This window comes from Dromaius novaehollandiae, chromosome W (genome assembly GCF_036370855.1).
Source record: "Dromaius novaehollandiae isolate bDroNov1 chromosome W, bDroNov1.hap1, whole genome shotgun sequence".
NCBI classification, from domain to species: domain Eukaryota; kingdom Metazoa; phylum Chordata; class Aves; order Casuariiformes; family Dromaiidae; genus Dromaius; species Dromaius novaehollandiae.
In genome coordinates, this window is record NC_088130.1 from 48,384,945 (window position 1) to 48,673,302 (window position 288,358).

At 38.3% G+C, this 288,358-nt stretch overlaps 3 protein-coding genes across 13 annotated transcripts; 1 reads left to right on the plus strand and 2 right to left on the minus strand.

Annotated features, from left to right (window-relative positions):
* Positions 1 to 16,814: 16,814 nt before the first annotated feature.
* LOC112987041 (importin-11) lies at positions 16,815 to 124,152 on the minus strand. 6 transcript variants are annotated; one of them, XM_064500843.1, is made up of 33 exons: positions 123,891 to 124,152; positions 123,001 to 123,059; positions 117,706 to 117,809; positions 115,614 to 115,696; positions 115,071 to 115,214; positions 112,581 to 112,681; positions 107,202 to 107,274; positions 103,387 to 103,590; positions 102,700 to 102,832; positions 101,661 to 101,719; positions 93,235 to 93,283; positions 91,434 to 91,504; positions 89,509 to 89,701; positions 88,111 to 88,263; positions 87,799 to 87,842; positions 86,829 to 86,919; positions 85,277 to 85,324; positions 84,540 to 84,645; positions 82,018 to 82,144; positions 80,899 to 80,932; positions 80,678 to 80,718; positions 79,444 to 79,560; positions 77,183 to 77,296; positions 74,255 to 74,370; positions 72,673 to 72,749; positions 66,208 to 66,287; positions 65,490 to 65,570; positions 59,698 to 59,793; positions 57,535 to 57,648; positions 55,652 to 55,773; positions 35,417 to 35,512; positions 29,473 to 29,557; positions 16,815 to 17,168 (listed from the first exon to the last, which is right to left on the minus strand). In XM_064500843.1, exons 5-33 carry the CDS (start codon positions 115,206 to 115,208, stop codon positions 17,004 to 17,006), a joined length of 2,928 nt encoding a protein of 975 aa, XP_064356913.1. In that variant the 5' UTR covers positions 115,209 to 115,214; positions 115,614 to 115,696; positions 117,706 to 117,809; positions 123,001 to 123,059; positions 123,891 to 124,152; the 3' UTR covers positions 16,815 to 17,003. The 6 variants fall into 6 exon arrangements, with proteins under 6 accessions (XP_064356913.1, XP_064356911.1, XP_064356912.1 ...); XM_064500841.1 differs by having other exon boundaries at positions 122,981 to 123,059; XM_064500842.1 differs by lacking the exon at positions 117,706 to 117,809.
* A 1,847-nt stretch (positions 124,153 to 125,999) lies between these two features.
* Positions 126,000 to 134,140, plus strand: LOC112987107 (DIM1 rRNA methyltransferase and ribosome maturation factor). Its single transcript, XM_026106814.2, has 12 exons — positions 126,000 to 126,147; positions 126,491 to 126,564; positions 127,362 to 127,448; positions 127,866 to 127,927; positions 128,033 to 128,126; positions 128,218 to 128,267; positions 128,819 to 128,942; positions 129,055 to 129,147; positions 129,934 to 129,998; positions 130,358 to 130,421; positions 130,870 to 130,976; positions 131,788 to 134,140. The coding sequence occupies exons 1-12, from the start codon at positions 126,084 to 126,086 to the stop codon at positions 131,828 to 131,830; spliced, it is 927 nt and encodes a 308-aa protein (XP_025962599.2). The 5' UTR covers positions 126,000 to 126,083; the 3' UTR covers positions 131,831 to 134,140.
* On the minus strand, positions 134,097 to 193,265 carry LOC112987106 (kinesin-like protein KIF2A). 6 transcript variants are annotated; one of them, XM_064500475.1, is made up of 21 exons: positions 192,977 to 193,265; positions 170,370 to 170,464; positions 168,985 to 169,104; positions 168,488 to 168,542; positions 166,231 to 166,353; positions 165,582 to 165,682; positions 163,272 to 163,367; positions 162,580 to 162,634; positions 159,166 to 159,328; positions 155,824 to 155,914; positions 155,612 to 155,675; positions 155,100 to 155,191; positions 154,746 to 154,888; positions 153,741 to 153,945; positions 150,268 to 150,378; positions 145,331 to 145,398; positions 143,226 to 143,339; positions 141,939 to 142,089; positions 140,199 to 140,300; positions 137,759 to 137,894; positions 134,097 to 135,889 (listed from the first exon to the last, which is right to left on the minus strand). In XM_064500475.1, the coding sequence occupies exons 1-21, from the start codon at positions 193,038 to 193,040 to the stop codon at positions 135,804 to 135,806; spliced, it is 2,235 nt and encodes a 744-aa protein (XP_064356545.1). In that variant the 5' UTR covers positions 193,041 to 193,265; the 3' UTR covers positions 134,097 to 135,803. The 6 variants fall into 6 exon arrangements, with proteins under 6 accessions (XP_064356545.1, XP_064356547.1, XP_064356546.1 ...); XM_064500477.1 differs by having other exon boundaries at positions 166,288 to 166,353; positions 192,977 to 193,264; XM_064500476.1 differs by having other exon boundaries at positions 143,256 to 143,339; positions 192,977 to 193,264.
* Between the last annotated feature and the right edge of the window lie 95,093 nt (positions 193,266 to 288,358).

The window sequence follows — 288,358 nt, forward strand, 5'->3', positions numbered from 1 at the left end:
TATGTCTTCATAGGCATTTCCTATTAAGCTTTGTTCTTTGTCATAATTACACAATCCTCTGTAAAGCTATCATATTCTTTCTAAAAGTCTATCAAGAAAATCAGTTACTACTTCTGAAGACCAGCTGGTTTTTTTAATCACTGAAGAAGATGGAAGCTCTCCTAGTGTGCCCCATCCATGTTATCAGCCCTCCATCTGTAAAGAAAATATTTCTCCCCTTTTCACAACAAAAAGCCTTGCAGAGAAGGTGATTTGAGGTAAAGGAAACAGAAAAGAAAAAGATGAAATAGGCTGGCTCAATTGATCCGTCACTTCAGAGAGTTCACCAGCCATAGGGAAACCTGAGAGAACAGTTTAAACAGCTTCAGAGGAGACATCACCAATGGCAAACCACAAAGAAGGTGAGTTCAGCTGATTGCAAGTTTTACAGCATGCAAACAACTATTTCACATTCACTAAATATAGAATTCTGTTCCCCCATGGGGCCAACAGACATTGGCATCTACACTGCTGTACAGATAATGCAGAGAAACTACTACTTCTGAACGTGATTCACCTGACTCATTTCAGACCATCTCTTTCCAGGGACCTAAGGGGATCAACTCAGTTGTTACACATCTACTCTGCAGATACCTATAATTACGCAAGACTCATCTCACTCCTGTGTCTGTGTTAAGAATTACATAATTTTTCAGCTTTGGCATATATAGTAAAACTATATATTTCAGAAGGCTGAACAGATGTGGTCCCATGGCCATAGCCAAAAAACAGTTAAAATAAAACAGTTCTTGATTGAATATTGTGTATAGGTAAGCTTATAGTGGAAAAAATATTGTGCAAAGTAAAACTATTTTCAGACATGCCACATACTGGTTTTAAGGCTGTACCAATACGCACATTGTCCCTGGTTTCTGAGTAACGACTTCCTGAAAATGCAAAGCAATTCATTCAGTCTTCATTGTGACAAACTTTCTTCATTGTGACAACCTTCTCCTCTCCCCAAGCCAGTATGAATCCCTAAGGGCACAGAAAAGAATAAAAAAGCCTAACACCCTCTTTTGTAATGTTTTGCCTAATAAACTCCATCTCTTTGATCTGTGACAGCAGTGGGCTTAAGACATCTAGCCTTTATCAACAATGCTGCACAAAGTAGATCTCTCCTGAACATTGCAAAGCTTCAAAAATGCACATCATATCACATTCTAGCACAAGACTTCATTCTAGCACAAGATGACCTTGATATCAATTCTTGAAGTCACTGCATTGATACAGAGAGAAAAGAAATTAAGTCACTTGCAGAAGCTTTAAAATAAAAATGTTTTCCTCTACATTCTGTATAGTTGAAGTTATAGCAACTAATATACCCGACTTTCAAAAGCATAAAGCTGAGAGCAATGTTTAAATATGCCAAAAAGTTCAGAGTACATATATTCTGCATCCAAGTAGCCTGTTTCAAAAAGTAGTCTCAGTAAAACAGTTTTTTGTTACTCATAAATAATAGTCATCCCAAACTCCTGCCTATGAAATCTTCATGAGACAATTTACTATCACATCCCCTCCCTGCATATCAAAAAATTACTATTTTATGAAACAAAATATGAGTTAGAAGGGTGTATGTCTAGGTCTCTACATTGCTGTTTCTCACATATTAGTGGGATATTTTTCTTTGTTAATTAGCAGACCTGGGGTTCTGTTAACAGCCTTTATTTTAGTATAGAGGCACCACAACAGTACTGTAAGGAAATGTATAGTATAACAGGTGAGCAATTCAGCGGCTTAATGGCATTGCCCATAATCAGCTGCAGAGCTCTGGTAAAGGGTGTTAGTGTAAGGAACCGATCCGTCCCCTTTCCTCCTTCCTGAACATCAAAAGCAACAAACTTGGAGGTGTAATTGGAATGGGATATCCCTGAATGCACAGTGGCAAACACGGTTATTAGCTCTGTCTTTCCATTCATCAGTTATTGGGGCAGAAAGCATTATTGCATTGTCAGGATGTACGATCATCTTTTCAAACTAATTATACTGAATAGGAGATTATTCCTCCTCCTGTGCATTACCATAAAAAATTGCCATCATCCCATCTATACTGCTCTTCTCCTTCCCTTCGACAACACCCAGACAGGAAGCTTTCCCAAGTAAGACCCTCCTGGTAGAGAGGGATCGTGGTCTGCTTATGCACAGCATCACTATGCACACATTGCCGAGCTTTCGGCAAATTTGGTTAACTACAGCAACAGGCGTAATGCATATGTCAGCTCTCACTCAAATACACTGTCCATAATTTATCAATTGCTCCAAATTATACCTATTTAACCAACAGATGAATTTGCCTTGTTACTGCAGGTATTTTGGATGGATATGATCAGTGCTCCAACATTTAATAGCTCTCAAGTTAGTGCACACTCTTGATTTTTGCTTGTCACAGTTTTATGTGATATAAAGCAAGAAGCATCATCGAATAGACAAGAGTCTTACAGTGTTAGCTAGGGTACTTTACTAAAAGAGGAACAACAGCCATTGCTGTGAAGACAGACACAAAGATGAACAAAGCATACTTATCCCTAAGAACAGCACTGAGAGCCAAGATGAATCTGGAGCCAAAGATAGTAACAAGAAGGGCAGTATCTCGGTCTGCAGAGCCTTCGCCAGTGCCCGTTGCCTCTGCCACGGCACTGAGCGCGCATCGCATGGCGCGGTAGCGTATGAACCCTGCGACGCTGCCTAGCAGGAGCGTGCAGTGCCCAGCACCTGCCTGCCGGGAGGGCAGAAGTGCTGGGTAAAATACCCGGCCTGCCCCTATGCAAGTGATAGGTGCAGGCAGAGCTCCTCCACCCACAGCCACTATGAGAGAGCACGCAGCAGCTTCCCATTTATTTCACTGCTCATCCAATCCATTGGGCTTGTGTTGCTCCAGCGAGAGCCTCCCACCGCAGGAGCTGAATCGTGGCTGCTCCGCACATACCTCCCTCCCAGGTCATGCATACCAAAGTAGCCCTAACAGGGATTTTCACGTTTCAGTTTCAATTTTTAAGTTTCAGTACACTTTCTAAAAATAAGACAAGCCCAAATATAATTAGGTGAACTACAAAGGAAAAACACTAAAATGTCTTATCTTCGGCAAGTCTTCATGTCATCTAGACCCCAGTTTCCTTTGCACTGCTGACGGTGAAGGCCAGCTGCGGGACAAGTTAGACCCAGCAAAGTGTTTTTAATTGGGCTTCAGTGTTATTGAGAGACCCAGTTTTCAGTTATGCATTAGCAGAACATCCAGGTGGTATATTAAAAATGCAGCAGGTATAGAAATATCCAAATTGCTATGCTGTAGATTGAGCTTGGTCCAGCAGCATTTACTAGTTCAGAGATGAGGCAATTCAAACATAGCTTCTAAATTCCAGGCTACTTTGGGCAGATAAATGTTGTTGGTGCTTCAGTGCTAAGGGGGCCATAGCTAACAGGCCTCATCTGAACCGACCCAAACACCGTGCAGCCCAAATGGGGCGTTCCTGGCCGCGTTTCTTGACTTGGGAATACCAGATACAATAGTGCAAGGACATCTGTGGCAAAATCAGTGCTGGTCCCACCGACTTTGCTAGACCTGAGCTGGCTCTCGCAGAGCCTGTTACCTGCATGGCAGGTTCTGGGGAGGCACGCGGACAGGCAGAGCAGCAGGCTGTGTCCAGCACTGGCATGGACATAGTAAATCCTCCCAGAAGCCCAGTCCTGGAAGCATGATACACTAAGTAGCTCTTCAAGGAGAGATCCAGCTCTGAATTGGAGCCTTAAAACCCTGCTAAGACTACATTTCATATGACTGGAGATCTCTGCACTATTTCTCACTATGACCTCTAATACTGACGTTATCCAGGCAGTAGACTGTACAATTATTCTTCTGCACTGGTCCAAGAACAACTCAAGGTGGGGGGAGGGGGGGGAGGGGAGTCCTTCCATCCCTTACTCCAAGCATAAATAATTTGCCCAATTGCCTGACCTGTGCTTTGCCATCTCACATCATAAAAGATGCAAGTTAGATGTCACTTACCCTGGGTTAGATGTCACTTACCTCAATTACATCCAGTGATGGTGTCTGTTAGTTCACTGAGGCATGACACAGCCTTTTCACTTTAAATTGTACCTTCGGATACAGGGGAGGGCCCAGACTAAACTCTATCCTATTTATGGACTCTAACAGCTTGTATTAGTTATTTTATTCCAAATCAGTGCAAAATGAAGATAGGTTAGAACTTCAGTTTAACTAGGAAGCTGCACACAAAATACCTTGTACTTGCCTGGACTGTTTAGGGTTATTTAGGATATTATTACTGTGAAATTTTATTGACTTTTTGAAGTGCAATCGTACCTGTGGGCAATTGGAAATAGTTTAGATTTCAGATTGTACCATCTCTACTGAAAAAGTGTTAAAGTAACTTTTGGTAGACCAACAACTCCAGAGATGAGATCACACAAAATGGACTCAAAAAAAAAAAAAAAAAAAAAAAAAATTGCCTCAAGGGGGAGGCAAATAACCTACTGTTTTGTTTCCCAACCAACTCAGAGTTCAAAGCCAGGTTTTTCACTGGGGATGCCCACAGTAAGGCATAATTCCATATTTGGGGCATGTAAAAAAGGATCAAAACAATCATGTTATTGCCACATTGATGACATAGCACTGATTTGCTGCTGTTAAGCTACTAGATCCCACACAGTCCTGTGTGTCTTCAGAGTGAATTTACAGTGGTTTAAGCAAGTATGTTTTACTTCTTATTTAAACAGGCTGGAACCATACACAAAACCTGTGTACTAACTCTGCCAGTGAGCGGTTACTTGATACGCCACGATTTCTGCTGCTCCTGTCTGAATTTAGCTCTAAGCACCAACGAGCTTCTTACTCCAAAAGTGGAGGAGTTCTGGGCAACTTCTGAATGTGCTCAGATACAAACTTCAAGGGCTTTTACTTCACTGGGGAGCTGTGAAAGAGTCTACCATTCCTGGTAACAGTCACAGAAATGCAGGCCATGGTACATATATAAATGTGTGCTGAACAGAACAATCTTGCTGTGACACTGTTGCCTGTCCTTTTCCTGCTTTCCACCCTTTTGTATTTATCCTCTTCATATTTCAGTATCATTCATTTCTTGTCTCTGTTAACCTTCCTTTTCTTCTGCCTTTCCCTGTCCCACTATTTTCCTCCAGCATGTATTTAGTCTGTTCTCTTTCCCTCCCAAATACAGTGCATTACTCAGGCTCCTACGGAGAGAAGCCTGTACTGCCTCTGTTCTCTGTAGGCAGGCAGCTGAAATTGCTCTATCCCGAGCTGTGCAGTGAAACCACACAGCAAAGAACATTACCCGGTTATGTTCAAACCTAGCTGAGGAGTCAGACTATAACGTGCTGCAAAGTGCAATTCAGAGAAAACTCATCTGCAGGAGTGACATGCTGAGGTTCACAGCTAGTGTCCCAATCTCCAGGCCGAAGACAACTAGTTTAAAAATACACTAAGCCAAAACGCACACCTGCTATCATTCTTGACTGCAAATGCAAGCAAATACAGAACATTTCTGAACAGCTGAGAAAATCATCTTCTCCACTTCTAACCACCAGCCCAAACTCTCCCAAGATCTGAGGCCAGCAAGATTCTCCAAAACCACTGTTTTTTATATGGTTGCTGCTTTTGGCCAATTTGATTATTCTATATATCTGTAAAGGTAATGGGGCATATTAACAATGACCCAATAAATACGCATCGGAGGTAGCTCTGTTCTAAAGAAATGAACACATTTCTTCACCCTTTTCAATATGGTAAAAAGGAAAGTGTTCAATCAGGAGCGGCCTCATGGAATCCTTTACAATAAAGGATTAAAGAGGCTCAAAATAAGAGATAAACATAAAACAGTCTTTGATATGGTCTGCTAGGTTTAAGCACTCTATAAAATTCTAATGGTACATAGAAATGGCTAGAAAGTGACAGAAAGGAACAACACTGGTAACTTTCGAAAGCTGTTTATGTCATTATTTTACTATTTACAAACAGATTTCACACAAAATGCAAATTAAATCTGGTTATTCTACTTAAATGTTTGTGGGCAATAAGGCATTAAACATTTCAGTATGTTTTTGGTGTTTAATTCACACTTACATCCTTATGCAAATAAGGGCCTTGAATTCCAGACACGGGGAGATCCATGGGGGTGCTCATGCTGTCACGAAGAACTTGTCAATATCCCCACATCAAATTATTTCTTCCTTGCTGTTTTACAAAATGGTCCAGACCAACAGTGCTGGTTTTGTGCTGGCTGTGATGCAAGCATGCCTGTGTTTTGGTGCATATGAAATGGTTAATGAACTAAATAGATACTTGAACCCATGGACTGAGCCATAAATGTAGAAGAACAACAGATTGAGGGTTCATCTGTCTCTAATTGTCCAAGTTTACCTATGAAAACAGGACAAAATTATCCCATCTTTCTCTCTTCAACCTCAATGCAGACTTTGAGAACAAATTCAGCCTTAAATGTATGAGATCAAATCACTCCTTCCAGAATTAATTTGTCATGACAATACAACTTACCAGCTGTTGGCCTCAAGGCAGAAAGTCTTCTCCAAATTCCCTCCCACCTTTCATCAGATCAGAAATCCTTCCTTTACAAGGTTAAAAAGAAATAAATTATACTTGACCTTTCCTGGACAGGTTGCTACATCTTTCTAGTTTTGTTTCTGAAATAATCAACTTTGCCAAGGTGGAGATATTTCTACTTCCTCATTACCGAATTTCTGTAACACCCTTCCAACCACTGGGTCCAGCTCTGGCACCCTAGAACTCAAGACTTCTCTGTTCTAAGCCACATAAAACCTGTTTGTTTTCCACCCAAAACCAGTTTAAGATCAGGAGCTTCCTCCACTGAGTCTCACCTATATTGTCTTCCTTGGAGGGAAGATTTTTCTAGCCCATCAGTTACTCTGGACTTCTTCCTTCCAAGCTCTCCATAGTAAGAGACACAGATCTATTTTTCTCCCTAACTCGGTGACCTTGTATCTCTCTCTCCCTCTCTGTTTCTCAGTAACTTAACTCACTAGGTTTTCATTTCATCAGCCCTGTGGAAAATGTGACACACATGAGAGCTGATTCTGAACATCTTTTACAAGGCTCATTAGCCTTTCCCAGCACTGAAGCTTCATCTGTCTTTGTATCACTAAACTACCTTGCTCTGTTAAGTTCCTTGCACTCCTATTTCAGTAGCAGTTTCTGCCAACTCACTATTCATCAACACTTCCAAACCTTTAATAAAGTTTGATAAGAATCAGTCCTAAGACAGAGCCTTGTAGCATCTTGTTATTAACTTTCTCCCAGGTTGAAAATTGCTTATTCACCCTCTGCTTTGTAGCTCTCAGTTATTTAGAGGACGTTAGAACTTCACCTGCGACTGCGCAGCCACCCAGCCTGCTCGCCAGCCGCTGTGCCACAGCCGTCTCCAAGCCCAGCTCCTTCCATCCAGCCCATGGTCTTGCTGATGTGCTCAAAGAGCCATCATGGAGAGGCACAAACTTCTTCAGTCATAGTAAACTGGCAAATGAACTTGCTGATTTAGGCACTGGTATTTTGGGAAGGGCAGGAGGGAAAAGAGCTGCCACAGGGCAGAACGAGTCTGCTTGCAAGGCTCCAGGCCTGACTGCAAAGGTGCAACAGTACAAACAAAACGTTTCAACAAGTGAGCAAGGTTAGCAGGAAGGAGCCAGATGGGGACTCTTGGGATCTGGGGACACGTTCCTGACACGTTCTCCATCACAATATCATGGGGAAAAAAAAATGCATAAAAAGCCTTGACAGCAGGTACGAGAACACAGGACTCATTTCTTCTTATCTCTATGGCAACTGGATTAGTCAATCTCTTGCCTGTTTTACCCTTGACCAGAGTGGTCTGTGGTCCGCATACAAGGATTTCATTTACATGTTTTAAAACACGAGTGCTAGTGAACCACCAGGCATTTGCTACAGATTTAGCAAAACAAAAGGGAATTTCTGTTAGTACATGGAGTGGGACGCAGAGCATTGCAGCAACTGAACCAGCAGCTAAAACCAAAAAGTTTTACCATGTGTACAATGTATTCCTGTGTGCACACCTGCGTGATGCTGGAGGATTGACTGGGAGAATCTCTAGGGTGAAGTTGATGTTTTTGGGTCTCTAACATGTTTCCTCTGCAAACTCATAATCAGTGAGTTAAAAGTCATAAGCTCTGCATGCCTGTACAGAGTCACACCTTCTAGCAGTATACAAGTTTCTAGTTTTCCTCTATCTTTTAAAAGAATGGGGAAAAATATCTGGAAGATGTTTGTGAATTTTGTTTAAACAAAAAGAAAGGACAGTGGGAATAAACAGAGTACATTCAACAGAAGGAAAGACTATTTGGTTTAAAACACTTAGAACAACTTCAGAAACTATTTGTGATGTATTTATGAAGCACTGCCACTCAAAAATAACTAATAGTTGCTCTATAGATTTAGACTATCTCTGCTCAGAATTTACTTATCAGCAATTTCAATTTTTCTCAAGTTAAGTTATTTGATGATATTTGTCTAAGATACACAATTGATGCATTAGTTTCCTGAAAAAAGGGGTTATGAAACACATTCCTAGCATAAAACACAACAATTATGAACAATACACAGGCAACACAGCATTCTGTTACTTTCTCTTCGTAACACTGAGGATTTTGCTTCTGCAAATACAGGAAAAACACAAGTCAATTTTGAGTCAAACATTCACTTCATTTAAACATTTTCTTACCGTCTATTTTAAAACATCGTTTTTATGGTCTTTCTTGCTAGGAAGCAGTTAAAATAACTGCAGGAAGTGATGACAGCCCACACACAGAGTCAGAATGGCTTTTAATGCTGTTTTAAACACCGATGTGTGCCTACCTCTTTTAAGGGCTCTATTAGTCCTACATTCCATAATAGAAGTGAGTACACTTTCTGGATGCAAGTAGAATGTAAAAACTGAAAACCACAATTTCAGGTGGTAAGAAACTATTTGCAAGTTCAGCAAATAGTTCTAAGAATTGAATTTAAATGTTTTAAGGGTTTTTTTTTTTACATGTTTAGAAGTGGTAACTTTATTTCAATATTGGCTGGTATTTTAATAAAAGCAGGTTAAGAAATCTTAAAAGAAATACAACATTAAATTTTGGGCCAACTGAAATATTTCTGCCAATCCACCATTTTCCCCTTCTTCAGAAAGAAAGTGAAGTAGTCAATTACTTGCATAGCTCCAGTCCAGGAGACATGTTTTACTACCTGCCAATAGCTACTGCTTATTTCAGAAGTTAAACATACTTTCATGTGGAATGATTTTAGCTTGTTTAATCACTTTTAAGAGACCAAGTTTAATTCATTGGTATTGCTGGTGGAATTTGCTTGTTTGCAGCAATTCACTTTTGTTCTTTTTCACTTCATCTCAGAACCCTCTTTGGAAACTGATGTTATCACCCATTTTTTGCAAGCACAAAGAAATTCCTTGGTGATCCATTTTTCTGAACAGATAGTGTGCAATAATTGCACTTAGCCTAGCAAAATGTTGCATAGCCACTACAGACAGCAAAGTACGTAACATTTCTAAACACTCCAAAAGACCCTCCAATAGATTTTTGAAGGGGGTTGGCTACTGATAATTTTATGTTCCCCAAGAGTCAGCAAAATCCAGTATGAACAAGCTATTGTACCTTATAAAAAGTTTCTACAGAACCAGCCAAATCTGACTATCTGATGATTAGTCATCACTATTAATCATAGCTAGCAATAAGATGGAAGTCATGAACATTTTAAAATTAGTAATTAATCATTTATTTTTTGAAGCAACAGCATTCAAGCACGACAGGTAGATGAGTCTGGAAAGCCTTCAAAATGTGCACCTTAATTACAAAGGTGCTGCATTCGCTAAGCGAAGATGTGGCATGTTCAGCAGTTCAAAGAACACCATGAACTGTAATTTATGAACATCACAGAAGAGTCTGGACCTATATAAGAATAAAAAAAAATCATGCATATTAAAAATTACTGAATGATATTAACTGTAAGTCTGACAGTACATCTGTGGTAATATGATCTATAGAAGTAATTTTACCATTGTTGAACCATCAAAGAAATGAAACTATTTGTTACAATTTGCAGCTATGAGATGTGTTTCTGCTTAGGACTTCAGTCAGCATTCCTACTAACTACAGTGAGAGAAGGTATCTGAACACCAGTGAGGACCAACAAGAAAACACACAGGATTTTCATGAGCAGCTTCGCAAAGGAGTACACACTACAAGGTGGTCTATTTCCTAATAAAAATTGTGGTCCCACCATACGGGAGACAGACAAGAAGTCTTCAAGACAGGAAGGACTGATACCTTTGCCAAAATTTTAGGACTGTAGCATCCTTTCCTTCAGGACAGTATTCACTTAAATAATCAAACTTACAAAGTAACTGCAACCACCACCTCTTTGAGACACTCCCCCTCCTTCTCCCTCAGTCATCTCCAGAGACCACTGCGGGGCCGGGTTTCCTCCTGCCAATTCTCTCAAGGCTTTTTGGGAATCACCGAACCCTTTCTCAAACGAGGCACACCTGGCGGGAAGCATCCTGCCCAGCAATCAGAACCAAAGCGAGCATTTGCTTACCGTGCAGTAAGCGGAGCTTTCTGGGGTGTCCTTGCCCAGAGGACTCCCGGCAGCACGCAGCTTTGCAGCGGGTCTGCCTTGCACTCCTCGAGCGCTTTCTGCAGGGCAATCCAAAGTGCTTGGTTTCCTCGAGAGCTCGGAAATCCAGGTTATAAATCCATGTCAATGGAGACTGGGAGCAGCCAAAAGGCTCACGCATGAAGGGTCTACAAACTGTGGGCATGGGGATCTCTTGTTCAAACAAGTCGCTTGTCTGATTAAAACCTGGCCCAAAGCCTCTATCGCTTATCGGCACGTTTCATCACAAGAAAGGAAAGGTGCCACCATCTCCCTTCTCAAAACCGGCACCCTAGCGGGCAGGGAAAGCTGTTTGCTGTCAAAATCCGAGACCACCTTTAACAGCTGTTTCAAGTGTGGTTCAAGCACCGCTCATCTCACCACGGCAATGCGGATCCCTGTCGCAAGGCCCGAGGCCCCAGAGCCCGCGTGTGATGGATGCTCAGCCGCGGCCGGTGGGACGGTGCTGCTAGCTGCCGAGACTGGGGCAGTCGCAAGGACACGCGGGTGTCGTGGTGCTCACCACGCCGTCTCAGGGCCCGGCCACGACAAATCACATTTTGAGGCTAGTTCAGTCAATGCTGGGAAAACTCCCCGCTCACAGCTGGGCTGCGGAGGCAGTCGTGCCCGTTGGGTCACTGCCCGGCGGCAGGGCAGCGGGGCACGGCAGCCACCCTTCCTAGGGGGCACCGAGGACATCAACACCTGCACAGCGGGTCTTGGACAAAATGCACACCCACAGTCTTGGCCCCTTCCTGGGGCAGGTTTTAAGGGAAACAGAAACCCTGTCCTACGCTCCAGCTGCGGTTTTCGCATTGACAAAACGTTCCTGACCACGTTAAACAACTGCACACAGAGCTACTATTTACTAGTTTCACTTCACGAGCGGCTGCAACTTTGAGAGAAATGAAGTGCCGCTGAAACTGCGTACAGGGCCCGATCCTGAACCACTGGGGGAATGCTGTATTTCTGCGATGAGATGGAAATTAGTTTCTCAAATGCTTATTGGAGCACCTCCTCCGTGCTGAGACGCCTCTGTCCCGAGCAGCCCCACAACTCCTGCCCTGTCCCAGGCCCTGCTTGCGCCGCCCCTGCGCGGCCATGGGCGGAGGAGGGCACCGAGCTGGGGGCTGCGGCGGGCAGCGAGGAGGAGCACCCAAAACCCCCCTCGCAGCCCTGACATGCAGGAAGCCCCGGCCCACTCCGACGACAGCTGGGCCGAGCCAGGCCGGATTCGCGCCCCCCCCTGCCCCCCCCCCCCCCCCCCCGCACCATGGGGCCACCTGCCCCTTCCTGGGTGAAACAGCTGCAGCTGCTACACACACACACACACACACACACACCCCTACGTATATATATGGCATGTACCTATACACATATGTGCATATGCATGCAGTAATTCTACATATGTGCAGTAGTTATATATGATGTATGACTACCGCATATATAACGTGCAATATGATGACATGATCTATGATACCAACTTATTTCAGCTAATATATACATATGATACACATGATAGCTACATATAACTAACAGTGTCTATAGCTGTATATATACATATACATTATAACAGCTATATATATTATGACTATAAACAGTCTCCATGCATGTATATGCACACCTATCTATACATCTCTATTTTTTTTACTTACTAAAGCTAGAGCTTTAACATACTTCGTCATCCAACCTAAAAACGTTTGTGGAAACAAAATTATTCTGATAATTGTTGTCTGTGATAAAAATACCCAGACTACGTGATTTGATTTCAAGTATTTATAAAATCTTGCATAGATAAAGTTATCTCTAGAAGCTGCAAATTTTGAGTAATGTTTGATTAGATGGGTTATTAATTCATCATTTATACCAAAGGGCAAAAAAAGGGTCATGTCAGTGATCTACAAAGTTAATTTTTTTTAAAGATGAAAATAGCAAAATCAGTTCTCTTTTTTTTCATCAGCTCATAATTTCAAAGACTGTTTATTCTTATCAGAAGCAGAAAAGGCTTACATTCAACTTCACAACCGCGGCCTCTTCTGAAAGGTATACTGATTCATAAGCCTCAGGAATTTAACTGTGCTGCAGAAAAAAACCTGAAATTATTATAAAACAAAGCTAGAACAGGAACAAGATCAAAGCAACAATCCCAAATCCTCCAAGCTTGCAGTAGCCCTAATTTAGCACCTTCAAGTAAAAATTTAATCTCATATTTGGGGAGGGAGAGAAGGGTTTGGATAAAAAGGATTTGTTGATTTCTTACAAAGCTGAAGAATTTATACCACTGTGTTTTATATAACAATGCCTGATTTGAACCTGGCATAGCATGAACAAGCAGTATACAAGCTTCTCCTCACTGTCTCAGAATAAATTTTTCAGCTAGTCTAGTCTGAAATTTCTCCTTTTTCAGTATTGGACTGCTACTGAACACAGATAAACACTTGTATTGCATTAGGCTAAACTGATAGCAGCCCTGTCATATGAACAGTTATTGTGATATTTTCATTTATAGTCCAATCTCAACTTGGAGTAAAATCTTCCAACCTAAGTTAAACATTAATGAAGAATTTGGCTTGTTCCATAATGCATATGAAAATGAATTTAATACACTTTTTCAGAGATATCACTCAGAAAGTGAATGACAATGTTATAATGCCACTGTTAGCCAAAAATACGTGCCTCATTCCTGACAGCCTGTGCCAACATTAATTATCATGCACTAAAATAAATTGCAGCCAACACTCCATCACGTGAGTTGACGGGGGCTGGAAGGCCTCAGAGAATAGAAGGGCGTCCCTGCACCACCGTCCCCGACACGCTGCTCTGCAAGCGCAGCACAAAGCTCGCTGGAGCTCACCTAACCCTCCTCATACACGGCACCATTTATTCACTCAGACTGAACATGCTGCAAGTACACTACATCATTTCCCAGCCTGTCCTGCAGTGTGAACGCTAGCGAGGTTGGTGCTGGTTTCACACTGAGCCAAGCTGAGAGTCTCTGCAGATGAACTATGCAACAAATGCAATTTCAACAGACTGCCCCCAGGTCCCAGTAACTGTCTGTAGCTCAGACTGGAAAAGAACCATTAGTGTGCTGAGTCCATTTCTTTGCAAGTACAGAACATTACCGACTAAAACTCGTAATTGCAAATATTGATTTTGCTGGGTGAATGAGTAAATCAAACGCAGGAAACATGCACATTGTACCAGTTTTTCTAGCAAACCTGGCTGGGCCAAGGCAAGAAGCAGGGACTAATGGGGTATCAAAATCTTCTGGAGAGGCGTGCTGGTGGCGGGTTAAGGAGGACAGGTTTTGCATTCAGACGTCTGATCCTTCCGGCAGCCACTGCCACTCAGCCTCAGCCAAAAGGTGTAGGAAAAGCCACAGCAGAGTGGTCACACATCCTCTGGGAACAGAAGGAATGCTTTAAAAATGATTACCCTCCAAAGCGGCAGCAAAGAAAATACCTCAGATACTGAAAAGCCTCTGGTTATCTGGTAAGATTGTCAAAAGCATGTAGGGCTCCTGTACCTTTAAACAGCCAATCACCTCGGGGTGAGGGGGGGGCACAAAAATACCCACTGTCCTAAGAGCTTAATCGTCCTTCAGTGAAGCAAAGTTCACTTCAGCTTTGAAGGTGGAGGATCAGCGCTTAAGAGGAAAATCCTCTCCAAATGCAAAATAGCCTTTCTCCCCCAAGATGTGAAAGACAAAGGTGCATAGAAAGGAGAAGCTTTATCCTGTTATTCCTGTGGTTGCCCAGGTAACAAAGAATTAAAACTCAAAGCTATCTGAGTCTCAAGTTTGTAGATAATTATTTGAATTGTGACAGCCCGGGCTCAAAACTTTTCAGTATCACTTATGAAGTATCCTGATGATAGGCCTCTGATGAATAAGCAAAGAATTCAGGTACTGGATAACAGCAATTTTAAGCCCAGGTGCAGCCTAGAAGTAATTAGAATTAGTTACTCATTTACCTCTGGTATGTTTCTCTGTGTTATGACAACTAAAAATGAGATAGAAGGAAGTCAAGAAAGCAAGATTTTTTTTGTAATAGAGAAATTGGTGACAAAAATGAAAGCCTTCATCTTCATATATGCACACATACATTGATATTCTCTAACACTTCTACAACTATAGTTTAAGAAGCATTTCAAAGTTTCTTTTCCTCCGAGACCAATAAAATCATCTTACTCTTATGGAGAAATATTTCTGTTCACAAACAATTTTAACTGCTTTCCTCAGTGTTGCTACTTGTATGGCGCTGAGTCAAGAAAGGATAACAGGAAGAACAGAAATTTATAGGTATACAATATCAAGGCAACCAACTATGATACTGATTTATATTGCTGGATTAGTAGACACTCCTTCCTCTTAAGTGTACCAAGTTCCTGCAGAACTCTCAGTTTACAACAGCTTTGTGAAACACTCAGAAAGCCAGCTACGGTACAAAGATCGCTGTCTGGGACTGCGTATTCCAAGTTAGGAAGCACATAAGTGTTACTTTGATAATAAAACCCTAAGTACATTTCTGAAAAAATAACATAACAAAGCATTAACAAAGTTAGTTTAATAGCAACAACAGAATTTTAGGTTGGCCAACAGTTCTCTGTATAACTCAGCACTAAAACCTATAAATTAACTGAGGGATGGAAAAAACAAAACTGTCTTTTCATGCAAGTGTAACACTATCTAAAATTAGAATTAAAACAAACCTTCAATAACGCTGCCGTTCCAGTAATTAAAGCTGAAAGCCCACCAGGAGAGATGGGCATTTTGTGGAATGTCCATCTGTACATGTATTTGTACACTGGTATCAAATTAAAGGCAATAGTTATTCTACAGAAAGCAATCCAGGAAAACCTATTTAATATATTCTATTTAAGTGTACTTTAGAGTTAGTAATGGAAATATTAACAGCATGAGGGTTAATTCATGCAAAGAAGCTTTTAGTTAATCTTAAAGCACAGAAGAAAAAAAAAATCAAGGCCACAAAGAGTTATAATGACTTATTCTATGTGGCAGCACAATCATTCCTTATAGGTCCAATAAGGTAAGTGGAGGAGAGCATCATTCTCTAAATTACAGGTAGTTTTACATACTGTAGTAACAGCGTGCAAATTAAGTCAGAAGTGAGGTATCTTTGGAAAGTCTAATTGACACTTTACTGTTTGTCTTTTTGGAAGCATCAGAATTTGTAGTACAGTTCTGTAACTCAGAGGAACAAAGGACTTCGCAGTTACATGCAGTACACAGCCATCTATAAGAAGATTGTACTGTGCATTTTGATATCCCAGAATTTTCACAAAATTAAACTAGGTCTGTCAACATAGAAGAACTGGATAAGAATAACTTTTCCCTTGTTCACCTTCCCTCCAACATTTTTTTTCCCTATTGAGGAATAAAGATAGTAATGAGGGATGGGAAAAATATTTCCTTTGAATCACCAACCATCCTCAAGATTTCTCCATCATTTTTTCCTCAGTCAGCTATCCTCATTACATCCTACAGGGTATTCTCTAAAATCAAACATACTCAATAGGTTTAGGATGGTGTTCTTCATCCTATGAAAAGGACACTTACTCAGCAATGCTAAATACACCCTAAATCTGACTTCTACCAAGGCTGATAGTTTAAATACCTACAGTACACTCACACCCTATCAGCTTCAGGGAAAATTCACATTTGGTAATTTATTCTTTTGAAAGGAAAAAATGTTGTTCAACTCCTTAAGCCTGGGAATCTTAGGCGTATACAGATTTGTGTGTGCATATAATGTTTAACATTAAATTTAATTAAAAACTTAGTGTTTCCTGCTGTAACAGTTCCCCTACTTAAACAGCTGCAGGGGAAAAAAAAATCATCAGTAGCAATTAAGAAGTGTAAGGCAGGGAAATCAAGATGTTACCATTGCATAAAAAAACTCCAAAATCAGCTTCCGCTTCTCAATGTTAGGAGTATGTAACGATGAAGTCAAAAACCTTGCTTCTTCCACTAACAGCAAAGGAAGCAAAAAAACAAACATATTTCCTTATGCAAATCCACCATTTGCCATGCACAGAAAATCACACACTCATAAAACAAGTTTGTAAACTCTAATCAGGAGCCAATTTACATTTATTCCTTCAACCTTACAGTGAGGAAAAAACATTTTCAAGGATTTTTTTTTAAACAAGTTATTTTCAACTTTCAACAGGCTCTTCCATACAAGAAGGAAGGCTAAAGTTTCATTTTTTTGTATTTTTTGAAAGGGAAGTTGGACATAAAAAAAATCTTGTTTCTGCTTATTTAGAAGCCTTGTAAAAATTCTTGTAGCTGTGCAACTATTTCTGTATCCACAGTTTCCATAAGCGCATGAAAACCTTGTTCTCCCAGTAATTCCTGCTGTGCCTTTAGCTTCTCATAGACGAACTGCTGCAATGACACAGTGTGTACAGGGTCCTTCAATGCAAGCTGTGGAAACAAGAAAAAATATATATATATATATATATATACACACACAGTAAAAAATAGTCTGTGACTTACTCATCTCTTCTATAACCTGAGCCAGGGAAACAAAAGATCTTGTTTTCTTTATACTTAGCTGAGAAACAAGAGAAATTCTCACAAAGCAAAGATCAAATTTACCTCCAAGATGAAAAACAGATGGCAGTTTCAAACTATTTGAAACAACAGTTTTCAAATCACAGACCCAAACTGCTATAAAATTTTGCTCTTTTATAAGATAAAGAGATTTCAAAGCTGCTTTGTTAATTCCCCATCAGTCCTATGAAACCCAACAGATGTTACCATGATAAGTACTTTAAAAGTTTTCAGAGAGTATAATCAATTTGGTTTTACTAATAAGGAAACAAAACACTGAAAAAAGCTGAACTGATTTAAATTCATATGACAAACAACAGAAACAGCTGGAAATAAAAATCCATTTTATTTAGAATTTCAGGCCTATTCTCTAACCATTAAACAACACTAGCTAAAATAATTTTTCCTGATGCATAAAGACATAATCAAGTCTGATTAATCACACAGTTTTTGGAGGGAGGGAGAATATCTGTCTTGATAATGAGAGGTGTGGGCAGGCCAGAGGCATTTGTCACGGCATTTGTCTCTCGATCCACCAGGCTGGATGAAGAGGGCACCTGTGTATGCTTGTGGGTCGGTGGGAGGGTGGGTGCACCTGGAGCTTGGAGTATCATAAAGGAGGATGTTGAATAAACAGGAAATTACTGCAGACCTGAGATGTTCTGCTTGTCTTAGTATCAAAACCACACAACACTACTACTTATGCTGGAAGGTCAGAAAACCATGTGATGCTAGACCTCAAAGGCCACTGAAATGAGAGACTTTTCTGAGCTTGTAATACCCTGCTACACTGCTATCTCCAAAAGAATTGAGGCATACTAAAGTTGCACAACTGCTCCGCCTGTATTTCCTCATTCTTATTTCACACATCATCTATGGCATAAGTTTACTGCATTATTAGCAATATTATCTTATCAGCCACTATGTAAACAATAAAGAGAATTATTACTGTAGACAAAAGATACTGAAATCTAACACAATCAACTAACACCCACTTTTTTTTTTTTTTTTTTTTTTTTTTTTAAGATCATAAAATCCCTCGTTGGGTTGAATCAGAGTTAAGAAATAAGGCATTAAATTCTTCTCTGACTAGAAGTCATGGGAAACAATTAGCATCACATAGAGTTTGTATTAAACAGGAACGTAATATAGGAAGTATGCCTTACTAAATAAACTACCTGGACTGACAAATGGGTTTGAACATAGACACATCATCAATAAAAACATAAGCTGTCCAGTGCCTAAGCCAAAGTTTTGATTTTTCTTCAGCAGTAGTAAGCTTAGGTCACTCTCACCAGATCAGCTATGTAATTTTTCAAACATTCATGGAAAAATTGGTAAAATAATAATAATAAAATTCTTCCAAGAAAAATCACATTGCACATTCATGGCACCTTTCCATTCCTTTCTATTCTGGTATAATACAAAAAAGAATTATTTAGATATGGTTTAATATGGAGTGGAAGACATTACAGCTTTAGGGTTTTTTTTTAATAATATTACAGTCAAAACAGGGAGGATTTAGTGATTGAAACAAACAAATATAAAGACTTATTACATTATAAACACTTATGTTTGCCTATTAGTGCTTTAAGATAAAACTAAAAGCAAAGAAAGCTAGAGCAAAAATAAAAGAAACAAAAACATTGTAATTGTCATGAAAGAAAAGTTGAAGTTGTATTTCTTCTGAACAAGTGAAGCGAATAAGCAGACTACTTTTTAGCATCATCTATCAGTGCCGGCAAGTTCTTTCTTCCTTCTTATTATGGTCACCTTTCATGTTGTAAATGTCTTAACCATCCTCTCAGTATTCCTAATATTATCATCTTAGCCTTTGATCCTTCACCATTTTCTACTCCCCAGCTATTTTACATTTCAAAGATAAAATATCATCTTTTTATTACTTATTTCTAACACTGCAGTCTTTTGCAAAGGGATCTAATTGTGATAATAGCATAGCATTCTTTGTATAGTAATTTTTCCTCAGTAAATACAATCCTATCTCTAAATTTTTAACAGGCTTTTCACATTGAAAGACACTAACAAAAATGTAAGCTCTAGCTACTGTAAACAAGATTTGCCAAGGTTACTTTTATCCTCTTGTAATATTGCTTTGGCAGATCTACAGGGTAAAACACACTGTCTTGCCAAGCACAGAAAGAATCAATTTCAGAACAGTCTGCATTTGTTAAAAAAGAATTATAATCTGGGAAACATACCACATTTCTAATTTATTTGTTAGTTTCAGTAATTTTATACCTGTAAACAGTCATACACAAAATTACTGCAGGGAATTCTGTGCAGAAAATCAAGCATTAAAATTGCGCAGACAAGTGTTCTCATTCTTGCGACCCTGATTCAGCAGAATCTAGATAAACGGCATGCACCACAGTCACCTTGGCAGACAGCTCCAAAAAGCCATTCTTTAGCAACCTTTTTATCCCCAAACCAACTAATCTAAATTTTCAGTTAACAACATATGACTTATGTGACCCTACCATAAAACCTTAAAGTACTCAATATTAGTGTGTGCAAAGTCAAAACAAATTGCTTCAAAATATCAGCTTACTTTCTTACTCTACCAAAACAAATTCTACTTAGCAATTCCATACTAGAGTTTATTCCTCCGCTACCTAAAAGAAGAAACAGACTTCAAGTCAAAGCCTGTCCTATAGTTAAAACCAATGCTCTAGTTCACTAATAAGCCTCAACTTTTCAAATCCTAATTTTAACAAGCTGCTAGAATATACTAGGCCTGTAAGCATCCGAATGGTCGTCTTCAAGTTCTGAACAAAAGTACTGTGACGTGTTCATGCTAAAGGATTTGAATCCTTACTTATTTACAAGCCTCACTGGAACTTCAAGTCAGAGCGCTCTCTAGCGCCTCATAATAAAGAGGCGGTATCATGGCAGGTGACTATGCCTTTCCAGAGCTCCTCTGAACAATCCGTGCAATACTACTGAAAAGCAATTAATCCAGAAAAAATAACCAAAATGAGAAATATGAGAAAACTTAATATATCACAGAATTCAAAGTTAATATTTTTATTCCTAATTTAGCTGTTAGCTTTGGATGGTGCAGAAAGTTACTACAAGAACAGGCCACTCTATGCCCTGCAACTTGGGCACATAATTGTTTTGATTTCAGAACCATTCTAATTCCATATTTTCTTTTTCATAGTATTTCAATGAAGCTAGTAATTTTTTTTATGTGGTCTTCCCATTGCAGATGACAGTAACTGAAACACTTTTGATGTACTATTGTGCAACACATGTTCTATCAGCACAAGTGAACAACTAAGAAAAATCAGTTTAGTTTATTATCACAAGCACAAACCCATCCCCAACAGTTCAAAACAGCAATTCTGCAGGCCAGTAGCGAGTTCTGTAGTACAATTAACACTTGCTGGCATGAGCATCATCTAGTATCTCTAAGCCAAATGAGACTTTTGGTCAATGCTACTGTGTTTGAGTTGAAAAGACTTAAAGACTTAATATACTAATCCTTCAAGTTTAAACACCCCAGAAAAAGCTGCCTCAGTGAAAGTCCCCCTGAATGCAACAGAATTCCACTAAAGTATGAAGGTACAGTTCAATGTATGTTTTTTTGAAGTCCTTTGACATTAACAGGTCAGTAATTAGTCCATGAGCTATCTTCATTATCACAAAATTAGAATATTATCTGGTTTAAGAGATGACCTTAAAGACATTTTCAGACTATTGTATTTGATTTTAAGGGAAAAAAACCTCATCTTCAAAATTAAGTCTCCGGCTTGCTAAGTACTGAACATCCGACATCAGTCTGGCATGGAACACGACCACATCAAAATTAACACTGACGACTCAGGCTGTAAACACTGGATCACGGACCACCTTTTTATATATGTGTAAGTATGTTGTATTCCTAACAGTCTGGCCACAATTTTCCATTGAAATACTCCTGAGTTTGAGAAGAGCAAGAAATACATATTTTCAAATTAAAAACTCCAACAGCTTCACAGCCAAAACAGTTGAAGGTAGGAAACAGAAGTTTGGCAAGGAAACACACGGTACAGAAAGGTGCTCTAAGCTGCTTTATATCTTTTGTTAAAGTCGTCCTGACAATGAACATTGGAAAAAAACCCTGTAGAGTGGCTGGTATAATCGGCTTTCTATCAGATCACTAAATCTTATTCTCGGCATGAAGGAACTATCTTTGAACTGGTGGATAGGGTATTTCAGTTTCCTCTACAATTCATGCCTTATTTTTTTCATTATTTGCTATGATCTCTCTCTTTTTCTCTCTCTCTCCGTATACATATATATATATATATATAATCTGTGCTATGAAATGTATATATACATCTTTTTTTCTCTAAATACCTTAAGCTTTCAACCAGTTGTATAAGCACAAAAATAATTTCTTTACTTTTTTCTTTTTAACTTTACTTTCAACATTTGTAAAATATTACATTACATTTAGCCACATAGTTGCAAAATAAGCCTCAGTTTTCAGGGTTATTAAAATACATTGTCCTGATGTTAGGTTTACTCTTTTCCATGCCAATGTCAGGCAAATTGGCTGCCCAACTAAACCCCACAGTTCTGAAGTTCTAGTGAACTTTAATTTTAAGGTTCTACTTTTCATGAGATATACTGCAAATGAGCAGACTGATCATTAGGAATCTCAACAAAAATCTCAGCAACTATAACTCTTGATTAAATATTACTATTAAATGCTATCTCAGGAGGTTTTTGTCTTTTGAGATCTGGAGATGATGGGGCCTGTGAATGATTAATGTCCTAATTAATTACAACATAATACGTTAAGATAGGCTTACAAAGAGAAGCACATTTAATCTGATTTCTTGAAAGCAGAACTAATTCAGTTGTGATGTGCAGCAATAACAGGTGCTTAACTGAGATAATAGCAAATTTTTGCTAAATAGGAATTCCTGTCTGTACTGCAGGGTTAGAAATTGCTGACTGCTTTCAAAATTCCTCACTTCAAATAAAAAATGATGGACTAGGAAAGGCAAACAGCATAATCCTTACAATGAATTTTTTTAGAATGTTTATGAACTAAAATAATGACTACAGCATCTGTTTAATCGGGAATAACAAGCATTCAAAAAGCAAGGGGATACTGCTGTAGCCAATACATGAAATAAGATTATCAATTTTCCTGGTAAACAGTAATTTTAATTTCTTCACTTCTGAAAAGATTACACCTTCAGCCAATCATTTACCTGACTTTCCTTCTTGCAGCATCATGTAAAAACTGCTGTACAGGTGAGACCAGGAGCCTACTATATCCGTTATTCTGTCTCCAACCCTGGGCAGTTAGGAAGCAGCACAGAGTCATTCTTCCCTTTCAAACTTTCTGCAGTCAACACTAAAATCCTCATGGGCCAGAAAGTGCAGCTGGATCATTGAACTTTACAGCCATCAATATATTCATCCTCCTTGAATTGTCTAAATTGATTGAAAAAAGAACTAGATTTATGGGCTTCCAAACAGCCTGCAGTCATAAATTCAACAATTTAATTACATGCTGCATTAAAAAAGTAATTCCTTTTGTTTGCTTTAAACCTGTTGCCTAGTAAAAAGGGACAGAAATTTGTTATAGGACGTTCATTTGTCATTGCCATTCAGTTCATGATTCTACAGTATCAGTCTTTTACTTTCCATACTAAAGAATTTTAGCCTGTTCAGGTAAGGCATATACCTTATACCTATATAGACATACAGCTATGTTCTAGCTATGTTCCCCGCCCCTCTTTTTCCTTAGAGATATCTCATGTAGATTGTGTGCATTTGTGAGTGCATTAAAAACAAACCACCCAAACTCCAGTCTCTGGGATTTCCATTTTAGATAGTTCAATCCCAACGCAAGTGCCAGGCAAACTTCAGCACATCCAAATTCCTAGACATGTCAACAAGCACAAATAAAGTCCACTTGATCTCTGCACTTACAATAAATATAGTATGAGAAGGATGCATCAAGTTTACTACACATACTTTGGTCTCAGAAAACCTTGAAGAAATACGGGAGCCTGGTCTAGTCTCTCCTCATATGGAAATGATTCCTTGCTTCTTAGCAAACCTCTAACTTTTCCAGTTCTTCCATCTCTTTTCTGATATGATGAGTAGAACTGCTTGAAATACTGACTGTGTATACACGATGGATATTTCTAGCATAATACTGCTTTTGTTTTGCTCTCAATTCCTTTCCTTATAATCCCTAACATCTTTGTCCTTTCAACAATTGCTAACATTTTCAGAGAACAATCTGCAATGACTCCAAAATTTTCTCAAGTATAACAGCTAATTCAGATCCCATTACTGTGTGTGTATAGCACGGTTGTTTTCCTCGCAGCACATGCATTACTTTGCATTTATTGACATTTGCCATCTTCTGTTGTTGTATCATAAAGTCACTCAGGATCAAGATCACAATCGAGTTTAGTTTTGACTACCCTGAACAATTTTTTTTTTTTTAATCATTTCTAATCTTCAGCACTTTGTCATTCATCCTGCTTGCCAACTCAATATACTAAACAACAGGGTTACTAGCACTTATGTGCCTCACAAATGTGCTTTAACTTATGTGGGCAGTACCACTGGAACATAAAAAAGAATATACTAGAGCTAAATATGTTGCAGGTGTCATTGTCGAGTTGCATTATCTTGCTGTGGTATGCACCAACTACAGCTGAGCTGGGCATCATACACGCATAGGCCTAGATACAAGCCCGGTCTTTAAGTGAGAGACAGCGTGAGATTATGCATTGTGGAAAACAGAACACAATTTGCTGTCCAGCTGGTGACATGTGAATGTTGTTCTAAGTCATCTTTGTACCTTCTGAAACTAAAGCTGTTTTAGAGAGCTGACATGGCTTAAGGCATAGGGGATGTCCAGATCACTGAAAGTTCCCCAAGCTGTGTGTTAAGATCTACTCACCTTTTCTATACCTCTCAAACATGACTCTTCACACTCTACATAATTCCATGCCAGGACCTGAAGTGTTTATTAGCTGCCCTCTTCTGTTGTGGCAGCAGTGGAGGGCCTTAGTTTACTAATCCAAGTTTTATACTGATGCTTATTACTGTTGCATTTCAGCATCTTTACACAAAATCAATTTTACAAGGCTTCGTGGCACCCCTTATTCAGGCACCATCTTTTCTTCAAATTAGAAGTTTTTCCTTTTGATCAATGTAAATTATTTTTAAATGGTTGGTTTACTTAAAGGGTGTTTAAAAACACAGTGTTGTTGAATGAAACTGGGGTCCCTTTTACATGTTTGAGCGCTTATATCTGACAGAAGAAGGCCTGCAGGGTCTTTTCAATTCTGGATAATTCCAGTCTGAAAAATAACTTTTGAAAAAGAGGCTACTGAATGTAGTTTAGAGAAATCACTCTACTTCCATTGTAATTTGTATACAGCATAAATAGCTCTATACACAACTACTTACAGGAACCTACATTTACACTTGCTCACTTCATTGCCTGTTGAACACCTCCTCCTCTCTTACTCCTCCTCCTCAGTCTGCTTTGTTAACCCCTTGAGTGTAAGGTCTTCAAAGACTGCATGTCCTTGTATGTTTGTACAGTTCGTATTGCTATGACAATAAATAACTGTTTTAAAAGATCACTAGTTATATTTAAGGCTATACTATGAGCGATACTAACTGATACTGCCAGAAGATTTTCTTTCAAGTAAATACATAACAGCACAAGTATCTGTTATGCATTCTGCCTTTAGGCCAACACTATACTCTAAGCAGTTTTCACTTATGAGTAGAGACCCCTTCCAATCTTCTGCTAAGTGACCAGCTCTGTGGAATGAATCACCCCATTTCTAGCCTCAAGTGGTGCAGAAGCTCCAAAGCTATATCCCGGACAATGACCTGCATAATACGTGATGCAGGTTTGTGACCTCATGTCACAACTTACTTTCAATTATCAGTATATTACCTGAGAAACGTAAAATTTAGCACTGAACTCCCTACACGTCTAAATCTCTTTTTTAAAATGGTGGAAAAGCAGTGTGAAATCAAAGCTACTGAAAGATTTCAAAATGATTGTTTTGTTTTTTTGAACCACTGTTCACAGGAAAAAAAAAAATCACACCCAAATGTCTCCAGCTTACCCTGCACAATGTACGTCGGCACGACATAGCTGGTAATAAAGCCAATACTTCTTAGTAAAATCCCTAGAATATTGAAGTTCTGGAACAGTTTTCTAATAACAGCAACAAAAATCTAGCTACTTTACAATTTGATCCTATTGTGCCTATTATCAGGGCCGGACTGATAACACACTTCTGCCACATCATCAGTTTTAAACAGTGGTTTGACTGAAGAGCAGTATACAAGTTTTGGACAACAACTGTCCGTCCCCCCCCAACCCCCCACACAACTGCACTTACCAGAACCAACAGAATTCTGCAGAATTATCAGTTGTTTTAAACCAATTTTTTTTTAGGTGGGTTTCTATCCTCAACATCTTCAGACAATGCTAATGTGAAAATCACACAATTTGCAATACCAAATCATGTATTAATTATTCAGCATGAAAATGGTGACCTAATCACTACAAGCAATAACACAATGGTATGTAGAATGCAAGAACAAGTAATAAATATCTCCTAAACTGAGAAAAAAAAAGTGTTTTGGGAATGTCCTGAGTTAATTCTGTGCTGGAAAGATTTTCAGACCTTAAGAGATTCTCTTCAATTTAAACATGGATATTTTGATACTAAAGAGGGAGCAAAAATGATGGGCACGAAATTATATTTACTGTGATGGCAAGTATCTTGTGATTGTGATGCTTTGGGAAAGGCTGGAAAAATCATTTAAGGAATATACCCTTTATTTTTAACGAATGATATAAGATTACACAATGGAACCGATGATACAAAAGTCTACTAACATCAAAGTTTCTTCATAGATATTAATGGGCTTTGGATTAGATCTGTGATTCATTTTTAGACTAGCTGCACAGATAGAAATTATACCCAAAACAAAATACACAGCAAAAATACTACTTATGCTGTAAAAGTATTGCTTTTAATAAATCACACTATCACATAATATTTAGTCATTTGGCTTATAACTCAATTTATTTTCTTCAGGATCTATAAAGTAAGGACTCATACCTTCCATACTAGGTTAAAAAGCAAAAAAGAAAAACTCCAAGGCTTATACACTTGCATACGGCTTTATCTGAAACATATACCAGCATGGATAATTCAAGTTTAAATGATAGGTATTTTCCTTAGACAAAAATTTTACTTCATTTTTCCCTTCCTTAGTTTCAAATATATAGCTGAACAAGCTTAACTCCCTTTTTAACAATGATACTGGAGTTACTAAAAACATATATGTTAAGGGCACATAAAAGAAGGTCTATATACTATATGCAATGCAAGGTCATGAATCACACCCCATCTATTCATATTTTCTAAATAAATTTCCAAGGAAAATGAAACAACAGTCCCTAGAAACATAGGTTACACTAAATTATCATAAACTTATAATACACTGTTTAGCTATTATTGCCTTTAGTAATCATAAGATGTGGAAAATAATCAAGAGACAAAGCAGCGACAGGAAAAAGGAATAACATAAAATATTTAGATCCTGTGCAAACATCAGGAAGTGATACTTAGCATGGACCATGCCAGTTTGTTTTTTTTCCCTCACATTAGTGGCCTTTAAAGTTGTAGTGCATTATTATTTTCAAAAAGATAATCCCATTTAACTTTTCATTATTATTTTACAAGGCTTAAACTCTGAGCCCTACCATACAAACTGCTGATTCAGCATTTAGAATATTTAAGAGGGGAGACACCTCTTGCAGGCACAAAGCAGGGCAGGGGAACAGACGTTTTCTTAAATCAATTGCAGATTCTTTTTAGGTGGTTCCTGTACCTCCTCCTCTCACCACAGATATCTGTTCCCACCCTCATTTCACCAGCCATATCTGCTACGGCAGTTGTTCTAAATGTCAAATGAACTGCTTGAATGCTGATACTCTCACATAGAGGAAGGAACTTCTAGTACAGGAGGGTGGGATGGTCCCAGGTGCTTTTTTGTTTTTAATCCATTTTTAAAAAATCAAATACTAGTTGTGCCTGTAGGGCATGATTAACAACTGTAGCTATTATTTGACAGCTCTACTACTATTATCAGACTGATCAGTACCATTTTGAACTAAACAGCTGTCTCAATTTCTGCAACATCCAGAACAAATTTTATACCAAGCAATTTCAGCTGGTTCAGAACTAATTAATAGCAGACATTCATATCAACTAGAGTTTGTTTACTTTAACAGCTCTGAGAAATGTTATACAAAGGAATAAGAATATGGTGAATACTTCAGTTAGCTGAAAAAGTGACATGAAAGACACAGGGACCATAGTATAGAAGGCTCAGGTCTGAAATATATCAGGAATAATCTGCTAAGTATGGGAATAAGAAGAGTGAAATTAAGAAAGACATTCTTACAAAACAGGCTTGAAGTGAGAAAAACAAAAGATTTTCATAATGTTTAGGAAAACTAGAAAACAGTAAGAACGGAAATAGATCTGTCTACAATATGAGAGAAATCAGAAATGAAAGTGAAGCTTCAGTGTTCATATACGACAATTTATTCTGTGTAAACCTTCTACGGAGACAAAGGCTGAGAAGATATTCAAGAACAGTAGGGGAAGAAGTCACAAGCAATTCCTTAAAGAAAAAAAGGAAAGCAAGTGATATGGCTCAAGGGCATTTCCCATGTAAATTAAAACCTGCCTAGTCATGCCCTCAATGGCTCTGGCTCATCATCACCGAAGCATAGCCGTTTCTCTTTAATCACAAATGAAAACAATATGGACAATAACTCAGTATTATATGTGACTCCCAAACAGCTCCTTTATTATGACTGTGCTTATCAACATAATACTGGTGCACTGGACCATTTAAGAGGTTGTAATGATACTGGTTGTAAAAAAAGTGCCTTGATTCTCAAGGGATTATCCAAAGCCACTATGAGAATGAAAATTTTAATTCTGCAAGAAATGCTGCAAATTTCATTTAAGCCCACAAGCTGGAAGAAAGTTCAACCAAATATAACAGGGTCTACAGATGATTGTAATCATTCTTTTAAAAGCAATTTAACTGCTGAACTATTTAATGCATTTTTAAGAATCAGGGAAAACAATGTTTACATATATAAATATACAGATATATTTTTTTAATCAGAAGTTTCAAGACACTAGGAATTTCTCTTATGGCATCACCAATAGCACCAGTGTACATGCAAGAATCTAACTCTTTTAAAAAAAACTATTAATTAAAAAAAAGCCTAAAAACAAATGAAAAGCAACCAAAAGCTTAAAAAGTAAGAAATGAAATGAACAACTAAAAATCACTGAAGCTCTCCTCCCCTCCTACAAAGGTCAAAAAGAACTACTAAAGAGGGGTCCACAAGTCTTCCTTTGGATACAGATTGGTCAGTTAAAACAAACATGTATGAGGGGGCTACACAAATCTACTGAATCATGCAATTCCACTTTTTCCCATTATCCAATGACAAAGATTTCAGACTCAACTTTATGCCACAGCATTTGTACACTGAAGTTTTCTATGCAAGTTACCAAAATGTGAGGAACCAGTTTCCCTTAACACTCACAAAAATAGGTTAAATGATGAAACATTCACATTTAGGTAAGGCAAAAATGGCTATAACGCAGGATTCCTAATCCAGATATGTCAATCTAAATCAATGCTCTTTATTAAGAGTTCTTTATATTAGAAAAATGTTTCATGCAAACATATAAATCAACAGATGTTTCAATAAGACACATAATATAATATAGTAAAACAGTGCTTTCAAAAGGAATAGAAGATCTGAAAACTTGGCCTGTCATGACATTTCAGCAAGTTTATGTCCCTAAATTTTTCAAAATAAACCCTGATTATGGTATCTTTAGTATTAAAACATTCAACTTTGGTGAATATATATTTCCTTTGGCAGCATCATAATTGTTGTGAAGTTTCTCATCACAGCATTTTTTTTTTTTTTTTGATTCAAGAGGTGAATTTTCCAAGAATAATTGATGAACCAAATCCAAAGGCAAAGAATTTAGGCTGACAGAAGTGAATTATATAATCAGTTCTAAAATTGAACAACATATCTAAAACTTACCATTTTCTTCCTTTTGTCTTGTTCTGTGGGAGGTTCCTCATCTTCTGTAACTTTGGGCTCTTCAAAATGAGACATCAACATGCAGCTAAGAATGGGAACAAAAATAGGTTAAACACGCACTATCATTAAAAATTATTTTTAAAGCACTTTCAAAGAACAGATATGACACAGTTTGATGCAAGAGAGGCAACCTTTATTACCAGGTCAGTTTTTCTGAGAACAGTGACCCTAAAGGAACCCAGATGCATGTCCTGTGTTGCCTGTAATAACCTCAGTAGCCCTCCACATCTTTTACGACACTCCCAAATACCAAAAAGTAGAACACCATGGGCATGCTGTCTGGTGAGCTACCACATATTCGTGATTAGCCAGATGGCTGCTGCCAAGTTTTGCCTGCTTTTCCTTCAGTGGAAATTTAGAAAATATATAAACTCTTGAAGTTCGGGGTGACGACACTGGTGGACAGAAAAACAGTATGATAATTTATGTCTTGGCTCCTTAGGAAGTAGCATGTGTGTGTATTACATATTTTGTTTATAAACCAGCGCTGCTTTTAACAATAGGCTATTTTTATTACAATTATGATTACAATTTCATAAAAGAAAACACATGAACTTATATTTAGAACACTTTTCATGACATCTAATTTATTGCCAATAGATTTCTAGAATTTCTTCTGTTAAGATACAGTGGGGCCTTTTATAATTTCAGTTGTATTAGACAGTTCTCTACTGAAAAGATTGATGCGTCTGCTTGAAAATTGATTCATATATAGTAAAAGAATAAGGCCTTTCCAGTTAAATTCACTAACTGAACAGGTAGATTCAGTTTGCAGCAACTATGCAGGAACTCACCAAGTTTCTACAAAGACTGTTAACACAGAAAGGTCTTAAAAGTAAAATGAATTTAGATGCTTAAGATGTGCAACTTTTAGATAAGAATCACCATCTGTAAGGCTGGAAAGTGAGCTTATGATTAAAATCCTGCTCATTAGCAACCTTCTCTCTTTTTATGCACCCACCTAATTTGTGATGGCTTACCATATTTAATGTTTCACTAATATTGTTTGAAAGTTCAATTCAGTAACAAGGACATAGTATTCCAGTGTTTCATGCATCAGGATTGTGAATTTTATAAACATCTCAACTGAGTTGCTCTACCGCAGTAAAAAGTGATTTGATTCTCATAAAAGTGAAATGATGAACTAAGAAGCTTCTGCTTACAGGGTGACACCTAACACAATTTCAGGCAAGCAAACATAAATGAAGAAAAATGAACATATACGACACGTAAAGCTCCACATTTTTAGCAGATGTTATAACAAGAACCTAAAAATTGATTTCCGTTTCAATGCTCCAAGTACAACTGCCTAATAAAGCAAACAAAAAGCCACCAAGCTTTACCTATGAGTGGTGCACCCTGCAGTCATGTTTAATTATGCTAAGCTATGATAAAGAACAAATTGTTTGAATAGCAGCTGAAAAACCTCAAGCTTTTCCTCATTCTTTTTTAAATTTAAGATAAGCTTGCTACACTAGAGTACAACCCAGGCTACCAAAAAGGTTTAAGAGATGCTACAAATGACTGAAGATTTTTTATTCTTAATTGAGAATAGGAACTACGCTAGATGGGGAAAACAACTATCTTGGTATACTGACACAGGCAAGTAAACTTGTCCTTAGTGATTACTGTAGGCTGAAATTTTAGTTAAAGCTGCAGAAGAAAACATTGCTCAAGGGTTACTTAAAAAGCTGTGTCCAGCTGAAGAGCTTGCCAGTAACTTTACTTTCATACATTAATATACTCTAATTCAGAGCAAATCATCTCTGAGAAGCAGACTACACAGCAACAATTCAGTAATACTGAAAAAGCAGTTTATTTACATTTGGCAAAACAAAATACTCTTTTTATATTGAATATATTTGAATTGTGCAGTACAGCGGTATCAAGCATCATTAAGACGAAGAACATAATGTGGTTTTTAAAGCATGAGTTTATATTGAAAACACAGCGTTACTTTTCATAAAGTTAAAAATCTGACAACCTTTTAGAATGAATATTGCTGCTGCAAGACAAACTAGCTCTTAATATTGGAAAGAAGTTAGATATTAACTTCCAGAAATGGCACTGTTCTTAGTAGCCATCCCCTACTAGATTTATAGAACTGTTTTCCTGGGTGCCTGGTACTGATGTAAAAAAAAGAAAAAAACCAACTAGTCTGCCATGATATTCAAATAACCTCTACTGATATAAAAATGCAGAAAATATTCAGCCAGTGCAAGTATTTTACAAACATATTTTCTTACAACATCTGCAAAACAATGTCCTCCTGTGCTTCATTCACATCTAAATAAATGACTCCTTAGAAGATGAACATCTGCATTTCTACTTCACAATACTTTTATGCCTTTTTTCACAAATCTGCATCTTGATAACAGTCCACATTTCAAACCAGTGCACACTATTTTTTCAAGCTTTCCTTTTCTTTTTTTAAAATCATCTACTTTTCTACCAGATGTATTTGATAGTTCAGCATTTAAACAGATTTTGACTTCTTGAGAGGATACCTTCACTGTCACTGAAAAACAGTAGTTTTTACTTCTCCAAAAAGAGGTTAAAAATATACAAAAGAAACAATCTCTTCCTGTACCTGATACTGTCTATCTGATCACAGGAAGAGGATACATGTGCTTAATGATTCCGAATGACATTTGTTTTTTTTCAAGTTAAAGTTGTAAAATCAACCCAAGTCACTTTTTTAAACGGAGACCCCATACTCAAAAGAAAAGAGATGCCTTGGCAAAACTCTCAGTGATGACCTTTTGGAGAATCTCCCTCTCCAAGTTCTATTTAATTTTGATTTCCTTCATACAGGACAGATTTTAGTTTTCATGCATATTCATTAGTGTTGTAAACATGAAAATGTTTATGGGTAGAATTTTGCTTTCTCATTCAAGCAGCTGAGGAAGAGTTGGCACACTGGGGAATAGACAAAAGTAGGTATATTGAATTAAATATCTTTTACATTATTTTATCTTCAGAAATAGATTCACTATTTATATCACATTTTTTAAATTAGAAAAAAATCAATGGACATTTCAAAAACAGGAAAAGGGCATTCCTCTTAAAATGAAGAAGTTTGTTTTAAAATAATGATTTTAGTCAAGTAAATGAATTAAATACAATGTTTTTACATTTTAAAATACATTAAAATGTATTTTCTAAATTCTTTCATTGACTACTTTCCAATAATAAAATGAGAATCAAAAAAAATGAGGCACCATTTTAGGCTGTGCAGATCAATTCAAATATCCTTCAGTAAGAATAATTTTCAGAAAAGACATGTTGTAAATAGATATAGTTTAGGTCAAATTCTGGCTTAAAAATATATTTCTGCATGTAGAAAACAGACTATGTGGGTTTAAAAAATTTAAATTAGAAAAATCTGTTCTTCCTAACTAGAATTTCTCAATCTTTCCAAGTAAGTGCAATACAAGCACTCTGCATCTTATCAACATGAAAAAAATGGCACATATCCAAAACTGTATATTAGAAAAACTGGCAATGATTTCTCATTGCATTCATATTTCTCATTACATTCATATTGCTCTGAGAAAGAGTTATCTAAACAAGGGGTTTTGAAAGCCCTGTATGATCACTACTACTCATTCTAGATGCTAAAAATCTGAAAGACATTGAATAATAGAAGTTTAGGTGGAAAGAAATGAGTTACCTTCTACAGTCTTTTATTTAAAGCACCTTTGCAAGCAGATAAGAAATCTTTTAACCTTGTTTTTTTTTGCTCCACGCCCAATCAATAGGTAACAATATGCACAGCAATATGCATATTTTAACTATTGTTTTTGTAATAAGTATGGAAACAGAAATTATGAAAAATACTGGTTTAGATGCCAGTGGTTTTTTTGCCTCTTGAATAACTCAAAATAAGAAGAAAGGTTGACTGAACTTTCATGAAGACATTTGTGAAAGTTATCCAGAAGTAACTCCATAGAGAGACCTTTAATCTCTGCATTTTTATCTTTGCATTTGTATTTGAAAAGGTGGTTCCAGTATCTCATTGCTCTAACTAGAACAGTTTCTTCAAATTTCCAGCTTAAATATATTCATGGTCAGCTTGCACAAGTATTCTTAGGCCAACACTGTCATTTAATTTATTTGTATAGTTCATTTTCTTTCCGCATGTGTATCCACCCCCTCTTCCTCATTTATGGACTGCAGTTATGTACTGCTTCAGCCTCAATTTTCCTACACTTAACATGCGTTTTCTTTTAGTCTCTCCACTAACGTAGTTAGATATTATGGTAATCAGGGGTGCACAATCTATTTTTTTTCTGAATGAGTTCAAGTTTAAATTCATTCTTCTTGAACGTGGACGGCCAGAATAGCACACGCCACTTTACTTTCAGATAATGGTGAAATGTGTAACACAAATGTCAGAATTTTACAGCAGCACATACAGTATCTGTCAACAGAAATGCATCCTTGGTTCTGGTTCGGCTTTCCTATATTTTATAAAGCAAAAAACAATGCCCAGAATTTGGAAAAGTACAATGACCAGTTCTGTGGGACTTCAACCTTAAAATATGAAATGAACTGGGACAAAGTTTTATTTATTTTCTGTGAAGATTCTTTTCAGTAAGTGCTGGCAAAGCAACACATTTAGAAACAGAACGGACTCTCTGGTGTTGTCTATAACAGTAAACAAGCAAGAGTGCCAAGGCACATGCCCAGACTCCAGAATTCAATCATCTATGCTGATAAATAATTAGAAAAATCCCTGTCATGGGTCAACCTGCACTTTCACAAGCAAGTGTGGGGCACAGTTCAGGTTTAGCATGAGCCATAGACCATTCTCAGCAGACCCGTGTGTGCAGCCTGCCTGTTCTGAGGAGAGGAGAGCTTAGTAGCATGCACGCCAGCTGCTCTGCGCCAGCTGGCTTCAGTGCCAGACAACATTCCCATTTAATTAATTAGTACAGATACAGCCTATTCCATTACCAAGTAACTACCTGCAAGCCAGAAAATGCTTGATTTTGAGGACAAAGTTATACCGTTATCAGAATATATTAAGCCCACAGAGACATCCTGCAGAGCGCTATTTTTTTGCCTTACTATAGTTCTAAAACTATGTAATTATTGCAGAGAAAATGCAAAATTTAGATCTTTGTCTTTGAAATTCCTTATTACTCAGTGCTTTCTGATGTCTCCAACTTGTTGATGCAATACCACCCAGAACCTGGGAAGCAGCAGGAGATAAATCAGTGTGGTTCTGGTGGCCATGTACTCTGGGCACTCCTATCCACCGGCCCCACCAGCCATAAAATGACTCTTGCTCCCAGCTCAGGAAACTGCCTGTTGAGGTATGCCCTGTTGCAGATCAGCTTATATCAATCTAAAAATCAGTTTCAGAAGGAAGTGGAAAAACTGAAGGGGAAGAAAGGTTCTTGTGGAATAGGACCCACTCATCGCCATGCCATGGAGTATTGGGTACACTGGGTACACTCAATGAAGCTGAGGCATTTAGGAAGAGATTTTGGTTAAAGCTCAGATGTCATATTCAAAGAAACTCTAAACAGACACCTATAAATACACACATTTGTTGGATCATAACTTAGATATAAAATGTCATGGCAACAAAAAACATAGGCAACCATATGAATCTGTTGAGACATCATTTAGTAGGCAATTTTATGAACAATATAAAATTATTCTCATCGTAATGTGTTTTCTCCCCCTACAGAATTACAATCATTTTTCTTAGGACCAAAAATTTCCTATCTTGCTATAACATCCACTGTTGTGAAAGCAGAACTCTTATGAGTGTATGTCTTGTCTGCCTACAGTATTTCTTCAGTCAAGATGGAAACACTATATATATATATATATAAAAGTACTACTACTATTAATTACATTTTCCACTTACTCTTTGTATGTTCCTGTTTCAGGATCTTCAGTCATAACATCATGCAGCCCTTCCACTGAAATATTGATGATACCACAAAATTTATCTTGGATAACACTGGAAAAGAATAGGAAGGTGAATTAGCTAAACCAGCTAAACAGTAAATTAGCTCAGTAACTGTAGGGCACATTCACCAAATAGTGTTTTCATTACTTATTGCTCAGCTAAGCATGCTATCAGGTAGCTATTCAAAATTTTTCTTTTTTGTAAACTACAGTAATGACTTAAAGTTATCAAAAATACGTAACAAATATTGTCAACTATTAAAAAAACACCACCACCAACAAAACCCCACACACTTGTCTGCCAGGGTCTTCCACAAATAACTTTATAGTGTGTTGAAATCCTGGATGTAATTGCAAGTGGAATAAAAGACAAAAACAAATATTAGTACAGAACTTCCAAACTGATTGTGGAGGGCATGCTCCTGCTAGCAGGGAGGTCAGGGTACTGCCTTCTGTTCCTAACAATCCGACGCATTTTGTTCAATCACTATTCAATGCAAAATTTACAAGCAAACCCTGGAGGAAAGGGCAGAATGCCGAAGAGGTACGTTCCGCTCTTGCTTTCTTTGTCCAGCCTTATGAGTACTTCTTCCCCCTTCTGCACAGTCTGATGACTCCCCATGGAGGGTGAAAAAACATTTTTACCCAGTTCAAAATTCCCTGCCATTGGGGGGTAATGCCACAGAGATGCTATCGTGGGACTTAGGTGGATGGATTCCTAGTCTGTGAACTACGAAACGGTTAAGGAATACTGTACAGGAAAAGACGTTCACCTCAGGGAAGACTGCAAAAGTTTCAGCTATAGGCAAAGAAAAAGCCTAACGGGTGGTGCTAAACTACAACTCTTTTCCTAGGTCACTGCTATTGACTGAAGCACCTTACTAGTCCCTGTTTGGAACGGTAGGCTAAATTTTCCCCAAAATAAGCTGCTGCCTGTTAGGCTGAAGCAGACAGGTTCCATTTGATTTCTGTTTAAAGATCCGGAATACTAAGTTTGCATATTGCATTTTGATAATATAAATACTTTACTTAAAAGTGCATAGTCAAATATTTTTCTCAAAATGCCTTCATTTCCTTTTCATATTTAGGATCAAAACTGAAAAACTGAATAAACTGTAGCAACTTTTACATTAGATACTTATGGTATTTGAAGATATTTTTGCAGACTTACAATAAAATCTTATGTATATCAGAAAAACAGGCGTTATACAGCACTAGATGCTTCGGAAAAAATAAAAATGAAGTTAAAATTCTAAGGCTATAAAATATTTTTTAGATTTGCTTTGATAACATTGTGGTTCAACTCAAATTATTATTTTGTTTTCAAACGATTGTTTTTGTTCCATTTTTTAATTCAGATACAGAAAAATGCCAGGAAATGAACTTGGATTTTGTATAATGAAACTTGGAACTCCAAAATTCCATATCAGTTATCAAAATTGATACATTTTTCTTTCATTTGCCTTATGGTTGTTGTCGAGTATCTGTTTACATTTTAAAAGCGACTTTCCCACTTAAACAGCTTCACTGTCTCATTTTAAAAACCAAAGCATTAAATCTTGTGAGGCTGAATCTCTATGGGCTTCTAAAGACAGCAAGAAAACAATCTAGAAATCATACAGCACTACTGAGAAAATAAATAGTGCCTATTTAACAGCCTGCAGAATGAGCCCTCAGAGATAAAGATGTCTTTGCCTAAGCCAGAGATTTCTGCGTAGCATACCTTCCGCTTAAGTTCTTTTGCCTCATACTTTTTTTGAAACATATTTCTAGGAAAACGTCATTAACATCATTAACATTTTTCCAATGTAAGAAAGGAAACAGCTTTTCTAAAGTTCACTTCAACAGGTGACACAGGGAATTCATGGAACACAACCGGGAACACGCTGCCCCTTGGAAGAAGTAAGCTATGCTCTGAAAGTATGTACCACTTAATAGTACAGGTCACTATCAGCTACCTGGTTGCTATATTTGTTGCTTCCAAGCCACCTGAATCCCTAACCACCATCGGAATTTGATATTTGATATTGCGGGGATGGGTACAGACGTCTAATCCAGTGAAGGCATAGCCATTTCATGTTTTACAGGATTAATTATGGTCAATATATTCAGGGGGGTTACGTTAAGCAGCCAAAACGTAAACATACCATAGGCATAGCGGGCGCTGACTCTTTGGGTTTTTTCCATGCTTACAAATTGATAACAGAAGCATGCAGGGAGGCCTGTCTGAGTATGCTGTACTTCCAAGAATCTTTGACCTTTCCAGAAGAAACTGAGAAAGCTGAGAACCCAAAATACTGTTCCTGAGAGCTGCAAAGAACGGGCTGAGAAAGCAGCCTAATAGTTATCTTCTTTTTTTGCAGAGGATTTTTTTTTTTTTTTGCATAAATAAGTAACATTTTACTTCTTTCTTCAGTAAATACAGAACTTATTAATGGCTTATTTATCCATTTAATTTTTTTGAAAATAGCAAATGCTACAGAATGCAGACCTTTCAAAGTGGGGTAATTATCACCTATAGCTTTCAGTAAAGATAATATCTTCTCCTTTTTCCCTTGCAATGGGACATGAAGCTTGTTCTTACCAAAGGTTCACTGAAAAATTTACCAAGTATGGAATCACTAAACAATACAACTATTTTTAGAATGCAAGACATGCTGAGAAAAAAAGACAACACATACTCACTGTGCTTTGAAAAAACAAACCTCATTAAAATTCAATGGCAATATAAAATGTATTAGGTCTTATTTTCACAGAACAGAAAGGAAGAGCCACGCATATCAATGTAACAAATTTTTAAAAATCTAAAATTAGCTTGCTTGCTCCAAGAAATACACTGGAAAATCATACGGGTAGGTTCAAAAGGAGACTAGAATTATTATTTAGAAGAACACTGGTTTCAAAACTGAGCAATTAGTACTGCCAGTACTAAAATCTTAATTCAGAAGGCAGCATTTAAGCAGTTCCTTTCCCAAATACTGTATAGTCCAGATTAGCACCAGAACAAACAACAGCTTAAAGTTGTAACTATTTTTATAACTACCCAGTTTCCCTGATTTATCAGGGCAAAACATCATCTTGGTATGCAGCAAGAATTAGCAAGAGACAGGACCAGCATTAGAGGTTTATAACCTCTATAACCCTCTTAATTAGGATCTAGAACAGTCTAGGAACAAGTTCCAGAGCTGTAATTAACAAATATTAACATTACTTTAATTAGTAAAAGGATCTTTTACGCCACCTGTAAGCAAAATTTACCTTGCCTCTAATGAAAACAAAGTGTAGCAAACATACTTAGGGCAGTATGTACATGAATAGCTGCACACCTTTTATTTCAATATTTGCTAAGATAAAAGAGTAAAAGCTTGGCAAAGCAAAAAAACAGACTACATCAGTTCTGAAGAAAATGATACATGATTTTTCTCATTCTATGTCATTTCCAATACACTCAGCTATTCCGTTCAACATTTTTGTTATGTTGAACTTTTATGCAAAAATTCAGAATTTGGATTTTAATTATGCAGCAAGCCACTATAAATAAAGTTCTATCATCACTTTAATACAACATACACGATAATAATTTGTTAGTTATTCTTAAATAAAATGGTCTCCACTTCTGCTATGCATATTCCTCAGTCTATCAGAGAAGGAAAAATGCTAGATGGGAAAGCATCTCCTCTAGAGATCAAAAGCAAAAGGAGAAAATCTTTTCTGCTTTTCTACATTGGCCAGAATGAAGCAGGAAAAAAAAAAAAAAAAAAAAAAAAAAAAAAACAAGAAATGGAGAAGCTTTACCACCTTGACTGGCATAACAGCAGATTTCAGAAAGATTAATTAAATTTTTATTCTTATTTCATTAGCCTGAGGAGAGGTAGAAAGGGGACAAATGGAGATTACTTTACACATATTATGAGCAATTTTTTTTTTTTTTTGTCCCTAGATGCTGCACAGTGCTACGGAGCTCCCAAGACAGTAATAACACAGCTAAGACAACATTTCCAGGAGAGTCCTATGGCTGACCATAAACTCAATGATAAATACTGTGAATGGGAATCTAGTAAGGGACTGGTGACTAGTCAAAGACTTAAGCTCCATTTTACATCCTTAGGGCCGACTCTGCTAAACCTTCTAATATAATCTGCAATGATTTTAATAGTTAAGACACATATGAACCACACTTGCCAACATTCATATACTTTGTTCTTACATGGAAGGATCTCAGTTTCCCAGTGTGAAAATTTTAATACAAAAACTGTTAATTGCAAAACAAAGGTATTTCCCAACTCTCAATTCCTTGTTAGTCTTACCCATAAAATTGTTAGCAAGATGGATATCAGAGGATGACTCCTCTCTCTCCAAAAGGCAGCTTTCAACAGCTCTATCCCTTGGCTTGTGGAGACAGCTATGACACTATCAATTTCTTTCTACACTCCATCACTATGGACGGTGAAACTCATTCTTGAAAAACAATTTCTACGGAAGCTTGTTACTGGAAAGGGCACACCTTCAGAGGAAACTGCATTCTTGGCAGGAAAGCAGTTGTAGAATACACAGTTTAAACATAAGACCTGTAACCTGGCAGATGTCTTTGAGAAGTGGGCTTGGTCAATCTCAACATCTGTCCACTCTAGAAAAATCCTTTCTTTTATGAGGACATCAGAGTTTCTATTAATGAAATTTAGTTAACTAGCTCCCCTCAGAATTTCTTTCACTGAGATGCTAACGCGCTCCATTATTTTTGAAGATGTATTTATATAGAATTGACAATTTAGAAATACAGCACTTAAAACTGCAGAATTATTACAGTAGAACAGAATCTGCAGCTCTAATTAAATAAAAAAATAACACTGATCATAAGGAATTATGTAAGAGAGACTGAAAGTAACAAGCAAAAGGGGATAAAGAGGAAAAAACCTTAATGGATAGCCACCTAAAGAATTAAGCATGAACTAAAGCTTCATCAATATTTTCCCTCCTTAAAAAACTGCACATTACATTTAATATCTGATCTACAGTTAGAACAACATCATAAAATATACAAATAGTTTTAACTCATGCAATCCAAGAGGTTTAAACTTTTGTTCGAGTAGCTGAATTCAGTGTTCCATAAACTAAAAGTAGTTGATGTATTATACAGTAAATTATACTAAAATACAGTACTATGAAAAAGTAAACTAAGATTTCAGTACATTCAGTACAAACAGATAATAGATAACAAGCAACAGATGCACACAACATATGCTTCCACATGCACACACAGACAGTACAGCCCAGGTCTGTATTCATACTGGTAGATGAAAAGATCTGTCATTCTCAGAAATGGATTAGACATGCATGAATTTGAATGATGGGGAGCAGCACAATATTAGGACATTTTGCCATGCATACTAGTTATGCTTGCAGAAGGAAAGAAGGCTGGAACAAGAAACACTAGGGTAGGTCTATGCATCTGGAGACTGCCCTTGGTCTCAAGACTGAATCTGGGAACAGCAAGATTTAAGCAACTTCAATTAACTTTGTGGAAGTTCAGCCTATCAAAATGTTTTTCTCTATTTTTCTTTGTGCTAAATGGTAGGCTTAACGGATTTAACTGTAAACTGAGCTGCTTAAAATTCAAGTGATTGAAGTCTGTAGACCACGTATTTATGGAAGACACAGAATCCACATAAGTCAGTCCGCTTCAACTAGTTGAAAACTTAACGCTAATTGGATTTTCTGGAACTTATTCTGGGTAAAGTTTGAATTACTGGAAAAGAATCATAGAAACTCAGGTTCAAAATAAACCTACAGCACAGTAGGCATAACCTACTAATAATGTAAACAGAAAAAAATTGAAACAAATGCAAAGTATATATTAAAATAATATCTGTTATTTAAATAAGACTCCTAAGCTTAGTTAGCCTTTACTAAGAAAATGTACTGTGACCTGACACTTGCAAATATGCATCACAAATATTTAAATACCTTCAGTATTTAATCTAGAAGTTAAATATTTGAAGTATATTTCTACAGTTTATACTGTTTATCTTGCAAAAATCACCTTCAAACTACTGCTATATAGATGACATCTTTTCTAGAACATGTTAAAAAATTCATCAATTTTTCAATCCAAGGGAATGTCAGTTTCCATATTAACTCCAGTTGCAGTTATGATCAGAAAATGAGATGCACGCTAACAAAAAAATTCACATTTTTAATATATTCATAATACAGACTGAATACACAAATTTGTATATTAAAATATCATAGGTATGAACAAATTCATATCATTTTAGGTTTTCTGCTTTCTCAAAAGATTGAACATGTTAGCTGCAAGAATGCTCACTTCTTTCCCCACTGTGATGACTAACGGAGGCAGAACAGAAAATGCTCATTACAATAAATATGTAAAGCAATTTCCTATTCTCATTAACCCAACTTTTTAGCTTCACAATCCTGATAGAATGATCTATTTTGTTTGCTCGTCTTCAGGTTAGCTATGTAATTTCTACAGATACTTAATACCAATAAGGACTACAAAGCAAAGATAAATAATAAATACACAAGCACACTTCTTACTGCACATCTTTTGATATACTTGAGTTATAGATGAAAGATTCCTGCAACAGGGACAGAGGATAAATATATATCTATCCATGTCAGACTTAATTGACATCTAACAAAGTGAATAAATTCCAAAACAGTTGGGAAAAGAATGATGATGCAGAACACAAATTATGCCATTTTCCACAATAATATAACCAGTTGATTTTAACCAGTGAAGGCATTTTTAGAAAACTGAGTTCTTAATTTTTGACATTTCAGACCACAATAAATTTAACACCAAATCAAATGAGGTAAATCACAACGCTGAATGTTCAAACAATATGACCTGTGCCTGACTCTCAGATGCTGTTCGCTTGAGCAGCCTAATTTGATCAAGTTCTGAATCTCCCAATGAATTCTGAGTTAGAGACTGCACCGGGTCAGTTATGTTGTATCTGCCAGGCTGATAAAAACCATAATATTCTATTCTCTTTTCCCCTGAGTTTTCTAACATCTTTAGTTTCTGTTTAAACTGAATAATTTTGTATGTTAGGAACAGGATTACAGCACAAGCCACAATGAAAAAAGCCAGTAAAATGTCAAAAGCCTGGTTCAGCTTTTCAACTTGTTGTGTACAAAGCAGAGATGTTTTTAATGACACAGATGCTGCATCTGATGGAGATAAGCTTTTGTCATCTACAGTTGTGTTAACCGGCGAAATCTGTGCTGGTATTTGCACTGGCAATAGTGATAATACCATAGTTGCCTGTGATGGATTTTCAGCAGCACTTTTTTCATAAGGCAATGGGTTAGCAGATGTTGCTGTAGCTCCTTCCCAGAAATTAACATATCTAGCATCCACATTGAAAAACTGTTCAGACATGTTGTGCCTCTCTACCTTATGCCATGCCATCAGCAAAGTGGTAGTGCTGTGACTAATATCTCCAGATCCTAGATTCCAGACTTTTTCTGGACTGGCAGTACGGCTACTGCAGTTGGCAAATGGAGTCCACTTAACATAATGTAAAGGTCTACCACGCATACTGAGGGGACTTTGACAATGAATTTTTACAGAAACAGAAGATGATGCTAGCCATTTATGTAACCCAAGCATTTTGCAGCTGCAGTTCCAAGGATTATAATTTAACTGTAGGTGAGTTAAAGACACTAAGGGCTTGAGCACTTCAGGTTGCAACTCTGTAATATTGTTAAACGCCAAACTTAGTATTTTAAGTGAATGCCCCATATTTGCAAAAGTACCATCAGCAATAGTGGCTATTTTATTTCTGTCTAGCTGCAGATATATTAAATTATGCAGTAAAGTAAAAGTGCTGGAACTTATATTTTCTAAATCATTATAACTTAAGATTAACTGGCTGAGGTTGTTTAATCCAAAAAATCCGTTTACAGCAATATGTTTTAGCTTTGCACTTTTTAAAGACAGATATCTGAGCTTATTAAGTCCTTTAAATGCAAAAGGATGTATTGATCCAATGGGATTGTGAGACAAAGAGAGTCTTTCAAGATTTTTGAGCATTCCAATGGCATTTGATGGCACGACTGTTAAGTTGTTACCTTCAAGGTGCAAATACACAAGGTGTTCAAGGTGATAAAACGCTGAATCTGATATCCGTGAAATCTTATTATTGGCTAGATTAAGTGTTTGGAGATTTATCATTCCCGAAAAAGTCCTGCTTCCAAGGACACTGAGACGATTCCTTTGAAGCATTAAATATCTAACAGAAAAGAGATCACTAAATAATCCTCTAGGAACAAAAGCTATTTGATTATTCTGCAGGTATAAACAACGAAGACTGGAAAGACCTTCAAATATTCCTGGATCCAGGCGCTTAATATTATTGTTATTTAGATGTAAGTAGCACAGTTTATGGAGATCCACAAAAGATTTCGGATATACATATGAAATACTGGAATTATCCATGTACAGTGCAGCAAGTTTCTGAAGGCCCGTTAATTCATTTGGAAACACACGTGATATATTATTCCCACTGAGGTATACAAGAATTGTATTTTTGGGAAAGTTCCGTGGGATGCTTGAAAGACCTAAGTTACGACAGTTAACTTGCCTCCCTGTGCAGAGCCGGCAAACAGATGGACAGCCAAGAATCTCCTTCTGGAGCAGCAACAAAAGAAAACAATTAAGGATATACAGGAATGCTCCTATGCAGGGTGGAGAACTTTGTAGTCCACACATATCCCTGTCTTTGGCCTTCTCACTCATTTCTGACTTCGCTAGTAGAGATAAAAAAAGATCAAGTTTATAAATATTATTCATTTGACAGTTTAAAAATTTTACTTGTACAATCTTAAAAAAAGGCAAGAATTACTTTCCAGATTGGTATTTTAATATTCTCCTTTGATGCCAAATAAGCAGTTTCAAAATAAAACTTAGTAAGTACCATGAGTTTGAACAACACTGAAAAAAATTTCCAAGTAAATGAATAGTGAAACTAATACACTGCCAACCTAGCCAGAAAATATTTAATTGGTTATGACATAAAAACAACTAAGCTGCCAAAATAACAGCTTCTAGTAAAATCAACATACTGCTTATTTCTTTAACTATTTTATATATTTGAAAAATGATTAGGAGATGTTGCAGTAACATTCAAGTAGAAATGCTAACAGAAAAGAAGTTTCCTTTCATTTGTGGCTCATTTCTAATTTGAATTTTATTGTTATAAAGTTCAGCTACATTCAAAATAAATAAAAACACATTCTTACCCCAAATCTGCAGTTCATTATTTCTGTTATTTTCTTGTTTTGTAGTTCATTGGACTAAATTACAGGTTAACTTACTATATTAATCCATGAAATGTTTTTCAAAGCAATATTCCCGCATACTAGAGCTCTCAAATTTTGTCCCAGGTTTTGCAACTGTTCACTCAGGAAACAAAGTAGTAAGTGGGTAAAGTGAGGTTGCCATGGATACAGGAAACCCTGAGACAGGAAGCCATTTTATCTGTGCTTCAGAAGTATTGTTGGAAAGGAAATCTCAACTACTTGTTTCTAGAAAACCAAGAACTATCTTTGTAACTATTACTGCTCTTTTCTTATTTAACTACTAATGCTTGAAAAAGAGTTTTATGTAAGATGGTGAGGTATAATTATTACAGAATAAAGCATACCTATTTGTAACAGTACTACTGTCTTATCTGTAAATTCTTTTTCTTTCAGCCAGCAACCCCAATGTTTTATTAAATAAATAGCAACATTTATACAGTTCTATCTCTGTTTGCAGAGTAAAACTGCTCCTAATACAAACACACTCATGTAGCACAGTGAAGGTGGGAACACCGAGGTCCGGATGGGGGAGCCTGGGAAAGGCTGCCCTGGAGCTCCTGCCCCACGGCAGGCAAGCTCCGCTGCAGCCCCGGGGAGCCCGGGACATCCTACAGCTCAGGACGGCGTGCCGAGGGATTAGACCGGCGCCTAGTCTGAGTCGTAGGTCAGACTTGATCTAAACACTTTGTTAAGCTCTACTTTAGGACACACACACACACACATCCACAAAGGTTTACATATGTTCTAAAGATTACACCCTTAGGTACACAGCTTTAGTTTCCTTTAGCGTCTCCTGTGCAGATAAACACTTAGTGCAAACAACACATGCACTATAAATACCACCCTCAATTAAGTAACAGAGATTACATCCTCAGTTTATCTGTTTTAGGGACTAAATATCTGCAAAGCCCCGTCTCGTAATCTAACAGAGGAAAAGGCTAGAAACAGGATAGAAACTTAGAGATTAAGCCTACGAATAACAATGTAACTATAAAAATGATAATTTATATTAAAATGAGACCTCTTGCTCAGCAAAGAGGATGAGCAAGCGCATAAACACACACAGACAAGGAAAAGTCACTATGGAAGCATCAGATCACTTCGCCCACACCAATCTTGTGTAGGAAGCACAAGTTCACATGGGGGCAAAATACCACCCAAATGCCTTTGTCTGTAAGGATCCAAACTGAAATGCAGGAAGCACATGAACAAAAGGAGCAGGCACTTGAAGAGGCTTTCTTCCATATTCTGCCAAAAGAACCCTATGTTTTCAGAGATTTCAAAAAATAATTTTAACCATAACGTTTGGAATCTGTAAAATGTGATATTGTCATCAACAGAAATTCGCCTTTGATTTTCAACTACAGGAGGCCAAAAATCCCAGAGTTGCTTGTCCTTAAACAATAAAATTTATTATTAACTGAAAACTATAAAGAAAGCACTGAAATGTGAAAACTCCAAGCATTTATTTGACATACACCACTCTTGGAGAAAGCTAACCATATTTTATTCACTACAGATTTTACTTTCCAGTAGTAAGTAGAAATGGCAAGTTTTAGATGTGAATACAGCTTCGCATGGCAATAGATCTTTGAATCCTGCAGTGAATTTTATCTTAATGTGCTCACATTATTAAAATTACTAATGTCATTGCTTTTTAACATATGAAAATCTATTTCCACAATGAATGGGAAAAAACATTATTAACTTGAATACTTTATACTCCTTGTCAATATGGGCATGAAGTCTGAGCAAAAGTGATTTGCCAAATTCAACAGAAAGTTTCAAATTCTGCATAAAATGATGGGTCAAAGTAACTGGAAGAACATACAAACGCTGCATTAAGTACAGTCCTTCCAAGCAACCTCTATTTTCTCTGCACTCATTGATTTATGTTAGGTTCAGGCTATGAATATTAATGAGCAGAAAGCAATCATCCAACTCAAATTTATGTACAGCAGAAAAACATGCAAAAAGTTCAAAAACAAGTTCTAAACTTACCCATCTTTAAAAATATAACAAAGCCAATTTTTAAAGAGGAATTTCAATCTCATAATCATAACAAAATGATGTTAAAGCCAACACAGTGGACGAAAACCAATTCTTATCACTGCAGTTGTTCTTTTGAACTTGTAAGAGTGAACCTGTTTCCCCTCCTACTGTATATTTTATAAATAAAACAACACAGTAAAACTAGGCATGGGCAAAAGTAAAAAAAAAAAAAAAAAAAAAAGAAAGGTAGAAAGAAACACAGAGGTATGGTTTCCCTGTGATGCACTGTTGGTATCTCAGCACAGAAGACAGAGGAAAATTACCAGGCTGGCTGTTCTCCATTCTCATTTTCCTTGGTATCTTTACTATTGAAACGGTCAGTCACAATTGTCTCAAAGTATTGTGCTCCCCCAGCATTTACCTACATTTTCTCTTTGTTACTATTGTTCTAATAATTTAACAAACACCTCCTCCTGCAGGTCTTGCTCCTTTCTGCTTTTATTCTCCACAGGTGGGCTACGATGCACATTTTTTTTTTGTTTTCAAATAGCTACAATCTCACCTTCCCCCATATCGTTCTCCAGATACGGCCTCAGGTATGAACAGTTCAGCCACTACCTGCCACTAGGGCAGCATACACATCAACATTTAGTCTCACCTGGCTACATCCTGCAACATCTGCTAGGGACATCCTATTAATGTTAGTTTATCAGGCGTCAAAACCCCTTTTCTTTCATCACCACCACCATCATCCAGATTATCTACAAGTTTCTGATTATCTCAAATACTGCAGATTTCTCCTTTCATACTCCTGTACAAGTTCTCGATTTGCTGCTTACTGGACGTTTCTCTGTTCATAGAGTGCTACTGCATGCTAATATAACAGCAACAGTGATTCTTACAAAGGGCACAGACCGACACTACAGCTATCCTAATACCAAATTAATAACCCAGCAAAAACATTCCAAGTTTAGAAAATCCCACAGTGCTAAGCATTCATATATATAAACATACATCACAAAAATCTATCTCAAAATTAAGAAGCCACCTTTATTTCCCTTTTTATTCTTGGCATTTACTACTCTTGATTAAATTATCAAGCAGCTTCCAAAATACACTGAGAAACAGTAAAATGTGAAACCATACAATTATTTTTCCTATTTAGGAAAACAAAAGGAATATCTCTCAAATTTTTAAATCTTATTTTGCTTTAAATGCCAATAAACAATATGACAAAAAGCATTCTGCAACTTAAGATTACACTAGCAGAATCACTGATGAGAAATTGTTAGCGTAAATTTCTCACCTCATTGTAAACAATCATTGCATCAATATATCTATCACATTTGTCACGCACACTAAAGAGAAAAAATAACAAGTCTTCTATAGAGCGAGTAGTAGTCCTGTAAACAAAACATCAAAAAAGCCTGGCTGGCCATCAATAAAATCAGATGTGACATGCTGAGAAAAAACAGTATTTATAGCGGCAGCTTCTACTATTCACTAAAATATTTGGTGAACTTTGTTCAAATTAGAAAAGTGATGAAAAAAGTACTCAACATTAATGCATCTTAAAAAAAAGATATATTGCCACCTACTGCTTTTTAATAATATTGAAGATCTATCTTCTTATACCCTGCATTCTAATTTCACAATAGCAAATGTGCATACAATAAAATTAAAACCCAAAGATTTAAAGAATTCAGAGCAAAATAACTTCAAAATTTCAATTGGAATAATTCAGCTTCTAGGAATTGATTCAAAACTAAATTCAATTTTATAGCTTTCAGCAGCACACTGCCTGCATTAGCAGCTGATAGCTTCTAAAAATTTAACAAAGAGAAAGCTTAACAATTAGTGCATTTCCTGAAAATTACAGACAATATCCATACACAAAATACAAAAACTACTTCTTTAAAAACCCAATATTCTTTATGCTAGCACACTGGACACTTCCTTAATACCAAAACATGATGTTTGTTCAATCACCACTTCAATCAGATTATCAGAATATAAAACATCATTTTAAGACAGTACTTATTTGCAGAAGTTCTTCTAGTGATATGGGTACTGTTATTAATTTTGGGGATCATATCTTGACTTAAGAGTCTTGCACTGTTAACAAAAGTCACCAAAATCTCAACTACTCTCAGGCAGTCTCATATTTCATGGAGCACGTGGCAAAAAGATGAATAGGTATGCCAAAACAGCTCAGAACACACAAAGGTGGAAACAGCAAAAAACTATACTAGTTATTTTAAAAAATCTACTCCAGTCTTGTGATTTTTGATTCATTTTTAATAATATGGTATGCTTTAGCCACTGGTCACTCAACTGATCTGCAAACATGTAAACTGCACATTACAAAGGATAAAGCTAGAAAAAAGCTATTTAGTCCATTATTTTCTTTTTGCTGTCCTTTACATAATTAAAAAATCAATTTTAGGGTGAATTATATTTAGAAGAGTTATAGGAAAGATTTCTGGAACCCTAAATTTAAATAGGTCACAAATGAAAGCAAGGCATCAGAGGCAAAACAACGCCCTATGACCGCAACTTGTTTTCTGCAAGAGGTCAGTGCATTTGGTGACATGCCCATGCCATCATTTGATTTATTTTTCCTTGCAAACGAGGCAGAGGACTGACAATTTCTTCCTGACCATTTCATAAGAATAACTAGATGCAGATGAAAAAAAGACGGAGATTCTGAACAACGGAAGTTTAAGGTGTCTTTCCATTCTACATCTACTTGCTAATACTGTGAGGTGAACTGCATATAGTACTACAACTTCCTTAATTTTAACATTTTGAGTGATACATGATACTCAGATCAAGACTGAAACCTCATTTTTCATTCAGTTATAACTGTACTGTTACCTGGTGGACAAACCAAACACATCCCAAGGCGAAAGACGACAACTGTAAAAACTTAACCTAAGAGAACTCCTTTTAATACTAATAGACTGTTATGGGCATGGGTGAGCCCATCTTTGACTGAAGGAATAAAAACAGAGACAGGAAGCCAGGGAAATGGACTCAGTAGTACATTCTCCTTTCTTTACATGGATATTAAAATCAGTTATGTAACAAATTCTTACTTTATAAATGGGGATACAACTAAGGAGAATATGACATTTTATAAAGCACTTTTTCAGCCATTTCCTGCATTACATATAGACATATATTCTCCTTAAGTGGAAAATTAAATTTCCTAACTTAAAATAACTTTAGCAAATGCCAGAGAAAGAACTAACTTTTGTAATTACCTAATGAAGATTTATAATTACATACTATCTGTACTTAAACTTGCAATGCCAATTATCTAAATGGCAGAACTCATACTAGCTGACATATCAGACTTGACACACAGTGAGAAAAAGCAGACATTCATTTACATAAAGATTAGATATGAGTACAGCAACCCAGAGAATCTCTTAGGTGCTTAACATTTCTCCTACCGTAGTTTTTGAGACAAATACTTCAATTTGAAGTAAAGGGAAAAAAGAACAAGGGAATCTCAAAATACTACTCAAGTGCCCCAAATTATAAATGAAAAAGACAAAATAAATTCAAATGCTTCACATTTCAAGCTCAAAGTTAATTCTCAAACTGGACCTACCCTTAGGCACTAAAATTAATGGACTTTTTTGGAAAACACTGGCTTTAATTTTGTGTTGTAAATTCTTAAAAATAGACAAAAAACTTCACAGGCAAGCTCTTGGAAAAAACCCAAGAACAGAAATATTTAGATACAGGAAAAAGTGGAACAGAAAAGCCCACTAAAATTATTAAATTATTCTAATTTTTGAGTGATTGACTCTATAACTGTTACTGAAGTTTTTAAAGTTTCACTCAGCAACCTACCATTTGTTTTGTATTTTCATTAAACTCACCTGACTCTTATATGCAACTAATGCATTCTGTTCACCATGCAGCATCATCAGAACATCAACATGGTGTTAAAGAATAGTGAACTGAAACTATCTAGAGGTAGCCGCTTAGCACAACTTATATAAAACTTACTTAGCATGAGTAGCTAAATTTGCTGAAGCCTTAGGCTGCACTTAGATAAAATAATGAACTTTTACTTAGTCCAGTAAGAAAAGGGCCTCAGAGCTGGTTCCAGCTGGGAAGATAAGGAAGTTACAAGCAGTCTGCATTCCTGTGTCTCACACTACGAAAGGAAGGGTGTCAAGGCTTTGAAATAAGACCAGTGCAGGGCATTAGGACCTTGAGGGGCAAAGCCTTAGCTCACTGCTGGGGCAGTGTTAATTGTTATGATTTAGAATCACGTCCTCCTTCTCAGGACCTTGAGAGAAAACAGTAAGACCCAACAAGAAACAAAGGTACAACCGTCAGCAGAAACCGCAACAGTAAAGATAAGGGAGAAAAACAGCCTGCCTAGGAACAACGACGAGACCCAATAAGGAGCAGGAGACCCCAGACCTAAAAATTACTATTGGTCTGAACTACCGCGTGAGGGGTGGGAAACTTAATTTGAAATAGCTATAATTGCCCAGGGATTTCTTTGTTCGGGGTCCCTCTTTGAAGGCACCCAGCTCGAGCTGTAATTACTGCACGCACGTCATTAAAATTTAATTATTTAATTTGCTTTGATTTGGCTCTGAACTTTTCTGCGGGAACCTAGGGTCAGGCCCTGTTATGGTGGCCGACAAGCCTAATTTCCATAACACATGGAACTAAGGTGTAGTAACAAACTACTCTAATTTGAACTGGCAGAGTAATTACAACAGTTGGCAAAAAGAAAAAAGATCATCTGCTATCCATTTAGAAACATCTACTAGTAATCAACATTAACAAATGAAATAATACCTAAAGATAGCACCATAATGACTTGGAGATTTTATGCCCAGCTTCATTTCTCTTTGCATTGGTGTCCCTTTTATGCATGTCAGACAGCAAACTTTTAATGTGTTTACTGACTTTCTCCTACCTTTTTGCCTTCCATGTGTGGTGGAAATTTCATGGACTAACAAAAGTGAAAAATTAAACCTTTATGTCTGTTGTTCATGTAACAACCTGATTACAAACTGCTTTCTTTAAGGAATTTAAAAAAGACAGACTTTCACTAGTCATGTTAGAAAACAGTGAAAGTACACAAATGTCAGAGGTCAGCTCTCCAACTGACTCCATGGATTTACAAGCTTCATGAAACAAGGACAAATCCTGGAATTTTTTGATTCTGACATACGTTCAAAGACTGTTAAGACAGGCTGGGTAACTAGCATAAGACGCATTCTGTCTTCAAAAGCACATTTTTTGCACTTTCACTTTTCTAATGAAAGCAAGGAGTGATTAAATCTAGAACCCCTTAAAAACCCAAGTTAGACTATGAACCCCAAATGTTCACGAGGCCCTTGCTCAGAAACAGCGAGTTGTAGAGACTAAAGTGGTAGCATTACATAGCACAAGACATTTTCACAGACAGGCATAAAACAAATACTGTGCGCCTAGATAACATGCCATGAAAGAAAAATATCAAGTGGCACTCTCTTCAAGCTAGGCAGATCTTGCAAATGCCCATGTATTAGTATGTTATGATCTAAACAGAGAAACACGCTGTTGCTGGACAATCAGTAAACATTAAAGTAGTCCTACCTAACAGATATCAATCATCCTTAAGAGAAACTGAGATTTTATAACTACATGGGAGTAAGACTAGATTACATCTGAGGGCAAGATTTTACTGACTTAAGTGATGTTGGTAACCTCTCAGTCAAGAGACACTGTTACACCATATGAGTATCTTTATGACCTTAATCTTGTTGCTGGAAACCTACTGGTATCCACATCAGTTTAAAGGAAAAGATCCTTAAAAATAGCTGGCCCATACTTAGTCAAAAAAAAAGGTTCACTATGTTATGAAGCACTAAGAGCTTTTAATAAATTCATATCAAAGAGCGCAGGTATAGAGAACTGGTAAGCTGGTAGTAAGAGCACAAAATGTGGAAAATAGTAAGAATGCATATATAGTCACACAAAAAATGCTAACGTAATTTGAGTGGCCAGACACAGATGGAAAAATGCAGATAATTGGGCAGCATTTAGTTTATGAAAAAAAGCAAGTAAAACCAGGAAATTACTGCTAAGTGAAAAGATGCTGCAACACACTGACCAGGATAGAAACTTACTATTGTTATGTTTTAATTTTTTTAATATGAACTTCTAAAGACTAACACAATCTGCAGCTGTGCATAGGAAGATAAACAGGATGCTGGATTGAAGGACTATATGCAGACAGGATAAAATGCACTGGTACACTGTTGCTATTAAAGACAATGTGAACTTACATACGCCATTACATATAACTCCGAAAGATACTGTCTACAGAAGAAGGCTAACCACTGTGAAAATACAACTGTACTGCAGTCGTTCCCATCCTACCCATTCTAAAATCCCTCACTTATGAAGAAGCTACTGTCAAGGAGCTATGTTTGAAATAACATTATTTTTGCCATACTTGTTTTTAACTGAATAATGATGTAAGATTTAGCTTCATCCAAAAAGAAGAGAGTCCCCAGTGAACATATGCGAATTGCCAACACGATCAATAACTAGAAAAGTATCAAAAAACAATGGTTTTATGCTACAGAGCTTGGGGCGGGGGGGGAGAGGAAGGAGGGAAGGTTTTCTTTGATTTCCCCCTACTATCATTTTATTCATAAAGCAGCTCCATGGGGGAAGGAAAGGGAGTACAAGCTATGTCATTTTTCCCTCCACTTTTGTCTACTCCCTGCCTTTCCTCACTAAAATAATTTGATATTATTATTCTATTATTATTCTATAGGCGGCAACAGGCAAAGAGAACAAAATTCCCAGGAAGTGGTAGATAAGAGTGTTGCTGCCTATTTTCCCTATAGCAGAATCCTGAAAGCCTGAGCTTGCCACCGGTACCACCACTGATCACTGAACAGGACGGCGCTGCCTGCCAAGCTGAGGGTGGAACAGGAAAAGCAGCAGGCTCAGCCATCGGGAGCAAGCCAGTCTCGCTGCCATCCTTAGAGACAAAATTCAACACTGTCTATGCAGCTGAGGAATCTTGAGCTGGCTCTGGATACCCAAAGGAATATCTAACCAGGATTCTGTTTAGAGAATTATTCCCAAAGGATAAATTACCTAGCTTTTCTTGAGAAGGTTGTTTGTATGAATCAAAACAATATTTTCTTTAAATATTGCACTGTTTAAAATATTGTTTAAACCTTTCAAATTGATTTCCACAATAGTCCTATTTTAGAAAAAAATAAGTTTTAACAGGAGTTTCAAATGTGAGATGCAGCAAGCACATGTAACAGAATTATATAATGGGAATAATATAATGGGAATGATCGAATGATTCATATTGTTCAGTGGTAGATGGAAAAAATCAATTGGCAGGATCATTTTCACATATGCTGTCTGAAGCTACGTTTGGTCCTGGTAGTAAAATTTCTGTAGCTATTACATAAAGATGCCCACTAAAAAGTTTTTTTTTTATTTCAGAAAAACATTCCTAAACAATGTGAATATCTGAAAAATAAAGCTGTCATTTGGAGAAGTTTATTGTGTAAGGACAGCCAGGAATAATTGGCTCTAACAGCAGGAAATTTGGAGCAGCTGAAGGTAGTTCAAAATAACAAAGCTATCTACAGCAAGTTCTTTTTCCTTCCTCTCTATAAGAAAAACTTCAAAGGAAGACGGGCATTTACTGGCATTCCACCTCAGCACCTTATATTTTAGGTAACACCACTTGAACAATGTTATATTACTTGAGTGTATTCTAAACTTTGTTACATGTATTGAAAAAAATAAAAAAAAAACAAAAAAACCCCAAAACTTTTGCATAAAGCAGCTGCTTGGTTCACCTTTGGCTAGGTGCCTGTCCTGATGACTGGGGGGGAGGAAGCAGGGGGCAGGGGGGACAACTTCTATGCACATTAGAAGCAATGAAACCTCTTTAGATTATACATACAAGAGTTCCCTAATGTTTAGGGTACCGAGTATATGTTCAACAGCTTTACAGATACTGACACAGCTTTAGAATTTCTAAGCAGAATTTAAATTACCATTAGAAAATACTTAAAACTTTTCAGGAAATCCTCCAAACGAAACGTAAACTCATGTCATGCTGTCTTCCTGACTTACAAAGCAGGCAAGAGTAATCCTAAGGTAAGTATGGACTAAAAAATCTTATCTAAACATGTGTTATATATGGATTCCAGTAGTGACAATCTAAAACTCAGGGTTACACTATTCATCATTTTCATTGAAAACATTCCTTTCATGTGTTTATCCACCAACCATAACGGAGAGAAAAAGGACAATAATGTAAGCTGCTTGCTACAGAAGTCTATAGTGAAAAAAAGACTTAAAACAGTTTTATTTCCTTTTTCCATGCAACTTTTCTACTTTGTGTCATGAAGAGGAAAAACAGGATGAAAGTTAAGATCTACACTCAATATGAGGTAAGACTGAACAAATATTGTTCCCTGGAAGGGACCCCAAAAGACTTTCAGGCCAACTAAAGCAACTACTTAAACACAGATGTGAGAAGCAGCTAGTCTAGTATTAATATGAGAACGTGCAATAAAGCATATGACAATAAAATACACAGTTCTTTTTCCTCATTTTTACTAAATAGAATTTTTCATGAAATAAAAGGAAGTTTACTGTATTGCTGTGAAACACAATAAAAAGTTACTATAATGTAGTATGAGAACTCTTAAATGTTTTTCAGTATCTTTAGCCACAAACAAAGGTGCAATAAAACTCCTCATACTTGAATAATCATTTGTAGAATTGTGAAAGATTTTTAAAAACATGTTAAGGGTCTTTGAAGTATTCTTGTATAACGCATTTTAAATTTTCTCACCTATTCACCGATGGTAGAAGTGAAAGCAATGCCAAAGCAGAAAGTTTTCGTCTTTCTGGCTGAGTGATGTTATCCATCCGATCAACCCACATTTCAATCATGTTACCGAGAATTTGGTCCAACTGCGAAAAGAATACATTTTGTATAGTTAATTTACAGATAAACTGCTTTGTTGTATCGGAAGGTAAATGAAAACAGAACGTTTCACTTAACGCGTACCTACTTAATTTAGTGTATTAGAAAATCACTTAATTTAACAATCAATTTGGAGACATTCAGTCTGGGAAAGTCACCATGCAGTCATGTATGCATGACAAATTTGCAGCAACAGTCTATTTGTATCTTCTATGACAGTGCTTCCAGGCCCTGAGGACTCCCTCCCCTCATACACACGCATGCCAATTGTCTATTAATTGTAACCCAGAAGTTAGAAATACTTTTAATACAGGGACAGAATACTGAATTACTTGAACATTTTTCCTATAAAAATTTAACAGATATAAATCATGTAAATTTGTGCTTTTACCTTCACTGGTGACAAACAAAACAAACAGAAAACCTGCATTAACCTATTTGAAAATCCTATTTTACCCAAGGATAAGAAGTTTACTAAATTTCACTGAAAGACAAGGTGAAACACTTGTGGCATGAAAGCCTATTAGTGAAAGATAGCCTCTTTAACCTGGTGCCCAGATGCTTGCACTGCTTGATTTAGAGTAGGAAGTGAAACATTTGGTTATGTTTGTTTGCTTGGCACAGTTACATAAAATAGTAAAACTAAGATAATGATACCAGGTCTGCAACTACTAGAAGGAGCCGGACGACTGGCACCCAGTCTGCAAATACATAGCAGCCATCTGACAAAGCCAGAATGCACAGACACCTAAGACAATCCAGAACAGACTGACGCTTAGCTATGAAAAAAGGATGTAATCTTCTGGACAGTGCTGGTTCTGAGCCACAAGAAAGCATACATAAACACCAGTGATATTCAGTGGAGCTCAGGAAAGAAAGATGCCCACTTTAGTTTTGGCTTCTCTTGTCAAACAGCTCTGGAACCTGGTCATCTCTGCCTCGGGGACTAAGAACTATCAAAGCTTGTCATCAGAGCTAAGAACACAGCATGAGACTCACCACATGGTGCACCTGAAGCTTTAGCAATGTGTTTGATTCATGCTTAATTTTCAGTTAGCAGATAGATTACCTAGCAGTTGAGCATAAATGACTTAAGTTCTGAGACTTGTCCTTGTCTTAGTCTTTCAGAATATTCCTATCACAGCAGTCCTCAGTTCCCTAATAATAACAGCAGCATGTTGTGCAAGGAACACACATACACACAAAGACACAGTTAAAACGGTTTCCAAATCTGAATGAATATTTCTGCTAGGGTATGTGAATAAAGGCTAATCACAGAGAACACAAAAAGCCAGCAAAGATAAGAAACAATGACAGGCAGAAGAACCTTAGTAACCTAATCAGTGAAAAAGAAGCACAGGGAATCAGCAGCCACTCCTAGAGACTACCAAAGGAGAACAATTAGACCATTGTCCCTGGTGTGAAACCATCAAGATGAGTCAAGGAAAGAAGCTTTCACCATGTAGTGCCATGCAAATTAAAGGAACTGATTATAGGATGCAGAGGAAAGATTTAGAGACTGGGTAAAGCTTATGGGATGTTTCAGGGGGATTGTGGAACGTACAAAACGTATTAAAGATGTTCAGGGGGAGGACCAAAGGAGGGGGAAAGGGAGGGATCAAGTTGGATCAGGGAGGAACAAGCATGGAAAATATAGGGAAAAGTTCTTCAAAAGAATACAAGAATGCCAAAAGAAGGCAAGACTTCAATATGCAGTCCAGTTGAAATACCAAGACAAACATCCTTACCTCCTGACCCAATTCACAAGCCATCTGGCTCAAAAGTAATGAAAAAAAACTTGTATTTTGTAGAAGAACTCTACCCATGACCCCCAGATAAGTAGACATCACCATTGGATATCTCTGAAACAAAAGTAAACCAGAAAAAATTTTTAGTTTAACTAAGGAAAAAAAAAATTAACATACAACACAGAAATACATGGAACATACTTGCATGCATCCTTGATTGATGTATTTTATTAAATTAGAAATTATAAACTGTACTGTAAAAGCCACTCAGAACACAATAGTGAGGAGTTATTACCAAGGAGTTTCCTGGTTCTTAAAACAGGAAAACTATGGCAATCTCAAATTCAGTTTTCACAAACAGCAAAGACAACTCAGAGTGCTTACATTACATTTTAAATCCTGCAGCTTAAGGAAAAACAATATACTGTACTGTTAGAAATGTCTTTTAAAGTTGATTATGATTCAAAATTACTATTTTAATGACATTTTGAAAAGCTTAATATTTCTAAAATTAAACACTTTCTTAGAGAATTTATATACATTTGCCAAAAACTAACTTGCCAATGTCTCAAAGCTAACTGGATGCAGTAAAAAACTCATTAGTTTATTATGGTTAGTTATTACTTTTCATTTTAAAAGAAACTACAAATCCATTTGTATTAAATCCAGCATTTAGCAAGACAAAAGCAAATATTTTGTGGAACTGCTTACTTGAAAAACAAAAAGCCAACATTTACCTGAAAAAGCTATTACTGAAAATGCAAGATTAGTACATTTTTGAATATTAGGAAGTGAATTAATTATGGTCTTAAATCAGAATATGTTTTTAATAATCTACTCTCCAGTTTTAATCTGTATAGTTTTGTATCTTTCCTCAAACTGCAAACTGTTTAAATTGTCTTTTTTGTATTTTGTACAGCAACCAATACATTGCTAAGTAATATTACTTGGTTTAATCTTGGGAGTATCTCAGTTAACTCAATGACAATTGGAGCCAAATACTGATACTTTGAAGTCTTCAACTCTGAAAGAGGCAAAGGTTTTGCTCAAAAAGTCATAAGCATAGTCAATTCCACGCACTGACTTTTCTGACAGAAGTAATTTTTCTCCTGTTAGCGCTGCAAGGTTCAACAGTTAAAAAAACATACTGTATTTTAATTCTTTTGGTCCAACACCTGAATTTCTTGAAGGCAAAGAGTTGCACAAAAATCACTGGCAGAAGGAGAGAACAAATGAAGGCAGGGTATTAAAATAGTTCAGACAAGCATTTTGAATATCTCAAGATGATGCAGTGTACCTCATATGCATGTTATTTCCTCTTCTGCGATCTTTCTCTGTCTGAAGATACAACTTGGATAGCAAAGACCCCTCCCACTGCAGTAGCCACTTAGAGGTCTAAAAATTCACTCAATTATTCCATTAACGTGGGGAAATAAGGTACACCCTAGCTACTACTATGAATTTAGAAATTATATTGCTCATTTATACCTTTTAAAAAACATAAAAAATGCTCAGAAAAAATGCATTTTAAAACTGAATATAAGATCCCACATATATGAGTGAAGTAAGTATTTAACTAGAGTGTATGGAGTGCTTATATAACAGCAGCACTGAAAGGAAGAACTTAAGACCATCTAAGTGAAAAAAAATCTGAAAGCCTGTATCTCAAATGGAGCATAATCACATCCTTCAGCTCTTGTTAGTTACACCAGTTAGAACAAGAAGCTGAAGACAATCTCTTTCCTTTCCAGTTTGTTTTCCTCTGGCGCATGTGACACTTAACAAGGGGTAGTTCAAGTGTCTTAAACAAAACCCGACAATGAAAAACCTTCAACACCTACAAAAAGATCTGACAGAGTATTATCGGTGTAGCCATGCTATATTTTCAGTTTTAACAGTTAAGAAACAGAATAAAATGTGTCATTTCATTGAAATAAACACTGGATGACAGCATAAGCGATGAAATACCCTGCTTTAACAACTCTTGGTGCTACTCTGTTACTATCTGACAGTTACTTTATAAGTCTATAAAAACCTAGTAGAGGCACTTAGAACTAGAAAGAAAGAAAATAATGTCAAAATGAGAAAGTTAGGCCAGAGAGCTGAGAGTACCTTCCTGCTGGTAACAAAGAGTTGAGAGCAGTTAAAAATAATAATTCTTACCTCCCCATCTATGATCCCCCTGAATACTGATGGAAGAAGAGGTTGAAACATTTGAGGCCCCAAAACTGGGTTTACTTTTAGGACATTTTCCACAACCTTAAAAAGGAAAGCAAATTAGACTGTAAGTATATTTAGAAATTCTAACAGAGATTTAAAACTACATATACTGGTCTATAAATAGTCCTGCTAGTAGGATGTTTGCTGTAAAAAGTAGGATTACAATTCATTTCAGAAGAGCTCAAAGCTGAAAGCACACTCTAGTGAAGTATTCTGCAAGCCCGATCTGCATAATGGAACTGACACACTGTAAGAACTGACATGCCAAGTGAAATTAAGGGTCCACCGAGCCAAGCACCACCACGTCCTCCTAGCCCTGGCCAAACCGGCAAGCCAGGGCTCTGGGAAAAGCAGCTTGATGAGGGGAGCTGAAGGGAGGAATCCCAGCAGTTTGGGCCTTATTTCTATTCCTTTGTCCTGTCACCACTGGATGGGACCTACCAGCTCCCTGGATGCGTTCATGAAACCACGAGTGCTCTCAGATGTGCTAGGCTCAGTGCCCTGCTCTGGTTCCCTAGTTTTACGTTCTTAACCGTCTGCTTCTCAGCTCTCTCCTTCTGTTTCTAAGCTGTTCTCTGAAACACTTTCCTGTGTTCTTAGGGCATTTTCTTCCCTCCTGCTTATTTGGGCTCTCCCCTTGCCAAGATGAAGAGGGGAGGAGGCTGTGAGGAAAATGGGCTGATAGCTATCCCACTCCTAGGGGAGATAAGAACAGAGACCGTATGCAGATGCGTACAGAAAAGTAAGAATGGGGAGAGCATATATAGTTCTTCCCCTAAAAACTCTTCTTAGTGTCTAATTACTTTCAGCTCAGGGGGACTTCCTGCTTGAATTACTCTTCTGTGGTCTTGTTCAGTCTCCCTTGAATCTACATACATGAAACAATCCTGCTGCTTTAACAGTTTTTTTTTTTTAAAAAAAAAAAACCACACTCACTCCTACTAGCTTCATTTAACAGCTCCTAGTCACTTGAAATATGTTAAACAGCAGTCCGCTTTCCATGCCACTCAGTTTTGTAGACCACTAACATACCGATCTTTTCCCTCCAAGTCATCTTTTTTTAGCTAACTCATCTGTTCCTTGTACAGAAGCTTTTTAAAGCTTTGATGGTCCTTCCTGCTCTTATCTGAACTTTTTAAAAATCCACTATACCCTTTCTGAGATGAAGGGAACAGAGCTGTACACAACATTAGAACTGGGCAAATCATGCATGTCCTCTATTCCTCCCAGTAACTCCTACTATTTTTTGCTCTTTTAGACTGCTATTGCGCTAAAGGTCCTAGAACCAAATGATCTTTTCTCTTATAAGTGGTAATGACTAGCAACAATCTCTCTTGGCAGTGTTCAAAGCCCAAGGAACAGATATCCAAGAAATTAATTCATGATTGTGCCAAAAGCATCCCCAGACAGCTTTGGTTTTCTTAATAAAGGGATGTTCTTCAAAAACTTGTTGGATAATGGAATGATTATTGCACAAAGGGGAAAAACTTCTTTTATTGCAGGCCTCCTTACCTAATAAGCTGAAACATTCCAAAATAGGATGCTGTAAACAGTAGCTTTACTGTTCCTGAATATGAAGCAGAAATTAAAACATTCAAGAATTTCAGTTTTCAAAGTCCTATGCCTCTCATAAGAATTTTAAAAGCAACCACAGGAAAGCAAAGATTCTTTGACAACTAAATAAGCAGTTCTGCTCAACAACCTCTTTCCAACCAGAAAAGATGTATTCATTTACCTAAACCATTTCAGCCAGACATTTTAGCAGAAAGATGAATGGAATTGTTTAATTTTCATGCCCTATGAATAAATTCCCTCATTTCTTAAACACTTGCCATTGTTGCCGACAGAATAAACCACTTCAACTGTTGTAAAATACCCATAAATCCAGTCTTTATGTACACATACCTCCAAAACCCACTTAACTCACTGCAATCCATTGAAAAGATTGTTACTTTTTGCCCACTGTTACCCTTTACTTCATTTGCTCTACTGCTTTTCTCCTTTCTCTTTTAAATACTACTCAAAATAATTAATTCTCAGTTATTACCTCTGCCATAAAGATGTAAGAAACAAAATTGTTTCTCCACTTTATTTTTGACCATTCCTTCTTTTTTTGGTTTTATTCCTATGGACTTGCTTACAGTGTCAGTTATCCTTGGATAAAGCATCAACAAATTAACACTCTAATTTCTCCTTCAGATAATTTAAGAATATGTTAAATCAAATCACACCAAGCCCACAATATATCTCGCCACTCTGAATTACTCTTTTTCAGCTTTATCACTTTTACTATTTTAACATCTATCTTCAATCCAACCAATACTGTAGGAAAATATTTCAGAGAACACTCCTCGATGTTTCTTGTTCCCAATGTCTATTTATTTTAGCTTTTTGATTAAAAGGCAGAACAGTTGCACTTGACAAAACATTCTCTTTTCGTAAAAATACTTATATTGATTATATTTTAGTTATTCCTCTAGAAGCAGGCAGATATGCTAGGAATTAGGAACTGTTCAAATTGAAGTGAACAAATTTTGAGGGTAACAGAAGACCATACTGAGACCCGAATGGATAATGGATACTATCCTAGCAGCATCATTCCACCCTAGGAATCTGTTTAAAACTTGCTGCATCAAACATATGTGCAACTATAGACTCCAAATAATAGTACCAGTAGAAAGGAATTGATGTTTTAGTTACAGAACTTGAATGCTTATGCTCCGAGTTCCTCACAAATGGGCAGAACATCAATTTATCCTGTTTTCCTCTCCTGGGATTCTGTAAGCAGTTGTGAAGCCAACAAAGAGATAGGTGAGCTCTAATTTCTGCCTCCTGAGGCCCCCTCCAACTTAAAATGGGAGAAAACAATGAATTGAAACTTTCTTTTCTGCTTCGTTATAATGAAGTAAACTGTCAGTGAATTGTCCATCAGAGATGCTATCTCATAGAAAAGTAGGACTCAGGACTACAGAAAAGTCAGTAAAACAGCAAGGGGGGAAAAATCATCATTTAAAATAACAAGTTTTCAATTACAATATATGCAAAAAATAAGATAATCCTGAATGTAAAACAATATCTGATTTCTTTGCACATTTTTATTTTTTGTATGTCTATTTTGGGAGTGGAATGTTTGACTTTGAATACAAGCTGGTCTTCTGCTCTATTTTTGCATTATCTTGCCTCACAGTTCCACCTGCCTGAATGAGAACTCTAATCCCAAGTTTCTGTGTTTCTTGTACATTTACATTTCTATCACCTCAGAGAACTGCATCTAAATACACCTGTATCTTAGGCTGGATAATGAACTGGTCACAATCAGACTGCTGTCCCAGCTCCTTCATTTGCTTCTCAATGACTGCAGCAACGCAAGTCATTCCTTTCAACAGGGGCACAGTATTACTGACTGACAGTGTCTTGCCCTCTGTGCAGCCAATTTTTGGTTTTCAATTTTTTTTTTTTCCTGAAGGTACCTGAGCAACTACCTTGTAGGGGGCAACTCACGGTATTTCACCCATATGTGAAGCAGCAAATCCCAACTCCAACTTTGGACATAAGGCATAAAACCAAACCAGAAAAAAAAAAAAAAATCACCTCATTTCATATTCTGGTAAACTTGGGGGGGGGGGGGGGGGGAACCACACAACTGTCTTCCAAGTATGATCACCCTTATTGCACATATTTGCTACTGAGAGTTTAAAACTAATCCATAAACCTCAAATAAAGCATGCAAGCATCATTCATGAATATGTTCGACTTCCAGATACTTAATTAAATTATGCCTGTTAGACAGAAAACAATTTTATCAAAACCTTCACCCTAAATAGGAACTTCATTACCTCCTGGAATTTTTCAAAAGGCACATTCACGTTTTATATTTCAAGCATGAGGGTATGAATTTCTTATCATCTCTTCCATAGTACCATTCAAAGTTTTTTGGAAAAAAAGCTTTTAAATAACTTGAAAAAACTCTAGCAACTCCATTTAAGCAGTTGTTGCTATTACAACAGCGGCTCATGACAAATACAAAGATTGGTTCAATATGATGTCACAGTAAAAAGTCAAGTACACTACACAAAGAAATAGGATAGGGAGAGTATGTGCAGCCAGTATTCAGTAAAGACTGGAACCTTGGCTATGGAGCTAAGTTCTAGCAGTCATGCAGAAAGGCACCAAAAAGTGAAACTTGATCTCCTGATGCTTATTTAATCTAGTCTTTAATTATAAAAATCACCTAAATAGTTTTTTTTTTTTTTTTAAATAATCCACATACATATGCAGACTTCTTAATTAACTTTTATCTTGTTAGTCTGTTAAATATAGTTAAAAATTCAATTGTGTGATTATTTTTCCTTACTGCTAATGAACACTGAAAAGATAAACTAATATTTCAAAATTGTTAAAAGATATACTGTGAAGTTAAGATTTTTTTTTCTTGTTTGTATGAGCAAAGGGATGGATACTGGTTGACAGTGTACAAAGCCCAAAGAGCTTTGGATGGTTAGACATAGTTATTACATAGTTAATTATCTTTTCACATTTTAATTAGAAACATTCAAAATGAACTCTGATTATTAATATGCAAGTATTGCTTTAAAAATTATAGGATTGAATTATTTAAAACTGCACTTTCATCCAAATAATAAAAAGTAGAATAAAATAAACTTAATTCTGAACCAAGCTGAAAAATGGAATTGTACAGCTCCTAAAATTCATTTATCACAAATTAATTTTGCCTTTTTATTTTGTAATTCAAAGTGCGATTATCCTTTATATTTTGGCCAACTTAACTAAACTTCTCCATGTAGAATTTTTCTAGCTCACATCGTACTCTCCATTCTAAAATTAAATTAGAATTGAATTTTAGTTGGTTTTCTACCTATTCCAAGAGTACACTGATAGCCAAAGATTAAACCTATTTTAAGTCACTTTGATCTAAACACTCTCCTTGTTTTGTCTGAATGTTACTGTGTATTGAAGAATGTTGACACAACCTTTTTTCAATACGGTACGTATATCACAAGACATCTAATTTATACACATTCTCCATATAGTGCTCTAAGATTTTCTGAGGACAATACCATCTTTGCAATACAGTGATTGGCCACCTGTCTGTAAAGGTTAGGTGTGCTGTTACCAGGCCATGATACAATTAAAATAGTTGTTTTAGTTTGTTCTATTTTCATGCAGGTCTAAGACATCATTAACTTACTTTCTCTATCCATCTACAAAATAATCAAACACCATGAGTCTCAGGAACTCTTAATGCAAATCCACCAGTACAAAGAGGGCTTGGAGTAACTTATAATTCTTTTACCCAAGGACCACACCTTGGGATAACATGAAGTAAAGGAAGCATTGCAGAGAGGGTACTAAAACAGAGCATTAGGCGATATCTTTCAAGGTACTCTATACGGCTATGCTAGCTTGTCTTGGGACGACAATTAGGGGTTTTTTTTGAGAGTGAGTCTCTGTGTATCCATATACATTCCCTCAATACATATACACCCCATCTCCACAAACAGATAATTTAAACACATAACTTAAAACACCTCAGGCTCTAACAGCTAAATAAGACCTGTTTGTTTTGCTTTAGCTTTTTTTTTTTTTTAAACATGTTTTACCTTCATCGTACTTTAAAATATTACTCAAAACTGACAAAACTCTAGTACGTTATTTAGGATAAGAATGACAGAGCTGAATATCTGTGCATTAACATCATTTTGATTACACACTACCTTTAAAACTTGAACTTGACCTTCAGTAGTTATGTCCTTTAAGAGTTCACAAAATGACCGGCACAAGTCAGTGGCATACATCTAAAATCAAATGAAAAAATTATGTAAGTATATTTTAATTCTATGTATATGCATTTCAACACTCAACACATTAAGGATTACATATGTCAGAAGAGCCAGCTGTTCTTCAAAGATCACAGTTGCTGAAACTCATCTTTCCTGAACTGGTTAAATTTAATGAAAGGTTTTCTTTTCTTTTCTTTTTTTTTTTTTTTTTTTTTTTTTTTTTTTTTTTTAAGAAGTTATTCACTTTTTCAACAATTGATCTCAATGAATTTTGTAGGAAAGGCGGCTTGAGAACAAGATATAACAACTCTAGTTGATTTCTTCATAGAACTTCTGATCATAACTTGAATCCTGGTAGGATAATTAACAAAGTAGTAACTATCATTACCTTTCATAGGACCTTTTCAGGTATTAAAGTATTAAATCAATTCACAAAAATCTTAATTCTAAATAATAACTTATCTGAAATCTGATTTTACTGAACGCCCACTATATGCCATAAAGAGCTAACATCAGAAAAGTGTGCCTATATACACACAAATGTACGAATGAAAGCATGCCTGTTTCTAGGTATGTGATGTTTCCCAATATGAGGGGAAAAACATAGCTGGACAATAAGGAAGGAAGGAAGCTTTACACAATGGTAACGTACCTGTAAAAATTCAGATGATGATAAGAAAATATAAGCATTGATGATCTTAAAGCAGTTTTTGAGGTTTTCTGAACTCAGCTCTGGAAAAAAGAAATTACAATTAAGAATCTCATCAATAAATCAAAATACAACTGAAGTAATTCACTTCTAAATGCCTTTCTCCTCACATGGCTTGTAAGTGCCAGATGCCTACAAATAAAAGAAAAGTTATGCTCGGTTCAGTACCATTCAGGTTCTCTCTCACTGCCAGAGACAGTAACAGAAAAAATGGGGAAGATAACAGCTATCATGTCCTCAAATGGAGCACAAGAAATTCTGTATCACCTCAATAGCCAATGCTAATCAAGAAAAATCAAGTTTTGGGTGTATTAGAGTGCTAAGAACATATTAAACATGGAACACATGAAACATATTTAAGAGACTTCTAATTGCTGATAAATGATAAACCTCTTACAGTCTGTGCCAGTAAATGCTGACTAGTGAAAGGAAGACTGCAGTTCTGGTTGTCTGAGCTAGATGCCACATCAAACGGCATTGAGCTTTTGAACCAAAATGCACTGAGCTTTCAGCCATACCTTGAAGATTTCAAGCAAGGAAAGCATGCGGACTTAAGAGACTGATACATACAGGAGATAGCATAGAGCTGCAGTTTCAAGAAAAGAGAAAAAAGGCAAGTCCTCAGGCTGAAAGCTGAAACATTGTTAAGGGGAAAAGAAAAAGAAAAAAAAAAAAGAAAAAAATCACCCTACATCAACTGTAAACAGCAAAACCAAAGGTTTCAAAGTCTCATATATTGTTTGACACTAGTGCAGAAAGCCAACAGCCCTCATTGTCTAAAAATGAAACAGAAACCCCAAAACCTCAAATTTTCTTAAAAGCAGTTTGGGACACAGACTATTCTTAGTAAAGTAAGTTAACATCTTCTCTACCACCTTTAAGTAACATTTCAATTAAAAAAAAATGGACTAACAACACAAAAGTATTTTAAGTTTTAAACAAAATTCCTCAACAGGCTAAACAAACGGCAACAGCTGGCTAAGACTTCATAGGTGTTAACATGGTTAAATGAATGCAGTATACACCAAAATGTGTAAGTACTACTAGTCACAAGAAAAGACACAAAAAATTCTACAGAAAATATCCTGTGACAGAAACTATGATTAGTTTTTCATTATAACATCTGAAGAGTTCTGAGGAGTTTTAAGAGTTTGGTAATTTTTTTTATTGCATTGGAAAGAACATTAAGGCTTCTTGTTATCTGACGTGGCTACTGGATAGTCTTGAATTCATGAGTACTTTTGTATCACAGTACTTTGACAGGTGATGTCTTATTGTCACTTTTTTGGAATAGCTAAATATCTTGACTTGAAAAGTGATGGATTTCCACCTATCCATCCAATAACCTCATCAAAAGATTCCATTATATTTATATATTTTTTAATATATATCTCTCTATATATACATATATTAGCATTAGTAGCATATTACTAGTACTGTACGACTTTTTTTTTGAAATTACTGAATTCTCCTTGGAGGTGTCCTGTTTTTTCTTACTAAATATAACTGTATTTTAAGTTCCAGATACTGACATAGTAGATGAAATGTTAAATAAACAATCAATAAATGACCAAAGGATTAAATAAACGTACCAAGCTTTCAATAACTGATACTTACCTATGTAATACAATTTGAGTAGCAGAATTACAATGAATAAGTTTTTTTTTTCCCCTGGCCTGAAATAAAGATAAAAAGCATCTAGGAAAATACAGAATTTCAACCACTCATCTGTGCATGATGCTCAGTGTTTACAGAAAGCACTTGTCTAGAAAGATATCCAGTCTTCAGCTGATTACTTTAGAAACCAATAACACAGTAATTCTCTTGCTGAGTTTTTTCTAAATCATACTCATCTTCCTTTTTTTTTTTCTTTTCTTTTTTTTTTTTTTTTTTTTCCTTTCTTTCTTTCTCCTTGTTTGAATTTGTTTGCCTGCTTTGGGTTTTGTTGGGGACCAGAGGAATTATTCCAGTTTCAGTAACCTGCTTATTGCCACCATTTTTACGAGTATAGCATAGGCACATTAAACCTGATACATCTTGAATCAGGTATCTCTTGATTTTGACTGTATTCCCAATCTGAAATTGTATCAGCTTCAGCTGTCATTTTAAGCCTTAAATCTTGCTGCAGAAGTGCATCCATCTTCAGAGAACTAGTATGTTCCTTCATTTCACATTATTCAACCTGCTGCACTAAGAAACAGATGAAAACCTCTGCAAACCCTCTATGGAATAACAATATTTCAACAGAATTTAAACATTAACAGTGCTGATATGAAGACTAAAAATGAGGATTATGCTGTTAATTATGACTGTACATTAGTGAAAGTACCATGATCTCTGAAAGAATGTCAGTTATGCAAGCAAAATCAATTTTTCGTATCAAATTTAACACTCTACTGCTGTACATTTATGATCTAAGAACAGCATTGATTAATTTAAGATACAAATCAAATGATTTGGATGACACCTCTCACATTGAGTTCAACTGTACTAGTATCCTGCAATAGATAAGAAAAGCTCTTTCAGAGAGAGAAAAATACCTGAAAGGGAGAAATAATGTATATGACAATAAGAAAGAATCACCTCCAGCAGAGAAAGCATGAGAGAAAACAGCATAGAGATCTTCAAATTTCAGGTTTCTAAGGTATTACTGGTAGGCCAGGAAGCAATCAGATAAGCAAGGACTTGTGGAGTACACATCTTGGTAAGCACCTTAAGAGCACTTAAGAAAAAAAAAATTGTGTAATAGATGACATACATTCATTTGTAGTCATCTAAACATGCATTCATCAACAGAAGCACAAAACACTGCAGTGCCTTTCTAGGAACTGATATAAAGGGCACACTTTAAAAACTGCCAGAAATACTTAGGGCACAATCTCATTCAGTTTTATACCACTTTGCTGAAGAAAACATACTGTGCCCCCTTGCCCCCTGAAAAAAGTATCATAAATCAAGGGGGTATTTTTGTTTTTTTGTTTTTTTGTTTTTTTGTTTTTTTTACTTTGACAGTTAAGTGGAACTCCTAAATCAAATGGGAAATATTAGATGCTCAAACAGCATTTAAGGGTTCTGAATGACAACCTGGGAATCTATCGCTGTACACTTCTTCCTGAATTTTCTGGAAAAAGAAAAAAAAACTGTGTACAGTCTTACTAAAAAAAAAGTTTCGACCAAGTCCCCCATGACCTTGTCCACAAAGACAACTAATTCAATGCAAAAGCTACAACATAATGAATAACCAACAACCCCAAGCCTCTACAGCTACTTTCTGTAGTCCCTTAAACACAACCAATCCAATGTTATATAAATTGTTAGTACAAGTTTTATTTTTCCACAGTCCCTTTGGATTGGAGCTATCAAAGCTGCACTATGTCTATTTATGTGTACTGTTCAAATCCCACAGTACTTTGTCACCTATTGTATGAATGCATCTGAGTAGTTTCGTTGGTTCAAGGCTTTAAAATGCCTTTATCTCGTGGTGAAGAGCAGGAAGATAAAGTGTTTACAGACTTCTTCCTCTCTCAGTTTGATGACATTTCACCCCATCCATTTCCTCCCATTCAGCAGGACAGAGTCTGCTCTATGAGGTCCCCAGAAATCTCATCTATGAACTTCCCTCCCTCCCTTCCTCCAGCTCTTCTAGTTCAAATAGCACACTGTCTCTGAAGGCCATAACCATAACCTGCACATTAGAGCAATTGCAGCTAGTAAGAAGAAATTAAACTACAGGACACTTCTGTTCATCTCCTTCTACTGTACTTTCAACTAAAGCGTTTTCTCTATCTAGTTTCTTTTTCCCCCCCTGAAAGACATAAGCAAGGTAACCATCTATTCAGAACTTATCTTCACCTCAAGATCTGCCTTTTGGCTCCCACTCTGATAACTTCAGGTGGAACGAGAAACAGTGTGAGGCAGACCTTGCCAGGGACTAGTTTTACAGAAAGTTGAGTTTTCATTTACATTGTCTCAGAGAGTCAAGGCACACAGGACACCAGCGAAAAGATCTCAAAATCTAAATGGATTTCTGCATCTCAACCGTCAGGACAGGGTAGTTTGCTATGTCATAAGGGTGGGAAGAACAGGGGAAGACAGATTTGCTTTTAAATATGGGAAGTTTCAAATGAATGCTGCTACTCACATATTAGAGAAACTTCAGTATAGAGCTTAGATTGAATTACAGTCATCACTGATCAATATATATCTTTCTGAAAGGCACCACAGCTTAAACTGGGTTGTTGCATTGGATTTAGGTATAAGATCCCTTTTACAAGTATAGTGAATCAATAGTGCCTGAGGGGTATTGGATGGAAATACTATGTGGTGAATACAAGTGGTGAAGCAGTACCAGAAGACTGTATAAAGAAATTGCTCTATGATTATACATTGCAAAGGCTGCTGTCTGTTTTCTCCGTCCCACTCCACACTTGATAAAAGAAAAAAAAAAATCTGTAAATTAACTATAAAAATTATAATCTGGGCTATCAGAATATTCAAATTCAACCTTCCACACTAAGAAAACAATAGTAAGTTCCACAACCCAAACCTACTCCTACCTACTCCTAGTGACAGAAATGATTTGAGATACGTGTTTGAAGCTTCCTCTTATGGAAGACACTGCCTAACTGTACTATTTACATTATCAACATCATTTCTTGCTCTATCAGTTCATTTCCCAGAACAATAAACACCCTTCTGTGAATTGTCTCTCCCCCCCCCGGAAGTATCGCAACTTTCAGTCTCTATTCAGAAAAATAACAAAATCGTTGCAAGTGTAGATTTCTTAATATCTCCACCTTTTGTTAGAAGAGCATGCAGAGATTTCAGATCATACCTATGACTGTGTGGAAAGCAATACCTGTGAGGGCAGGAGAGGACAGGGTGGGGATAAAATAGCAGTAACAACTGTAAGCAAACGACAAATACACATTCTGAATTTAACACGAGTGGCAGTGTGATGCAGCTATGAAAATCATAACCATTTATATAGTGCTAGCTTTTTGTAGCAAATCCATATCTATGCACCAACCCTTCCTCCTCTTTGTTCTGTGTTAGTAGCAGACAGAATGAAGACAAACAGTAAGTATTTCGTAGCTACAGAACTTATCAGGTAGATCTGGTCTCATATACTAAAACCACTGCAAAATGCTGCTTTCTCCAAGTTTATTCATTAGATCTAGTATACACAGAGAAACAAGAGGCCTCCTCTAGAGCCTACCCACTGTGATGCAATGATCTATTAACCCTAGGTCAGAAAAAAATGTGAAGTGCTGAAATTAATGACCAATTAAAATGCCAAAACTTCGGTAATTTTTATAAAAACTTCTTCAGAAAAAAACCATTTGCTGTAACTATTAGCTCCACAATCTACAAAAGCACAGATGGAACTTTCATTAAACAAAAAAATATAAGAAACAAGTTTTAATATTTTTATATTCTCATTAGTTACAAAACAAAAATTCACGTTTCCTAAGCACTGAATCTCAACCATCATCAGTAAGTTTATATTTTGTCAACAACTCAAGCAAAACTACAGCTTTCAATTTCAGTGCTGCTCAACTGATACATTTACAGAAAAGACATACTTAGGTAGCTGGAAAACATCTAACTTGTTAACTGAATAATGGAAAAGCTAACAATGGAGATTTCAGTTCTTCAGACTAGAAATCATCATTCTGGTTGTAAGCAGAATAAGCAAATATTCCATATAATCAACATCAGTAAACCCCAGCACACTTGGTGATAAAAATCTCAGGGACTTCTACAAAAACTAAACAGATTTCATGGGGCACCTGTGTATGAAATAAAGCAATTTTCCCCCTCCCCTCCTTTTTAAATAAGGTTAGAAAATGCACACACAATAGAGCTACGACATTTCTTAATTTAATTCTGCCAAAATATAGGTTTGCAGCTAAACAGCTTCGGTTAGCACTGCATTTTAATAGCATTAACATTGAGCATATGTATGGCGATTGCAAATTTTCCACATAGAGGTGCCTATAAATTTAAGAAAGAAAGTAATACTTTTTGTAGAGAAGATCATGGACACTAATCAATGAACTAAAACATTTGAATAAAACCTTGAAATCTACAGCAAAACCACCAGCAACCTCAATGAGTCCAAAATTAGAAGCTTTGTTTATAAACCAAAAACCAGTTCTACTTTGATAAAGTTTGTTTCATCTTCTGGGTAGAAAGCAGCTTCAGTTTGTTTTAAAAAATCATTACGGTAAGTACACAACAAATAAAGAAGATGGGAAAGCTGAACAAAAACCCTATTCTTGATTTCTGAATAGTAACAATTTTGCTAACCATTTAGTTCTTGCAGCTACAATAACGTTCCTTGAAGAACATGAACAACAATGGCCATTGAAAGAATATTGGAAATTTTGTTAGTAAAAGACTCACCGAGAAGGGCAGACATGTTCTGAAATATTCTCAGGAGCTCAGGTGTAAGACATGGACTATTCTCCAACGTTACTAACCTAAGAATAGATAAAGTGAAATTAGATGACCTACAAACAGAGCGTAATAATTTTGACAGATGTAAAGCACTGTAAACTCCTAGTAACAATGTATACAATCTTCAAAAAAGCAGTAACGACTGCTTGCCCCACATTTCAAATTACAACCTGACCGTTAGTATAGGCATAGGCCTTGGTAATGTAAGAAAACTAAAACATTTCCACACTACTAAAAACAATGTATCCTCAAAAATGCAGCAGTGGGAATGTTTAAGGATCCAACTTCAGCAACCAGGGCAGAACACAAATAAGGCTGGTAGAGAAGAATATTCAGTGTACAGGAACAAAACTTGGAGCATTTGAGACCTCCAAGGAGCTGTGGCAACCAAACAGCCATATGCTCAACACTGCTTGTATCAATTTAAAATTCCTGTGGTTTGAAAAACACTAATTATAAACCAAGTGCTTATGTTTAGAAAGCAACAAAAAACACACCACACAGAAAAATGCCACCACCACATTCCAGTTTGTTCTCAGAGCTTAGGTGTAGGATTATGGTATCTAAGTAATATTTTAGGCGATGTGAATTATCTCAACTGGCCTCCAGCTGCTTTTTGAGGAAGCAGATAGAGCCCTGCAAGTCCTGGCCTTGTCTGCCAGCTCCATCCTGATGCTCCAGGAAATCTTTTTTAAAAAAAAGCTTATATACACTCTTCTGCATAGGCATGTGAATAAATCCCTCAAGATCAGATCAAGAAACTATAAAAGTTCTGAACTGATACACAAGAAATGCCCCTAGCTTAAATTTCTTCAAGATCGCATACTTCAGAGTAGCTCCCCCACCACCAAAAGCCTTTTAAATCTTAGTTTTGCTTCAGATAAAACAGAGCATTTGCAGGCTAAGTATTTGTAATTCAAATGCCTATCTATAATCTAGATCAAAGGAATACCTCGCTATTTCAAAATGAAGTGAACATATACCTATTTGCAGGAAAGATGTACTGGATGTCTGAATAACTGTTTTTCCTTTTAGAGTTCAGCTGTACCACAAACATAAGCAAATTAACATCCTGATAGATGGATCACATTGCCACTCACTGTTTTAGTTCAGTCATCAGACAGTTTGCATTTTGGAAGATTACTTCTCCAGTATTTTATTGTGTCCAGCTCTGAGAATCAACGGATTATTGTGCTCCCAAAGTATGCCAAATAGTTAACTCAACAATAACATTGTAGTGACTCCAGACTTTTCACCTTACTGTTCATTATCTAGCAAAATCCAGTTTTGTTGTGAAACCGCCTACAAATGGATTTCCTACTCAACTGGTTAATTCCAGTTGTGCTTCTTCTGTCAACTTCCTAACCACACCCTTTTATGAGAAAAGGTATGAAATAGATGATGTCAGGGTGAGATACCTAGAATATATAAATGTTTAAAACAGTCAAAGCCTTTGTTAAATGATGTTGTTTTTTCCTGGGGATAAAAATAAGTTTTAAAATTAGAATTTGATGAAGAACACTCTTACCATAATTCTAAACCATCTTCCAAGAGATAGACATGCGGAGGCTGGGAAACATCTGTACTTAGCTGAATAACTGGAAGTAGAAAAGGATAGAGATTTTTGCTGTCTGCTCCCAGTCCCTATAAGAATAAATAAAAATGGTAAAACACCTATAAAAGAAAAACTTGCAAAAAGTATTTCAAGAATAGCATTGATAAAGATCTATGATGCTGTTCTAGTTACATAGTTTAAATGGGCATTCAAGAAATCAAATATTGGATTACATCCCTTTCATAGAAAAAAAAAAGCATTTACAATTGGATACTCCTTAACTTTCAACAAGTCTTGAGAAAGGTTACTTTAGAACAAGAAGCTTATCAATGGTCTGCAAGGAAAAGTTATAAACAACACATTTCTAAAACATTCTTTGGTTGTTTTCTTTCTAGAAAAAGTCACAGCTCTAATAAATACTAAATGCTGAATAAAAAGTGTTAAAGACTGAGGCAGAAAATTACTCTTTGGACATTATTACATCCTAAATCTTCTGATATGTTCTAAGAATCAGGAGAAAGGTTTGTATTTGTTTCTTAACAAAGATTCATATACTGGTGACAATGTGTTTTATTTTGTTTTTTCCTTTTTTTTTTTCTTTTTAAAGTGATCACTGAATCTGAGATGTAGAAAAATATCTACCCAAGGGGACAGTGTAGAATTTTTTCAACAATCATTTAATAATAAAATACAACTAATTTGTGAAAATAAGGTAATTATTGTTGAAACTAATAATAAATTAAAACTAATCTTACAAAGACTAGAATTATTACATTAGAAACAACTGGTTATTTTGTGATATTACTACTCAAGTGAAACAAGAATAGTTGAAGCAAGAAATCTGCTTTGGCATAATTACTATTTTTGGAATCATTAACACTTAAAATTATTTGACATTTCTCAGCTAAGGCTTCTTTCTGGAATAATTTTGATATGCTTCTGTAAGTATGTAGCCTGAATTGATGAATGCTCTTCTTGGGGGGAGCTTCAGAGAAAGGGCTGGGGCATATAAAAACAGAGAGAAACTTCCTTTCAACCTGTTTTCTGGATGACATACTATCAGCCAATTGACTCTCTAAAAGCAGAGCATCTCTAGATCTACAGGCAATATAACCATATACTCAGTTTTATTCTTTACTCTTTTCTCAGTAACTTACTACATCTTATTTGCATTTTTATTGACAGTGATCACACATTCTTAGATATTTCAAATTTAAAGATTATTTATTGATACTGAGATCTTTTCCCTTACTGACAAGAAATTCAGTTAATTTATTTCAACTCCTATCTCTGGATAAAGCAAGCAGCTAGTAATTTTGATAGGCTTTCAAAAATTTTCTGACAAGGTACTTATAGTGAGCCTTCAGAAGAATTAGGGAGTTCATCATACATGTATAGACAAGCAGGGTAGCAAAGTACTATCCTGAATGGAAGCTACCCAAAGAACAAAACTTATTTGGCTACAAATTACCAGCAACTTCCATTCTTGACACAATGTTGCTTAATATAGTTACTAGTGCTATGTAGGAAAACCTGGGGCTCAAAGTTATCTGGCTTCTTTGAATTTTGAGAGCTGTAAGAAGCTCTCGTGAACTAAACAGACTTAGCTAAATGAACAACCTAATGTTGATTAATATAGTATGGCAAAGCAATATATTCTGGCAAGAAAAACAGTTTCCTGCTACAGACAGGTCTACAAAAAGTCTATGAAATTGACAGAAAAAAAATGGACCTGAGAATCACTATGTTCACCTCTATCCTCAGAATTACTATAGCACTAAGAAGCCCTAGTCATGAGAAAAGACAGGGTGATAGCAGTACCTGCCCAAAGACATTTTTAGAGTTCTGACCTTTACACTTTAAAATAAACATTGAAAAATGAGACATTCAAGTGTAGTTAAAGAGACATGGGCAGAAACAAATTCTCAAAAGAAGAAAAAAATCAAAAAGATTGGAATACAAATAACTGTAGATGTGATAAAAGTCTTTCCTATAACAAAGCAGGCGGATTGGACCTTTTATTATCTGTTTCATAACTCACAAGGGGAAGAGAATGTCTTAAAAGCCAGGAAATTTCAGGAGGAATAAAATAAAGTATTTTTTTCCATATGCTATATAAAAATGTTGTAGCAATCACTGCAAAAAGATGTTAGAGGTATTAAAAGTTATGGGGTAAAAAGGTAATAGTAAAACAGGTAACAATGAAAAGTTTGGAATTCTAAAGAAACAAGATGACCTAAAAGTAGTTAATGTCAAAATATATCTCGAGAGACGTTAAACCTAATGGTTAGGATTTAAACAAATACGTAAATATTTGATACTAATCTTATTTAAAGAATAAATACAAAGGCATCACAGCAAACCTTACTGCGGTGGCCCATATCTCAGTCTATGATTTTGAAATGTCTCATGTTCACAGAATTTTTGCAACTGAAACAGAAAATCCACATCCCTGAGAGGTAATGAATGGAACACAACAAGGAAATGGGTAGGACTACGTTGCAGAATAAAGTCTGAACTATACATAATATTTGTAAGAAGATATCGATACTCCTAATGCCTTTTGGGAAATAAAGGCCAGAATGAGCTGTTTTCCACAGACACCAAAGGAGGTATGATTCTAAGACTACAAAACCAACCAAAGAAGCAGCCTCCAGAATTCAGGCATTTCCCCCCCCGTTTTTAATGAAACGTCACTGAACTGTTTTTACTGAAATGTTTGTCTCCACAATCAGAGTACCACATTTTTATTACAAGACTGAACAACATTTGAAAATACTCTATAAAATCAAAATATATCTTATTTTTGCCAACAAAATATATATTTACTAAACATGTAAGCATGTATGAGAAAGACCTGGAAGAGATATTGGCACCATTAATGGAATTTTCACACCTTACCTGAACAAGATGGATTAGGGTGGTTAGAATGGCACATCGTAGCATATTGTGCTCCTCACTCTGTTTCCAAAGGAGGGGTAAATATTGAACCAAACATCCTACATATGGTCGTATCTGAAATTCAGAACATAAATTTGTGTCTTAAGGCATGAAACAAGGCCATTAATTTATCCTAGGCTTAGCTTTTGAAAGATTTAGGAGCTGCTTTTGTCACAACAGAAATACAATTTGCTTTAATGTACTCTTCTTTCCCCCTCCTACAACACCATATTCCATACTATATGACCAGAATGACTTCTGACTCTATAGTTTTTTGAAAATAATATAATAATTATGCTGACATTTGTGAAATGATAAGGCTTAAGTAGTATATACGGAACAAACAATACTTGTATTTTGACAACTGAAGATGTTTTCATATGACCCTGTTTTCCACTTAGACAGGATTACTGAATAACTGCATTCTCTAAGACCAGAAAAAAAAATTAAAAAAAAATCCTTAAAAGTAAAAATAAATGTTGTTGCAGAATGCCACTCATCAAGAAATTTTCAAACAGATCAAGTATCCACAGCAGGATGCTAATCTGAAGCTATTATATGACATTACATTTACCACCATCATACTTTGGAAACAACAGAACTGCTGTAAAGCACCACAAAATCCCTGTTTCAAGTAACAACAAAAAATTATCTAATCCACATTTTAAGTGCACTTTTATTCAATTGATATCTATAACAGCAGGGCAATTCATAATTTAGATTTTTGTTTTGTGTAAGACTTAAGAATCAGATGTTCAGTGATTCCTAAAAATTCTGGCTATAATAGTACATTCTTGCTCTGATATTATGCTAATCTTTCATATTCGTTTCAGTAGCTGTACGTGAGGAGCTTAAAACTGTACTTTCATGTATATGAATTTTTAAATAATAAAAGGATATTTTCTAAACAGCAAGATCACTTAATTTTTAATCCAAGAAGTTTTCAAAAAGAGTGAAAATATATTTCACTGATTTTGCCTCTCTATTGTGTTTTTATCAACTTCAACTGCAGATATTAATAGTCACATCTAGATTAAAATTTAAAATGAAGACAAGTGTTGATTTCAATGAGGCATGATATACAATTTGAAACAGAAGCGACAAGCCATGTGCTGCTTCTCAGCAAATTCTAGTTCAGTAAGTTGGTTACGAATTATAATATTAGAATTATAATAAAATGCAAAGATTTTGCTCCAAAACAATGGTTGAAGAATCTCCATCCTTGGAGATTTTCAAAACTCAGTTGGAAAAGGTCCTGAACAACGTCTGAACTTAAGCATGCTTTGAGTAGGGGTCGAACTAGATGACCTCCAAAGGCTCCTAATACTCTAACTTTTTCTACAATGAAAAGTTAATTCTTGTCTTCAAAAGTTTTAATCATAAATTACCCTCAATAGACTTAAAGGCCATTATTTAACCTTGTTGTCCTCTTACTTCTCTAGGTAATCTAAAACGCAAGGGAACCTGCTCCCATGTTGACTTTTCCTACAAGGGACAATTAGAAAAACTACATTTGGCTCTAAGACAGGATTACTTGTAAAAAGAGGAGATAAGCTTCAAACCATGCATTATTGCTGTCTTAATTACAGTACTACCACAAAAAAAAAAAAAAAGACAACAGCAGTCAACAATTCATTTTTGCACAAACTGTCAGTTTCTGTATGTTTAAGCTGAAAAATATACTTTAACAGTAAGTAGGAAGCCCTCAAAATTGATAACCTGAACTTGAAACCTTTGTATGTAGCTAAGGATAGTGCTTTATAGGTAATCCCAATTCATATCAGAGCCAAAAAGAAATTAGGAATTTAACTGCACAGTCCCTAAGCATTTTGCCACCAAAAAAATGTCTCCAATACGTAAGGTTCAGTAAAAATTATAGTTCAGATGTAAGAAGAGATAATTAGTCAGAAGTTTGAAAAGAAAGTTTGCAAGAACTGCATTAAAATAAGCAGATGAATTCATTTTGTTCTCCCAAAATCACTGCAAAAAACCCACAGCAAATTAAGAAAAGAATTAAGAAGAGTAAGATCACATTATGCAAAAGAGATCAGTGGGAACTGAGAAGACCAAGTAAAATAAATAATGTAGGTGTCAACCATAACAATAACTTCTCTATTAATCAAAGAAATTTCTATTATTTTTGTATAGGACAAAAACACTCAACTGAGGAATCCTCTGTGTCATTAATATAAAGCTACACTTTAAAGTCCACAAAAAAATACCTGCATATTGACTCTTTCGATCACACAAGACAGAACATGAAGAACGTGCATTTTGGTGTCACATTCTGTAACTTCTTGAAGCAGCTGAAAGAGCAGTGTAAACATGGATTCCAGATACTAAAAGAAAAACAAACAACTACAGATTAGACCATTAGAAATAAAATTAGTGATATGAATCAGTAACTATTCCCATATGCTTACAGCACTGACCTAAGACTTCTATGCACCTTGAATGACATCTGCAGAATGTGCAAAATGCCTGTCTTTCTTTTGGAAAATGCATATTAACCACTCACAGCCTAAAGGAGATTATAAAAAAAATTTAGAGACACTCTTGTGTAACAGTTCAAGCACGTGACCTATTTCAGCACATATGATTTTCATGTTTTAAGTAGTATAAACACGACTTCACAGATAAGATTTTGTAAAGTCAAAAGCCATTCCTCCAGAAAGAGCACTTTATAGAGACATAGCAGAGGTATAAACTCTTCCAGCTTTTGGGTCAATAAATAAAATACAGATTTTGAACTGAAAAAGGCATCTTAAACAATTCCAGTGTAGACAACGTAGACTGTAGAAATTCCTGCTGATGCACTTTGCATTTTCATCTAGTCTGCTCCCAAAAGAACTGTGATCAACATGGAGGCAATACTCAAATCAGAACAAAAAACAGCTGGTAAATTTGAGAGACCGAAATAAATCTTTGCTGTATTTACAGCCAGTATTTCACTGTTTATGTAATGCCAGCACTAATCACCACTGCAAAGAACATCAAAATAGGAGAACAAGAAAGTTCTTCTATATTCAGAAGACACTATTATAATCATACATCTACATTTAACATACATGTGAAACAGCAGATTTGAAAATGGTATTTGGAACACTCATACTGGAGACGAAGTAACACTGATGAGGAGACTTATTTGTTAAAGACAGCATTCATGCTAGGAAAAACTTAGCATCTGGGAGCACATGTTGCATCTAGTACTAAAGACAACTGTAGCAAGTTGTAATATTCATAATACTGAGACATTTTGAACTGCATATCTGTAAATTGCACATTAACAACCTTAACAGAGGCAGGTGGAGTCATTAGACATTTTATCCAATGAAGATTAAAAAAAGATATACTGATTACTGAATAGTTCGGTTTAAAATGAACTTGGAAATGATCTTTTCCTGCCTTGCTTCTAAGAATCTGCTCATCAGAATACTCCCATGCAAATGCTCTTACCGGTAAGAACTGGTCAGTTCTGAATTCGAAGTCATCTACAGGTAAACAATCATTAAGGAAAAATTGAATAATGACTGACAAATAGATATGAGATTGAATAAGCAAATACAGTATGGCTACATGACAATTGTAGGGTGAAGAATTCATTAGTAACTGCAAAATCATTTATTTTCCAGTAACTCTGAATTAAGAACTTATCAAACATCTTAAGAGAAGGATATTTAACTTCAGTGTTGTAGCTGTCTCAATACGGACCTGAAAGACAAAAGTCAGGAACCATCACATTTACCTCCATTAAATATTTTGATTATCAGCATAAAATCTTCAAATAGCAAACCAATAATCATTTTGGCAATTGAATCCTCCTATGTATTCTGTCATCCTCTAAGAAATTTAGTTAATTCAACACAAGCATATTTTTGTTTACTTTGGTTTTAGAATCCCTTGAAGTTTATTTGGCAATGTCAAAATGATAACACCTGGAAAAACTATTCAGGCAATACCCTCACAAAGGTCAAGAAAGACCTAAATAAGAAGCTAGCTAATCTGTCATAAAAGCTGTTGCAATGGAGAATGAGTTTAACCTCTGATTATCTTATGACTCACTGTCACTCAAAAAGCTCAGAATCATAGATAAACTCAAGCTAGCAGAAATAGATGTCTGTGAAGCATTAACTTTGAAAACAGTCACAACACACTGACACAAAATCCACTCTGCCTGGCTAAAGTTGTCCAGAATCACAGAAATAACTGTCAGACTGCAAATTATTAATATTAAACTAAAACTTTTTTCTAGGTGCTACTTTACTTTTTTTTTTTTTTTTTTTTTTTTTAAACAAAACTCCTCAACTTCAAGTTCACCTGCTGGTATGCTAAAATTCTGGCTTCAAACCAGAGAACCACACTGAACTAGCTTCTGCCAGCAGAAGGTAACTATGTTGGTACTTATTCTCTGCAATACAGAATATTGTTTCATCACAAAATAACCTTGTTTTCTGTACAGGAAGTATTCATGAGTTTATGAATGATCTATGTCAAGATGCTTCAAAACTTTTTTCTTACACAAAACGTAGATGGTTGCTAACACCAATCATTTTTCCACCTACAGAGCTATCACCTAGAAAATATGCTAAGGGTTTGTTTCACGTCCTGGACCTTATTTTCAGGAATAAAACCCCTCCACAACTTCCCAACAGATTATCTTTGTTTTTGAGAGACACAATAGACTTTAACGTGTGATGTTCTAAAGTTTTCAACTAAGTTTACATAAGGGATGGCATGTTTTGGATTACTCATTTGTCTCGCAAAAACAGATGAAATGTCTATTTATAAATACTTACCACTAAGTCTTGGTCCTGAAGCAAGTTACGAATTGCCTCATATAACATTGGCCTCAAGTCCGATTTGAATTTTACAGAAATCCACTGTCCAATCAGCCAAATTACTCGTCGGCGTATTGGTTTATACCTTTAAAAATGAGTAAAAAAAAGAATCATTGTACCTCACTTAATTCATTATCCTTCCTCTCTAAAATACTTTGATAAAAGAGAAATCTTAGTAACAAAAGGAAATATTATTCCTCAAGACTCTTAAAGTATTTAGTTTGTAAAGACTAACTTCAAAATTTTAATGTATAAATTTTTTTTAAATCAAACTTTTTCACTAGCAAACTCAGGAAACACCAATGTATGGCTGAAAGCAAAGCTTCTGTCCTAAAGGACTGAATCCTGAAGGTCTTGCTAGAAACAGTTTATTCTGCATACAACGCACAAATAAAAGAAACTAAAAATAGATCTTCCATTTACTATTGTCACCATGACTTCAACTATTTTCACTACACTTTCCAGCAATTTTCTTGAAACTCCTTTTATGCTCAAGTTTTGAAGCCAGATACAATTTATAAAATCCAAACTTAACTACTGCATTACAACAACTACCAGTATATTTCATGTCATCAGTCTAAAAATATTCTCAGAAGAACTGACATTACCAAATCTTACACCATCACTGCCACACCAAGAGCATTAAACAGCTTTCAAGTCAGCAGGAAGAAGAAAGAAGAAAAGTAATAAGCTGAACTGCTTAACAAAGATTCAGAAAAAATCTTCTATGGAGCTACTATTTCTCTCCGCTGATTATAAAGGAGGTTGGCCAAGGAGACTAGCTCAGATTTAAATGTTTAACTTGCAGATATATAAAATTAGGCAAGATGAACCCTATCCAAGGAATTCTAAGTAACAAGCTATTTTGCCTTGTTATCCTACTGTATTTTTCATTTGATCCATTTCTATCTTACAAGCCACCATGATAGCAATCTAAACTGAAGAAGTTGCTAAATGTGAAGAAGCCTCAATAAATGATTTATTGAATGTTCCTGTAAGATTAACAACAAAGTACACCTTGTGAGAACACAAAAGTCTGTGTAAGGAGCATATGTACAGCAGTCCATTAGGCTAGCACACAAAGCTAGTGACAAGTAAGAAACCATTGTTGCTTGATGTTTACTGAGTGGCAGTGAAGCACAAACAACCCATTTTCTACAAAATAAGCATGATGTTCACAATACGTTGCCTTACTAATGCACCTCCTTCTAAGTATACAAGCAATTGCGATGATGTAACTTTTCAGTTCTTGGCCTACTCATAGCCGATATACAAACATCAGAAATGTAAACATCAGAATCTTGAAAGAAAAACCAACAGTTTTTTCTTGAGACTAGTCTTAGACAGTTTTCAAAACAGTATCACACCAAAAACGGTTCTAAACAACACTTCACATAAGCACATAGCCATTGCCTTTTCCACTATACGTTAAATTGAACTGTATTTGTAAAGCAAATGCTTATAATTGGCATTTGGAACTAAAGAAGCTGGCTGGCATCTCCTTTCGGAAAATCATTTGAGACTGTTACACTGGCCCCAATGGTATCAGCAAACAAATCAGCTCATGCTTCATTTTACTGGACTAATCTGAATTTCAGCTCTTTTGGGGGGGGGGGGGGGGGGTGGTCATGGATGATATGGAAGTCATCCAATGACGGTATTGTATATATTAGCATTTACTGTCCTTCCCCTGCGGGAACAGGGACAGCCTGAGGAACTGGGAGGAACGCTGTCTTCCTAGTCAGTTGTGGTGACAGACAACTCAGTCTATACTGAAATGCTAAAGCTGGTCCTTCAAAATATCTATGATATTCACTAAAGAAGAGAGAGGTGCCCAACATGAAGGCCAACTAAGTTCAGAAAACCTTGAAGGGGAGGTAAACCCCTAGCAGACGGACTACATAATATTCTTTACATAAAATCAGCCTGCAATCATTCTCACTTTGTCAACTTTACAATCCTGATTTGCCCTTACTTCCTTTGTTGCTGGCAAAATTAACTGAAGAGTGCAATACAGGGCTTATATTTGAGCCAGTAAAGAAGAATATATCACTATTTTGGCTAAGCTATACTTTCAAAGAGATCACTTCCACAGATTTCAATGGGACTTTGCTGCCTAAAGAGCTCTGAGGACTCAGGAGGCCTAAAATATCTTTCTTTAAATGCAAAAATGTGCTGAAAAAGTTTAGTCAACCCAAATACATGTAAGAAGACAGATTTATAACACTTTTACACAACATTATGAAAGCAGCCACCACACAGTAATTGACACACATTATGAACAGCAAGATAAGTTCCAGGAACACTATTATTTCTGTGACTGTATCAATTGCCTTTACATATCTCTGCTCATTTAGTGGGTATGTTTAAACACTGAATCCTTCCCAGATCTGCAGTTGTTAGATACTATACCTTATCAAATTTATATCAACAGTTTATAATTCAAGAGACAAAAGACATTAAGGTTATGAGAAGGTTACCTGTTATGAGAAACTTGTAGTTCTGATAGTAGTTGATTTTTAAACCATTGATCAAAATCCACACTATCAAACAGTTCATAAGCAGCAAGTCCAACTGCATTATACACTGGGGAAAAACAATAAAGTTGTGCTTGTTATTTGCTTAAATGTTTCATTGTTAATTCTAAGTTATCAGCCTAAAGTTTCCAAAAAAATGTTTTAATATCACCAGAGTGCAATAAAGAAAGCAAAACTAACATATGTACTCTGGAAACAGGTATCATCAGACTGTGGTGAAGGGCATTCCGGAGAAAATTTTAGTTGAAGATACTACAGGAAAAACTTTATAGACTTCTGAAAACAGTTACAAGCCATAGCACCAGTGAAAATCTCATTCTAACAGCAAGAATCATTCCATGAGAGGCCTCTGATAATGCTTTTCTTCCACCATAAAATCTCCTTATTTATAAAATGGATAGAGTATCTCCAAAGTGTAACAGTTAGTTTATTTACAGATGGGAAAAGGAAAGGAGAGGAAGAGATTGTGGGTTTGTTTCACAAAAATGCAACAGAAAAGCACCATATTTGTGCATAACCATTTCTAACAGATAAGACTGACACCAAGTGCATAGAAAAAATGATTTAGGTCCTATTTTGCAAATGTCTTAAAATTAAATCTTGCAAATTCTTTGTATAGTTTTTAAGTCAAGCAAAACAGTAGCTCTGTTCCTTCAAAGGTAAAGTAAAATTTAATTTACCAGCATCTTTAATCAGTATAGCACTGGTATCTTCCATGTTGGTCGATCCTGCAAGACAAAATTAAAATAAACAAAAAAGCCTAACTAAACAAAAAACACAAGCAAGATGTTTGTGTAAATGAAGTAGTCTATAGCAAAGACTAGCAGCTTACATTTTTAGGAAGTATTCATAACCACAAACAATGGACAACGCTTATTTTTAAAGCCACACTTCCATTAGTGTCCCTATATCTTTGTTTTATTTACAAGTTCAGTATATCAGTTCTGATACTTTCTTCAGTGAACATACTAAAATCATATCTCTGCTTTGATACCCCATTTTTACTAGCTTCCTCTGAACAGAAATATTTTTAATAACAACACGTATATTGGAAGCATGTATTTTAAGGGAGAGACTTAAAAAACAACTACTGAAGAATTAGAAGTTACTAAAGAATGACTATTGTATGGCACTATTTCACTATCTAGACCTAGTTCCTACATACTTTATATATGTGTCAGCATGCATATTTAGAATTCATAAAAAAGTACATTTAAAGTTGTCCAAAATCTTGAGAATTAATCAATTCTTAATGCCACCTAGTGCTCCCTCAATAAGCCTCATATTGACAGCATCCATAAATGCTATTATGGACTTCTGGAGCAAAAAAGAACCCCTTAGCATAAAAGTACTAACTATTTGGAAAACAAAACAACTGTCAATCTTTTCGGAATAAAAAAATCTTTTATGACTCCCAGTATCGCAGCCAGCAAACCATCCTGAAACTTACATATGCAAAGTATTTTGTGAAGAAATTCTGGATCTGAAGTCAAAAACTATCCTCAGGAAATGAATGTTTATTCCTAGCTAACAGAACATACTGATCCATTCTGGTAAGTTCAAATGTAAATTACTGTAATAAGTCATTTAAGATACAACCGGGGAAACCAAACCTAAGCAGAAAGGACAAGAAAAACAAAGTGGCAGCCACCACTCATTGTCTTCCACAGGCACTATGAAACTCAGTTTATGAGGAGAAGAAAACGTGAATTGTTCCTCAGCCTATGAAGACTCCTGTCTTCATACAGAAAAAGAGTAAACTTAAATAGATTCTTCAGCTGCCCCAGACTCTCCAAAGTGACAGCACAGCCTCAACTTTCTGTTCTACAAGGATTTTCTTGCAATTTCTGCAGAGACACAGCAGATATACCATAAACAGCCTTGCAAGATTTGAACAGGAAACTCCTGCTAAAAGTAGCCTACAGAATTAAGCTTGTCAACAGTTGTCAATAAAGTCTGCAACCTCACAAAAGTAAAGATGCTGCTCCAGTCTTTGTCAGTCATCTAAAATTAAATAAAAATAATAAAGATGAAAAGGAAAGAATCCTTAGGATTTCCTTTTCCTATATACACGTTGCATTTTCATTATGATAGGATTAGAAATCTTAATATGTTATTTGAAAAATACAGACTGAATATACTATATAATATTGTATTTCACAAAATTGTTTAACATCTGACACAAAGAAACAAAGAACTCTACACTTTACTGTTTATTTTTAAACAGCTTACCTTGTAGACTGTGAACCATTTCTAAAAGCACAGGGGTAAGAGTCTGATTATATTCGTGGAAAATATCAATAAAAAGAACTTCTGTGCATGGCTGGAAAAAGAAAATCTGCTATAGAGTCTATCAAAATAAAGACAAGTAAAATGCATTTTATGCTACACAGCATAGCATGCAATATAATAGTAAATTTTGCTACAGTGTATGAAATATCATTTCAAATCACACAGCATGTTCAAGTTTAGCAAGATTTTGATCACTGGGTCTACACGAGCAAGTTCTGTGGTGCAACAAGAGTGGATCCATGGGAGTGAAACAACTTGTGTTGAGAAGCCAGTGACCACACTGTACATATTTAAGAGTTTTCTTTTGGATTAGCTCCAGTTCATCATCTGGACTAAATGCCCATTTGCACTTGGAACACATTAGATATGCATCTTCTTTCTTAGTTTCAGTTTAAAGTAACCCAGCTAATATGCTCTGAGATCACCCTACAAAGCAAATCACAGTAGGGACAATTGGGAGATTCACTTCAAAAAGCACACTTTTGATGTGAACTAAAATGCTAATATAGATGCATCTGATATAACTTTTAGCAGACATGATCAATAAAGAAATTTTTAGTGAGAGCATGAAAATGAAACTCTGTTGCTCACCTAGTTCTATCCATCAGTTCAAAGAAGAAAGAACTTGCAGTGGGCTTAATAACCACCACACATGGCATATAATACAATCCCCACAGCAAACTCCTTTCCCTCTCTCTCAGAATACGAAGCACATAGTTTCCAGTATATTTCAGAATGTTTGTGCACTGATATATGGACAAAGTTAAGCTGAATTATTACTGATGAGGTTTCTCTAATCAACTAAAGACTTCTTAAAAACATGAGCTTCTTTTTTTTACCAAATGCCATTGCTCTTGTACCATCAAAAAAATGCATCCAGAAATGTTTCATTTCAAATTGAAACTCTTACCCTGAGACTGTATTTCCAAGAATCTCCTCCTGTCTCTTCTACAGCTATTAATTCACAAAATAAAAAAAGAGGGAGAAAGTATTATTTCAGCTATGTTTTAAGCTTATTTAGTATTTACTTCTGTGAATATCATGGACTACTGAAAAGTTTCAGGTTCTGAAAACAATCTCCAGAAGGAATACCTGTCTATAAAACAGGAGTGCAGAAAATTAAACAGCCAATATTGCAATAGGTAATTTGTAGAGGTAATGTGAAAAATGAAACTTTTATACCAGTATCTAAATAAAGTGAAAACTATACAATGTTTCTTACTGAAGCCTTCCGGGTCCTCTTCCCACATTGTCAACTCTTCCTCTGTCAGCAGGAAATAGTGAGTGACTAATCTCCTACATATTTCCATTAGTGTTGGATATGTAAAAAATGCTGTCTTTATCTTATGTGCTTCAAGAGTTTCAGGACTGCTATCTGAAATAAAATGTGTAATTTCAAAATTACAATTAAATGGCTAATTAATCAAACAGTTTAGTAAAACTAGAAAGAAATCAATAAGTAAGAAATTCTTCTCCTCAAAGAAACAATTATATTTTTGTAACAGATTTCCAGGTGATTTTTTTTTTTTTTAAGCAAGTCAAACTCCTCAATCCATTTAATTTTAAGAGATTTCTTTTACAGCACAATTAGACTGATAGGTCTGCTGGACTTAAGTTGATTAAAAAAACCCACACACACAGCACTCAAAAAGAGATTCACTTATACCTATTCAGAAAGAATCCAAATATCATCTTAAAATTAATTTAAGCGTTCATTTTCAACACTAAAGATACTAGTAAAAAAAACAAATATCATATGCTACACAAATAACACAATCACTATACAACAGTCTCACATTAAGAAAAAGTATTTTTCTCTAAATATTTTTAATTTTTTAATGAAATCACCCAGTTCTCTAAAAGTAAGGGGCATTTATTAGAATATACTATATTCTTCATGTCTCAAGTGAAAGTTACATTTCAAAAGCTCAAACACAACTATGAACATACGTAAGCAGCAATTTCTGTTAACAATCAGGGCATTCTAAGGTACTATAAATTATGGAATAACGGTGAAATGTATCAGTATTTTAAAGAATTTTATATGCTGGATTAGTGTAATCTTTATGACATACATACCTTTATATTCATGAAATTGATTTTTTTTTTGATTTAGCAATAAGAATGCTAATTGTCATCTAGTCATTGGCAAAAGTCAAACTAATATGAAAGTTCAATTTTTTTGGAAAAATGTAGTTCAGCTCCAAAGAAATCAATTTTAGTTATCTGTACATACAGATGTGTACATAGAGTCAAAGACTTGTGAAATAAAGTTCAACAGAAACAGAACATAAGCTTGCTGTGTATTCAACTGCCACAAATTTACTGTATTTTTTATAGCACTGTTACTAATTAATTAAAATTGTTCACCGAAAACTAAAATGATCATCAGAGAAAATATGCTTGATAACAAAAGTTCCTCAAGGATTTAAAATGACTTGGGCAAGTCACTATTTACATTAGTACTTTCACCAAAATAACAACTAGAGACAGAAGCATACGTTATTAATGAAGTATTAAGCATTTCAAAACAATGTCTTAAAGGAGTTTAAGTGTTGGTAACAACTAGCAAGATGTTTCTCAAGAACTGAAAAATGTTTTTAGTAAATAGGAGCAGTACCTTCAATATTTTTGGATGGCTTATAAGCATAATTTTTTACAATCATCTTCATGAGATTCATGCACTGTACAATAAACCGCTCAAATACAACTCCTTCACCAGCCTCTGTGAAAACATAGCTTACAGCAAACTCCAATGACCTCTGAATCAAAGGGGTAAATGAAAAAGGATGTTGATCCAGGAAGTCCAAAAGCTAAAAATTAAGGAAGAGGAAAGAGAAAAAAATCAAATGACTTTTTGTGCAAGTCTTATGTATTAAATGCTTTCACAAACTAGTTACAAAAAACAAGTGCCTATTTATATAAAACTATAGAAAAGTAAGAAAACTGAACATAGGAAGGTAGGAAAGGATCAGTATCAATGCTACTGAAACATGAACTTCTCAATGAAATTCCTGATTCAGATTCAAAATTACTTCTTGCTACAAGTTTAAAGAACAATACCCGTTTTCTATTAGACAGGCTTGCTTGCAATATAGTATAAAAAAATGTATCAATCACATTTAAGACTCTTAAAATTTTAGCTGATACTTACACATAAATTTGTTTTAAACAAGTTCAGTTGTTCATCTTGCTAGGAACACATCCCAGCATCAAAACAGATGCCTCTAAGGAGAGGCAACCCACAACATTTTCACCAGACTATCAATCTTTTGTTGTGTTTATAGCTTTCAAACATCCTATATCACATCCCCCCAAAAGTGACTCCAACGCATGCAGGAACTAACTGACAATTTTGAAACAGATCACTACAATTATTTGCTACCCAATCCCTAAAGTTAACAGATTTTAGTCTAATACTCTCATCAATACACACATGGGATTTGAGGAAGATCCTTGGGTTAAAAAAAGAATAATCCATCTCTATTACAATTATTTCAATTTAAAAAAAAGAGGTGTGAGGGAGAAGTTTTTTGATCCTTTTTTCTCCCTCCTTAACCGCAGTACGAGCAGCTGCCTCTTCAGCTTAGCTTTTCTAATCAGTAATCTAGAGCAGCCTGGCCTGGTCTATTCCTTTCATCTTCTCTACTATTGCAAAAATACCCCAAAGTATAAATTCTTGCATCCTAATTTCCAGAGGTGCTAGATTATCTACAAAAAAAAGCATTCTCTCTTCATGTTTATAAAATAGAACGAAAAGAAGGTGCACAACTCCTATATTCTGCCTGTGAGTTCAAATTAACTTCTGTGATACAGACATAGAATATTGGGTCAGAGCACCTTCAGTTCAATTTCAATGAGAGCTCCAGGTGCTTCCCACCTCTGATAACAAGACTGAATATTTAAATAAGATTCATGACCCCAAGATACAATCTGTAAACAATGGGAACACTATAGATTTTGTATTTATGAAAGAGAGCAAATGACGTTGCAATTCCTGCTTATGCTGAGTTAGCTGAAAACTCAAAACATATTATAATAAAAAAGTCAGAGTGTAAGAGTGAGAAAGTTTTTTGTTAACCTTCTTTCAATAAACTAATAGTGGCCAGTTATTCAATCCAACTGCTCACAAACAACAATCTAACTGCTTGTGAAAGGCAGCATAGAAAGTTTATAATCTCTTTCCCTGTCAATGCCATTCCCAGTTACAAAACTGTTTTCAACAAAACATCTAGAATTGTTTTTCTGAACAAAATCCTAGTTATAATTTACCTACAGGATACACTTAACTTTGTTTGAGGTAAGGAAACTTATTCTTCACTCCTGCAATTTACGTTAGCATGAGTAGACAGATATGCTTTTCTTTAAGTAGAGCGTAAGTTTTCACAAACATGTTTTACAGCAAAGAAGCTGCAGCTCCTTCTGTTTCTTTGAAACATCTGAAACTTATTGTTTTTAAGGAATATATATATATATATATTCGGATAGGGTCGGCTCTTCCAGAAGCTGAAAAATGTTCAGTATCTGAACGGAGAATTTACTTACCACTTTAGTGAATAGAATTATAGTCTTTTCTAGACGATCTCTGCATACGTTTTCTCCTCCTATATTTCTACCTGGTAGAATCAGATATTTAACAACAGCTATTATTTTTCAAATTTTTCTTTTCTTTCTGTATGCTATATTTGAAGAAGTTAATGCTGAAGAACAACTTGCTTTGTCTGCAGTTCAGGGGATATGGCAGCCCAAAAAAAGTAGAAAAAATTCCATGGCAGAATAAATTCAAAATCATAAATTCAAGATAATGAATAGTGGAACAAATTCTTTAACCCTCTCTCAGCTGCAATGAAAGTCACTGTAACTGATCAGAATAAAACAATCAGGACATCATTACAGACAATTCAGTGAAAAAAAGTCAAAAAATGCAAACAAATGCTAGGGCAGACAAGGAAATAAATATAAATAAATAAATACATATAAATACAAAAGCCATGCCCTTAGTACATAATACTGTGTGCTCTTCTAGTAACCTCACCTTTAAGAAAGGCAACAAAAATAGAATGAATTCAATCAAAAAATAGAATGAATTCAATCAGTGACGAGAAATGATTACAGACCACTAGAAAACACTCTGAATAAGGTTATGAAGATAAGTCAGAGCTTTTGCATGCAATAGAAAAAAAACAAAAAGAGCCATAATGAAGGCATACAAGCAAAAAGGATGTTATAATAAAAGTAAACTCTAGTCCAGTTTAGGTAGCAGTGCCTGTTTTTGCAAAACAGCTTAGTGATTAAAAAAGTGGTCTGGAAATGTGAAGCATCAGCTCAGTTCTCATCAAACCCACAGTCCCCATGTTCTAGAAGACTATCATAACCATCAAGCTAGGAGATAGCCAGGATGGTATGGCTTTCAATTCATTCTGTTAAATCTAGACAACTATCTAGCCAAAAATCAAAGAAGGACCAGAAAGAGCATGACTACAGTATGCTAGAATGGGTGAACAGTTGAATGTAAAAAAAGCTTGCATTGTAGAAGAGGAAAACTAGATATTTAGTTTTGACATTGAACACAGTGCTGTTTTCCATCAGCTTTTCTAGACACAAGGCTTAAAACCGAGACTGGCCCCTCTCTACTACAGATTCCATAGCCAGGTACTTTCATTTCTATCAAAAAGAATGCTTTCTACTCCTCAGAAAAAGTTTTTTGAATCATAAATGAATGGCTTCCATCAGGCCCACTACGAGTGCGGAAGCAAGAGAGCAGAGTGAGTTCAGATGCAACACTAATTAGCATCTTTTTTTGCTAGCTTCAGGTGACTTCCCATTCACTGTGCAAGAACCACACCTGCCAGTTATGCTTATACTTCTGTTGAACATGTTAATACATGGTTGTCTGGTGCCAGGCTACTTTTTCAGGTCTAAAGTATGTATAGCTGAATGTGGTCTTTATTTCCCATATAACATTTACTAAAATACATGGCAACCTCTAGGAAAAAAAAACAACATAAAACCCTCCCAAACAACATGAAAACTCAAGATGATTTGGGTTTTAGTAGCATCTATATATTTTAATATGTCTCTCCACAACTTAACATTTCTTTTCAGAATAGGTATTATCACATCAAGTATAATTTTGGTGAGAGTGCTTTTGGTCTTTTAACATAAAAGGACATTTTACTTAAAAAGTCTTTCCTGTACAGTTTTAGTAGAAGTGCATTTAAAGTAATAACACTACACTCAAAAAAAATCCCAGCATCACAATAATTCTGATGCAACTGTATTATGCTTTCTTCCAACTTTTTTAGTATTTAACAACAAATATAAAGAAAAAGATTTGGGTACTTACTACACTCCAAAAACTGTTTTAGCCGTTCAAACACTGTGTGTAGAAAACCCTGAAAAATATAAAAATATACATATTGAAAGATGAAGCTCATTTCGTACCATATTGAGAAAGATCAGTCAAATTAGTTAAAAATATTACTAGCTCAGATATCAGTGTTATTTAACCAATTGATTCTCTTCGACAAGTAATTTTCACATGAAATAAATTAGCTAGCAGACTGCATAGATCCAAACTGATCTTACCAGTACAACACAAACAGTGCAGCATCTCTAACAGAAAGAAGTGTATGTAAAAGAGAGATGCATGTAAATACTGACATATGGTTTATAATCTGCTTACCCACTTCCTTCCTCCTGAACTCACAGAACACAATCTAGCAGGTCTACCTGTTCTCAAGTTACTAATTTAGGATGTTGCCGTGAGGTACTTCATTCTTCCAACAAAAAAGGCAGTGCAGGTGAGTAACAGGGAGAGCTTTCTCTTTTTTGTTCAAATGGGCTGCATACCACGGGCTTTTATCTCAAACAGACATGAATCCCACAGACAAATATGCCATTATATTCATCATTAGAATGAAAACATCTTCCTCAAATGATGGTAGAAAGTACGCATAAGATATCTTCCAGTAGGGAACAGGGGTGTCACTGTGATACAAAAGCGGATACAGAAGTAACCTTGAGGCAGGTAATCCAGCGAACGTTGCTGTCCTTATCACAGGATAGTCATTTGCTTTTCACCAGGTAGACTGATGAAAGACATCAGGATTTTCTTCAAAAGGGTGGAAGAAAGCAAGCTCCCAAAATTATTTGTTGGCACTTACTGCCTATTCACACTTTCCCTCAGCCATGAAATGCACCAGGAAGCAGGACAAAGCAGGACATGGGCAAAATGCACTCATGGTGAGCCAGACCTGCTCCAAAGCTGCAGGTTAAGCACCCTGATCTAAATTTCATGGGATACTTTTTTGCTTTTAAAATAAATAAATAAATAAATAAGGACTTTTTTAATGCCCTGAAGGCACTGCCAATGTACAGAAAAAATTAGGCTAGGTTTTGATGAAAGTTTATCTTCCGTAACAATACTGACCCAAGTTCCTCTCCAAGTTTCAGGCCTCTCGTTACCACCTTTGTACCAGTGCACGGTGCCCGAATTGTACCAAAAGTACTGCTTCAGACACCACACCTTGAACCAGATCTAGAAATGGATCACTCAAAAAAACAACTGAACAAAAAAAAACACTCAACATCTTTTTTTAAACCTAGATTAGTTTTCTGACCCAATTTGCTTATCAGTTCCCCAACCTTACGTTGCTATAATTGAGGGTGCAGAGGTAAAGGAAATCATCAAGGCTGAAGGCCCTAATCTGGTAAACCACAACAGAAAACAAGACGTAAACACCCGAAGACCACTAGTAAAACTCACTATTGTCTACAAACTAATGTGTGAAATTTAACATATGTATTATCTGGCCCATATATATCCAACTTTTATTTCCAGACTTCAAACTGTTCTACAAAAGCAACTAAGTACGCACTTCCCAAATGCAACCAACATGAAGGGAATTTAATTGGCTTGTTCAGTATCACGCAGTTACACCGAAAAAAAAAAATCTGAAATTTCTTATGCAGGAACTATTTGACCCAATAACCTCTACTTTTACACAGTCTCAGAAGATCTTAATCATTTTTTATTTGATACCTTTATTAACTGAACATAGCAATGAAAAAAATGGATATAGTAGAACTAAACCTCCCTTGTGTGTAAGACAGATGAGGTACTGATGGTACTTTGGAAAGCAAGCTGTGCAAAAAGGAAAAGCTGTTTGTTTGCTTTGGTATTTTTTAATACATTGTTATTTAGAATGTTCAGACAACTGAAAGATTTAAGAAAAAGTTTGCAGAAACATATCAGGGTATATTTCCATGAATTAGTGTATCTACTACTAGGTATCTACTAGCAGGCAATATTTTTCATTTAATTTTGCAGTCTGGGCTTCATAACATGTTCTTACCGACCTTATTGCTTTATTTTTTCATAATGCTTTTGATGCAAAAATAAAGCATCATGTCTTTGAAAGCAGACATAAAAAGACTTAGAGAAAAGATCTAGTATTTTAAGGGAAAAAAGCTCACAAGCCAGTTCTCCCCAGCGATGGCACACCCTCCTCACAGACACGTCGAGTCTCACAGTATACTGTACCTACTCTTAATTAATGGTACTCAATGTATCAAATAAGCAATATTGCTTTCATTTAAAAACATATGATCTCTTATGTTACCTGTTATGACTCACAAACCCAATAAGGCTATAAAAAGGAATAAACTTTATGGTTTTGGTTTTAACTATTTAGATTTTCACCTACATATTGACATCTACAGAAATGGTTCAATGATTTAATTATGTTATACAAGGCATCTAGTCATTAACTCCCCTAAAACATAACAGAAGACGACAGCAGATACATCTTGACCAAGTTGAATACATCCACAGAAGTTGATACAGCTAGGAACGACCAAGAAAAAAAACCAAAATGAACAGATACGCTCATTTTCTTGGAAACTCACAAAATTTCAAGGCTTGCCCAGAAATTAATATCAGAATCTTCCTCAGCATTATGAACTAGTGCCAGCTCCTTCTGGTATCTCCGGCCTGCAGGCAGGACGCAACACTAAGCTCTCTTACATATCGATACACTAATATAATGCTAAGGTGCATATTCCTTTGACCATTTCTGCCAGAGGGAGTATCAGATTTGGTGCGTAAGAAAAACATGGAAAGACAAAGGAGGTTTCATTACCTGGATCTGAATATAGGAAAATACAGAAGAGTTTTAAATCAAAAGCAGTGAAAAACCCAGACAGATTAAACCACTACCAGTTACATATATTAAAAAAATAGTTTCTATCTCATTACATCATACATCTTCTCTTGCACAAGTACCATCTTTACTTTGCACAGCTAACGATTTTGAGCTGAGCAAAAATAAAAGAATGAATGCCGAGTGTAAAATATTTACTGTTAATTTATCAAGTCAGACTCAGTTGAAATGGTATGCTGAAAGTATATTGGATTATAAAAAGTATATAACATTAATTTTCATTTTTGCAACAGCGTGAAGATGCAAAGACAAAAGAACAGAATTTTTCTTTATTATTAAACTCAATCAGCACAGTTTAAATTACAAGATAAAGCATACTTTGGTAAAGATGTAACTGTATTGCAACACAGACATTTTCCATATCTACAGAGTGCTCTATTGGCAGACACAGCAAAATGGTAAGTTTTGCAAAGATTATGACATAGCGTGTTGCTAAGTACTGTCACTTAAATAAATTGGGGATGCAAACACAAAACACACCCCTGGAGCTCTCAAATCTGTTTGACAATAAACTGACAAAATTATTCTTTAATTTGTGTAGAGTAATAGGGCTTTACTAATGCAACACTAGAAATGGAAACACTGTACACTATAAAAGAAAAAGATCCAATTCTAACACCATAACACAACTGGGGACTGCAAAGCCCCCGAAAGCCTTCTTTAAAACAAAACAGGAAGCTATTTACCAAAGTCTGATGTTCTTCCCAAAGCTGTATCTTTAAGTGACTCTACAGTGTTATGTTCACATTGAAACATTCTCTCAGTTGTCAATCAGCATGCTCAAATACCTCTCTGAAGTGCCTGTGCACAAATGCATACAGCATGAATAAACAGGAGGAATTAGAGATCTGGGTGCAGTCACACGGATATGACCTGATTGCGATTACGGAGACACGGTGAGATAGCTTGCATGACTGGAGTGCTGCCATGGATGGCTACACACTCTTTGAGAAAGACAGGCCAGGAAGGCGAGGAGGGGGAGTCGCCCCTCATGTGCGAGGGCAACTGGAATGTATCGAGCTCTGCCTAGGGGTGGATGATGAGCGGGTCGAGAGCTTGTGGGTAACGATTAAAGGGCAGACTAACATGGGTGACACTGTTGTGGGTGCTTGCTACAGCCCACCTGATCATGAAGAGGAAGTAGATGAGGCCTTCTACAGACAGGTGGAAGCAGCCTCACAGTCACAAGCCCTGACTCTCATGGGGGACTTTAACCACCCTGATATCTGCTGGAGGAACAACACAGCAAAGCACAAGCAATCCAGGAGGTTCCTGGAGAGCAATGATGATAACTTCCTGACACAAGCGATGGGAGAACCGACAAGAAGAGGTGCGCTGCTGGACCTTGTACTAATAAACAAGGAAAGGCTGGCTGAAGATGTGAAGGTTGAGGGCAGCCTTGGCTGCAGTGACCATGAGATGGAAGAGTTCAGGATCCCGCGAGGAGGAAGCAGGGCAAAAACTAGGATCACAACCCTGGACTTCAGGAGACCAAACTTTGGCCTCTTCAGGGACCTTCTTGCAAGAATCCCACGGGATAGGGCCCAAGAAGGAAGAGGGGTCCAAGCAATCTGACTAATATTCAAGGATCACCTCCTCCAAGCTCAAGAGCAGTGAATCCTGATGAGCAAGAAGTCAAGAAAAGGGGGCAAGAGACCTGCACGGAAGAAGAAAGAGCTCCTAGAAAAAGTCGGCCAAAAGAAGGAAGTTTACAGAAGATGGAAGGAGGGAGAGGCCACCTGGGAGGAATATAGGGACGCTGTCTGAGTAAGCAGGGATGGGACTAGGAAGACCAAGGCCCGTTTGGAGTTTACTCCGGCAAGAATAGCAAGAAGGACTTCTTTAAATACATCAGTAACAACAGGTAGACTAGGGAAAATATAAGCCTGCTACTGAATGGGGCAAGGGCCCTGGTGATGAAGGATACAGAGGAGGCAGAGACACTGAATGCCTTCTTTGCTTCAGTCTTTACTGCTAAGACCAGACCTCAAGTATCCTAGACCCTGGAGACCACAGAGAAAGTCTGGAGAAAGGAAGACTTTCCCTTGGTTGAGGAGGATTGGGTTAGAGATTCCCTGACATCGACAAGTCCATGGGCCCTGATGGGATGCACCCACAAATGCTGAGGGAACTGGTGGACGTCATTGCTAGGCCACTCTCAATCATCTTTGAAAGGACATGGAGAACAGGAAAGCTGCCTGAGGACTGGAAGAAGGCTCATGTCACTCCAGTCTTCAAAAAAGGCAAGAAGGAGCCTTCCAGGGAACTACAGGCCAGTCAGCCTCACCTCCATCCCTGGAAAAGTGATGGAACAGCTCATCCTGGATGCCATCTCTAAGCATGTAAAGGATAAGAAGGTTTCACCAAGGGGAAATCATGCTTAACCAACCTGATAGCCTTCCATGATGGGATGACTAGCTGGGTAGATGAGGGGAGAGCAGTGGATGTTGTCTACCTTGACTTCAGCAAGGCTTCTGACACTGTCTCCCATGACATCCTCACAGGCAAGCTCAGGAAGTGTGGGACAGATGAGCAGACAGCGAGGTGGATTGAGAACGAGCTGAAAGGCAGAGCTCAGAGGGGTGTGCTCAGTGGCACAAAGTCTAGCTGGAGGAGGCCTGTAGATAGCGGTGTCCCCCAGGGGTCGATACTGGCTCCAGTATCGTTCAACTTATTCATCGGTGACCTGGATGAAGGGGCAGAGGGCACCCGCAGCAAGTTTGCAGATGATACAAAACTGGGAGGGGTGGCTGATACCCCAGAGGGCTGTGCTGCCACTCAGAGAGACCTCGACTGGCTGGAGAGGTGGGCAGAGAGGAACCTCATGAAGGTCAACAAAGGCAAGTGCAGGGTCCTGCACCTAAGGAGGAACAACCTCATGCACCAGGATAGGCTGGGGGCTGACCTGCTGGAAAGCAGCTCTCCAGAGAACGACCTGGGAGTCCTGGTGGACAAGTTGATTGAGCCAGCAATGTGCCCTTGTGGCCAAGAAGGCCAGTGGCATCCTGGGCTGCATTAGGAAGAGCATTGCCAGCAGGTCGAGGGAGGTGATCCTCCCCCTCTACTCAGCCCTGGTGAGGCTGCATCTGGAGGACTGTGCCCAGTTCTGGGCTTCCCAGTACAAGAGAGACATAGAGCTGCAGCAAATCCAGCAAAGAGCTACTAGGATGATTAAGGGACTGGAGCATCTCTCATACGAGAAAAGGCTGAGAGAGCTGGGGCTGTTGAGCCTGGAGAAGAGAAGGCTGAGGGGGGATCTTATCAATGTGTGTAAGTATCTCAAGGGAAGGTGCGAAGAGGATGGGGCCAGATCCTTCTCAGTGATGCCCAGTGATACAACGAGAGGCAACGGGCACAAACCAAAACACAGGAAGTCCTGTCTGAACATAAGGAAAAACTTCTTTACTGTGAGGGTAACAGAGCACTGGAACAAACTGTTCAGAGATGCTGGGGAGCCTCCTTCCTTGGAGATATTCAAAAGCTGTCTGGACACCATCCTAGGCAACATGCTATTGGTGACCCTGCTTGAGCAGGGAGATTGGACTAGATGATCTCCAGAGGTCCCTTCCAACCTCAACTGTTCTGTGATTCTGAATGTAAATTTTATTTGTGAAGTAACTGGCCTCCTCTATTTAATAGTCTTTCTTTTGTTATTTGGTTACCATGATATTCACTTTCATCTTTAGGAACCAAAAAAACCCAGTAATGCCCCAGTAAAACCAGTAATATTTCTCTTTTTTTCCAAAAAGAAAGAGAATTCTGAAGGGTTTTTTTGCCATATATACTTTTCTCAAATTTAGAAATGAAGATCAACTTAGAAATTCTAAAATTTACTGTAGGCAACAAGCCACAAGCATCACAGAAGTTCTTCTCTAGGCTAATGGAAAGAGTGTTTGGGAAAGATCAACTTCGGGATCTTAATTTTCCCAAGGCCCTGAAATATGAACTACATCATTAGAAAAATTATTTAAGTAAAACAGATGCCAAGAATAAATTAAGTTAGAAACAAAACATGAAGTTGAATCCACAAAAAGGACTTCCTCTTTGGACAAAATCACTTGAACAAGTTGCTGAAAAGCAGTATTTGAAAGATGGTTTTAGCACTCACTGTCAACAGTTTGGGCTGAAATTTCTCATATTAGGTGTCTGCACCAGACGAGGCTATTTTAATTTTCTGAAAAATTTCAATCATATTGATTCTGAGAAAATTAAATAGTCTTCTGCTAGGTGTGCAGATTTACTTGTGAGGCTGAGAGAGACCTCTAGGGGCCATTATCTCCCCAATAGCAACACCTGCAGCAGGTGCACAGAACCTCTTGCCCCCAAAACATCACGCCAGGGCTACGTCCACTCCAGCACAAATCACGTTCCTGAAGTTTTTTCTCTCAAGCACCCTAGATCTTCAGATGTGAAATAACTCAAAAAATCAGTCCATACTAACTAGAAATAGGCTGGTCAGACATCCCAGGTAAGACAAAAGGTAGATCAAAGAGAAAGAAGTAACACAAGACAAGGAATCTTGATGAGACTGTAACTTCCCTAAGTAGTTGGCAGGATAGGGAAGTTGGGGTCGGGTGGGGGGTGAACCACAACCAGGAACCATTGCAGTGTGCCAGAATGACTGGAAAGAATACAGTAACTCTGTCCTTAGTGACAGGATCCTCTACATCTCATGCTGTGGAAGAGGAACAAATCTTCTAAGCTCAGGGTAGTTTGAAATCTCACAGAGCACTACTAGAAATACAGATAATCAGATTATACTGGCCAACTTAAGCAAAAAAAAATTGCACCGATGTTTCCAGACATGCAATTTCATGGATCACTCTCTGGATCACATAAGTGCTTTGTGCAATAATCAACTTGCTGTCCCTCCCCTAAGTGTCCATGTGACTTGCCTCGCCAGCTGCTATCAGGATTGTCTAAATCTCAAATACCTTATCTTTCTGATTTCATGAACAGGGAACAAATAAACTCGAAGTACTTCATTTCCACAAGAAAGCATCCCCATGTTTTAGCTAATGGATATAAAACTAAAGAATTATATATAAGAAAACAGCCCCACTTACTAGAAATACTCATTTTGACATAGTTTTTTGCCAGTGACTTCAAAATTTAACAGAAGGGCTTAGACTTGGCTACTCAGATATAAGCTGAAGAACTTAACTTTCTTTTTAACAAACCTAACATCTGATATCTATACCTTTCCTTGTTTTCTTTCAGATATATTCTTGCAGAATTTTTCTTCTAGACAGCAAAAGCCATGAAAGCTAAAATATTGACATGCCACCAAATGCATTAAACACTGGAAGGGAATTTTGCTTTTTTCTTTTAAGAATGTTGCACTACTGATAGCACAGTGGCCAGGATCTCTCACAGCTGTAACTGAAACTAACTGCCCTTACCTAAAGGGAGAACAATTTGAAAGTGTGTTGTTTGATTTTGCTTTACATAAAAGTATACCTTTCAACAACCTTTAGGCATCTAATACCACTCAAAATCATCATGAAAGATTTTAGCGTAGCACTAGAACCAGGTGTATATCACTTACCATCACCTCTACGCTCCGATGAGGTTCTACAAACCCATGGACTGTTAGTTTACGAAGGACTAGGGAAAAAAAAAGAAAAGTTATTTGCATAGATACTTTTCAGTGTTTGTTCCAACACTCTTCCAGACATATGACTAGAATAGTAGATGCTGTGCATTTCTTCCAATTCTTCAAATAAATAAAATACATAATTTTGTACCTGGATTGCTTCAACCATACTTAAAAATTAATCTAATCTTGCTGAAATTACCTGTACATTACATATGACAGACAGTGAAGAGAACTCCAAGAATTCTTGAATCAGGACAAAGGATTCTGCAAAGACTTTAAACAGTCACCCTTCTGAAAGGTTCTGTTACAGAAAGAGGGCCAAGTATAACAGCCAACAGTACAACAGCCCATAATCCATCTTCTGAATTTTCTCAGGTTTATCACTGCCAGTAACCCAAAGAAGCTACATGCTACATTTTCTGAAACAATTCAAGGACGACATCTGCATTGCAAGCATCACACAAACATCTCAATTCTTAAATGTAGAGTAAAGCCATGTATTCATCCCACTGGTAAGTATTTGAGCATCAGCCTCGATCTCAACTGGCTGCTATCGCTACTTCTTCACTGACTAGGAGGTGAACTTATACCAACAAAATTGATAACTCAGCTTCCTCAGTTAAGTGTCTGAAGTAAGGCACAAGGGTGCAGGCCTAAATTGCAAAATATATGAAAAAGCATCCTGCCATGCCCTCCACTTCCCCGTCTCCTGACTTCTTACAACATGCATATCAGATTCCCTTCTGATGAGAAAAGAACAGAGAAATTCATACAGAGAAACAAGGGGCACCTTCTTCCTCTTCCATGGAAAACCATCCTGCTTTGGCCTTGCTCAAGACAGAGGTAAGGAGAAACAAAGATCATTGGCTTTTCCAATAGACATCTCTTTGTTAGGGAGTGTTTAGATTCTTTCCCAGAGAAGTCTTGATCATTCACTGTCAAGAAATTTATTTCATCCCTTATATTTAACATCATTTTACATTATTACCTTTCAATGACAACAATGTTCTTTCTAAGGAATTTGTGGCTGCAGCTTCATCCCCTGTACAAACTTGCTGTAGGAATGTATCTGTGTGATGATTCCACAAGGAACATGCAAAACTATAAATACCAGATGCAAGCTGCAAAAGGGAAAAAAAAAACAAACAAGAAGCAATAAATCTGATTTGATAGAGTTAGCTATAGCACAAATTCCTAAATTTTAAAGGCTAGTTTAGACTTACAGTATTTAATCTATCTTCTTGTATAACATGAGGCACAATGTTTCACTTGCTTCTCTGTTGTCTTTAATTCTACTGATCCAAACATGTCTTCCAAAAAAATACCTCATCTTAATTTGAAAATATTATGAGAGAATCATGTTTTTCCTTACCACTAGCTTCTGTGACTCTACCACTTTAAAAATAACAATCCCTTCTCACCTGATTTACAACTCCAGCCATAGGTCTGTAACACAGTATTAAGGCTTCAAGAAAGTTTCATGTCTCACACCGCAGTATAGAAGTGTAAGAACAAATTTTTTTGAAGAACGTATTGAATTATGCCTCAAAACCACTCTTTTAAAAATAATGCAAGTTTATATATAATCTGCTGTACGGCATGATAACATAAGGCTGACATGCATATATTATGCATAACCAAAATGCCTCTACATATTACACATTGCATTACTTACATCATAAAAGAGTTTCCTATCTGCAGCAAGTCTTTTGGATGCCAGGGTCTTCGTAACATGATAGAAGGTAAGTAACGCTCTGTGTTGTCGAAGATCATCTTGGACCTTCACAGATTCCAGAAGAGTGGGAATAAGTTCTGGCCACTGCCTTGGGCAGTCCACCCTAGCAACTTTAGCAATCAGTACAGAGATCTGAGTTGCTATCTGAGAGAAGTAAAAACAAAACAACAACAAAAAAAAAACAGGTACCGCAAAGTCAGAGATCTTTAAGAAATGTACACTGTAGAAATACAACTTTTATTATTTGCAAGCAGCTAAATAAAACCTGAATTAAATAAAAAACCTAGTAAGGATTGTTAGTTTTTGGGTTTTTTTAAATTACTTTAAAGTTTGATGAATACAAAGCAACCAACATAAAAGTGGAGAAAAAAATGTATTTCTTAAATTTAATGGCAATATTTTATTTAAATATTTAATACAAAGCTGGCTATATCGCTTAAATTTTATATAAAGACCACTCCAGTCATTTTTTCTTCACATAAATGAAGACTCAAATATTCGGATATCACATTTTACTTAGCGACTTTTCCTAGAAAAAGCTGGGAAAGCATATAGAAAGATGAATATACAACACCCTTATTACTGCTAATCCTAGATATCCTTTTTAGCTTTTAGACAGAGACTCTTCTTCTATATTTGTATTACTATAAATCAAGTTATGGTCTCAAATTCAAAAGAACACGTTAGAGCACACTGAACTTCGATTACTCACTTTCCTGGATCAGTGGCTGCTAAACAGCAACCTCTACATACATGTTACATCACTGCCTTCCCTTTTTTTAAATTAAAAATATACCTATGGTATACATGAGGGGAGGAGAGAAAGGAAAAATTAAGGAGCTGCTGTTTTTTAATCTCACAACAGTTTTGCAGCTGAGAAAGAAGAAAGAAGAGTATGTTCAAGTAACTCATGTGCAATATGCTCATGTGCTACTGTTTTACAAAAACTGACATTTTACCATTTTAATTGCAAATGTTAAATTAAAGATATTAAAAACATTAACATGATGTATAGGTTTGTATTTCTTCAGCTGCACTTCAGTCTCAGGACTTCTGAAACTGATTGACACAGAAGTTTAATACGGTTTTTGGCTGGATTAGTTTTAATCTACAACGGTTCCCCAACCCATCTTAAACCTGCACGAGTATTTGTGTGATCAGAGGATACAGGGTATGACAACACCAGGAGTGAATGGTGGAGCAGAGGGGAGGAAGAGGCAGAAACCTCTCCTTTCCTTAGCAGTGCTGGCTTATTTCAGGTTAATGTTTTAAAACATGAGAAAGCAAAACTGCCTGAAACATGAAAAATTGATCGAGCACTAAATAGAAACACTACATTTCCATCTTAAGGAAAAAATACCTTTTAATTCTATCAAGGGGAATTCAAGCAAGTTATAGGCATACGACAGAATAACCATGTACTCTTTTACTGCTTCTTTAACTGTGCCATCTGAAGGGTGACCACCACACAAAACTTCCTGCAATATTTATTCCTGCCCACTTGCATAAGAAGAATTGTTTCTGAAGACAGTAATAAGGCTGGCAAAGAAGAGTTGGGAGTCTTATTTTTAGATCAAGTGATGTGTTTGACAGGGGGGCACAAATAAGCTCTTTTTCAAATGTGGTACAAGAAACAACCTGTACAGGGAGGCTGACAGTACTCTCTTCTTTTTTTGAGGACTGGCTTTTTAAGTTAAGATAGGAAGGGTTTGGGGGGAAGGTCTGCTGCCAGATATTTCAAGGAGTATTTTGTTACTCTGTTCCCTCCATACAGTAAAAATCTTCAGAGGGCATAGAAATTATGCTCCCAGCATATGTTATGCTCCTTTTTTTCTTTTCTGCCTCCCCCGGAAGTCAGCTCTAATCATCACATCACAATATGATGTCTAATTCTTATGTTTTTGGTTTGTTTGTTTTTTTTAAATGCATGTAAGGGTTATAATTTCTCTACTTTCAGTGATGCAGTATGCACAAAGCACAGGCACATAGTAATTGTGTTATAGGACATCCGCTGCTGGAAAAGAGCGGTCAACGAGCACCCATCGGGAATCCAGCACACAGAACTCCAGGCCTATCATGCAGTACTAGAGTCTAAATGAAAAGGAAAACATCAACATACCTATAACAGGGATTAGGGGATAGGGGAGAAAGAGAGATGGACTGAAACATCTTTCTATATCTCCCAATTGTCAGGGTCCAAAGAGCTTTAGCACCAAAACATGTTAGCTAACAAGATTCCATTCAAGTGCAGGATATATTGCATGAAATTGTGCCACTCATTTACAATTCATAAATCACATCACATAAAATACAATATCTTGAAAGTGTCATACAGATAAATAAATAAATGCCTTACTCAAAAAATGTCAGTTAAAAGGGTTCAAAACTCAGCTTGTACTATAGTCTTGAAATTGCTTAACTGTTCAACAGAATTAGAACTTTAACTATCAAATGTACCATACTGCTGTATCAGCAGGTAATCTGATTTAAATATTAATGGAAGTAGTGAGAAAATTTTGATTAAGAAGTTTGAATTCAGCTTCATCTACAATGCATTAGGTTTTCAGAAATGTGAAGAGCACGCAACTGCTTCAAAATTAAGTATTTGATAAATTTTGTATTAGCTAGTAGTATAAATAACATTTACTTTAAGGTCAAACATGATATACATCAGAGTTCTTGGTTGAAATAAACAAATAGTATTTGTTTATATTTTTGGTCAATTTTAAACTGTATCTACAATACAAATTTAAAGACATCTTCTATGCCTACCTCCATTTTAAAAATTTGCATTTGACATTAAAAACCTTACACTGTTCATCACTGTATAAATGACTTTTACAAAGTATAATTTTCCATTATTTCACTATATTGCTTCAATCCTACAAATAGCAGTAATGCCATCAAGGAATCCTGAAACATTAGAACTGAACTGTCTGCAGAATTAAAGTTTGCTTGCTACACCTTTACTTTTTAAGCTTTATCTTATGCAATTCATTTCTGTATTTTCTCCAAAGCTCTTTAAAACCTGGCTTGAAACAGTAGTGAAGATTTCTTTCCAGAAACTCCTATTAAATGAGCAAGAATAAACAAACAGAAGGAAAACTCTTACATCTAGCATATGTGTTTTGAGCTGCTAGCATTAGCACTAAACTCAATTTAACAATAAATCCTTATTTTAATCCAAACAGAAGCTTAAAAATCACTTTAAATATGCAAGACACGACACTATCATACTAAAGCTTGATCATGCCTATTTAGTTTCATTAATGCTGTCTTTACATATGTGACAGCAATGCTGCTTAGGTAGGTTTATGCAGTACCATTCTCAGTGATTCATTCCTGTTATACCACCACCACCACACTTCCTGGTATGGCTACAGAAGGAGTCAGATCAGAGATTAGATACAGCTGGAAGGAAGGAGGGAGGGGGAAAAAAAACAAAACAAAACAAAAAAACCCAAATAACCCTCAGGGAGGGTGGGTTGGACTTTTGAGCCAGATCCATTCCCTGAGTCAACTCACCAATGGTTGCATAAAAACACAAAATATATTGAATTGTGGTCAAAGTTGGGGGAAAATATCGGAGACAAGATCTCACTTCAGCATAAAGAACTGTCTGAAAGGCAATACATAAATTGCAAGTTGTCAACTGTGTCATTATTAAACACTTTGTAAAGACAAACTGAATTATATACCAATTGTATATCAGAAGGTTTTTTTAGGAGAATAATAACTAATCATTCATCACTAACCTGATTCACTGGCTCATTAAAGTTAGTAATAAGTCCAGCACGCAATGTAGATTTTTCTTCTTCAGAAAGAGCACTGTTAAAATAGGATATATTTATTAGAATAGCATTTCATTTTACATAAAACCCAACTATTAACTCATATTCAGCATTGTTTTGTCACTATTAGTAGACACAAAAGTTAAAATGATCATTTCCATTTGTGTATCTGTATTTGACTGGATGAAGATTACTTTTATGCAGTTTTCTTGAAACTAATGTGTTTCAGTTTGATAAACTATCCAGAGAACATCCTTTGTTTTTCACTAACTTGGAGACATTTAGAAAGATAAGAAACAGTGAAACAAAGATAAATATTTATGAGGCCTTCTAACATCAGGGTTTTATATTTCCTTTTTATGTGACATTTGGAAATACAAATGTCAAAAAGCAAATACACAGGGTAAAATGCAAGGACTGATTAAGAAAATATGGGAAAACTATTCAAATTATAAAGTCTGATTGCTGTGAGGGAGTTTTAAAGTTATTACTGTAAAGATTGCTGACTCAAGCATGTCTCTGCTCACTCATACTGTTCGATAATGAAAAAAGGTGGTTAGTATAAAGCAGTCCTGGCAACAGATGAGAGCTCTTCATGCAAAAGCAAGAATCCTTCTCTATTTACTAAAGTCATGTTGCTACATTTAAAAAACGCTGATCTTTTGAAAATTATGCCTTTGAGCTACAAAAAAAATATTGAAACAGTTATCAAGAATGCACAGAAAACTAGGAAGGATGAATTTTAAGTCGTAAGGGTCAGTTTTCATTTAAATGTAGCTTTAAATTACCTTTAGATTTCCTTTTAAGTGACCTCTTTATCAGTTTAAAACTATAGGTTACTGTATCATGCTACTCCTGCACTGCTTTACACTGCATACAATCCCAGTAATTTCTTCAAGATCGGAACACGAAACATAACAGGCTACTTTTAGAAATGCTTTGTCAGGATTTATAGATTATACTATGAGGAAAAAAATCCACTTTCATTTACTGATAGCACCCAAAAAGCTGTCTCTGGCACATGGAAATACTTAAATCATCAATTGAGGTTGTTTACATTAAACTATTAAACTATTTTAACAATGCAGTGATTTAGAAGTATACATGCAATCATCACACCTCGAAGTCTAGTAGCTGCAAATTAAGAAAATTAAACACATCAACACAACCATTTGCTGCCCTCAGTTGCCAGTCTAAGACACTAATCCACTGCTTTTATACAGCAGTTTAAAATGATGCCTAAAGCTCCTTAAAAATCACAGGTTCTATACTAATCTAGGCAGGTATTAAAGGTTCAAATCAAAATAATAAAAAAACAAAACTAGGATTTACCCTAAGATCAGATATTTGCAGCAAATTTTCTAGTCCCCTCCACCCCATGTATAACACAAATTCTCCCTATTTGCCAAATCACAGACCTTTCTTAAATATAGAACATTGAGGGGGGGATTATTTTTTCATGAGTGACTTCAATCTGCCAGCCTAAGTCTAATTTTCAAAGGTAATTTATAGCATGCAGGAAACAAACATTCACTTTTTACCAAGAATTAAGTTCCAAAATATTTTACATGAAATTCAGTTATGCCTAAAAATATTTTGGGTAACGTTTACAAAAAATTCTTCAACAGTAAAAGGTTTTGTTCAGGAAACTATTTTACTTATTAATCTGAAGCCAGCAGATACATTAAAAAGCAGGCATCATAGAATTTTATTTTCTTAGAAATAAACAAATGCAGTATATATTTTCCAGACATACAAGCACACTGAGTGATTTCCAAAACTTGCAAGCTACTATTATTACAATTAAAAAAATCTGTAACTTTAAGTGTAGCTTGTGCTACATGCTCAGAGATAACAGAAAGCACCAAAAACCTGTTTTGTTATAAAAAGCTGTTTGATTATATTATTTAATTTACATCCCCTGTGAGCTTGCAAGAACCCTTGCCTTAATTACATTTTCCCCTCAATCATATGGCATACATATCCTACAAGCAACAAACATGCACTACTTACTATAAATAAGTGTTATTACTAAGCTTCTGATTTTACTAACAAAGCAAAAAGAAAGAAAACGAAAATGGACTCATCGGGATGAGCTCCTCAGATATAGATGCTTATGATAAGCAAAGCAAAGTTCTTCATTGTAATGAAAACAATTAAAGAAATTAATCTGGATGCAAGTGGTATATTTCATTTTTATCTTAGATGCATTAATCTAAGAATCTCTAACCATTCATCAGAAGTGGAGGAACTTACCATTTAGCTAATACAACAGTGACACCTGCTGGATGTTAAACCACGGCTACCCATTTCCCCACTGCAGAGCTCATAGCAGATGTGGCCACAGAAAAAGGTAATCTTTATCCTCTTTTAAAGCATTGTAAGAAAGGCAGACAACTACACATAAAAATTACAGAGCGGAAGTCAGGAATAATTTCTGTCATTCACTAAGTTCATTTTACTTCACTACTGAGTTTCACCAAGTAAAAAATTAAAGCAAGACAGGTCCTTGTAGAGAAGTATGCATTTGCTTCAAAATCTTTATCGAATAGTCTTTCACAATTTGCCATTTCAGAGTCTGATTTTTTTTCTGTGTTTGCGAAATGGGGAAATCAGGTATTCGGCGTTTCAAAAAAAAAATACTGCTGGACCTTTTTTTAAAAAAAATCTACTTCATAAACAAGAAATCCAAGTCTGAAGAGCTATTTATAATTCAAACAGATAAAAACATCATTTAGGAGCTCCTAAAGTTGCTAAGACAATAATTCAATCAAAGAACAAAGTCCACAAAAAACAAGAATTGATAGTAATTCTCAGCGAAATCGAAAACATGTTCAGAAAAAAGGTACTCTTCCTAGCACTCAGATTCAAGAAAAGCAGTTTCTCGAAAACAAACCAATAAAGATCTGCAAAATCATAAAGTGAGGCCACCTTTGGAGAACACCAACAACACTGCAAAAATAATAGGCCAAACACTGCCTGAGAAAAGCCTGAAAAACTACTATCCTAACTACTGTCCTCTCCAAAGAATTCATGATCTCAAATCAGTGTTCTTTTCCTACTTTGCAGGAGTAGCAGCTGAAGAAAAAAACCACGATGCTCAGCAGAAGTAGGGTAAAGCTAGTCCTGCTAGACTCAGCTAAAAATAACTTCAGCACACTTGTACAATAGAGACATTCAACTTACTGGGAACATTTCTGGAGATTAAAAGTTCTCCACAAGTACATAAATATTCAAGACAAATAGTTCTAAAAGAAACGATGAACAGTAAACAATCTTTAGCCCTGATACACTGAGGAATTAAGGCTATGTGAACATGTTATCTGTCTGCGAGAACCCTCTCCAAGTCTCAATTCTTGAACATATCCATCCAAATTCAACTAAATTTGACAAAGGGCAGAAATGGCAGAGATTATTTTTCCATAGGTTCTGTGAAAATCAACAGCGGAGCAAAGGCAACAGACCTGAGTTAACACCCTACTAGGAAAAACCATAGGTATAAATTCAGTTGTTGCCTTTGAGGGGCAGCAGAAACCAACAGGCACGCCTCCAACGTTTGCTCAACCAAACAGGCTGGATACATCAGAACAAGCTTTGAGGCACTATGGACATCGACAAGGGACAGATGCCAACCTAAGAGAGCTGAGAGTTTTGCAAGGACAAAAAATTAAAAACCTGTACAATGAAACCTTCAAAAATCACAGTATCCACTGTTCACAGAACAACTGACTGAGAAATCAGAGCTTAAAAACAGCATTTCTCAAAATATGTCCAACATACTCTACTGAGAGTGATCTGGGTGAGCAGAAGATACTGGTAAAATGTCACATGTGAGAAACGTGGAAGAAAATTAGAAATGGGGGGAAAAGTCATCTTATACCGGAAATTTAGTAGGTATTTACTCCATGGAATCTTTAACAACAGCCAATGATTTTCTTCATTTATATTTTTAATCACATTAAATTTGCAAAAATTAAAAAAAGAACACTGAAAGACTGTTATTCAATTTTCACATCAGCTCCAACAGCTAAATTGTAGTCATTACTTCTACAGGAAATGAACAAAGGATTTTTCTACTGTGTTATTGACATTTATTTGAAAAAATTAACATACTGAAACAGTGTATTTTAATTGGTTCACTAATGCTTACTTATTAAGTACCAGTAATTTAAACAGCATTATCTCTTCCCTTTAACAAGAAATGCCAAAGATATATGCCTTCCTCCACACACAAGATGATATTTTTCTCTTTCAAAAAAAACAATCTGAATGTTTGGAGATGTATTGCAATCTGATACTAATCTGCATTCACAAACATTTCAGTGCCTCACATAATCATGGGGTACTACACTGTTAATTTGGAATGCCCTGCAGATGCAGCATTTCATCACTTTTCCCTCTTTTTGCCACATAAATTTGGCAGATCTTCAAAAAAAGCTTGTAACGTAAGGCAAAATACATTAAGCTATCTCAAATACCACAAAACACAAATGGTGCCATGCTTTCAGAACAAGCTCAGATTCATCATCCATAAAAACTGGACCTGAAATTCCAATTCAGCCCATATACAAGCCTGACAGTGATGTCCTTAACTATCTATTTTACTAGCATATGAGCGCCCAATGGACTGAATACTTCCAGATCTTTCTTATTTCCTGACAGCACTGAAGGCAAATCAAAACCCTTTCTGAACTTACACCTACTTTTTAAAGGAAAGAGAAAAAAATGGAACACTGAAAAGTATATAGCTCTATATGGATCATAAATTACAACAGTCCTCTTGGAAACTTTTAAGTAAATAATATGGTGCTCAGGAATACGGGTTAGATGTTTAGTTTCTTTGGAGAACTTTTTGTCAGACGTTACCAGAAGCTGAGTGTCTGAATAATTTAAAAAACGCACATCAGAACTGTCTATAGTGACAGCTACTGTCTTTTTGTCATGTATATATTCAATATAAATTCTAAATTAACTTACATTACACATCTCCTTAATAGTCTCTCCAAGAGACTTCCTACCTCTCACATCTGCCACTACCAGGAAGTCCAGGTATTAACTTTATAAAGCTTATCACATCACTTCAAATCAGGAATCCCTGACCTAGATTCATAACTCTGTTCTTAAAAGATGAACAAAGTTGTAAGATACAATATGAAAACAGACTGGTCCATTAACAACCTAAAAGCTTTTCAGCATGGGGGGAGAAACGTAAAAGTTTTATCAATGTCACTGTAAATTCCAAAGTAAGTTCTCTTCTACCAACCAAGCAATTTGCTGTTTTCCCATTGGGTAAGTGTAACAGAATCTACCACAAAGGGTAAGTGAAAGAAATTTCCAACTTACTGTGGTGCCACTCGTCTCCAATACCGATCAATTCCATTCTTGAAGTACAGCACAGCTAACCATCTTACATTCACATCCAGGGTATGATTTGTAAAGATATTCTATTAAAAAGAAGTTAAGAAGTTAAAAGCTACTCAATGTGCCACAGACAGAATAGAAGTTGTATAAATACATGCACTAGCATATGTATTAATAGTGTACACGCACCTGCATATGTACAGGTGTATATAAAAATGCACGAGTCAGCATTTGACAAAAAACATTAAATGACATGTTAAAAACAAAAGAAATAGAAAAATGCTTACCATTAGCTCCACTACTCAACTTACAAAAAATAAACTCAAAATACAGGATGAATGTATTTCTAATCTTGTTTGGCTTAAAAGGCAATAAATGGGTACTAATTACTAGCACCAGCCAGTTATTACACTCTTAAATGATACAGCTGGATTCTTAGTAGAAAAAGAAATTATACTGTATAGCACAAGGGTACAGTATTGCACAAACTTCTGAGATCTTTCAGGAGAGTTCTTCATTATCTTGCCACATGCTATGGACCTCCCTGCCTGCCAACATTGACTGGAAAACAGTGATCTGGTATGACAGCACTTCTCAAACTTACCTGTGCAGTTCTTATAAAAACATATCCTGTTCCTCTACACTGTATAAGTGTTAAGATGTTACAGTAGTTTGGGGCATTTTTTTTTAATTCATTTCAGCCTGAGATTAACTCTAATATCTTCCAATCATCTTTAACTTATACAGTGTTAGAGCAAAATGTAAATAAAAATAATACACAGCATGCTTGATGTTTAAGTATATATGCTGTGCACAGATGGTTGTTTTACACTAGCAATAGTTGGATAGTAAAAACTTGAACATCATTATTCTATTTTCACTAAGCAGCACTATTCGATATCATGCTTAGTTCCTGTGACTTTGACTTCTGTATGTTACTCAAGATTAAGATGTATATTGTAGAATCAGCGGTACAAAACAGCATTCACTTCAAAATGGCAAGATAGCACAATGACAAAGGAATCTCAATAAAATATGAAGTCTTGCATACCGCAAAAGAAAAGACAAGTTTCATAGACCAGCGAATTAGAAATTACAAACTCCAGAAAATTACTTCTTTTATTATGGCTATTGCTCAAAAGATCTCCAGCTGAACTCAGACGCCAAACAGAACACCTAGACATGAGACTGAGAAAAATCCAAAAAATATTCAAAATCTATTCACACCATAGAACTGTCCCATCTAGAATACTACATGAAGTGCTAGCTAGTCTTAAAAAGAGAAACTGAAGAGATACAGAAAGACCAGAGAAGGGCAACACGCAAAGAAACTTATTCCCAATCCCACAAGCAAGAGACTTAAAACACAGTAATTGCTTACTTTTGAAAATTAATTTCTACAGCTAAAAAGATATATAGATACCCATACATACGGGTGTGTGTGTATATATAAATACATATGCATACATACACAGCTGAACATACAAACAAATGCAGACAAACTATGGCAAAGGCAGGGGATAGAACTGAGTTCAGCTCAAAATTAAGAGTTGTGGGGGTTTTTTGTTTTGTTTTGTTTTACTTTTCCCTAAATCTCCTAACTTGCTTCATGATGAGGCAGAGGGTCTACAGAGAACAGAATATGTCACTAAACAACTCTGAGTCATTCATCCTGCGCACTAAAGACAGACATTTATAGGAAAATCAGTTTACCTGTATGTTATTTAAGACTACTATAATATAAACACACATGCCCAGAAGATGCACGAAATATTGACACCACTAAATTCTGTTTGCCTTCTTTGAAACTCCTGGGTTTTTTTCTGAGTTTGTTTCCATCACCTGGCACCATGTTAATGCATTCATTTCATCAGCAGAAGTAGTAATTCCTTTGGAAGTATTCACTTTTTCAGGAACCTTGCTACCAACCTAGTCATCTCCCTGTGAATCTCTCTGCTGACAAGAAGGAAAGCTATCCCAACTGAGTATCAAACTTAGTACATTGAAAAGCGTACAGAACTTTTCCTGTACAACAGCTATCATAATGCATTGCCTCCACAATAAAGCACAGCTGGTTCAGACATACAATGAGATTAAAAACTAAAAATAAAGGGGGCAAATAAAAGTATCACCGCTTTATCAGGCAGAAAAGGCAATCCTTTGGGAAGGGTCATCTTGGCCTTCTGTTACCTACAATTCACAACAGGCCACCAACAGGCTTAGCAGTAGAGGCCCATCTATTCATGCTGCTGGAAGTTGGATTTCCTCTTTTTCCTGAATGCATGGAAAGGAATCTGCTCTGAGACATGGTGATGGTGATGCCTCACACAGCATGGCATAAAGATACTAGTAGCTGGACCACAACTACTGAAAGCTTACCTCAGCTAGAAGTCACATTTCAATGGAATTCTAGGAGGTCACACTCAGAATTATTCAGAAAGTAAGTAATAGCACTTTTCTGCTGTATCTTACCAACAAGACTGAATAAAAACCTGGCTGTGTCTCCCACTGCTTCAGTTGTTCTTCAGCTGGTTTCAGCACTGCAGTATCTTGACTAGTAGCTTGGGTCAAGACTCGCAGAACAATAGTGCTAGCACTATTGAGATCCATGAAAGTCTGAGAACATTTTAAAAGGGAGAAAACACTTAATAAAGACAGCAAACATTAAAAAGTTAAATCTTGTGAAATGTTTTGATCCTATTCCTGCAAAGAATACAAAACCAAGCATGCTTGATTAACTTATAAAAACCATTCCCCTCCTCCAGGAAAATTACAGACAGACAGTTTCATTCACATTATTTAAACATCACATGCTAATTTTTCATTAGACTACACAGTGCAAGATAGTATATCACACCCACTCATAGACAGTGTCAAGGTACAGAATGATTAAACTACTTTGCTCTCAGAAGTTTCTCAGCAGAAAAAGCAAACAATAAGTCTATCATTACAAGCACCTTTACCAAGTTTGAGGAATTCCAGAAAATATTTTGATTTTGTTTTTAAACTGGTTACCTCTCCTGTGAAGCACAGCAGACGGAGCAAAACTGCAATGAATTACAAACTTCAGCTGAAGACAAGGCAAACCATGGGATTATCTGAAAAAGACAGATATACAGAGTATCAATAGTTTTGTATTTTGTAAATAATTTCTCCCCAAAAGAGAAACTGATCCATTTCAGATACTTAATTCCTATAACTCAAATCTACCTAAATATTTTTTATCTATTTAAGAGGACAAACTGCAGGATTTCAGAATTAGAGTCCTAAAAGAAACTGAATTTTCTCAATGTATTCGTATCCTTAATTATCTATTTCAGCATACAAAATGCTAATTCAGCTGAACCAAGAATGCCGATTTTCCAACATAAACACATTCTTATACTCTAAAGACATAACTAAACATTGCTCTCCAGATGACACAAAACAGACATATTACATTTATCACGATTGCAGAAACAGCATCACAGCAAAGAAAAATGTATATATAAATAATCATGAAGTTTGACAATAAATGAAACTGTTTTTCTGTCTATAAAAGCTTCTGTTTATAACCTACATAAACTTTGCATAATACAAATCCACGTTAAACAAACTATTTCTACACTTACGTAAAGTTTTCTAAACAAACAACTGAGGACAGCTTAATTCTCTTCTACAAACAGGCTCAGGGGATTTGTTTTTGTTTAATAGTAAAGAACTTAGTTTGTCCTTCCAACTTTCACCTAGAAAGAGATCTGAGTTGGAAAATTTTAAGGGTGATAGTAAGAAAGCCAAACAATTTAAACCTGATTCTGATACAAGTATAAATTTGGGGATCTAGGGGGGAGGGAGAAAGAGGGGGAACCGTCATCCTAACATCAAAACAAGCAGCAAGATGAAAGATACTACCAATAGCCCTGCACAATAAAAAATGCAAAAAACAAAAAACTAAGAACTCATGATGCAAAACCAGGTAACCAGTCATCTGCAACAAAAAATGGACTAAATATTGAAGCTTCTAAGATTAAAAGAAGGAAAAAAAACCCCACAACTCTGTATACTCTCAACTCTACTAAGTCATCTTTCTTTTTAGAGCAATAATCTAACAGACCAAATAACTCAACTCTGTCCTAGACTTCCTGTGTGATATATCTTTTAATCCTTCTGCTTTAACTTTCCTGCAAAATAGATCTACCTTCTATTTCTTCTGTCTTTTCTACTTGTACCAGTCATTTCAACCTTTATCAATTTGCAGATTCTCTAAAAATTTCCTAAGATTATGAGGTCTTTACATAACAAATTTAAACATACAATCTCAGATTTCTTCTTAGTAGACTACTAACTTCCAGGGAACCAAGACACTGATTTAGACTGTAAAGTCAAATCGGGACTGGCTTACTCTATGGGGCATACTGCCTAGCAAAAAGACAGAAAAACATCATGTTAACTTGTAATGATCATGATGGGAAGTAATAACAGTAGTAGTTGTAATGTCGTTTATTTCCATTCAAAAGTCAAATTATTTCCTTTGCAAAATAAATGTATACTTATCTTACATTATGAAACAAGACCTGATGAAGCATTATTCTGAAGCACCTAATCAACAAACTTTTTATATAAAAAGAAAGCAGATCATCAGTCCTAATTGCTAGATGAAACCTCAAGAGCAGAGAGAACTTCCAAAAGTCAAGCCAAGCCTGTAGAGCATGTGTGTACGTGTGCAAAAAAGGAGGAAAAAAGAAACAATAAGTAACTTCAGCCGCAGATAAGTTGACAATTTTAGGCCTTTTGCTATACAGTGTTCTTCAAACAATGAGTTGCCACAGGAAAACTGCATATATATCAACAGTGAATCAGCAGCACGTACCCAGATACTTGCTGAAGATCCACACCAAGGACATGCTCATTTGAGAGAAAAAATGGATTATGGAGCATTCATGTAATAACTGACTTTGCACCACAAAAAGACTATGCCAGTTAAATGAAATTATTTCTCAACTACATTCAAAGCTGATGCAGAAAAAGAGGGGTTCTTTTGTATTTTTGGCAGAGGTGGAAAGGAGAAGGTTGCTTTTTTGTGGGGAATGGTGTTGCTGCTAAAGATTTATATAATTGATATACTAACCAAGAACAGTTCTCATCAGATGGGCTTAAAGTCAGCACAACACAAATGCAAAAACCATGAGGATGTTTTTCATTTCCTTATTTCAAAATAATCAACCCGCAGACCTAAAGATGACAAAAGCAAAGAGAAACATACACAAAGTTTTTTCTTTTTTTTTTTAATGCTATTCATTCTTGAAAAAGCTCATATTTTCATTAAAAAACTGGGGCAGACACTGCTATAAGAACAGCCTTAGCAGGTCAGAGTAAAAGTTCATTTAACCCAGTGTCCTGTCTCTTGACAGGGACCATAGCAGACACATATGGAAGATCATCAGAACTGGGTAGTCTTGTAGTGATATTTCCAAAGAATACTCTCCCATGCTCCAGAAAACTGTCATTCAGGAACTTCCTAATATGTAAGGCGTTTAAATTTAACAAAGCTCGATAGATTTAATCTTCCATAAATTTGCATGGTTGCTTTCTGACCCCAAGTGAGCAATATTCCTCAACAAGATTGGATGAGGCTGTCGCAAACAATATAACAAAGTTGAAGACAAAGAATAATTTCCCTAAAGATGAGAAAATTCTGAAGATAAAGTTTATAAATACTGTAAAATATTTAAGGAAGCAGTATGTTCTATATTAATTTAATATTTATTTAATAAGAATTAACAAGAAAAACATCAAGATGCATGTTTCGAAATAGGTCTTTGTTTCATCATCATGAAAAGTTAAATCTATTTTTTAAAAAAAAGTCAAAGACAACACATTATGAAAAGTCAGTAGAGCTATTCTAATACAATAATCAGAAACATGTTCTAGTTTCATCCAAGACCCCTGCTTTGAAAAAAATTAGGAAGGTAATATATGATCACTTCATTTTTTTAATTTATTTCTGCTGCGGTTTCCTTTACCTGAGAAATGCATTTATATTTGCATGCAGTTGACATAACCCATTAAAAAATACAGCTAATACTACATCCTCAAAATCTACACATTTTGTTCCAAGGCTAAGAAGTTTCCTCTTCAATTTTTTTTTTTTTTTTTTTGCAAGCTGACAGTCTCTCAATTATTATAAATTTATGGGTAATGTAATAGGATTCAGAGGATATAAGCAAAGTATAACATAAAATAGCCATTGTTGCCAAAGAGCCCACAACTTACCATCACATTTTCCAGGAAGGTAGGGGGAATTATGCTACACCATATTACAAAACACTCAAACAGAATTTAATATAAGTGGCTATAGAGCAAGAACGGTCACAATTACTATAAATAGCATTATTATGCATATAAAGAACATGTAGAAAAGAGTATTTTGAATTATACTAGCTTACAGAAGTTACTTCCAGCAAAAAATGCTAGAAAATATAAATGGCAATAACACAGCAAAAAATGCTAGAAAATATAAATGGCAATAACACAGCATTATGTCTGGGATTTTGCAAAGTCCATAGTGAGCATATTTTAAGAATCCACACAGGACAGAACAAAATGATGTTTGTTGCTTTTATGTTCGAGAGATTCCTCTAAACAATTTCTGCTTTCTTCTGATGATAGCAGTCATCATAGCCTGTTTCTTTACAATTATTTTCCAAGTTTTTTGATATAAAAAGAAAAATATACTTATTATTTCAAATCACTCCTTACAGTGCCAAACTGCAAACCTATATTTGCAGTTTAGGTTAACTACAAATATGTTTATAAATTTATATATATATATATATGCACACACACACACACACACACACACACACACACACATATATATATATATATATATATATATATAAAAGGCATGGTCACTAAAATAAATAGTACCACCCTCTGCTTGTCCCTGCACCTCTTCAACACCTGAAGCTGGAGATAGGGGGGAAATACACTGGTATTCATGTGAATCAAGCTCCCAAATCACTTCCATACCACGTTGCTACATAGGTACTTGTGGCAGGCATAAAAAGCAGGCAGTTTAGATGCAAGCCAATGCTGCTTCATCAGTAGTGCTTATTTATGCCAGCTTAAGATATTTATTAAAACTGCGCTGGATGAACAAGAGCTTTGACAACTATTAGGAAATCCATGACTTTATGTTACGGTTATATCAGTACCGTAAGAGTGAATGAATACCTATGTTTAGCAATCTCCCTCTATGGTGAAATTGAATGCTGTTGTATTGACAAGGATCCCTTTTCTCCTAAAAATCATTCTTAAGGGAAAAAAGAATTTAAGAATAACCAATTGCCAAGTTTGGAGGCACATACAGAAAAACAGAACAACAGCATGTCTTCAATATGACTTCAATGTTCCCTTCGACTAGTGAACTTTCAAGTAAAGCTAATTCCTAAAGCTGGGGTACAATCTTTTATATTAATCTACTTTCGTTTTGTTGTCTCACCAAAACAGAATATGGACTTAGAGCAAAGTTACATATTACTACATCCCCAACCTAGAAACTACCCTGAAAGAGGGACCCTCTTTTTCCCTTTTCTCCACTCCCTCCAGGCCCCAGCTTCTCCCTTTCCTCACCTTTTTGTCTTTCCACTCCTTTCCTTGCACTAGCTCTGGTCCTCACTAGACTTCTTGCTAAGCCAGGTGAACTCACTAATCATACAGAAAACTGTTAGGTTTTTTTTTTTGCAAAGTTGGCAAGTTGAGCCACCTGAGTACATGGTCCAAAACGCACCACACTGGCTAAGGGAGAAAGGAGGAATATAGGACTCTCAGCAGTGTCAAGCCAGAGAGATTTGTCACATGCAATTTCAGCCCTAGGATAAAGTCCTTATAATCCCTCCTCATGAACAAGATTTCTCTTGAGAATAAACTTAACCTCTGCATATGCTTTGTAAAGATAACTGAATCAAGACAATAGCTCACATCTTATGTGTTAATGGGATCCCCTACAACACAGTTTTCATTATTGTCATATACAGATACTTTCGTGACACCAATTCATGCAGACAGGACCCAACTAGGTTTGACACCTAATTGACAGTGAAACTTACGCACATCATAAAAACATTGTTTTTCAGACAAGGAAGAAAATCTGCATCACCTCCAAGTATACATGAGCAGAAATATATAAAATAAACAATATATTGTCTACTGAATACTTGCAGAGCTTAACTCATAGTTCAACAAGTACCACAAGACTTCCCAGTGCAGCAGATGAAATAGATGGAGTATCAAATAGCTATTATCCAGAAGATATACAATACACCAAATGCCACCCCTCAGCACAGTGAGAGGCGAAAAGATGATTTAATAGTCACCTATAACTTTAGCAGTCACCAGTAGTAAGTAAGTGCCAGGAGAATGGCACTCACAAGCAGACTGAGCCAAACGCTGATCTAGGTCTTTCCTATTGTTTGATCTTCCTGTGACACGATTTTGCTAACAAGTAACTGGTCTGTTCAGCTACCTTTCCATTTACTTTTTGAAAAAATAAAATATATTCAAAAATGCATTTTCAGCTAGAAGTACTGTGGCTGAATGACTCATGCACTCTTGAGCCCTACTCTGGACGCGCACTAAAGGCTAAGCTTTCTTTGTCCAGATTAACTCAACTGAAAATGATATCTGATCATTCAAGCTAGTGTCTCCAAAGAATCAAACATGACAACTGCTTCATCACACTTGAGTTTGCCCTTGATTACAGTATATGCCTCAACTGCACTAGCTGAAGAGTCTAGTCACACCTAGATTCCCGCATTCAAAATAGCCACTGTTCTCTGTTCTTTTTCACTGCATGACTTAAGGTGGGTGTTTTAAGCATATTTGCTTTAAAGAAGAGAAACAAAGTTTCCATTCTAAAAAGCCACAAGAACCACTTTCGGGTCCCCTTCTGAGCAAATGAGTCTAATGAGAATGCTAGCATTCTTCCTGATGCTAACATGACATATTAGCAATGCTTTTAAGGATTTTGCCAATTTCAGGAACAGTTGGTAGTTATACCAGCCCCTCCATCACTCAAGAAACACCCCTATATGAGTCTGTTCTCTATCACTGTATTACCTGTATCAATTATGTCATACCTTAGCATTCCTACTGAGCAGTAAAAACAAAAAAAGCTACCAGTATCCTGGCTATTCAAGGTACTACCACTACCATCCTTAGCTGATATTTTCCAGAACAATTAATTTCTCTTAACTTTAATGAAAAAAGCTGTTTACTCCTTACCCAATCTAAGCCATAGCAAAGAAGAAAAGTGAAAAAGTCTAAGGAAGAGTTACAGGGTTTGTGTCCATATTGCTACTAACAGAAATAGAGGAACAGAACTTCTACAGATCTACTTTTATAAAATTACAACATTAAAACTAAAAGTTAGGTCTGAAAATCAACATAAGCAGCAGAAAACACCAGAGATAAAGGAACACAGAATAAGAAGGGAAAGCCTAGGAATATAGGACAACAATAAGGGAAGCTGACTGATATTTAGAAAAGGAACTCTGATTATGCTATAAAACACTTAGGGCAAGAAGAATGGCCTCTTGGGTTAAATGGAAAACACAAAACTGATCAAGAAGTCCTAACACAAACAATAGGCATTATAAGATTACAGTAAGACCACTCCTGAGGAATTTGCTTAGATATAAGCTCAGAAGAAACTCCATCATAGGGTTCAGTATTCATAACACAGAAAGAGCCAAAGGCGCACACAGAGACGACGGAAGAATATTTTAAATGTTTGATAGTAAGCTTATAGGATGACAAATTTCACAAGACTAATCTTATTGCTTTTACTTCTTTATAGTTCACTCCATCTTAACAAACAGATTGTCAAAAACAAACAGAACACTTCATAACAAATTGGTATGCAACAGCTGAAATAGAAACTTCAGTTCCAGTCTGCCTTCATCCTCTGAAACAGGCTATAAGCCATTTCAGTACACAGTTAAAACCAGTTGCTGATAATACAGTTTTAAAGTGTATTATATGTAGGGTTTGGGTAACAGGAACTTTTCTTATTTTATGCATATGGTATGAAATGCATTTCTACATAATGGTACAACAGAAGAATGAGAGGGAAAAAAGCAGACAGTGATGAAGCCTTTAAGTTTCAAGAAGTCAAAATTCATAAGGAACATGCTACTTATAAAGACTGAAGTACTCTTAATATTAAGAATGTCAATTTGAAAGCCATGCCGAATGCACTGCAGACATCATCTGAGCTGTTACACAGCAATGTACGTAGTAGCATACATTGGAAGCAACGTCGGTACTGCATGTAGGGCCATGCTCTTGCATAACACACATTACCATTTTCTAAGATGACACAAAATGAAGAAATAACTCACTGCTACTGCACTGAACCTGCCTTTGATTCTGGGAAGAAGCTGCTTTCCTGTAAGGCCTCAACTGCTGTTCTTCAAAACCCTGTAGGAAGAAAATAGTCACCTTTAATGAAAGGACAGTGCTTGCTTTTTTCATTTCTGCAAAACACAAGTTCTATCAACAAACTGTGCTGCTTAATGCGTCACTTCTTCTGATGCCTTCCCATCTTATCCAGACTGAAAATTGTTTCAATGAGAAATGACAAAATAGCTCCATGGAACCAGGTAACAGCTCTTCTTTTTTTCTGTAGTCAAAGAAAATACTTTGACAGTACTGAACAACAAAAAAAATAATGGTGAGTTCCCCTTACCCTTGGTGGCCTAAAGAAATCAGCACATGAGCATAAAAAAAATACATGAGCAGAAAAGCAATGCTGCACCAGTGATAAACAGACCTGATACTTCAAATTAAAATGCAAACGATGATAGCAGGAGCAGATAAAAACAGCTAAAAGATGCCAGGAGGGGCATCGCACAGCGCAGTCCAACTGCACGATTCCTTCGTCCCCGACACGAAAAACCTGAGCAGCTCCTACCTCCAGCCCATTTCCCGGCCTCAGCCAAAGTCGCTTTCTCCCTTTCACCGCCGCTCTCCGCGGCCTGCCCGCCGCCCGCCCCGGGAGCCCGCCCGGGCCCAGCACCAACCGGCTCCGCGCCGCGCCCTCTCGCCCGCCCGCGCACGACGAGGCACGCGGGAGCCCGCCAGCCCCGCCACGGCGACGGGTCGCAGCCGCGGCTCGGGGCCCCGCGCGCTCTCGGGCCCCGCCGCCGCCGCCGCCGCCGCCGCCACCGCCGCCGCCCCCGTCCCGGCAGCTCGGCCGCGCCGCGGGCCGGCGCAGGGCCGCGGCGGCGGGAGGCGACGCGGCTCACCCACCGTTCGGCTCGCGTCGCCGCGCGCGGAGCGGGCCTGGCGCGCGCGACCCCCGCCTATTCCGAAGCTCGCGCCACGAGCCGGGACCAGCTGCTGCCGCTGCAGCACCCCGCCTCCCCCGGCGCGCCGCCGCTGACGTCATCGCCCCCGCGACACGCGACTGACGCTCCCCGCGGCGCGTGCGGACGCTCTCGGGGCCGTCGGGCAGCGGGACGAGCGGGCCCGGCGCGCCCTCTCTCGCGCATGCGCCTGCCGCCGCTGGGGCAGAGACTCGCTGTGGCCTGGGCGGGAAAGGGGCGGGGCTGCTGGCACGCGGCAGCGCGTGACGCCTGCGGCTGTCGAGCGGCGGCGGGGCGGGCGGGGGTGTTGCGGTCCCGAGCTAACGCCTGCCCGCGGGGGGCAGTTTGGAGGGGTAAACGATTGAAAGTAATGGCGGGCGATGAGAACTTTTGACAGAGTTTTACGCACGTATTACCTCGTTTGCTGAACCGTCATAGCTGGACAAGGGAGAATGGTGTAGAGAGGCTGTAGTACAAATGTGTCTTATGTTTATATAACAACTTATACTGAATCTGAAAATATTTCAGGTGTCTAATGTTAGATAACTAGATGTTTTGTTTGCTTTGGGGAATAACAAACACTGAAAAAGTACCTGATGGAATCTGTATGTCAAACTCTGGTATCTGTAGGTAGTACAACTGAATAAGGAGTTGGAGCTACTGTATGGAAGTGTAGCCCCTACAGGTCTTCCCCCTGGCTATTTCAATTTTCACCTTTTCTTCCTCCATTTTTCCAGGGTTCTACTCATGCACAACAACCTGGAATGGATATTGTTCTGGGTTAATTACCGCACTGGCTGTTTAAACATTGTTTTATTGCCATGTAATTGGCTCCCCCTTACTGTTCCGTGCACCAAATAATGTGCAATTAGCTAGGAAAACGTTCTTTATCATGTTAGGAGTATGTATATTCCCATACATAAGAGAAAAGAGGAAATAATTTATAGCAACACTAACACACACATTCTCAAATAGCTCATAAGTGGCTGACACTCTTCATACTCTGATCCAAATGGTCATACGAACAACTTAATAATGCTGTATTGGCACTGTTCTGTGCCATATGCCAGGTGTTACAGGTGTACCAAGATACCTCGGTAACCTATCAAGAAAATGATGATTTGATTTCTTTTATTTGACTGTTCAAACGATTTGTAGAAATGCGGAATTGATCCTGACAGTTCACTGCTGGTGTCATCGCTAGCTGTGTGCCCTGAGTAGAAATCAGCAGAGCAGTCTCTTTGGCAAAGTCAAACTCAGTGAAACAACTCATGTAACCATCAGGAAATATTGACATCATACTGAAATTTGCCAACAGACAACAGCACAAGTAGAGCTAGACCAGCAGCTATTACAGATACAGGCAGTGATGTGGCTTTCCCAGTGGCATCCCCCCACTCCGTTTTCAGAGCAATTGACAGTTCCAGTAAAATCACACACGAACCCTGTCAGCTTAACTGGTGGTTGACCAACAGCCAGCAGGATTTGAGCCACTGATCAAATGTTAAAATATACCTACATTTTAGGTATATTTGAAGATTAGGTTAAATTTTAAGATTTATTATTAATTTAAGAGAAGGGGGAAATGACTTGGAGCAAGAGAAACTGCTTTTCCTAAGGGGTACTTCTGTCTGGAAAGCGACCTATAATGCTAATTTTTGTCAATTAAACCAATGCTTTGCTAAACCGTGCTGTTTCAGTGGTTACTTGGCTTGGCTCTTTCTAATAACCCCGTTGAAGAGTCCATTCTTGAGACAGCTCGGGATAAAAGATACCAGATGCTACGTGCTACCGTTTAGCCTTACGGTTAGGCTTTTTTAACCTTCAAAGACAGCACTACTGCAGAGTACGTCTCAGGGAGCGCCCCCGGCAGCCGGGATCAGAAGTGCTGGCGGGACGCGGCAGAGCTGGCGCAAAGGGCCACCCCGGCCCCTCGCCGCCCCCTCCGGCCGCGTCTCTCCATTCCCCGCCCAGCCACCGCGGCTCCGCGAAGAGGGCGCGGCCCCTTCCCAGGCCCCGCCTCCCGGTGACGCGCAATCCCGGCGCCAGCAAGTCCCGCCGCGGTGCTCCCTGGGAGCTGTAGTCCCCGGGGCCCACGGCGGGAGGCGGTCGCGTGCGTGGCGGCCCGGCGCTCGCCATGCCCAAAGCGCGGGCGGAGAAGCGGTCTCGGCAGGAGCGCCGCGGCGGCGGCGGCGGCACCGGTGAGTGCGGGGCGGCTCCCGCCGCAGCGCTGGGCTGGGCCCTGCCTCGTGTCTCGGCTGCGGCGGCGGCGGCCCCGGGGCCGGGCTGCGGCCTGGCCCCGCCGCCGGCGGGACCGCGGGCCGGGAGGCGGCCGGCGCGGGTCCGGGAGCGGGTCCGGGAGCGGGTCCGGGAGCGGGTCCGGGAGCGGCTCTTCCCAGCTGGGCACGGGCGGTGAGAGAAGCGTGAATGGCTGCTATAGCTGTATAAACCCTTACTGCTTTATATAAAAGTTTCTTGCTAAGTTTCCGCTCGATGTATTTTCACCGTCAGTAACTCTAGTGCTCTGGTTGTCCTTCACCGCAGGAATTCTGTTCAACACCGGAGCTGGCCAGCACATCCTGAAAAACCCCCTCATCGTCAACAGCATCATCGAGAAGGTCGGTGACTGCTGCCCTCGTGACCACAGCTATAGCAGTAGTGTGATTTTGGACTTTATTTTTTAAACAAGTGCTCCCATGTGGTCTGAAATACTACTTCAAACTTTAACAAGGGAAAGCAAGGTTTAAGAAATCACTATGTAGTTTTACAGCTCAGTGTCACACATTCGTTTTGAAGAATCTGAATAGTTAGTCTTTGTCAGTTGTTGTTATGTGACAGCTGACCTTGAGCTTTGAAAATAATATTGAGGCATTCAAAAGATTAACATATTGGTGATGGGGAAAGGCCTGCTCCTTTGAATATGCACACAATAATTGCCATCCCTAGAGCTGAGAACTTTATTCAGCATGCTGCTGTGAAACCAGGTGAGTGAATGAAATGATTGACTTGAGAGCAGGTTTCTAGGTTGTCAAGTGGATGCCATTCCTTTATACTGTAGAATATTGGCTTCCTGTACAGCTTGCACAGTAAAAAATTGAAATTTTATTTGGAAAACACACCTTAATGCATTGTTCTGTTCCCTGAATCAGTGTCCTTTTTATGGTTTTGAAGGGACCTTCCTTCTATACTATAGTTCTTACATTGTTGCATTTTTTAAAATGAGGCTATTTGTTTATTTTTCTGTGTTCAGCCCAGGATACTCTTGTTTTCACTGTTTCCCTCTTCTAAATGACATTTTTGCACCACTGTTAGCTGAATTTAGCCTTTTATTGAGCTGCATGTATGTTTCATTTTAAAATTAAATGATTGCTTGGAATCAGTTTTAGAAAAATAGTGAAATGCCATTTGTTCCTAGGCTGCGTTACGACGTACAGATGTCATTCTGGAAGTAGGCCCTGGAACCGGTAACCTGACAGTGAAAATGTTAGAGAAAGTAAAAAAAGTAAGTGTGATCTCCCCACTGCCCATGCCTCCACACACACACCCCCCCCCCCCCCGACATACCAAAACAACGGTATGGCTTAGGCTATAACCAGACAGGAGGCTATTCTGTGAACTGATTCAAAGAAGCAGAATCACTTTACGTATTTTTTTTCTTAAAACTTACATAATTCCAAGGAATTTTTGACCGTGTTCATGTAAATAATATATTGTTTTGTCAAACTGTATTGCTGTTATCTATTTACATGATAAGCCTTTTATGTGTTGTGATAGGAAAAAGTGCATAGCATAACAGGAAATACGTAAGAATTATTTAATTTTTTAGCAATAGTTATCTATAGTTTCTTACAACTGAAGTTCTAATCCCAGTTAGAAGGAGTTGATGTAGAAAATTGCAAATATATGCTGTGCTTTTCAGGTTATTGCTTGTGAAATTGACCCTAGACTTGTGGGTGAACTTCAGAAGAGAGTCCAGGGCACGTAAGTACCAACAGTGGAAATAGCGCTTAAAGCAGTGGAACTGCCTTGGCAAAAACTTCAGCAACATGCCTATTGGAAGATAACTACTGTGTATTTTCCCCACAGGTGTCTAGCAAACAAACTTGAAATCAAGGTTGGAGATGTGTTGAAAACAGATTTACCATTCTTTGATGCGTGTGTAGCTAACTTGCCTTATCAGGTATGGACAAAACAATCTGAGCGTGGCTTTTTTTTTTTTTTTAATGATAATTGCTCAGAAGGCATACTAATGATATTATTCTTTTCCTCAGATTTCTTCACCCTTCGTTTTCAAATTGTTGCTTCATAGACCTTTCTTCAGGTATGTGGAAGAATAGATCTCTGGCCTTTCTAACTGAAAAGATTAATTTTACATATAATCCCACCAGATTATTTACTTCATAGAATACCAGTTCGGTGTATCAGATCCACACCGAAAGTTTTGTATAATATGTAAGTTGCCAACACCTGGAAACTGGTATTTATTGAAGTATTGAGAAAATTTATTCTTTGCATTAGCGAGTTGTCCAACTGATGAAAATAGGGTAAACAGGGCATGTAGCATTTCAAATGCCTTTCTACCTTAGGAAGTAAGGGTGGTAAAGTTGAAGCTAAGATAGTTTGTATTGTCTAATCTATTAAAAATATAATTGGCTATGTACTTCTGTGTGTAGTTCAGTATGTCAGCAGTTCTTGATTTTTCTCATTGAACTGCTAATTTTACTGATCGTACCGAGGTGATTAAGGCAGAGTGTGCATGTATGTCAGACTTTTACTGCTTGTAAGTGTTGAGGGGAAAGCTGTGTTTAGTTGGCTTTTGACTTAAAAGCTGAGAAGACTTAGAATTCATTTGCTCATTTCTGTAATTCTCAGGTGTGCAATACTTATGTTTCAAAGGGAATTTGCACTTCGTTTGGTTGCAAAACCAGGGACTAAACTATACTGCAGACTCTCTATTAATACTCAGTTATTAGCTCGTGTGGACCATCTGATGAAGGTACGTCATTCTGTGTTAGCTACCGCTTATCAAAGAGAGAAGAATGTTGTTTTTAAGAATGTGAGGATTTACTGCTAACTTATACAGGTGCCTGACTTCTCCTGACTAACAGGTTGGCAAGAACAACTTCAGGCCCCCTCCTAAAGTTGAATCCAGTGTTGTCAGAATAGAGCCAAAGAACCCACCACCGCCTATCAATTTTCAGGTGACTATTATATACTCTACTACTACTGCTGTTACTAGATATGGTTATTACTTAATTTTCATTTCATTTCTTAGTCAATTCCACATGCTGTCTTCACACTAGTTTACTAAGTACCAGCTATCCATTGGCATTTATGGAATTCCAAAATACTTATCCCTCCCCGCCCCTGCTTCATCAGGTTTGCATTAGGACATTACTTGAAGAATGTGCCACCATCAACTCAGGTGCAGCTTTTCTTACAACACTTCAAAGACTGAGGTATCATCTCCATGTCAATTGGGGAGTTGCTAGTAATAATGTCCTTTTCATTCCCCTTTATTAACTCCAAGAGACTGTTCTGTCCGATGATGTGATTGTTGCTTATGACCAAAAGAGTGTCTACGAGAACTCTCATCTTCAGATGATTGTGTATAGTCTCAGAAGACAGAAGTTACATGATAGTCTTCTTAATTTTTAAAATGCTTTGATCTTCAAGACCAGATCAACCTAGCCCAGAATTAGTCAGATTTTCTTCAACTACTTGCCTTCTGAGCAAGTAAGATCTGTCCGATAGGCCCATCCACAAAAAAGAACAATTCAAATGTTTTTGTGGGTGATGTGCAAAGCAATATATGTAGAGGAGAAAATAAAAGACAGCACTGCCTTCTTATTGGTTAGAAAGATATTTTCCTGAAAAGATTATTTTCTTTATGTTACTGTTGTGAAATTGTCAGTAGTGTTTGTTCTTAACTTTTTGTAGCAGCTGTGTATTCCTTTCAGTAAATACTGTATGCTTTTTAATTTCAGGAATGGGATGGTCTGGTAAGGATAGCCTTTGTTAGGAAAAACAAGACACTCTCTGCAGCATTCAAGTAAGTAAATTCTATTGGAGGGCAGCTTTTCAAAGTTTTGGAGTCTGTCCAGTTAACCATTTCTTTTTTGCAAATGCCTAGTAGTGTTACACTGGTCTGAAATGAGTTCTGTCCACAGAGGCTTGTAATGCAGATGCTGGAATAGTCTGAGATAAATAATAACGGAGAATTTATACTGGTGTTAGAAACTCTTCTAAAGTGAAACCTTTAAAAGAAAACTCTTTACTAGGCAGCTGTTCCAAATGATCAGCTCTGTGTAGTCAATACAGTTTCTTTTTATAGTGAGGACTAACAACCACTCAAGTCAAAAGAACCAGTTAAAAATCAGTTTTCACTCTAGACTTTTGCATTTCTTTCAGATCAAGTGCTGTAGAGCAGCTGTTGGATCATAATTACCAAATTCATTGTTCCTTACATAATACAGTAAGTGCCTTTTTAATGTATTAAATTCTACTTCTGTGCAGTGTGACCCAAGCACTAACATTTGTAAGAGTAAAAAATTAGCATGGAATACCTTAAAATGTTAAAGCTTTTCCAAAAGAGTTTGGGGTAGGGAGGAACATCACTGTGTTCTTCAAAGAAAAATGTAAAAGTGTTTCTAAAATACAGTGCAAAAAATAAAAACTGAGGATATTGTTAATATATTGCTTGGCCATATTTTTGGTCATTCATTTACAGTGAATGAGTTGAGGTATAAAAATCCACGCACAAGTACATATTAATCCTTAAAGGAAAAAAAGAGAACTTAATTAGATCACTTGAAACAAAAACTCTTCTAAAAGCAGGAAGAGAATAGACAACTTAAACTAATTTTAACCTTTTTATATGCTATGAATGAAAAACTAATTTGTATCTGATCTTCTCTTGCCAGGAGATACCAGAAAATTTCAAAATTGCAGAGAAAATACAGACAGTCTTAAAAAATACAGGTTACTCTGAAAAACGAGCCCGTTCAATGGATATAGATGACTTTATTAGGTAAATCTGTTCTTTTTATGCCTTCCTTTTAAGCTTCTTCAAATTCTGTCTGCATCCATACCTATGCAGAGCAGATTCCTACTGTATTAGGTAGGAATATTACTATCCCTCCTATCCTCTGAATAACACATACTCCTTGCTTCCAGTCCTGAATATGAAGGAAAACTTAAACCCTATATATAAATCCTATATATAAAAACACTTTATGTATTTTAACTGCTTACAGTATTGAGAAGCAACTAGCTTAAGATCCCTGCTTTTATGATTTATATACTAGACACATCTACATCCCCTTTAAAAATGGTTCTAATAACAAAATTGGTTATTATAAATTTCCTTGGTGACTTGCACAACCCTTCCTTTTCTTTCTGTCTTGAGGATTAGGCCTTAATCTACAACATAATTTGGAAATGTTAATTATGTAATTAATGACTGTATTCTGCTCTTCCTTCTGGTCAGTTAATTTAATTGGCAACAGCAATCATCTTCTAATTCAAGATGACATTCCTAGCTGTTCCTCAGTGTAACAAGTAGTGCAGCTACTGTGCTTTCAAGAAATGTAGTAAATTGGGTAGGATGCAGTATGAATAATTGCACTAGAAATGTATCTGCATTTCTAAAACTGCACAGTTTGCTACTAATCTTTGATGTAAGCTTTATAACAATTCTTCATAGCAGCTGAACAGCAACAATAGGTTTTATGACTGCTTGCTTTCTTTGTCCTATGCTCTTTACCAGAGTGGCTTGGAAATGATTTTATCTGAAGTATAAATGAGTAGAAACTGTAACATAAATTTTTCATTTTTTTCAGACTACTGCATGGCTTCAATTCAGAAGGCATCCATTTCTCATAGGTTCCCTCAGAAGAATGAAAGATATTCCGTATTTTGTCATCTAAGTCTTACTGAAGCCAGAGTGACTGCTGTGGGACAATATCTTTTTGCAAAAGCAACAAACGGAACATGGCATGCATATCCTGGGTCTTTTTAAGAACATTAGGTACAATACAGATAACAGGAAGAAGCTGCTGCTCTATATTTTAAAAGCGTTAAATCCTTTCAGGACCAAAGTGAGGTGTTGGACTTCCATGTGACTGCACATTTTCAAATATATCCCACTGACATGTGGATTGATGCTGCCATAACTGAGATCTGTGTTGTCTGTTCATGGACTTCATCTCTATGTTCTTGCAGTATTCACAGTACAACTCTGAATTCTGGTTTGGACAACAACAACAACAGATTTGTAGCTGTTTCGTTTGTTTCTTTTTAAGTATATTTAAACATTTTCTTTTCATCCGAAATGCTTGTCTTTTCCATTTGTCCTTTGGTAGCTACCAGCAATCCAAGTCTGTTTAGTAACCTGTTTCTCTTACAGAAATCTTGGTATATGTTTTTCAGAAACAAGGGCAGCTTCTGGGCTTGATTTCGGTTACAAAAATGTTACTGAGGTTACCTAGAACTACCACTATGCAACTCCTTTACCCCTTCCTCACTGCCATTGAACCACTATAGGAAACAGCAGTAAAGTACCAAGTGACCAGCACTCATAGGCATGGACAGAAGTTTTCCTGTCAAAAAAAAAAAAAAAAAAATCAGCTCGAATTGACAATTGAGAAATCTACTTTGCCATTCAAGACAAAGGGGAGTTTTAGCCTAGATGAAAGCTTTTTGTGAGCCTCAAAGCAGTGCATTCCTGCATTTGATAAAAACACTCACTGAAGTATCTCAATATAGTCTGGATTATATATTTGTTACCAACGCCATGGCAAAGTTTACCCAAGGAAGATTACATTAACTCCGTAAAACAGCCATTTTAAAAAAATATACTTAGTCTTTTTCTGAATCATAAGACAGAACAAACTCCATAGCACGATGCCGGACTGAAGGCATGACTCTGTACTAACATGACTCATTTGTTTTATATATGGCATATGTCCTTCCATAAATACAATAGCAAATGGAGAAGAGGCATGAAATTAGCAAAAAAACCACTTCTCCCACATTAACTTCATTTTATTCAAATCTAAGAAGTATGAACGTTTCCTTGCATTACTACAGTCATTGATTCAGGAACATCCACTTGAATTTGCAGACATCCTGAAACAGGGGCTTGGAAAACTGAATTGCTCGTTTACTCTATAATTTCATGATTTTAGTGCTGCTTCCCTGCATACAGAATACATTTATGAGTGATGGTTGGTAGGCACAGAAATATGGCAAGACCAATGCAGAAGGAGCAGGTGGTAGAGATAGGTATCACGCTTTTCAAAATACTTTCAAATGCTTTTACAGGACAAGAAACAAAATATGCTCCTCTGAGCCCAATTCAAGTAATTCCAGTCCATCATAGCAATGGGCTGCAGGACTTAAAGTGCCATAAAAAGCCATATTAGTTTTGTATCTATATTCTTGCTGTATTTTAGTATTGGTGTCAATCTGATTTTATAGCACGGGCCTGTAACAAAGGCTGTTTAACATCCCTCCTGCTAGACACATGATTTTCTTATATCTGTTTCCTGACAGGGCTAGATACATTATTTACAAAGCTTAGTAAAAGCTGCTGAACTCTAACTGCCTCTCTTCTGCCTCTCCTCTTTGGTACCTGCTATAAACCAGTCTGTCTGTGGCTGTAGGTTTGCATGGAGGAATAGCAGTGAACTGATTGTTTCTCATGTTGGATGTCTCGATCTTTGGAGGATTTAGAAAGTAAGATTCCTCTAGAGCAACTTTAAAAAAAAAAAAAGAAGAAGAAGAAGAAGAAGAAGCCTGGGTTATTCTAATTAACCTGTACTATCACCTACTGCAAAAACAACTGCCTTCCATTTCACTTTTCCCCCCCCCCTTCTAGCTGTGATGAATGACATTCTTAAACAAATGCTCAGAAGGATCAGTGATGTTTCACAGAGAGCTGCTGCAAAACGAAGGTCAGGAAAATGCTTCAGGGAACTCCTTCCTAAATTACAAGCTTGCACAGAATGGTCATTTCCAAAAGTAAATAATCACTCTGAAATCAGAGGCCTTTGAAATATTTTACAAAATGTAACTCAGACGTGTTTACAAAGTGAAACCCTTCCCGAAGCAAAATATAACTTGCGTAGAAGTAAATTCTCATCTGTAATTCATTTAATAGCTTAATTTATTAAACACATTGTGTAAAATCTACATTGTTGTTTCAGCTTTCATGTTTACACATAGGAGGATTTTTATTTTTTTTTTTTAACCATGATGCAACAAGAGCTTCCCATAGCCTACCTTCCTATGGGAGATACAAACATTAAACACTACGAGAATTCCTGGCTCATTTAACTCTCTTTTCATTGCCTTCCCTTTATTTCCCTCCAGCCCTGGCACAAACAGGCTTGTATTCCAAAAGTGATTTTTTTTTTAAACAGTTCCAAGGGAAAGTCTGCTGATATGAACTCCTGGAAACAGGGAGAACTCCTAGAGAGGTCTACAATTCTTCATTCGACAAGAAGTTCTTACAGGAAAGGTCAATCTTTTGGGGGGATATTGACTTGCAAAAATAACTTGAGTGCCACCACCTAAAAAGTGCCGATACACATGGCGCCATTTGTGAGAATTCAGGTATTTGTGGGATTTCTATTAGCACTAGGTAGAGGTATTGCGCAAATCCTCAAATGATGCAATTTCACCCCACTTTTCAGCTGCTGGCACTGCACCAAGGGAAAAATAGGTATTAGCTACTTTCTTTAAAGCAACAGAACTACTCAACTACCTGCAAACTACAGTTAATGTACATGTAAGTTTGTCATGCATCAAAAGCCAAATTTTAACAGTATGTAAAAGGGTACTATGTAGTTCTTTAGCTGGATCCCTGAACTTTCACAGTTATCCTATCCATATGTAGAGGTCAGACTGCACCTTTATTCTGACAGCATTATCACACCATACCACATATTGTATATCTGCATTATCCTAAGATACAACTCTCCTCAGTACTTAAACATTACCCTTTATTATACATCAACTAATTTATATTTGTTTTTTTGTTTTTTGTTTTTTTTTACAGAGAAAATGTTAGAATTATATAGCCACTCTTTATGGTATTCAAATAAATCTAGATTCCAGATTTTTACAAGGAGGATGGAATGTCCAGCTGTTTGTCCACTCTAACAGCTATTGCAGTTCCTGTTCAAATGATATGGCACATCCTGTGAAATGAACTAGCCACCAAAAAAAAAAAGTCTCAAAACACATTAAAAATGTACACACACTAAAAGTAATTTACATTGACAAATAAGGAATGTTGTTTATTAAGGCTGTGCTTCATAAAGAGGATGTTTAGGGTTAAGTAGCCTTCACCAAGGCACAGAATGGGAAGAGGTGAGCACAGCTGTCTGTAGAAGAGAAGTTATGTACAACCACTAGTGAGGTGTGCATGCACGCAAACACAATTTAAAACTGCACAGCTGGTCTTTGTAACAAAACTGAACATAGTTAAAAGGAAATACTGTGACATTTTTAATGGCCACAGTTTTACTTCATTATTAAAAACATGGCAAATATTTCCAAAACATAAAATTCACAATTTGAATAAATGAAATATTTTAAACAAAGTGCTTCACAGATCTGAACCCTGCATGGTTGTGCTGTCTGGTCTAGAAGCATTTTGTAGACATCACAGGAGCATTTCACACAAAACTGAAAATGTCATTCAGGTGAATAAGAAACAGGACATTTCCACAGACATTTCTAAAGTTTTTACACTTTCAAGTAGTTGAGTTCTTACGGCCACTGGGTTTTGTAACAAATGTGTGCTACAGCAGTATGGGTTCGTGGATTCCTTTAGCAGCAAAGGCCCGTTTCAAAGGGCACGTGGTCTTTTCGGATTGATCTGTTTACTGGCCTGTTCCTCCTCTTGTAGAGCTGCCCGGAAAGATTTCACTTTATCTTTAATGAAAAAGAGAGAATAAATACTGATGTGCTTGTGCTCAACACAGATTTTGCAACTAAGCTCTGATGCTCCACATCCCTGCCCTAGTGCACAACAAAGAACACTCCTTCACAAAAAAAGAGCTGAGACTAGAAACTGTAAGAGGATTGAGATAGGCTTACATTCAATACTCACCATACAAACAAGTTGCTTAGCAACTCAGTCCCTTCCTAGATGCTTCTCCTGTCTCTGGGCAGGATAGATTTAGAAACTGCAGAGTTGCATTCCCAGCATGTAACCTGTTCACACTTACATTCTGCTTCTAACTTACAGAGTACACAGCATACTTCCTTCTCCTTCCCAGCAGCTTCCAAACCACCCTTAAAGGCATCCAAAATTGTACTTAGGTGTACAACCAGTCACTTCTGTACATTCTAAAACCCAGCAGAGTAAATTCTATTCTATATTTTACCATGAATGTAGAAAAGCATTCATGATTAAATTTTTGAAGATATTCACCATAAATAGATAAATGTACTGCTCCTAACATAAGAATTGGAGAAACCCAAGAAAGGAAGTATGGCATTCTTTCATATTTCTATTCCTCTCCTTCTCATTCCCCTGTAATAAGCTCAAGAATGGGAAGAGCAAAAGCAAAATGAAACTGTAAAGGAATCAGTCCCAAAATGACAGGAATAGAAGCTGAAATACTCAGTGACCATTACGTGCCATGAACAGAACACAAATGTTGCTGGGCAAAAGAATCTTTCACTTAAAGTTCTTCTCTCCTGTAAAGCTGTGTACGTATCACACTGACTGTAAAGAAGTAAGGTTCTCCTAAATAGCCTTTGCCTCCTGTACCTTTTTTTCAAAAGCAGTATCTAATAATTTTTAAAGACCAGGGAGTCAAACTGGTGTTTTGCCACTGCTGGTGTCTCAGATTGTCTTATTGCCAAGTGGAAACCATCACCTAGTTCATTGTCTTATTGCCAAGTGGAAACCATCACCTAGTTCATAAAAAGCAAAAGAAAGTACCTCTAGTTCTTTGCTAAAGTGTACTGTGGCCAATATAAACTTACAGGGTAAGCAAGCCACATCTGATTTGCTTGAAGTATTATTCTAACCCACAGCAGATATCCCAACCGAGTATAATCTAAGATTTTATCTTTTAAGGTGCTTTCTAACACGGTTCCAACAACAACAAACTAAACCCACAACCCCTTCAATTTTCACCAATATAGTACGTGTGCTGGAATCCAAGGAGATACAGAATATAAAATCAAAAAGGGAGACTCCATATACTCCCATTCATCTGAATGAGGTACCAAGCTGATAAGCTGATTTTAGAAGACATCCTAAAGAGTCAACTTTGGACACTAAAAATTACCTGTGATTTGTCCCCAGCAAAGGGAGGCTGACAAAATGCAATGCTGATAAGGAAAAGGTATGCTAATAACCAAGCTATTCAGGGCTTGATACAATTCCAAACACACAGACTGAAAAATGACAACAGCCTCCCTGTCACATTAGAGGGTGCAACACAGCAGGAACCAGGAGCTCCTACTACCTGTTCCTGATTGCTTTACTTTTTCTTCCTCCCCTCCCCCTGCTTTTTTTCTACAGTCCTTTTGGCTTTTCTTTTTCCATCCTTTATTGTTTTGTAACAAAGCAAAAGAAAAATAAAACTGCAGGATCAAGTTTGTACTTCCTGGAGATAAAGCAGAGGCTCTTCCTTTAAACTAGGATGAACCGAACAAACATGTGAACTTGCTTGTAGGCAGCAGAGCAACTGCTTCTTCCGTAGGACATTACAGGACAGCATAAGGGAAAACATAACCATACTCTTCTGCTAGTAATGCACACAAAAGTGATTAAAATCAGCCTACCTCGAAGTTCGGTCAGAATATCAATTTTTTGCTCTAGAATTGCTTCAAGTTGGGTAGCATAAGAATCCACATCATAGTCTACTTCTTCTGTCATCTCAAGAAGAGCTTTTTCATCTTCCAGCCATCTAATAGATTCCTAGACAAAAGTTAAAGAAACAACTAAATACATTGACAAAGGTATAAATTTCAAAACAAACAGCTGAATTACTCCCTAAAATGAATCATTGTTCCTAATTCAGCAAACTTGTATGTTTTCTATATACAAGTATTCAGCGTACTTATATGTTCTCTACATAGTTTCTTAATTCCATTGGCCATATCAGCCACAGGTTAACCCCAGCTATCCCATTTCTCTTCAAATTTAGAGCATTAGGTAACATTTAGAACATTGGATGTAAGACTACCAAACGCAAAAAACAGAACTTTATGTCATTGTTATGCCCTGTTAGGCAGGTACCCAACTCTGAAGTCAGGTTTCAGTTTCAAGTATGGATTGGTTGCCACTGACAATGATCACAGGCTCATTACCACAGCACAGGAGCCAAGGTAATTCTGTTCATACTCAAAACTAGCTTTGAGAGAAGCTGTAAAAAAGAAGAGCTATTTTAAGCCCTCTATTCTACAAGCTAACTCTCCAGATAGAGAGAGTACTGTAAAGGTTAGCTAAACCAGCTCTCAGGCACCTTTGTACTCTGAATGTTACCAAAAAATGAGAACAAGAAAAAGCCACAGGTTAACCCCAGCAAGGGAAAAGGGAAAAAGAAGGGAGAGGGGGAGAAAAGAAGGGAGCGGGGGAGAAAAGAAGGGAGCGGGGGAGAGGGGGAAGTGTCTTGCAGCAAATAAGAATACAAGCAGGAGCTTAAAGCTTACAGAATAATGCAAAGCTATGATCAGGAGAACTGATCCTGTTAGAAATGCCTTGATTTAGAAAGAGAAAGCAGCTGACATAGTTCTATGCATGCTGGGCCTGAAATAGTAAAATTAAGTCCTTCCCTCTGTGCTCAGTAGCCCAAGTAATATTAAAAGCATAGTCCAAACCCCATGTATGTGTTTTGGCTCTCAGGACAGGTGGAGTTTACACTGGTGTTCATTTCATCTAATGTAAACATATACATCTAAGAATCAAGGAAAGACAAGCATCTCTAGAGCACTATTGATCTATTTTAAGACATTTTTGTCACAATAAGAACTTCTGCCTGGTACAGCTCATAGACCGTGTATTGGTACAGCTCACCTTCACCCATGGTACAAAACTAATGAGCTATGCTGTGAACTAAGGGAGCTGAGCCTTGGACATCTTTCCTGCTGCTGACGGCTGTGAGGAGCTGCAATCTCCAACAGAAGGCCAGATGGACACAGACAGGCAGGAACATTAAACTCATGCAGCTTGTCTCTCCAGAAGTTTTAAGCATTAGGACACAGCTACAGCATATGGCATATGATTTTCACACTGTTGCACATTTTACCTCAGGGCTAGTGTTTTCTAACTACTAAATCTCTACATCTGCTCTAAAATGTGTTATTTAGCATCCTACCGTATTACATAAACACACATCAATGTTCAACTAAGTCAGATGCCTTAATTGAGGAGATGTGCATATTCCCTACAGGTTTAATGTTCCACTGTTCTCTTGCAGCAGACATGCCAAATGGACAGCCTGCCTTAAGACTCTGAGGTTACAAATGGGAGCAGCTTGCATTGCCTTCTGAAGACTAGTAATTCATACTTATTTTTATCACAACTTATTCTGTGAATGTGAAAGGATTCAAGGCGCTACACAGCATTGTGCTGTGTTGTCAGTATTCCCTCCAAAGACCCTGACTAGTAGCAAGAGGAAACCTTTACTTGCATCTCTACAAAGCAAGCAAACAGGCAGTTAGAAATACTTCTGCATCTTCTGGGGAAACATAGTATCTCAGAGGGAGATGATCATACTGTCAACAGAAATGGTGCTGATGGAAACATTACTGTTAATTGCCTGCTTTGGCGTAGGAATATCGTCACAGATACAGTGAAATTGAAAATTCAAGACCAATCTGAGAAAGTTCCTTGCAACTACTAAACACAGTCACTAATAATGGAAAAGGACTAAACCAGAAAATATCTCAATACTAAAGGAAAGAATAAGAACTTCTCTTATGATGAACACAATCCATTTAGAAAGTTTATGAGAAGAAAAGACAAATTTTAGTAGATTTGGGGGCTGACAGAAAAATATACCTCTCTTTCACCACCAGCACAAAGAGTGGTGGTTATGGCTCTAAACTGGTTCCTGCTTCTTCACTACAGTGGGCTTAGTGTAATAAAACAATTTATAAATCTCTGTTTGACTGCAGCAGAATTAACAGATGTTATCCTGTATCTTAAGAGTATGTACTTTTCTTGGGGAAACCTGAATTCCTGGATTAGTATAAAACAATGCAGAGCTCTGTCTTTTACCTGAAAGACAGCCCTGTGGTCTTCAACAACTTGCTCTTCCATTTCTACCATCTGTGACACAGCTTCATGGAAAGTAAACAACTGTGGAGAAACTTCCTCTTCCTAAAAACAATAGTTAAGTTTGTTACACTAGAAAGAACTTTGGCGAAAGGAAATATATTGAACATGTTCCGTCCCATCATAGAAGATGAAAAGAAATACATGGAAGGCAGAATTTTTCAAAAACAGACTTAGAAGTTTGTATTTCTGACATGAAAATCTTCAGAAATTAGGGGAAAGGGGAATAAAATCAAAATGTTAACAAAGTTTAATTTAATTCATATTCATTAAAATTTTCCAGTCAGTCATCTTAGTGAATACTGAAAAACTGAATATTCTACATAAAGAAAACAAGTTAAAATAGTGGAAGAAGGAAGTCACAAGGGGAGAACTGTAGTTTCTAGTACGTTTTAGCACCTACAGAAAACTCTAGTTTGCTGTCAGGGCCCTTTGTTGTGCATCGCATCACAGACAGACAACAATTTTTTTTTAAAAAAAGAACAGAAATTGCATTTAATACGTTTCAGGAAATCAAAATTCAATTTGTCCTTTGGAAAAGAAGTGGAATAAACATGAAGGGAAAAAAATCAAAAAAAATATGTAGCAGTTAATATATGAGAAGAATGCACAACATGGTTTTACATACTGGGGCAACACACAGGGCTTATTCTTTAGATATGAATAGTGCACAATCAAAGGGGAAAGCAAACAGTATGTTGGAATTAATGTTTTAGCAAGACAGTACGGTTCCTTATGCCGTGCCTTTGATTTCTTTTTAAATATACTACAGAGCTTAATCGAATTCCACATAAACACGGAAAAAGTATGCTATGAAAGGATATTTAGGTGGAAGGACTGACCAGTAGGAAGCTCTAAGAATCACACAGTACATTCTTAGAAAATAGAGCCCAGGAAGAAGAACTAGATGCTAAAATGAGAAACACAGCAAACACCATGGAGAGGTACTTCAGACAGCAGAGACTCTTGAGAAAAATAAGGTAGGATAGTAAGGATTTTTCTTTTTTATCTTTGACTAGCATTTCCACAAACTGGGTTTTAATTCTTGTTGAACATTAAAGGAATCAGCTACAGCTGACAATCAGCAGTGTGGTAAAAACGTCCATCAGAGGATGCCTCTCAGTCAGAAGACATAGTGGGAACACATTATGGCTCTTTCCCAGCCAGTGCACTGGGGTTTCACTTCCATGAAAATCAAGATGTGGGGAAAGAAGAATGATGTGTAGCCAGATTTCTAAATGCAGAGAAAGGCAAATTCACCTGAAATGAGTATTATGTGTATGGAAAACAACATTCGAAAACACTTGAGTGTTAAATACAAAGGATGGGCTTCCCAGGATACTTCTAACTCCCTAGTAAGAGATGAAGCTATACTGGAAAAATGCAAACAAAATGACGTTAGAGCCTAGAACAGACACTGCATAGATATTAAAAGTCCTAATCAGCAGCGAAGAGACGTAAAACATTCTAATTCTCACCCTCCAAGAAAATCTTTTTTTTCTGTATGGGAATAAACATAATACCATAACATGAAAAGGTGAAATGTCATGCTGTGTTTATTTAATGATATTGCTAATGGGCTTAATGATATTGCTAATGGGCTATAAATACACATTATTCTGGTGTGGTTCTACCACTGTATTTATCATCACCTCTTTATATGTAATGCTATAAACCACTCACGTTTTGTTCACAAAGCAGTTTGAGATCATCCCTCTGAGGAGAGCTCCCTACACCCCACTGTGTCTCTAAGTCATCAATCTGATTTGGAGCATGGTGTATAATTGGACGGATATCTCCTGCAGCACTAGGATCAACCGTCAGTTCCTTCACTCTACAATCAGAAAATATTTCATTTTTAAATTAGTAACTTCCTGCACAAAATAGTCACACAAAAAAAAAAAGCTCTTTGGGTTTATATGCAATTTACTTCATTTAATAAGGATGATGATGTCAGCTTCACAAATTTAATGTATTTTCAATGCCAAAAGGGCTCCTAAAAAGCATGGTCCATTGAATTTCAACTATTATAGGTGGATTAAAGCAAAAGGCAATTTTTGATTGAAATCTTACTAGTTATTAACAATTAAGAAGAGAAAAATCCCCAAATCTTCAATGTTAATAACTCTTTAACAAGTGAACATCTGAAAATTGTAAGGACAAGTTCATATACTCAGCACCCTAAATCTGACCACCTTTCTTTTTCTGTGCAGACAATTTTGCTTTAAAGAAAAAAAATCAGTACCCCACCAGCTGTCACAAGCAAAGCCCCCAAGAATTCTGAAGAAAATAATAATTTTCAATCAAGTACCCCAGAGAATGAATACACCTTTTAATTAAAATAACCTCAAAGCTGAAAATATCTTATTAAAATGTTTGACTCTTGCAGAACGAAAATAGTTTAAGAGACTGATAATATGATTCAGGAAAAAAAAGTCAATTTAAAAGTATGTTTACGAAGCAGACACATCAAAGTCTGAATTTATAGCAAGTATTAGAAGAAATTCTTCATATTTAAAGGGAAAAAAGTTTTTTAAAGTGGCAGCTTTTTACCAATATGGAAACTGTATTTATTTCATTCATCTTTGGAATGATGAAATGTTTCAGAAGTATATATGTATTAAAATTCCTTTTATTTTTAATTAGGTAGCAAAAAAGACATATTCAGATTATTTTAAACACAGACTTGTCACAATTTGGTCCACTAAATGTACAAAGGTGACATCATCATTTTTTTAATGTATGAAGGAAAACAGCGAGCCTGGATAAAAACTATGGATGTTTAAGGAAGACGAACAAAAAAAATGGGAAGATGATTGCAGATCATGCAGAACCATCACCTGCCAAACAAAATAAAAACAAAGTATGTGTGACTCAAGGCAAGGGGACTAATGAAAGGTTGGTCTGTAAAATTAGATAGCCAGACAGAAAACTTAAAAATAAAGATTCCATGTATAGAATGAAGTAGACCTGGTGATTGAAGGAGAAAAGTCGTCATACTCATAGGAAGGAGAGAGATCAGAGCGACTGCCACTACCCTGTGAGAAGGGAATGTCCGAAGGACTAATTCCGAATTCCTTTACTCTGCAGCAGCAAAATACAGCAGCAAATTAAAAGAAAATGTTCTCGTAAAGACAGTTAAAATGACAACTCTTTGTTTAGTGTTTGTCTTTAATAGTATAACAAGAAAACAAATTATTTTTAAATTAAAACATAAGTAAGGGACTCTCAGCATATTTAAACCTGCAAATTTGAGTTACAAGTCGCTAACAAAATTTAACGAAACCCATGCTGCTTTTTGCAGGAAACTGTAATAGAAATGTTTTCACAGGAGTAATTCCAGATTTCACTTAGTGTAGTTAAAATTTGGTCTACATTCAATATTCCATTAACTTGCTCCTTTCAAAACATCAAACCATTTCAGCTCTAATACTTTAAATTATATACTGCCCAATATCTTACACTGCACACGCACCAGTACTCAGCACCTAAAAACTAATTTTATTATGAAAATGATATATTGCTAAAAAAAGTTAACATACTAAACAAAACACGTGAGGTAACTTAACAGTGATAGGCATCTACTGTGTAACAACATACAAAGCTAACACCAAGGGAAAGAAACAGTTTCAACATAACTATATAGTACACTAGAAATATAGGTATTTAAGTTTTTTGGAAGTGGACACCAATACTACCTATATGTCTGAAACCCATCTTTTGCATTAGACCCACTACCCCCTTGTAACAAATTTAAGGAGTGTCTTTTTCTGGAATCACTTTTGCAGTACTTATTGTATAAGAAGTAGAAAGATCCAACCATCTTGACCAAAGTGAAATTTCCTTCCTTATGTGACTGCAGGGACCTAGATGTCCCATACTTATAAGGATGGAAGTCACACAGACCAGTCTAAGTTGGATAGCTTTGCTTTAGCTCCCTCGATCCAGACACAAACACACTCAGTTTCTAAGAGGAAGCCTGCCATAAGCCTTCCTGTCGGTCCCTTTTGCCCAGTTAGTGTCTAGCTGGAGGCCCCCAGACAAGCAGCAACAGACACAGTTCAGTCCTCATCATAACTTCTCTCATCCAAGAAAAACCGATACCAGGCCACTAGGTGGTAGCATTTTCTGGCAAAACCAGGATTTCTAATGGATAAGATGCTTGTTTTCCTCCTCTGTTCTTTGCAGCAAAGAGGGGGGGGGAAATCTCTGGGTCTTGCTGGAAAACTCCAGGCAGTTCTGCCTGCAGGCGCACAGGGGACCTGACCACCCCATCCCAGCAGGCATTAGACTAAGGAGAATTGCAGCTGCGGAGGGCTCCTTTTACAATCACTGGAGAGCGGCCAAAACTTTCAGAGAGCAGGACAAATCTCAGAGATGTTCAATCAACCTCTGGAGGTGCTAATTTCTCTACACTGATTACAAAGTCACTGTTTGATTAACTGACTCCTTACTTAGGTGTATCAGGTATTTGCCTGAACTTAGGAAATATAAAATTTGAGCCACAGCAATTGCAGAGTTTGATAAGAATACTTGATATATAAATATACTTTGTATTATACTTGGTAAACATATATACTTGATAAATACACTTGGTATATATAAAACAGGTTGGCAACTCCATGCAATTCTAAGGGGGTAAGAAAGTACATTACAGACAGGTATCTCAGCAGACGCTCCAGGAAATCATCATTAGTATCAACTACTGTTATCTCGGCAGACACTCCAGGGAATCATCACGAATACCAACTACCTCTAATCCAAAAGATGATGTCTCAAGAGCAGGGGCAAAACTAATATGGGTATTTTCCACACTCCTTGCATTCCACACTATATCTATCTGTGGATAATGGCTGAAATGGAGTTTCTATTGATTCTGTTGTAATGGTTGTAAAAAGTGACAAATTAAATTAAATATGTGCCCTGATGAGTCTTCTGATCTCAATTTTATTAAGAAATGCAAGTACACTAAAATTATTGAAGTAGCGAAAATAATTACACATCATGGAGCAACAGTAGTCCAAATTTCAGAGATCAACAGCTAGTATAGCTATAAGCAACAGTATTTCCCATACCTATTTGCGTATCTCAATGTATTTAGAGTGTTTTCACATGATGCCATTCCTGGAGAAATTGTAGCAATCTGGAGAAAACAAGCCACAAATTAATAAATCATTTTGTAGAGATGAACAGGTAGATGAATTAAGTTTATTTTTTATCTCCAATTTCATATGAGATCTTCTACAAAAAATTGTCTACTACATACAGATGTTCTAATACAATGACATCTCAGGAAGAGAGATATCAAGTCAAAGCTTCAGTTTAATTTTTTTAACCATGCCCAAAGCATCAAGAATTCAAGAATATTTCAGTCAGTTTCCCCCATCTGACAGTCTTGGTAACATAATATGCAAATGCAAAACTCCAATTGAAAAAATAAGACCCCTCAAAAAGGGAGATATGCAACTCAGTAGAAAATAATTCTAATGGATCCTGGAAACAATTACCAGATTTTTTTTTTAATCTTTGAAAGCTGTTCTCTATTCAAGCATACTTCATGCTGATTTAAGAGATCTACTTTGGCCACAGTCCAGCACAGTACTTATTAATATTAAAGTTAAGCATGTGTTTAAGTATTTTCCTGAACAAAGATTTTTTTTATTTTTCTGAACTTGAAATTATCTGTAAATACTTGATAGGCAACTAAGTATCAAATATCTCTGGAGTCTATCAGTCTTTCCTTTTCCAGTTAAATAAAATACCCTGAAGATCTCACCTTCTTTTCAGCACCCAGTAAAAATAACAACTGTGATCAGGTAACAGTGGCATCATTATTTGTCCTAGCTTCTCTCAGTAGTCCAATTTTTTCATCTGTGCTCCCTTCAGAAGAGCCATAAAGGCACTACCCAGGACAACCACCTCTATGATCCTACACACTAACATTTTTTTCTGGCAGCACAGCATCAGCAGACTGAAACTGATGGAGATTAGATAATCCTGGTCTTCTCTTTCATCCTGCTGCTGACATTACTGTACAAGAGCAGAGGTAGTCATCCTGAGAGGAATTTCTCCTACTGGGGAGAAAGGAAAAATATGGGGTGGGAGGGAGTTAGAAAGTCTAAAGAGCCTGATACCACATACACTAAGTTTAAACCTCTAATACTGGTACGCACCAATTACTAACAAAAACAAGAAGAAATGTAGATTTAAAATGATCATATGATTGCATATTTCTTTATAAAGATTTCAACAAAATCTACAAGTTCCTAAAATCCTTCCAGAGACACAGTTATGTGAAAGGTGCATCCCATGAAACTCTTCCATCAGTTTAATGTTCAAAGTACATGACACATGGCAACTTGTCATAACATCGGGGGGGGGGGGGGTTGCAACTTCTTCAAGCATATAAGGAACAGTTGCTATAAGAAAGTGATATTCAATGTGTTGTCTGCTGTGTGGATACCTCCTCAAGGGAGGGAACTCTGTGCACATGACTCACTCTGTTGAATAGCAATGTCCACTAAAACACGTGCCTTTGTGCCCCAACAAACCAAGGACGAAAAGGACAGGACACCTCTCCATGACTCATATTCTAATTCATAATTCCAGATGAGAAGGGTGGAAGAAGCAGCACCATCAACGGTCAGTAGTATCTTTAAGACCAATACTTACCATTCTTTCTAATTTGAATGTGTCTATATTGCTTATTAGCCACCACAGTGGGAACAATGTCCCTTTTGGGTCACCAAAGCCTCCAAGTTCTGATTCCCAGCCTGGAGAACTGAGGGGTCTGCAACTTCAGCAACTGCAGCAGGGCAATGGTATGGTACTGCTTCAGAAATAAAACTATTCTGTGTAGCTACCTTGCAGATTTCAGCTGATGATACATTACTGAAAAAAGGATGCAATTTAGACTACAGCAAATTTCCAAATTTCACAGAGAGATAACCTATTATGTAACACTTTAAAAACAACCGAAATAGCCTTTGAAACTATTTAAGAAGAGCTTTAGTGAAACTGCAACTAAGAAAATCCAAAACAATGTATTTATGCTGACTGGAGTTCTTCAGAATGAAACAGATCCTATTCCTATCCTATTCCTAGCTGTCCATGTGGAAGATATTTTCAAAAACTAAGTTTCTACCTTAACGTTATTTTAACCTTACATACAGAGGCAAATGCTCCATCCCCAAAGACGTTACTTTTAAAATTGTAACAGAAAGTCAGTCAACTATAAAAAGCAAAGTCAGATAAGAATTAAGTGTAGAAATTACAAAAGAATTTTTTTGACTGAAACATCCTACTTAAAAGATTGTTATGTCGGAAAGCAAGTGAAAAATGCCCAAAAGATATTTTATACCAACACACTTTAAGAATCTGTTAGAAAGTTAAAAGCTCAACAAGTTTTTACTACATCATTTTATATGCTTTCTGTATTGAAAAACATGTTTGCAAAATGTCTTTCTAACAGCACATTAGAATACCGTACCAGAGCTTCCTCCTGTTAAGGTATCCCTTTACAATAAATGTTTTCCCACTGATAAAGGACTACAGCATCTTAAAAGGGGTCAAATTTTGATGAATTATCTTACACATTCAATAAACAATATTCTCTAATCAATTAATATTTCTGTACTGCAATCTCTTTAATTTATGTTGCCTGTAACAGGCTAAAATATTTGGAGGAAATATTACCATTATCTACATGCTACCTTGTAACAGCCTAACAGTATTGTACCCTAAAAGTTCTTCCATGCAGTAATTCCCCTCTTACAAAGTAGATACTATTCTAGAAAATATAGCAGTGATCTCTATAGTGAACTGTAGAAATCTGTAAAGAAACTACTCATTATTAAACTAGTTTGCATTTTTAGAAGTTCCAAACACCACAGTTAATTAAATGGCTCTGCTGCAAACAAGCAGCTAGTGCACCTGCAGGATAAATACTCTTTTAATTTCAAGAAAATACTATTCAGCTTTAGCAATTATCAGCCATTAAGATTTGCCATTTTCTTCCATCGTACACTTCTTTAGTAAGGTTTTGCCAGCATATTATATAAAATCTAAACATGAACATGCCTAAAAGCCAGGCACAGCATGACAAAGAGACAACTGTAAATACCACCATGGAAGGCTGAATAAATTGTCTTGATAAAACGGACAAAAGGAAGACTGAGAAAATGGATGAAGCTCCTAATAATGATTAGGATCCACTATTCTGAGCACATGACCACTGGAGGGCAGAACTCCTCCCCTCTTTCCAGGGAGCCAGAAAGGACTGGAGATAATTCTAGTCTAAGGTCTCTCCTACCCTTCCCCCAGTTCAACATACACTGCTCAGAAACCTGTCAAATCTCTAGACAATGAGCTTCTTTCTGCATCTAGTTATTTCAGGAACAAGTGCTGCAAATGTGAGAACTCAATTTAAGTAATCATAAACATGTATAGTGGGTTTCTTTTCTTTCCTTCCTTCCTTTTTTTCCCATCCTTTCCTTCTTCCTGTCTTTCAACCATAATTCAGCATAAAATATAATCAACCAAGTATTTTTCCCCAAATCAGTATCTTGAGAAAAATCTTCACTAACAAAATTCTCGATAAAAATTGAATTTACATACTAAAAGCAGAATACCACAAATGGTCCTACTAGTGAGAAACTCCATGAAAAAATAATAGGAAGAATGAACCTGAAAGTAATGCCTCAAAATGAATGGATTTTCTTATTCTTAACTGTAAAGTGACTGCAGCTGTGTGAGTGCAAAAATTAAAAATAATTCAGTCATATTTCCACTCACTTCCAGACAAATTTTTTTTTCTTTGATTCAGTTCTATACCAAATATGCAATAAAGGAATAAAAGCTTTGTTTGGAACTAAACACCAGGAGAACTGATCACGGACTATTCTTGATGGCACTCAACGCATTTAAACAGGACAAGTGTTATGACAACTAATAATTAAATTAAAAAGCTTCACAAAAACGGAGACATTTTGTTAGAACAGGTGATGCCGAGAACTTGTAAATCATTCACAAGTGTTGATACTTGTACATACAGAGAGTAATTCCAGACAGGCTACCTTTCCACATCTTTTTCAGTAGTGTGGATACATCAGCCAGAAATACAGTTTAGCTTTCTGATCCACAACAGCATTTGTAAAGTTTTATCTCAATGGGAAGAAAACAATCCTACATTTTCAGGAGAAAACTGAAGGACCACCATCCACAGTACTGATGGAGAATAAAAGGTGAATCAAAAATGCTATTTTACCACCATTTTCAAATTAGGACCATACTTAATAGCTAAATAGAAGATTAGGCTGCTCTAACTCAGTGGTTTTCAAGCTGTGGTCTGCAGACTTCTGTGGCTCCTAGACTAATTCCAAGGAGTTTGTAAAAGGTAACAAATGCAAACAAGTCCAACAGTTGCTGTTCACTACAGAGAGTCTGCACTTCCATAAGAAGCAACATTAAGAATGTACAAATAAAACCACTTGAAAGTCAGTGCTTTTATCTGTCCTTTCCACCATCTGAGAGAATTCTGCTTTTCATGCTGACGCAAACACACATATATACAACTATTCATCCCATCTGTTCCAACTACTCCCTGCCTCAATAGCCTTTAGCATATTCTGATGCCTTTGATATCAACTCTAAATTTGTCTTTGTCATTTAAAGATCGCACTCTCACCAGTATACTTCCAGTTTACACAGCCTTTCCCAAAATTCTGATGCAGCAGCTAAGACTCTAATATAATTAAGACATCTTTCAAAAAAACCCTCAAGCAGCCACTAGAACAAGCAATAAGAAAGGCCAATAAAAACAATAAAAGAGGAGCAAGTTATCTGGAATGTTTCTGCTGAAAGACTCGCTCCAAATACAGTGTCAATTAACAGATAAACTGAAACCTACTATGTTGCCAATAGCAAGCAGCCAATTCTAAGCATAAGAGCTTAAATTCCTAGCCTTTCTTCTCTTTATATATGCTATAACATACATTTAACTAAACAAACTTACCATACAGGTACGGGAGTTCTCTCCTATGAATGAATCTCTTAGCACCTGAGTAAGTTTACTTGCTCTGAATGGTGTATGAGGTTTATTTCGGCCTAAGGCTCTAATGCACTCCTGAAAGCACAAACAGGTTTGTATTATTCACCTCATCACAAAGAAAAAAGAGATAATACAAATGCAACTCAAATTCAGAAAATACAAGCACTGGATATCTTGTTATCCTTAAGATATCATTTAAATTTACCACTAAAGCTTGGATTCAGGAAGTGTTAGGCTTTTGCCTCTCATTAAGTTCAGTAGAAAACTAGGAACCCATACATGACTTAGTAGACCAAAAACTTTCTGAATCTCAGCCAAAATGTTTACATTTATTTTATCTAACAACAACAACAAAAAATTCAGTGTTGATGTTAAATTTCCAGACTAACAATAATTTCTGATTATCAGCTGCAAAAGCCTGAATGATGTACAGCCTCCACCAACAGAAGAAGTGTGGTCAGTGAGATGTATTAATACTATCAATTAAAAGCAGTAGCTTTGATTGCTGGCTCTCCCATTGACTTTCTTCTTTACAGCTCAGAAGAAAAACTGGTGCCTAAACTTCCTGAAAGCTTCCACAGCTCACAGACATAGTTAGTATAGCTCCATATTCATATACTCAAAGTCAGAAGACACTTGAAAACAGAAGTCATTCCCTGTTTTAAGATATTGGTAATATTAAAAATTGCGAATAACGCCTCCTCTTTCAGTCACAAGAAGGGTATGAGGCTAAACTAATATTTGTAATTGGTTGGAAAGTTCCAGTGAGAAATACTGTACAGAAGTAAATATTATACAATTACTATAGAGCAGCTAAGAACGACAGTGCAAACCAAGATAATATTAATCTAAACATCACTTCTACCCACTAAGAGATGTAATGTCAGCTAATAAATTACTTCTTATGCAAAAAAGTTTAAATTTAAATTTCTGTTTTGTTGTTGTCATCATCACATTTTGGTCATTAATTCCTGTTTCTGGCTTTGCCTTAATACTTTTTGTCCACACATCTCTTCCGATTTATGGTTTCCTTGGTACAGTTTTAACACAAGTCCATACAGAGCTTCTTCAAACTTTTTACAACTGTACATCAAGAGCTGTTCACATTAGCTTTGATTTTAATAGGACCAGTGGACAGAACGCTTTAGTGTTATATATATACTTCCAGAACAGTTCAGCTATTCCTCCAATTGCAAGTGTATCCTTGTGGCCTTTTGAAATTTCCTAGAAACAGCTTCTCTCAAAAGCCAGGCTAGAAACTGCAGACTGATAATCCAAGAAAGCACTGCAACTGTGAAACAGCGTAAAACAGAACTAAAAAGGGCTCAGAGTGAAACTGCAATGATACAGACCAGAACAAACACAAGGGCAAGTAGGCTTAAACTAACACGATTATTTAAAAACTCACTAGCTGAATTTTATAGAATGGACATGGCTCAGGTAAACAGAAAGACTGAAACTTGTTGAATGTGAATTTCACATGCAAATGCTGAAAAGGGCTCAATACTTATAGGTGAGCAAGGCAGTGCATTCCTTGAAATTTTTGAAATCATTTGTGTGTTACTACTATACTTACTCAAGGAGAAAAGCAGATTAGACAGGAAAGGGGCAACAGATTTTCAACAAGTGACATCACAAACTAAAAACAGTAACAAATGTATACATTTAATTATTGATACTGCAACCAACAAATTTAATTGAAATATTTTAATTTACTGTAATGATTTTTAGTTTGCTCACTTTTGAAAAATTAAAATTGTATTGTTTGCTTAAGAGTAAGAGGATTATAGGAGGGCACTGCCAGCTTCTAAATTAATGGAGTTTTTAACTACTTTTGCTTTTCATCACAGCTCAGAAAACCAGGTAATAAAATGACAACACTCCTTCCATGTGGAGACATTACAGAATTAACTTCTTATTCCAAAAATATGAACAGGTTAAAACATTTAACACAGGGACTGGTATCAGCGTGCCAATATCAAATCTTGTGTTAGCACCAAAGACCACTCTTCAGAACATACTAGCTTATTTTGAACTTGATAATTAACAACTTCAAGGGTCTTGACTACAAATGGAGAAGCTGTATAATGTGTTTGGGGATAAATGAGAAACGGAGAATTAACATTTCATTAAGAAAGAGATATGTGTTATTGTACTGCTGTTTAGACCTCTGGAAGACCTTGACTTATTTTTATTTCCCCTTCCCACATAATTTATATAATTGAGATCACAACCACCAGTATGGCAGCAGCAGAACTTTTCACTATTATTAAAAGAATAAGTTATATGAAAATTAACTAAATATGTTGTATGGGTATTGTATCAAAGGCACTAGCAAGTACAAAAGCTGCAAGTAAACGAAAAAAGCAAAACCAAAACAGTTTTATTCAATCACATTTGAAAATAAGTGATAGAGTCAACAAAATATTCCCTGCATTATTTATTTTGATGCTAAATCAAAGCAAACTGCAGTTCCGGAATTGCTGCTACCAATTTTTCAACAAGCCTTAAAATTTTGTAATGACACGTTACAATTTTGTGGTGTTTTGTGAGATCTAGTTACAGGTAGATACACGTCTTCTCCCAAGTTTATATTGGGTATAAAAGAGCAGACACAATGATTTGGGGTTTAGATTCTTTATATAAAATCACAATGCTGGTGCAGAGAGAAGTTAACCTAAGCAAAGCTCAGCAACAGAGATAAATTTTGGGACATTCAAAATTACTGTTTCTCCAACTGAGACCAAAAAATTACTTGCCTTATTTAGACTGGATCTCTTTAGAACATTATAAAACACAGGACAAAGGAGTATTTGAAAATTTAAATAATATTTGTTAACATCTTGTGTTCTGGATTAACACATGAAAATCTGTGAAGCAATTGTATCAGTTAAGATGGTTTACTATACACAGTAGTCAAAAATGGATTCCAACTTTCAAGGTTTAGTTCTTTTCGGATATATTGTTGTGTTGTTTTCTTCTTTAGTGAATTACTTAGAAAACATTGATAAGACAGTGGTAAATAAACATGCTATAAAGGTTTTAATCTGGTCTAAAAAACCTAATATACTGAGATCAGTAAGAATATTTCCAGTTAGTATTTCAGACCTTGAGTAACAAAGTAAGTTATCTCTCCTCCCATTATAGGTGTATATCAGAAAAATCTTCATACCAATTACTGTGCGTGTGCATGTGAGTGTGTGTGTGGTTTTAAGCTACATGAAAGTTGACAGCACAATGTTTCTGCAATGTTTCTACTAGGTAATTACCAAGTGTACTTTCAGGCATTTAGAGGAAAATCAATACATTATTTTACCTGTCACATCAGTAGTCAATGTAGACAAGCAAAGCCTGTGAAAACACTTGTTTTAATAGTCATTGCTATTATATGAAGAAGGCTTCCACCTACTCAGACACAATCAAAACATTTCAGTTACCTTGAGTGCTAAAAGGCTCTTGTTAATTTCAGCACCTTCCAGTCGTGTCTGCCTATCTGCGCTGGAAGTATCTGCTCCTCTTTCATTTCCAGCCAAATCAATCAGAGAAAATTTACCATGCAATTTCCCTTTCCTTCTGAGGATAATCTGAAACACTGCATGGCTTCGAGATGAGTGTGCATTTGCAGATGTCTGACCAGATGTCCTTTAAATAAAAGGAAAGAAGGGAAGGACATATGAATACTAGTTGGAACACATGAAGGACCATATATGTTAAATATACTAAACATGAATATTATAATATAATATTAAATATACTTAGAATGTTACTTTTTCCAAGGAAAAGTCCTCTATCTTCTTATATGTGTTGACAGTGTGTCTAACATACTTCTGGACACTACAGATGCAACCCTAATAATATGATGCACATAATACAATTATACCTATTTTTCCATCTCTTTGAACAGAAATGGAAGATTAATAGTGTTTTACCTTTCTCTTAAAAGCAAGAATAATCAGATCTTCAAATATTTCAGGCTATCAGACAGTTCACATGTAAACTGCCAATTGCATTTTTATCTGAAAAGACAGCCGTCTATGTGAAAGACTGATTTTAAAAACAATGAAGCCGGATTTTAACAAAAAGTAAAAATATTACACTTAACCTCTGTCACTATACATCAAGACATGCCTTAGTTCTAAAGAACTAAGAATCGGGCAGAATTCCAGATTATTAATGATGTGAAGTTAGGTCAGTAAGCTGGTTACATAAATGCATGCATTTTATACCCTGTAGAAAAATCAGTTCTTATTTCTCTCTAGGAGGTAGAGCAACTCTGAACTACCTTTATTCAAAAGGCAGGCAGATTCCTTACTTGCAGCCAACATGATCAAAAAACCTTGCATATTAGAAAACCATTGCTATAGAGAGACATAAGAAACTTGAAAGAGATGCTCTGACTCTCTAATTTACAATGAAAAACTGGTGGAAGCCATGGGAGATACCTGCAGCTGTTGCCTATTTCAATAAGCTTCAGCACATCTTCAACACATTTGACTTCCCGTTCCTGTAATCCCACCACTTGAACTTGCTGTTTACCATCTTCTAACACTCTTAATTTTGTCTTCCTGTTCAACAAGTCAAAAACCTTAGGGATGAGGGGGGAAAAGAAACAGAACAGTTTAAGCAAAGGAGCTTTAACTCCTTTTATTTCAAATCCCGTATCAAAACATGCAAAGCACTCCATCCAAAGACATGATTGGAAAACACAAAAAGAAAAAGCTTTTATATGACATGCTTACAATCCTCCTTTGCAACACAGAAATTTCTCCTTCCTCAGAAAAAAGTCAAGTACTTACCTTACCACTGTAGATCTCAAAAAATGTTGCATATACTTGAAGTTCTAACTTCTTATAATTTGGCTTCTTTAGCATTAAAAACACATCTCGAGCTGTGAATACATTTCCAAAATACAAAGAAATCTAGTTATGTATTTTCACTTAGTAAAGGCTCATTAATGCGTAATATCCTGTTTTACAGCATCCCTCATATTTTGCAGGTAAAGCTGGTAGGGTCAGTCAACCAAGTCTAAAACACTGCAGTTAAAACTGAACACACGGCAAGATGCAGAAGACCCAGAAATTGTTAACTCCCTTATTTATCAGTTACATTTCTTTTATTTTCTAAGTAATATACACATATCAAAACAAAGACTTCACATCTAAGAATTACGTTTGATGCTACCAAGGCGCCTGTAATGCCAAATATGAAGACCTTGTATTTGTACACCAGGAAGTAGAAACTTTATTGACTTCAACTATTGATCTGCAACTAATTTGCAAAAAGCCAAAAGACCAATAAAGTCACTCACCTGCAAGTGCATATATTCCTTTAGAACAATCCTGGTTCTTTCCTGAAAAGTCACCACCCATAGTCTAAATTAAAAAAAAAGAAAAACCACCAAAAATACACTGTAAAGATCACAGAATTGCAACTTACATATTTGTTACTTATTAGAAGTCATCTAGTTAAGTGTGTACTATACATAAAAAGAAATGTATTGTTGATGTGTAGAATACTTACATGGGTTTTTCCGCTGCCTGTTTGCCCATATGCAAAACATGTGGCCATTCCCCTTTCAAATATTGTCTCCACTAATGGTCGTGCTGTAAACCTTAAAGGCAAAAAAACCCGAACAGTATGTAAGAAGCTTTAAGATGCCACTACCGCAAGGCCCCTGTACATTTTAAGGCCATAAGTGACAAAACTGGTTCTGTACTTTGAGAAGCCAAGGATATCTCCAAATTAATCCTGAACTAGAGGCTACCAGTTTCAAGCCATTAAAATATCCTAGATGATTAAAGAAAAGCTCCAAGATCTCTCCCATTTATTTTAAAACAATTTTATTATCTATTAAACCCAAAGAAAAAAAATGCTTGTTTTAATGATGCAACATAGATAGCACTGCTAACTACATGGAGTTTGCAGCTCCCTAAACATAGCATTAGAAGATATGGAAGTAGGACAGTAGGACAGGTAAATACTTAGGTTTTGCCAATACAGAAATTCTACTTTTCAACTCAGCTTCCAAGATTTACTTGAGGTGACAGCTGGCCAAAACAGCATGGCACTTCTTAATACTTTGAGAACATACATACACTGAAAAAACGCTCAAGAAAACATATACCCCAGCTCTTAAGAAAGGAAAAATATAGAGACTGCTGAAGGATTATTTGATGTGTTAGAAAATCTCAGAGTATCATTTTTCTATTTTAGAGAATTAATTTATACTTAAAAAAGATGCACACCTATTGCTCCTACTCCAGCTGCTTATCACCATTACTTCATTAAAATCTCCAAAAGCAAAGGGTAACTCTAATAGAGAAAGCGTCAACAATCCGTCTTTTTAAACTTCTTCCAGATGTTTACATGCAATATATGTTTAGTGACAGAAACAAGAATGATTGTTTAGAAAAGAACTGAGGTGTTACAGCCTCGTTTCATTCCACTTTAGAATAAACACAAGATCACTTACAGATATTATATGGGAAACACTGGCCCACTAAGCCACCAAGGCTTATGCAAAATGTAAGTTTAACTGAATCATCAATTTTTAATTAAAAAAGTACCACATGATTCCTGATCAGCCATAGTTTTTCCCTTTTTTTCCCCCTCTAAGTATTTATTTCCTTTGTCCTCAAGAGGCTATTTCCCCATAAATAGATATTGGTTCTTTTGATATTTAAAAAATAAATTTCAAGCAATGAAGCACACACTATTAAATCCCTTTGAACCCAATTAAAGAGATTATTTTGATGGTTTATAATACAGGGACTTAATTATATCTATTTTAAAATAAGACAAAATACAAATATACCTATAAAAGGTTTGATAGGGCATTACAGAACTCCAAATGGTACCAAATCAAAACATTCCAACTTTCCTTCTACTAATAATCTTTATTTACAATATTGATCTTTCAGAAATATAAACTGCGGTTCACTTATAAATCCGAAAGACATATCAGTTCAAACTAGTGTGCATTCTTCAATACTAAAGAAAACTTGCAACTCACTGTTGCGGCTCATGGATTCAGACATACTTGCAACATGGCTTAAGACAAAAAAAAGTAATAAGAAAAAGGGCAGAACATTTCTCCTTGCCAAACTGAAGAACAGCATTTTAGCTGGCTGAAGATAACGGAAATAACTTATCACACAGTTTTTTTCACTGTGACCCTGAAATTCTGGTGAGAGTGTACTATGATACCTATCTTGCTCTTAATCCTTCTAGTACAGGAGGACTTGAAATGGATTATCCTGCAATTAATAATCATCATTGTGTCATATATGGGAGAAGAAAGAAGCCTGTACTACTACACAGACTTGATATTTACTCTTTCAGTATGAATACAAGCATCTTTCAGCATTTTCCTGTATTATCACTAACTTATTATGCAATGTATAAAAATTGTCCAGAAGAAACTCAATACAAAAATATAATAAACGTGTATGCCAAAAATGTCCTTTCACAGTTAATCAATACATTTGCAACTACAAATGAGGAACAGTAGGAAGGATGGAGATTAAAAGGATTGGTTGCTATTCCAAAAGGCACACGTTGCCAGCTAGATGCATCTCCCACAGACGTTCTGTATTGGGAAAGAAAAGATGCTAGTAGTAAACAAACATTAAAGATAACAATCTCCAAGGGGATAGTTTTGCTGAGGTTTACACTTATGAAAGACTCTTAGACTAACAGACTAAACAGACTTTCTTTTTGCTATCTTTCCCTTCTTACTTATATCAAGCATAAGATAGAAATTTTCATTTTCAAGTACTTTTTATAATTCTTTTATTATGCATTTTCTCTTATGCAGACAGAACATTAGCGTCCAACATCCATCAGGACACAACATTGACTTTCACTTTCTAGCTGTTGGATAAAAAAAAAAAATTTTTCTCTTCCATTCCTCTTTAAGGTTATGAGAAGCACTTCTCAAACATAAGGAAAGTTATCTTCTCAATCAATATTCCTCACAAAAAGTTTCAGAGCATTTAGACCGTGTACCAAGATTATAATTCTGTCTATATTTGCCTGTTACTGGTATCTACTCACTGACTTGTAGCACACAGATAAAGAGCTCGTTCTAAACAAGTTAACTCAATACTTGGTGGACTATTTTGAAAGCACTGTGTGCATTAGTCTGTGCCAACTGGGGGAGTGAAACAGAAGAATAAAGGAGAAAAAATGGAGATCTAAATACATTGGGGGTGTCTTTGTTGTTGTTTTTTTAAATCAGAAACATACAGCTTTTTGAGCCAGATCAGTTCTTTCCCCTATATCTCTGTGCTGTATCAGCTAGATTGCTTCCAATAGCCAAACCAGCAAAGTATTTCAGCAATATACTGCATAGTAAATATAACCTCTCTCTCTACTTTTTCCCTACCCTTTTCTAATTTCTTTCCATCGATTCTCTTTATCTTATATTCAAACTGCAAGCTCTTTGACGCTGGAACTGTCCTTTCATTCTGAGTTTCTAGAAGACCAGAAATAATAATTAGTGCCTCAGGTGCTGCATGGATACAAATTAATAACTCAATAACCCTGAGTAAAATGGAGAGTCAATGAAGCTGTTCAAAAATTCAGCAGTTGAGAAGGCAAACAATATACGCTACAGTCTGGAAAGGTAGGGCTTGGATTGAGAACTATATGGTCAATACAAGTGGAGATGAAGATGCAGATGAAAAATTCAGTATAAACAGAGTTAAACCAAAAAAATACAGACAAAAGTATAGAGGTAGTGATACATATATCCGGTGACACAGAGAATAGGAGTGAAGTCCATGACCAAGGTAAGCCCACAGTTATTGACAGGGAAGATGAATGAGAAAAAAGGTTCACAAAAAAAGCATATACACATACCTGTAAACCATTTCATTAGGAGCCGTGTCATCAAAGGCATAATCAAAACGAAAAGTTTGGTTTTCTAGGTACCTTGTTAAATCCACCTTTTGTTTTGGTTCATGTACCATCACAACATCTTTACTAGGAATTGTTATTACATCAAGGTCTTTCATTAAAGTTTCTATAAAATAAGTGAAATATATATATATTTAACTAGCAACATATTTTGTTTACATTTTTTCATTGTCTACATTCTTATAATCTAAGATAACACAGCTCCTCCAAGTAACAACATTGCAATGGACCTGAGCTTCTGGTACCTAGATAGCAATCTGCTAAATAAGAGATTTTATGAGAAGTACTCCAAAGTTGATTAAAAAAATAAGATCACTAATTATGGTACTATCATTATAGCTTGGTACGTATTTTAAAACAACATACAATGGATTCTATAATGGATTTGATTTTTTTCCCTGTGGCTCATGTACTGTTCTATTGATTACTACCATATGCTTTGAGCTTTTACAAATAACTGCTCTTCTGGAGACACTGGATCCTACAGTCTAATGCTATGTGGACTGTCGGACTTACAAACACAAAGAAATTAACATCCTCCTGAGAAATTTTTATTTGATATTTTTTTCTTTTTATCTTACTTAAATCCTTGAAATTAAAGACTAATGTTTCAAAGCTTTCAAAAAGACAAATTTTGCCTGTATTCTACATAGAGATTTTCCTTTGTAGATTACTACTGCAATCAAAATTTTAAGTCTTTAATATAGAATTACTTCAGAGCAAAGTGCTTTCTAAAAATTGTCCTGTAAGCAGAAAAAGATGAAAAAACTAATGATGCTTCCTATCACTGGGAATGAACAAAAGCCATCTAGATGTGATTTCAATACTGTGTTCCCAGGTTATAATTACTAGACAGCCCTACAATTTACAGCTAATTGCATGAGATACGAGTCAGCAAAACACACAGAACCCACTGATCCATGATATGCACAAAAATAAAGATCCTTTGTACATATAGTCAAGATCACTAATGTGTCCTACTTGCATTTCTATTTAAAATTTCTTAAGGCATACAATTCAACAATTTGATGTGGCTTTATAAAATCAGATAGAAATCGTATCATCAGTAAGCATACTGATCAAACAGTACCATGGTTACCACTGCATGACATTGCACAGAAGCAGGAGTATGCATTCATGTCACTATACAACCAAATTTCAAATGCACTGCAATAAAATAAAATGTAATTATTCTGCAGTAATCATAGAGAAGAAATAAAGAACACTGGTGAAAACAGATATATGAAGGTCAATTCTTTGCAGCAAAAGCTTTTTAGTTAAAGCAGTCAAAAGTTGTTTTTTCTTAAATGGTTGTTTGCAATAAGACATTTATTTGCTCCCAGCTATTTGTTAAGACAACCTGTGTTCCTTACTGATGAAAATTTGGAATAATGTCTCTGAAACCCACCATACACTTCTCAATCAACAACTGGTGCTAACAACACCTAAAGACTTTAGTGAAGATTTTGTGTTTTTAAGACTGACAAAAATTGGTCTATACGCCTGATTTCTATCAGATGATTTGAACACCTTACATTACTTCAAAATACAGAACATGAAAAGGGAAAAACAATGTTTCTGACATATGTTATTATTGTAATAATAAAGGAAACAACATATTTGTATTCTTCCTCTTCTGGGCATTAAACACTGGTATCTTTAATTCTTTTTTATTCTTCAATTTTAACATGTGGCATGAAAAATATTGTTTCTTGTGAACTTTCAAAATTTTAGTGCATATTCATTAATTCCTTTTTATTATAATTTATTCTTAAAAATGCAAAGTAACTTTTGTGCAAACCTCATTTTTTGCTTAGACACTCATCTTCCTACAAACTCCTTAAAACTGTTTTCATAATAGGCTCCAAATCACCAATACCTAAGATATGCAACTTGCACAGAATCAAAACCCACTTTTGAATCATAACTCATGCCTCATGACAGCTGTCATTTACTGTAATTTCACTTTCTTAACTTCAGTGCAGACAGAAGGTGGCCTTCCCCCTAGATGTATTGGATTTCTAAGACATATTTTATTAAAGATAACCTATAATGCTAAAATGGAAATTTAACTACTATAGGAACTGTGTGTTGAATGCCCTTATTACATAGGTTATGTACAATAGTTTCAATTAACCAAATTTTGAGATTATTCATTCCTTTCAGGTCAATAAAAGAAAAAGGACAGGAGAAATACAGGGAATAAGAAAAAAGAGTCAGGAAAGCAACAACACAGAGGGAAAAAATAAGAGAAAAGAAAACTAACTATACACTAATATCAATTTATCTTTTCCCTTTCCCTTACAATCCTCCCATATCCCCCTGAATGTGCTTGCTAAAGTATTCCTCGATGTGTACTTCTGACAGTACAAGAATAATAAATGCATCCTATGTTGTTTCAGAGTCACAGTGATGCTCTTTGAGTCCTTTAGCTAAACAAAATATAGCAAAAAGAAAGGGAAAGAAACATCTTTCAAACTGAAAATCAGCTTACTTCAGTGCTGAATTCAGACAGGTTCCAATTCAGAAGTAAGTGCAGTTCCTAATTTCCCACTGAGAGTAAAGAACTTCATGGGAAAACTGGGATTTAATAAGAATTGAAAACCTGTATGCTCTTCTGGAATACAAACTCCAGTCTGGTGAGCAGACAGTAAGAAAAACGTTGTAACAATATTCCTATATATAAAAACAAGCTACTAGGGACTGATTCCAGTACCTAGAAACAGGTGTTTAGTGCCATTTTATATGCCCTAGGGTAACTTGTCCAGCCTGGAGCTACAGCTTCAGGAGATACAACTCTCCAAATTGTCTGTAATCCACTAGCCCTGTGAGAATGTCTTGGATACCCTTGGGCACCTATCACATCATAAGACACCTCTGTTTAGGCACCCAAATTGTTCCTGCAATGTTTATAGTTCAAAGTGGTCTTGAATCAAAGATACATATGTAAAAAATGTGTGGAAACATTTTATTGGGTAGCTCACTGATCAGGAGATTATTCAAAGGATAGTTAAGGTACACTTAAAAAGAATGGTGTTCCTAAAGTAGTGTAAAATTACTCAGGAAATTCCAGTTGAATTAACTCCCAGATCAACTAAATACATCTCAGATGACCTTGGAAAAAACTGCACTGTCCCTCTGTGCCTTGGCTCTCCATCTATAAAATGGTAATAATTAAACTACTTTTTACCCAGTCTTTATCTAGGTTATCTATAAATCTATGCATTTCCTGGTTCCCTCATGCATATTATCTAGCATTTCCAGTATATGACCAGTATTTCTGCATCTCTTAATAATATTATATTATCAGAAGCAGCTTTTCAGAGAGAAATTCCTCAAAAATTTGTATGATCATACCTTTTTTATTGAGTGGTCGTTTTCGTACACAAACACATATCCTGTGTTCATCAATCTACAAAGAAAAGAATCTTTCAGTGAATTACATCCTAATTCCAGTTATACAATATTTTATCTCTATTTTTTAAATTAAGTAACTGATCAGTTAAATGAAGAGACATTTACAAGGCAGTGAGTCATCTGAACTTGCAAAAGCCCATTGCATCTGCACAATAAACATGAACCCAAAAGGGAGAACCAGACATGACGAGTAAAAAAACCTCCCTGCACCTATTGCTCTGATCCTATAGAGTACCAGCTACATCTTGGAACACAACAAGCAAATACAGGTGTATTAGTGTAGCTACGCTAATGATGGAAATTGTCAAATCACGTGGCCTTCCAAGAAAATTGAGACTACAGAGGCTGATTACTTAATACCTGCTGATATTATTTTATAGTTAGAATATAATTAAATGACATAAAATACTTAATAATTATTAATTTCATATCTTAGGAATTCCAATGCCTACTAGTTTCAATATCATCAAATTACTGAAAAAATAAACCCATGGTATAAAGAATACTGATATATATATTAAACTACTTACTGTTGATATTTATAGACGAAAGTATATTCAAGCTTTTAAAAACTAAAAAACAAATCAGAAATAAAAAGGGATGAAAAAATTCACACCTCCTGAGGTACTTACAGGATCTGCAGTTGTCAGTGGTCTATAATCCAAACTTCCTCTGAAATCTCTTATCATACACATAATTTCATAATTTGGGTTTGTAGCATCAACATCCTAGGAAAGTAAGCAACAGAAGTTCCAATACACATATTTTTTTTCTGAAATGGATTCATTTAAATACCTTCCAAATTAACTTATAAAAAAATACACATTAGCTGAAATTTTAATATTTCTCCAAGACCCCAGAAATGTCTTGACTGCAAGACTATTTTTGGTTGGCATGTAATACAAAACACTCTTTAATTGAGGTCTCATTAAAAGTCTATTCAAGAAAGAGAAATGACTGCCTTTTGCCAGCATCTTCACAGTAAAGAAATATTCCTGAACAACGGCACAATAACATATAGACTATATGCTCAACTATTCTTAATCTGAGATAAGGCAGTTCAATGGACAAATGGATAGATTCTATGAATAGAGGTACTACAAAACACCCTGCAGAATACAGTGCAAATATCCCAGCTGCTCTAAACACACCCCTGCTGGATCCAAGTCGATTACATGATGTTGATCCTACTACTAGCCCTGAGTAAATTCCTACAGTTACTCAGATGCATTGGAAACATACTTCCAACACTTGAAGTTCCAATGAAAGCAGAAGCGACCCCCAGGATACACAGTATCCTACGTCCAAGCTCACAAGCCCTCCCACCCCTAGACAAGTAAGAGGCCACGCATGGAGACCCTGCAAGTCTTGCTAAACCAGAGCAACTGAGCTCATTGTGAGCTAAGCTGATTCTCTGCAGAATCACTCAAATGCCTTTCCTGTCATTTCTCCCCAGTACTGTCAGATTTTACACAATTTCAGGACATCCTAATGATGGCATACACAGCCAGCTCTGGTGCTCAAACCTTATTAACATTTGCACAACTCCTCACAAATTAGCTAAAACTGCTTCTGGACCACCACTGGTTATAGAAATAGGATAGGCACCTTCACACAATACTGCATAGGGGTTAATAAACTGAAATGCAGCCAGCTTATGCCTCTGCATCTGTGACATGGTTAATCCTCACCTCAGATAAAACTGTGCCTTGGTAATTAGAAGTTGACTGCACCTTTAAGTTTTCCACTCTGACTACAGTGTACTAAAAACTACTTACAGTAAGTCCATTCAAAATGTATTACTGCTGAAATGTTTCCTTCTAAAATTCAGAAAGGACTATTGCTTCTTATGGAAAAAGTATTTGCCTAATATTCTTCAAACTCTAGTTAAAGCTGTTCCCTCTTTGAGGACAGTGGCTGCCTGATTATTGCTGTATTTCACAACAACAACAGAACACACAAAGCAACAGAAAGCACAGATACGTAAAGATCACCAAGACAAACAGAACTTCCTCATACAGAAGCTTAAGACTCAAATCCAACGGGAGTCTTCTTGGAAGTGAAAAAAATAAAATTTTAGGTGTAGTACCATGTCAAAGAATTTTAATATATAGAACAAAAAATATCTGTTCCTCACAGACAAAGACATGCTAATGTTTTGTATTTGTTTAAATGGATGAAAATTAGAGAACACGAGTTCCGCATACATTATTTTAGGTCAGCTTAGTCGTGGTAATTCTTATGTCATTAGCAGATTGGTAGTACCTCTTTAGAGAGACTAACACATATACATAGGCCTGTCAACAAGATTATGCTACTAGCTTTGCTAAAGCTTTTACACTACTGTCATTTAATGTTAAGAGATTTTCTAACAGGATTAGCAACTTCATGTCTTTCACCAAAGTTTCTAACAACTCACTGCCAAGTTGCCTGCATGATGCAAAGCTAAATTCAAAATACACAGACAGGTTTAAAGAAAAAAATATCATTCTTCAAATCTGAGTCTCGAATACTTCTTCTTCTAAGCTTCAAAGATCAGAAAAAACAATTTATCACAATGTTGTAATACTTCACCTAGAATAACAACCTTATCTAAAAGCCAAAGGTTTGATTATATTTTATCAATGTATCTTCCCTAAGAAACAGTTATCACCAGTACTTGATTTTTAAATAACCACGGAAAGATAAGACATTACAGAAATTACAAGCAATTATTTCTGCAGAAAGAAAGAGAGGGGAAAAAAATTTCTAAAAAAATAGTTACCAAAGCAATGCAACTGTGCACCAAAATACTTATCAAACTTGTATATAGGAAGAAAACATTTAATTTCAAGATTGTAACAGTTCATAACAATTACTGAAGACTGCAAAAAGCACAAGTACTTTGCATACATCTTCTCTTGCTGGCATATGTTTTCCATCTCTGAGCTAAAAATACTAACCTGAGCTCTTTTTTCTCTAAGTTCTTGCTGCTGTAACCTTCTTTTTTCACGTTTCTCTTGCAATTTTTCAACCTCTTTTACACAATTAGATTTTCTACGTGCTTAAAGAAAATGATACGATTTAAAGATATTTTCAGTTTATTGCATGAATTTAGTTACTTACACTACAACATTTCAATTATATTAATTTAGCAATAATTAGAATACATGTATTTACATCAACTAACTTTTCAAGCAAATCAGTACTAGTATAGAATTATTATGGCAATTTAATTTCTAAAATTTATAAAATAACTGAATTAGAAAAAATCATGGAAACAGGACAACAATTACACAACCAAAAATATAAGGAAAATGACCCTCAAAAATATTTGGACAAATACATGTGATCTCTTGGTTTGAATTCAAAGAAAAATTAGGCAAATTAAAAAAGAACAGCCATGGTTAAAAAAAGATAAAGGAAAAAACAAATGCTAGCATGACTATGACAAAACTGAACATTTGTTTAGCACTCTGAAAAAGCTTCTTAAGGAAGCCTACAGACAACTGCATATATAGACCTTTTGTCATTTATGGACAACAACATAATCCAAGAGAATGTACATGTAATGCCCAGAATGAATGAATCCTTGATACACGATTTACATACAAGGGGGTCCAAATTCCTTTTTTGCAGCTTGAACTGGAGATATATCTGAAACACTACCATTCTGTTGTGAGGAGGAAGACTGTTCAGGAAGCTGAGTAGGCCGTGCACGTGCAGAACCAACCACTGCAAAAGAAAAGCACAAAGCTGATCTAGGTATGAAAGATTAACATTTTCCCTATTTCTATCCAACTCCAAAATACTTTATTATGACAAGATAAAAACAAGGCTCCTTTCAAGAAACAGCAATTTACTAAGGGCAGAAAAAAACATACATATGGAAAGTCTATTAATAAAGACATTCAGTACGTAGCCTTTTTTACCTAATGTTCTATACCAACACAACAGAATTATTAAGTACCAATGCCACACATGCATGTTTTTAAATACTTCAGTACAATTTATTATGTGCACAAAGTGAAATATGTACCTGGAGATTTGCAGTACTGCAGTCTGAAGTACTGAAGTTTTATTTATACTGTGATAAAACCCAAAAACCTAGTTAGAAGCAAGACCCTGCTGTTCCACATTCTCTAACAATTACAAAATGGTTCCAGCCCATTGAACCTACAACTTCTGGCAGAGTAGAGGGACATAAATGAAAGGCAGCGAAGTGCCATACAATCTACAAGTGGAAGAAACAAATCTTTTTGACGCTATATTACAGGGGATGTATGCAATCAATACGTCTAACTAAATTTATGCATTGATTTTATATGTAATAAAGATGGTGGTTTCTAAAGGTGCCGAGTGATGTCTCTTCTCAGTGAATTCTGCGGGAGCAGTGAGCATGCAGGCCTCGTCGGTAGAGCTGAATGCTTTAAGCTGTTTTTCAGAGTTGCTTCAAACAGCTCCACTTCGGCTGGCCAGTTTCTTATACACATTACTAAAGAGGTCTGTCAGGAGGAGTATGAAAGTGAAGGTAATAGCTCTGATTATTAGTTTAGAGATGACATTCCAAACAATGCCAGCACTGTATACAACATGGAGACAACTATGGAAACAAATATCAAATGGGTAGACAAGACAAATGCCCAAATCAGTTCCAAATATGGTAGGAGATATAGATTGTAGCATGAATTAAATACACTGAACAAAACAGTATGTTAAGAAAAGCTTAATTACAAGACCAACAAAGAACAAATTCTTAGGTAAAGTGTGAATAATAAGATGTAGAGTTCCCACTAAAATGCAAGTTACAGGGCTTATTCTATATCAAACAGATCACTTACTACAAATGACAACTTGTACAGATATTTGATGTAATCATGCAATGCCAATAGTAGAAAAACTTTCAAAACAAAAGTAGAAAGAGTTGAAAATAAAAAAATTATAAAAAGGCAGAAAGTGAGGAGGAGACCACATCAATAAAATGTTTCAAATTTAGACAAATTAATTTGAAAAAAACATCCTGATAAATTTCTAGTTTGTTTACACCTCCAGAAGCAAATGACAGAAGGGAGAAAGTGAACTCAACGGTTCCTCAGAAGAGATTCTGAACACTAGCAACAAAAACAAAGATAAGCAAGCCAACCTGTTTTTCAAATTTAAACAGATGGAACGGAATCTAGTCATTAATTTAAACAATAATGTTTGAAAGAATCCCATCACCATCATCAATAGAAGTCAGTTAAGCTTAGCGCCTGGAGAGAAAAGGTAAACACTTTCTAAGCAATTACTATTCCTTCTTATATTCTAGACGTGTTATATCTATATTCAGCTAACACATATTTCATTCACCCACCCTCCTGTGATATTTCAGCATTTTATATAGCTTTTTGCTGTGGACTGTAGACTGAGAAATAACCTGTAGGGTTTAAGTAGTCTTTGAATGAATGTTTACAGGGGTCTGTTAGAAAACTGAAAGTGTAAGAACTTTTAAATGCACCATTTAGTGTATATTAAAGCACTGTGAAGCTGAAGCAAACTGAGCATGCTTCAATTTGCAAAAGTCACACATGATTTAATGTAGCATAATTAATGAACTTCAAACTTCTGCACCTTCAGTTCATTCAGCTTAACCTTCTTAATGTTATATTGCTTATATGGCACTTGCATATAAATACTATTTGTACAGTATCCATTTCTAAATATCCGGAGGAATAATTCCAGGAATGATGTGCTATGTCCTTTACCTTTCTTACAGGTACATACTGAACTAGAAATGCAGAATTACTACAGAATTTTAGATTAGCATGTCTTCCCATACTTTAACATGTTCCCATATTTTTAGTTCCGTGAAATGGAAAGATACATTTACCTCTGTTATCTCTGGCAGGGGTGTCATTCTTAATTGGTGCCACAGTCCGCCGACTCTATAAAGAAAGAAATCTCTGTTATTTGATCACCTTATTACTGAAAACGTAAACTGCAGCCCCACCTCTGCTTAATTCCAGTGAATAAAAATAACATGCTGCCAGTAATACAGAAAGGTGACTGCTGCAAAATCTCTCCAAGAAAAGCATGGAATGAGGAGTCCTTGAACTATACGTACTGTTTCAAAACAATCTCAAACACCTTTTCAATACTTTTTCTTGAGATATATTCAGTAATATAAGCATTAGTCCTCGATTCCCTCTCTCTCAGACATGTTCTTAAAAATCTTTTATCTTTTCCCTATCCACCACAGGAAAAAGAAGGGAAAACATTTATAAAGTAGATCCACAGACAAAAAGTTAGACTTAAAAATTCAAGGATTACAACATGCATAGGAGTACTGTAAGTTTAATATGTGCATGTTGCTTAGGTATTACCAACCTTCACAATTTTGTTTACTTTGGCTGATGGAGTAGGTGGTGGTGGTGTCTCTGGACTAGGCTCAATATCTTCATCAGGTGCAAGATCTGGGTTAAGTGAAAATATGCTTTCCAAGTCAATCTGTTTAAAAGAATATAACACACATTTATAAGCCTTTGGATAAATTCACCCTCTCCATCTCTCCTCTTAAGTTTGAGAATACACAATAAATATATTTAGTGTTTTTACATCACAATTGGTTAAATCTATAACCCGAAACCTCTCATTTCTAAAAAGAGCTTAAGCTTTGTTCTTTGTATTACTTGAAAACATACGCATTTCAGAAAACAAATGAATTAAAAATGACCAGTAGATATTAATAATTTTGTAAAGGGATAAAATTAAAACAAAAGTAGTCAGTATGACTGTGGTAAATTGACAATTACTGTAGAATATGAAAGACATTCTATAAAACAAAGAGACCTCAATTACTTGAAATTTCCCAGATAATTCAAAAAATAAAAGCACAGGTGGAAACCATGTTAAATTTATCAGCTATTTTTTTTCTTGTAAGTGTTACTTATTCAAAATGCCATGAGGGAGCAGGGGGGAGTGCTGGGGCCAGGACAGGGATTATATCTCAAAAATAACTGGTTTCAGAACTATTGAAACCTGGTTTCCTGGAGATCTTAAATGCTTTGGTCTCTAGACTGACATTTCGCCCGGCTGGACCTTTCAAAGACCTTATTACAGTATGGTTCTGTATGTCCAAACAGATAAGCTCTTTCATCGGTAGGACATTCTCACAATTTTTTTTTTGCTTTTCCCCTGTTTTCACAAAACTGCTGATGTGTAGTTTCTGAGGTGCTTATCCAAATCTCAGCTGACATCAGTTGACTGGTCCAAAATTTACAGGAAGAGGGGATAGCAAAGCATAACTGGGACACACAGAGACACAGTTTCTCAAGGAAAACAAGGCTGGAAAATTATTGTGCAATAAAAATAAATAAACAAACCAGAAGTTCAGTTCCACAATAATACAAACACCAAAAGATTTCTAACCTAGCCCTCCCACTAGTTTCCTGTCGGAACTGCAAGTCATTGTCCTCCTCAACAATCTGATTTTTCTACTTGTAAATAGGGGATAATGAGGACAGCCCTTCTAATCTGGTTCAAAATCAATAGATGAAAAGCACTATCTAAAAGCTATGACAGAGACCTCAGGAAGTCAAATTGAATACAACAGAAACCAAGGCTTGTCCAAATCTGGAACCAAAGAATCACTAAGTAATTTAAGATTTATATTTTCCTTTTGCTTTCAGTGCAAATTCCAAAGCAGTATGCAGTTTTCTCTCTCTTTTTTTTTTTTTTTTAAGAGAGAAAAGTTCTAAAATGATGAAGTTTACCTCTTTGCCTTTAGTGTCTCCATTTTCAATCCATTCAACAGTCACACTTTCATTATCTTCATTTAGAGATGTTACCATAGCTTGGTGAATTCGACCTGGAAAGCAAATGCAAATAATCATTTATTAACATGTGGGAAAGTTTCCCAGAAATTATTTTAATCCCTGTACAGGGAAACAAAGAGAGAAGCAGAAAGGAAGGTTAAAAAAAAAAAAAAAAAAAAAGATAAATAAAAGATGATCTCTGACCACATACTGTAAATTGGCTCAAATCTCATCCACTAAGGGACGTTCTAATACAAGAGTATACAAATGAAAAATTGAAGAAACAGAAAACTGAGTGGTAAGCAAGCAGCATACCATGTGAAAAACACAATTTAAACCCTGTTTTCTTTGAGAAGTTTTGATAACAATTGCAACACCATGAATCTCCTATTGGCAGGAAGGTTTACTATGGTGCACTACACAAAGGGGTTTTTTTCTCCCTTCACAGGCTGCTACAACATTAAATGTTGACATAGGAGCAAAGTGCCTTGAAATTGAATTCTGATATCCATTTCTGATGAACGTTCAAACAATTGATCATTCAATTAAAATCAAATTCCCTGCATCAACAATTCAAATCATCGTTTTAGAAACAACTGTTAATACAAATTGTAAAGCTGGAGTTAAGGTGCCATTGCTATGTCTTCTCAAACAAGAGAGCCAAAGTCAGCAAGCCCCTGTAATGTACAATAAAAATAGGAAACTTTCTGTAGGGAGAAAGATTTTCCATCTTAAATATATAGTGCATCACAAATTCTTTTAATATCATCTGTCACACTTTATCGTATTTCCTACACATGGTAGTGAGGAGCAATTGTAATAACAGCTCAGCTATGCACTGACACAAAAGGAGCAAGATGCAAGTATCATGTTGATTTCATATCTATGCTTTGCCCTAGGAGTACCAAGAACTGGGGTTTCCAAAGAATACAAGTCCAGTAAAACCACTCCTCTAATACTCTCCTTTAATGAGCCATAACAGAAATAAGCAATTCCTTACTCTATATTATATTTGAGAGGAAAACATAAACAGTGCAGTAAAAAGGAATCCTAAATCATGTTTTATCTATATTAAACCCTAAAGGAAAAAAAAAAAGTCCTCTAAACTCAGCACACAAAATGCTTACTCCTAAAGCTTTATACACCCAGAAGGAAGTTTCTTCATTACAACTGTAGTTAATTCTTACATGAACTCCCTCAAAAATCACACAGTTTTTATTTGTTTATAGCTTACAGCCAACCCACACCCACACCTGCACTGCAGATGCCTTTAACAGGCCAGCTGGAGTGCAGCAGAGCTCCCTCCGGCACAAGCCTATACACCTATGCAGCTTCCAGAGCAGGCACCTGGGAGCAAGAGCAATCTGGCACTTCTGACAGTGCCCACAGCACTCAGCCACATGAATCCACTCCTTCCACATCTTACTTGCCCATCACACTTCAGTGAGTATTTCAGGGATCAAACTTCAGCATCAGCCTTAACTGAAATCCCAGATAATCTTGCTTTACAACACATGCAACACAGGTTTATAAATTTAATATTTCATTTTATTCTAAAGGCTACTTAATCATTCATTTGCACCTAAGTAAAAAAGAGGCTGCAAGTCTCACAGAAGGTAACAGTAAATCTATGCACTCTAGCATAAAATTCAGGAGAAGAGAATAACTAAAACTCAGTCAAAACACAGCAAACACAGGGGCTAATACAGAAGCTAGCACCCCTGGGCAGCAGTGATTTCACATGTACAATACTTACCTTACTATGAACATAACCTTACATAACCATTTTTAACCTCTGGACTTGTCCCTGCCCAAAGCATAGTCATAAGGTTCAATTCCCCATTGAAGGGGATGAAGTAATTCTTTACCAAAAAAAACAAACACCAAGAAATCCTCCCTCTTTTCCCAGACTTGATTCCTCTTCTCTAGCATTTGCTAGTTTTTATTCCTCTAACTCATATTTTTTCCGAACAAATCCCTCCATTCCTGTTTCCCTAGTATCTTTCTCTTTCAAGCCCCAGTCTCTCCACTGCCTTACGCCCCCCTTGCATACACTGCAATGAAAGTCTGGATTCCTTCACTTTTTCTGATACCCGCAGTATCAATTTGCACTGGTATCAGTTGTTGCATAAGCTGTTGAGACAGGGTGAGTAAATAATAACAAACACCCTACCACTATTTACACTGGGCTCACCTCATACATAACAGCCAGCACGCATGAAGGTCATAGTTTGCACCTTCCTGTACGTGCATCAACACGTACTCAGAAAAAGCCAGTGACTCTCAGCAGTGAAGCTGGCGCAGTGGGGCATCCCTCAGCTGGAATGCAAAGACCAGCAGCGAGCGTGCAGAAGCCGCAAGGGCAGGAATAACAGCCATGCCTTCCCCTGGATGCACAGATTTTCCTCCAGTTTCCTCCCCCAGACAACGCTGCACAACCGCACATCCTGCCCTCAGGATCACCGCCTAATTCTACTGCTGCCGATGCGAACGCAGACCCACTGGGCACGGCATTCCTGCACTTCATTTCTACGGACAAGCGCTTCAGGAAAAGCTTTCTTTGTGCAAGATCTTCAATACATCTTTCCATTAACTTTTCTGTAGTTAATAACTCTAGTGCCCAATTTTGTACAAAATCACTGTTTTAAAAATTTTTAATTAGCTATCTGGTTTATTAGCAAGGTAACAACAGAATCCACATATTTCCTGTAGTGATGCCACTTCTGCCATGTCTACAAACTGCATTCTGGGTCTACAAGGGCGTCAAACCTCTTCAACACTGTAGGAACTGGAAGACTCATCAAGCTTATTTTGGTATAATCTTCTGCTACTATTTAAGGCTTGGCCCACCTGTCAACATGTAATCAAGAGAAAACTGATACATGAAAAATATAAGTTTGGAGAAACATATTCTATACAACATAATTATTATAATCTCTACAAAATCTGGTAACATGCTAAATTCTGAAGGAAAACCGCTATTAAAAACTGAAAGCTGAGACACCATCAGTCACAGAGCCACCAAACAAGGCATATTACCTGCTCCTGTGCTCTGCACTACTTTTTGACAGAGAAGAAATAACACTTTAAAATTAAGGGCTTAAATCTTTGCCATAACAAGTGAAAGGAGATCAAAGCAGGCTGATGAATGAATAAAAAATCCTCTCACAAACACAGTAAGCCAACATCCCTTAACAAAAGAATCACAATCAATCTTCCATCTCTATGCCAATCCTCATCTGCTCTCTGGCCAAGAAAGTCAGGATTGCATAAACAGCATTAACAAAAATAAAAGTTATGTCTAACTTCCAAATATTCTGAGTTTAAATAGAAAATGTATACTATAATGTTTAAACTGGCAATATACCTACACAATTTGTTCCTCAAAATTCTTAATGTGTTACTAAAAGTTTTCATGTTATTGAACTGCCAGAAAGCAAATTTACATCTTTACAATTGCCTCTTGCTCTCTGCAAACAGTATTCCATTATATTTTTCTAGTACACAGCTGAATACAGCAGCTGTGAAATTCAGGAATGCCAGCAACCAATTAGGCTGGCATAAACCTCGTCTAGCATATAAAGCAAGACCAAGCTGCAAATGCTAAAGCATAAAAGCCAAATGAATCTGCAGAGTGGTTGGAGGCAATGTCCTTGATTCCTAATGCATTTTCTAGAGTTGGTATGAAAACCTGAAATGTAAACGTGTTCATGAATGTGCATTATGACAAAATAAAAAAGGGACAAGTAAATAAAGACCATCTTCACACACATGTCAAAAACAAAAGAAGAAAGTACAGCCACAGCGCTGATACATTGATCCTTTACCCAGAGTTTCTTCAACTTCCAGTTCCTCTCCTCACACTAGAGTTCACATCACAGGCAAAATTTTTTCTGGGAAGTAGTTATACTGCTATAGATCCCGAACTAACTGAGAAGTTATTTGAAAAGGCTATTATTTGTATAAGTAATTTCTTCTGTACAGTGTATGGCATCTGGCTTATCTCCAACAAACTACAGCATGCAGAAAATTTTGCTGCAAATACGACAGTAAGACAACGCAAATATATTTGATGATGCCACATTACAATTACCTTGGCTTTGAGTCACATTCCTTGAACACACATACCTTATGATATTCTCACTCTTATCAATACAAGTGAAGAACATCAACTTGTATCAATACAAGTGAACAACATCAACTTCTTCACAAAGTGAAGAACTCATCAACTATGAAGAACATAGGCTCTCTTCCTAGCCATCTTACGAAAATTTGAAAACCAGAGGTAGAGAAAACAAGTATAAATATCTGCAGAAACACCAGAAGAACCACCTTTATTGTCAGAGCCTCTAGCCTAGCTATTGGTGCAGAAAAAGGTTTAGGAAGAAGCAGCAAAAGCAAATAACCACAGCTAAACCCAACATTTTAACTAACTCTCAAACTAGTCAGCAACACCAAGTAATAGCAATACCAATCTGAATTTTGAGCCTTACCGCTAAGTGCAATGAACATTTTCTGCCTGCAAAACTTCTTGAAACTGCCACAATTTTGAAGCAGCAATCAATTACAAGACTAAAACCTTTTCATCTTTCTAATACTTCTCAGTAACTTAAGTTATCAGTGTTAAAGATGGGTTGGTGTTACAGTCTGCGCTAAAGTATTTGCTGGCATGTGACTCAAGCAGCTTTTCACGCTCTCAAGTGACTCAAGAAGTAAGGCTGGAAAAAGGACCATGGCCTTCCCCAAACTTCCAAATAGAGTACGCTGGCCTAAAGAGATGCTGTATTTGCACTTTTTACACAGAAATTTTATGAAGTCTTAGAAACATATTTGAGTCAATAGTTCCAACTTTACACACAAGCTCTGGATCAGACTATAGAAAGAAAAGTTTCATGATTTCCACTCTGACCCTCCCATTCCTCCCCCAAAATGGTAGCAGGACTCAGAATAGCATGTTAATAACATCACACAGTTGTTTAAGTCTTTACAACTCAAAACCAGCCAATTGTATCAATAGGAACAGGTTATGGCAGTGTTAATCAACACAACCTTCAGGAAAGAAAATGCACAGCTTGTTACACTCTCTGACCTTGCTCAGGTAGTGGTCCAGTGAGCCAAACATTTAGCCTGTTTAAATGCATCAATATTAGGTACTTCACAAATGCATTCAAAAACATAGCACAACTGAGCTGCTGCTATGGAGCCTTACTGAGGTTGATCACTGCAACAGGTGCTTCACCTTCCTTAAAGGATTATAATGGCCAGTTGTGAAATAGCCAAGATTCTCTTAAACCACACTCATGAGGGACTAACATCAATGTCACCTCATAAAGGGACTTCTGGACATGCTGTACCCTCATCCCCTGCCACCTGATAATCACCAATTAAAATCGTGAAGAACAAAATGTTCTTCACTTTCTTAAAACAAAAAAAAAATACAAACCACAAGTTATGCACAAAAAATTATGTTTAACAGAGAGAGATCAGCTGCAAATCAGGAACTCCAAAATTACTGTATACCAGAATTACAGTGGTCCAGAAAACTCTTTTCTGTGCTATAGGCTCTAATTTAAATAATGATTCTGATGGCAGAATCTTCCCGCTCTTACAGACCAGGGGGGAGGGGAGGGGGGACTAATTCTTCACCCCCCAAATGATGACTATAGCAGAATTCCAGGAAAAAAATCCCAAAGGAGAAAGAGAATTCCCATCTAGGTCTCTCCCGCAGTAACGTTAACTGTGCCAATGTTCTTATTCACTCGATCAACATTTGCCATGTTTCTCCCTGTACTGTATATACTGCCCTTCTGCTAATCCACAAGGAAAAACTGGTAGCTATTATTGACAGATGTTCCTTTTCCCACAACACTAAACATGCTTGATTTTGTTTCAAAGTTTCATTTATCCACACAGAGCAGCCCTGGTATAATGGACTGTCTGAGACTTTGCAGTTATGACGATCTACCTTTATCTCCTCTGCATCTACCACAGTTGTTCTAGCTTTGTTTTACCCATCACAGAGTTTGTTTTATTTTTGCCATGCAACCTGCTTTCCTCCTTTTGCTGGCTGTTACTGTAGTTTTAGTGTTATCAGACTAGCAAATGGGTCACTAACATATTTCTTAAATATTGAAGAACAGTACCATTCATTTCATTTTTAATTAAACGTACATTTTAATATTTATTTTTTGTGAATAATCACTACCAAATCGTTTTGTTTCAGTTTTTAAATTCTACAGAAACATCTGAGTCAAGTGACAAGCACACTACAACTCCATTTTATGAGCTCTGTAAACCTTCACAACATAACAGATAGGGACTTTGAGAACAGAAACTAGTATCTAGCCAAATAAAGTTTCCCATATCTGCTTGGATATTTAAGTTTTGAATTAAAATACAGTTTAACCTACTCTTTCCCCACATCTTGAAAGCTACCAAATCCAGGTGAAACTCCCCATACAAGATACACACCCAGTATCTGTGCAAAACCAATCAAATGTAGTGCTTCAGAAAAAAGTTTACAACTCTTACTGTCAATCCATTAACAAATGGAGAGAAAAAAAAACCAAACAAACCATTCAACTGTCCTATTTAGCTTCAAAATACACACAGTGCTTTTAATGTCCTTCATACAGCAAACAAGATGCAAGTAAGTTTTTGGTCCTCCTTGCATTCAGCAGCAACAAAAAAACCCAAAACACTAAAATATAATTCTACTTGCTCAGTCCAACTGAACTTGTTAATTGTCTATAGTGGTACACCTTCTCCAAATAAGTTACCTAGAGCTGTATCCCAGTGCTACTGTCACAATTTTGACTGCATTGTTTTTGTTTTTTCTGCTGGCCTTTCATCTTACACATTGGTCTATAAATTTCCCTTTACATTCAGAATACAAGTTTCCTGTGGCTCCCCAGTTAGAGGAACCCTTCAGTCTTTACTTCCTTTCAGAGCAGGTCTGGCTGCTTTCAGGAGTGGTGACTAATACTCTTCTAGCACATTTCAAGATGCGTTATTTCTCATTAGTGAGCTCTTCTGACAGTATCTTCCCTACATTTCTTTACTTTCAGGAGATGTATTTGCCACTGAAGTCTATGGAAATCACCCCACTGGCTTCACAAGCAAATGGAAAGTGAAACTCATAGCTGTCATATCTGGAAGCTACAGGTACATACTGCTTCTCTAGGTGTCAGAATGGGATAGCAACTTGTTTCTAAAGCAGCCCAATTCATAAATAAATGTAACACCACAAAGGCTAACAGGCACTGATCAGCAAGCTGTCTCAGCTATACCACACTCGGCATCCTACTGTTCTTAAGAGAAGACAAGTTCTCCACATATAACTTAGCCATAGAAAATGAGCTTTGGAACAAACCACCTGTCCAGTCATACCTAATACTATCGTAAGTCATATAACTCCTTTAATAAACTGAACACATTTAACCTTTATGGTATTAAGTTGTCTGCCTCTGCTATTCATCCCAGAAAGTTGCACTAGCACCTCACTCTCAACAGACTCAAACTTTTTAATTTCCAGATTACATATGTTCACCATCACTTAGTACTCTGTCCTTTATTTTAGAGCTTGTACAAAGAAATCTGTACAAGAATGGTGAGCCTACCTGTATCTGTTTCTGTCTGAATAGTACCACCTTTTATTAACATCGACAACCAGGAAAAGATGGAGTATTCCACATGAGGTCCAGACTGCTTTCCACAGCAACAGCGACTACAAAATTACAATGACTCTGAAATTGCACTCACTTTTCCCCTTGTCACTTCACATTGGTAGTCCACAATTATTCCGTGATGAACTAGAACATCAAAATTTTTCTCCTGTCATTTACTGTTTATGATCTCCCAAACTACAGAAGAAGCACATGATCATTTACTTTGTGCTGCTACATTTTATTCCAACTGTTTTATTCTGTATTTGCTACTCTTCCTGCATGATACACTCCTCCATAGAGATGATAACTCCCACTCTCACATGGTAATGTTACTAGAACAGTGTTACTATTTGTGTTATGACCAGTAATGAATTATTATAATGGATCAAAAAAACCATCCGACCAGTCCCAACACTGATCCCAAAGGGAATACAAGTAGTGAGAACTACAAGTACACTATCATCACGTTATAGCTCTCGTATTAAATTTCATCATAATCATTTTTCATGCTGTATGAAACGATTTACCTAAATCTAGAGAAACTTATGACTGACCTTCAGTAATGGATTGATACTGGTAATGCTGTGCAAAGCCTCTCATATACTGGCACAGCCCCACAGGGCCTCCAAGCTGAAGTCATGTCACACTGCAGAGTTACAGGACTCAGGACTACATTTATCCTGTTCATCTCTAAGATTGCTAGAAACATCTCAGCAACAGGCAACTGTCCTCCACTGTTTGTTCCTACTTCTATAGTTGGAGCATTATTAGTTCCTAGAATGCTGCTATTAGATTTGCATTTTTTTTCCTGTTCTAGAGAAAAATCAAGGAGGGTAAGCTTAAATCACCTCTGAAATTGATGTTAATGTAATGGTTTATTGCTCCATGAGAAAAAAAACTCTTTTATTCAGTTATGCTGGTTTTGTCATTGCTGTACTGGAATGATCTTTCTTTTTGGGGGGAGAGGAGGCAAGTTCTATGGGAATCTATCACTGTGCTGTTACTGAAACTATAGCAGCAGCATAGCCTAGGAACACCCTTCTCATTCTCTAGCAGCAGTCATTACTAGAGTGAAATAAAAAAATCCAAGTCACAGAGACCACCTCTGTGCTTTCTTTTTAGACCACACCAGGGACAGAACTCCTAGGACAACTAGTACAGACTGGGCCACATCCACAGCCCCTGGGACAGCACCCTGCACCATTGCTCACAACTACACCGCTTAGCGCTTGGCACAGATCCCTCAACTTTGTCTACATTAGCAAGCAGCGTACTGCAACAGGAGCAGATCTACAAAGCAGAACAGTTGGTGCTGAGGATCCCGCATTCATACTCTGTGTATTTTGGAGGGGACTAGGGGGCTACTTCAGACAGCTGGTCTGGTGCCACAGCTTCAACACCCATTAGCTGCTGAAGTGCATCACGTCCATTTCTGGAGTGCGCCTTCCAGCTACATTTAATCCAAAAGGAATTTAGTATGCTCCAAAGCCACTTTCAAAGTGAACTGAAGCACAGCGCAAGTAAGTAAGCGACAATCCAAAGATACACGTCCAAAGTGCATTCTTGATCTGAACTGAAATGCTTGTATATGCGTGCCTCTATGCTCCTAAGAAGTACCCCCATAGCCCCGAGACCTCCCTCTCAATTTTTTACGGTGTTTCACTTTGACCTATACAAAATAGTGAAAAAAGCTGCATTACAGCCTGCCACTGTGACACTATGAGAGCTAGGAACAGGGGCACATGCTGGATGTGCTAGGATGTGCGAGAGAACTTGTAAGTGCAATGCCCACCACAACGCAGCAGCACTGTCCTGGGCAGTGATAGCCAAAATGATGTAGTTCAGGCCTATTCTCAGCAACCGGGCAACTATGCTTGGGTTTTCTATAGAAGGTAGACATCCGATTCACTTCACATGGGAGTCTGGAAGTGAACTAGCATCTGTGCAGTGAGAATGATCATGGTACAAGGACCCTAGACTAAAATAAGGAGCAAGATAAATTTACTGTGCCGACACAGCCATAACACTCAATAGTTGTGAAACATCTTAATCCTCTCTGCAAGAAGATTTTATGCAAACAAGCACTAACAAAGGAAGGGACTGGGAAAGCAGAACTGTAGGTTTTTTTCTGATAGAGACTTTCCAAAACATCAGTTCAAAACTTAAATGTTAGTTCCAGCCAGATGTTCAAATAAACTCTGAATTATACTAGGTTTGGGATCCCATCCTTCGGCAAGACAGCCTTTCGGGTAGTAAGATGCCATGACAATTGTGAGGAACTTCAAAAGCACCTCTCAAAAATGAGCGAGTAGACAAAAAGGTAGCAGAATAGCTTCAACGTAGATAGAAGAAAGACAGGGCACTCAGAGAAAAATACTCTAATTTATGCATACAAAATGCTGAAACTGAAACTAGCAGTTACAGCTCAAGAAAGAGATCCTTAAGTTATCACTTACCATTCTCTAAAATCATTGGCTCAATATGCAGCTGCAACAAAAAAGAGCCAATAAAATGTTGGCCATCATCACGAAGCTAGAGAACAAAACTGAGTGTCACTTTGAAATTACATAAAGCTTTAGTGCAGCCACATCTTGAGTACGGTGTGTAGCTCTAGTCTTCATACCTTAAAAAAGATGTAGAACTGGAGAAGGTAAAGAGAGGAGCAACTAAGATGACCAAGAGGATGAAGCAGGCAGAGATTAAGAATGCTGAGGTTTCTCACTTTCAAGGAGAAGGCTGAAGGTGGATTTGGTTGAGCTTTACAAAATCATAAAGGAAAGGATGGGTGGAAACCATTATTCACCAAATCTTGTAACACTGGAACTAGGAGCACTCTCTTAAAGCGTATCAGTTTCAAGCAGATAAAAGAGGCAATGTACTTTTCCATGCAGCAAGCAGTGAACTTACAGATCTTGCTTCCACAGGAGATTTTGGAGGAAGAGAGTGTTAGTTGGTTCTGAAAGATATTCAATAAATTCACAGGCAATAGGTCCATAGGCAGAGTCATACCTCTAACATCCCCACTAAAATTCTGGATATTGGGGGAACGCAAAAGCATCAGACTGCAGATAGTGGCAGGGCCTGCTTGTTTTCCCTAAATAGCATCTCCTACTGCCACTGGCCTAGATGAACCACCAGTTTCAGTGGCCACTAGGGCATTTCTTAAGTTCTTATGGGTAATGGTTTGCTTAGTTTAAGGAGTGGGAGCAAACTTCAAAAATGCAGAAGCACTTCATACGTGACTAAAAGACAAATTCACGCTGTCCTACTCCAATAAAAGACTCCTACAGACAGAAAAAACACCAAAAGTTTCATTGACTTTTTGTAGAATGATCCTCATTTTGTCATAGATCCAGAAGGCAATCTCCTTTCCACAGTGTGAAAGAAGCCCCAAACAACAACCCCCTGCCTTTCTCAACATTGACACAAAGTTTTCCAGTAGCCATAGGCCGTTTTCATGGCTCATCTGAACTCCCCCCTGCAGTTCTGAGTTTTGAGGAAGATTAAACAACCAGCTGTTAACTCTATTTAGATGAGAACAAGATATTAATGTATGACATAATAGTATTTTCTGTCATTTGTCATGTTTTCCATTTACTGCAGCAACGTAAGTGATGCTTTTCATTCAACTGCTGGTAATGATATTCACATCTTATCTGTGGGCTGACAACTTGTAAACAAGTTGTAGGAATAGTTCAATGATGTCTTCTATATTTTTTTATTTATTGAAACAGAATATAATTTGAAATCTTCTTACACATATAGCCAGCAGTTCCTTAGAGCCCTTTTGAACAATTTTGCAGGATTTTGAAACCTTTTAAAATTGCTTATGAAAGTACAGTTCCTCTCTAGAGTCATTTGTTATATATTTTTACTGATCAAAATCCTCTGTATTCAGTATAAATTTCAACACAGTTACGGTATGTAGGAGCAAAGGTAGATTCAGTCAAGTATCTCTTTCAAACAGCACTGGAGTTAGCGGTTGTAGAGTAACTTCTTAGCTTTTCTATAACAGGATTTAAGATTGTGGTGGATTCAAATGGTGTGGTACTGCCAAAAGATTAAGATGACTTGGACGGTTTTCTTCCTCCCTTCCCCCTTTCTTGTTTTGTCTGTTCCTTGAATAAATGGCAGAGACCGCCTTTTCATGATTTTCTCTGCTTTCTTGGAAGCTTACAGTAGCAGCCTAGAAACAATAGCTTCTTGCATCACATAAAAAATTTCTACAAGCACCTTTTATAGATGTTTTTGACTGGTACCATTTGCCATTTTTGATTCCTTCTGTCAAACAGATTTTTTTTTTTTTTATATTTCCCTTACTTTACTAAGAATATTTACCATTACTTAATTTATTATAGAACTGGCAACTGTTGCTCCTGGTTAAAATTAAGCCAGAAGTTTTCAGTTCTGTAAAAGTTTAAAGCCTGTATTTTGCCTTATCTTAACAAGGTTCTAGAAGTCCAAGCTCAAAACAACAAATAAACTTTGAATGACAGTTGAATTCTTCTCTATTGTTTGATGAAACCTTGTTGTAACTTAAAAAAATTCAACAGACAGTGATTTATATTCACCCCTTTCATCACCACCTGAATTCCTATCCCATTAAACTGTCAAAACGAACAGGGAAGTTCAATTCATAAATACAGCACAGAAGAACATGCAAACATAACCTGAAATTGAATCAGGAACTTGGAGCATTCCAAAAGCTGGAGTGTGCATGTGCTTTTCAAACTGAATTCATTTCCACTGCTCTTTGGCTAGAGCCAAAGAGGCAGCATTGAGCTTCACCACTGGTAGAATATGCAAGTCTAGCAAACGCTTTTGTAAATCAGTACAAAATACATCTCAAACTCCTTACGTAGTTGAGCCTCAAAAGGAAAGTACCCCATTTTAGTGACTGCTAGATGTGCAAGAAGTGGACAAAAAATCCTAGATCCAAACTCTGCAAGTGCACAAATATGCTACGTATGATACCTTGCTTCTAAATAGAAAGCTTTAAACAAAGCTCCACTCACATATGTATTTGGCATGTTCTTCCACTGAAGACAACTCTCTGTGTACTAGTCTCTAAGTAACAGGAAATACTGAAAATACCCACGCTTCTGATATCTGGGATTAGACAGACCTTTCATTGCCTGATGGAGCCATAACTCATACTTGCACTTTACTGCAAAACTTCAACAGAATTACTGAGAACATGAAAGCAAAATAACATTTCACATACGTGGAAAGCATGATCATCCACCAATAAAAATGCAGTGAAAGTCAAAGTTTTGTCATTGTGTGTGGGTTACCAGAAGTCATTTTAATTATTGCTTGCTTTAAATTTTACAGAGTCCTGGGATTATCAGTGTTGTGGGTAATACGGAAGCAGCAAGGAATACAGAGGACTTTTCAAGTTTGGAGTCAACAGCTTACACTTCATGCAACCAAGACTGCTACTAAGTAAAAACAATAAGCTCTACTTATTGTAAAGCAATAAGCAAAGCAGCATTATTTGAATAAAGCAGAACAAACCCCCCTGCTATTACATTCAAGTCTTTAAGTAGCAAAATCACTAATTATTCTTTTTCAAGAGTCAAATATAAGATCAGACTCAGTGCTGCTGAACAGAACTCCATTCAAAAAACAGCTCAAAAAACTGTGATGAAGTGGCTTAATTACTAAATCTAAATAATAAGTCTCATTTTTTAAAACGTCATTTAAATTTCTGGTTAGAAGAACAATTATCTTCAAGAACCTCTATTTACTCCTTTAAACTAACCAATTCTAAAATTAACTTGGGTTCCAAGTAACATTAAAGAGCAACTGAATTTAAACTGTAATAGTAGAGTAATCAAAAGTCTTCTAGGTATATTCTGCTCATATAGATGACTCACTGCACTACAGACATTCAAAAAAAAATTAAGCACAGGTCTAATAAATTCATTCAATTTTCCAGGAAAGATAATTCTAATGTAATTTTTCACACAGCTTTATAACCTTTTGTCTAACAGATATAAAATTTAGTTTTAAGTATTTAGCAATAACTGAATTTGAAGGCACCAAAAGTAACTCTACAGAACACTCTTCCACACAGAAATGGCAATACAATCTATGTAACACCCACCCAGAGAACTATCTACGTCTACTTTGTTTTCTATGGGTGATGAACAGGTCGCAGAGAAGAGTAGCAAAATATAAGAATATCTAGCCCAGTATTCTGCCTCCAACACTGGTTCCACTTTAGAAAATAATTTAACACGATAGATGTCCTCCACTCATCTTCTGGTAAATCAATGGTTTCTGGATTGATTAAACTGACCTGTTTTTCATGATATTTGCTGGGTATATGAGCAAAATGCATTTCCAGGATGTTGGATATAGTCAGTACTGTCTCATAACCAAATACTTACTACAGACTTCAAAGCATCCCTTTACAGAGGTCAAAGCTGTAGGGAAATCATGTCACCCATCTGTCTATCTCTAGATTGGGAACAATATAGCCAGCTACAGGCATTTTAATTCTTAGAATGAAAACAAAAAATAGCACCAAAACAGTGATATAACAATGATTAATGTTTTAAGGAAGGACTGAGGGCAGAAATAGAAACAGCACGTGCTTACATACACACACTGTAAGAACAGGCTCATAGATATAACTAATAGCTTAAGACAATCTACATCTGGATTACCACAGTTTTGAGTTCTCTACCCTCCCGCCCTCTTTTCTCATAGTCCTGTTTTTTCAGATCGATCATCTCCCTGAGCCAACTTACAACATATTTAACTAAAAACTAATGCTGATGCAGCAGACAGCCAAAAGCAGCCCAGATTTAACCCAGCTTAAACAGCTGTGGAATCACACCAATAGTCAAGCTGAACTGTAGCTAACTTAATTATGATGCCTGTCTAAAAATCTTAAATAAGTATAAAAAAGCTCTGCCAAGACCCAGAAAAAATTGATCCAAACAACACAGCTAGGAAAATACGTTTGAGTGTCTAAGTTCAGTGCAGTACTGAGAACAACTTAAAAAAAAAACCCCAGATGCCAAGTCACAATAAAATATACTGAAGGTTTGGAAAATACACTAGCAACTAAGTTTAAAAAATAACATTAGAAGGAGCTGTAATGCAAGTAAGCATTCACTTATGAAAAGAGGCAACTGGTAAAACTGGAAAATGTATGTAAGCTTTCAAGCAAAAAGAATTGCTCATATACCTGAATATTTGTTCATATTCTTGAAACAGGTGAACAGATACATCAAAAAAGTATCACAGCTCAGTAAAAACCTACCCTAGCAACATCCGAACACACCTGCTGAAAGCACTGATGCTTCCAAATAGCTCTAACTATGCTACAGAAGCATTACGAGAAATTAATTGCTAAAAGCAAATGTTTTCTTAAAAAGTCTTTAATTTTAAATTACAAACACCATCATGCTTGACCATAAATTTTGTTTACTACACATTTCCCAAGAGTGCTGAGGGAGCTGGCAGACATCATTGCTAGGCCACTCTCAATCATCTTTGAAAGGACATGGAGAACAGGAAAGCTGCCTGAGGACTGGAAGAAGGCTCATGTCACTCCAGTCTTCAAAAAAGGCAAGAAGGAGCCTTCCAGGGAACTACAGGCCAGTCAGCCTCACCTCCATCCCTGGAAAAGTGATGGAACAGCTCATCCTGGATGCCATCTCTAAGCATGTAAAGGATAAGAAGGTGATCAGGAGTAGTCAGCATGGTTTCACCAAGGGGAAATCATGCTTAACCAACCTGATAGCCTTCCATGATGGGATGACTAGCTGGGTAGATGAGGGGAGAGCAGTGGATGTTGTCTACCTTGACTTCAGCAAGGCTTCTGACACTGTCTCCCATGACATCCTCACAGGCAAGCTCAGGAAGTGTGGGACAGATGAGCAGACAGCGAGGTGGATTGAGAACAAGCTGAAAGGCAGAGCTCAGAGGGGTGTGCTCAGTGGCACAAAGTCTAGCTGGAGGAGGCCTGTAGATAGCGGTGTCCCCCAGGGGTCGATACTGGCTCCAGTATCGTTCAACTTATTCATCGGTGACCTGGATGAAGGGGCAGAGGGCACCCGCAGCAAGTTTGCAGATGATACAAAACTGGGAGGGGTGGCTGATACCCCAGAGGGCTGTGCTGCCACTCAGAGAGACCTCGACTGGCTGGAGAGGTGGGCAGAGAGGAACCTCATGAAGGTCAACAAAGGCAAGTGCAGGGTCCTGCACCTAAGGAGGAACAACCTCATGCACCAGGATAGGCTGGGGGCTGACCTGCTGGAAAGCAGCTCTCCAGAGAACGACCTGGGAGTCCTGGTGGACAAGTTGATTGAGCCAGCAATGTGCCCTTGTGGCCAAGAAGGCCAGTGGCATCCTGGGCTGCATTAGGAAGAGCATTGCCAGCAGGTCGAGGGAGGTGATCCTCCCCCTCTACTCAGCCCTGGTGAGGCCGCATCTGGAGGACTGTGCCCAGTTCTGGGCTCTCTAGGATGATTAAGGGACTGGAGCATCTCTCATATGAGGAAAGGCTGAGAGAGCTGGGGCTGTTGAGCCTGGAGAAGAGAAGGCTGAGGGGGGATCTTATCAATGTGTGCACGCTTCTCAGTGGTGCCCAGCAATAGGGTGAGCAACAGGCACAAACTGAAACACAGGAAGTCCTGTCTGAACATAAGGAAAAACTTCTTTACTGTGAGGGTGACAAAGCACTGGAACAAACTGTTCAGAGATGCTGGGGAGCCTCCTTCCTGGGAGATATTCAAAAGCTGTCTGGACACCATCCTAGGCAACAAGCTATAGGTCACCCTGCTTGAGCAGAAGGGTTGGACTAGATGATCTCCAGAGGTCCCTTCCAACCTCAACTACTCTGTGATTCTCAATACTGGACAAAGTCAGGGCTGCTTGAGAGTCCTAACTATGAACTTCTGTATCTTACTTTGTTTGTACTACTTAAGAAATTTAACTTAACTTAAAAGTTAACTTAAACCTTTAATTTATCAAAAGCCATTGATTCTTTTCTTCTATAGAAACTATATTTTAGTGTTTACAGTGGGTTGACCACATCACCCTCTTCCTGATCTCAAGATTCCAGCAACACAGTATGATAAGGAAGAAATGATAACCTAATAATAATGAGAGAAAAAAAGTTTAAAAGAAAGCCACATTTTGTGATACCAGCAATAAACATAGACAAAGGCAGAATTTTAAGATGATAACAGCAACAAACTGAATTTACTCCATTCTGTTACTTATATCTCAAACACAGAAATCACAATAGCACATTTCACAGGTCAATGCAACAAAAATATTACAGATTTTGTGCCACCCAGGAAAGAAGCTGATCTGGTAAACATTTCACACCGTTCACTCATTTCTCCGTATTGTGCCTCACTAAGTGGACATATGAAAAGAACTCAAAAGGCAAATTCATCTTCTAGGGCAAATAAAAAGAGATGCTTCTGTGATGACACTACTTTCTACTCAGGCATGACCTCTTCTCAACTATTTATCATCTCTTCCCACCACAACAATACTGCAGCAGCATAGCGAAGTCTTCAGCTCATAAAGCCGTAAGAAGAAAAGACTACTGTAAGTGGGCCCAGGTAACAGGCCATTATAGAGAGTGGTTGAAAGAGCGGTAACTTTACCTGGCAAGCAGAAATAAAGGATAGAATCCCCCAAAACATAATGAAGGGGGGAGGAAAAACATGCAATACAAATTGTGTAATCCTAGTAGCCATATACCGCTTTAAAGACATTATTGCTAGCAATTCTATATTAAATATGCCCATGAAACTACCAAAGATGAGGAGATTCTCTAAAGATTAGGATTTCAACTCTTGTTATTCGAGAGCTATTTATACAAAATACAGAAGATATACATAAAAATCTGAGAATCTGCAAGTTAAAGTGAAAATCCACTTGCTGAATAACAAAAAGCTGAATGCTCGAAATGCCCCAGAGACTTTGGATATAAAAACACGAGAACCTATACTAGATCAGCCTAGATGTTGGGCCCATCAGCTCAACTGACAAAAGCAGACTTAAAGCTCTGTGTGTGATCTGGGCACTATGGAAGGACAAAGACACATTGTGTCAGTATGGCTTACATAGGGATTAGGTAATTGAGTCAAATGACTTAAATGTGGTAACAAGTCTTAATCACAGGGAAAGAATAGATATATGTCACCAAACAAAAAAGTAAAAGCACATTACCATTTAAATCTACCCTTGAGAGCTTTTAAAATAGGGCGACTACCCAAACCTGAACAGAATTTTTATAGTATCATTATACCTTCCATCTTGCTATAAAATCATTGCTGTTATTGGGAGTTGTACATAAAAATCAAGATCACCACACAGGATTACACAAAAGACAGAGTATAGTATGTACCTTTCAACACTGGAAAACATCAATTTTGCAGAAGTCGGTCTTTAAAAAAAAACATATTAGAGCCCTCTCTGTTACAAAATTCAGTCTTGTCAGTGTTTGAAAGCTAAACAGCTACCATGATGTTTTGGCAAACATAAGGATAGAAGAATTGCCAATAGCTTCTGGGACTAGATGGATTATCTTTGACTGTGACCATTTCCCATTGCTTCAGAGTCAAGTGAAGAAAAAACTTAAGTAGGCAGTTATAGAATAACACAGCCATAGGGAAGATTTATGCCCAACTCCCATAAGCTAGAGGTTATTTAAACTACAGACCAGTAGGGACAGCGACTACCTTTTAAGACTGCCACTTTTTTAATTGTTACTGTAACATTGGATATTCCTACCATCCATATCAGCATCCTTTTTTTAAATCCTGGTAGGCTTCTGGCCTCAGTATCCTCTGGTAAAAAGATCTCTGTGATACCTTAAATTGATAAAAGACAATAAACAAGGAAAAGTTTTCTCACTGATTGTGCTTCTGTTCTTGTATTGGGGAAAAAAATGGAGACAAACTCACGATCTCTCTTTTCTACACTATGTGTTAGCCAATTTCTATAAAATCACTATTTTTCCTTTCCTAGATGTTCTATCAAATCTTCAGTCACTCTTCCCAATTACAAGAATGTTCCTCTCCTCATTTCTGTTACATTGTTTCTGACATAGCAAGACCAGAACTGTACTGCCCTTTCCAAATGAGCAAATATATAATTAATTTCTGTTTCTAGGTAGTATTTCAGATTTGCAAAGACAGAGAGAATAGGAACAGCCTGAGGACGAAAAGGCAGGAACACAATTGGACTGAAAAAGTAAAGGAAAAATACCAGTCAGCCTGCTAAAGGTTTACAGGGCATAACACAGGCTTATCATATTTCAGCTAAAGACTGCATTTACAGAAAAAAAAATGTGAACTGCCCTTTCTCCAAAATAGCTGTATAGGTCTTTGTCATCATTAACTAGATAATGCATGAGAAGTGGAGAGAACATTAGTATGGGCCATGCATATCGTGTTCGTACAGGTACAAGTTTAGAAGTAAAGCAGTAGACAATTATTATTTGAATAAATGGAATTAATCAACAGACAAATTATCATATTTAGATCTCAGAAAGCAGTATCTTCTGGACGGGAGGAAACTTCATTTCAGCGGGTCTCATAGGTACATTCCAGCCCACTCTTTCATCCCCTAAGCTTCCATGTGATAAGGCACATTTTTCAAGACTGGTAATGCAATCCATTATTAGCAATTCACAAACTAAAGTGAATGAGTTCCTTTCTCTTTCCAAGTTATACTACAAAGGCATATTTCAAGCAATGTTCATAAATTGTCTTGAAATAAGGAGTAAATTTCCATATCAGAAATGATTATAAAAAGCCAAACTAGCTGACCATTTAATATGCTCTTACTTTACATGAACATAACTAGTTATTCCATGTAATTATAATTGGAAATATTATCTGTAACTCTAGACAACATTTATACCAATATTTACACACTGAGAAAAAACAGACAACCAGCAAACAGCTCTGCAGCGTCAGTCTTTGAAAATGTTGACTTTTATCCAAATACTGGTTTTCATGTGTTTTTGGCCATGAGTTCTAATAATGCATTTCATTTTTACAGTATCTGTTTTCTACTCAGTCCAGTAAGAAATGTCTCATGGAACCCTTAAACTTAATTAGAACTTGTCAAATGACAGAACATGTAACTTTACTTTCCAGAATATTCTGGTCTCATTCTCACATTTATTGTGTTTTATATGTCTTTGCAATTTTGCTGTAATGAGTAAGTATGAATTGATGTTTTGCATGGTGCTTGATATTTTACAAAGACTGCTGTTCTCTTATGTTTCTTTAAATAAAAAGATGAATTAAGAGTTTTCTGGGATTAATAAAGCTCTGTATTCAGAAGAGTATTTAACATAACTGGTGGACAGATGGGAAAAAATGCTTACTTTTTCAAATCACCCCGTAAACAAAATAAAATTTTATTCTCCTCTAGATTCAGCAAACAAACAGACAGATAATGGAATTTTAAAGAATTATTATATTTAGTTTTAAAAAAGGACTTCCTATAGAGAAAGCAACATGTGAACAAATTCCAGACCGACACACTGCTTTCTCCAAAAGTTTCTTAAATGATTTTAGCGGTGCTTTCAACTTAGGGTAGCTGGTATGATACCTAGCCCTGAGTCTACACAGGTACAGTTCTGAGTTGAAGAGATCCAGGCAGCTCACTGTTACTGAAAGAGGAAGATCATTCCTCTCACCTCCACTTCATCCCAGCCATGGATTTCCGACAATCTGTGGTATTTTGGGGGTCACAGACCTCTCTGTGAGTCAGACTGGATGGGGGAGTGAGTTTGTAAGAAGAACACAGCTGACAGGCACAGCAGCAAAACCTCCCCTGTTTAGAAGATCACCTTGGCTGCATGTGCAACCACAGTTCAGGTTGGTGGCCGATCTTCTGAAAGGCAACACAATCTAAATTCAGTCTAGTGCTGACCGTCCTTCAATATCTTTCTCAAAATGCTCACTTACATTTACCTTGGACAGTTTCTCCTATAGTTTACTGGGAGAAGAATCACAGAACGCTGCCATAGGCTGAGCCATAATGTGTCATCTCGTCCACCAGTCCCAATGAAAAACAGGGAAATATCACAATAACCAGAACCCAGTAGTTCTAGTATGACATTTCAGTGCGGTTGCTCACATGAGGACCAAGCTACTGCAAATGCTCAAAACCTATAGCATGAGCAACTGTGAAGATTTGTATATTACTGATGTGCAGTATACTTAATGTGCTATATCACACATGTAAGTGATACAGCAAAATATGTAAATCTTTCACAGCAATAAAAATAGGTATCATTATGTTCAAGACTTACTGTTCTCACTTCTGACATTACAAGTGAGTAGAATTCTGCAGAAGGGAAAAAAGGAAGCAAAGCATTCTCATGCATTATTTTATGAAGATAAACAAAACATACAGTAACATTTATTAGAAGTTCACCAAAGCTTCAGGAAAACAGTTTTACAAGTTGCTATGATGATGTTTCCTGAAACCTCAGAAACAGATCTGTAGGAAGTTAGGCTAATAACTGCTAAACCTATCAAATTCTTCATGTGACACACAAGCCATTATGCACAAATTGAGGGGTTAGGTATAATATAGTGTCCAGTTAATACTGAGTATTAGAATTTTATTGTAGGGTTGAACTGCAGTATGGAACATGAGGAAGACAAGCTGCATAAAGATTTGCTGCCTAGCTCCTGCCTCATGCCAAAGCCAGGCTGTCTTCAGTACCTTGGATCTCCAGGTTTTTCTTCCTATAAAAACATTTGATTATTCTTTAGCAAGCTCCTAAACACTAGAGAAAAAAATGACTTTCCAGAAAACCCCAACATAACCCCACCCAGTTTGGTAGGTTTCATAGATCTCATACAGGCCAAGAACAGATGACATATTCCCCCTCTAATTAAAGAGCTGAAGTCACAAGTGACCTGCCATTGATTCAGCCATTGAACTTCTCATTTCAATTCTCTCCATCCAGACAAATATGAATAGTTAGTACCCTAAATCTGACATACACACACTTCCTTTATTCACATGTATTTCTAGATGGCACCATACAGGCTCCTGCCAGGAGATGCTGCACAGGGTGAGAAACACTGGCTCCCCAACAAGGGGGTTTCATCGTAGAAATAACAAGTCATGGGCAGAAAAAACAAGTGCTCTTTCCATACTTTAATCATAAAGAACAGCTGAAATAATAACATCAAGGTTTTTGTCAAATGATGGGAGTGTCCAAAAGCATTTCTGTCAGTGCACAGTGTTGTGTCATTTGTTCAGAGCACAGCTTGTATGCCGGAGCAAACAAGAAGTTATTTCTTTACACTAAGGCCTTTCCTCTCTCCATCACCCAATCCCCTCCCCTCAGGCCCTCCCACCTCCCTGCCGAAGCCCCCCAGTCTCTCCTCCCCACCCACGCCCCTTCCCCCCAAAATCGCCTCATCACCCCCATCCAGACCCACTCCCCACATCTCATTACCCCCCTCAGACTTCCTCCATTTCCCCTCCCCCACGAGCCCATCCCATCCCTTTTTCCCTCTCCCTTCAGCCATCCCCTCCCCTCAGTCATCTCGCCCTTCTCCCCCACATTTCAGCCCACCCCCGCCCCCGCCTGCCCCCCCGGCGCGGCCCCTCCCCGCCTCCCGGCACTGCCGCAGCCTCCCCGTCCCCAACGGCCGCCGCCGCTCGCGCCCCGCGCAACCGCCCTCCGCCGCCAAGCGCCAGCGCTCCCCTGACAACCGCAGCGCGCGCCAGGCCCGGCCACTCCCCGGGCCCCGCGCACACAATGGGCCCCGCGCGCAGCCCCCTCCCCCAGCGCCTCGCGCCGAGGTCGGAGGCGGCGCCCGGCCGGGGGCTGCGGCCGCGCCGCCGGCCCGAGCCCTCCGCCGCCCCTTCCCCACTGACCATCGCTGCGCTTGATCTCCACGTAGATCCCTATCTGGATCTTGCCGAAGTTGGCCGCTGCCATCGCTTCATGGGGCAGCCGGGGAGATCCGAGGCGCTGCCGGCCGGGCGCACAGGGGGCGGGGAGGGCACACACGACAGCGGCGGCGGCACCGACCGCGGCGGCTCTGGGAGGGCGGGCGGGAGGGAGGGAGGAGGGACAGGGAGGGACGGGGGGGAGGGAGGAGGGGGGAAGAGAGAAAAGGCGCCGGCCGGATACAGCAGGCGCTGGGAGCTGCTGCGCCTGCGCGCTTGGCCGCGGCGTCACGGCAGGACCGGCTCACGGGGGAGGAGGAGGCGGGGGCGGAGGCGCCGCGGCGGTGCTGGCCCTCGTCGGCTGCCCGCCCGCTGCTTCCTCCCGCCGCGAGCTGCCTCCGCGGAAGGGGGCGCTCGGCCCGCGCGGCGGGCGGGCCCGGCCGCGCTGCCCCGGCACGGGGGCGCCCGAGGTGGTGCCGATGGGCGCCGGCATCCCGCCCTGCCGGCGGCGACGCTCGGGCGCCTCCCCCGCCCGGAGGGTGCCGCTCCGGCGCCGCCCGTTGTCGCCACCCCGAGGCGACGAGGCCCCGCGGTGGGCGCCCCGCGTCCCGCCCCGCCCGCAGGGCTGCCGGCGCCCCGGCCGGGCACCTCGGCGGGGCTGGCGCAGCAGGGGAGCCCCTTCCCTTCCCTCCCCGCCGCTGCCCGGCCTGCAAAGGCCCGTCACTGCCCCAGGCGGGCTGTGCGCACCTCGTCCCCTCGTCTGCCCTCAACTTACAAATGAGCGCACTTATTTGGCAGCAGATGGTGACTGAGCCGCCCTGAAGTTTTAATGTAATAGCTTTATCTACCTAATATCTTTTCATAAGGCTCCCTTGTGCCAAGTAGAGCAGCTTAAAAGCATGCTTCGAACTCGCTCCCCAAAGTGCCGGCAGCTCTGCCATGCGAGTAAGACCACCCCATCCAAAGCATCTGTTTACCCTCACCTCATGACTCCCCTGCGCCTTCATATGACTTTATTAAAAATGGAATATACTTAGTGTTCATTTCCTTGTAATGACTCCTGTACCTCAGGCAAGCGACTTTTATTAAACATTGTCCTTGGCGTGCCCCCTCCAAGGGCAGTTCCAAATATAAGGAAGCCGCCGCCTGTTTAAAATGGGCCTTCCTGTATGGCTTTCTAGTCACCTCGAGAAAGATCTCAAACACCCCTAAACATACAACCGCTTGTTCTCCAGCAAAGTCAGTCTGTTAGAAATAATCCCCAGATCCACACTTTAACAGCTAATACATAATGAAAACTGACACCTTGCCACCCTCACCCAGAGCTGGGCGCTCTTCACCCTGGCTGTTACCTGCTCTCCTCTCATCTCCCTGCCTCCACTTTCAGTTCTGCATGGAGCAAGTCACCTAGACCCAGACCAAACATTTTAAGTCTCCCAATTCCTATAGGCTTTCAAAAAAAACCTGTCTGAAAATAGTACTTGGCAATACACAAGGGGCCATAAGAGGAGGAACTGACAAAAAGTTAAAAGAGGCAACAGCTATTTTGCACAACTGGGCTGGTACTTACAGTGACTCTGACTGATGTAAATCACCTTTCTGATGGACTGCTAAGGCATAAAATAAAAGGAGCTGAATGGAAGATTAACACTTCTGTTATTTCTAAAAGCTGGCTATAGCCAATTCACTCATCCTTGCTCAGCTTCATTTTTTACACGAGAAATTTACGTCTTAGTGATGTTACTCACGGAAGGCATTGCTTACTAAGGTTATAGTGGAATTATGGTATTAAAGGTAGCAAGAAGGATTCAACAAAACTGTTTTGGCTTCCTAGTTTAGTCAGTATCCATTTGATTTACTCTATTGCCAACCACCAGAAAGAAATACCTCTTTGAAAAAGCGCTGATACATGTAATATCATGAAGCATGCAGTGCCTTTAAGAAAGCCTCTTTTAATTATAACAGAGTTAAGATACAATCTTTTTAACCAGTAGATGTTTTGAAATAAAACCAAAATGCAACAAATCTTTTAGATTTACATCTAATTAGATGAGGGAGACTGACTCTGAATCAAACAAAAAATTCTTCTATCCACCATACTTCCATGGCCCTTCAATGATGAACATTTTATAATATTCTTTTTACACAAATTCTGCTACATAAATATACATTTTATAATTCAGCTTTGTCTTGGAGAAGTACCTATGTCAGCCTTGGATAGCCATTGCTTGGTCTCTGTTTAACTGATATTTATGATCAACTTGATGAGACCTTTCCTGATGCTTTTATGTTATGCAATGCAAAAATAGAAATATGCATGTTCTAAGATTAGGTGCTGAGTAAATAAAAAGCGTCTCATTTGAAACATTTAAATAAGAAATGACAAATTATTTTTCAGACTATTTGCTCTGTCTATTCTATAAAAATTAAGCTGGAAACTTTGAGAGGTAAATAAGAGACAATTTTGTGTAAAATTGGATCCTGTTGCTGCAGAAATAGATGGTTCATTTTACATACAAGTCGTCCCGCTGAGGTAAAGGTGAATCTCTGAAACATATACACAACCATAAGTGTTTATAAAATCAGGTGCCTGTCTAAAGTAATGTAGAACTGAAATACATATCAATCTGGAGTTAATCTTGAAATGTATGAAGTACTTCAGCCTTAGTCCAGCAAATCATTTAAGAATGTTCTTAACTTTAAATACAAATAGTATAATTGAAGTTGACTTTTTAAAATAAGGCCCTAAATTATGATTTTGTTGTACACCATGTTACAACGGAGGTTTTTGCTATTGTCAAAAAACACACATGGAGGCCTTCACAGAGCAAAGGGCAAATCAGAAAATGCTTGTGTGGGCCTAGAAAATGAACAGCAGTAGTAGTAAATAAATCCAAATAATTTAAAAATATGGCAAAGCATTTAAGGAAGTTTTCTTATGCAAATAAAGATCTCTAGTAGTTTGGGGTTTTTTTAATCAAGTATTTAATCAGCAAAGCAAACTGCACTCCTGAGTATCAGGTACTTCTTATCTAATATTGTAAACACATGTCTCCTTTCACAGTTTCAGTTAACAAGACATGTCCAATATTAAATAGAAGAATAAAAGTTTTGAGGGCCAAAATTTAATTACACATTTTTAATTAAGTTACAGGAAAATTTAATTATGTAAAGTATTCCATTTTATTGGCTCACTAGGATAGAAATTCTCTGAACATATTTTAGGAAACATATTCATGCTTCCTAAAATATTTTTAAAATTCCCAGAACACTATACATGCCTGCTTTTTATGCCTTAGCACATGGTATTCTTGGCATTGCAGACAAATAATATAATTACTTAGGTTTTTACATTCAGTTCAAAACTTTGGCTGCTTTTGGATTAATGAGATATCAAATATACTGGAAAATGTTAATGCAGTACGTCTGTTTCAACTGTTAGTGGGAATTATTCATTTTTCCACAAACAGTAGCTTCTGCCTAGAAGAACAGAGACACTTCACAGAGACACAAACATATTAATTAAAATTTCTAATTCATTGTATTGTAATGTAAAAATCAGGTTATGAATACCAGTCTACCTACATAATAATTTAAAAGTCACTGATTATTAAATATTTCAACTATTTCATAGCATTAGTGAGTAAATATGATTAATCATTGTACACTTGTAATCATACTGATGTGAATGGTTTCTTCCACTTAAGAATCAGTAAATATACAAGACAGATCTGAAGTAATTTGAGATCCCAGTAGCCCACTTAGACTGATAGACTCTTTGTGTCCGGTGCAGTACCTTTACAAAAGCAGCTGAGCTGTCTTACAAATCCCTTGTTCTTGCTCTTTTTCCTTTTAAGCATCTTTTCATCTATTTAAAACTACTCCCTGCTGGACACAGCACTTCATGGGTAATAGCACTATGCAATAATATGAGAAAGTGATAAAAATAAGAGAGCTGCCTTACTTAGAGGGATACAATATTGTCATGTAATTTGCCACGGCTTTATTAAATATATAGAAAGCTAATTTTCATATAACTTTTTTGAATAATAAATTATTGTGATATTCTTAACTTTCTGTAGCTGCCTTATCAGAGAGACAAAAGGTTTTAAAAGAGGCACTCAAAAGCTTCATAACTAACCTTCTCCTGAACTTTGTCACAAGATTAGGTCACTCAGTCTCTTATCTTGTCCTCTGTTTTCACCTAGATGAGAAATAACAGTGAGACGTGTCTTCCACAAATGCATTTTAAATTCCATTGCATTAAATGTCTACTGTAAAATTCTGGTCGTTATCTTCAAAAAATGAACTGATGGCTCATTTGAATAACAACACTTTTTGGATTATAATTAACTAATTATAGATTAGAAAAAACATAGATGGTTAGGCTTTCTGATTTAAACAAATATGTCTGAACATAATGTCTTTGTCTGTATTAAAGAATGCAGGTACTGAAACTCTCGTTATAAAACTCAAACATGCTTGTCATATGCCAATTGTCCAGCTTAAATAGAGCTGTCAGTGAAATACAGATTTTCATAGCATTACAAGAATTGGAAGTGCTAAGTCATTCTCAGCAGTGTTTTCCTAACAGAGCAAATTTAAGCAATAGTTTGCAATTGCTCTGTTGGTCACCCATATCATCCCACAGCACTCTGGTAACTCCTTATATGGCTTTTCTGGTCACTTGTCTCTATGCTTTCTCAGAGGGTTTTCCAAAAGCATCACGTTTGCATGCTACAGATGTCTGTTTGCATGATTTCACAACTGTGCTTTTCTTTTATTATTTTCCATGTGGCTTCTAGAGGTAATTCTAGATCATGTCTCTGAAGAATCCTCCTAGCATCATGCATAAAACTGGCCTAAGGGGGCACGTTCGGACCAAAGACAATAGGAAAATCTGAGGCTAACTGACCTCTCCCGTTATCAGGAACACCCCTCCACATGCAGAAGTTTTGCCTACAGTTGGATACTGTACACTTCTACTAGCTTGGAAAGTCAGCCAAAAATATGAAGTAATTGTTAAACAAATTTGCCCCTAAAGCAAATGCAAGTACACTGATAAAATTATTTCACTTATTGCTTTTTTATTCCAGTATTCAGTGCACTCTTAAAAAACTTTTGCATGCAGAAAAGGAGAGCATTGCCTCTGGGTAATACCTGGGTACCAGATAATCAAAAGGTGAACCACTGTGTAAATGTAGGCTGGTCTTTTCAAAGCAGAAGACATGAGACAAACAAAGTAGATTTGGAAAAAGCTGACTTCCCCCTCTTGTCATGCCTTTCATTCCAAGTCTACATCTATAGCCACAGTGACAACATCTTTTGCTCTTCCCCAAATTTGAAACTGTTTGTGCACATTGACTAGATTAGTCATAACATGTAACTAAGATTGAAATAGCTGTCCAGAAAAAATACACCAGTTCAAAAGTCACAAAATTATGGAAGCACTGAAAAATAACAAAGCTGGATGTGCTTATTGCAGTAGACAGCAGTGTGGTCATTATGGCTCTGGCTCATACATTACGTACTCTCTTATTCATTCCATATGCTGCTGCTGATGCTGCTGAGTGTCTGGCCCAAGGCAGCTATGTATCTGGGGTCATGTTTCATTATGCTTTGCTATTGATTGTATGAAACACAGGCTGAATTCCTGCTAGATAGCCAACTACTTCAGAAAAAACATGAGCAAAAGCAGCTGAATCTATGTCTGTGCAAGCCTCCTGCTGCCAACAGGTAAGCCCAGAACAACTATGCTATGGATATTTATATTTAGTCTTCATCTGCCTCTTCCCTTCTTTTTTTCCCTTTCCCTCGCTTGCCACATCATCAAGGGAAATCTAGGAGGATTTGTAATGAAACATTGTTCCAGTCTGACTATTCATCTGAGTGATAACTATACCTTTCCTAAATCCTTTTGCTATCCAACATAACTTTTCAATCAGAAGGAAATATCCTGTGTCATATTACCTGTGAAAATAATCTTAGCAAAAATACATTTACCTTGTAGGTTAATCTAATATTAGATCCTATCTTTGCCCCATTAGTAAGGTGTCTGCAGCAAGTCATGTGGGCTTATTCTGCCCTGTAAAAATGGAATGGTTTCTTCACTTCTTCTTAGAAGTTATCCTGTAACTTTCTGTGACTTTCTGAATCATTAGCACTAAGTACTAGCAATAGGAGATGTTCAAACCTGAGGTATTTTTGTCTTAACCCAAAATGTTTTAGCACAATTTTTGTGCCGAAATTGTAATTCATGTAGATTGTCAACATACTTGTTTATGATTTCACCCTCCCTTTCATAAAACCAGTGTAACCTCTGCGTGATTCGACAGAACGACATTGCATAATACTGTGGCCGGCCGCAGACCACCACGGAGAACAAGGAGCTCAGGCCTGAATATGCCTGCTCTTCAACTTATGACAGAGAGGTGAAAAAGTACAAAAAAGCTTTTTGCAGTTCCTTGATCATGAGGCAGTTAGGATCTAAATTCAAGCTAAAAGGATCTTCTAAAGGAAGACAATCTGCAGTAGGTCAGTGGAATTGATGCCACATATCCTAGGAGAAGGGAAGCATATGAAGTAAATACGGTAATACGGCAAACCCAAACTTGCTTCTAAGCACTAGCTGTACAGACTTCTACCAGTAAAGAGCCTTCTGGTATTACATTTGCCAGTAGAGATCCTTCTGGTAGTGCATTAATTGTACAGCTGGCACACAGAGGAGTATACATTGTAGCTATAATGATGCATACTTTTATCAAGTAAAAATAATGTCCCAAATGCTTTTTTATCATAGTCATTAAAACTACATTCTTCATTTTTGTCCCTCTACAAGAGAGAATTGGGTCCAAAGTCAGGCACATGTTGTGTTTCCTGTGTGTTTTAAAGAACATACCTGCATAAAATCTTTTAAAACAGAAAGACATAATAAAAGTTGCTTTATAAAAAAATCCATCATTACTAAATAAAATTATTTCCTTAAAATAAAATTGTCTTTAAATAATTTTATTAAAATAGATACCTATCCTCACTTAACAGGTTTCTTGGAAAACTTAAGAAGTTTGCTTGCAAATGGACATATGCATGTTATTGTCTCCACTTGTGTCACAGGAAAATAAAATACATTTAAAAGATTTATCGGTTTTTATACCCTTGCAAATCTAACTGCATATCCTAACCATTCACCTGTGGAAACTAGACAGAAATGATATATGCAGACTATTCTGATCAGTTGTGTATTTGACAAATTAAGTTGCTTACTTTTATCATAATTAAGATTTAAAATATATATCATAACAAAGGCTATTTATATTTAGAGAACACTTCTGAGTTATGAGCACAGCAAACCTAAAGTTTTGTCCTTAAAGTAAAAAAATCACAGACATTGTAATCTCTTATTGTAATAAACAGAAAAGCTAAAAGTTGCTAGTGCCCTGTCTTCCGTTTTAAGTCAGGTCATACATCATTCTTCTATATAATAAATTAAGGGGTAGATGAAACTGTGTTCCTTTTTTCTGGGTTTCAGAACCTGAGAAACTTATAAAATAGAATAACCATACTGTGTTCCGGTCCCTGGACAAATGCCTTGCCACTTCTTACTTGACCAAAACAACATGAGAAAATATTAGGATTAGAAGAAATTACTGTTACTGCTGTAACTTCCTGTCAAAGTAGGTGTTAACCTCAGTACAATTACAGCTGAACAACTACTTTAACTTTATTTGAAATCAAGGATTCCTTTACATTTGGTGAATAGCAGGGAAACTCTCTTAAAGAACCCTGGCTCTTTGTGGTAGGTAACATGGATAAACACTGAAATACTATTTATTTCTAAGAAATAAGCTGCATTGGCATGGATTCCATGGCAAAAGACATTAGTCTGGGTCAAAATATAAATGGGATGAGATTTCACTTTAGTGTAGGAGCGCTCCAGCAGAATTAGTACTTTGGAGAGTTCTTTTCCGCTCAGAGGAAATGTCAGGAGTTCTGTCTCTCTCTGAAGCTTAAATCACAAAAGCCGCCATACTGAGTTACGGATAGAAGGGCCTTTGAAGAAAACGCAGTACCTGGCTGAAAGGCATGGAATGGCTACAGTCAGAAATAGCTGCTGATGTAAAAGGAGAGGAATTATTCAGAACTATCAGCACACTTCGATGCAATGTGAATCTGATATAAAGTTCTTGCGCCTGAATATAGATAATTGAATTCAAATGTTTCGAAGTTGACTAAATCAAATGCACAAAGGAAGAAATGGGACTAGAATATTTTTGATCCACCTACTAGAATATGTTTAAATATATTTAACCTTTTTATACTTGTACTAAGTAGCACACACATAGTGAAAGTATATCGGGGAGAAAACTGCTGTTTATGTTTAGTTCTGAAAATGAGTAGCCAATGCTTGACGTTGTTCTCTTATTTCAGATTGAAGAAAGGTATTTATACTAATTTCTGGTTACTAAACTTCTGAATATATACTTGCAGAATCCTGTAGAAAGTCCTCTGAGTCCCAGAGCCTTCCCTAAGGCAGATCATTTCTTACTTCTCTCATTTCTTATGGCAAAGGCATAAATAAATTTCTCTTTTTTCAGTGCAGCATTGGTGACAATTCAGGCAAGTGATAGAAAGGCTTATGGAAGATAAGAGAAGTTCATTTTATCCCCTTTGGACTTGCTTGTAACAATACTCTGTAGAGTGCCTTCAAGAGCCCATCCGCAAGATTTATTTTTTTCCAAGCCTGAGTCTTTGTAACAGTTGCATTCTTTCCTCTTAACATGACATTAAAGAAGAGGGAGCATTCCAAAGCAACACAAGAGCGTAGACAGTATTGCGATTACCTCGGAAATATGACCTCAAAGAGGAGAAGCTTTCTCCGAACTTGAGGAACTTTGTCCTGTACTGCTTCTTGCAGGAGCTGAAAGGAAGGTATTTGAAAGGCACCAGCTGGCCTGGCAGGTTGGTCAGCACAAGCAGCCTGTTGCTACACTGGCCTTGTGGAAGAAAGTTACCATTCCCAAGAATTAATATATCAACAAGGTTAAATGTGATAATGACAATATTAGACTCACAAATGAGAAATCAAATGTTCAAATGCAGTACCCCAGGACATAGTAATGCTTGGAAAATTCTCCTGGTTTATAGTGTAACCAAACTGAATACAACTCAGCATCATGCACCTGCAAAAGAAGCATAGCGCAGGCCGGGTGTGCTTATAGAGAGTACTGTGTGGAAGAACAGGATAGCTCTTTGCTTCACGAGGCAGCAGCAGTGAGGCCTCAGCTGGAATACCACTGCCAGTTGTAGAGAGCAGAAAACATGGGGACAAATGAAAGAGGGCTCAGAGGAGAGTAACAGAAAATGATCAGTTATTTGGAAGATGACAGTTTCTGAAAAGAGGTTGGAAAAATTGGCTTGTTTAATCCAGGAAGGTGCAAGTGTGATAGCCTAACAATCTTCTTGTATGTAAAAGGGTTGAGGTAGGGCAATCGTTGTCTGTGTCTGTGAAGGTCTGGACAAGAAGTAATCAGTACAATTTGCATCCAGAAAGACTCAGGGTACATTAAAGGAAAAAAACTTTCTGTTTAAGTATAGTTAAGCACTGGATCAGATTATGCAGAGAGTTTGTCAAAATCCTCCAATGAAGGTGATTGAAGAAGAGATTAAATATCCCTTAGAAGTGGTATACATCCTGTCTCTGAGCAGGTGGGCAGACCAGATGACCTCTTTCAGATACTTGCAGCCTTACATTTCTATTACGTTTATGACAAATCCTTTTCCTCCAGTCTAAGGTCTTTCTCACACCTGGATTAACAGATTAGATTTGAACTTCATAACTGTTCTAATATTAGCCATGAGTTTAATACTGTGTGTTCAATCATCACCCATATGATTTATATGATAACTTAGGCTTGCCTGCACCAGGATGTCTAAATAAAGAATGTGTATGTCTTTCAATATATTGGCAATAGAAATGGAAGGTTTTTTTCCAGACTTATAACATACAAACCTACTGACATGCCCTTCAGGGGCATTAAAATACAGTTACTTAGTAATTAGTGAGGTTGTCATAGTTACTATCATCTTTCATTTCTAATTCTGACATTATAACCTCAACTACAGAAACAAGAAACAGCAAACCCAGACAATTCCAGGATATGCAGTACAAGTGCACCTGTATCAGAAACAAGGAACAGCAGACAAACGCAGACAATCCCAGGATACACGGTACACGTGCACCTGACTCAAGAGCTTTCCCCCAGTCTTCTCCCTGCTGCTCACAAGACAGCAGCCATTGATGCAAAGCAAATAGGAAAGCAAGAGGACCCAGTTATGATGAAAAAAGCTTATCCTGTAACTTTCCTCCCTTCATAACTTACAATTTCTTTGTATTCACTGCCTTGTAAAAAGCATTACACAATGAGGTGAATTTTTTGGCAAATTGTTCAGCCACAGAGAAGAAAGGATAGTGAAAAGAAATGATACTGAAAAATGATGAAATGGGGAACATCCAGGCATCCACCCCACAGGTTACAACCCATGAAGTTGCCACACATTTTACAGAAGGGTGTTTAATTTCCAGGTATTATGCTACAGGAACTGTAACTTTTTGTTCTCATCTGTGATTACCTATTAAAAACTCCTAATTAAAAAGAAAAGAAGAAGAAATGTCTTTGAAGTATTTAATTCTGAGAAATCTAATAAAGGCAGCTGTGGGCACTCAATGCTCTGAGAGTGACGGGCTGTAGTTAGATACTTAATTTTATGTGCCCTGGAGTTAAAAAAAATCTCATAACTTCATTTTCTTATTATCTTATAGCTCGTCACATCTTATTAAGCCATATTTCCACAACGGTCCGGTGTTCACCAGCCAAGAGGGAAACAGAATGTCTCTGAGTGATGATGCCAGTTACCAGACCCAGGGAAAACAGCATACTGCTTTTTTGCTTGAAAATGGAGTTTCAATTTCTTCACATAAATATATTTTTACTGGTAATAGTTCTTCATAATGGTCTGTCAATGCACATGTAAATGTAAACCACTGACATCAGAATAGTTTGAAAACAAAACCTGGATGGATCACTCAAGTTACCTACCAAATGGGAGGATGGTGATAATGTTAGACAGTGCAGGACTATGGGAAAAGCGTATTTAGAATGAACAACAAAATGGCAGCTTGAGGCAAGCTGTACCAAAGGAATGGCTTAGCACCACCAAATATAGGAAACTGCCCAGCTGATAAAGCCTAGTTAAATAGACAACATTGTCGCTGTATCGAAACAGAATGCTAACTAGGCCTGTATAAAATATGAAATTAAGACATCCTCTACAAGTTGATTTTTACTTAGACTAATGACCCTTAGACTAGTGTTCCTAAGAGGTATTAGGACATCAAGACTGTGCAGCATTATGCCCCGCAGCTGAAAGGTGAATGTTCAACAGACCTTTCTGGAGCCAGACAACACAAGACTCTCAAACCCTAGTTATCACTGCTGTAAGAACTTTATATCCTATTTCTGCTAGGAGAAACTTGCTGTTCTAGTCAAAACTAGCACTTGAAAAAATGAAGTTAATAATCAATTTTGCTTCTACGGTCCTAATTTGTTTTTTGTGTCCCAGGAAAACTGGGGAATGAGGAGTGAGAAGAGAATATGAGCACTTACAGAAGGCCAATTTTTTGCATATTCCTTGCACTACACAAGCTTGTCCTTAGCATCGAGCATATAGTTTCATGTACCAACTGATATACTCTTCTATGCAGAATTATTGTTAAATATAAAGTTGTGTGTACAAGACTCTGATCATCCTAGTGATGATATAACCTGCTATTGTTGCACAGTCAGAAATAGTGCAGTGTTTGCTGAGATAAATACTCCCATATGCTAGTCCCATGTTTTTATAAGAAATTTCACCAGTCCCAGTTGATAAGAGTGGTACCTCTGCTGGTACAAAGCTATGATTTATTACCTAAGAGATTTATCACTTTTTTTTTTTCTTATCAGATTACATTTTCAAAGCTTAGCAGTACATATTGAGTATTGCAGTAATACAAAATTTAGGTAAAATACAATCCTTCATTTTAATTGAAATTCTGTCAAAATTTCAAAAAATTCTCTGAAAGTAGATTTCCATCAGACAAATTGTATTTTCTAACATCGTTTCTCAGACTCTGCTCATATAAACCTTGAGCTTTTTCTGTGTGCCTTCCACTTCTCTCACTGCTCTGCTGGAGTGCATCAGCAGGAATGCATATCCAAACAATGACTCTTCTCTGCAGAAAATGTAGATTCCAACCACATAGGAAAAAATGACTCCTCCCTTGAAAGAAACTCTCTGGTCTTAGTCTACAAGCCTCTCCTTTACCCCATAGCTCAGTTATTAGCACCAAAGGAGGCATAAGGGGACAGGAATGTACATGCACTAGTGACTGAGAAGCAGATTTTGTAAAAATCACTGAGGAAATTGCAGAGTATGAAAGAGGGCTGCAGGGAAGATAACTAAAGGAGCTATTGTCATGTGAAGAATAAAGAATCACAAGCTTGATTTTTTTCCCCAAGGAATAAGAAAGGATTTATCAAAATGGTATTATCTTTGCACTGCTCAGTCTTTATATGCGCCTGGTTTGTCCCTAAAATGGACTGTATCCTCTTCTAGGAAATGTTCTGAAACAGTTTTAAAGGAACTCTATCTTTCACCTCATAATTGTCTTCATGTTTTCTGTTGAAACAGTCTCCAAATAAAATTAATAACTTCAGTGCTGTCAACTTCTGTTATTTTATTGGAAACTGCCATCATATATAGGATTTTTCTTATAAATTCATTTCCTGGAATCATGTTGTTAAAAAAAAAATTCAAAATAAGGCATGTTACTCCTCTGGTTTTGTATTAATGCTAGTACTTAGTATTTTTATAGCTTCTTAAGTATCCAAAATACAGTGCAAACATTTATTATTATTACTTTTAGCCTTTATGAAACCACTGGTATTGAATAGTAGAGCAAATGATCTATCATCTACCAGTAATAAAAATGGAAAACAGAGATTAATGATTTGTTTGTCACAGATAAAAGTAAATAATCAGAGATTCAGTACATGTGTCTTCTCGACTCTTCCACTTGCCTTCTTTCAGATTACAAGCCAATATGCAGTGCAAAGCGTGGTGGGTTTACCCTCATCCTGATGTGTCCTGAAGGTGCCCTGTCAAGGAATCATCCCTGTCCTTTTCTGTGGTGCCCACCAAGAGCAATTGTTTGCATATTCATTTGACCTTTCTTATAATCTGTCATTATTTCATGTGCATTTAGAGCCTTCTCCCTCCCAGAGAAGTGGAACTGAGATCCTGTAATCTGTCCTTTCAATAGCATACCATGCCACTCAACTCTTGCCTTCACCAGACAATTTTGCATTAATTAAGGAAACTCAGGGATTTGCCAAATCTTTGAGCGTGCTTTGTCCAGGAACCCCACCAGAGTGACTAATTCTGTCTGAAGCCTATCTGTGTGTTTTGGTTGTAGGCTAGCTCAGAGGTTTCCATTAGAGCAGTCAAGCTCCCCTTGCCAACACTTACCAGACCGGCAGGTTTGGATCCCAGTTTGCTAGATCTGTGCACTCTAAAGCCTGGCCTGGGTAGGCTGTAACACTGTCTGTTTCTAAAATTCTGATTTTGTAATGTAAACCTTATAAATTCATTCCCTTTTCAAGGTCATAAGGAGGTTTGAAGCAACTGCTTGTACAAAACACATGGCTTCTCCTCTCTGTCTCCAACTAAACACATTTCTTCCTCCTTAGCTGGTTCTACATTTAAAGAGTGCTTCCTGTTGCAAAAACATATCCTCTTTCTTGCTCAAGATCTGTGTTTCTCTGTTGCTTTCAGACTTCCTCAGTCTCTTCATTTTCAAAGACTAGAGCAATGATTTCTATTTCCAGTTGTTTAGGAACTTTTCAGTCTCAGATCTAACTACGCAAAGAGAAAACTGGTTTTTGTTAGCTTCAGCCAGGCTATCATCAAAGATGCTTTTTTGGAGTGGAATTCTTCCTGGTTAACCACTCTCTGATCATCCATGTGTCACTATTCTTTGAAATTTAAATCCTTGACAGTGTCACAAACCCCATTCAAAATGGAGTTTACACTCAGATAGAGGTGCACAGTCCCCAGGATCAATCAGAATTCATAAGCTTTTTAAAGACAGGCTTCCCATGTGATTATATACACATATAGGAAATTCCCTAAATTAGTTCTTTAAAGATATATGTGGAGAAACATGTTTCTAGTTCTTCTCTTGGATTCTCTAGAATTAGATCTGAAAAAAACTCTTGTTACAAGGAATCCTATACAGAAAGTGATACCAGCTTTGTGACCATATGTGGAATTTTACTGATAATATTTTTGAAACTGGGTTGCTTTTATGAGAAGCACTAAATATTTAAATTCAAACTTAATCCTTGACGTGTACTAATTCTGTCCTTTAAAGGATTTGATAGTACTTTCAAAGCAAATTATAAGCTCTATTAAAGCAAAAAGCTGAATTAAAGAAGGAAAACATATTCCCTAATATAAAGATAACAGGAATTTTGGCAAGCTGAATGGCATCTTTTAACTCCAGTATGAGTAGTCAAACCCCTAGCAATAGTTTCACATATAAATTCAACAGTAATTTTCATACATAAGGAAAGATGAAGGATGAATTAATGCAGTTCTCCACATATCCATTTTGAAACAATAACATTTATAATCAGCATCTTTAAGGCATCTTTTTCACACTGAAAGAAATGTTTAGATTTGATTTCTGAATACTGTAATTGCAGTCACTGAAGACAATTTGTCTCTGTGTTGCATACCATTTTGTGTCATTAGCAGGTAAGAATAGTGAAAGAAAAATGGCAAAGGCTGGAAGAGGAATAAAAATAGTTCTTAGGAAGGACAGCAGAATTGGGACTGTTTGTTAGCATTTATACTGTCTACAGCAAGGATAATTTGATTCGTTGCAGGGGTGGTATTGGGATAACTTTAATAGGAAAGCATAAATAGGTAAGGTATGTGTACAATGAAGTCTATAAAATGTACTTCAAAGACAGTAGCTAAAGGAAATAAGTCACAAATCAGCCTGTTCAAAATATGTCTATTTTTAGTATTTTAAAAGTTTGAAATGTTTAGATTGCAGTGTACTGGCTTGACCAAAGTGTTACTATTTACCACTCCTGGGTAGTTGATGAAATGTCACTGCTGAGCACAGATAGCAATTCCTCTTCTCTGGTTAGCAAAATTATTTGGAAGCAGTGTAGCTGAGGAAGACTCAGTATCTCCCAAAAGATGATTAAAAGAACCTTAAAATAGTCTCCTTACTAGTTGATATTTTGGAGAAGGATTTGAGTTTTATTCTTTTTTGAGAAGAAAAAAATGTTGAATTTTAAAGCTGAACAGTACAGTATCATCTTGGATACATGAAAAGAAATCCTCTTTCATAGATGAAGAGGAAACTGTCATTGCCTGGTAGCTTAAACTTATTCTGAAAATTCTTGTGCCCTAGATTTTTCCTGAACACTCAGTACATCTTTTGAGATTGAAGTTGTTCTTTTCAGTAATCAGAAATAATGAATGTAACTGCGGTAGCTGTGTACAATGTAATTGCACTAGTTTCGGCAGCACTTTGGAACTCCAAACATCAAAAACTATTTAAAAACATAGGAAAGATTACCATGTAGGATAAAGAAGATGAGTCCTTTATTCCCTCTGCATTTTGTCTAATTATTTTGCCTGATGAAGGGATACTTGGGCTTTGTTTTATTTATTTCCTGACAAGCATGGTGTAAGCATGCCAGACCACCTTTCTGTGCCTGGAGATTAGTCTTTGGGGTATCAGTCTTTCAGGTGCTTGGCCCTACAGTGAGACCTAGACTCCTCCATTAGCACCCATTTTGCTTGGCAACCTCAGGAAATCGTCACAAGGTTTCCAGCTCAGAACGGCAACTAGAGCAACCAGCGTGCTGAGCAGGAGCCTGCTGGGTTAGCTGCTTACACCGGCGGTGTTTCTGGCAGGCATACTGGGGAGCACCCTGTTCCTCTTGGGTTTTTGCGGAGGAGCCTGACTCACAGCCATGTTTTTGGGAGGAAGGGGGTATGTCCAGGCTGCAGCTGGTTCGGGGTTAATGTGCCAGAATAACCCTTCGCGTGGCCCCAGCAGTGCCCTCTCATGTGTACTCTGCTCTCCCTTCTCTGTCTCAAGCATTTGCCTGAGCTGCCCCTGCACCAAGGCCACTCTGGCCTCAGCCCCTCTTCTTTTCGGTAGTCACTGCACAGCTGTACTTCTGATAGTGATCCTGGTGAGGACTGGGCCTTGTAAGACTGCCTCAGAGCCATCTAGACCCTGTGGAACAGGCAAGGTGATTCATAACAGGTGAGTGTGGAACTAGGGTTCCTAAATCTGTCCCATCCCTAGATAGTGGGGGAAATGTGGCTGACCCACCTGGGTAATTCTGCTTCCCCGTTATGGGCTCAAAACTCATGTGATATTCCTTCTAGCCTCCTTCCTGTCAACTGGCAATTTTGGAGGAAGGACACATAGGCCTATAGGTGGCATTACATCCTTCTCCAGACCTGTAAGCATCAACAGGGCGTACAAAATTCTCCCATGAAGAGGCCCCACACTGGAGAGTCCATGAAAAGTGCAAATCTTCTTGAAGTAATCATCACACAAGTGACTGATTACATCAGCAATCCCATTTCCATGACAAATAGGTGCTCAATGGAGCTTGGTCACCTCTGACTTCTTCCAGTTGGTAGGAAACTGGTTGAATTGGAAACTGCACTGTCATCTTGGTTATACTGGAGGTGTGTGTGGCCATCCTGCATCTCTCCTATCCTCAATAGTTTCTATCGCTGGCATCCTTCAGGTCACGAAGGGGTTTGCCTGGTGCACCTTATCTGGTTATGGACGGGCCGAAGATGACGTAACTGACCAAGAAAGCCATCTGAGGACACAATACTTACTAATTTTGGAAACCTGTGGATCTTAGCCCTTAAACTTTGTCTGTGACAAAATAACTACAGAAATGACTACAGATGCTGTACAGCATTGCTGGGCAGGGAATGACGGCCCTGGGCTGGGCTGAAGCGGCGTTCTGGGGCTGGGCAGGGTCGAGGAGGCCTTGGAGAGGTGGGCAGGGAAAGGGAGGGCTGATAGTGTTCGCAGTGTCCTGACATGCTTTACATGTGAATTCTGTTTATTTTAAAGATCCGTATGGTCAATAGTACCTAAAATGTATGGATCTTAATTTTAAAATGTTTTATAAGAATAGAAATGAACTTGGTAAACCAGTTGTGTGTGAGAAAACTGCACTCATATTTGTACATTCCACTGTCATAACTCACAAAATACCAGCCAAGTGCCAATCACTATGCTTTTAACAAATTAGCAAAAAAAAAAAAAAAAGAAAAAAGAAAAAGCAATATATAATATCTCACTTGCTTAACCCAGAATGTGGTGCTTGGTGCTTTAATCTGTGAAACAATTATATTGCAACAATAGAGTGATTATACATAAATGCATATACAAGTAAGATACAAAAACTAAAATTAATAATTCCCTTCTAGATTCTTTTATATTGACCGTTAACATTTTTGTAGAAGATCTTTGGAATACCCATACTGTTCATCTTTTTAAAAAGTTGTTGTTGTACTGTGATGCTGACAGCTTTTCTATTACTTTGATAACAATCTAGTGATATTTAATTATAAAGCATATTTTAAAGGTTCTATGCACAGATAATGGACCTTGATGTCTTTATGGTGCATGCTTTGAGACTGGTCAATTATTTGCAGATAGACTTTTCGACAGAGGTATGATTCTACAGTAGCTAAGGTAAATTTTAATTGACTTCTCAGGGAACTGAATCATACACCAACAGTGGGGATTGGGACTATTACTTAAATCAAGCTAGCAAAATTATTCTTTGCTAAAGAGAAATTCAAGGAAGCTGTAAAGCTTTCAGCAATTCTGAAAACAGTGTTTTGTTGTGGAACGTATTCTGTTCTCAGCAACACAAACCTTACTTTTTAATGCCAACGGATTAATTTCATTAACATTACCAGTGTGAAAGAGTACAAAGTTTGACACAAAGTCGGTAGAGCCATTGCATTGTTGGGAGCTGTTGACGATCTGGTCTACTGTATATAAAAACAAAGCCAGACTGATGCTGACATGTCTGATGCTCTTAAACTTTTCACATTTGGCACTGCATGAATTCAAGCCACTATACGTGTTTTCAGATAAATTTTCCTGTATGAAAGACTAAATGATACAACTATTGTAACAGTAATGAGAGGGGCAATGAAGACTTGTTGGAACAGGGTAAGTAGAAGCTGCAGAAACTGTTTCAATATGTTTTAGCAGTTTCACAGACAGCAGTTCTGCAGTTTGTTACCCCCAGAAAGCAACAACCAAAAAGAGCACACGCTGGAGTCTGACACTTATTTTTACAGAAGCCACAAAAAGCATCTTTGATGTTTACAGTGGGAAGCAAGATCAGAGTTGATCAGACAGCTGCTGACAAGCTTCCCTGAAAGCACAGCACAATGAGGTTGCTATGTTCAAGAGTCTATTTTGGTTTCTATTAGAATGAAGCTAATTTGTTTTGTACCATATTAGGAGAAAAATCTTCAAAGTGAAGCTTGGAAAGTTCCACTTCCTCCTTTCTGTTCATGGTCTTATAATAATTAGCAAAAGTTGTAATTAAATAACTACTCTCCAATATACTATGAATTTGCATTCTATAAATTATGTTTTGTTTAAATGTAATAATGAATTTCTTAGGAAGCTTGGTTTTAATATTGTCTTCACTTGTAGCAAAAAGAGGAAAAATGAGCAAGGAGACTTGAAAAGAAGAGGGTGAAGAACACTTTGAAAGCTCCCTCCTCCCTTCCTTTCTAAAGCTGCATGGAGAACAACTCAGTGGGTGTAGCAATTTCATAGCAAGTGAAAAAAAACACCCAAATGTAGTATCAATCGAATGGAAGGGTCATTGCGGATGATGATTTTTAGTTGTTTTTCCAATGTTACAAGTCTAATATTAGAAGAAACCCAATATTTTTGTAAGATACCAAAAAAAAGTAAAATTCATCCTTGTCAGAGCTAATTGGGAATTACACGATGTCAGTCCACAGATTTCCAGACATCCCGGGATCAATAGCTAGAGAAGTAGACTCTTGTGGGTGCACTGCCATTATTCAGAAGCCTTTTGGGGTGAGAGTGTTCTCTTTAGACCATGACCGAATGGTAGAGGCCACTGAGTTACTGCAATATCCTGCAGTGCAAGTAACCGCTTAGTGAAAGAAATAACAGCGACAGATTAGTGACAGTAATACATAGCTTCTAATAATTCATAATTTTTGGAAAATGTTATTTTATCACTTTCAACTTTGTAATTGCTATTTTATTGTCAAATCTAAAACCTTCAAAACTTGTGCAGAAAGGAAGCAGGACCTCCCCCCAGTTACTGAAATGCTGATGAGACAGGAAGAACTTGGAATTCACTTTCATACTTCTGGATACATACGTTTTCAGAATCACCTTGAACATGGCAAAGCCTGAAAAAGACTACTATAGAAATCACAAATTTTAGTATTCTATAGTACAGAATACATTTGCATGCATACTTTGCCTTAAAGCACCTGCATAAGGAGGTGATTTAACCTCTGCATGGATGGAATTGCATCCAATTGCCCAGATAGATTTTGACAATGACTTTTCTGTTTCATGCGTATTTAGTTACACTATTTTAACTAGGTAGACATTCCTCAGGCCAGGAAATACAAAAACAGGTGTGTGTGTGAATAAAATTGTTCATCTCTCAGTGGATCTTTTTGCCCAAGTATCCTTTAATGAAAAGTGGTGGTGATGATTTTTTGTTATGCATTCTAGCTTTTCACTCAGAAGTCTGTAGTATTCTTTTCTTTCTATAGAAATGAAGCTTGGATACAATCTGTTTAAATATAGCTCCATAAACATTGCAGTCAGCCTGTTGAAATGATGCAATTCATTTCCAATGCTTGGTAAAAATATTGTCACAGAATAGAACTATAGAAGGTGTTTTGGCAGCTGCAGCACTAGCATTTGAAGTATGTTTGTAATTAGTGTTATCTAAAGCTTATTTACTATTCAGATTCATTGAGATTTGCTGCCAAATTAACAATTTTTGTTCTCTTAAGACTTTTTAAATAGCATGGTCCTCCATGCGGTTTTATTTCCAGCTTGCCTCAGTTCTCTTCTCATTTTTTAATGAAGCTGGTTATTTACTTATGTCTTATTCTCTTTTTCTGATGTGGTGTCTTTTTTTCTGACAAAGTTAAAAGAAAAGTATGTACTGATTTGGGATTAATACTGAAAAACTCTTCAACAATGAATAAATATAACTGAATGAAGAAGAAATCTATAGTGCCTAATCTATACAATTATTACTGTTGCCTCTCCTGACCTGAGCTGTTACCTGGTAGTTGAGACATTCCATTAGGAGGAGACATTAATGACATAGTAAACCCTGTTTATTACCACAAACATATTCAGAGTCCTTCTGGTGTCTTAATCTCTGAAGATGGGGTAGAAGGTAGCATATGTTTTTGGCAAATGCCGAGAAACCATGTGTCATTTTACCCCAAAGGTAAAGGGACTCCAATACACTGGCTGACAGACTTTTTGTGTGGTAGAAAGAGGGTTGAGCTAAGAGTTTACCTCTTGCCTTTTTAGTCTCATGTAGAAGAAAGACTTCATTCATTCATTTCCATTTATTGCTGTATTCCTTCTATTGGTAGTATTAATGTAAGATGAGCTATGCCGTTCTATAAGCCGGCTGAGAATCAGTCATTATAAGGCTGATATGCAGTTTACCTCACCCAGATTCATCCCCTCCCCTCAACCCTTGTGAGACCATCATTTCCAGATTACCATTATTGAGGCATGAATAACGCCCACCTCACTCTTATCAGCACATACAGGCCACTGTGAGAAGAACTCCAGAGGACAAGTGCTTCTACGACTTTGCAGGTTTTTGAAGTGCTTTGAATCTTAAAGTAAAGAATTTATATTGTCACATACGTTTACTATAAGATGATAAATAGTGAAATGCCTGTATATTTATTTTCATGTATGTTTCAAGGGATTCTTATAAAACTAAGTATTTTGAGAAAAGGGCTTTAGATTTAAACAAAAGTCTTAATGAAATGTGGTTTCCCAATCCATCCTTTGTGAGTGTCCTAGAATTTGCAATCACTTAGCTGAGAAATGTTGATATGTTCAAGGTCACCATCATTCTGCTCATAGACTTTAATGTGCTGGGTCCAGTATATACTGAGGGTTGTCTAAATACCTGGTTATGGTCAACAACACAGTTTCTCATGTGCTTATTTATTATCAAGACAAAGATAATATCTATGGAAAACAAAGTTATTCTGGTCCAATCTAAGATTGAAATGAATATCTCAGGAAATAGGGACTATCACAAATCTTACCACCTTCAGCTCCAGGAGGAAGGTCTAACTTCTTCACCTTTTCTTCTTTAATGTATATACATAGCAGCCTTTATAGCAGCCTTCACCTATATTGATGATGACAACATTAAACACAACTCACAATACTAACAAAACTACATCAAACTAAATCATTGCTCACATAATTCTGTTTCTGGGGAAAGGAAGAAACATAAATGACAGATATTACTCACTTAATTGTGTACTACAAGGTATTCAGATGCCATGGTAATGACAGTGGCTTTGAACTCTAGCATAGAATAGACATTTTGCATATTGGGAAAAGACATAAAGAAGTTCCGTATAAAATACCTTATTGTGACCTCTCTTCTTTCTTTTTTGTTTTGTAGCACATTAAAAGTAAAATTGAATTATAGTATTCATTGATGGCTTTGTAGAGAAGGAATAGACAAATTTCTAGTATTTAAAAATGCCTGCCTGTGATTCAACATGCACTGTAGTCAGCTAAAGTCTTTTCACTAACTTAATTGGTCTTTGGATCAGGGAGGCTTGGGGAGCAAAGTTCTGCCTGTTTGGTAGTGCCTCCTTGCAAGGGTCCAACACAGTTGTATGAAATAGCTGGACAGCATCATCTATTAGTGCTGCTGTCTACTTCCTAAAGAGGAAGGTGTGAGAGCAGGGCCATACTTCATCATTAACGGTTTCCACTAGAGTTCACCAGCTGTAGTGTAGATGACATGCCCTTTCCTTGAACTGTTGTCTGTGGAGGTGGATTGGCTGAGTCAGAAGGCAATACCCTACACCACTCCCCAGTGCTGATCTGATATGAAGTGCCTTAATGAGGTCCTCTTTACTCTTCAGGTGGACAAATTGTAATACTGTAATATGTGAGGCCTTAGGTGCTAGCAATTTAAATCAGTAGTTTTACTCCACTGTACTGCTGTCAGACTCTAGCCTTTCTAGAGTGTTGCATGACACTATCTAATTCAGAGATTGTCCATTCCTTTGAGAGGGGTCTAGTCCCTTGACAAAAACTTAAACAACAGGTTTTCTTCAGAAGCAGAAAAAGAAAATCTGCTCAGCAACTCTCCTTGTAGGTTCTTGTCAGATTTTTCTATGTCCCAAGTGGAATTTTTTTGAAGTTTTCTGAGGTTTTCTCATGGAGGCTTATTTCTGTCTGAGTTTGGGGCATATTAATCTGTGAAATGTTTTCTTTTTCTGTCTTGCTGTGATTTGTTAGTAAAGAGGAAGAAATGCTAAATATTTCATTTCCCTGTCTCTAATAAATTCATATTTTATAGCATTCACAGGAGCTTTGTCAGAGTGCTACCACCATTTAAAACAAGATTAAAAGCATGTGAAGTCATATTGGGCAATACGGTGTGATTGTCCTACATCTGAAAGATGCGTGGGTGTCTCTCTGGCTCCTTGGCAAAAGACTGCTCAAGATAAACAATGATAAGGGACCAGGGCTAATTCTTTCCTCTTTGTTAGTTATCCAAGTTATATAAGGAGAAACAGATGACATGAGTAACAAGGTTTAATGTAATCATAATTTTCCTAATTCATGTGTAAATACTACCTGGCACTAGATAATTCATCGCAGATCGTCCGTCATGACAGTGAAACTCTGAAACAGGCTGTGTCTGGCTACTGTGAAATCTCCTTTGAGAACAGGTTGGACAAACATGCACGAAGGACTGTGCAGATCCTGCCCCAGTGCAGGTGGCTGGAGCTGAAGGTCTCAGCAGCCTGCAACTCCGTGTCCTTTCCTGGGTTGCCATCCCGATCTGGGAGAGCTGCCTCAGCCATCCCCTTTAAGCATGGCCCTGGGCTCTGGCTGCACTGCCACCGACGTCCATCGTTGTACAGAAAATGGGACAGCCATGTGCGTATGGGCTAGATGATATTGCTAAAAGGGTTTGTTATGCCTGTTATCTCAGATGGTAGGTGTCTCCAACCCTTTCTTTGTTTCCAGTTTCCTGAATGAGTGACATTCATCCTATGCCAGTGACTTGTGTTGATTTATTAAGGATCCAGTCACCCTGCAGTAATGAGCAGCTGGGCTAGAGACAGGTGATGTTGCGCAGTACATTTGCCATGGTTAGCTCTTTCGTCCTTCCAGTGCATTTTGTCTGGCCTCACTGAAAACTTCACACGGGCCTCGTCATACCTGAATTGCTAGCGATTTGGTCCAGAGATGCTGGAAACAGGTTGATGAGTAACAGCTGATTATTTTCAAGGACCGTGTTACTTTCCTACCCTCTGCATCTCTCAGGGTAACACGGGGCCAGCAGCTCCCGGGGGCCAATGTTGGGGGGGCTCCCCATGGGGCAGGGCTGGCCCGGGCCACGAGGACCTGTCCCCCCGCCCCGAGGAAGCAGGGCACTGGGGGCAGCTCCAGCCCTGGGCTTCGGGCAGCACTGCAGGTCTGGGGCTGGGCTGAGCGGTTGCCCGTGGGCCAGGGTCAGGGTCCATGACCAGCCTGGGTGGGCCTGTGAGGTGGCGGGGCCGCAGCTCTGACAGGGGCCAAGCGCGAGGGCCACAGCCAAGAGCAGCTTCCAGGGCTGGGGATGGGTCCTGGACGCGGCCTCCCTGCACACGTCTAAGGGCCCCTCGCCACGGCCATCATGGGACAGGGCCGCCCGTGGCCGCACCATCGCTGCATGGGCCCTGGGCTGTGGCGGCCAGGCCCTCGGAGCAGGGTGGCCATGCTCGGGCCCCGACTGCCTGCTGAGCACCAGTGGGGCTTTGGTTAAGAGCCAGACCAGCTCCACGCGCCTGGCTACTGGGGTGAGCCCGCCTGTCCTGTTCCCTTCCCCATGGGAGGCTGGTGGCTGTCAGTACCTGTCAGATGGCTTTTAGCCTGGGTGGTGAGGACTGTCCATGCCCCACCCGACAGGGGAGATGAGCAGCATCCAGGTGGCCCAGAGCCTTGACCCTGCCCTCGCTGCGTGCTCAGAGCGGGACACAGGCCAGCAGCCATGAGAAGCTGCACAGTAGCCTCTGGCTCTGGGTTTGCACAGCAATGAGAGATCCCGATCTCGTGCCTGCTCTGGTCTCGCGTCACACGGAGTCAGTATCTCCCAGGACAGGGGTGGCCACCTTGGCTTCCACCACAGGCTTGAACCTGCAGCCACAGCTGCCCACCGAGCACTGGCAGCCGAGTTCCTGCAGGGCTTATGCCTGATCAGCTGGCCAGACCGTCAGCAGGCATCCCTCCTGCTGCCCCTGCATGCGTCCCTGCTCTTCCATACCTTCCTCAGGAATGAATCACCTGCACCATCATGGGTCAGCAGCACAGACAGCATTTTTCCTTCAGCTTCCTTCAGAAGTCCATTGGCCACCTCCACTTTGGAAACCGTTACGATGCCAAACTAATGGTTTCAGCTGCAGCAGCAGCAATATCTTTAGAATAAATTTATTCACCAGTATGAATGGGAAATGCAATAGAAAATTTTTCAAAGGTGAGCAACCTAAGACAGCAGTTGTGCTGAAGGAAAACCATGTAGAAAATAGGAAGTGTCCTTCAATCTGTTAGGCACTTTTGGTTCCAAGGTTCTTCTTAAGTACATAAACGTACGTACATGCATACATATATACAATATATATAAACATATGCTTGATTTGAAAGGGACAGGATTAAACTTCAACATGTTCATATAATAAATTGTTAAAAAAAGACCTAAAATTTCTGTTAAGTACTCTACTAGTCCATCTTTATTGGACTGTGTTACTCCTGTGCCTAACTCATCAGTGCAAAAGAGAGCCTCAGAGGCAGAACAGCAACTCTTTGCAGCTTTACTGGTGCAAAAGAGAGCCTCAGAGGCAGAACAGCAACTCTTTGCAGCTTTACTGAAAAATAAATGGTTCCTTTTTGAGAAATAACTTACTTAAGGGCTTTTCTGTGACTCCAAGGACTCTGTTACACACCACCAGATAGTGGACAAAGCCCATCCATTAGCAAATAAAGTCTGTTCCTGTTCTCTTTGGGATGATTCCCATCCTAAGCCACTCAGGTGTTCTGCTGCTGATAAAAAAACATTCCTGTCCTCTCAAGCGCTCTGAAATCTCGATGACTGGCCTACAGTTCTCTGAAATAGAGAAATGATGCTTAAAGTGAAAATAACATTTACCCAAATACAAAGACTAATATTTCTGGAAAATGACAACTGACAAACAGCAACATTTATAAATCTACTATTGCCTGATATGGGAAAAGCATCCAAGAGTGCACAAGCACCTGACCCCATTGAAATCAGTAACAAACCCCCTATTGACTTGTAGGGAACCAGGATTTCAGCACATATATTTAGCAATTCGACCGCTGAGTTTGTGGCAAAAGGCAAGGTATTAATATGCAATACTGACCATCCAAGAGATGGGACAACGGTTCTGTCAGCTAGCACAGAACAAAGGCGTGTTGAGATGAATCCACATGCGCTGCACAATACACTGGCTGCATTTGTACAATTAGCCCATCATGATGTGAGTCATGGATAATAAAGAGCTCTCTGTAATCCCACGCAGTAGTAGCGGGGCATGGGAAGCTGCGGCTGTGGCTCGCATATCTCTGCAGATAGGATTCCTTAAAGAAATGTGATCAGGTCACTTGACATATGTTAGGCATCCATATGGCCAAGCAAACAACTCAGCCAAACACCTGGAAACGTCATGGGACTGGTGAAAACAGATGCATGACTAAGAGGAAAATCCTGCAAGCCCTGTTTCCTCTTGATTGCTTTTAAACCTGCCCATCATTTTTCTCACGCACTCACTGAGGTGAGTATAGATCCCCCCCACCTTTTTTTTTGTAATTAAACTCATTTTTTAAATGAGTAAAATGTTCTGCTACATCTCATAGAGCTGAGTCCCAGATGTGTGTGAATTAACAAGAGCAGGAGGTTTTTCAGAAAATGTTACCTTAGCTTAGCAGGAATTCAGTCTCAGCCAGCACACAGCATTATCCTTTCACACATCTATGAGAATGCCTTTTTATTGTTTAGCACTATGCTCTGTTAATTTGTAAACCCTTATAGAGACATGACTTCTTGGCTAACTTGGCAAAAAAACAACAATTGTCTCCTCTGTGCCGCCTATTTAATGGATACCAAAAGCTCAGAGTAGTGGCTACGGGATGACCTACAGGAGGCCATACAAAATGGCCTACGACTGATCTCTGAAATCGTGTTAAAAAGTTCAGTTTTCAAGTGCAGCAGACGCATGTGACTATCTTGCTGCTCTCAGAGAAATTGTGAGTGTTGGCAGTGCTCCATAGCTTGAAAGAGATTGGAAATCACTGATTTAAAGGATTTTAAAACAGCAAAAATTGGAACCCAAGACTTTGTGCTGCTCTTGGGTCCGGGTATAGGTAGCCTGGTTAGTTCAAACTGATAGTCACTTCTGTAAAATTAGCTTGTGAAAGAGACCACCACTTCTGCAGTAGTTTCCTTTTTCAGTGATGCATTCAGGCTGTTTTTGGACAATGGTACCCTACTTCCAAGAAGTAACCAGCTCTACTACTAGGTCCGTATTCCTTCTCAGAGGGAAGCATTAAAAATTTCACTGAACTATTGTAGTTATTGTCACTATTATTGTTCTCCACTGCTTCTTATAGTGCTTTGATGAGACCTGTACTACAAAGGCTGTATTTGTATACAGTAATTACAAAAAAGTGGGGAGGGAATTCTTCCTTTTCCTGCCTCCTCTCTTCATGATTGGATGAATGCCCAACTGATTTGGGCATTATTTAGGCCACAGTCAGTGTCACAGACTTTCTTCATATATAATGAAAAGAATTACAAATCCTGAATGGAACGCTTCATACAGGGCCAGACTGATATTCCAGCTAGTATGTTACTCGGCTTTTCAACACCCTCTGCTGTTAAAAATCTGTCCTTTGATGGCTTCTCTTCTTGTCTTCTGCTTTAGACAAAGATTTTAAAATGAACAAGGAAAGGTCTTTCAAGCAGAGAAACACTGATAAAGTATTAATTAAAAGCGGCTGGTGATTACAATGAACAGGTTTGATCTGTGTATTATCTGGCATTACTCTGCATTTGTCAGCTGAACCGGTTTAGAGGAAATTTGCTTACATAAAATACACAGGAACACACTCATTCCTAGGGTATGTTCTTTGTTCAGCATCAGGAAAATATCTGTAAATGTGCACAGGGCAAGCTAAAATTCTTATTGCTCATATTTATCAGAGAGAGTTTACAAAGGGATTTAGAAAAAACTGCTTATATTTAAGTATTCCGTACATAAGCCTTGTGGACCGATGCTGTGTCAGGCACTCTCTACTCCCATCTCATGGCAAGCACAGATGACAGCAGCTCTGGGTGCAGAACAGCCTGACCCCGGAGTTTCTGTGTTTTGTGGGAACTTCAGACATTCCCAAAATATTTTCATTCTGTATGAGACAGAGAGTCAAATAAAATTTTCTCCTAGAACATGATTTCTCAAAATAATGTACATTAAAATAAAATGAACTATTCTATTTTGATTTAAACTTTTGAATAACATACATCACATCAACCAGATATGTTCCTTTGCTTTGAAGAGAAGCCTTAGTGCTTTAAATCCACTCTTTAATGCTGCTGGAAAAAAATGATCTGTGAATTATAGTCTGAACAGTACAGTTAAGTGAGAAAAAAGGTGGATCACTGACAAATAATCGAGAAAAACTCTACCTTTCAAAAATTGCTCCTGTTTGGAAAATCCAGTCCTCCTTGCAGTGACACATCTCTTCTGAGGATTACCCAGAAGATCACTCCTTCCTTTGTTGTCACATCTATTGTTTAGGATTAATGTCATAACACTTCTCTATTTAGAGTGGCAGATCTCCTTATCAGAAATGAAACAATTTGTTTCCCTATGAACAGGGGAATAAATGCTGGGCATTTTTCCATCTCTGACCCAGAGACCTGCTGCTGGGCACTGAGGGGCTGTGACAATCTGTTTGAATGCTGGAGTGTGAAATAGCTCTCTTGGTTCTTGGGAAATTCTCCTGTTGCTACGACTGGTGTGCAGAGCTGTGCTCAGAGGAGATTACAGTTTTAATCAATATTTTCAATTAATGCATCTTTGCTTGGATCAAACTCGTGCTTGAGTCCATAATCCCTGATTGTTTTATGTGTTGTCAGCAATTTTAGCTCATCTGGCATGAGCCAACTGACTGCCTCAGTGAGAAAACCGTGGCATGGCAAGGGACCGGTTTTATCTCTGCTCTTACAGATGGTAAGACTACCATAGGCACCTGAGTTTCTAGACATCTTACTCACCTAGAATTATCCAAAAGCATCCCAGCCTCCCTTCCCCCCATGTTGTTCTACTGATCACTCTTCAGGGATCAAAACCTTATTGTTTTACAGCATGACGTGCTGTAAGTCAAGGCAGCCTTCTCATATGAGGAAAATTCTGTCACTCTTATGAGGGATGACTCCTTTAATTATAGGAGACCAGTATGTTAGTCTGCATCTTGAAAGGTTTTGTGCAGAAGCACGGTTTGGGGATTAGCCACCTGGTCAAGTGCCGCAGTGTAGGAACTTGGGGTTCCTGGCTGGCATCAGTGGCTGGCCAGGGCAAGAAGACAATAAAAAAGTATGAGGGTATCCACTTTAAGATGAAGAACTGAACCTGTCCTCCCTAGCCACAAGGCCTTTTTCTGGCAGGACACTGTCATGCCTGGCATCCAAGCAACTGGCTGCAAGCATACCACCAAGGAGGATCAACCTTGCCCAAAATCCTATCAGCCCACTGAGCATTGCTCCAACCCTGCCTAACACCCTGGAGGAAATTTTGAGCCAACTACATCTGTTAGAAAAGGTTGGAGGAGAATCTTGGACTAGAGACTCCTGTATTTAATTTCTCTGGTCTTCAACAGGAATGAGGAACTATTTTTGACCTGTGAATGGAGGTCCATGGTTTACTTCTATATAGCTTCGAAAGATAACTCAGAGGAGCGGTTCTATTGCCAGGTAGCTTAAACTGATTTACAGAGCCACAGGAAATGTGTAGAAGGATCTGCAAACTGAAAAAGGCTGGAGACGTCTGTTCTGTTTAATTCCTTTGGACTTAAACAAGGTCTAAGAACCTTCTATTTGATTTATTTGGTCTTGGGCAAGGGTGAGGAGCCTGTTTTTGGTTTTATCTGACCTATTAAAGATAAATTGACACTACTCACTTAAGTTCCTGTTATTGACTTGTTCTGCTATAGCAGACAATACGCAGCCTCTCTTAGCCCTGAAAACATTTCATTTTATTTCCTGGACTCCTCAGGGAAAGGTGGTGGGTTTTATTGACCTAGAAAACATTTATTTCCTAGATTCCTAAGGGAATGACATTGGGCTCTTCTGGCCAGATCTTGTTGCTGTTACTTAGCCTTGATGGCTTGTAAAGTGCATGTTGCCTTAAGGTTTCTTTATTGCTTGTCTCTTGGTGTAGGCCAAAACTGGTCAGTTTTGTAACATTCCTGAAGGAATTAATAAATTTGCCCTGTCAGAATCATCTGTTACCTCTTGTTCCTCAAGACCTTCCTGGGGCCCTAGCTTTGCCATTCCCCCTGCTCCCCAATCAGTCTTGCCACCGCATAGGAGAAGGACCCTGGATGCATGATATACATTAGGAAAGTACATAGGCAACAGGACATGTGCTTCTACTAGTGGGGGCAGAAGAGAAACTGCCTGTAGATTTGGGAGACTGCACAGGCCAACATATTGTTAGGCCAAAAATTAAAAGGGAGAGTAAAAATAACAAGGATCCCTTTAAGCAGCTCTTGGAAGTAGGCTAGGGAAAAGGGTGAGCTGTTGGAGAGGGAAGGATGCGGATGCTTGAGCAGACCCATCCAGAGGAACGATGCCTGTGTCACATAGGCTCAGAAATCATGCACTTTGCCAGTGGACGATGGAAATATATCTAGTCCCAAGAACGGTCCTCCTTCACAGAAGCTGTGACATCTGTAGTGATGGTTTCAGGATGGATTAATGAGCACTCCTGAGCACTGTCCTTGTGACAGGCTTCCTCACCAGCCTCAGAGAAATTATGCAGTGTGTGACAGGTTGTGACGATGCATACAGTGTTAGGGATGCTGGCAGGCAGGCAGTCTCTCTAAATCTGTGGTTGTGTATGTGCATGTGTGTGCGTGTGTGTAAGTGCCTGAAGGCTTGCTCCACACCCAGCCTGCAGGACCTGGGTGGGTAGCGAATGAGGGCTGGCAGCGGACAAGTAGGAGCACACAACCAAACTGCTACCCAATTTGTGGTGTCCACACGGTGTAGGTTCCTGTTTGTGAGCAGGACATGGGTACTGGTCTGGGCCGTGTCCCTATTTCAGAATACACCTGTATGCCTTCTTTTTAATTATATAATTGATATATAATATTAATATAATAATATATATTATAATATACACAAATATTAATTAATATAATTAATATATAATAGTAATAGCATTTTATTCTGAAAATTATTAGTCTTTATTAGTGGAATGTAACCTCTATTTGTGGTAAAAAGAAAATATTATGGCATATCAAAATAAACCTATTTGATTTCTTTAATTCCGTGCTACTTTCTGATTTAATCCAATCCTGAAAGTCCAGGCTTGGCATATTAAGCAGTTTTTTCCTTGTGTTTCTTTAAATAAGTTTTCCAGGAATCAGTTATATAAGCCCTTTTGGTCATTTTTTTCCAGATAATGTATTCTAAGGCAATGAGTTACAGGGCTGTAAAGAGACTGAATGATACCAATTAGATTCAAGATCTGACAATCTTTTCATAAGTAGAGCAAAAGATTTGGTTCAAAAGGCACTTCAAGTTGTTTCCTTTTACAGGATGCTACTTGCAATCAGAATAGATTTTATGGGACTAAGATCTATTTTTGGTTACTCTGCTGTACATCCACAGCAAATCAGTGAAAAATCCTATGGTTTGAAACTGGTGCATTCCAGAGCAGTTTGACTCGCTCTGTACAGAACCCAGTGTCAAAGAAGGTGTCAGACCTATCTCACTTCAGTTTTATATTTGGAATAAGATTGCTTGAGTCTTTAAGCATTCAAGCACGCGTGTGCTTACTCGTGATATTCTATACTTGGAGATGAGAGATACTTATTTCAGTGTTCATAAACTGGTCTATATTCCTCTTTGGAAAAGCCATTTTTTCATAGATATATTTGACACTTGGAAGGATAGAGTTATAGACAGCGTTTCCTGAGGTATATCCAAAAAAAAAGAAAGGGGGGGAACACAATGAAAACTTCAAGTGTTTCAGGATCATACTTATTATTTGTTGAGTTTTAGAGACCAGTTAAGTAATTCAGCTTTCTTTTCTTGATATATGACCTAATTGTGCATGTCCTTATTAATCTGAGTAATTTCATTAATAGCAAAGACATTTTTTATGTGAATACATTCATGCAAAATTAATTTCATTTTCAGAGCTTCATTTCTCAAACTCAGTGTTATTTTTTCTAAAATAAATTAAATAATATTTTAAAATGTCAATAGTCTAAACACTCATAAGCAGTACTATAATAAACCAGTGCTTTTACATGCTGCAGATGTTTATTTTAGTGAAGAAATAGATTTAACTTTTGAGTCTCCAACAGGCTATGTTTAAAGAATAATGGGTCAAATTCAATGCTCATTTTGGGTTTTTTTCATGCTGTCCATTGCCAGAGTGTCGAAGCACTGATTGACACCATACGGGACTTCACAAGGCCTTCAGAAAATTTTTTCTGGGACAAACCAAAACCACACCACCAGCCTTAAGCCTTAATCTCACGGAAAAACTGCAGGTCCGCATGCTGGGGAGGGTGAGGGAGGCTGGTGTGTCCAAGGGCGGACGACCGCGGCACGGCTGCGCCGTGGCCAGGCAAAGCTGGGCCTGGCGGCACGGAGTCCAACCGCCGCACGTCAGAGGACCTTGAGCAATGATTGAACGCGGGCGGACTCGGCAGGTGAAAGTCGAAGTGAGTGTCTGGCGCCAAGTGAGTAACGCCAGGCAGGGCAGGCAGGGGAGGGCGAGGAGAGCCAGAGGGCCGAGCGAGGCGCCCGGCTGGGTCCTCTGCAGGCAGGTTGTGTGCCCCCTGCGCGTGCGCCGAGTTCTGGGTAACGCTCTGGGGTGGAGGGAACAGCACGGGAGACGTTGCCTCAATCAGCTAAGAAAGGAAACAAAGGAAAAAAGAAAAGAATGCTGAAAAAGAATAATGCTATTTCATATTTACTGCGTGAACTTCTTGAGGGAAAAGCCTCTGCTTCCCTCTAGCCAGCTCAAAAGTCTCTAGTTTAACACAGACACCTACTGAAGCAAAGAGCATAATATGATAGTTAAAACATATTAGATATTTCCTTAGATAGGAACATGTATTGCTGATTAGAGAGGCTTCAAAACTGGAAGAGATATAAATACTCATTCTCCAAACCATACATCAGCTGCTGAGTGCCAAAGTGATGAAGAAACTTCTATAAAAAGTGGCTGTCTGACTGGTCAGTAGAGATTTTGTGATAATTCGGCTCCCTGATCTGACCATAGGTGGGATTATGTCAGTCAAGATATTCCTCTTTTCTTATCTGCAAGAATACTACTACTGCTCCCCCCGCACTGCTCACTCCAGAAGGCTGTGCAAATTGGCCACTAATTAGCCTCAGGAGATTAAGAGCTTAAAAATGAGTAATACTGGTAAAGAAAAAAAACAGGTGAAAGCTAAGCATCATTTTAAATGTGAAAAATTAATTTTGCATAATTCTGAATAGGCATACATCTGATTCCCAAGGAAACGTATTTCCAATACTCCTAATAGAAATATTCATAATACGTTTTTTTCCTCTCAAAAGAGAAAGGTCAAGACTAGCTATCCTTTATATTCTTTCTGAGTAACCTTATTATATCATACTTGTTGATTACTACAGAAAAAAATGAATATATATGAGCCATAGTGCCTCCAGCAACAATTTTTACCTTTGAAGTCACCTTATAACTCCTATTTTTCATATATTGTAACTCCTTCTGCATTATAACTTAAGTGATTATAAACCTATATGAACAATAGCTGTAAGACCATCCAAGAGTAATTTATACACTGTCCATTCAATTAAATAAGTTGTTATTAGTTTATTTTGATATGTCTTTCATCTGTCTAGATCTTTTGGCATTATTTTTTGTAGTTTAAACCCTTTTTTTCACATACTGTGAGCCTGTACTTGTGACCTACTGAGAAGTCTAATGGGTTGCATACAGTCCCCATAAGAAAATAGACATTAACGGTTACAAACTCCAGCACAGTCACAAGAATTAGATTCACTCATATTAGTAAGGTAAATGTATATTACAAGATTTTTAAACAAGCAGGTTTTTTTCTAATGGAGAAAGTGGTGTAACTATTGCTGGTGAATAACATTTTCCATTCGTACCTGATGCAAATGGCTATTTTCCGTCACATTTAAATCACTACATTAAGCAATATCATTATGAATCAGGGCTGACAATGTTAACATTTTTTGGGGCTTTTCTCAACTTAAGACCCATTTTATATTAAAGGGGGACAGGGAATTTTCAAGCTTCCTTGTACAGATTAGTGTTCCCAGCAACTTTTGCCAAACTGCTGAAAGATAAAAAATGAAAATGTTCCAATTCATAACTAGTTCCATACCAGCAATGCAGTTTTTTCATTTCTCTGCCATACCTTTATAAATATCTGCTGTTTAATCATCTCAGCTCTCCACGTGTGGTATGTAAGTATGACATACCTTAATCCTCATTTTACAGCTAAAGAAGATGCTATCGAATTTCCCCACATGATTAAATCTCTCAGCTGATGAAACTGGGTAATGATAGGAATTATTATTAAGAACCTCTCCTTCTGAACTTGCTCTTATTTCACTGGGCTAACCTGCTTCTGCTACTCTTGGGTGACTGCTACAGGTTTCGTGCTAAAGGCGATTTTGTGTATGGGCAACAGGCCGGCTTGGCTGGTGGCAAGAGGAACATGCTAGTCTGTGACACCCCGTGCATTGCAAGCGGGAAGAGATGTGGGGCAGACCATACCCAGCTACAGCGGCCCAGGCAGGGCCAGCCCATCGGGGCGACAACGCCGGCTCCCTGTGCCACCTCGGCGCCTCTCGCACACGGGCAGGCAGGGAGCAGGCAGAGACGCTGCAGCAGGGAGCCTGGCTGCCCCCACTCCCGACCCGTGCCCGGGAGCGCGCTGCGAGGATGCACGCTGGTCCAGGCCAAAAGCACACCAGGGGCTCTGCTGACGGTCTATCATTGCAGATGACTGAGTTCCACATTTGGGAATGTTTCCTGGTACTGCTGAATTTAGACATAACCACATAACTCCTCAAAATTTTCCATCTATAGGCACTTAAACATTATGGTGGGTACAGCCCAAGAAAGAGTCATGGTGACTGACACCCTCAAGATTATCTAAACAATTAAAAAACTAGAATCTTTTTTTTTTTTTTTTTTTTTTTTTTTTTTTTTTTTTTTTAGATACAGAAAGGGAAGGAAAAAAGCAACCCCCAAGCTGACCCTCAACAGTTTTGGATTTCCCAGAAAACAGAAAGCTCGTGTGTGCTGATGGCACAGTCTCCCAGAGACAGCCTTGGGGCTACTGGGTGGCTGCACTGTTTTCTTATTTCCTGTGCATATGCAACTGTTGAATGTTATGGCCTTTAGCCTTAATACCTAAGAGACATGCACAAACTAAGACCAATTAGGGTTTAGGGGGACCTGCCTCAAACTTTTGTTAACACACTGAAGACTCTGTGAACTTGGGATAATGGTCCAATAAATGAATGAAGTAGGTTTATGGTGGTTTTCTACCATATACAAAAGGATATAGGTTTCCATTAGTGGATTAGTAAAAGCAATTAACCTTGTATGGCATCGATGTGCTAGGTTTGAAATGTTTGTAAACTAGGAAATAAGACTGTTTAAACGTTAAGTGTCCTTACAAGACACTAATGAAGTCATGTTATGCTTTAAGCTAATCAGTGTTGTCAGACATTCATTTTCCCAGTATCTGGTGATCTTATAACATAGGAGTGTTTAAGTGAAGTGGTAAACAGGAGGATTAACGATAGGAAATACAGAACAGTTGTGGCTAATACCCGCGTATCCCAATGCCACTATTCGGGCATAAAGACAACCAGCTTAAGGATTTGGTTGGAGAAGAACTGTTTTCCTCAAAACAGATATCTGATGTCTCTCATTCATTTAGTTGCTGTTAAGCCTAGTGGAAGTAATATCTGGCTAATAGAAATTGATTATCTGTGTCCTCTTAAAATGTTAGTAATAGGCTGAGGTACAGCTCCTCTACATTTAGCCAGAAGCTGAGGTATGTAGCTTGAGCTAGCTGTTCAGGCTGTCCCTAAGGTTAATGGGGACAGAAGGTAGTTTGCTGTGCTGGTTTTACGTAACCTGCAGAATGGAAGGACCCCAGAAGTGTCTCTCTGCCCCCACTGATTATGGTGGGACCTTGCCAGACTAGCTCAGACTACATACCTACTTTCCAGATGGCCTAAGTGAGATAAGAGAATATTAAGCTTTGATCTTGTTGTGCTTATTGCACAAGCATACTCTGTTTCCTATAATAACTTCAGTGACTTACTTATGACACTTTAGGAGGAGGAAGCTAATTAACAACAGATATTTAACTGTCCTATCTTTATCTCTAGCTAACAGTGTACAGCATACACCACCTCCAATTTTAATAAGAAGTGCAATTACAAATAATATAGTGCTGGATAGAAGCCAATCCTACACATGCAATGTGGTTTTTAGATGGAATTTATTCTGTTTCCTAAACCTGTATCCTAAGTCCTAGCTGGATTATAATTTAAATTAGAAAAAGCAAATTAAAAAAGTACAAAGAATAATCTCAAATAGGTTACGTAAAATTTGGTAGACTGTACAGTGTAATGTGGTTGTGAACTTCTGTTGTACCTGATACTTTCTGATTTAAGGGCAGGTTATTATAATCATGCGGTTCAGAACTCCGGACTACAGCACCAGGCCAGTCTTTACTTTCAGAGCTACTCAGTATGTGATGGGTGAGAGGAAAGCAGGCTCTTTGCGTGACTAATGCATTGACCGGCTGATGCACAGATACTGTCAGGGTTTTGCGGGGGTGAATGTAACAGTATATGTGATCAGTTTTTAAAATGTATGGCCCTACCTGTGGAGTTTCTCAAGCAGAATTTGAACTGATTTTCCACCCTTTCTCACAGTGAGAACTCCCCTTTAGGTGGAGTTTTATCCATGACTCAGCTGTAGATTTGCAGAGTCCTAACTACTATCAGAGAATTAAAATCTGCAAACAATATTGCTCCAGCTCTCCAGGTGGTGGCACCCCAACCTTGTTTTTGTCTAAGGCAAAAAAAGTGCCTTGAGAAGTCTAGGGGAAGTAAATGTTTTGCTTCATATCATTTGTTCCATTTGTAAATATGCATTTAAACTTTGTTTTGAGAGTCACACTTAAAAGGAATCATTAGTAAAACAAAACAAAGACTTTTCTTACCTGTGATACTTCATTTCTTTTTTTCAAGCTTTTTTTAAATACTGTCAGTCTGTGCATAGAGCCTGTTTGTTATTTCATGCACTATTTACTCATGTTAAAAATGAAGTGACAAAGAATAGAGGCAAAGGTCTCTTGCTTGCAAGGAACAGTGGATAGATATATTTGTTTGTACTATGGGATTGCAGTTCCACTAGAAGGAACACTTGACATTTTGATGAGTGTCTCCAGGGAAAAAAGGTACTAACTTCAGAACTTAGTTTTAATTATACTAAGGAGATTACATTATTCAAAAGCATCCCACTGGTAAGGTGCAGCATTTCCTGAAACAGTTTAGTGGAAAATGCCACATTAATCAGTTCAGTATTTCACTCAAATGGCTTAATGATGGGAAGAAGTTGAAAGCACTGTAGTATGAAAACACAAAGAGACAGAATGTTCATTTAAGGGAGCAGGATCACATTTAAATGACCTCTTTCAAGCATAAGTTTCAGGAAGGGGAATGACAGCGGGGAGGAGGCAACACTGTTTTATTCTTGTTGGTAGGCTGATCCCCACAGTGGCTCTGGTGCTGTGCTCAGTTGGAAGAAGACCCCAGTCACACCTGAAAAACTCACAGCCCTGCAAGTTGTGCCTGTGGCCTTTCGGCAGCTGACTAGTTGCTGCATAAATGTAATCAGCTATAAAACAGTTGACACGTTGGCATTTACACTGTCAGGATTGGAACTCTATTTAATGAATAGGGCAAATCAAACCTCTCCAGACCCACTTTGGTTTGTTTGCCATTACAATGAGAATACAAGACCACAATGGTTCACGTGGAGACGTTTCTCTGTGGAAGGATAAAGGGTAGACATTTGGGGCTAACTCTTTTTAAATAGGCAAGAAGAAACGAACGTGAGGTGTATGAGTGAGTTATGGCTGTGTGCAGTCTCTGCACTTCTGAGTTTCGTGTACAGATCTGGCATTTTTTATGTGCTTATGTGATCTCAATAAGCATTTGTGATATCTCTGTTAATGATGCACAACACTACCCATGTGTTTTGCTGTCACATTCATGTGCCTAAACATTTTATTGCCCCATCCTTCCTGCTGATGTTCCCTCATTCCCATCTGTATCCATAGGCCATCAGAAAAAAGTTTGCATAGATGGTTCAATCCCAACCTGCATGAAGAAAAACAGAGTCGTCACTCAAACCATTAATGTCACAGAAGATCAGAGTGTGGACTACAATTTTTCTGAAGCAGCAACACGCAGAATTGTCTCCACACTGCATCCACATGCCCTTAGCGGATCAACTGCCCCCATACTGGTAAGCAGATTTGGCTAAGAGAAGCTGGGAGTCGCACTACAGTCACACCACTGTATCTGGTCCTTTTCAAACAAAGAGGAGGGATGCAGCAAAGGGCCTTTTTGAGTAATGATATTAATGGAGAAAATAAATCAGGGAAAGCAGAAAGATCCTGGAAGTCCTCCCTTGACTCACTACCACTGAAATACAGCCAAATTGCACTATCTGCATTTTGCTAATGTACACACTCTAAGAAAGCACTGAGACTCTAACAAGGTGGTAAGTAACTGCCAACATGGATTTGTCAAGAACAGATCATATCAAACCAATCTAATTTCCTTTTGTAACAATGTAAGTGGCTTTGTGGTAGAGGCAGAAAGAGGAGATGTGATATATCTTGACTTTAGTATGTCTTTTTACATGATCTCCCAAGGCACGCTCATAGGCAGGCTAGTGAAACATCATCTAGAGGAAACTGCTGAAAGCCAGGGCACAAGAGCTTGAGAAAACCTTCATTAAAGAACAGCAACCAATGGTTCACTGGCAGCTTGGTCGCACATATTGAGAGGGGCTCTGCAGGGATCAGTCTTGGGTCTGCTACTACTGAATAAGGACTTGGATGATAAACTAGAGAGGAGGTCTGCTATATTTTCACATAAGACTAAGCTGGGAGGGATTGCAAAAATTTTAGATGGCAGGGCTAGAATTCAAAAGGGTCTCAATGAGTTGAGATAAATGGTCTGAAATAAACAGGCTTCCATTCAATAAGGATAATTGGAAGTCTCTATCCATTGACTGAAGAAATGGACTGCACTGGTACAAGAAGAAGGGCAGCATTACCACAGGCAAGGATCTGCAGCTTTTAGCAAGTCACAAACTGAACACAAGTTAACAGTGTCAGGATGCCGTCAAAAAAGCAAACCTCACAGTGGGATGTATAAAACCAGGACTATGTAAGGCATGTAAAGCAGTCCTTCCATTCTGTTTAGCACTGGCGAGGCCGCGGCTGGACTATAGCATCCACTTTGGCATGACACGCACAAAGAAAAGTGTGGAAGAAGGGGAGAGGGTCCAAAACAGATCAACAAGAATCACCAAAGGCTGAGAAAACGTGACCTGTGAGGACAGACAAAGGTGGGATTCGACTGTTCAAAGAACAGAAGTCTAAGGGGATACATGGTAAGAGTTTTCTAGTATGTGAAAGGCTGCTACAAGGAGCAAGAGTGTGCATGTTCATTGAAGAACAGATAAAAAGTCATGGGTGTAAGTAGTAGCAAAGATGATCCAGATAGCCAAGGAAGGTATAGGATTTTCATCTTTGGAAGTCTTTTAGGACAGGTTAGATAAACACTGGTTGAGAATAGCTTGTTTTGCAGTAAGGAAATAGATCACCTGCTATTTTAGCCTTATTTTCCAAGATACTCACCCTAATGTTAGTAACCACCTCTCAATCTGCAGAAGCAATGTAGAAACAGATTTGTACAGAGGTTTTAAATTGTCAGGACTCCCACAGTCAGAAATATGCTGTGGAATATTACTGTTTGCTTTCAAGTAGTATAAATCATTAAGGATAACCTGAGGAGCAAAGAAATAAAGGTAAGGGTGGTAGAGATTTTCAGGCAAGATTAAAAGAGCTAAATATGTATAGTTTGATTAAGCAATCATTACAAACAAAAAAACAGGAAAAGTACAGACATTGGGAATAGTGAGAATAGTTTCATATGTTACATGCATGTGATTAGGGAGGGGATCAGAACTAGAAACTTGGGCTAATATCATTAGAAAGACCCCTACCTTCTTGAATATGAGATACTATTAAGTAGTCTCTTTCAGAAAGTATTAGAAACCTTATGCATTGCAATCTATTATAACACCTTTCAGTGCTTCTGTAAGGAATGATCCCACCTTTCAACATTAGTGGGCATGATTACTGCACGTGGATATTTTCTTTCTCTAACTTTCAAGATTTTATGAAAAAAGGCAATATTTTTCTTCTGCTGTCAATTATTTATAAATTCTATAATTCCCCATGGGTTTTCCATTAATTAGTCCAAATTAATACATGTACCTTTAAACAGTGATCCCTTCAAACTGAGATCATATTAGATGTTGATTAAGTGTGCAGGAAAAAATGTTACATTTAGAGGTTTTTTTCATCAGAGGGCAATTTCTTTTGAAGTTGCCACAATCAGAGGTTGAACTGTATCTGTGGGTAAAGAGGAAAAAATACTGCTAAGCACTCCATGACCATTGAAAGTAGTGATCAAAGGAGGATGAAGCCTCTGGATGAAAGCTCAGTAGAAACAGGGCTGTCTGGACTTCGTCTTCATGAAGGATTCCTCGCACTCCGAGCTGCTTGCTTTGTCCCACCACTTGGACAGCCATCTCAGTTCCTCCAGTTTTGCCCTCCTCCCTTCTCATCGTTTCCAGAATTTCTGCGTTCATCATTGCTGAATAAGAATCCAAGCTTCCTTTCTGAAGGAAGAAGAACTACTGACAACTGTCAAGCAATGCCCACAAACATTGCCAGTCAGAAGCTGAACTGTGTCTATAGAGTGTATAAACTGATAAGACATATTATCGTTATTGTTATTATTAAATTCCTAGGCCATACCATAGAGTTAGTGTTGTGCTTTCTGAGTTGTCAGTATTTCATCCCAAATATCGTATCAACCACATCTTTGGAAGTGAAGGGACTAGCACTTTATAAAAAACAGAATGGCCTTTCGGAGTCTCTGGACACTAATAAATACTGAGTCAAATAACTGAGCTAGGCCAGCAGGGTTTTGCAAGGCATTCTGAGAGATACATGGCAACCAGCACCTTTCTAGCCTTCTCTCTCCTCTCTCTTCCTAATTTTGTTCTCGACTTCTATAGTTGGGAGTCTTCTCTTCCTTTGTCAGTTGCTAACCCCACGTGTGCACACCATGTTTGGTAGGGACTTGCTGTGGAGGTGTAGCTCTTTTATACCTGTGAGATGTCTGATTTTCTAGGCTTTAACAATCTTTGGGACCATACCTAATTTGGTCTGGTTTGTGCACCTGTTGCCACGCCAGTTACTGTTTGTATTACTGCTATAATTACTTCTCCATTAGTAGAGAAATGAAAGAAAGATGCTGTGAAAGGACGTTCCAGAATCAGAGGAGCAAATGTCTTGCTTTCTGCTTTTGTCCTGTCTTCTTCAACACTGTCCTTCAAAAACTTCCACTCAAACATCCCCCTGTCAGCTGGAGAAGAAAAAAAGCCCGCACTTTTATTCCTAAAAAATATAAAAGGAGTAAAAAAGCACATGCCTTCTAGCACAGACCTGTTCACACTGCCTCCAGGTAAGAGCCTTGCAAGGGGTGAGCCAGGCTCCTGTGTGCTGGAGAGGGGGCTCTCCCCAGAAGGGCTGCTCCTCACCAGGGCCCCGGCTGGAGCCTGTGGGGCTGCAGCTCACCGAGAAGAGCTGTTACTTGCTAATGCAGTTTTCTAGCCTTGAGACTCCATGCATCCTGAGGATTATATATCTAATCCTTACCCTTATTTTCTTTTTGCTTTAAAACGTAAGCTTTTGTTTCTTTTGTATTTCAGGCACTTCAAATGGGCATTGTGGTTATGAAGCCTTCAGGGCATTAAAAATTTATTTCACAGTAACAAGCAAATTTTTTCTTAGGATTTCCAACTGGAATTGTGTACATCTCCCCCCTCTTGACGTTTACAGTTCCATTTTACTCTAATTATTCCCAAGGGTTCAAACAGGCAGGTACTCAGTTGCCGCCAACGGACGCTTGGCTGCCACTGCTTTTTCTTGATTATGAAATTTAAAAACTCACAAGGGAAAAAGTAGTCATACTTTCTTTGAGGAGTGTTGACAGTCTGAGGTTTAACCAGTACAGCTAGTTTGTAAGGACTAAATCTATCTTTTGTCATTTCAAATAATGGTCAAAATTCTGCTGTCAATTATCTTCGTACAGCTCCACTTGTTTTATCAGTCTTACATTGCTTTAGGAGAGATGAGCATATCCCCCACTTTCTCTCACAAGACTCTTGGCTGGATAAAATCTGTAAAGATTTTGAAGACAGAATACTGATAGAATTGATGGGAATTAGAAGCATGATCAAATCTAACAAAGGATACTTGACACAGATCAGTCTCCCACTTCACTATAATCTTTTAACACTGTAAGTACATGGTGGTCAGTTGAGCTACTCCAGATTTACACTACTGTACTTGAAGATATTACATGGCTTCCTCAAGCCCAGATCACCAGAACATGAGAGAAATGGGAAGATACTATCTCTGTCTTTTATGTGCTAAATCTGAGTAAAGGTTACAACTTCCCTTGATTTACCTGCCATTAAGGACCGCAGGAAAGACGATAGACAAGGGAGAGAAAGAACCATAGGAAGCCTGAAGGAGCTGCAAGAAGATTCTGTTGAACAGTATCTGGTGCTTTCCCTGTGGGGATGCAAAGGATGACACCTGCGGGCTTGATTACAGATAACAATTCCATGTGAATATGGAAAACACTTCTTCGATTATCAAAATATGGGAGAAGGAAGGCTGCTTCAAGTGAGAAGTCTTTATTTCTGGAAACAATGCAAGCAAGTGGAAAACAGAAAGAAGTTGTGGGGAAAATGAGAAATCAAACAAATAACTCATCTGAAAAGAAATCCCTGGGATTAGAGCAGGAGACAAAGACTCTGGGTATCTGAGTTCTCTTCCCAGACTTTCTGAAGTCACGTCAACTGTTTGGCCATGGTAGTTTAGGTCTCTCAGGTCTCAGTTCACCAGTGAGCCAAGTTAAAAAAAAAAGCCCAACAAAAAAAAAAAAAAACCCTGTGAAGAAATCAACCCAGCACCCTCCACCTAATAATGCACCACTTCTACCTTGCTATAAGATAGATTGTACACTCTTCAGGACAGAAACTTTCTTGTGGTTTGCTTGTTCATCGTGAAGCTGCTCAGAGCTGCAGGTGAAATTGCAAGGTAAATAATAATAAAAATCTCCTTTATATCAAGGAAAAAAACTTCAAGAGCAAAAGCTTCTAGAGGGAAGTGCCACTGAAGACAGTATCAGGCTTCATAAGCAACTACTACAGATGAGCTTTTAATTAAAAGAGAAGCAGCTGAAGAAAACTAATCAAAAGGGAAAGAAAAAGCAGAGAGCTCTGTTTGATATTTCTTTTGTTTTTAATGCTAGTTTTTATTGTTTATGAAGCAAATGCTTAAACAAGCATTACTGGTGTTGTCAGTAATACTGTAACATTTGCCTTCAGCCCCTTTGCTGCTCAGGGAACATGTCAGATTTTCAGCACATTTAGCCTTGCCATTTACTTCACAAATCACAGCTGCAGAGTGGTACAACCAAGCCAATTTTACTAGAAATGAAATGCTGAGGAAATGAAATTTCTCCAGTGGTGTTTCCAGATACACAGAGTTTAGGATAATCTTTTCATTAATTTTGTCCTAGCAAAAAGGTAAGCTTTAAAAACACTGCATTCCTGTAAGATTAAATTATAAGGATCACTTGTGACAGTTAATGAACACAACGTTTGTACTTTTGTGGGTCCTAATGTAGGTTTGTATTGACAGGATACTTTTTGGAATATAATCATGTCCTTGTTTGATATTAAAAAGGTGGATAATAGGAGGTAGATGTAAAACACAAAAAATCTGAGGCCCTCCATGTAAATTTACTTAAACTGGTGTTTGAACTAAAGTGAAATGCCATCTTTTAAATGACTTGCCTTTCAGTCAAGGTATTTCTTGCTATAAATACTTTGCCTTGGATAGTAACGATAAGCTTTATTTTTAAGACATTTGTAGTGACCTTCAGGGCAGACCGTAGAAAGAAGCTGGTTGCACTGAATGAAATGCTGTCACTGAATTCCAGATCCTGGATACCAGCAGCTTATGTAGCTGTCTCTGTCTAATCCAGCAGCTAGAAAACAATGCTATAGGAATGCACCATTTTTTATCCAATGAGAATTTAATTCTCTAAGTTCCTTTGCACAGGTTAAAGTGCTAAAGGAATAATAAAATGAGAAAGGAATCTTACTTTCTTCTTCATGTGTGAGAACTAAAAGTAATTCTAATCAACTTTAACAGGCATCAGATGCACACTGCATCACAACAGAATAGCAGTTGTAGGCAAAAATATCCCTAAAACACAGTGCTGCTATAAGATAAAGACATTTAGAAACACACACTTGCCTTAACTCTTGTCTTACTGAAGTCAAGGTTTCCACGCTGCAAAGTCGCCTGTAGGAACTTTGTTGTTTAGAATTTTTTGGAAGATGGTGGGAGATAAAGGTGGTAGCTGGCTGTTTAGAGCCTCAGCGTAGCTAAATATATGCATACCAAGGAGAAGAGTTAACCCAAAGCTCAGTTCTTTTGAAAATCCACTTGTAATGTTTTCAGTGCCTGCTCTAGTATAAGGATTTTTCTTCCCCTCCCAGTAAGACATAATAATTTAGTAGCAGAAAAGATAAGTTTGTTTGTAAGCATGGTGTGATTTTGAGGTTTTAGGACATTTTATTTATTTTAAAATACTCGTGTTTTGAAATCAAATGCAAGGTTACTATATAAGAGAGTCATAGTATATATCTTGTCATAGTGCTCTAGTTTAGGAAAGGCAAAGATTAAATTCAGACAAACATTCGCAGAGAAAGTTTGGTCGTACATAAATGCAACTAATTAAGCCAATTAGAGATTTTCTCCCTGATCCTTGTTCTGATAACTGGCTTATAGTAATGGCTCTTGTGTGATAGGGGAAACACTTCTGCTATTTGTTTGGCATTAGGAAGCCTAGCAAAAGTCATCCTGATCTGAACACTCAGTTATAGGGCTGATCCATATCTGACAAATTCCTTCAATATTGTGGGTCCTGCATTTCCACAGAAGCATTGTGAATACTAAAAATATGCAATTTGGAAGGTTATGTTAGTGTATTACTTTATTTCTTTACAGAAAATATAGACAAAATTAATTCGTATTATAGAGAACAATGATATCTCTTGGCAGAATTCAGCTTTCACTGAATTTGAAATAACATTGCTTTTCTGACTTTTTTCCTCTTTCTCCCATCTTCTTTCACTGTGAAGCATATTTACATTGCTATGATCCCATAATTCCTTCTTCTGCTTAATTTTTATCTGAAGTAAACTATTATTGTTTTGCAATTTATTTGTCGAGGGAACAGAAGGAGAAATTGCAGTAAGGAAACAATGAAGGGTAAAGGTCTTTCCGCTTTATCCTGCTTTTTTCCTGCTAATTACTTTCTAGGTCACCACCTCTTCTCCTTTCATAAAAAGATACACAAGTGCTCCTATCCACAGAATAGCAAATTAGTGAAAAGCAGTTTCTGAGGTATGCTCATTTTCTCACTTATACCACTGCTGACATCAGCGATGAGTTTGCCTGGAAATGCAGCTCTTTTTCTCTGTAATTGAACAGGTGTGTTGCTATTGATTTCACTAAGCTCCATTGTTTAGCTCTCCATTTTCTATCTTAATTTCATATTTTGGATTACTGCTCTGAACAGACTGCTACTCAGAAAGCAGAGCCATATACATAATTGAGGAATCTTCCATTTTAATAAAGCATGTTCTAGAGTGTTAAGATTTAAGCAACCCAGTGCTAGGGACTTTTGAGCATTTCACAAATGCTTGTTGGTCTGAGTTTAGTCTTCGTCCTTTTCATAGAATCACTGCTTCTTTTCAGTGTCAGCTTTAGTTGTTCACTTACCAATTCTGTAGCCATGGACAAATGTGTCATCTTGTGTATTAGACATCCTGTGCTCTGCATCAGTAATCTGTTCACAAAGTTGTTCAATTTGGAAGTGACACATCTGATTCACTTGACGTTCCCTTTTGCAGCAGGGCAAAATTGGGGGGAATGTGAGAGGTTCTAGGCAGAGCACAAGCTGATGACAAAGGCAATAAGGGAAAAAGGACAGTGCGAGAAAACAGAAAGAGTTTAAAAGCAAATTAACCCTGTTTGCCATTAACAGCTTATGAGAAAAACTGTGGGGCAAAACCTGCCAACGGACAATGTGATGACACCCTCATGGATGGAAAGTCTTCCCTAGAAACACTCATCGGCACATGAATATGGCACCCGGAGTTATTTCATACCGTTAAGAATACGTTACAAATGTTTAAAAGAAAAAGGACACTCTCAACAGTAAATTCAAATAATTTTGATGATTCACTGTAGGCTACCATATTCAGGTTGTCAAATTCTGTACAGTTAATTGAACGGTCAAATTGAGTGAGCTTTTCAGTATGTTTCAACATATGATCAAGAAACCAGTGAAACAGGACATAGTACTTCAAGAGACCTTTAGAATAATTCAGCAGCAAAAGTAGTAGACACCGCTAAATGGCTGTGTCAGGCAACCAAGTATCCGACAAGTGCAAAGGCTCTGGAGCAGCAGTTCCAGCCCACGATTCTGACAGGAGAAACAAGGAAATGGAAGAAACAGGTAACAGGTATGTTTGGAAGTGCATCTGTAAAGGTACTCTGAAAATACAAATACAACATCTGTGTGTAGTGCTTTGTACTTAAAAACAGAGAGAAGACGAGGACTTCAGCAGAAAGGCCAGTTCTAGAAATAGCTTTTGTAGCACTTTGGAGTTCTCTCTGCCATCTGGTCTAACCTTGCTGAACATACACTGTCTTTCTATAATTAAGTCATGAAGTTTTGTCCTCCGGATGCCTCCTAGATTCTACTCATATACTCTCCCTGCCTTTCTCACCGCTGCTCTCAGGGCTTATAAACAACATCTCAGAGGTGAATCTTAGCACCTAATCCTCTACCTATTCCTCTGCCTTTATCTCTCTGTTCCTGCTGATCTTGTTTAATAAGCTTTATATCTGAAGTTCTTGCCATCCTCCTTTTCATACTGCTGTCTTCTCTTGTGCCTGTTCCTCCTCCCTAGCACTGCTTTAATGTTTCTTTTGGATATTCCCCCTTTCCCCCTTTGGGGAATGATCATTGGCACCTGACTACACTCACTCTATGATCTTTCTTTGGATGATGACATCTGCCTAATATGCTTCAACTACTATATTTAATCTGAGTCAAAAGCCCCATTCTTTTAAGCTATTCTTTTACCCATGAGTCTCCTTTGATCAGATCCAGTATTTCTCACTTCTCTTCTTGGATGTTTGATCATCAGCTTAAACTTAACTTGGCCAAAAGTGAACTCCTTTCAATCCTTCACCAACTCCCACGCTTTTCTCAGTCACTGATCACACCATCATCATATATTCTGTTGCTCTGGTTCACAGTCTAACTACAAATTTTAACTCTTCTTTCTCCCTTGTTCTGTATACCTACCTTTTGCCATGTTTTTCTCCCCAGTATTTTCTAGACTGTCGTCTTTCCTATCTTTTGTTCTCATTAACAAATTCAGCCAGATCTTCAGCCATATGCACCCTACACACATTTCCCTCCTTCTGGCCTTTCCCAAAATTATGGCATCATCGTTCAGCATTAAAAGAGCAGATGAGCTCATTTTCCTCACCTGCCATGAATCTCTTCCTTATCCTCTTATTTACCATGACATGAAAGTTCTTGTTTTGCCTCTCCCTTATATTCATTGTGTCAGCAATGATTGCTTTGAAAGTCCAATTTCCCACTAATTCACAAGCATCTCTACTTTCTTCCCCCCTACTGCTTCTTGCACTCAAACTGCTGCTTTAGACTGAAGGGGAAAGCATAGCAGATATATGGATCAAGATCTAGTTCAGTCACATAAGACAAGAACAAAAAAACAACAAAGCCACCTGCAATGGCTGCGTGGGAAGCAGTAGGAGTGAGATATAAGATTTATTTACTTTAGAGTTTTCAAATGATTCAGAATGATGAGGTTGCAGCCCGGGTTTTATTGCTGGTCTTTTAACAGCTGTGCCTTCTCCCACTCTCTGATATGCCTTGACTTTACTAATTTCCTGACCATTTTGCAACTTCCAACTGTGTGACCAGGTACTGATGAAGTTAAAATCCTTGAAAGTGGGATTCTAAGTTAAAATTAAATCAGGGTGACACTACTTGTTGCTGACCTTTAAAACTGCAAAAGTAATCAGGTGGTGGGAGATGAGGATAAAGTGTTACTGCTTTGGTTAACTTTTAGTTCATATCCTTCCTGTTAAAAGTGTGTCAAGGGCATTACGGCTCAGTGATGAGTATTCTTTGAATAAATACATTCAAATAAATAAACATCGTTATTTGCATTACAACAGTGTCTTGAAGTCTCTACCAGACTGAGGCAACATGCAGACATTAAAGGAAACACAATCTTTTCTCCAAGGGGTTTATAACCTTAACATAGGACAAGATGCAGTAGATGAAAGAAACAAATGGAGGCTTAGGAGGTAAGTGGCAGACAGGCCTGGTGGTAGTAATACAGCCAGTTTTGGGAAGGACTGGTGATGTACATTAGATAGGGAGCTTTTACGATGTTGTCGCTGTTGTTAACAGAGACAAAAGAACACATCAAACACAGGTATTTCAGTTTATCACTGTCTTAGCCAGAATAAGTAAGCAATGTTTGAAGGTCACCATGATATGTGGATCATAAGGAAAGATTCGAAGGAAGAGCATTACAGATTTGGTAAAACACTGCAGTTACTTCAGTCCCTTTCTCCTCTCTTGCTGTTTATCACAGTCACTTGTACATGAGATTGTAACATTTTACAGTTCCCCATAAGGAGAGGCTGTATCCAGCTCTGTGGCCACACACTCCTTGATACAAGGGAGCCCTGAGCAGGCTACAGCCTGTGGTTACTGGAAACACTACCATCTCACACCAAAACTATGCTTATATGCACTTTGCATTGCTTTCAATGTTAAACAAGAAACAGGTAGAAACATTCATGTTCAGAGCATCAAGAGCCTTAAAGCTATATGTCTTTCTTGCACACTGAATGGGACATAGTTTGACAGAAAGATTACATCTAGGCATATAATTAAAACTGATGATAAACACAGTCAACAAGACAAGTTCTTAAATACTGAACTAGTCTTAACACCGTTACCCTTACCATGCCACTGCTGGGTGGCATGATCTTACAGATAACGCATCAAAATCTTCGTATGGTGTCGTAGCACCTATATCCCATAGCTCGGAGGGAGGGAGACAAAGTCTCTTCCCCCACTGCTGCAGGGCAGGAGAGAGCAGAGCTGCAGCGAGTGCGCTGTGTCGGCCCCCTCGGCCCCAGGGCCGTGCCGGAGGTGTCCCTCCATGCGCAGGAAGGCGCACGGCACACCGGCACTAGCCCACCACGCCAGCATGCTTCTCCTGCTCAGGAGCCACAGGCTGCCCATTGCTGCTCTCCATAATACCTATATCAAGAGGCTTAACTGCATGATTACCTTGAATAAAACATTTCGTAACTTTCAAACACTTCACTTTTCAAATCTAAATTATATTGTCTTCGTTTGCAATTTTCTTTTTTTTTTTTTAAAGGCTGGAAACAAACCAGCAGCACGACTTCTGTCACTGTTTCTCAGTGTGGCTTAACCACAAACTTTCAGCAAAGAGCTCTAGCATATGAACTCTACAAAAATAATTATACTTGCTGTTTCCAGCTGATGGCTGTTATCTTAAAGGAGTGGCTGACTACTGGAAGCATGTTCTTGGGCCAAGAGGTGGTCACGGTAGCAGAGCCTAGTTTTCCTCCATTTTACGGCTGCTCTGCTGGCACAGAAGTGTTCACATGGCAGTCCCACACTTTGTCAGAGGTAAGAGCTTTCCAGTAGCCCTTTCCAGTATTTGTGGTCCATCATCATCTGGGCAGGCTGTCACAATTTTCCTGAAGAAAGTGAGCGAGAGAAGGAAAATGACAGTGACTTCTGCCAGTTTGTGTCTTAACTAAATCAAAACAGATTTTTGTGGGATGAATTAGAGAGAGGTTCTTTGTAACCTCGGGGCCTTTTCGCCACCAAGAAATGTAATACCAACAATCATGGTGACAGTGGTTCAAAAGGAAAGGACTAGAAATTATTTAAATAAATGAATGAATGAATGAATGGAATGTTATAGGCAGGCAGCCTCAATGTAGGAGATAGTCTAAGCAATCACAATAATACATCAAACAAGTCATAGTTTAGCTAACCAATATGTTCCAGTAGAGAACGGAAAAGGACCCTCAAACGACAGCTATAAGCTCTATTGCTCTATCAATTGCTAGATGGTGCATTGGTACCATATTGAGGTACCATAGAGGTACCATATGATAGAGGATGAAAATCTCAATAGAGCAGAATCTTTCACAAATAGCAGGATATTTTAGGGAAAGCAATGGATATAACTGTTTCAGCACTTAATATATGCTACTTCACCAAGTCAATATATTGCAAAGGAGCACAGCTACATGCCTCAGCAAAGGATGCTTCAGACAGAAGAAGTAAGAGAACTGTAAATCCTAAGAAAATAATAAGGTGGTTAGATGTTACTAGTAAACAACTATTACATTGGTATAGGGGTATGTTGTTTTCCTTGTGCATTAGTAATCCAAAGAAAATAACATGCAGTCTTCAGAAGAGGGGGGGCAGTCTATATTTCAGAGGGCAATCGATTCTGAATGACTTGGAGGGAGTAATCCAAATACAGACCTGTGTTGTGCAAATTAGTATTGTCATTAAATAAGGGGGAAAACTTATAGCTAACCATACACACAGTGAAGATATGCAATAAACACTGGGATGTAGACAAATCTATAGCACTTACCAGACTGACTGATTTGCTAACTGAACATTGGTCTCTCTCTTCTCCTTCAACTGCCTGACTGTTTTTGAAATTTCCTTTTATGTATTATGCTGCTTTTGTGCTTATAGAAATGCACTCTTCCTTGTTGCTTGCCCTTATCAAACCAGCTTTTTTATGGAAGTCTGTTTAATGGCAGGCAGACATAATTTCAATCCTTTAAGGTCATGCTGCTCTCTTCAAAGGTTAGGATATATGCTGCAGTTAGGCTGGCTTTTTGAGGTAGTTACATTATGGATTTTAAAGAAAGATTTGTACTGAGTAAGATGTTCCTATGGAAATACTGTATATTATTTAAAAACTATAGTCCTCAAGGAATTTACTTCCATAGATAACTTATGAAGCATAACCATTCCCTTTACATAAAGTTTAGAAAAAAGATGTTCATTCTCACATTTCTAACAATTGGAATGCAGTAAATACATTAATACTAATCAGACAACAACTAACAGCTTCGCGGAATACTCCTTGCCTTCATGACAGCAGCAGAAGCATAAACCGGTAGGCAGCCTGAGATTAAAGCTCTCACCAAGACTAAAGATGAGCACGTAGATCATGTGCACTCTCTGAAGCAAAAAGCCAAGTGGCTGGAGGGGGCTGCCCTGGAGTTGGGAGTGCCGGCGTCTGTCAGATGGTTGGGGAAGTGGCTTCCTGAGTCAGAGTCTGCCAAGAATAGGAAATCCTGACACCATTTCATATGCTTGCTTTTTTTTTTTTTTTTTTTTCTTTTTTCTTAATATAACTTCTGATTTTGCTTCAGCTCCATATAATTCCTCACTCAGGGACCAAGTGGGGGATAGAATTTCCAGGACAAATATTAAGAGAGTTAAGCCATTTCTAATATTTCATAATGCCTTGTTAAACCTTTTGAATCCTACACCTGAGAAAGACCTAATGCAATCGTATCTAGGGTCTCTTGGAAGGTATCACAATCTGCTACATAGGACATGGATAGAAAAGTGATCTCCCAGGATTTCAAGTATGAGATTTTAATTGGTCTAAAAGACTTGATATAATCTGTATCAGCAGTTCCCATAAAGGCATAATCTAAAATGTATTTGATGGAAAAAGAAAGATTTTATTTGATTTAAACTCTAGCTCAGGCCAAAGGGGATTTCTCCATTTTGTCTTAGCTGATATTTCTAAGCAACATTCTCCTGAAGCCCAAAGAAGAATACATGACATTCATCCAGACTAGAGAGCACAAATTTGTGGATCTCTTCTAAGATCTTTATTGGAAAGAAATCACAATTGTTAATTGGATAATACCTGATTGGATAATACCTGATATATTCAATATTTTCCTCAATGAACTGGAAGTAAGTATAATATTTCAGTGATCTAAAATTTGTGGAAGGCTAAAGATTAATCACAATGCTGAATAAAATTGTGGACCGGCCAGTTATAAAAAGAGATCTCTTATTCTGAGCAGTTCCACGCAGATAGTACATTCCTTACATAGGGGCCTGGGAGTAGTAGATGGGAGCAAGAAGATAAACCTCACTCAGCGTGTGACCTTGCTGGAGCAGGCACTGGGCTGCAGCCTGTGGGTCTCTTTCACCCTTTTCAAATGAACATGGGCAAACTGGAATACAGAAAAGAGTCCTGAAAACGTTTAGAGCAAATGTCACAGAGTGAGAAACTTCAAGAGCTTGAGCTACTTATCTTACCAAAAATAATACTGAAAATTGACTTGGTTTCTGCCTTCAGGGGGAGAAAATACAGAATATTACAGGACCCTTAAGTCTCTCAGAGAAAGACCTAATAAAAAGATATGGCTATGTTGAAAACAAATGAATTCAAATAACTGTTTTTTAATAGTGAGGATGGTTAACAACAGAGGGAGAGAGCTTCATATTCATACTTCTAAAATGGTTAGAGGAGGGATTTGACCCAAGGAAGCCCACATTCCCCTGGGGTTTGGGTAAAACTGATCCCGAGGCCCTGGGTGTGCGAATGGCCTAGGCTTAGATGTTCAGGAGACAGCCGTGAATTGCAGACAAGAAGAGATGACTCCCTCCAGCTCAAGGGCCTACGTGGACTGTCACTCATCTATGAGTTACAGTTTGAGAACTGCAAGAGGTATAAAAACATTGAAGTGACCCTTTGCAGAAGTTTTTCTTAATCGGCAAAATAAGGCGATATTTGAGACAGAATTTTCTCCAACTGGACTCAACTTTGCTGCATCATAGCTCACAAATGTTACTTTATTTTGATCCTAGCTGATACGGCTTTTTATTCTTGAAGGAAATTGAAACTGAATGTTGTAGACAGCATTATAATCTATTCTTTTTTCATCATCATTATTATTGTTGTTATTGTTATTATTATGATATTTGAATGTTTTTATTATTCTTTGTTAAATGCTCACAATCTGCTCAGTAATGTAGAAGATGCAGTAGATAACACCTGCCCCCAAGTGCATACAATTTCAGTCTCTGATCTGGCAATTTAAAATGCATGGCTGGAACACACATTAAAGTTAATGGTGCTCCACTTGAACACAGCAGTCTGCGTGAGCATTAGAAATTGCAGGATCGGGGCCATAAGTATTTGCATGTGGATATAAGATTCTCCTTGGTCTCTTAAAGTCAAAGCTTACAGCTAGAATACAGAGTGTGATTTCTGTATGTTGTAAGGATAAAAGGACTGTTCTGAAACCAGGTGCTCAGGTTTACTGGTTTGCATTTTTTTTTCCCTAATTTGGGTCAACACCTTTTCTTCCTGCCCTCCAACAGAAATTTCACATGAACCAGAGGCTCCCTGAATGCAGCAGCCTCACTGAAATGACTGTGAGCTTCACTGTTGACTGGGGTCTCTGGGAATGGCCTGTGCTTCGGGCAGAGCCGAAGGGTGCTGTGCACCAGGCAGGCGGCTGCGTTTGCTCCAGGGCTGGGAACCGAGGTAGGACTCCTGGACCAGCGCTGTGCCTCAAGGGGCACCCGCACCTCCCCGGCTCTCCGGACAAGCCCTGCTAGGAATACGGAGCCCTGCTTTGGGGTCAGCAAAAGGGCCAACCCACGATGTTTTGAGGAAAACAATTTTGGCTCAGTGAACTGGTGTTTCTGGAGGAAATTGCATTCATCAGAAAAACATTCTCCTCAGTTTTTCAGTCCCCTAAATCAATTGAGTCTGTCTGAGTCCTGTTTACTGGTGTGCATAAAATTAAAAAAGGCATGAATAAAAAAGAAAAAACACAGCCAGTGGAAATTATTTCCCTGTTGCGCTTTTGTTTCACTAGTTAAAGAAAAAGAATTGCTGCAGCTTTGAAGGAGGAAGGCTGTATGAGTGATTCTCATGCAACACATTTGAGAAGGGAGCAATTCACGTGCAGCACAGCACCAGTACTGTGGATCTGAGCAGAACGCACAGCATCTGCAACCAAATGCGTACGGCTAAATTTAGAGGAGCCTAGCAAAACCTACTGAGTATTGGCTGTTGAACAGAAACAGTAATTTTCATCAGTGTATTATCTTCCCCCTTTTTACACTGATTCTTCAGGAGAAAACAGCCAGCTAAACTCTAACTGCTATTAGCAAAAATAGCAGCAACCCAACTGGAAGTAATTTCACTGTTGACTGCATTGCAGTGTATACAAGTGATTTCATTCCAAATTCAGTGGAGAGCAAAAGTAGAAGGGATATGTTGTCCTTGACCTCTGCCAGGTACAGCTAGTCTCCTGGCCCAGTCAGCAGGATGCAGGAAGATTATGTTCTCTCTCCGAAATGCCAAACAGTTTTTTTTTTCCTTTCTCTTTTCAGGATGCCTATGAATTTTCAAGGCAGCTCCAGAAACTGTGCTTAGTGGAACTGTCTCTTACTAAGCGGTTTGTCAGTGTCCCCATCCCCGTTTACCTCCAGCATAAACCTTCTCTCTGTCCCCTGAGTTTCAATTTCCAGCTTGCCTTTTTTGCATGCTACCCTCTTGGATGGAAAATATTCTCCCAAGTCATTGGGCCACTTCTGTTAGAATTTAAGATCACAGAAGTTACAGCTGGAGAAGAGCACACTGCCCTCTTAAATGTGAGAAGGTGAGTATCGTAAGGGGTCAGGTGCTGCCCTCAATTATACCAGCACAGATCTGGAAAATTTTGTTTTCTTCAATGACGTTAATCCTATTAACTGAAAGTCAAGAGTATTGCCTGCACATTTCCCTTTGTACCTTCCCCTTCTCCACTTCAGTTTGTAAATGCTTTCTATCATAAAGGATTTAGAGATATTCTGTATAACGGAAGGTTTAAAACATTAATGCTATCATACATTGCAGGATGTAAGACACAAACCAGGTAGTCTGTTTTGAAAGAGCTCATTTATCCTCTGTGGGTAACACAAGCGCAGCCCATCTAGGAGAGCTTGAACTTATGAGGTGCAGGGATCTGAGGGCAAGGGAGCAGCAGGTATTAACTTCTTACTGTAAATCTAAAACTATCCTGCTGCTGCATAGGGTTTGTCTCCCAGGTTAAGTTCATAAAGGAATTTTTGTCTGCAGAATTCTTAAAGATGGAGCAAGATGTCTTCCCTCTCACTTCTCTTCCTCCCCTCCCCTCTTCTGGTCCTTCCCTCTCTTTTATGTTTTCCACTTCTGATCTCTGCTTCTCCTCCCTGTATCACTCTTCTTCCTGGTCTCATAGTTTATCCTAGAGTCTTCCTCACTTCATCCTCTTCCTTTCCTCTGCCTTCTGGAGAAGGCCTATGTCCAATACATGTTTTCAGGTTGGCACTCCTAAAGAGCAGAAATTTAGTTTAGATGCGTGTTTAATTACTTCACCTTTTTAGGAAGCACAGCTTGGAAAAATTGCTCTAATTTGTGTAATTTTTATGGAATCACGCTAGCACAAAATTTAAGTAATTGGAATATGCTTTTAAAATAAAAAGCTACCACAACTGGGTGTTTCTTTAGCAGTTTCTGTTTGTAGTTGGATAATTATCATTATCTTTATACTCTACTCAGTTTTACCGCAGTGTGTTTTTTAAGTAATATTTCTGCCGAAACTTCATTTGAATGTGAAAGTAAACGACGGGCCCTGGATGCTGGGTGCCTGCGAGGGGACTGCTGGCAAGGTTTCCAGCGCTGTTTGCTCCCGGCACGTGCTCCTCTCTCTCCAAGGGAGCTGAGCTTCGGGCGGACCGGGTGCTGCCTCCTGTGCGGTTGGCCTTCCCTGCAAGCCTGGTTGTTACTATAGAAATGACTGCCCATTACTCTGGCTGTCTTTTTACTACCGAATCACCTCACCATTAACTGTCTCAGACAATTAAGTGATGTTACCTGCTGCCACAAAAAAAGAGAGAAAACTACAGCTTGTTCCACAATCACTGTACCAGTTTTCGTCAGGGTTGGACCAAGAAGCAGTTTGGATCCGGTGAAACTTGGCTCCTCACCCTGCTTCACTGAGATGTAGGCAGGATGGCACTCACCCGCAGGCACAGACTGTGGTTCCTGTGCTTTCAATGCCTGAATAAATGAAAAAGAAATTTCGGAATTTCCTTCATACCTGTGGCAGTTCCATGTTTTCTCTTCCCTGGTGGTTAGCACGTGGGAAGGAAAGAGGACGCAGAGGCTCCGGGAGGCCGAGGGCGTCTGGCCCGCGGCACGCTGCTGCGGCGCTGCGTGCACCACTCACCCCCGCACAAGGACCAGCATCGCACGCAGGGCAGGAGAGAGAAACCGGGGACCAATAACATATGACAAGAACTCAGCTATGTGTCGCTGCCATAAAGAAAACTGAAAATACATCTATAATTAGTCTCTGTAGTCTCCTACATTTTAGTAGAGCTGGTTCTGAATAAGCAGAACAGGAAATTATCACCTGCCTTATATAAAATAGCCTCACATAAAAATATGATGGAACCTCGTCCTAAAGCTACCGAGGGATAGCTCCTCATCAGGTGCTAATTATCCAGGAGATCGTTCTCTCATTGCAGCACAGTGCAATTCACAGCAACTTTGGGAGACTAAAGAAATATTTGCATTTTATTATATGAAACTGTGGTGACAGAAGAGCTGAGGTGCTGTGGGACAGGTGGGAAGTAGCCACGTTCCTCAAGTCCCGGGGTTCGCACAACAAAGGCATTTCTCTCTGCACAACAGGTTTTTCATTTCTGGAGAGTCCCTGCATACGTCTGGGCTCCAGGAGCGTGCCTCAGCTGACGGCGGGGCAGCCCGCGGGGCTGGCGGCTGCCCGGGGAGGTGCCACCAGCGGCTGAGCGGGCCAGGCTGCGGCACAGCCAGCCTGGGCTGTCCTGGGGGCCGGGGGTTGCCCTGCTCAGATGGGTGCTGTGCGCCGCAGCCCCAGCTTTTGGAGAATTGCCCAGGACGCGTGCTGAGTTGCGCAGCCTCCCCAGCCCCGGCGGGATGTGCCGCAGGGAGCCCCTCGGCAGCCGTGCCAGGCCGCAGGGCTCAGAGCTGAGAGCGAAGCTGTAGTAGCTTGCAGCTGAACTGGCCAAATGAAGGACCTTAAATGTGCGAATTACCTTTGCTCCAGTCACCTCTGATATTTGCCTTCAGCGCTCGCCCTTCTCAGAGCCATATTGCAGACCTGAGCTGGTGGTTTGGAAGGATTTACTCTTCTCTGGCCCTTTTCCCTCACTGGCTAACACCTTTCCAAAGACAAATTAATATCAAAAATGCCCATCAGGACAAGAGCTACATCACTGAGAAACCTCTCGATTTGCTATGCTGTGAAAGCTAGATCTGGCCACCAGCGTCCTTCGTCTTTGTTTTTTAACCAGCAGTTCTGGAACTGAAATGCCCCAGCGCCAGCTTTCCCGTGCAAGTCAGGCAAAGGTTTTGTTGAACACAAACAGCCCATGAAATATTGACAACTAGAGCGGCTTGGTGGGCAGTGGAACGGCCTCCGTGCCGGCTGTCCAAGGAAAGTACAAGGTGTTCCCAGAAGAGACTGGTTGGACAGCACTGAATCATTTTTATTGTGATAATAATCTGTGCTTGTGAACTTAGAACAATAAAGATATTTGCCTCTGAGGCATTTTATTTTGAAAGGAAGCCTCCCCCACAATCTATATGCTTTTCTTTCCATACTTTGTTTTTTTTCCCCACATTGGTATTACCCATAAGCAATTTCTATTTGAGTAAATACCATAAATTCTCTGTGCTGGGGCGGCAGATGGAGCTCAACCTTCCTCACAGGGCCCAGGTCTCCCCTCGCACCAGCCTGACGCTGTTCACCTCTCCTCAGGCACTGAAACATTCAGCTGAAGAGCAGAACTTTTCTTTCTCTAGATCTCACAGAGATTCAGTTGTGTTTTCCCTCAGATTAGCATGGACATGCATCAATAGCCCTATTTGCCTTTAGTTTTGCACATCTAAACCAGGTAACCTAGTGCATTCAGTTTTGTGTTAACCCCCCTCCCGAAGCTGCGCTTCTGCAGTGACGTTGCGAGATGCAGGGCCCTGGCGGGTCTCCCCCACGCGCTGGGGCGAATCTCCCGTGGGACACAGGCTGGGCACGGTTTGAACGGAGAAGTTCAACCTGAATTTGTAAATTTCTGGTGCAAACAAGAGAAATTAGGCATCTTAAACCTGCCTTTCATTTCCTGAGCTTTCACTCCGTGCTGGTGAAGCCGAAGCGGTTCTCCTTCCGCAGAGCAGGGAGAGGAGGTGCCTGTCCCAGAGGGTCCCACCAGGAGGAGGAGAACGTTGGGTGGTCTCCAGAGTCCTCCGTTCCTTGGCCTTCCTGAAATGGCTGAAGAAGATTCATGTCCGTAGTGTTTCTGGTGATACGGCATGGGCACCTGTTTGCTAGGATCTAGATAGATGTAGGCCATTTCATTTTACAGCCGTCAAAAGGCAGTGATTACTGGAAAGAGCTTTGTTTCTTCTTGTAGGAAATGAACGGAGACATATGCAGGTTCACTGCTACTTTATTAGCATACCAGGAGCAGCAGCACTTCTAGTATAAAAGACATGGAATTATGCTTGGAAAAATGAAACCAACTAGAACTTAGGGAGCACTATAGTGTGTTTTAGTCCAAATAATTAGATTTGTATTCAAGCAAGGGCTTTGCAGAGACAAATACAACCACCAGTCTTGCAGCATTTTACTAGTGCATCAGAATTCTAGGCACAGACATGAGACTGACGGGGCTATTTTCATTGTCCAGGCTGTAGATACAGCAAAAATCTACATAACACATCAGTAGCGAAAATAAATATGATTTAAAAAAATCCTGTTGGTTTTAAAAAGCAAAGATATCCTGCAAGTATTTTATAACTACAGTTATAAATTTGACAGAGTCCCATTAGATTGTGCAAGACTGAATTGATTGTTGGAAATGATGAGCACTAAATAAATTCCTACAGTATTTCAGTAATTAAAGAAAATATCTCTATCCTTTTGGTATGTGCTCTGAAAATACTAGGAAATTTAGCACGTCAGAATAGCAGTTCTGTAATAACTTCCTTCTTCTCTGTTGCACAAAATGAAGCTGCTTTGTAAGCTCTGTATAAATTTATGTATAACATGTTACATTTTAAATATAAAATGATGTGATAAGGGTTTCTTTTCTTCTTGTTTGCTTTGAACTAATAGAACATATGCTTGCTTGTTATTAGAAATCAGAAGGTTTTTCAGAGAAACTTATTCTGTGAATAAGCTGAATGACTTTGAAATAAGTGAGGGACAATGCCATTTACAGCTTTGGTCTCATTCACACTGTGGGTTAATTATACAATAATTCTGTCGTCACTGAACCAGTTTGTGTCTCAGATTATTTTTCAGTTTATTTATCTAAAATGTAAGTATAAAAATAGTTATTTACCAAACAAGTGCTTTTTGCTTCTCCTTAAGCTAAAGCTTTATTTACAATGTGGTCTCTGGACAAAAAAATGTGTAGTTGCATGTTCTCGCAATTGCCACAGCTACTCTACGAAACAACTCAGATAGATAGAATATTTTAGACTTACCAGTCTTGGGAGGAGTGTAAAGATAGTGTTTAAGTAATGCCAATTTACAGTAATTCCCAACTGTTTTGCATACGAGAACAGAATGTTTTAAAATGAACATTGCAAAACAGTGCCACTGATTTACTTCTGCTTAGAATCCAGTCAAAGACCAGCAAAAACTGGAAGTGAACCACTGCAAAGTGGTGGGACGATTTCCATCTGTATGCATGCAGAAAAGGTGGTCTGTATCGAAGCACGGTAAAAGGATAAAGAAACAAAGTGCATGCCAATTTAATAACCAATAGTCAGATGATTTACCAGGTGTTCTGGCTTAATATTTCTGAAAGGCTTTTGAATCCTTTCTCAAATATTTTTCTCTCATATAGATTGAACTTCTTCATTGTTCCTTTACAAAAGCTGTGGGATATGCCATTACTGCCTCTGCAATTCCCTTGGAAATATCTGGGAGAGAGTACACAGCATTTGGATTTCAAAGGCTGTGGTTAAATCCCAGGGTTGCTTGTCAGGTCAAGAATTGTTGCAGTGTCTGAGTAAAAACTTCAAGGTCTCAGCATCTTTGTGCTGATTGTCCATAGCACTGCTAAAACCCCAAGGAAGATTTCAGATTTCTGTGGACAGCTGAGATAGCTTAGTCTCTGTAACAATGATCAACATTGGCAGGGCTCCACTTTAGGGAAGCCAGCAGTGATGTTGCTTTTCATCACCACCAGCAGACATATCACTCTTCATACCAGCTCAGGAGAGCTAAAAAGAAGAGGAAAACAGGATTGCAGGAGAACCTGTGAGACAGTGAGCAAAAGCGATACAATTCTCCACAGATGCTAGGAGGAAAGCAAGACTCTTGGTACAGCTTGCATGGGGAATCTGGAACAAGGGAAGCTCCTCCTTTCTTCTCATTTCTTAGAGCTTTACAATTACTTTATTTTAGCAAAAAAGGTAGCCACATCCATATCGCTTTTTACTGCTTCGGAGTGTGAGGCTAGCAGGAGAAATAAGGCAGCAGCTAGATGCCAGGTATCCAGAGCGCACTCGGGCTGAGCAGTAGAGTCAAGCTTGCCCTCCACATTGTCTCATAATGGGCGGTGCTGCTCTACAATTGTCTTGACTCTATATCTGTTACTAGAAATAAAGACAGATTCTGCACCTATTTCAGTAGTAAATTTACTATTATATCCATACAAATACAGACTAACTCAGCTGGTTTGAAGGGATTTATCCTGGTCCCATAGAAAACAGAATTTGACCCAGATAAACCAGTGAAAAAGCCACAAGCTTGGAGATGGATTGTAAAACTCCATCATTTCACATGGGATATGACCTTCTTATTAATTACAAAATGCTCCAGCTGATTAACTCTAATTTGATGCCATAGTTTAAATATCCTCTGTATGGAACAGAATTTGGGTGGGAAAAATGAGAGTAAAGAAGGAGATTTTGTTCTGTGCAGCAGTCCCATCTGTTCTGGATGTTCTGTGCTTTATTTCTAATTGCATAAGGGCAAGCCCACACGGGAAGTGACATTTGTAGACTTAACCCACCCCGAGATGTCAAATTTTTTAAAATGCAGAACAAAAAATATAAAATATTAACAAGGAAGATGTAATGGACACAGAAGAGATTTTTCTATTTAAATCTATGTGAAATAGTTCATCTTTTCCCTAGACAATCTACATTTTTACAGTTCTCAGACAAGCAAGGAATTATGTGTGCAGTTTTGCCATCTTATTATCATCAGGCTGAAACAATCTGCACAATCCTCAACAATATGCCAGCGAAAAAAATATTATTCTCCCTTGCATCACATTGGTTTTATGCCAGATAAGTCTGCTGATGTCAAAATTGAGACATATTGCTGTATGATTGACATAACTCAGACTTTGTATATTTATTGCAAACACAGCTTAATAAATGCCATATAGTATGGAGTGTGGCAGCACAGTGAACATTTCAGGAGACTATAAAAAAGGCAGCTGAGCACTGGTTTCTGGCTAGGAAGTGGGTACCAGAGAAAAGATCAAATGGTCTAAGCTGGTGCTGGATTCTGAAGCAGCCCTTTACAAACCAGGCCTGTTGTTCCTGAGCCTTTTTTTCCCTTCCTAGGGTTTGGTCAGAGCCACCTGAACCCTTCAAGATAAAAGAGAGGATCCCAAGCTATTCAGATTATGGAAAATTCCCACTGAATTGTGTCATGCATCCTCTCCTGCAGCTGCAGGTCGTTTTATCGGTATTTAGCCTTGCAGGCTACAGGTAGGAGGAATCAGAAACAAAACAGAGCCTACTTGCTTGGGTTGCATTGGCACAGATCCTTACACAAACACATTTCCATCCTTACGGAAATGAGTAGCCTCAATGACAAGAACAGGATGACGCATGTAAGGTCTGGAAGATATATGTGTGTATGTGACTGCAGGAAGAGAGGGGACTTTTTCAGCCAAGAACCTTCCAAAGTTGAAAAAAAAAACCCCTCAGTTCAGTCCATTGGGATCTGTCTGAGCATATATACGGGCTTGTAGACAGCTCATGTAATTTCAGTAATTATGATACAGCCCTAAAAATTTGGTGCTAGCTATGTTGCTCTATGTCATTAATTGCTAAATCCCTAACAGGCTTTTCCTTTCCATGCAAATTTTGAACTTCACATCTTCATCACCCACTCAGACAAGGTGCATTGGAAAATTAATGAAAAACTCTGAGCCATATTGTTAACTTAGCGGCACTAGCTCTTCTGGATAAGGGCTGTTGAAGCACAACTGTATGCCTCAATTTAGAAATGCTAGTAAAAGCTACAAGGACTGGCATTTGATTTATAAAAGTTCCCTTACACTGATGGCACAGACTTGCAAATATTGGAAACTATTTGGGCCTAACACAGTCATGAAATTGTAATTATAGAATAAAATCTAATGTAAATATATAATTGCAATTATATATAGCCACATTTCCCAGGAGAAGGAAGGAGAAGGTCTCATCCAATTTTAAATTTTATCTTAACCTGAAGCTTTTACAGAGTCTTTCTGGAGTCTTCAAGGATGGTGCATCTTTACTTTCAGCAAATAAATTTTCATTTTTGAACATTTGTTTACAAAATATTAAAGACCAAATTCTGTTCTTATGCAGCAACATCCACCCATAATAACTCATCTGAGTGATATAACTAAACATTGAAGACTGGCTTTTCTTGAGGTATTCCAGTTTCATGCTGGTAACAGAGAATAGAATTTGTCCTGTGAGATATGTGGGTTTTGTGTGCATGTGTGCATATGCATTTTTTTTCTGAAGAGTAAGAGATGCATAGGATAATCTAGCTAGACTAGAACTATCCCACTGGCTTTACAGTGATGTAAATGGACTCAGATTGAGGCCCTGTCACACATCAGCTTAGCACAGGGAAAGTCATTGTTCTGCATCCTTACCCAGTATAGCCATAAGTATCAGGAGACCCTTTTGTTTCAGTAGCTACAGGCTGAGTAGTGAGCATAAAAAGGAAGGGTGACAGTAGACACTTTGGATGGATCTCTTTGGACAATAGAACATATTGAGATACATAACTGTTTGTGCAAACATACCCTCAGAAGTATTCTGCAAACTAAGGATGGATTATTTTCAGGAAATTTTTCCTCAGAGCAAGAACTCAAGAAAAATTGCTGATTTGCTTGCCTAAGGCTCCTTTGGTATCTATGAAATAATTGTAGCCTTATCTATGTCATGTTATATTATTATTAGAGAGGTTGTTCACTATTTGATGAACTGTTTAGTAAAAACTTTTCGCCAAAGGTGTTTGATCTGTGGTTGGAGCAATTGTTTGCACGTGGCAATACCAAAGCACTAACGAACTCTGTGGGCCAGAGGTGAAAATACTGACCCGCCCTTGGGCACATCAAGAGAACACTGCAAACTTGCAAAGAACAAGCATTTGGCCCATAAGTTTCTTATTTACTTGACTGTGAGAGATATTCAAAGAATGACAAGAACCATTTCAACTGAAAGACATTGTATAAAGAATTCTTGGGATTCACATACATTGCTGATCCTCCCATTTGGCTTAATTTTATGTCCTCACAGCCTTTAATTTCAAGTGACTCGGGTATGAAAGTCCTTGTCCAGTGTGCTTATGGGTGTGCAAGGTTTGCACCACTGAATGCAAATGGAGGCTGTACATGAAAGCAGATGAAGAGAAGTGCCAGCCTCTTCCCTCTGTATGAAGGTGTAGTTAGTCAGAGGAGCCACTTGTGTGCCTGCTTTCCTATTCTCAACCCTCCAGGGAAAGCCTTAGGGTACGGCCTGGAGACAAGCACGTCAATTGCTTAACTGCTCCATCTTCTGCAGGTTAAGGAAGGTCTTTACTTCATTTCCCCCTCTTTGGCCTTTAACGTTGCTCTTTAGACAAGCGCAACCTGCTGCTTGTTCAGCAAGAGCATCTTTAATAGAGGAGAAGGTTCCCCACCCTGCCCATCACTTTGGCTGTGTGCTTGACACGTGCAGTACTCTACACCTGCATGTTGGGCGTCCTACCCACCGTCTGCAGAGACAGAAGCTTTGTGCTAGTTAAAGAGCTGTGCCAATTAGCTGCATCTAGACTGTGAGCCAGAGCAGCAGATTATAGGACTCTGTTTCAGAATCTAGTTCCAGTGTGGATAATTTGCTGTTAGAAGGGGCTTTCCTTTTGGTCCCTCTCTATTTTGCCTTGACTTGCTTCAGATGCATGAGTCTTTCAGGGGAATGGACAGTGAAGAAGCTCCATTTCTACTTAGCTTCTTTGAGACACTTATGCTCCCTCCTCCCTCAGCTGGTGCTGAGCTCTCCGAGGCACACAATATTGGCGAAGGACAGACTACATTTGTTTATACCACGCCCACAACCAAGTCAAACAACTTACTTCTCATTTAAATTGTGCAAAAGTCTGAGCTATAGGCTACTTGACTGGCAGAAGAATGTGGCTCTTAGCATATGTGAAAATAAATTGGATGAAGATTTATCTTTTGCAAGTGTTCAACACAATTTTTGTCAGGTAGTAGTTAAATTGAAAAGAATTATCTTTTTGGAAACGGAAAAAATGAAGCAATAATGTTTGCCAGTGTCATCTCGTCAGGTTAAGTCACTAGACAGATGATATGATGGGATGAAATGATGCTAATGATACCAACACTGCCTGTAATAGTGGATAAAGGGTGTTCAGAACTTGGTCTCTATGGAAGAAGGGAATGGACGTAGAAAGTAAAAAGAAAGTAAAGGCATACAGAGTAACACCATGAAGTGATATATTACCTATTTCCAAATGCTTTAGACAAAGAAAAACTCACACTAAAAATTCCTGATGTGTTGTATAAAACTAGTTTAGACAAACCCTTAGACATTCAGGCTTTTAAAGTCTGTATGGAAGTGAAGTGAGCAATAGGATTTGCAGGCACCTAATTTCAGTATGGATCTATCAGAAGAGCAATTGACTATCCTAGAAAATCTAGCAGTGCTCCTGTCAGAACCAGTGGGGGAATTGCCTAATTCATAGGTTAGAAACATACATAGGGGGTGCAGCTGACACATTGGTCCAACTCTCTCTATCCACCATGACAAACAGAGACTTCCCACCCAGAAAACCAGACCTCTTCTTCAGCTTGTCTCCCAGATGGGGTTAGACCAAACAGTTGAGGTCCACGGCTCTCTTTCTCACTCTTTTCATAACTTAAGCTAGCTTTCTCTGAGTTTGATTCTCTGAATAGGGCTTGTTTGAGGTCAGAGAGGGTTGCAGAAGGCTTCTAGGGAGAAAAAACATTCAATTAGGACTGAGACACTGACAGGCAGATGGCTGTGTTGTGACCTGTGATGACTAAACCATTGACAAGGTACCTTGGTGCACTCACTCTTCAGCAGTGCCCAAAAGATGCAGCAGTTGGGTAAGGTGCAGGCAGCTCAGTATCAGTGCAGGGAAGATGCAAACAGTGGCGTTAGAAGCTGAAACTGTTTATGAAAGTCCACCAGAATACTAACGCTAGTGTGAACTACAGGCAGCAGACTGCCAGCTCTCAGCACTGTCAGGGAGAGTGATCCTCCTAGTTTAGCTCTTCTTGGATATACAGATTGCAATAACTGCAACAAATTCCTTTCTCTGTTGTCCGTCAGTTGGGTGACTGTGACCTTCCCTGTCAAATGAGGACCTATGACCCTTCTTGTATTCTTTTCAGGTTAGATGATTGTAGCTCATTGCAAGTGGCATTTATTTTGATCACCATACAGGAGGGGTAGCAAATTTAGCCCATACTGACCCATATCTGACAAGGCAGGACGTTTCATGGGCTGCCAGGCCGCTAAGAATTATTTAAGCAGATACGTGAATAACTACCTAGATTTCATTCGCATTGCTGCTCCATGTACCCAGTGCTTATCTGATAGACTAGTAGGGCACAGACTAGATGAGAAAATCCCTTTCTAGCTGTGGGATGGCTCCTGCAAGCTACAGGTGAAGCAGTGGGGCAAGGTGGCATGTCATTGTAGCTGTAGCTGTCACTGCTTCTCTCTAGGATGGGGGAGTCCCACCTCCAGTGCTGTCAGTAAGGAGCCTTTAATTCTATAAAGTGCTTTTGCAAAAAAAAAAAAAAAAAAAAAAAAAAAAAAAAAAAGTAAGAAAATATAATCCCTCCCCAAACCAATTTCCCTGCTGTGAATTGAATCATTCCTTTTTAATATACTAAGCCATTAAAAAATTAAGCTTCTTTCTTTAACACCAAAGTAAGGCAACTGCACTTTATTTGGAGAATGCAAATGCCTCAAGCTGCAGTATTTCTCTTTCACCAGCTCTCAGCAAGTGGCCATTTAGTCTTAATTGCTCCTCACAGTGTAGTCCAATTAAGAATGGCATTAGCAGGGCAAGAACTATTTGTTAATCTGTAAAAGGTATGAGAGACAGTTCTTGTTTTGCCCGAGGTTTCGATTCACATGTTTGGGTGAAAATCTAACCAGCTGGAACACTCTCCAAGCAATACATGAGTATTAGCAAGCTATCAGTTATAAGCAAGATAAATGTATGTACATATGTAATTGAGTAGAGCAAAACTTTATAAAACATTTATTTATATTTAGAAAGACACAAATGTTGCTGAACTGACAGAGTCAAATTATGAAGTGACAGTGCTGACATTTGAATTGAGAGATGTTTCTGAGCTTACTGGGACTGGAGATGACTAGGATGAGGGTGACAGTTCATGGACAGGCCACCTCAAGGTGCCTGTGCAGACAAAACGGACAAGTCCCTTGCTGCTGGAAGAACACTTTACCCAATATAGGAATGTGAGGTAAGTTTTAGGGTCCCTGTGATCCTTTCTTCTGAAATTGGAGTGAGCAGTTCAGATGTCACAAGTTTGAATCTGGCTCTTTCCCATCATTACTGATAGGTTGAGATCAGATTCTTTGCTGATACAGAGCAGTGCAGCTCCACTAAAGTACATTTATGTAGTATTTTTTGTAAAAAGAGCCCCACATCCTTCATGGTCCTTTTGTGCTCAGAATTTACTGCTTCAAATAGATAAATTCATTGATCATTCTCATTTACATAAGAAGGATACACGGCCATTTGTCTAAGAGATGTTAAAGATCCATATGCCACTTGGTGTAAGGCCACCGCTTTTTTAATAGTAGAAAAAAGAGACAACATAACAGTGGGCAGGTAGAAGTAGGCAAACAGCTGGCACAGTTTGTTGCAGTGTATGGAGGAATGTGTGTGTGCCACAGAAGCCTGCAAAATCCCATTTTGATGGGCCTGCACAAGTGTTAACAACAGCATGGCAAACTCATTCCATCCCCTCTTTGACTTGCAGCAAGTGGTAAATGCACCAGGCAAAGAGAGGGTCTGCCTGTAAAGCAGAAATTCTTATATAAAGATCTAATTTAAGAAAATCCACTTGAATAAAATCTTTATGTAGAAAACCCAGAAGTGTCTAGCATCATCTGGATGCAAGGCAGTCTTACTCACTGACTTTTGTGAAATTTGCCAGCTTTGAGTCATTCTGAGACTCAGACAAGACCACAGTAATGAAGAAAGACTCTTTCTTCGTACAAGAAAAGGTGTTAATCTGATTCACTCATTTTTCTTAAGAAATGAGGATGAGATTGGGGTTTTCATCAGCAGTGCATACCCTACCTGTACTTAGTAGCTATCTGCTATGTGTTCTTTCAATAGTAAATAAGCAAAGTCTAGTATCTGAAACACGTTAAATGTCTACCTGTCAAGAGTTTTATTAATGTTTCTTGTGTGTGCCCTTGTTCTCTCACACTAGTTTGTTTCTGTTTGATAGCTTCATCTGTGAGAGTGCCTGTAGGGATCCACAGGGTATGTTCCAGATACAGTCAGAGCTTCCTTCTCCATAGGGGAGAGAGAATCTGATGGTTGAACTTCTCTCAGGTCTCTTCACTGGTAGGGGTATCTTTCTGTGCAGTGCCAAGAATCATTCAGAGAAGCTTATTTTCAAAGAGTTTTTTGCACCGATGTTGTGGCCCAAGGTGTTACATTGTCATCCATAGCTGTTCAAGGGCTGCTGCTATCCCTTCCAGTGACACAAGGCTGATGTAATATTCTTCCTTTTCTTTCCTTGCTCTTGTCCCCTTCTTTGTTTCCCTGGCTATTTCCAGTCTATTGATGTGTAAGGCTTAAAAAGGCGAATAGTTATAATATTAGTTGACAACTTCATGAAACATAATTATTAGCTCTCCAAAGCCAAAGTTAATGCAGTCTTCACATGGTAAGCAGCAATGGGTTTGGAACTGATGAAATAATCCACACACATTGCACTTTCCAGTCCTTTAAGACTCTGAGCAGCCTCTCTTTGTAATCTGCTTTGTGAGATTAATAAATACATTGATCCAGAAGCCTTTCCAGGATTGGTGCAAATCGCTGAAGACACTGAATAAAATAGTGTCACAACTGAAGTTAACAGAGGTTTTGGTATTGATTTCACTGTGGCCAGGATTTCATGCCGTGTCTTCAGATGACTGATTTGCTGATATACATGAAGTGGGACATGGGCATAGGGCTGGGCAGTGACATTCTCCAGGTCGCGTGGCAGGCGCCACCGTGCCTGGCGACAGGATTCCTCGCCCAGGCTAGGGAAGAGTGTTGTGATCCTTCCCGCTTGCAAATCCAAACTAACATTTGTTGTTACATCCCTTCGTTTAGTGCTGGGCCCTCTTGCTGGTTAGCTAAGGCTGCTGTGAGACATGCCAAAGTGTGGGCAGAAGAATGCCTGCTCAGAATAAAGTGACTGATTGGTAGTAACAGTTAAGCGTCATTTTTATGCCTTTTATAATTGAAAAGTTTATTGTACTGCATATAAAAATTAATGTATAACAATTTTCAAGTGGAACATTTTTCAATTAAAGTGCCTGCAATATGATGGCATTAGTTTTCTCTTGAGTTATGATCTCACAGTGCCTTTACTTGGCTAAGTAACATCTTGCCACATCTGGAGGCATTTTCAACCAGAGGCTTTCTCCTTTGTGTACTTCCTAATTGAAATTCTCTTTCCATTTTATTGCAAAGGCCTGAAAAGGATCATGACTTTCGCTCCTCAGTTCAAAGGACTCCAGCACAATCAACCTATTCTAGGGTTACTATGCAGAAGATATGGGATTTCTCTTGTTACATTGTCAACTTCCACAGTCCAACTGAAAAACATGTGCAATTTCTCCTGTTTTCATACCCCCAAAAGTCTTCTCAAGATGCTGGGCATCCAGAACTGTGATTCTAGTAGAGGTGAATCAGAGATGTGCAGTGGAACTGACCTTGAAGCCTCTGGATTTATTGTACATGCCCTGTTGTATTAATTTTTGTGTTCACATCTCTCTCTGACTGTGCCACTTTTCACCATTTGCTCTCTAATTGGTTTCCCACTGTAGAAGCCATTAGTCAGCATTGTACCTAGAGTCTCCAAAATCATTAAGATGTTTTTGGAAACTCCTCCTCCCTTCTGTGTGGCTTTTGGCCATACAACTTGAGATGGCCTAATGGATTTAAACACAAAGTCCAAAGAAATCAAAAATATTCAGGCACTTGAATTAACAGGACCTTCCTCCCTGGATATGGGTATAATTTGCATCAAAATTAACACATAGAAATCCCATCTCTTTGCCACTAGGTGGTACCCATATAAAACACTATGTTTCTCTGTTAATTGTATGTGTGCTCTCGTTTGCAGTGTGTGCAGAAAAGGTTTGGTCTGAATGCACTCACATATGTTTATGTTAATGCTAAAGTCTGTAAGTTTTCCCTGGTAAAGAATCTTAATCTGCTTTGGATAATTAGTTATCAGGTAGTCACTCCTGTGGTTTAGCAAGTAAGTTTTTCATTGATGTCGCTGTGCTATTGTTATATGGTCTTTTCAATCTGGCACAAGTTTGTGCTGCTGCTAGAAGAGATGGTACCACATCTTCCCTGTGTCTCAGCTCCTGGCAGCTCATTTCTGCTGCCTCCTTAGTGCCGTGCAGGGAACTGGTCTAAACTGACAATTCAGGACAGGGGTGAGGGGAGATTGGCACATTAAACAACCGTATGATTGCTTGTCCCAACAAAAAGGATGTGGTGAGAATCAGCTTCTGGGAAAGGAGGATGGGACTACCCCTTCTGTTGGAAACAAGAATGTCTCCTGAATTCAAGTGACTGTGCAATGAAGCGTGAGATTTGAAGATGTTCCAAATCTCAAAGGATCACACCTTCATTAACAGTGTTCATTAAGGCCCCAATTCATCAAGATACTTAAGAACATAACTCATTTTAAGTATCTGAACTGTACCATTGACTTCAATCAAGCTGCTAATGTGCTTAAAATGAAGTGAGTACCAAAGCAATTGATAGATGGAACCATACAGCCTATTCCAGCTGCCCTGGAAATCAATTGCAAGATGTTCATCGATTTAACTGGGCAGAACTGTGCCATCAGGCTGCAACTAAACTGTGGCACATGGGAGGGCCAAGGCCCCCCCCCCGCGGTCCTGACTGTGCCAGGACAAGCCTGAGACCACATGGTCTTCTCCCTTCTTAGCCGCCTGACTTCCGCTGGGTGTCTGGCCAGGGACACTGGCTCCCCTCTTCCCACAGTCAGGGGCTAAGACTTAGGAGACAGTGTGGAGTGTACTTGCCCTGAAGTTTAGGCAGTGTCTGCGTCTGGTCCTGAAGCCCCTATATGAGCAAAACCTTCTTTGAATTCATCATGAGTTTTTGGCTGCGGAAATTCTTCCGGGCTCAGCCCAGAGCAGTGCTCAGGTTTTAGAGTCTTTCAGTCTCCAGCAGTATTTCTAATGGAGACTAACTATTTAATCTGTTCTCTGAGGAAGCATGAAATCTGATAAGTAGCATGTCAGAAATAATTATTAAAAAAAACCAACAACAACAATAAATTTGGGGACATCCCAGCAGAATACATACAGCTATTGAAAATTGTAGTAGTCTTGAATTTCTAACAGGAGAGCAGGATAGTGTGTTGTTTCATTATAAGTTATAGTTTGAGACTGGATCACCCACATGCACCCTACGTTCAGTGCAGGGATTGTCATTTCAAGAAACAGCTTCTCCTCCCTGAGTAGGAAGAGTTACTGCAAAATATATATTATACTGTAGTCTTCAGAATTTACTTTTTGACAGTATCCCTGCCATTGGCTTCAATTGGTTTAATGTAGAGCAGAACTCAGGTCATGCTTAAAAAATGGTAAAGACCAATATGAAATATTGGAGATTGTCTTATTCAGGTATCTTCTCAGAAGAAAAAGTGTTTGTACCTTGGAATACAGAAGTTAACCAGGCAGTTCTCCTCCCTGGCCTGCTACCTGGTAAATACAAGAATTCTTTCTCTCTGCACCACTCTGGTTATGTGGGAAAAGGCCCACATGGCAAAGAAGGGTCTTCTCTCCTTTGGAAGATAATGATTAACAGTTGACGAAGCAGAGATTCAAGGTCCTTGTTCATGTGCTCCAAGTTTTGGTCAATATTTTTTCACCCAACTCTGATGGACAAGTATAACTTGTGGTTTGGATTTTCTGGAAGTATCTCGTTAATATTCTGCTCCCACAGAACTTTATTCTCCTTGATTCAACTTTATCCATATTAGATAATGTGTAAATGTTTGTGTTGGCTGTCTAGCCTACTTACTTAGAGGCGGGGAGCTGTGCTTACCTTCTAGAGGACACTGTGATCAAAATGTTGAGATTCTTAGGAGTTATGGCATTCACCTAAGTTGTGGAAGACCTCTGTTCAGCTCTTCTCTGTGCATGTAAGCCTTTGTCTCCTGCTCCCAAGAAAGAGAATGAACTAGCACACAGGGGAGCAGTCTGAAGTGAGGGAAGAGGTTTTTCTTGACATCTCCTGCTGCAGCTGTTACATTTTGCAGGTTCTAAGTAAATATTTAATAGGAAAAGGAGAAATGACTGTAAAATATAGTGTTTGGCACATGCAGCTGTGAGACGGACAGGAGGGCAAACGTCCCATTGGATGGATGTAGGAATTGAACTTCAGTTCTCTCCACTGCAGTGAGTCTGGTGAGGAACTGGGCATCAGGGTCATGCCCCCCCCTCTTCTCTTCTGGCTTTCTGTCAGAGAAAAAGATTGTCACTTCCCTGGACTTTAAAAGAAAGGTTTAATATACTTAACTTTCCAGGGAAGCTGTAAATCTTGAACAGAAGGAATCATCTCCACGCAACACAGAAGAAAGTGACAGGCCCAGAGGGGGACAGGTTTCAACACACATCTCTCTCTCCAGCATTTCTAGCTGGCTACTTAAAGAGGGGTTTGGTCTGTGCAGTGGTTCTCAAGAATCTGGTCACTCTATCCATGCTCTGAAGTGGGAGCCCACACACACGACCTGGGTGTTATGGACACTGTAAGGCACCCGAGAATGCAATACCTGTGCTGCCTTTTGGGCTGCGAGTTGCTGTACACTGTACAAGGAAATCTAGCAAAGAACTGAACCTGGGCTTTCAAATACTTTAGAATATGTTGACTCCTTTCATTCTGTAGCTATAAAGAAGGTGTTGGGAGCAAAATTTCACTTTTACCTTGCACTCATCCAGATTCCTTACTACCTGTTTCATGCCAAAGGGAACCAGTTAGAGAACCATGTTATTTCTAAATATGTCACCCTTTTTAATGTGAAATGGGATAATAATGAAATACATAAGTATTTTATATCTGAGTGTTATATTAGAGCTACCTATTATGCATTTGCAAAATTCATAGATATTATATAATGCACTGTGCTATATGATCTTTTCCGTTGCTAATAGTTTCTTAACTGTTATACTTAAATTTTGTCAGATGTGTGCTAAAATATAATTCATATATAGAAATGCAATATGATGCTATCTAACTCAATGTCATTCAATAATGTATTTCATACAAAAGCATCACAATCTATTAAGCCAAAGACATTTACTGGGAATTGACTTCAATCCTTAGGAGGTTGAAAGTAGCTTCAGTGGGATTAATGGCTTAAAGTTAATTGTTTTTGCTAATGTTTTATTTGAAATGTCCTGCTCAGCAAAGGTAATGTGACATTTTGCTCGCTAGGGATGTCGAACCAAATTCACTGCTGACATAGGCAGGTGTAACCCCATTGACTTAATTAGAGCTGCACCTACTTACGTCAGCAATGAATTTGGTATCTTGCCCTTTTGAAGAAAGGGAAAAATGTTAAGGTTGGAGCTCAGAAATGTGGAGATGGAGCACTGAGGACAAAAGAAAGAGGAAATACCAGAATCTGAAATGAGCTGGCCTGAGTTACTCTAGAAAAGTAGCTAGTAAAAGCAGCCAAAGCTGACTTTGCCCTCTCCAGGAAGGGCTCTATGTTAAATCTTGCTAAATAAATGGTGTGAAAATAATGTGAGGTTTTAATAACCACTTGAAAGAAACAAACATATAATTGTTTCTGAAACAAAGAATAATCATTCCCCTTTTGTGAGAAAAAAGCTTCCTCTTTAAAAAGAGAATAGAGATGGTGCAGAGATACTATTGACCCGAAGCTGGGGGAGGTTTTTGCATTTAGAACTGCATATTAGTCCTGAAAGGCTAGAAGAGATAATGGGAAAGTGAAAGACAACTAATGAGGAGCCTGGCTACTTGTCTTCTGGAAGACAAAGAACTTGATCTCAGGAGGTGCTACATGCCCTTGGGAGTGTGGCGCCCCATCCCTTCCCAGCGGCTTCGGGGAGGTTCGGTGTTGTCAGCCTTGTGCAAAATAGAGCTAGGCGCCCCTTCTGCCTTCAGTGGAAAATTTCCTTCTAGTGGTCTGTGGGAGCGGGACCTTTGCAGGTGGACTTGATTTATATGTTTTCACACTATTCTAAATTTCCTTCAAGGGGCTTTAAGTCCTCTCATTACAACGCTATATCTTCATTCAGAACTGAAACTCTGAAGCATAGATCTGTTGTCACTCTTGTTCTGCCTTTATGTACAGGGAAAGAGAAAGGGAGAGATAACTCTTTGAACAGAAACATGTGGCTCAGTTTAAATGCATTCAGTGGTGCAGATCACACTTTCCCAAAGCAAAATCTACGCAGAAGAGACCTAATCCAGGTTCTAGCCTTGAATTTCTCAGGCCAGTTGATTTGGCCTCTCACCAGTGAGGCGGAGAGACTGTCAGCAAGCCCACTGGCTCTCCAGCAAGCAACTCAGTATGGACCGCAAGGCGTCTCCTGGCAGACGACGAGTGGAAGCCATGTGGCACAGGTGTCGCGGGTGCCCTGTGCAGCCTGCTTTCTGTACAGCTTCCCCTCGCGCCCGGCCCCACGGGGACAGGGGACAAGGCTTGTCCCAGAAGCAGTGCCTGCAATAGCACCAATGTCAGCTTGTCTGGAGCTGATAATGTATCATGGGCTGTCCGAATTTTTTCCTAAGACTCTGCCTCTTAAGAGCAGGTGAGAATCTCAATGCCCATTTAAAAAAACTTTAAGAAAGAAGCAAGTTCTCTCCTTAGCATTCAACACTGGATGCTGAGATGTGAGTAACCCTAAAAATGCAGAAACTGAAAGATAAAGGAGCCCTACTGCATATTCCTTTTTCAAAGGCTTGTGGATTTTTTGAAGGGTTAGTTGAAGGATTGTTGCCCCAGCTCTGATCCTTGAAAGAACATTCGCTAGGTTGTTAAAATGTGGTGTGTGTCCTCCCTCATCCTTGTGCTGCCTTTTCCCCTGTGAACTCCTCTCTAGCTCTGTGGAAAGAGCAGGAGAAGGAGGAGAGGTAGTGTGTCACAGAGGTGAGGCTCCCCCAGCCACAGTGGCAGAGTATGCTCCTGGATAACGCAATACCCCAAGCTTTTTATTCCATGTTTGACTTCCTGCTACATGGGGCACTGCACATAATTCAGCAACTAGATATTGACTTCAATTCAGGAATGCTAATGCCAAAGCAATTGGCCCTGAATGTAATTTCAAGAGTCACTAACTGGCTTTGTTTTCAGTCCACAAGCATTCCTGCTGTTAATTAAGGGGCTGTGCTCAAAAGTTATTTATAAAAACATTTTTCTTGAAAAGATTAGGCAATTCATTAAGATAAAATCCATGTAAGCAGAGAATCCTCTTCTAGTACGTGATATAGCCTGGAGGAAGAGGAGAAGAGGCATTTTATACAAAATAATTAGATTTTGAAGCATTTTCTGAGTGGGAAGTAATTTTTTTAATACAATAAGAAATAATCCTAATGGAATATCTTGCCCTTTAGTCTTGGCCATACTGCCATTCATATATCATCATGATGACCCCTTTAAATGCCTTGCTGCGTAATACACAACCAAGGGCTACGTATTAGTTTAGAGTGCACATATAATTTTTACGGAGTGATCCCTGTGTTTACATTTTCAGAATGCTCTGAGCTTTGCTCCAACACAAATGCCCTTCAATCAAGCAGGCAACATGATATGATGGCCTGATATAGCTGTTTTCCTCCAGTCAGAAATGCCATTTCCTGATTTACATGGAACATAGATATTTTATAGATTGGCAGAGTATTGAAGCTTTTATGAACTGAGGAAATCTACAAATGAATTACTATCTTCTGAACTATCTGGGAGCATATATTATTGGTCAGATTCTGATCTGAGATACAATGCATATCTATTCTTAAAAAGGCACAGGAACAGTTTATTCAGATACACATTTCACCATTTAGTCTGGGCTCTAACATCATATGTCTACCAATATACTCAACATAGAGGAAACACAAACTGAGCATAAAAACAGGCAGTTGTTTTAACTGAACAGTTATGTCTGACCACTGGATTTTAAGTCCTGTGAACAGCAGGTACAGGGTAAATGTTTTCCTAAATCATCAGTGTGCTATATACTGATATGTAACATATATCAATCTATTAAATTGAGATTATTATGTTTCTATTCCAGGAATAGATTCCAGGAATTACTGGAGTGGAAGAAAAGGCAGTAACAATTGTCTAATGTTGTACTAGTATAAAGCTGGGCAAGCTTCTTATCTGTGTAAGAGATTGAATGATGTACTCCTATCAGCTGGCCTAAGGGGCTAATATAAAGGCTGTGTTATTTGCTCAAGAAGTAGGACTTCTCCTTTATTTGTAATTTATCATGACTTCTTCAATGCTTTCAAATATATTTTGATGCAACAGCAAGGTAAGTTAAGCCATCCAAAAAGCCAGTTTATAAACTAAACTAAGAGATGTGTTGGACCAAAGATCAGAGATGGAAGAGGAGCCACTGAGAGGGAATGAGAATATTTCTGGTGCAGTGAAAACACCTATTGATTGTCTCATAGTTACACCACAGAAGCATATATTTTGGGGAATTCAAGTTATGGTTTTAAAGGCAAGCTTAAATATGCTGTGTATCAAGGAAGTCTCCAAAAAGATTTTGGCAAACAGAACACACTGAAATAATCATCAGCATTTACATTTTTAAGTTTGACTAAGGTGCTGTGTTGTTACTGGAGAACAATGACTCCTTGTTCGCTTTGTTCTTGAGGTCTTCGATAAGCAAGCTCTAATGTTACCCTCAGGAAAGGCTCAGTAACACTTCCTTCAGCACCTCCAAGAAGAACAGGCCACTAGGGCTGCTTTCACACAGTTACCACCCTTTAACTCTGCTCTTTTGTCAAAATAACAAGACCTAGGATATCACCATCGCCCTTCCCCAGCCCAGAGTGTCATTGCTTTTGACACCAGTGCTAGTGTTGAGGCCCCATCCCACCTCATGCATCACCACTAGGACACCACTAAGGGAACATTTTCTGCCAGAGGATGGAGTTCATGCAGGACTCAGAGACATGCAATTCTGTATTTCCATATGCTGTTTTTGCTGAAGGTAATAAGAAGTGAATAATCACAGTAGTGTTTTATACTGCCCAGAGAATAGTCGGATTTTTTCAAAGCCTTTCTCCTGTCTTTGGTCAGCTGGGACATGAGGGCAAGCAGCTCTTCCCATTTGCCGGCTCCCTTTCTCCTTCTGCACCACCTCTGATTACTGTAAATCTTGACAAGGGAAAGAGGAAAGAGATGAAAACTGATGGAGTATTTATCAGCCCAAGATGATAGTTTGTGCAGAAAGTTCTTTCTATTCCGCTTATTCTCAAAGAAGAAAGTGTCCCCCCATCGTGTTTCTTTTTAACTTGTTCCAGCTTCTCTGTAGGGCCGGTAGGCAGAATTGGCTATTTCCTTGTCTCTAGAGAGGGCCTCTGATATTCTCCATACTGTCTGCAAATTGCTAAGACCCACTCATATCCTGTCAGGTCAACTCTATAAACTTTCCTTCTCCTGAGCTGCTGGATCTGGGTCAGTCGACTGCTATATGCTGGCAGCTGTTGACAGCACTTAGAGCTTGGGGAAGCATGCCCTCGGTGGCAGAGCACTACAAACAGTGCTTCACTGTTCGGTGTTTCTGAATACAGTCTCAATACCTATAAAACCTGTACTTCCTAAGATGTTCCTTTGGGAGTACTGGCTAAATGGAAACTCTAACAACCAGATCCATTGTAGTATGAGAGAGGCTGTTACAGTATTTATCTGCTGGTTGTCACTTAGAAGGATAGAAGTGCTACCTGCAAAATGGAACTTGCAGAGGTACGTTATTTATTAATTTATTTGTAGTATATTATTTATTGGAATATGGTTCTGTCCCACTTTGCTCACAATCTTTAATTTAGTCCATGGGTCTTGATTTATTTATTTTACAACATCAGTAAAGTTCTGGATTCTTAAATTCCAAAATTAATGTTTTCGAAAATGTGACCCCTGTGCAGCACAGAAAGCTGGGGTACACAACCATAACATACTGGAGCATGAAGCTGGACTACACAGTCATACAGCCACCAATCAGAAAGAACAGAAGTCCCTAGTATCCTACACTAAATTACAGAGGACCACACCATGACGAGTGAAGGTGGTATAACAGATCCTAGAAGCATTAATATGCTAATTCACTAATTAGCTCTGCCCTGCCATGGTGATGGTCTTATGTTGCTTCTGGAGGCAGCTCAGTTATTTCTGGCTCAAGAATCTCACCTATGGTTTCTTGTGCAGGACAAGCTTTCTGCCCCATTGCAAAGCATGGCATGGCCTGAGGATCTGGGGTGACTGTGAAAATGTTCTTTATACAATAATTAAACCTAACCAAATCATCTTACATAATGTGGGTGCCTGTCTATGTGTGTGTGTGCATAAGCCAAAGAAAACTGCCGAACTCCTTGTTCTTTCAGCCCTAGAGATATATTTAAAGGGAGTTCTTCCTCAAGGCTTGCTAAAGAAAAAAGATTCTGAAATCTTCTGCTGAGAGCAAGCTGAAGTTCTGCTTCCCAGGATCCAAGAGCTGCCTTTGCAAACAAGGTAGGCAGCCTCTCAGTGCAAAGTCACTGTAGATATTAATGGTAGCTGTAATCCCAATTGTGATCCAGCCTGTGAAGCCAAGGCCCACATCCAGACTTCCTCTGGCTGATACTGTTTAAATCCAAAACTTTAGCTGGATAGAAAGAGAGGAAGGATAAACATTTGGATTCAGATCACATTGCCCCGAATGGTTTGTCTCTGGTGTTCCAGATCATTATAATCATTAGTTCATGGTCAGATCCTTTGGCTTGCAGCAATGCAATTTCTGGTGGTCCCTTGGCATTCCTATAGTCTTCAAGGTATGTATTCTAAAGACAGACAAGTGTCTGTTTTACTCTTATTAACAAGATACCAGCCATCTGTTGGAGTGATTAATTTCTGGAGCATTATAATTTACATTCATTTTAATTGTTTTGAGGCTTAGCTGTGAATTGTTCCTAGAATCTTTTTTTTTTTTTTTTTTACTATTCCAATTCCAAGCAGTGGACGAGTGTGGGAGTGTTGGGAATACCCATCTTGTAAATACTGTTCATCAGTTTATAAAAGCAATAATATGCCTAAGACTGCATCTGCAGCAGCTTTGGACAGTTAAGGAGAAGCATTAATTGTTCTCTGGCGATTAATGTATATTTTTGTCCTATCCGAATACTGTCCACAATTCATTAAGTTGACTGTCTAGATTATTCATCTCAATATTCATTATAAATTATTTATTTTCTACAGCTTTACTTGTATTCCACATGATTGAAATGATTATTCCTGAGCACAATCATACAAAAAGCAGTAGACGGTCTAAAAAATCCCAAACCAGCTGTTTAATCTCTGTTATCTGCTGCTGTTCATGAAGTTCCCACATGGAGTTCTTGTGGCTTGTAATATCATGGAAACTACTTGCTGAAAATGCATCCTGTGATTCGTTCAGAAATGCATGTTTTTCTTCTTAAATGAGAGAAAATCCCCACAACAGAAGAACATATGAAGTCATAAAAACACCAAGGTAGAAACTCTGCATGAGCTTTATGTATTCATACAAAGTCTTTGAGACAAAAATGGGCCAGGGGAACTAAGATTTTAATTTTTATTTCAGTCATTTGGATTTTGATTTAATAATATATGCTGGAGTTTGCCAGGCACTGTTAGCTGTACTGCTCAAGTTTTAGGCTTACTAGGTAAAAGATCTTAGGTTTTCTTCTCCATTATACGCAACCAGAGAGAGTCAGGTTACACAAAACCTTGCCAATTAGTTTTGGATTACGCAAAATCAAAAATGGATATATTGATCTAATTTTGTATGCACCAGGTGTGGTACACTTTCTGGATTTTGCCCAACTCTAACTGTGGAGAACTGACTCTTGTTCAGAGTAGATAGTATTTCTGCATTATTTTGTTTCTAGACAATCATTGTAGTCTTAAGTGGGAACTTCGTACATTTTCAGAATAACATTTTTTGGCCATTCACTGTTCACTACTTCTATAATAGCATGACAGTGTCTCTGAACTGCAGGTGAACACAATGCTATACTTTGGAATAGCATCAATTTAGGCTGAAGAAAGGTAGGAAGGCAAGAGGAGGAACACTGCTTGCAAGGGTCATTCCCTCATTTTGGTCTCTTGGGGGATGTAGATTGATGAAGTGAGAACGTGAGGTCCATATTGATCCCATCCTCATGCCATGATAAATGTTCAGGGTTAAATTCTTCCAACAGCTGCTGACTGCAGTGACTATGGGCTTTGCTCCATTTTTCCTTCCCTACTCCCCTCATTTTTCCTCTGGGCGTGGAAAGAGCAGCTGCCAAAGCATGGGCTTAATTTCTCTGAACACCATCACATATATAAAAAAATACTGTACAGAAGATCTGTGAATCAAGCGGATACTTATGGACAGAAAGTGAGTTCCAGTGATTGATGTCATATGTAATAACCAGCAGTTATAATGGGGTGGAACAAGCTTGCGCACCGCAGAGGTAAAGGCGAGCGATGCAGCAACTGGCTGGAGGGAGCTTGCATGAACCTAATTCTGTCACAATTTTGAAGAAAGGCTGAGATGATTTCCATGTCTGATGGAATACCTCATCAGAGAGCTTGCTGGAGGTGACTTACTCCTGCCTTTGGATCAGAGGATATTGTTTGAAATAATGGGATACTTGTATAAAGGGGAAAAAAAAGGGGGGACTGGTGGCAAGCTCTTTTTACCCCAAGCCTACTCATATTAAGAATCCAACTGAGACTGAACCCTCTCTGTAGTGTAAGTTTTGTCCTCTATTCAAAGACAACATGGAATACTTTTGGCACTTCCTGTTTTTATGTTTGTGATCTGTCAACATGGCTGTGAGAAAATGTTTGTACCTAGAAAGGAAAGCCCATGAGAAGGTACCTTGGTGATGTGCACAGCGAAGAGGCAGGAGCTGAAGAACGACTGTGTATCTCAATCCTGTACCTAGACAGGGAGTCGCTTAGGACCTCACTCTAACATCCTCCACAGAGCACTTGTTCAAGCTTCATATGCTGCAAGGTACGCTGGCTTAAACGAGACACTTTATATGACAGAGGGTGCCACTAGAAAAGGTAGTGAAGAGACATCTGAGTGTGAAATCCATGCTTTTGGTGGCTGCATGGAGCAGATGCAGTCTGGCAGACACTCAGTGCAACTTCAGAATACTGGTTATATTCCATGCATCCAAAGGACTGAAACTACAGGGATACACAGGGATGTTTCCTTTAGGATTTCCTCTGTGTGAAATGTACCCAGCAGAACATTTTGGTGCCAGCTGAAATGATCTATGACCCAGGGTCTGAAATATGGGGCAGTCGCTTCACACTGCAGCCTAGCAAATCCTAAGCCAAAAGACCACTCTCGTGTAATACATTGTGTCCCTACAGCTCTCTCTCTAGTGGTAGTTACAAGAAATTTTCATAGCCTTCCCAGACAGAGCAGGAAACACAGAAGAGCTGCCTGTGCACACTGATCCCAGCATTAGGAAGACATCTGAATGACTTATACCCCAGAGAGTCCAGTCTTGCCATATCTTCTTATGACTAATCAATATTGCCATGTTTTCCTGATCTGGATCAGTCCTGATTTTCCATAGCCCATGCCACAGGGTATCTCAGCTCTCAGCAGCCCTAGATAGATACTGATACTGATGTCAATTATGGGAGATGTTGCCTACTCTGGGCTTTCACTTGTGCCACAAACCAGGCATAGTGCCAGGCAAGAAATTGCACACTGGAACAGCTGAATGGCTGCAAAGGAAGAGGGATTATAGCAGTAAGTACCAAGACCAATCAATGATTGAAAAATCAACCCCTCGGTTAGGGACATGAGGCTGTGACCAGACAGGAAAAAACAGATGTAGTATACTAATTATTGTAGTTAATGATCAAACTTAGCTGCACAGAAACTACAATCATTATTTATTCCTTTTGCTGTAGGTAGGGGCCATATTTCTTCACTGGTGCTGTCCAACCACCAGAAATCTTTAAGATCCACCTCTTTCTTTCCAGACTCCTGGAAGACATCATCCTGTGGGAAGACCCCTTACCTTAGTCCACATACGCATTAAGTGTCTTCAGTTCTTGTTTTAAAACCTGCTGACATCACATTTCAACTGCTGTCAGCCTGCAGCAGGGTCATAATTATGAACTTGTTCAACAAGGTCAGGAACTTGACTCCATTTTCTTCCTTCAGCAGAGGCAGCACATGCTATATGAAACTACTGCTTTAATTCCTATTCTTGCACTGATGTGGCCTCCATATTTATATAATTTCCCTGCAGAGTCATGCACTTGTTCTCCTTGCTCCTCTGAGCAAAGCTTCATGCAGACAGGAGGGAATCATAGGAGCTCTGCTTAATGTGACTTCCACTAAGGTAGTCATAATGAGAGCCCCTTGGCTGTGCAAGAGCAAGGAAAAGACAACTTGTAGGAGAAACATCATTCTTTAAAGATATAAATACTTTGAAGAAGTTTCTTTAACGGTTTAATTTTAATGTCTGTGTTTACCAGATCTTGGTTCCAGTTAGGGAATCAAGGGACATATTCTGATGACTTCTCTAGGTTTAAAAAGAAAAGTTCAGGGATAGCTATGCAATTAACTGTGACTTACGCATGTCTGTATAGCAACAGCAAACCTTCTGCGGAAGAAATTAAATTTCTCCCCGAAGGAGAGTGATTGCATAGATGACTTATTCAAATGTGTAGATAAATTGCTTTGACATGTTTTTCTGGAAGGAACAGAGGCACATCAGTATTGAAATAGCTCTGGGTACCACAAATCTATTCACAGGTAATTGGATTACCTCATGTGTCTGGTACCAAAAAAGGGGGCTGAAAAAAATGATCCCCAAATAATGGACCAGATTTACACCAAATTTGATCTCTCCACATTCAGTAACAGAAACCCTCAGCTTCCACAGAGAGAGGAGCGAGAGGAAGGAGCAGCAGCAGCAGTGACGTTCTCAGCTGCTTTGTGGCCTTCCTGCCACGCTGCTCCCTGAGCTCCACTCAGGCCATCCCGGAGCAGACAGAAACAAAGGGCAGTGTTTACATTTAGGCCAAATAGAGTGTAAATCTCCTAAAACCTGTCTTACCTTGTGTGGCTCAGGTGTCAAAGTTTGGTACAGTTAGCAGCTCCTATCAACTTCCATTGCAGCTGTGGGGATCTGCAACATCTTAGGGGGGTCATTTCCTCTCATGTGCAGTCCAAATCATGGGCTTGTGAAGCGTCCTGTAGATCACAAGCGTGTGCAGGCTTGGTTGGAAACCTCTGGCTTCAGCTAGTGACTGCATGGGTTCCTACTGCAGTCCAGATACTTCTGGAAAGCATTTCTAGTTACCAATATTCCTACCTTGCAGCCTAAAGGCTACTCTGATATTTTCATTAGTTACCAAGATTCCTACCTTGCTGCCTAAAGGCTGCTCTGATATTTTCATTAATGTTTTTCTATTTTATTTGCTCTGCCTTCACAGACCCTAGAGATCTGGAATTGCTGGATGAGGAGCTGCCATATCTGATCAGATTCAAGGTCCATCTAGACTCAGACTCCATTTCTAATTATGGCTGATACCAGTTTTTTCAGAAGAAGTGGTAGGAATTCTCTCTATATGGGATTTCTATTTGAGCTTAGAGATCCTGTTCACTAATAGTAAGGGCTGGAAAGTGAGGTTTAACATTCTTTAAAAAAGGTTTATTGTCATTGGATATGCCCACCCTGGGTAAATTTGATATCTATATACTCACCGAATCTCATGTTAAACTGTATATATTTCCCGGTTCTGCTTTTTCTGCCTTGTCACTGGCACTGAAGCATGAAAATGTTGGCCTTACTGTTTTCCTAATGCACAAAGACCAGGACTGTTAGGAGTCAAAAATGGGCTGAGTGTTTCAGGACAGAGCCAACAAGCCTTTTTTTTTTCTTTTGTGTCTACAGCAGAACGCTGGTAAGAAATTCAGTTCAGTTTTTAAAAATAATAAACACCATTCACATCACTGGGGATTGTCGATGGTTCACTGCACTGTTCAGTGTCAGAGGAGTGAAAGAGCAGTTCTTGTTTCCTTCTGCTGCCAGCCTCGTACCTTCACCCACAGACAGCAGCTTAGTTAACTATTGATGCCAGCTCTTACATGAGGCAAACCATTGTGAACTGTTCTCTAGTGGTGTGGAAAAACCTCCAACCAGACATCTCATTGTTTGCTCTTATTTGTACAAATCGCAGACAGGAGGAGGGCTGGTCCCCCTCCCTTCCTGCTTTCCCAGTCTTGCTTTCAAGCTGAGAGGAGAGAGGGAAGAGAAGGAAGAAGATGGAAATGAAGAGGGAGCACATGAAGTGGTTACATGTGTTCAGCTGAAGTACAACATTTATTCACCTTCTGTTTCTTTGCTACAATCCTGTTGTACCTTTTCTTCCGCTTTTTCACTAATTGAAGGTTAAAAACAGAACTATTCAAGCACCATTCTTGCTGTTTTTGTGACAAAATCACTGACTTGCCTCACACGTGACAAGGGTCTTCCTTTTACTGTTGCTGATTTTTTCCTGCCAGAACTCTGTGTGCAGTAGATATCCTTCAGGCACAGGGAGAAATAGGGCCTTGTTTGTGCTGCACCTGCTTGAGTGCCAGGGGACCATGTCACACCTATTACTATTTAATAACTTGCAGTGGAAATTGTTACTTATACTGCTGCAAATAAGTGGCATATCATGCAAAAAATCAAATAGCTGAATGACTGCCTACTGCAGGTGGCACTGCAAGCCTTTCTGACTTAGCTATTCCCTCCCCAGAGGGAAAAAAAATTGGGAAGGAAATGTGCCATTCTTCAGAGCTATCCAAACACAGTTTGGACCATGGGCAGCCATTTTGTCACAGGCTCGTGCATCTCAAGGCACTCCGTGAGCCTCAGGTTATGCTTTCAAAGTCAATGAAATCTGGTCGTGAGTGACCAGATGGTGTGAATTCTGGTTAGGGTCTCTCCACAGCAGAATCCTTCCTGTTTCTGTTCTTCCCTCCTTGTATAAAGCCAAAACAGTTGCACCATTGCATATCTCAGCCAAGAAAAATAACTATGAAGCTTTATGATTCAGAGCTCAAGGCAACTGTTGTGCAAGCTATCCCATGGCTGCACCTTCATTCTTACAGAGCCAGTCTCAGCCTCTCCACAGATCCTTCCCGAAGGCAGGGTAGGCACAGAGGGAAAATATTATCATCACTTTAGTCATAGGATGCATTTAGATAGTATGGTAAATGTCATAAGACTGGAAAGACAGAGTATTTCAGTACAGAGAGAGAGTGAGAGCAAGTGAGAGAGAGAGAGAGAGAGGTGGTTTTACGGGCTGCCAAGTGCTGAATCATGTCTGTAGATGTATCTGCTAAAAGTGATCGCAGAGCCCCCGCAGCCTGTGAGTACCAAACACACACGCACAGAGATACACACAGGCACAGACACCCCTCCTCCACCCAGTGCCCTGCTCTCTGCCTTTGAACTTATCAACGTTATAGCTGAGAGTATGAGACGAGAGAGTGAAGAACCATAGACCCAGTGACTAACAAGTAGTTAGGCACCAAATTCCCATGTGGGAAGTACTTTTAAGCATTACCAGCTCTGTTTCCCACTAGCTTCTGATGGGAGTTTCGTCCCTAATAGCCAGAGTTACTTCTGAATGTGGTCATGGGCCTAGATAACACAAGCACTTCCCTATGGTTTGCCCAGGGTCTACATTCAGATAGTGAAATCTTGACTACTGAAGTCAGTGTTGAACTCCCTGTCGACTTTGACAGGGTCATATTTTCACTCCCAAGTAATCATGTTTGCAACAGAACTCGGTTTCTGCTCAAAATAATGTGAAAGAAAAAAAGCAAACTCTCCTCTCAATCCTGGATTTGTAATGAAGATATTTAAGAGATTTGAAAATGCCACTGTAATTTTCTTTTGAAAAACCCTCCTCTGAGCTTAACGCTGCTGCCTCTGCAGCAAGGGGGTATCAGAAGAGCCTTCTCTCATCCTTGGCTGTAGCTGGGGAGAAGGTTCCTGAGAGCTTTCATGGCAGTTCAAGTATGGGCAGGTAAGTAGCTTGTCTGGGAAGTGGAGTGAGCCATCAGAGACCTCGATAGCTTCATACCAAAGTCTGGAGAATGGAAGTTTCTTTGTAAGAGCAGCCAGAACATTATGTCTCTGAGGCAAATAAGTTCCAAGCTGCACGCTGTGAAGGCATCTTCAGGAGCAGACCTCTCTACACTCTGAGATCTTTCCTGTGTGTACGCTAGATGTTTTTCTTGGGGGAATTTGTCCTTGTGTCCTTGTCCAAAATGGCATTTCTCCCCCAGTTCTGTAGTATATGCTGCAGTATCAGCCACTCTTCAACCCCAAGGAGGTAGCATTTCAGTGCTATTTCCTTGGCTTGCTTTGGTTTGACAGGTGCCATGGGAAGGTAAGCTGTACAATGATGATAATGATAGTAGATGTTAGCTTTGTGTGGTAGGTATTTTAAAATCAGCCCCATTCTGAGGCAGTTAGCAATTGTCTATGAAGAAAGAAGATACAAGAAGGCATCAGACTGAAAAACTGCTACATGGCTCAGAAGGTGCCAGTGGCACAAACTCACAGGGATGTTTCTCCCCTGGGTAAAAGAAGAGAAAACAAACATGTGACAGATGCTAGTCACATTGCTTAATGCATGACCAGAAGGTGCTCGGTGACTTTGCTGATGACTGAGGTAGAAGAGCCTGTGTAGACCAGAATCCTACTCGCTGCAGTCACAGGGCTGGATTAAATGGCTTCCTTTTTTATTAGAGACTTTACTGTATTTAAAATAATCATCCCAGATAAGTGAAAAGTCGATAAGTGGGCTCAGGCTGCACTCTGCTTTGCAATAGCTGAGCTGTGGATAATTACAAGATTACCCTGGGGGCCTCTCCTTTACTCAGATGGGTTTGAAAAGGCAAAGCTTTGTGACATGGTGTGATGGCTCTTTCAGAGACACAGGCCTGGGATCGGTCCTGCCTTGCTATTACACCTACGGTCTGGTCATCTGAGGGTCTGTGTGTTAGTGGGAGGGAGAAAAGACAGCAAGGGAAAAAAGCAGTGTCAAGTGTTATTGGCTGCAATTAGGCTCAGAGCAGTTACGTTTCTGATAGTTCAGGTTTCGAAGTATCTTTTATAAAGATGGCTATAAATAAAATAATAATTTATTCATACTGGAAGAGCGCATGGTAAGATAATTAAAATCTCCAAAGAAAGAGACTAAGATCATGATAAAAGGGAAAAAAATCAGGAAAAATCCAAGAACGAGGTCTCAAACAGCAGATGAAAGAGAATTTCATCTGTCATCATCAACTGCTATTAACAATAAAACACCTCCTTCTTCCTCTGTCCTCCAGAAAGTTCATTCCATTCCACAATGCTTTCTGCTGAGACCAGGCATTTTCCTGGCCCTGAGATTTCATTAGTTTTCCTCCCATTATGGTTTTCTTTTTGAGCTGTGGTGGCGTGGAGCAGACAAGTGCCACATGCACTGATCCTATAGCGATGCTGTGATGTGGCCTCGCCTCTTCCCTTTGCTGATCCTTAATGCTACACAGGCCTGGAAGGCAAAGCCAAGTCTCCCAGTGGTGACTCACTGGCCTCTCCAGTAGCACTAGAGGTTTCTAAGGCTAATTCACTTATATGGCTGGAACCATAAGTGGAACCAAGATGTTTTGATCTCATATCAAAAGATTCTGTTAGTATCAAAAGTACAGAGCACTGTTCACAGGGGAATGTCTCAGCCCGGTTCAACCGAAACAGCCCCACTTTCACTCTCTTCACTGTGGATCTGAAGTGTTTTAAACTGTTCTTGTCCTGCAGGGTGCAAGAAGGCAAGACGGCATTCACCTTCAGAGCCAGGGAGGGCCTGTCACCTGCTCTCACTTGTCACATTCCCCTCAGAAGGCAGGAGCTCAAGTATGCCAAAGTGACTATTTTTGTAAATAATTTCATCCAGTCCTAAAGCTGTTCCTAAAGAAAATGCTGTTCCTTTAACAGAGCTTGACTCTGTGCCAAGCCTTGCAGATGAAGGTGCCCTGTTTTGGGCCCAGCCTCCTGGGAGCTATCCTACATGTGGGAAGTTAAACCTCTTTCCCCCAGGTCTTTGGTATTTCATTTCATCCCGTGGGTGGAAGAATTCAGTCAGACCCAGGGACAAACTCTACAACTGTGGCCATCTTGCGAGGACCGAGTGGGGGACTGTGTCACCTTCTGCTCTGGAAGATACGTCTGCCCAGTGAGCACCCAGCTCCTGTAGCCTTAGGTCACAACAGGCTTGTGGCCGATGGGGAGGTGGTGCAGCCCCTCCAGCTTGTCAGGAGAAAGCTGGCGGGATAGCAGCAAGGAGGGGTGGGCACCAGCGGGCACCCCGGCCCCAAGGGGCGCCTCAGGGTGGCCAGTGGCCCCAGGGGACACCGGCATGGGGAGACTGCCCCACCAGCAGCCCAGGTCCACGGGAGGGCACTCTCGTTCCACACAAATTGAGCAGTGAGAGCATTTATCTTTCTTTTAAAAAGGCAGTTTAACTATGACAGGTAATTTGGCACATTTCTAGTTGAAATGTGCCAAATGATTTGGCAGATATTTCACATACATCTGAAAATAGGAGCACCTGCTGCTGGCCTACAGGGAGGCTGGGGATGGGGTGGGGGGAGAAGGGAGGAAGGGATTTTATTAGTTGCTAATTACAGGCCCTGTAACAAAATTCAAGCAGAGGATACACCAGGCAGCCCTCTGCAAGGGGAGGATGGTCTTCTCAAAGACATGAAAAACCACTCACTTTAAAATCAGGTTCTTTCAGGCGCTTGGCATCTTTTCAGACATCTTGGGCTACTCTATCACCTTGCAATGATTAGGAGTGTGATTGATCCAGTTTGCCAAACACATCGCGTGACTGTATTTGCATGATTTAATGCAGTGTGACGGATGGAAGTAGATTTGATGCACGAGGGATAGAGGAGGTTTGTGAAAAGTCTGCTTTAATGTTCCAGGAACACTTCTTTTTATAGATCCCCAAAGGGTCTGCTAAAGTTTAAGCTGAAGACAGAGAAGGCTCCTGTCAGTAACAAAAACTTCATTAAAATACGTATAGACAGAATATACAGAGACTTGAAAGAGTATTTAATTGTAAGCATACCAGCCTTCCGTAATTAAACCAGTTGATTTCCCAGGATTCATCATAGGCAAGAATTTCAGACTAGGAGAAGAATTGAAGAGATGCTGGATTTGTTGAAGATATAGGTAATTGTAACGTGAAACGTATGCCATATACAAATAAGAGATGCTCACTGAAGTTTCTTCTTCCATGTGTCTATAAAATACACCCACTTTTCTGTTTGAATAATCTTCTGCATTTGAAAAAATCAATTAAAATTGGCACTTAATGTAGACAGCAGTCTAGCCTACATGTGAATAAGCACTTTTTCTCCTTTAGCAAACTTAATTATCTGTATTAACATAAAAATAGTGCCAGTGTCAAGCCAAACCCAGTCTGCTATATAGACAAAATAATAGCTGTTGTAGCAAGGTAGAATTTCTCTTTTCTGTCTAGCTACAAATCTACATGATAGACCAGCGATGAAAGCTGTATTAAGTTTTTTAAGTAACTGACTAAACTACCACAGGTTTCTTGCTTTGTGTCATAGCTTTAGATCTGTCCTAGTATCTCCTTATTAGCTTCATGAGGGATTTGTAAGTACATTTGATTTTCTCAGATCTCCTATCAATGCAGCCTTCATCAAATTCTAAAATACATTTTTAAATATCAATACTTATTAGAAAAACAAACCAAATTCAAGAATCGGCTGAATAAGATACAGTGAGGAAGGCAGGCAGCAAGACCAAGCAGCGAGGATGTGGGCCTGGGGGCGATGTACATCACACAGGCTCACGTATGGGCCCGAGGGTGTCCCGGCTGTGGGGGCTGTGTGAGAGGGGACACCCTGGGGTACCAGGCTGGTGCCAGAGTGTTATTTATGCTTGAAGGTCACACAGGATCACTTCCCTTGTATTTTCATGCCACGTCTGCTCTTCACAAGATAGCCTTCTATGAGAATCTATAGGAAAAAAATTAAGAAAAATTAAGATTTCCATCACAGCAAACATGCAACATCAAATGGATTAAGGCTTGTTGAGCCAAGCCTTTGGCCCACACTTGGCTCTAGGCCTAGCGCAGGGGGTACAGCCCATCCTGGGGGTGGAAGGGCTGCCTGGAAACCTCCCAGCACGGCCCCCGGCCTGTGGCCCCACATCGCCCGCAGGCTGGGAGGTGTTTGCTGGTCAGTGCGTGCTAGAGCACACCCCAAACTGCTGCCCCACCAGCAGCCCCCCCCAGTGTCAGCAGGGGCTCCCCATGGGCAGGTCCAGGCCTGGCTGCCAGGTCCTGTCTCCCCACCCCAAGGGAGTAGGGCTCTGGGGACACGGGGCTCCCCGCGGGGCAGGGCCAGGCCTGGCCACCAGAGCCTGTCCCCCCACCCTGAGGGAGCAGGACCCCGGGGCCATGGGGCTCCCTGTGGGGCAGGGCTGGGCTTGGGGCAGAGATGGGGCCGGGGCTGGGGGGAGAGACCTGGGGCGGGCAGGGCTGGCGAGGGCCGGGGTGCCCACAGCGCCCTGACAAAGGCACAGTTATGTTTTCCCTGGCAGCTTCCCCTCTTTGCCCTCCCTTTTCTTAGGAGAGCACTGAGAATCTGGGCCTATAAATCTTTCAAATTGTGTAGCAGGAAACCAGGTGCAATTTCAGGCTGAAATAATTTAAAATGGTAAATGCAGCTCATTAGAAACCTTATAACTCTTTTTAATAGATTCAAAGGTTAAAAACAAAGAATTTGCTGCTCTCTGCATGCAAAGGGACATTCCTTTCAGTACTTTTTTTACATGAATTTAGAGTTTATGGAGTGTCAGGCCCGGCAAAGGCCTTGAGCCAGCCACAGGAGAGATGAAGAGCAGTAGCCGCAGGCGACACTTCTCCGGTCTGTCCTAACACAGGTCTCTCACTCGGTGCAAAGGGGCCGCTTGGATGAGTAAGTGAGAAGAAGTTCATTTTTAGTTCAATAATAGACTGCCTCCAAAGAGGTCAGCTGTGATATAAGTGCATGTCCAGTGGGAGTCAGGATCACACACTTATTTAATACTCCAGATCAAAAGAAAACACCTGCAGGCAGCAACAAATTCCCCTTACTTTTGAGGTGATCCATATCTGAATTGGAGTTTTGAGGGAACAGGCTCATTTCCAAAGCCTGAAGCACCAAAACTTGGATTTCTTGTCCACTTTTGTCTTGGAAGCAACTCAGCAACTATTCATCACTTCCCCCTGCCCTGGGTAAAGTAGAAAGATGAAGGTTTAGGTTTAGTTTCAGTATGCAATAACTCATGTTTTGGATAGGTGTGTGCTGCGAGGATATAGTCCCAATCTAAGGAAGATTAAGAGAGTGGGACATGGAGAAGAGCTCCGCAGACATAGGGAGACAACTAGATGCCCACTAACAACACAGCAGTGACTGCTAATGTATAATGCAATGTAATACATCTTTCCCTTCTTATGTCGTATTAAGAGGGGGACTACTGGTTTCACAGTCGTGCACCTAGAATAACTTTAGCTGAATTATTCCTGCTCTGTGCTGCTAAGAAAGTTACATCAGGCCCCATTTTACAGTGTTCTCAGTCTCTGTTCATCTCACCTATTGAAAAGGAATTTTTCTTAATTTTATATCTTACCTATTATATCTTACTGGGAGTGCTACTGGGAAAGCGGAGTATGGCAGAAGTGCAACATCGTAGCTCAGCTTTTTAATAATGCTAACGTGAGTTTTCCCTGAAGTCTCTCATTTTCCTACCCATTACGGTATCTGCAGACCATGTTTCATCCGTTAGGAATCCTTTAAACTCCATTCTTCTGTTAAACTTCAGCCATCTCAATGCACTGATTCAAGAAAAGAGCAAGTCTTCATCAGGACCTCAGGCAGTGCTACTCATGAGTCTAAAAGAGTGCAGTACTCAGGAAAGAAATGGCTGCAATGAATGTCTGGCAGAGATCACTCATCCAGTGCAGGAAAATCCTTCAAGCCACTTTGAACTTGGTTTCCATATGATGAGCATAGGTTTGGTCCAACACTCATAAAAATCAATAGAAAGTTTATTTCTGATTTAATAGGAATATGATCAAATTCTAGGACAAATGCATTGGCATTGTCTTGCTTGTCATTTATGATAGATTATGTATACCTCAGTTACTAATATGATGTGCTCTTCTTTGACTATATTCTATTTCTTTTGTTTTATTTTTATTTCACGTTTTCATGATGAACAGAAAATTACAAACATTTCTGGGGAAGCTGGATGGCAGAACTCTAAATATTGCTACTGTTAATTTTTAAATAGTTTTTTTCACTCTGCTTGGGAAACAGTGAATTAATTATCTTTATCTTTATCTTATCATATCTTCATAATTATAGCATCTGAACAGGACATGAGTTTATGACCTTGAGATAGTAGCAAGGACTGGGTCATCTGCACCATTTTCTCATTCCCTCTGTATTCTCTCTCATGCTGAATTAAATATTTTATTATTATTTTTCTTCTTGATAAAATCTCTAGACTGATCACAAAATAGCTAGAGAATAGTGCCTGCTGCAGTTTCATAACTATTTTAATTTTCCGTCTCAGGATAAAGAGTGAAAAGTGGCATTGAATTAATCCATTCTAGAGAACATCTTAAAATTATAACAAGGACAAAGTGGTACAAAATGTATTCATTCTCACAGCTTCTTCATGATTGTAACCAGAATAGCAAATGGCAAAATGTATTAATTCTTATAATAAAAATGTAATGAGGACAGAGGATGGTGCAAGATGAATTAATTGTAGTGGCAAACTTATAACTTTGAGGCATGGCCTTATTTGAATACCACACTGCATTTTTGTAGAAAACAAGTATGTTAAAAAAACTGCTGTAGAGGTGCTAGAAAGACACTGATCTGGTCATGTTATTGTAAATCCACAGCAGCTTTTGAGAAACTGTCTGGTCTTTTGAGAAACAGTGTGGATTAACAGATGTTAAAGAATTAGGAATCTGGTCCAATCTTTAGTAATTCTAATACTTTACAATCTTACTAAAGCTGAAATGAGGAGAAGTCTGTTTGAAGGGGAAAGAAAGTCCGTAACACAGCCCGCTAAAGAAAGTGCAGAATCTGGGGAAGAAGCAATGAGATGAAAATAAGGGCTAGACTGACCTTGTGGGTTCTCTTGGCACCAAGAGTTACTCCAGCTTGAGGGCAAAATTCCCTGTGGCTTGTGGGTGATTGGAATAGGATGTCCATAAACATCTTTTACTTGGAGCAAGCTACCAGGTGATTTGTCACCCTCCTGAAAGGTAGGGTTGGCCCAGGGGGAGATGGCCAGTTTGTCCATGGATTCAGTACCTATTTCCCTAGCTCTTCAGTCAGATTTGGAAGAATCCAATGGAAAAAAATGGTGTGTTTACCAACATCTTCCTTGCACTCACACTGCATCCCCTCTCAGAGTAGCTCTAGCAAAGAGTTTTCAAGTTACATCATAGCAAGCACCTGCATATGTTTTGGCACATCATGGCACAAGGCACAGCTCTATCATACAGTGCAGCACTGTGTCAGATACACCTGACCTGTCCCTATACCTACTGGTATGCTTATACAATAAATGCAGTGCCATGCAGCGCTACTATTCCGGGCGGCCCTGGAAGCTGTCTGACTCCCTCATGGGACAGCATGGGGCCATGCTAGTGAAACCTCTCTCTCAGCAGGGTTACTTAACCCATGGTCAGTGTTACCCTGACACACACTGGTACATGTGCATAAGCATGTACACAGACGCGCGCACACACACACACACACACACACACACACACACACTGCTTCCAGCCGCAGAGCTAGCTCACAATGGTAAACATGATCCCTTTGTAAACAGTGAGGAATCTCTGCCTGATTGCAGAGGTGGGTTTACCAGAGATGCCAAGAGGGCTGGAGGGCTTTTGCTCCCAACAGCGCCTCAAAGTGTGCACGCACGCCCAGCCACGAGACATGGGAACACCATGCCTGGGTGGCGTCATCTCCCAGCTGTGCAGCAGCAGCTCTCAGCCAAGCAAGTAATGCCATAACCACAGCTGCACGGCTCTGCATTTCTGTTGTCACTCGTATTTTACTGTGGGAGCAAGAGAAATACCATACTAGTGAGGAAAGTGGGCAGTGTGGGGAATAAAGTGAGGGACATTTCAGCAGTTTGCCTGGTGGGGTTGGAAGGGAGATACTAGAATGAATTCAGGGATGAATCCAAATAGGGCCTATTTCCGTGACAATTTAATAGTCCGGTACAGTCTAAAATTCCCTACTGGGTGTGCACAGCTATTATTTCATAAAGGGAAAGGAGCTACAATTTTTGTCAGTGTCTAATTCTAAGGGTTTAGAAGATCAGAAACACTTCTCACCACGAATAAAGCATGCAGCATTTGTATGTATGTGTGTATATGTGCATATATGCTGTTCATAATTACAAGTGGGCAGAAATAACCATCTTACAGCAAAGGTAATCACATACATATCATTACTGAGTGGAAGGCTAATAGGGTTGACTGTAAAACCAAGTTATCCCTGCTTTTAGTATTGTTTTGAAGAAAATCCTTAATGTTCAGCCACTTAAAATGAAGCAGATAGCTTAGCTTTTAAAGATTATTTAATGATAAAAGAGAGCTGGAAACCAGCTTACAGTTTCCCCCGCAGGGCTCCCACACTGCTAGTGTCGTAACGATCACTTTTCAGAAGGCTGGCCACCTCTAGCATTAGACTGTGCTGCAGGAATGCCAATTGTAATTAAACATGTTAAAAATACATTTCACAGCTTATTCAGGGTGACAAATACTTCCTGTTCTGTGAACCTGTGAAAATCGAGGCAGCTCTCCTCCCAGATTTTTTTTTTCCAAAGTACTTGCTTCACTTTAATGAGTTAGAAGAACACTGGATTCTCACAGAATTTACCTCAACTCTTCTCAATGCACTTCCTCCAGGAGGGGGACCTTATTGTCCCAGTTGTATAGCTGGGGATACTGA

Bases quoted from the DNA above. Each gene is read 5' to 3' on its own strand.
- LOC112987041 (XM_064500842.1), bottom strand. From the start codon at position 115,208: ATGGATCTCAATAGTGCTAGCACTATTGTTCTGCGAGTCTTGACCCAA. The intron at 74,371-77,182 runs GTAAGGTGTGAA...TTATTCTTATAG, and splicing joins CCCTAATCCATCTTGTTCAG to GGACTGGGAGCAGACAGCAA. The intron at 55,774-57,534 runs GTAAGGATGTTT...TTCTTTTCGCAG, and splicing joins CTTGTGAATTGGGTCAGGAG to TTGGACCAAATTCTCGGTAA.
- LOC112987107 (XM_026106814.2), top strand. From the start codon at position 126,084: ATGCCCAAAGCGCGGGCGGAGAAGCGGTCTCGGCAGGAGCGCCGCGGC. The intron at 127,928-128,032 runs GTAAGTACCAAC...TTTTCCCCACAG, and splicing joins CAGAAGAGAGTCCAGGGCAC to GTGTCTAGCAAACAAACTTG. The intron at 128,943-129,054 runs GTACGTCATTCT...CCTGACTAACAG, and splicing joins GTGTGGACCATCTGATGAAG to GTTGGCAAGAACAACTTCAG.
- LOC112987106 (XM_064500475.1), bottom strand. From the start codon at position 193,040: ATGGCAGCGGCCAACTTCGGCAAGATCCAGATAGGGATCTACGTGGAG. The intron at 165,683-166,230 runs GTATGTAAATCG...ATTTTCTTTAAG, and splicing joins AAAGGAATTTGGACCCCCTT to CACGTAGAAAATCTAATTGT. The intron at 159,329-162,579 runs GTATGATCATAC...CTTATTTTATAG, and splicing joins ACGACCACTCAATAAAAAAG to AAACTTTAATGAAAGACCTT.